This window comes from Aquarana catesbeiana, linkage group LG12, assembly GCF_042186555.1.
Source record: "Aquarana catesbeiana isolate 2022-GZ linkage group LG12, ASM4218655v1, whole genome shotgun sequence".
NCBI classification, from domain to species: domain Eukaryota; kingdom Metazoa; phylum Chordata; class Amphibia; order Anura; family Ranidae; genus Aquarana; species Aquarana catesbeiana.
In genome coordinates this window covers 72,146,609-72,403,817 of record NC_133335.1, presented here as the reverse complement: position 1 = coordinate 72,403,817, position 257,209 = coordinate 72,146,609, and the positions used below count along the sequence as shown (strand labels likewise).

General features: G+C 43.7%; 2 protein-coding genes across 2 annotated transcripts; one reads left to right on the top strand and one right to left on the bottom strand.

Moving 5' to 3' along the window:
- Positions 1-28,784: 28,784 nt before the first annotated feature.
- STK4 (serine/threonine kinase 4) lies at positions 28,785-191,979 on the top strand. The gene is made up of 11 exons (XM_073608038.1): positions 28,785-28,983; positions 61,926-62,006; positions 64,998-65,126; positions 93,812-93,926; positions 103,217-103,381; positions 105,563-105,730; positions 129,712-129,849; positions 147,415-147,543; positions 153,559-153,754; positions 178,119-178,270; positions 191,142-191,979. The coding sequence occupies exons 1-11, from the start codon at positions 28,949-28,951 to the stop codon at positions 191,298-191,300; spliced, it is 1,467 nt and encodes a 488-aa protein (XP_073464139.1). The 5' UTR covers positions 28,785-28,948; the 3' UTR covers positions 191,301-191,979.
- Positions 191,980-214,245: 22,266 nt separating this feature from the next.
- LOC141113830 (delayed-rectifier potassium channel regulatory subunit KCNS1-like) lies at positions 214,246-256,761 on the bottom strand. Its single transcript, XM_073607146.1, has 2 exons — positions 255,776-256,761; positions 214,246-216,006 (listed from the first exon to the last, which is right to left on the bottom strand). Exons 1-2 carry the CDS (start codon positions 256,739-256,741, stop codon positions 215,617-215,619), a joined length of 1,356 nt encoding a protein of 451 aa, XP_073463247.1. The 5' UTR covers positions 256,742-256,761; the 3' UTR covers positions 214,246-215,616.
- Between the last annotated feature and the right edge of the window lie 448 nt (positions 256,762-257,209).

The window sequence follows — 257,209 nt, the reverse complement described above, 5'->3', positions numbered from 1 at the left end:
TTGCAGTTTAACAAGCCAGGCAACTGGGTGAGGAATGTGGAAGTTTAATGCTGGAGCTTAATGCAACACGTGCATGTCTAGTCAGGTATAGCTAGTTTGTCAAATAGCCACAAAATGCTGATGACTGCTGTTCGGTCTCAGGTGGAAAAACTTGTGTCCAGAGGGCATTTCTTTTGATTTCTTTTTAACATGAGAAAGAGGAGCATCTTTTAATGTGGAAAATTACAAGCAAACACTCAAGTAGTTTAATACTATTGCCAATGTCAGCAGAGATCCTAAAATTATATAGATAGATAGATAGATAGATAGATAGATAGATAGATAGATAGATAGATAGATAGATAGATAGATAGATAGATAGATGCACACATATATATATATATATATATATATATAATAAAATTATACAGGGCTTGACAAATTTGTTTTGAATTTAGGAGCCAGCTAAAAAAAGTTAAAAAAGTTTTCTTTAGCCAGAGCAGTTTTTTGCACACATTTAAAAAAACATTTTAGGCCTGAAGATTACATAAAACCCCCAAAACATTATATATTTTCTGAAAGCAGATACCCTAGAGAATTAAATAGTGGTAGTTCCATGTCACACAATATTACTGCAAAGGTCTAGGAAACACAACATTTTTTGTAAAAAACACATTAAAAGTTAATTTTAGGGGGCACAAAAATACAATAAATTACCCAATTTTTTTGTGAAGTATAAAAGCCGAGGTTGTACCGAGTAAATAGATCCCCAACATGTCAAACCTTAAATTTGCGTACGCCTGTGAAATGATGACAAACTTCAGTACCCTATATTTTCCATAGACGATGCTTTAAAAGCCCCCTATAAGTCAGTAGTTTAGCAATACAAAGGAGGCCAGGTTCTAGAATTCTTGCTCTAGTCTAGCGTGTTCGATGATATGTATCGTGTATCGTAGGCACCCCGCCGCATGCATTTATGTTTGTACGTGCATATATAGGGGTGGGGGGAGCTCAATTCTGGGGGAGGGATTTTATGTGCTTTGGTGTAACACTAATTTTTTACAATTAAAAATACTTTTTTTTCTTACTAAACTTTTTTTCCCCATCACATAGGAGACAAAAAGTCCCCTATGTGATGATTGTTTTGGTGACAGGTTTTCTATAATGAGACAAGCAGGGTCTAAAAGATCCTGCATGTCTCCCTGTGCTCCACTGAATGTAGTGCAATGCACATCGCACTGCATTACATTATTTTCTGGCCTTGATGGCCAGGGAAACTGTCAACGTCGACCCAGAAGTGACATTACACGCGTCTGTGTCCTCTCTCCTCCCTTCCCTCCACCCGGCGGCACCCGCTATGCCAGTCCCTGGCCCACAGATGAGCAAGCGGAGCCCAGGATACAGGGGGGGGGGGCATGCAGCATTCAAGCGGCAGGCTCCAAGATGAAATTTCTTGTCGCCATTGCGATAAGGCGCCTATATATACATTTGGCTCCCCCTTCTCTCTTACTTTGTGTTCTTGGCCTGCCACAGATAAGGGATATCAAAATCCAAGAATAACAATTTAATATTTTGTATTTTACCAGCCTTTAGAGCAGGGGACTCCAAACGTTCTTTAGGAGGGCTGGACTGTGGCCATTGGGAGTAGAAATTGTCCTGGCACAAGTGGGAGTAAGCAATAAATTTTTGGTATTAGGGGGAGGAATAGTGCCCTATCGCTGGTGTCAGTAGGAGGAAAAGTGCCCCATCATTTGTGTTAGTTTGAGGAAAAGTGCCCCATCATTGGCTTCAATGGGAGAAATAGTGCCCCATTGATGGTATTAGTAGCAGAAATTATGCCCCATTGGTGTCAGTGGAAGGAACATAACCATAAGTACCCCACTGAGGATCCCCTAACTTAGCAATTGCAGATCAAAGGTGCCTGGCCAAAAGGGCCAAATAACATGCATTTTGCAAATGGCCTATGGGAAACTCAAGATGATCGCTGTTCCCTTGTCACGGAGCAATGTCCTATTATGACACCGCTCCCCTTATCTGACTCTGGCTTCCTCTCAGTCACACACACAATGTGGCCTGTCTGACAAAACCAGATTTCTCTGCCACAATGTCTGAACTCTTTGGAAAATTCTTGGCACTTCTAGAACCCTTGGTTTTCAGAGACCAGGCATGCTACATGTGCTCTGTTCCCCTTGACTTTGTTCAGGAATCAGAGGTGGACCTTCCTTTGCTTTAGGATATTATGGAGAGAAAATGTTGAAGACCCTGATTTTGGGGTGGAGACTGCAGAAGATTTTACTTTCCCTGCATGAGATACAAGATATGGTTTAATGTAAATTCTCTGTATTGTGGACATGTTAATTGACACTGCATGCACTAGTCTTTGCCTAACAGAACCTGCTCTCTCCATACCTAAACCCCCAAAGCAGCCAACTGCTTCTGCTTTTGTGACACACCTATACCGAACCTGTGAGTCAGGAGTCAGCAGTTGACTTTCCTTAAAGTGGAACTTTACCCATAATAACTTGATAAAAAAGTATTGTTCTTTAGCAAGGAACACACATTTCACATTAATAATTATGTTACCAAATTAGTGTGTGCAGTAAATTGCCTCCAACATTGTTCCTGTTTCTTCTTGCTTGAGGCTGCCATTTTTCTGAAGCCCAGAGCCCCTGAGCAGCAGTAAATCTTTAGGCTGTTAGCAGATTAACATCTACATTTTTGGTACAGTGCCGAAAAACAGATAGCAACTGAGCATGTGCAGAGCAGGGTGAGACAGTGCATTACTGAATTTTTAACAGTATAGGCACTTATTTTTAATGTGTTTTTTTAACTGACAAAAGGGGCCAGCCTGAAGTGATCTAGCAGGACTAAAGTTCCACTTTAGGCAATTGCTTTGTTTCTTCCCATGTTGAAATCCTGGTTCTTTCTCATCAGGTAGTGTTATGTTTGCCTTTTTGCTTACGTGCTTCCTTCTCTTCCTCAGGCTCTACAGGCTCTTCCATTTCTGCCTCCTGATTCTCAACCTCCCTTTTAGAAGGGACTTTCTCTTCTGGGACATCTATCCATTACTTTTGTTCTTCCACCCACTGTTTATTCTAAGTTTGCTGTTTATTTCACTTCTTTTGGAACTACTGTGCTGATTTTTTACATTATTTGCATGTTTTTCCCTTGGTGCATTTTCTGGAAACACGACCTTCCTCTCTGCAATTAGCACACCACACTTCCCGGTATTCCTCTTTTTTGTATCTATACTTCTTATAGTTACTGCAGAAATGACCCATGCTATCAAAGAAGTTGTCTCCATTGATCATCATCAATTTGAATTTAGCTGCAGTGTGGGAGCCTTCCTTAAAGTTCACAAAAAAAAAACAATGCTTACCATTTGTCAAAATCTTTCGAAAATTTGCCCACATATCTCAAGCAAAAAAGGGCGAAGTCCTCTACTGTACTGGGGCAAATGCACCACAATTCCTTCCTTCTAATCCAGAATAATCTTCACTACTTTCAAACTCTTGTCCTCCATAGCCATGGAAAGAAAGTCTCTATGTTTATTTCACAACCAATACAACATTGAAGACCCTCCACTTCCGAGAATTCAGCAAAGTCAAAATTTCCTATTTCTGGATTTCAAAGACCCCTTGGAAATTTTTTTTCGCAAGGAACACCAAATTTTTTTCAGCGCCATAATCCTTGGCCAGCATAAATCACACCACGTACTCAGTGTGTGCATACTTGGGTACATCAAAGCACTCAGGAAAATTGGCTCCTCCACGGATGACTTTGCATTTGCCTAAACCTCCTCCAGGAAACCTAGAGAAGCAATCACTCCTCTGGAGATTTGATATCACCCACTCCAATAGCAGCATGCAATGCCTGGGGTACACCGCAAGGCATAGATGGACTGGTGCTTACTAACCTCTAACTCAGAAAAAATCTTGAGCTGGGTCAAAAGCCAAGAATCAATCTTTTTTGTACCAAATGAAGCTCATTCCATCACATGTCCCAAAAATAGGATTGAATGAGGCTTCTGCTGGGGATTGTTGAACACTTGCTCCACACTCTGAAATTTTAGATTGTGTTGGCGACATGGCATCTAAAGCACAGCATAGTTTTAATATGCAGGCTGCTGGAAAGGAAAGTATATAGCATTCTCGTTTACAAGATGCCTTTATATTGCTTCTGAAATTGACGTGTTACACTTATGGATATATTTTGTGTCATTTAGCCCTGATGAGGAAACAGGACCTAAATATATTGGCTTTGTGTACAGCCTCTCATTTGATTTTACATTGGAATAAATATATCTGGGATATAACATTACAGCACAGGGTGAACATGAAAGCCCCGTGGTATGCAGAAGCCACCAGCTCTGTGTCCAGACTCCAGACACTGTATGTTAACACCACACCCAGGGATTCAGCACATCTAACAACTACCTTAAGCATTTATTTTATTTTCGACCCTGTAGTGACAGAGTCCTGCTAGGGCCTCCTAGGCGTTGTAAATATAAATACCTTTTGTCATCAGCAATATATAGAAGTCTTATGACTTCTATCAGTGCCTGCCTAAAGCTTGTAGGAGGAGTTTTGATTCTCCTCTGACTGTCCTATGAGGGTGCATGACCCCCGACTTTCTGGGCAGTGTTGATTGGCCTTGTGCCGATCACATGCAGCCCCAGCCCCCCCCCCCCCCCAAAAAAAAAAACTCTGTATCAATACACACCAAACTGAGCATGTGCAGAGTGCTCTAAGGCTCTGTACTATAAGGAGATGGATTGGGGACTGTGGAAGAAGAGGAGGAACAGAGAGGCAGGATCAAACAGCCTTTTTACACAATGCCCAGAATTTCACAGTGAACATGTTTTACTGCAAACACAGACTGATTTTACTGTTGTGGGTTTAGTAACACTTTAAAACCATGGATAGTTTGAGAAATAAAGTCCAAACTAAACAGACCTTGTACAAATGGTGCGAACAAATCAGCATAGCTCCCAACTGTCCCTGATTTCGAGGGACTGTCCCTGATTTGGGGCAGTGTCCCTCTGTCCCTCATTCCCCCTCATTTTGGTCTGATCTATATAGTATACAAAATGCACTTTTTATCTTTCAAAAAGTGTTCCCCAGTGCTAAACCTTTCATCCAATTTCTAAATTGCTGCATTTGTACATTTTAAAAGCCAATATAAAGGAATAGTGGTAAAAAAAGTATTTGTGGATTTATTTAACTTTTTTTGGTTAATTCTTCTTTAAGGGGGTGTGGCAGGGGGCGTGTCCAATGCCTACATACGTTTGTTAGTAGGTGTCCCTCATTCCCATCTCGAAATGTTGGGAGGTATCAATAGGCACTGTTACAAACTTGGAAAAATATGTTCCAAATATTGAAATGGAAGTGCCATCCATGCATTGGTCCTACTGAGGAAGTCCAATCAAAGGACCTAACATGTAAAGGGGAGGGGGGGGGCCATATTGGAGATGTGTTGAGATCGGGACAATCTCATTGTAACATATTTATATCAGCACATCATGTGCATTTCTTTTTTTGTAAGTGTTTTTAATCCTTTTAAGATATAACACATCTTTATATAGAGAGCACTATGGGTCCTTTTTTCTATTTTGCATATGTCTAAACACCTATGTGAGTGGTATATAGGGAGTTAAAGAAAGCGGTTATTGGCTAAGGCCTGCATTTACCCCAAGGTAGTGTTTAGAGAAACTTAATCCCATCATCCGATTCCAGCAACTGCCCAGAGGGTAACGTAAAGCATTGTCTGTCCTCGTTACCTTTGGTGAGGTTAAACCTGGAGGTGAGCATTCAATTTGCACATTGGGTGGAGGCACGAATGGCATTTTAATTTCAAGATTTGGAAAATACTTTTCCACATTTGTCACAGTGGCGATTTGTTTGCACCATTTGCGCAAGGACTGTTTAATTTGGACTTTATTCATAATTTTCTTTGAAGTTGCTCTTCACTGCTATTATATTATATTGTTAACCTGGGGGGTATTGTGAAATCAATTTTACAGTGTTCTAGCTGGCAACTATTGATTTTGGTTTTGCCTTTTCATTTTATTTATTTTTTGGTTGTCACTTTTATACACTGTATTATCCAAAGTATTGGGACGCCTGCCTTTACACGCACATGAACTTTTATGGCATCCCAGTCTTAGTCCGTAGTTCAATATTGAGTTGGCCCACCCTTAGCAGCTAGAACAGCCTCAACTCTTCTTGGAAGGCTGTCCACAAGGTTTAGGAGTGTGTAAGGGACTGTTTGACCATTCCTCCAGAATTTGTGAGGTCAGGCAGTGATGATGGACAAGAAGGCCTGGCTTGCAGTCGCCACTCAAATTCATCCTAAAGTTCAGTGATGTCGTAATGGAGGAAGAGGACTACAGTGGCAACCTGTGAAGCTCTGATGAACTCCATCTGGTTGAGGTCAGGACTCTGTGCAAGCCAGTCAAGTTCCTCCACCCCAAACTCGCTCATCCATGTCTTTATGGACCTTGCTTTGTGCACTGGGCAAAATCATTTGGTGGAGGGGGGGTTATGGTGTGGGGCTGTTTTTTAGGGGTTGGGCTTGACCCCTTAGTTCCAGTGAAGGAAACTCCTAAGGCCTCAGCATACCAAGACATTTTGGCTGATTTCATGCTCTCAACTTTGTGGGAACAGTTTGGGGATGGCCCCTTCCTGTTCCAACATGACTGCGCACCAGTGCACCAAGCAAGGTCCATAAAGACATGGATGCACTATTTGGTTTTTATGTACTTGTCTGTTGTTTCAGTTTACCGAATCTGCTCTTCTTCGTTAGTAAAAGGGTGGAAGCATTTAAAAAACAACATGCTTGACATTCTGTAATGCCTCACTTTGCTCAATAAAAATTTACATGCTAAAAAAAGCAAAAAAAAAAAAAAATAGAAAAAAATGCTGATATATAGTACCAGATAAGTTACTGATTAAATGTGTAAGAGTCAAAATAGGAACTAACTTGACAGCAAGGATATTTATAAATCAGCAAAAGGGATTCTGCTACAAAGTGGAAAGAAAATATTCTGTAAATCTTTTTTTTTTTTCCCATACATTTTTTATATTTTGTAAAATATTTGGACATTCATAAAGATTAAATTGTGTTTTTTAATTCTCTTTGGGATATTTTCTCCTTGGTATCATAGACATCTAAAAGAAATGGAACTAAAAAATCTAGACAGAGGTATTAATTCAAAATAAATTAAAGTAGCCACTGTGGTGTAACACCCAAACCATGGACATCTATCCCGGTTGTGGAAGTTTAGCCAAAACACCATTTGGTCCAATTACTGCCAAAATCCCTTTTATCTTAGGGACAGTGCCTATTTTGGGGTTTGGAAGAAGTGTATTTAGGATGTACCCATTTTCATAAATATGCCTTAAGGCTTTGGCACTCTGTGATCCTTTGGGATGTCCCACTTGTGTCTGTGCTTGAGAAATAAGAAATGCCTTTGGACTTTCCTAAACGCACAGCACAATCTTATTTCAAATGCAAATTCCTTCCTATAGAATATACAGTTAGGTCCATATATATATATACATTTTTGACATTTTTGCCCATTCTTCTTTGCAAAATAGCTCAAGCTCTGTCAGATTGGATGGAGAGCGTCTGGGAACAGCAATTTTCAAGTCTTGCCACAGATTCTCAATTGGATTTAGGTCTGGACTTTGACTGGGCCATTCTAACACATGAATATGCTTTGATCTAGACCATTCCATTGTAGCTCTGGCTGTATGTTTAGGGTCGTTGTCCTGCTGGAAGGTGAACCTCAGCCCCAGTCTCAAGTCTTTTGCAGACTCTAACAGGTTTTCTTCTAAAATTCCCCTGTATTTGGCTCCACCCATGTTCCCATCAACTCTGACCAGCTTCCCTGTCCCTGCTGAAGAGAAGCATCCCCACAACATGATGCTGCCACAACCGTGTTTCACGGTGGGGATGGAATGTTCAGGGTAATGTGCAATGTTAGTTTTTGCCACACATAGCGTTTTGCTTTTAGGCCAAAAAGTTCAATTTTGGTCTCATCTGACCAGAACACCTTCTTCCACTTGTTTGCTGTGTCCTCCACATGGCTTCTCGCAAACTGCAAACAGGACTTCTTATGGCTTTCTTTCAACAATGGCTTTCTTCTTGCCACTCTTCCATAAAGGCCCGATTTGTGGAGTGCACAACTAATTGGCCTCTTGGCTGCTTCTCTGATTAATGCTCTCCTTGCCCGGCCTGTCAGTTTAGGTGGACGGCCATGTCTTGGTAGGTTTGCAATTGTGTCATACTCTTTCCATTTTCGGATGATGGATTGAATAATGCTCTGTGTGATATTCAAAGCTTGGGATATTGTTTTATAATCTAACCCTGCTTTAAACTTCTCCACAACTTTAACCTGACCTGTCTGCTGTGTTCTTTGTCCTTCATGATACTGTTTGTTCCTCTGAGGGCTTCACAGCACAGCTGTATTTATACTGGGATTAAATTACACACATGGACTCTATTTACTAATTAGGTGACTTCTGAAGGTAATTGGTTCCACTAGATTTTAGTTAGGGGTGTCAGAGAAAAGGGGGCTGAATACAAATGCACGCCACACTTTTCACATATTTATTTGTAAAAACTTTTGAAAACCATTTATGATTTTCCTTCCACTTCACAATGATGTGTCACTTTGTGTTGGTCTATCACATAAAATCCCAATAAAATACATTTACGTTTTTGGTTGTAACATGACAAAATGTGGAAAATTTCAAGGGGTATGAATACTTTTTCAAGGCACTGTATTTGGACACAGGCACAATTTTAGTATTTTTCAGGTGTTTACCAAAACATATTCAATCTGTAGTTTATATAATGGATATGGGCTGAAAGTACACACTTTCAGGTTTAATTTGAGGGTATGTACATCCCAATCGGAGGAAGGGTTTAGGAATTACAGCTCTTAAGAATAGCCCCCCCCCCTTTTCAAGAGGCCAAAAGCAATTGGACAATTGAATCAAAAGCTGTTTCATGGCCAGGTGTGGGGTACTCCTTTGTTATTTCTTCATCAATTAAGCAGGTAAAGTGTCTGGAGTTGATTCTAAAGCCCCATACACACTATCAGATTTTCTGCTGATTTTTGTCTTCGGGTTTACCAAAACCATGTAGGGCAAGGGCGTGCCTGATTGCATACAAATTGAAACTCCTAAGGTTTGACCTCATATTATATGGTTTTGGTAAATCTGAAGGAAAAAATCAGCAGAAAATCTGTGTATGGGGCTTAAGTGTGGTATTTGCATTTGGAATATATTGCTGTGAACCTACATAATGCGTTCAAAGGAGCTGTCCATGCAAGTGAAACAAGCAATTGTAAGGCTTCATAAATGAATCAAATCCATCAGAGAGATCAATCAAATTCAACAACTCACGCTGAAGTGTTAAATCAAAATAAATATGCATGAAAATAAGAATGATTGATTAAAAGGGACCAGGTTGGATTTGTGCCCCATAGGCAGGCTGGGGATGCTATTAGACAAATCATACAACTGCAACACCTTGCCCATAGCTGTTCGTTGGAAACAATGCTTTTATCTCTGGATGTGAACAAAGCATTTGACACCCTGTCATGACCTTACCTTATGTCCGTACTCCGGCACTATGGGTTTGGTACTTCCTTTTTGAGTTGGTTGACGGCATTATACAACGCCCCCTAGGCCAAAACGAGATATTATGGATTTGAATCACCTCTGTTCCCAATCTGGAGTGGTACTAGTCAGGGTTGTCCACTTTCGCCACTCCTTTTTGTCTTGGCCCTGGAGCCTCTGGCTGAGGCGATACATTCACACCCGGATGTAAAGGGCATTGAGATTGCAGGGTCAGCCCACAAAATCTCATTATTCAGGGATGACATTATGCTAACCCTAACGACGCCTAGAGTTTCCCTGCCTAATTTATTATCTCTTTTAAGTACTTTTACATCCATCTCAGGTCTACATGTTGACCCAAATAAATCTAATGCCCCGTACACACGGTCGGACATTGATCGGACATTCCGACAACAAAATCCTAGGATTTTTTCCAACGGATGTTGGCTCAAACTTGTCTTGCATACACACGGTCACACAAAGTTGTCGGAAAATCCAAACGTTCTGAATGCGGTGACGTAAAACACGTACGTTGGGACTATAAATGGGGCAGTAGCCAATAGCTTTCATCTCTTTATTTATTCTGAGCATGCGTGGCACTTTGTGGGTCGGATTTGTGTACACACGATCGGAAATTCCGACAACGGATTTTGTTGTCGGAAAATTTTATAGCCTGCTCTCAAACTTTGTGTGTCGGAAAATCCGATGGAAAATGTGTGATGGAGCCTACACACGGTCGGAATTTCCGACAACAAGGTCCTATCACACATTTTCCGTCGGAAAATCTGACCGTGTGTACGGGGCATAAGGCTATGTCGGTGAATCTCTCTCCCCCCGAATTATCCGCCTTGAAAGAGTCTTTCCCTTTTCAGTGGCTTGCCTCTTTGCCTTACTTGGGGGTTCGACTTACCCCTAAATACGATGGGCTATATCAGGCTAATCCCCCCCTCTTTTTTAGGAAACTGACAGATATGCTCTCCTCCTGGTCTCACCTCCCATTATCCTGGTTGGGCAGGATTGCTGCGGTACGTATGTCTTATCTTCCGAAATTACTATATTTTTTTCAGGGTATTGCCGATCTCGATGCCCTCACATATATTGCGTATTCATCAAACTAAACTTTGGAAATTTATATGGGGCTCAGTTTGCCCCCAAATCAACAAACGGGTCTTATACGCCCGCAGGATTAATGGGGGACTTTTGGTTCCCAATTTACAGGCATATTATATTGCAGCAACCATAGCCCCATTAGCCCATCTCCATGATACATATCAACTACCTTTATGGGCCACTATAGACCTGGTGGACTCCAATCCTATCCCTGTGTCATCATTACCCTGTCTCCCTCCTATACATCGCCCAACTAGACTCGGACCATGCTTGACCCACTCTTTCCACCTGTGGGACTCTATAAAATTTTTGGCATTTTTCCCGCTGTTTCCTCACGGTTGCGACAATCCTAAGCAATTCTCCTGGTGGACTGAGAATGGTTTCACGGATTTTCATTCTCTGTTCACCCCATGAGAATATTGACTTTTGAATCTCTTAGATCTTCCCATGATATTCCTCTATGAGAACATTACAGTTATCTACAAATTAGGCACTTTCTCCACCAACTAATAAAATCTCAAACTACCCCATATACTTTTACCCCTTTCGAGAGCTTATGTAGGTCACAACCTCATTCCCCAGGAATAATCTCTCTGCTTTATTCTTCAATCATTTCCTATAGGAGACCCCCAGTACGATCCTATCATTTATAATGGGAGAAGGATTTGGGAAGGCAAATGGACCCAGAGGATTGGCAGATTATGATGATAAACCTCTCCAGAAGTTCCAGGAATGTCCTTATATTGGAAAATGCCTATAAGGTATTCTATAGATGGTATTACACACCTGCTAGGTTGGCCCGTTTCATTCCATCCTATTCTCCTTTATGCTTTCGGGGCTGTTCACAAGACGGAAAAATGGCCCATATTTGGTGGACATGTCCCAGGGTCTGCAGATTATGGGTCAGGGTCTACACTCTCCTTCGTAACATACTTCACACCAACCTTAAAAGAGACCCCTATGAAGCCCTTCTTTGTAAACTGATCCCAGAACTGCTTCGTCCTGAGTGCCTACTGGCCCTACACCTTTTAGTGAAAAGGTGTAGGGCCAGTAGGCGCTCAGGACGAAGCAGTTCTGGGATCGGTTTACAAAGCTGACTATTGCGAGAGCCTGAAAGTCCCTGGTGCTTTGTTTTGAAGCAGTCAAGCATCGCATAAACGATATCATGATCAACGAAAAATTAACAGCTCTTGCTTCAGACACCCACAGCAAATTTCTCAGGGTATGGCAGCCATGGATAAAGTATTCCCAACCTTCCAGGTTCGACAATAGACTTTTTTCAATTTAAAGGCTCCCCGCTGCACCCCCTCGCTGGACTCTTCTCTCCTCTCTCCTTTTCTTCTCTACTCTTCTTGCTTCTTCTCTTTCTATCTCCTCCTCTTTTCTATGTTATTTTCTCTCTTATGCTTCAGTTTCTGTTATATTGAAATTATTTCTTTTGTACAAAATGGTTACAACGGTTGTACGCCTCCATTAATGTATATTATATTTGCATATATAGGCAGCCTCTCTTCACTTTGATTTTACTGTCTTGTACTCTAATAGTTTGATGGATCTGCCTTGGTCTTATTACACCATGTACCGTAATCTAGAGCACTGAGTGCTCCACTAAGTGAACTCTAATTAACCTTACATTGTTCTGGTGATGTTTCTAATATTCCAATTGCATCTTCCTGTTTGGGATCTTTTCCTGTATGCTACATTTAAAGTAACCATCTAATTTTCAACGTAACCTGTTGAATTTAATTGTTTTACAAATAAAATACTTTGTAAAAGAAAATAAGAATGAGACTGCAGTTTACACACACAGATCCATGTCCTGGCTCTGTTACCGGCAATCCAGGGTGCCTGGCGGACATCGCGGCCGCCAGGCACGCGCATCGGCTCCCAAGTGACGTGGCGGCCGGGAAGTCCAGGATGGGAGCTCCCTCCTGCGGACGTCATTTGACAATAACTGGGATGTGAAGTGGTTACACCCTATTTCACTATGAGTTCTTTCATTGTTTTCCCATCTATGGAGTGTGGTATATCCTTTGGGTCATAAAATATCTTTTTGGGAGAGTTTGCTGAGGAACCATCCTCCATATCCCTAGATCATTAGATCACTGCTTTTTTGATCTCAGACTGCGAAGCTGAGGATCTAATATTTCTGGTGAGTGGGGTCACCTAACTTGTTTAAAGTTTTGGAGCACCATTGCGCTTTCTACAGAAACACCAAGCACTTTTTGGATTTTGTGCATATATTTTTTTGTTGTTTTTTTTATGTTACAAATACATTGATGTATAAGGCACAATTCACTAGGATGCATATTGTTTGATATTGGCTGCTGGCACTGGCTGGTTTCATATTTTACATCAAAAGAGATAGCAGCAATATTAGGAGTGGCCAAAGCAACAGTTTGGTACATTCTGAGGAAAGAAGAACGCACTGGTGAGCTCAGCAACACAAAAAGTCCTGACCATCCACGGAAGACAACAGTGGTGTATGATCGCAGGATCCTCTCTATAGTAAAGAAAAACCCATTCACAATATCCAGACGAGTGAAGGACACTCTCCGGGAGGTGGGTGTATCATTGTCAAAGTCTACAAACAAGAGAAGATTTCACGAGAGCAAATACACAGGGTTCACCACAAGGTGCAAACCATTTATAAGCATGAAGAGAGAAAAGCCAGATTAGACTTTGCCAAAAAACTTCTAAAAAAGCCAGACCAGTTCTGGAAAAGCATTCTTTGGACGGATGAGACTAAGATTAATCTGTACCAGAATGACGGGAAGAAAAAAGTGTGGAGAAGGCTTGGAACAGCTCATGATCCAAAGCACACAACGTCATCTCTAAAACATGATGGAGGCAGTGTGATGGTATGGACATGCATGGCTTCCAGTGGCACTGGGTCATTGGTGTTTATTGATGATGTGACAGAAGACAGAAGCAGCCAGATGAATTCTGTAGTGTTTAGAGATATATTGTCAGCCCAGATTCAGCCAATTGCAGCAAAGTTGATTGGACGGCGCTTCACAGTACAGATGGACAATGATCCAAAACACACTGCAAAAGCAACACAGGAGCTTTTGAAGGAAAATAAGTAGACTATTCTGCAATGACCAAGTCAATCACCTTATCTCAACCCAAATGAGCATGCATTTCATATGCTGAAGGCAAAACTAAAGGCAGAAAGACCCACAAACATAGAACAATTAACCACTTGCCGACCGCCTCACGTATATATACGTGAGCAGAGTGGCACGGGCAGGCAAAATCACGTACCTGGTACGTGATTGCCTTCCCGCGGGCGGGGGGTCCGATCGGACCCCCCCCGGTGCCATCGGCGGTCGGCATTTGGTTGGGAGCGATGAGAGACGAGGGGGAGACCATCCGATCGTGGCCCCCCCCTCGCGATCGCTCCCAGCCAATGAGAAACATCCCCTGCCTCTGTATAGTACACACAGGCAGAGGATGTGATGTCATCTCTCCTCGGCTGGGCAGTTTCCGTTCCAGCGCCGAGGAGAGACGACATGTAAGTGCACCAACACTCACACACAACACAGTAGAACATGCCAGGCACACTAAACACCCCCGATCCCCCCCCGATCGCCCCCCCCAGTCACAAACTGACACCAAGCAGGTTTTTTTTTTTTTTTTTTCCTGATTACTGCATAGTGTCAGTTTGTGACAGTTACTGTGGTAGGACAGTGAGTGTTAGCCCCCTGTAGGTCTAGGGTACCCCCCTAACCCCCCCTAATAAAGTTTTAACCCCTTGATCACCCCCTGTCGCCAGTGTCGCTAAGCGATCATTTTTCTGATCGCTGTATTAGTGTCACTGGTGACGCTAGTTAGGAACGTAAATATTTAGGTTCGCTGTCAGCGTTTTATAGCGACAAGGACCCCCATATACTATCTAATAAATGTTTTAACCCCTTGATTGCCCCCTAGTTAACCCTTTCACCACTGATCACCGTATAACTGTTACGGGTGACGCTGGTTAGTTCGTTTATTTTTTATAGTGTCAGGGCACCCGCCGTTTATTACCGAATAAAGGTTTAGCCCCCTGATCGCCCGGCGGTGATATGCGTCGCCCCAGGCAGGGTCAGATTAGCGCCAGTACCGCAAACACCCACGCACGCACCGTACACGCACCGTACACCTCCCTTAGTGGTATAGTATCTGAACGCATCAATATCTGATCTGATCAGATCTATACTAGCGTCCCCAGCAGTTTAGGGTTCCCAAAAACGCAGTGTTAGCGGGATCAGTACAGATACCTGCTAGCACCTGCGTTTTTCCCCTCCGCCCGGCCCAGCCCAGCCCACCCAAGTGCAGTATCGATCGATCACTGTCACTTACAAAACACTAAACGCATAACTGCAGCGTTCGCAGAGTCAGGCCTGATCCCTGCGATCGCTAACAGTTTTCTTGGTAGCATTTTGGTGAACTGGCAAGCACCAGCCCCAGGCAGCGTCAGATTAGCGCCAGTACCGCTAACACCCATCACGCAGCATACGCCTCCCTTAGTGGTATAGTATCTGATCGGATCAATATCTGATCCGATCAGATCTATACTAGCGTCCCCAGCAGTTTAGGGTTCCCAAAAACGCAGTGTTAGCAGGATCAGCCCAGATACCTGCTAGCACCTGCGTTTTGCCCCTCCGCCCGGCCCAGCCCAGCCCACCCAAGTGCAGTATCGATCGATCACTGTCACTTTTTTTTGTAGCGTTTTGGTGAACTGGCAAGCACCAGCGGCCTAGTACACCCCGGTCGTAGTCAAACCAGCACTGCAGTAACACTTGGTGACGTGGCGAATCCCATAAGTGCAGTTCAAGCTGGTGAGGTGGCAAGCACAAGCAGTGTCCCGCTGCCACCAAAAAGACAAACATAGGCCTGTCGTGCCCATAATGCCCTTCCTGCTGCATTCGCCAATCCTAATTGGGAACCCACCGCTTCTGCAGCGCCCGTACTTCCCCCATTCACATCCCCAACCAAATGCAGTCGGCTGCATGAGAGGCATTTATATGTCCTCCCGAGTACCCCTACCCAACGAACCCCCCCAAAAAAGATGTTGTGTCTGCAGCAAGCGCGTATATAGGCATGACACCCGCTATTATTGTCCCTCCTGTCCTGACAATCCTGGTCTTTGCATTGGTGAATGTTTTGAACGCTACCATTCACTAGTTGAGTATTAGCGTAGGGTACAGCATTGCACAGACTAGGCACACTTTCACAGGGTCTCCCAAGATGCCATCGCATTTTGAGAGACCCGAACCTGGAACCGGTTACAGTTATAAAAGTTACAGTTACAAAAAAAAGTGTAAAAAAAAAAAAAAAAAACACAAACAAAAATAAAAAAAAATAGTTGTCGTTTCATTGTTCTCTCTCTCTCTATTCTCTCTATTGTTCTGCTCTTTTTTACTGTATTCTATTCTGCAATGTTTTATTGTTATTATGTTTTATCATGTTTGCTTTTCAGGTATGCAATTTTTTATACTTTACCATTTACTGTGCTTTATTGTTAACTATTTTTTTGTCTTCAGGTACGCCATTCACGACTTTGAGTGGTTATACCAGAATGATGCCTGCAGGTTTAGGTATCATCTTGGTATCATTCTTTTTAGCCAGCGGTCGGCTTTCATGTAAAAGCAATCCTAGCGGCTAATTAGTCTCTAGACTGCTTTTACAAGCAGTGGGAGGGAATTCCCCCCCCCCCCCAACGTCTTCCGTGTTTTTCTCTGGCTCTCCTGTCTCAACAGGGAACCTGAGAATGCAGCCGGTGATTCAACCAGCTGACCATAGAGCTGATCAGAGACCAGAGTGGCTCCAAACATCTCTATGGCCTAAGAAACCGGAAGCTACGAGCATTTTATGACAGATTTCGCCGGATGTAAACAGCGCCATTGGGAAATTGGGGAAGCATTTTATCACACCGATCTTGGTGTGGTCAGATGCTTTGAGGGCAGAGGAGAGATCTAGGGTCTAATAGACCCCAATTTTTTCAAAAAAGAGTACCTGTCACTACCTATTGCTATCATAGGGGATATTTACATTCCCTGAGATAACAATAAAAATGATTTAAAAAAAAAAAATGAAAGGAAAAGTTTAAAAATAAGATAAAAAAGCAAAAAAAAATAAAGAAAAAAAAAAAAAAGCACCCCTGTCCCCCCTGCTCTCACGCTAAGGCGAACGCAAGCGTCGGTCTGGCGTCAAATGTAAACAGCAATTGCACCATGCATGTGAGGTATCACCGCGAAGGTCAGATCGAGGGCAGTAATTTTAGCAGTAGACCTCCTCTGTAAATCTAAAGTGGTAACCTGTAAAGGCTTTTAAAGGCTTTTAAAAATGTATTAATTTTGTTGCCACTGCACGTTTGTGCGCAATTTTAAAGCATGTCATGTTTGGTATCCATGTACTCGGCCTAAGATCATCTTTTTTATTTCATCAAACATTTGGGCAATATAGTGTGTTTTAGTGCATTAAAATTGAAAAAAGTGTGTTTTTTCCACAAAAAATGCGTTTGAAAAATCGCTGCGCAATTACTGTGTGAAAAAAAAAAATGAAACACCCACCATTTTAATCTGTAGGGCATTTGCTTTAAAATAATATATAATGTTTGGTGGTTCAAAGTAATTTTCTTGCAAAAAAAAATAATTTTTTCATGTAATCAAAAAGTGTCAGAAAGGGCTTTGTCTTCAAGTGGTTAGAAGAGTGGGTGATGTGTGACATAAACTTCTAAATGTTGTGCATAAAATGCCAGGACAGTTCAAACCCCCCCAAATGACCCCATTTTGGAAAGTAGACACCCCAGGCTATTTGCTGAGAGTCATGTCGAGTCCATGGAATATTTTATATTGTGACACAAGTTGCGGCAAAGAGACAATTTTTTTTTGCACAAAGTTGTCACTAAATGTTATATTGCTCAAACATGCCATGGGGATTTGTGAAATTACACCCCAAAATAAATTCTGTTGCTTCTCCTGAGTACGGGGATACCACATGTGTGGGACTTTTTGGGAGCCTAGCCGCGCACGGGACCCCGAAAACCAAGCACCGCCTTCAGGCTTTCTAAGGCCGTAAATTTTTGATTTCACTCTTTACTGCCTATCACAGTTTCGGAGGCCATGGAATGCCCAGGTGGCACAAAACCCCCCAAATGACCCAATTTTGGAAAGTAGACACCCCAAGCTATTTGCTGAGAGGTATAGTGAGTATTTTGCAGACCTCACTTTTTGTCACAAAGTTTTGAAAATTGAAAAAAGAAAAAAAAAATTTTTTTTCTGGTCTTTCTTCATTTTCAAAAACAAATGCACTTTTTTTTGTAGCGTTTTGGTGAACTGGCAAGCACCAGCGGCCTAGTACACCCCGGTCGTAGTCAAACCAGCACTGCAGTAACACTTGGTGACGTGGCGAGTCCCATAAGTGCAGTTCAAGCTGGTGAGGTGGCAAGCACAAGTAGTGTCCCGCTGCCACCAAAAAGACAAACACAGGCCCGTCGTGCGCATAATGCCCTTCCTGCTGCATTCGCCAATCCTAATTGGGAACCCACCGCTTCTGCAGCGCCCGTACTTCCCCCATTCACATCCCCAACCAAATGCAGTCGGCTGCATGAGAGGCATTTATATGTCCTCCCGAGTACCCCTACCCAACGAACCCCCCCAAAAAAGATGTTGTGTCTGCAGCAAGCGCGGATATAGGCGTGACACCCGCTATTATTGTCCCTCCTGTCCTGACAATCCTGGTCTTTGCATTGGTGAATGTTTTGAACGCTACCATTCACTAGTTGAGTATTAGCGTAGGGTACAGCATTGCACAGACTAGGCACACTATCACAGGGTCTCCCAAGATGCCATCGCATTTTGAGAGACCCGAACCTGGAACCGGTTACAGTTATAAAAGTTACAGTTACAAAAAAAAGTGTAAAAAAAAAAAAAAAAAACACAAACAAAAATAAAAAAAAATAGTTGTCGTTTCATTGTTCTCTCTCTCTCTATTCTCTCTATTGTTCTGCTCTTTTTTACTGTATTCTATTCTGCAATGTTTTATTGTTATTATGTTTTATCATGTTTGCTTTTCAGGTATGCAGCTGAATGTATTTTGGGGTGCAATTCCACATATGCCCATGGCCTGTGTGAGCAATATATCATTTAGTGACAACTTTTTGTAAATTTTTTTTTTTTTTTTGTCATTATTCAATCACTTGGGACAAAAAAAAATAAATATTCAATGGGCTCAACATGCCTCTCAGCAATTTCCTTGGGGTGTCTACTTTCCAAAATGGGGTCATTTGGGGGGGTTTTGTACTGCCCTGCCATTTTAGCACCTCAAGAAATGACATAGGCAGTCATAAACTAAAAGCTGTGTAAATTCCAGAAAATGTACCCTAGTTTGTAGACGCTATAACTTTTGCGCAAACCAATAAATATACGCTTATTGACATTTTTTTTACCAAAGACATGTGGCCGAATACATTTTGGCCTAAATGTATGACTAAAATTTAGTTTATTGGATTTTTTTTATAACAAAAAGTAGAAAATATCATTTTTTTTCAAAATTTTCAGTCTTTTTCCGTTTATAGCGCAAAAAATAAAAACGGCAGAGGTGATCAAATACCATCAAAAGAAAGCTCTATTTGTGGGAAGAAAAGGATGCAAATTTCGTTTGGGTACAGCATTGCATGACCGCGCAATTAGCAGTTAAAGCGACGCAGTGCCAAATTGGAAAAAGTGCTCTGGTCAGGAAGGGGGTAAAACCTTCCGGGGCTGAAGTGGTTAAAGATAGCTGCAGTTAGAGCCTGGCAAAGCATTAGAAAGGAGAAAACCCAGTCTTTGATAATGTCCATGGGTTCCAGATTTCAGGCAGTCATTGTCAGTAAAGGATTCTAAACAAAATATTAAAAATGAACATTTTATTTATGATTATATTCATCTGTCCAATTACATTTGAACCCCTGAAAATGGGGGAACTGTGTAAAAAAATGGTTGCAGTTCTTAAAATTTTTACTTGATATTTCCATTCAACCCCTTGAATTAAAGCTGAAAATCTGCACTTCAAATTCATTTGGAGTGTTTCATTTTAATTTTATTCTAGTGGCGTACAGAGCCAAAAGTATGAAAACTGTGCCTGTGTCCAAATATATATGGACCTAACTGTATAAAAGAAATTTAAAAAATCCAATATAATGTAAACCAAAAGCATAGCTCTAGCCAAAAACATATGTAGTTGTGCAGCGTTTACTGCACGACCACTTTGATGTAAGCATATAATATATATGACAATGATGTAACATGCTACTGTGTTAAAATGTATGTATTGCATTAATGAAATATTACCCCAAGGTCCTGAAGAAGCTACATTATATGAGAAACACAGTGACCTTTGGATTTGGACAAGCAAACACACTGTGTATATATATATATATATGTATATATATATATATATATATGTATATATATATGTATATATATATATATATATATATGTATATATATATATATATATATATATATATATATATATATATATATATATATATATATATATATATATATATATATATATATATATATATATATATATATGTGTGTGTATGTGTATATATATATATATATATATATATATATATATATGTGTGTATGTATATATATATATATATATATATATATATACATATATATATATATATGTATATATATATATATATATATATATATATATATATATATATATATATATATATATATATATATATATATATCCAAAACTGGTTTAGAGGCACTCACAGGTCTAAAACAGCAGTGTTTTTATTGTCAACGCTTCGATGAAGCTCAGTCTTTGATGGACTGAGCTTCATCGAAGCATTGACAATAAAAACACTGCTGTTTTTGATCTTCCTCCTCTGCAAGACCTGTGAGTGCCTCTAAACCAGTTTTGGGTTCCTACAGATTTCTTTGTGGGTGAGCACATGGGCACTTACTTCAAGCAAAGAATTCCGTGGCTACCCGTCTACCCTATATATATATATATATATATATATATATATATATACACAGTATCTCACAAAAGTGAGTACACCCCTCACATTTTTGTAAATATTTTATTATATCTTTTCATGTGACAACACTGAAGAAATGACACTTTGATACAATGTAAAGTAGTGAGTGTACAGCTTGTATAACAGTGTAAATTTGCTGTCCTCTCAAAATAACTCAACACACAGCCATTAATGTCTAAACCACTGGCAACAAAAGTGAGTGCATCCCTAAGTGAAAATTATTATTATTTTTATACAGGTGTGAATGGGGAGCAGGTGTGTTAAATTTGGTATTATCGTTCTCACTCTCTCATACTGGTCACTGGAAGTTCAACATGGCACCTCATGGCAAAGAACTCTCTGAGGATCTGAATAAAAAGAATTGTTGCTCTACATAAAGATGGCCTAGGCCATAACAAGATTGCCAAGACCCTGAAACTGAGTTGCAGCACGGTGGCCAAGACCATACAGCGGTTTAACAGGACAGGTTCCACTCAGAACAGGCCTCGCCATGGTCCACCAAATAAGTTGAGTGCACGTGCTCAGCGTCATATCCAGAGGTTATAGATGTATGAGTGCTGCCAGCATTGCTGCAGAGGTTGAAGGCTGTCAGCCTGTCAGTGCCCAGACAGCTTTCAGAAAAAAAAAAAATCTATACATACTGTATATACTTTATAATACTTTTATTTAGAATAAGGATAGAAATAATCTATAAATTATATATTTGTTTCCTATATGATATAGAAAGGTGGAGGTGAGATAGGGGATGAGTAGTAGTGGGGTGATGAGGACATGTAGTGGTGATGAGATGGGGTGAGTAGTAGTGGGGTGATGAGGACATGTAGTAGTGGTGATGAGATGGGGGAGTAGTAGAAGGTGATGAGGACACATAGTAGCGATGATGATGAAATGGGTTGAATAGTAGTGGGGTGATGAGGACATGTAGTAGTGGTGATGGTGATGAGATAGGGGGGAGTAGTATTGGGGTGATGAGGACATGTAGTAGTGGTGATGAGATGGGAGGAGTAGTAGTGTGTGATGAGGACATGTAGTAGTGGTGATGGTGATGAGATGGGGGTAGTAGTGGGGTGATGAGGACATGTAGTAGTGGTGATGAGACGGGGGTAGTAGTGGGGTGATGAGGACATGTAGTGGTGATGGGGGGAGTAGTAGTATCTGATGAGGACATGTAGTGCTGATGGTGATGGGGGAGTAGTAGTGTGTGATGAGGACATGTAGTGGTGATCAGATGGGGGAGTAGTGGTGAGGGTGATGATGCGATGAGGGGGAGTAGTAGTGTGTGATGAGGACATGTAATAGTGATGGGGGGAGTAGTAGTATGTGATGAGGACATGTAGTGGTGATGGGGGGAGTAGTAGTATGTGATGAGGACATGTAATAGTGATGGGGGAAGTAGAAGTGTGTGATAAAGACATGTAGTGGTGATGGGGGGAGTAGTAGTGTGTGAGAAGGACATGTAGTGGTGATGGGGGGAGTAGTAGTGTGTGAGAAGGACATGTAGTGGTGATGGGGGGAGTAGTAGTGTGTGAGAAGGACATGTAGTGGTGATGGGGGGAGTAGTAGTGTGTGAGAAGGACATGGAGTGGTGATGGGGGGAGTAGTAGTGTGTGAGAAGGACATGTAGTGGTGATGGGGGAAGTAGTAGTATGTGACGAGGACATGTAGTGGTGATGAGATGGAGGGAGCAGTAGTGAGATAATGGAGACATGTAGTGGTGATGATGAGATGAGGGGGGGTAGTAGTGGTAATGATGAGATGGGGGGAGTAGTAGTGGGATGATGATGAAATAGGAAGAGTAGTAGTATGCGATGAGGACATGTAGTGGTGATGGGGGGAGTAGTAGTATGTGATGAGGACATGTAATAGTGATGGGGGAAGTAGAAGTGTGTGATAAAGACATGTAGTGGTGATGGGGGGAGTAGTAGTGTGTGAGAAGGACATGTAGTGGTGATGGGGGGAGTAGTAGTGTGTGAGAAGGACATGTAGTGGTGATGGGGGGAGTAGTAGTGTGTGAGAAGGACATGTAGTGGTGATGGGGGGAGTAGTAGTGTGTGAGAAGGACATGGAGTGGTGATGGGGGGAGTAGTAGTGTGTGAGAAGGACATGTAGTGGTGATGGGGGAAGTAGTAGTATGTGACGAGGACATGTAGTGGTGATGAGATGGAGGGAGCAGTAGTGAGATAATGGAGACATGTAGTGGTGATGATGAGATGAGGGGGGGTAGTAGTGGTAATGATGAGATGGGGGGAGTAGTAGTGGGATGATGATGAAATAGGAAGAGTAGTAGTATGCGATGAGGACATGTAGTGGTGATGGGGGGAGTAGTAGTGTGTGACAAGGACACGTAATGGTGATGGGGAAGTAGTAGTGTGTGATGAGATGGGGGGAGCAGAAGTGAGATGATGGAGACATATAGTGGTGATGATGAGATGGGGGGAGTAGTAGTGGGATGATGGCGACATGTAGTGGTGATGGGGGGAGTAGTAGTGGGATCATGGAGACATGTAGTGGTGATGAGATGGGGGGGTAGTAGTAGGATGATGGAGACACGTAGTGGTGATGAGATGGGGGGAGTAGTAGTGGGCTGATGGAAACATGTAGTGGTGATGAGATAGGGGTGGGGGGGTAGTAGGGGGATGATGGAGACATGTAGTGGTGATGAGATGGGGGGAGTAGTAGTGGGGTGATGAGGACATGTAGTGGTGATGAGATGGGGGGAGTAGTAGTAGGGTGATGAGGACATGTAGTAGTGGTGATGAGATGGGGGAGTAGTAGAGGGGTGATGAGGACACATAGTAGCGATGATGATGAAATGGGTTGAATAGTAGTGGGGTGATGAGGACATGTAGTGGTGATGAGATAGGGGTGGGGGGGGGTAGTAGGGGGATGATGGAGACATGTGGTGGTGATGAGGTAGAGGTGGGGGGGTAGTAGGGGGATGATGGAGACATGTAGTGGTGATGAGATAGGGGTGGGTGGGGGTGTAGTAGGGGGATGATGGAGACATGTAGTGGTGATGAGATAGGGGTGGGGGGGGTGTAGTAGGGGGATGATGGAGACATGTAGTGGTGATGAGATAGGGGTGGGGGTGTAGAAGTGGGATGATGGAGACATGTAGTGGTGATGAGATGGGGGGGGGGGTAGTAGTGGGATGATGGAGACATGTAGTGGTGATGAGATGGGGGGAGTAGTAGTGGGATGATGGAGACATGTAGTGGTGATGAGATGGGGAGAGTACTAGTGGTGATGAGATTGGGGGGGTAGTAGTGGTAGTGATGAGGACATGTAGTACTAGTGGTGATGGGGGTAGTAGTAGTAGTGATGAGGACATGTAGTACTAGTGGTGATGAGATGGGAGTAGTAGTAGTGGTGATGGGGGTAGTAGTAGTAGTAGTGGTGGTGGTGATGAGATGGGGAGAGTAGTAGTGGTGATGAGGACATGTAGTACTAGTGATGATGAGATGGGGTAGTAGTAGTGGTAGTGATGGTGACATGTAGTACTAGTGGTGATGGGAGTAGTAGTGTTAGTGATGGTGACATGTAGTACTAGTGGTGATGGGGGGAGTAGTAGTAGTGATGAGGACACGTAGTACTAGTGGTGATGAGATGGGGGTAGAAGTAGTGGTGATGGGGGTAGTAGTATTAGTGGTGGTGGTGATGAGATGGGGAGAGTAGTAGTGGTGATGAGGACATGTAGTACTAGTGATGATGAGATGGGGTAGTAGTAGTGGTAGTGATGGTGACATGTAGTACAGTACTAGTGGTGATGGTGACATGTAGTACTAGTGGTGATGGGAGTAGTAGTGTTAGTGATGGTGACATGTAGTAGTAGTGGTGATGGGGGTAGTAGTAGTGATGGGGACATGTAGTACTAGCGGTGATGGTGATGGGGGTAGTAGTAGTGATAGTGACATGTAGTACTAGTGGTGATGAGATGGGGGTAGTAGTAGTAGTGATGAGGACATGTAGTACTAGTGGTGATGGTGATGAGGGTAGTAGTAGTGATGGTGACATGTAGTACTAGGGGTGATGGTGATGGGGGTAGTAGTGTTAGTGATTGTGACATGTAGTAGCGGTGATGATGGGATGGAGGTAGTAGTAGTACTAGTGACATGTAGTAGTAGTGGTGATAGTGATGGGGTAGTAGTGGTAGTGATGGTGACATGTAGTACTAGTGATGATGAGATGGGGGCAGTAGTGGTGATGGTGACATGTAGTAGTGGTGATGTTGATGGGAGTAGTAGTACTAGCCGTGATGGGGGTAGTAGTAGTGATAGTGACATGTAGTAGTAGTGGTAGTGATGGGGGTAGTAGTAGTGATGGTGACATGTAGTAGTAGTGGTAGTGATGGGGGTAGTAGTAGTGATAGTGACTTGTAGTAGTAGTGATGATGGGGGTAGTAGTAGTGATGGTGGAGGTAGTAGTAGTGATAGTGACATGTAGTAGTAGTGATGATGGGGGTAGTAGTAGTGATAGTGACATGTAGTAGTAGCGGTGATGGTGATGGGGGTAGTAGTAGTGATAGTGACATGTAGTAGTAGAGGTGATGGTGATGATGGGGGTAGTAGTAGTGATAGTGACATGTAGTAGTAGCGTTGATGATGGGAGTAGTAGTGATAGTGACATGTAGTAGCGGTGATGGTGATGATGGTGGTAGTAGTAGTGATGATGATGGGAGTAGTAGTAGTGATGATGGAGGTAGTGATGATGGGAGTAGTGATGATGGGAGTAGTAGTAGTGATGATGGGAGTAGTGATGATGGGGGTAGTAGTAGTGATGGTGACATGTAGTAGTAGCGGTGATGGTGATGATGGGAGTAGTAGTAGTGATGATGGGAGTAGTAGTAGTGATGATGGGGGTAGTATTAGTGATGATGGGGGTAGTAGTAGTGATGGTGACATGCAGTAGTTGCAGTGATAGTGATGATGGGGGTAGTAGTAGTAGTGATGATGATCGGGGTAGTAGTAGTGGTGATGAGGGTAGTAGTAGTGATGATGGTAGTAGTAGTGATGATGATGGGAGTAGTGATGAGGGTAGTAGTAGTGATAGTGATATGTAGTAGCAGTGATAGTGATGATGGGAGTAGTAGTAGTGATGATGATGGGGGTAGTAGTGATAGTGACATGTAGTAGTAGCGGTGATGATGGGGGTAGTAGTGATAGTGACATGTAGTAGTGGTGATAGTGATGATGGGGGTAGTAGTAGTGATGATGATGGGGGTAGTAGTGATGATGGGGGTAGTAGTAGTGATGATGATGGGGGTAGTAGTGATGATGGGGGTAGTAGTAGTGATGATGATGGGGTAGTAGTGATGATGGGGGTAGTAGTAGTGATGATGATGGGGGTAGTAGTAGTAGTAGTGATGATGGTGGTAGTAGTAGTGATGATGATGGGGGTAGTAGTGATGATGGGGGTAGTAGTAGTGATGATGATGGGGGTAGTAGTAGTGATGATGATGGGGGTAGTAGTGATAGTGACATGTAGTAGCGGTGATAGTGATGATGGGGGTAGTAGTAGTGATGATGATGGGGGTAGTAGTGATGATGGGGGTAATAGTAGTGATGATGATGGGGTAGTAGTGATGATGGGGGTAGTAGTAGTGATGATAGGGGTAGTAGTAATGATGATGATGGTGGTAGTAGTAGTGATGATGGTGGTAGTAGTAGTGATGATGGGGGTAGTAGTAGTGATGATGATGGGGTAGTAGTGATGATGGGGGTAGTAGTGATGATGGGGGTAGTAGTAGTGATGATGATGGGGTAGTAGTAGTGATGATGGGGGTAGTAGTAGTGATGATGATGGGGATAGTAGTGATAGTGACATGTAGTAGCGGTGATAGTGATGATGGGGGTAGTAGTAGTGATGATGATGGGGTAGTAGTGATGATGGGGGTAGTAGTAGTGATGATGATGGGGGTAGTAGTGATGATGGGGGTAGTAGTAGTGATGATGATGGGGGTAGTAGTAGTAGTGATGATGGTGGTAGTAGTAGTGATGATGGGGGTAGTAGTAGTGATGATGATGGGGGTAGTAGTGATGGGGGTAGTAGTAGTGATGATGGGGGTAGTAGTAGTGATGATGATGGGGGTAGTAGTGATGATGGGGGTAGTAGTAGTGATGATGATGGGGGTAGTAGTAGTGATGATGGGGGTAGTAGTAGTGATGATGATGGGGTAGTAGTGATGATGGGGGTAGTAGTAGTGATGATGATGGGGGTAGTAGTAGTGATGATGGGGGTAGTAGTAGTGATGATGATGGGGGTAGTAGTGATGATGGGGGTAGTAGTAGTGATGATGATGGGGGTAGTAGTGATGATGGGGGTAGTAGTAGTGATGATGATGGGGTAGTAGTGATAGTGACATGTAGTAGTAGTGATGATGATGGGGGTAGTAGTGATGATGGGGGTAGTAGTAGTGGTGATGGGGGTAGTAGTAGTGATGATGATGGGGGTAGTAGTGATAGTGACATGTAGTAATAGTGATGATGATGGGGGTAGTAGTGATAGTGACATGTAGTAGTAGTGATGATGATGGGGGTAGTAGTGATGATGGGGGTAGTAGTAGTGTTGATGGGGGTAGTAGTAGTGATGATGATGGGGGTAGTAGTGATAGTGACATGTAGTAGTAGTGATGATGATGGGGGTAGTAGTGATGATGGGGGTAGTAGTAGTGGTGATGGGGTAGTAGTAGTGATGATGATGGGGGTAGTAGTGATAGTGACATGTAGTAGTAGTGATGATGATGGGGGTAGTAGTGATGATGGGGGTAGTAGTAGTGGTGATGGGGGTAGTAGTAGTGATGATGATGGGGTAGTAGTGATAGTGACATGTAGTAGTAGTGATGATGATGGGGGTAGTAGTGATGATGGGGGTAGTAGTAGTGGTGATGGGGATAGTAGTAGTGATGATGATGGGGGTAGTAGTGATAGTGACATGTAGTAGTAGTGATGATGATGGGGGTAGTAGTGATGATGGGGGTAGTAGTAGTGGTGATGGGGATAGTAGTAGTGATGATGATGGGGGTAGTAGTGATAGTGACATGTAGTAGTAGTGATGATGATGGGGGTAGTAGTGAGGATGGGGGTAGTAGTAGTGGTGATGGGGATAGTAGTAGTGATGATGATGGGGGTAGTAGTGATAGTGACATGTAGTAGTAGTGATGATGATGGGGGTAGTAGTGATGATGGGGATAGTAGTAGTGGTGATGGGGGTAGTAGTAGTGATGATGATGGGGGTAGTAGTGATAGTGACATGTAGTAGTAGTGATGATGATGGGGTAGTAGTAGTGATAGTGACATGTAGTAGTAGTGATGATGGGGGTAGTAGTAGTGATGATGATGGGGGTAGTAGTAGTGATAGTGACATGTAGTAGTAGTGATGATGATGGGGGTAGTAGTGAGGATGGGGGTAGTAGTAGTGGTGATGGGGATAGTAGTAGTGATGATGATGGGGGTAGTAGTGATAGTGACATGTAGTAGTAGTGATGATGATGGGGGTAGTAGTGATGATGGGGATAGTAGTAGTGGTGATGGGGGTAGTAGTAGTGATGATGATGGGGGTAGTAGTGATAGTGACATGTAGTAGTAGTGATGATGATGGGGTAGTAGTAGTGATAGTGACATGTAGTAGTAGTGATGATGGGGGTAGTAGTAGTGATGATGATGGGGGTAGTAGTAGTGATAGTGACATGTAGTAGTAGTGATGATGATGGGGGTAGTAGTAGTGATAGTGACATGTAGTAGTAGTGATGATGGGGGTAGTAGTAGTGATGATGATGGGGGTAGTAGTAGTGATAGTGACATGTAGTAGTGATGATGATGGGGGTAGTAGTAGTGATAGTGACATGTAGTAGTAGTGATGATGGGGGTAGTAGTAGTGATGATGATGGGGGTAGTAGTAGTGATGATGATGGGGGTAGTAGTAGTGATGATGATGGGGGTAGTAGTAGTGATGATGATGGGGGTAGTAGTGATAGTGACATGTAGTAGTAGCAGTGATAGTGATGATGACACATTACACATGTCGGTGTACACAGCCGCTTCCTGTTCCTACTTCCGTTGCCCTGTAGCTGTGTTGCTGTCAGTGTGTATTGGGGGGAGAAGCACAGACGGAGCACATCGGCGGTACGATCAGGTGTATGTAGATCGGGACCAGTACCGGGGAGGTCCGATCCTCCATCACAGGACCCCGAGGGATGGACACCGTCCAGATGCGGCACAACCCGAGGAGGTAAGATCTGTGCGATCTCCGGAGGTCTCCATACACTCCCTTGTCACATCAACAGCATAGAGAAGTTTGTGTGTGGGGGAGGGGAGTGCCAGCTCTGTATTGTAGGGTCCCTTCTCCATAGTAGTGGATGGACAGCTGTGTGCTCTATATACAGATATATACAGGACCCGGGTACTAGGGGTGAGAGCACACAGCTGGGACTGTCATAGACAAAACTTTAAAGGTGATTTTCACCTTTTGCAAAATAATAATAATAATAATAATAATAATAATAATAATAATAAATATAATAATAATAATAATAATAAATATAATAATAATAATAATAAATACACCCATATTGTGAAAAATTTGATTTTTTTTGCATTGCAGCCTGCAAAGCTTTCCACCTTTAATGAGGGAGTTGTGGGTGCAATGCTCTGCATCTTGCAGACTATCCCCCCGGACACAGATCTGTACTGAGGTCATGGGGGATGAAGGAATTATCAATGGACTATGAGAGGGACATCAGATTGTCTGCATTGGCCGATCGGACACAAATTCGATTACACACAAGCAGGCGCTGCCATCAGCCTCCTATTGATTAGAATGGGACTGTGCTGAACCCCCTGCAGGAAATCATAATCAGCCTCACATATATGTGAATGAGGCCCATCCCCCCCAACGTTATATATTTTCTGAAAGCAGACACCCTGGAGAATAAAATGATGGTAGCTACCAATTTTTATATCACGTAATATTAGCACAAGGGTGTGTCAAGTGCAAAATGTCAGGAAAAAATGAAATGCACTAAGGATACTTTTGGGGCCCACAGATACAATATAGTCTCTATTTTGGGTAAAACATATAGGGTGAGGGTGCACCGAGTATATAGATAGCTAATAAGGATGAGCTCAGGCCTGTTCACTACCACACATGCAGAGCCCACCAGAAAGTTGGCACTGTGCTAATCACAGGCAGTGACACATTTCCCGATCTCTGCAGACGCGGATCAGGAAATGTCCCACTGCTTGTGATTAGCGCTCCACAGTGCCAACTTCCTGGCGGGCTCTGCATGTGTGGTAGTGAACACGTCTGAGCTCATCCTTAATAGCTAACATGTCAAGGCTTAACAACTTACCAACCACGCTATAGTGGAAAGACGGCTACAGCGTGGTCGTCCAGTTCTGGGAGGGCATCTATTGACTTCCTCCCAGAACCCCACCCCCATACGCGCCCTTGGGCGCCCCCTCCTTCCTCCCCTTGACAACCAATGTTGGTGGAGTTCTTCCTCCCACTGACAACCAATGTTGGTGGAGTTCTTCCTCCCCCTGACAACCAATGTTGGTGGAGTTCTTCCTCCCCCTGACAACCAATGTTGGTGGAGTTCTTCCTCCCACTGACAACCAATGTTGGTGGAGTTCTTCCTCCCCCTGACAACCAATGTTGGTGGAGTTCTTCCTCCCCCTGACAACCAATGTTGGTGGAGTTCTTCCTCCCCCTGACAACCAATGTTGGTGGAGTTCTTCCTCCCCCTGACAACCAATGTTGGTGGAGTTCTTCCTCCCCCTGACCACCAATGTTGGTGGAGTTCTTCCTCCCCCTGACAACCAATGTTGGTGGAGTTCTTCCACCCCCTGACAACCAATGTTGGTGGAGTTCTTCCACCCCCTGACAACCAATGTTGGTGGAGTTCTTCCTCCCCCTGACAACCAATGTTGGTGGAGTTCTTCCTCCCCCTGACAACCAATGTTGGTGGAGTTCTTCCTCTCACTGCCAACCAATGTAACAGGGAAACTTTCTGCTCCTCATCACCAATGTAGAGGATTCTGCCTTCTGCTAATCACCATTTTAGAGCCATTCTTCCTCCCACTGACCACCTTGTAAAGGGTATTTTTCTCACCACCAATTTAAAGAGGAACTGCAGTCTGCTCTAATAATTTGTAATAAAAACATCTTTGCCATTCTGAAGCTTCCCTGCAACCACTTTGCATATTATTTTATATATACTGTGATTCTGTACTTGCCAAATATGCTGCAGAAATCTCCCTCCACTGAGTCTGCAATGGATGGCTGCATCCATGTTAACTGTGGGCAGCTGAAGCCGCTGCCTGTTCACTTCCTGGATTTACACAGACACACAGAGGCACACCTCCAGCTCTGCAGCCCTCATTGGCCCTCTTATGACTCATCCCCTTCCCTTCCTGGCAAACTCTCACAATAGTGAGGGAGAGGGCTGTGCATGATGACATAAGCCTAGGCTTTTTACCAGACAAGACACAGGAAGTGGCTGTATAAGGGATTTACGGGCAGAAAAAAAATGTTTTACTATCCAAAGTTAAAACAAAAAGGGCAGCAGATTTAATAAATGGAAAGTTGAAAAAAATGACTGAAGTTCCGCTTTAAGGAGCTTTCTTTCAATATAGCTTTGTTCTCACTAATCAACATCGATAATTTTAGCTTCCTCTCTGCATTTTTTTTACTAACCACTTAGGTAAAATGCTATTTTATTTACTTTGGTGATCACAGGCCTGCTTTCTGTTAGGCCAGATTCACACCTATGCATTTTAATGCACATTTCTGCTAAAATAAAATAAAAATAAAGAGCGCATGAAAACACATTATCCCATGCTCTATAATTGCACATCAAAAACAAACAATATTGTTTTGCATTTGTGTACGTTTGCGCATATTGACGTGCATTGTTATGTATGTTGACCTGTATTGCCTAAAGGCAATGCAACGTACATCAGTGCTTTACAACACACTGGATTTAAGGGGAAACCAATGTGCCTAACAAACAAATTTGAAACATTGGCACTCAGCACTTGAATACAGTGGCGGTCATTGCAGAGACAGCCAGTACTTGGGTACGGTGGCAATAAGTGTAGTGACACTTAGCACTCGGGTACAGTGGCAGTCAGTATTTGGCTGCATTGACAGACAGCACTTTGGTACAGTGACAGTCAGTACCTTGGTACAGTGACAGTGCAGTGGAAATCAGCATTTGGTACAGTGACAGTCAGCATTTGGGTACAGTCAGTAAAAGTATCAGTTGGTACAGTGACAATGGCAGGCAGTACAGTGACAGTCAGCACTCAAGTACAGTGACAGCACCTGGGTACAGTCACAGTCAGTACAAGTGACAATCAGCACTCGTTTGCAGTGACAGTCAGTGCAGTGCCAGGCAGCACTCGGGTACAGTGACAGTCAGTACAGTGGCAGTCAGCAGTCGGGTACAGTGACAGTCAGTACAGTGGCAGTCAGCACTCGGGTACGGTGGCAGTCAGTACAGTGCCAGGCAGCACTCGGGTACAGTGCCAGGCAGCATTTGGGTACAGTGGCAGTCAGTACGGTGCCAGGCAGCACTCGCGTACAGTGCCAGGCAGCATTTGGGTACAGTGGCAGTCAGTACGGTGCCAGGCAGCACTCGGGTACAGTGGCAGGCAGCACTCGGGTACAGTGGCAGTCCGTACAGTGCCAGGCAGCACTCGGGTACAGTGCCAGGCAGCATTTGGGTACAGTGGCAGTCAGTACGGTGCCAGGCAGCACTCGGGTACAGTGGCAGTCAGTACAGTGGCAGTCAGCACTCGGGTACAGTGCCAGGCAGCACTCGGGTACAGTGGCAGTCAGTACAGTGGCAGTCAGCACTCGGGTACAGTGGCAGGCAGTACAGTGGCAGGCAGCACCCGGGTACAGTGGTAGTCAGTACAGTGCCAGGCAGCACTCGGGTACAGTGGCAGTCAGTACAGTGCTGCTACTCTGATTATAGCTCAGAGAAGGGCGGCGTTGCTAGTTCTCTTTTTTACTTCCTGGGCTTTTGTTTTTAAAGAACTATTGAATCGCAGTAGAAACTATAAGCCTCCGTGGCCTGCAGAGACGGCAGAGGAGATATCAGTTTTGTTTTCACTCATAACTGAAATATGAGCTTTGGTAGGACTGACCTTTTACATTTTTCTTTTTGTTTATCATGTGCCATGATATATATTTTTGACCCGTTGGTATTAGTGTATATGACAAAATCAATTACACATTACAAATTATGCAGGAAATTAGGCTGAGCATTTTTTTGATGTGATGTTCAATTATCCAATCACATGCAATAAAACAGGGTCGCAGGGAGTGATGAAAAATCTCCTTAACATTGTATTAAGATAGCAATAAAAACCCAACCGAGGTTCTAATCCTTCAATTTATCCAAGCTAAAAAAAAGCATTCTGGCCAAATTTCCACCTAAACAATTGAGGATGATGGACACTTATTGCTTATGCCACATAGAAAAACTCTTGCTTGCTTAAGCTTAGATAACAACTAGTCATTACACAATATATTTCCATCAACAACTGGAGACTTCCCCTACTAGCTACTAGATGGTATGTTATTTTTTTTGCCTCTATCAATTTTTGGGGACGCAGGAATTTTCGATGCATGTGAAATGTACACATAGGGAAAGCCAAAAAAATGTTACACAATCATTTTACAATCCAAAAGTTGAGTACAAAAATACCCTTAAAGTGGAACCGAAGTCACATGTTTAAAAAACGGTAGCGGGTAGTTTTATGGCAGAAGAGACTTTGTATGTCTGTACTGTCATCAAACTTTCCCTGCCTGCCATCATTGTTTATTCTCATCATATGTAAGTCTGGAGGTAGGCTACCATGCAGGTAAAGCCCAGGGTGCTGTGCGTGACTAGAGACTGAATTGGTGTGGTGTGTCAGTCTGACACACTGCTACACCGATCTCGGTAAAGAGCCTATGACGGGCTCTTTACCACGTGATCAGCCATGCCCAATCACGGCTGATCACGATGTAAACAGGAAGAGCCGTTTATCGGCTTTTCCTCACTCGCGTCTGACAGACGCGAGCAGAGGAGAGCCGATCGGCGTCCATCAGTGCCCACCTATCAGTGCCCGTCCATGCCTCCTATCAGTGCCACCCATAAGTACCCATCAGTGCAGCCTTTTAGTGCCCATCAGTGCCGCCTATGAGTGCCCATCAGTGCTGCATACCAGTGCCACTTATCAGTGCCCATCAGTGTCACCTCATCAGTGCCACCTCATTGGTGCCACCTCATCAGTGCCCATCAGTGCTACCTTATCAGTGCCCATCATTGAAGAAGAAAACTTACTTATTTACAAAATTTTATAACAGAAACAAAGAAATTTTTTTTTTTTTCTACATTTTCGGTCGCGCAAAAAATAAAAACCCCAGCAGTGAAATACCACCAAAAGAAAGCTCTATTTGTGGGAACAAAATAATAAAAAAATTTGTTTGGGTACAGTGTAGCATGACCGCGCAATTGTCATTCAAAGTGCGACAGCGCTGAAAGCTGAAAATTGGCTTGGGCAGGAAGGGGGTGTTGGTGCCTGGTATTGAAGTAGTAAATCACCCACAGTGATTATCCCAACTATACATTCTACTACAAGTTCATTATACTCCTTTAAATTAATTAAATAATTAAAACTTTTTAAAAAGGGTATGCTTTAGGAACCCACACCTAGCAGATGTCAGAGAGAGCACAGGGGACCTCATACGTCTACTATGGAGCTGCCCCAAATTACATATCTACTGGACGGGAGTAGTCAGACCCTATAGACCTCCAGGAATTTAGAGGTCATATTGAGAGTCCTGTGCCAGGCCTGCAGGCTTATCTTACTCCACTGGAAGTCTGATACATCGCCCACCCTAAGTGAGTGGGCTAAACAGATGGGGGACACCCTAAGGATGGAGCATACTATTTATCAGCACAGAGGATGCCCAGCAAAATTTGAAAAAAATCTGGTCAGCTTGGCTGGGTTGTGCCCATTAGATTTGGCAGCTGGATGGCTAGGCATTCTGGGAATGTCCCCTACCTATATTTCCTTACGCTGGCGACGTGATATCACAGACCTACCCACTATGCACCAGATGGACATGCCTTACTGAACATGGATGTTTACAAGGTTGTTGCTTTTTTTCTGCATGCCCTGGCTTCTACTGTTGCTTATTAATTTATAGTTTACATTTGGTATTAAATGCCACAATATGATTGTTTGTGGATGGTACCCACATGGTTATTTCTATTTTTGTTTGCTTGCAAATATTTAAGCTTTTAATAACATTTCTGTTAATTAAAAATAAAAAAGATGGGGTGGGGGCTAGTATGGTTAATGGGACAAACTAACACCTGTGCTCAGATCTTATGTCACCCATGGTCGACCAATAGAGAAGGCTGAAAAGTCCAGACTTAGATGGAGTCTGGAAGAAGATCCAAGTGGCAGATCAGGGAGGGGGAGCAAAGTGTGCCATAATGTGCACAAATGTTTTGCAACTTGCACCTTATAGCAAAAATGAAATTATATATAAAAAATAAATATAAAAATATAAAATAAAATAATAAAATATAATAATAATACAAAAAAAAATAATATATATAAAAAAAATATATATATATATATATATATATATATATATATATATATATATATATATATATATATATATATATATATATATATAAAAAATGAAATGATAACAAACCTGAATCGGCACAGTTCAGTGTTTACTTCAACCCCGATCCTTAAACTATGTAAATCGCTAAAATAAATCCTAACCTCTAAAACCTAACCTTCATAATTAACCCACCTTAAATGCCACAATGAAATGTTCCATTCATTTGCGTCCTGCGATGAAAACATTGATTACTCTCCCCTCCTGCTGTCTGTGCTTCCGATCTCTGCAGTAGTAAAAATAAATGGGCAGCAATGGGGCTAAAGCAAACCTATTGCGTTGCTCTTAAAGGACAAAGTACAGGTTGCCTCTGGACCAAGAAATGCCGAAGCATCCATTCTTAAACTGGAGTGCACCGTTAATCAGTGTTATATATTTATTATTATTATATTTAAAATGATATTAATATAAATGTATTTTTATAAAATGTAATACTTTAATTATCTTTTAGTTTTTTAGCTCCTTTTTGACCAGTCTGCTCTGTGAGTAACATATGTATATGGTAAATCAAACCATGTTAGCAAGAATGCATTTTGCTCTGTATTGCGGTGTTCTCACACAACCAGTAAATGGCTGCTTTGTAGGAGTAATGATACAGGATGTGTTGTCATAATCGGAGATCAGAAAGTCAGCCCCTTTTATTTCATTGACACTATTGCATTGTAGAAGAGAGATGAGACTTGTCCTGTGTAGCTGCTATGACATTTGTGTTCTGGTAACTCTAGCCGTCATTGTGCAAGACACAATTGGGCAACTTTCCATCAGTTCTGCTTTTGTTTGCCATATGCTAAGACAAATCTAAAGTGAGATATGGGCTAATTATGTTTCCATCTATTACAGAAACCCCGGTAGAGAGCTGCCGAGAAGAACAAATGGTTACTTTAGTGACAGACGAGTGGTTACACTGATATTACTGTTAGCGGGTTAACCAAATGCTGCTTTACTACACTGTGACCACCATATGCTCTCCTAGCAAACACCACTACATTTCAGTGCCTTAGACCAGGGATCTGCAAACTTTCTAAACAAAGGGCAAAGTTTACTGACTTCAGACATTGGGGGGCCGGAGTGTGGCCAGTGGGAGTAGAAAATGTTCTGACATCAGTGGATGTAAACAATGCCCCATCATTGGTGTCAGTTGCAGGAATAGTGCCCCATCATTGATGTCAGTTGCAGGAATAGTGCCCCATCATTGGTGTCAGTTGCAGGAATAGTGCCTCATCATTGGTGTCAGTTGCAGGAATAGTGCCTCGTCATTGGTGTCAGTTGCAGGAATAGTGCCCCATCATTGGTGTCAGTTGCAGGAATAGTGCCTCATCTTTGGTGTCAGTTGCAGGAATAGTGCCCCATCATTGGTGTCAGTTGCAGGAATAGTGCCTCGTCATTGGTGTCAGTTGCAGGAATAGTGCCCCATCATTGGTGTCAGTTGCAGGAATAGTGCCCCATCATTGGTGTCAGTTGCAGGAATAGTGCCCCATCATTGGTGTCAGTTGCAGGAATAGTGCCTCGTCTTTGGTGTCAGTTGCAGGAATAGTGCCTCATCTTTGGTGTCAGTTGCAGGAATAGTGCCTCATCTTTGGTGTCAGTTGCAGGAATAGTGCCCCATCATTGGTGTCAGTTGCAGGAATAGTGCCCCATCATTGGTGTCAGTTGCAGGAATAGTGCCTCATCTTTGGTGTCAGTTGCAGGAATAGTGCCTCATCTTTGGTGTCAGTTGCAGGAATAGTGCCCCATCATTGGTGTCAGTTGCAGGAATAGTGCCTCATCTTTGGTGTCAGTTGCAGGAATAGTGCCCCATCATTGGTGTCAGTTGCAGGAATAGTGCCCCATCATTGGTGTCAGTTGCAGGAATAGTGCCTCATCTTTGGTGTCAGTTGCAGGAATAGTGCCCCATCATTGGTGTCAGTTGCAGGAATAGTGCCCCATCATTGGTGTCAGTTGCAGGAATAGTGCCTCATCTTTGGTGTCAGTTGCAGGAATAGTGCCCCATCATTGGTGTCAGTTGCAGGAATAGTGCCTCATCATTGGTGTCAGTTGCAGGAATAGTGCCTCATCTTTGGTGTCAGTTGCAGGAATAGTGCCCCATCATTGGTGTCAGTTGCAGGAATAGTGCCTCATCTTTGGTGTCAGTTGCAGGAATAGTGCCCCATCATTGGTGTCAGTTGCAGGAATAGTGCCTCATCTTTGGTGTCAGTTGCAGGAATAGTGCCCCATCATTGGTGTCAGTTGCAGGAATAGTGCCCCATCATTGGTGTCAGTTGCATGAATAGTGCCTCATCTTTGGTGTCAGTTGCAGGAATAGTGCCTCGTCTTTGGTGTCAGTTGCAGGAATAGTGCCTCATCATTGGTGTCAGTTGCATGAATAGTGCCTCATCTTTGGTGTCAGTTGCAGGAATAGTGCCTCGTCTTTGGTGTCAGTTTCAGGAATAGTGCCCCATCTTTGGTGTCAGTTGCAGGAATAGTGCCTCGTCTTTGGTGTCAGTTGCAGGAATAGTGCCTCATCTTTGGTGTCAGTTTCAGGAATAGTGCCCCATCTTTGGTGTCAGTTGCAGGAATCGTGCCCCATCTTTGGTGTCAGTTGCAGAAATCGTGCCCCATCTTTGGTGTCAGTTGCAGGAATCGTGCCCCATCTTTGGTGTCAGTTGCAGGAATCGTGCCCCATCTTTGGTGTCAGTTGCAGGAATAGTGCCTCATCTTTGGTGTCAATTGCAGGAATAGTGCCCCATTGTTGGTGTCATTTGCAGGAATCGTGCCCCATCTTTGGTGTCAGTGGGAGGAATAGTGCCCATCATTGGTGTCAGTGGGAGGAATAGTGCCCCACCCATCATTGGAGCACAGGTGTGTCAGGAGGAGGCTGTCTCTCTGGAGCTGCTGCAGATCCGTGTGAGAGGGGACTGGTGAGGAAATCTATCCCAGCTCTCCTGGCCCCTTTCTGGGGAAGCCATGGAGGCCAGCAGGGCCTCTCCTGCTGGAAGCTCTCAGCCATCTCCTGGGCCATCAGGTAACATACCTGCCCCTATACAACCCATGGTTGGTGATCTCTCTGCCCCTGGTGAAGATGAAGGTTCCGGGGCCATCCGGGAGCGAGTGGTGGCCGGGATTAAGGTCGTGAATAGGGAAAGAGACAAGCTCTACAAGCTCAGAGCGGAGCTGAAGCGCCTGAGAAGGCAACGTGAGGGCTTGCATAGCCAGAAACGTGGATCCATGGATCCGGAGATCCAACTGGCCAAGGTTCGGGTGGAACACCAGGAGACCATTGTGGCCATGATGGAAGGCAGAGATGGGCCATTTAAAGAAAAGTTTTGTAACGATAAAAGATTTGTGAGGATGACAAAGATGGAGGTGGAGGAGGAGACCCCCAGTTCTGACCCCCTGCCCCCTCAGGGAGAGGTAAGCAGCCCCATGCCTTCCCAGGACTCAGGAGGCATGCTCAGGGCCATCCAGGTAATGGAGTTTCCTATGCGGGGGGATCAGCTGGCATTTAATGATGAGGACATTACAGACAATGTGCCTGACAAGGTAAAGCCTGTCAAGTCCCATATTGTGGATAAAACAATTTTTGTGGCATTCAACACTGTGACTGATACAGACAATGTGCCCAGTGAGAGTCAGGCTGCTAGTCCTATCTGTAGCAATGCTGTGCCTGCTGATGCTGCAGTACAGCAAAGTTTGCTTTTAAAAAATGACATTCCTGCAGATGAACTACAAGATTCAGCAGAGCCTATTAACCCCCCTTTAGCTGAAGCTGTTTGCCCCACAGCTGCTGAGGACTCTACAGCACAGCTTCAGGAGACAGCTGGTATTGCAGCAGAAACTGTGATTATTCCTGATGGGAATGTGAAGTTTTGTGTGACTGATAAAAATCATCCCAGTACCAGTGTGATGAACAATGGTCCCAGTTCAAGTGTGATGGACAGTCCTACCAACTCCGTTCAAGCAGTGAATAATAATAGTAATGTACAGACTGCTATGACTTCAGTGTGGGGCCTTGGCCCTGAAAAACTTACCTTTGCTCAGGTGGTACGCTCTGCTCCTGGTAGCTCTGCCCCCAAGCGGGGTTTTCCCCTACAGGCTACCACTTTGAGCACCCCAGGATCTGGTCTTGGGTCTCTGGCTTCTGCTGGGGGTCCCAGACGTAATGTTGTTATTCTGAAATGGGAAGGTGGTGCGATCCCTCCAGCACGGCGTGCAGTGGTGGACATGATTTTAGAGATGGGTTTTGGGGCAAATGATCTGTATGCCTTTATACACGTAGCTGGGAGCCGGGATTATACAGTTAGCTTCACCAGGCCAGAGGGTCTTGACCTGTTCTGGGAGAGATATGAGGCTTGTTGCAGGTCAAGACCTGAATGGGAAGGTCTGGCCCCAGTTGCAGTTTCTCAGAGGTCTACAGTAAAAAAAATCACAATTATCCTCACTAATGAGAGTGTCCCTGCCCGGGATCTAGAGGTTTGGTTAAGGAACTATGGGGAGGTTTTGACCAAGCCCAATAAAATCCTTGATGAGCGTAACATCTGGACTGGGGGTTGGTCAGTTACAGTCAGGTTGGCCAGGGATGGGAATGTTGTCCGTCACCTGCCCTCCTCAGCTTTTATAGGGAGGGATAGGATGACTGTTTTTTACCCTGGTCAGCCGAAGCTGTGTCACCGCTGTGGAGAAAAGGGGCATTTGAGTTCCTCCTGTTCAGCCTTGATATGTTCAGTGTGTCGAGGTCAGGGTCATATGGCTAAGGACTGCACCGAAATGATCAGGTGCAACCTGTGCCTGCGCCTTGGCCACCCCTACAGCAGATGTCCTGAAGCCTGGCACAATATGGAGAAGGAGGTAATTGATGACATGTCAAGGCTGGACAGGATGGAGGGTGAGGCCCCTGGTGTACCATCCTCCTCTGCGGTGACTGACTCCCCTGGTCCTGCTCAGGATCCCTCTCCAGTTCCTGTGGCCACCCCTCATGTGTCTGTAAGTATTCCTTCTGTATCTGTATCTGTCTCCCCCCAGCCTACTGTACCCTCTCCTCTTGTGTCAGAACCTTCCAAGTCTGTGCCCCCTGAGTCAGTTACCCCCCAGGAGTCTACCCCTCCTAAGTCTGATTCAAAGGGAGCACCCCCCCCACCAGCAGTGGTAGTGGGTACTAAAAAGGTTGCTTCTTCCTCTGTAAAGAAGTCTTCTGTAAAGACTTCACAGAAAAAAGTAAGAGATGAGGGCATCTCTGAAGCTGACCTGCAGTACCTGGAGGAGAGAAGGAAGGTTGGGAAGCGGAAGAAGCAGATGGTGAGGACGGAACAGGCTCCAGTGCCTGTCTCCAACCGGTATAGGTCCTCTAATTGGGATATCTCTTCATCTGGAGCTTCTTCGGAGCGAAGTTCTGATTCCGAAATGGAGTTTGAGGCGGCCTCAAGAAAGAGAGAGGCTTCTGGTGATGAGCAGCAGAGGGGAGCTAAGAAGCAAACCACCCAATAACCCAAATGGCGGTTCCCCCTCCATTAAAAGTGGTGACAATAAATGTCGCCAGCATTAAGTCAGTAAGAGCTCGTTCTATGGCCTTCTTTTTGTTCAGCCAATTAGATGCTGAAATTTTATTTTTGCAAGAGACTAGGCTCACCTCCTTGGCAGATATTCATATGGCCAAGAGAGAGTGGAGGTATGGTCCATCTTACTGGTCTCTTGCGGCCGAGCCTTACGGCGGTGTGGCGGTGTTGTTTAAAACCGGCATGGTAACTGTCCGGCGGGTTATTGAGGTGGAGATTGGGAGATGTATGGTCTTAGACGTCCTTGTGGGAGGGCAGGACCTGCGCCTAATTAATGCTTATGGACCGCACACAAAGTGGGACAGGAAATGCCTTTTTACAAGGATCAAGCCATTTCTTTTTACATCCCGGCAAGTGGTCTTTGGAGGTGACTTTAATACAGTAACTAGGCCCAAGGACAGGAAGGACTTCAAGGACAGGCTGGGATATGATAGCGTTTTTTTAAATAGTATGGTTAGGGATGCTGGTCTTGTGGATGTGCACATTAAGCACCTCCCGGATGACACTGGGTTCACCTTTCATCGAGGTAATAGTCAGAGTAGAATAGATAGGTTTTTTTTGAAGGAGACCTCTGCTTTCTCACCCCCAGTGGTGCAGGCAGTAGAGTTCTCTGATCACTGTATGCTATCTGTGGTCCTGAATGCTTCAGACGCCCCTCAGAGGGGCAAGGGCATCTGGAGATTGAATTCGACTCTACTCAAGGAAGAACATGTTAGACAATCCTTTGAGGAATTCTTTCAGGCACAGGTGACCATCCTGGACTTTTGTAGCAGCAAGGCTGAGTGGTGGGAGCTGACCAAAAAGAGGATTGCAGGATTCTTCAGGGGCCTAGCCAATAGAAAGCAGTTTAATAAATACATGACCTACCAACGTTTACGGAGGAAGCTGGATATTCTTGTCTCGAGAGGAGGAGATCCTGGGGCAATCTCCGAAGTGAAACTCCTTCTCAGGAAGTGTCAATATGACCGGCATGCCTCTTTGGTTCTGGAGAGGGACTATGGGAAGTACCACTCGCCTGACCCTTACCAGAACTGCAAACAAGGTGTAGCTGTTAAAACGGTCGTTGGCCTTAAGGACAGTACAGGTTCCTTGACAAAGTCCAGGTCAGGGATTCTGGAGGTCGTGAGGTCCTTTTATGCTGACCTTCTTGGGAGGAAAGAGCTTGACCGTGACAAGATGGAAAGCTTTTTGGACTCTACTCCAGGTCTAAATGATGAAGATGTCCCATTGATGAATTTGACAGAGGAGATCACAGTTGAAGAGGTGATAAGGGCAATTGAACAGCTTGCCATCAAAAAGTCACCTGGACCGGATGGCTTGACGGCTGAGTTTTACAAAGCTTTTAAGTCTATTCTGGCCCCACATTTGGTAGAGGTTTTTAACAGTTGCCTTGCTGAGGGGGTACTTCCCTCTTCCATGAGGCACTCAGCTGTGATTCTTCTTTCAAAGGGTAAAGATCCTTCGATGATTGAGAATTGGCGCCCCATCAGCCTTCTTAATGTCGATAGAAAGATACTGGCAAAGATCATTTTCTGGCGCCTATCGTCAGTAGCAGAGTCTTTGCTTTCTCGCCATCAGCACTGTTCGGTCCAGGGTAGGTGCACCTTCACAGCAGTTTTAGCTGTCCGGGAGGCCTTGGAGCGGTGCAGGGCTGCAGGCTGGGGAAAGTATTTGCTGACATTGGATCAGGCAAAGGCTTTTGATCGTGTTAACCATGAGTACCTGTGGTTGCTCCTTAGTAAGTACGGTCTGCCGGGTGGTTTTGTCGATTGGTTAAAAGTCTTGTATGAGGGGGCAGAGAGCTTTCCTCTTGTTAATGGTTGGGTTGGGCAGTCCTTTGAGGTTGGCTCCGGGGTGCGCCAGGGTTGTCCCCTGAGTCCCCTGCTCTATGTGTTTGCAATCGACCCCTTCATCAGGAGGCTAGAGAGCGGCATGTTGTGTGGGGTGCCAGTGGGGCTTCCGGGTGAGCCGCCTTTGAGGGTTGTTGCCTATGCGGACGATGTGTCGGTGATTGTCACTGGGGCGGATGAAGCAGAGGAGGTGGTCTCTCTGACATCACAGTATTCTGAAGCATCAGGCTCCAAGATCAATCAGGAAAAGAGTGAAGTTTTCTGGATGGGAAAGGAAGGTGAGGGGTTTGATCTCCCGGACACCTTTCCAGTGCCCCAGGAAAGAATTAAGATTTTAGGCATTGAATTTGGACCTGGCGATTATGGCCTAAAAAACTGGGAAGGCAGACTGGAAATTGCCAATACTAAGGTGGTCAGCTGGAAGAGATGGAAGTTATCTATGAGGGAAAGGGTTGATCTGATTAAGACTTACCTGATTCCGATCTTCTTGTATGTCAGCTTTGTCTGCATCTTGCCAGTGTCTCTCTATGCTAGGGTCAGTAGTGTGTTCTTCCAGATGTTGTGGGGGAACAGACTGAACCCCATCAAGAGGAATGTCACCTATCTATCCAGGAGGGAGGGTGGCTTAGGTATGGTCAACCCAGTTCTTTTCTTTTCACTGCTTTTTCTCAAGTTTAATATTGGTAATATGCTTGCAGTGGAACCTCCTGGATGGGCAGGCATATTTAGATCTTGGTTTAGGCCTTTTCTACGACTTTGGGAAGAAGGTGGCCAAGTGAAGAATCTCAGGGGTCATCGTGGTCAGCTACCAGCCTATGTCGCTCCGTGCCTGAAGTTACTACGGCAGTGGCGATTGTCGGCTGAAGATCTCAGATCGGTTCCGAGGAAAGTCCTTATGAGCCGAGTCTTGAGCGAAGTCTTTCATGACCCACTGGCCTTAAGGGATTGCCCAGGCCCAGTTTTGAGGGCAGGGTTAAGACTTATTAATTTGGACAGAGTACCCCCTAAATTCAGGGATCTGGCCTGGTTGTGCTTCCATGGGAGACTCTATGTTAGGGGCAATTTGAAATTCCGCAGTGGGGTGGATCGTAGCTGTCCTCGGGAGGAGTGTGCAGGTGAGGAGGAGACTATGGACCATTTTCTGCTTCATTGCCCTTTTAACATAGAGGTGTACAAACAGGTGGGATGGGCCCTCGGTGTCCCTTTCCTCTCCAGGCTGGGTTATGCTGAGTGGGTGTATGGAGCATTCAATACTGGTGGGGTTTTTTGTTTAGATACACTTTTTCTAGTTAGCCTAGTAGTCCGTTATTTCACTTGGAACGCACGGTGTCAGGTCTGCATTCGGCGTAAAATCCTTCCTGTTCAGGTGGTGGTGTATGACATTCTGCATGAGGTGGAGAAGATTCGGGTGCTCGAGAGAGACAAGCGGAGTCAGGGGGCTTGGTTGAAGGCGTGGAGGGGTTTCAGGCCTCCCTGACTGCCAGGAGTCTCTTTCCCGGGTGTGGCTGTCTGTCTCTTATCACCCTAGATTATTTTTTTTTTTTGGATTAATTTTTGATAAATGGCTGCGTACATAGGTGATGGGTTGTGCCTCTTAGGCCCTCTCTGCTGCTTTATGTAAATCATTTTGGTAGTGGATTATGTATATATTGTATATATTCTGAACATGGATGTGTATTCCTTGGATTTCTGTTGAAGTTTTGTACTATGGTTTTGTTTTTTACTTTTGTATAAAATTGGTTGCTTGATTCTTTTAATAAAAGATCAATAGTGCCCATCATTGGTGTCAGTGGGAGGAATAGTGCCCCACCCATCATTGGAGCACAGGTGTGTCAGGAGGAGGCTGTCTCTCTGGAGCTGCTGCAGATCCGTGTGAGAGGGGACTGGTGAGGAAATCTATCCCAGCTCTCCTGGCCCCTTTCTGGGGAAGCCATGGAGGCCAGCAGGGCCTCTCCTGCTGGAAGCTCACAGCCATCTCCTGGGCCGTCGGGTGACATGCCTGCCCCTGTACAAGCTGATCTCTCTACCCCTGGTGGGGATGAAGGTTCCGAAGCCATTCGGGAGCGAGTGGTGGCCGGGATTAAGGTCCTAAATAGGGAGAGGGATAAGCTTTACAAGCTACGAGCGGAGCTGAAGCGTCTGCGAAGGCAGCGTGAGGGCTTACACAGCCAGAAGCATGGATCCGGAGATCCAGTTGGCCAAAGTCCGTGTGGACCATCAGGAGACCATTGTGGCCATGATGGAAGGCAGAGATGGGCCATTTAAGGAGAAGTTTGGAAATGACAGGAGGTTTGGAAGGATGACAAAGATGGAGGTGGAGGAGGAGACCCCCAGTTCTGACCCCCTGCCCCCTCAGGGAGAGGTAAGCAGCCCCATGCCTTCCCAGGACTCAGGAGGCATGCTCAGGGCCATCCAGGTAATGGAGTCTCCTATGCGGAGGAATCAGTTAATGTTTAATGAGGAGGACATTACGGATGATGTACCTGATAAGGTAAAGACTGCCAAGTCCCATGTTGTGGATAAGACTGTTTTTGTGCCTTTCAACACCGACAATGTGCCTAATGACAATCAGGCTGCTGATCCTGTGTGCAGCAATGTTGTGCCTGCTGATGCTGCAATGCAGCAAGAGTTACTTTTAAAAAATGTCATTTCTGTAGAAGAACCACAGGTGTCAGCAGAGCCCATTAACCCCCCTTTAGCTGAGTCCAAAGCTGTTTGCCCCACAGCTGCTGAGGACTCTACAGCACAGCTTCAGGAGACAGCTGGTATTGCAGCAGAAACTGTGATTATTCCTGATGGGAATGTGAATGTTTGTGTGACTGATAACAATCACCCCAGTATCAGTGTGATGGACAATCGTCCTGCTATGGATTCGTTCAGTTCAGAGAGTTGATAATGATGTACAGACTAATGTGACTTCAGTGTGGGGCCTTGGCCCTGATAAACCTACCTTTGCTCAGGTGGTACGCTCTGCTCCTGGTAGCTCTGCTCCCAAGCGGGGTTTTCCCCTACAGGCTACCACTTTGAGCACCCCAGGATCTGGTCTTGGGTCTCTGGCTTCTGCTGGGGGTCCCAGACGTAATGTTGTTATTCTGAAATGGGAAGGTGGTGCGATCCCTCCAGCACGGCGTGCAGTGGTGGATTTGATTTTGGAGATGGGTTTTGGGGCAAATGATCTGTATGCCTTTATACATGTAGCTGGGAGCCGGGATTATACAGTTAGCTTCACCAGGCCAGAGGGTCTTGACCTGTTCTGGGAGAGATATGAGGCTCGGTGCAGGTCAAGACCTGAATGGGAAGGTCTGGCCCCAGTTGCAGTTTCTCAGAGGTCTACAGTAAAAAAAATCACAATTATCCTCACTAATGAGAGTGTCCCTGCCCGGGATCTAGAGGTTTGGTTAAGGAACTATGGGGAGGTTTTGACCAAGCCCAATAAAATCCTTGATGAGCGTAACATCTGGACTGGGGGTTGGTCAGTTACAGTCAGGTTGGCCAGGGATGGGAATGTTGTCCGTCACCTGCCCTCCTCAGCTTTTATAGGGAGGGATAGGATGACTGTTTTTTACCCTGGTCAGCCGAAGCTGTGTCACCGCTGTGGAGAAAAGGGGCATTTGAGTTCCTCCTGTTCAGCCTTGATATGTTCAGTGTGTCGGGGTCAGGGTCATATGGCTAAGGACTGCACCGAAATGATCAGGTGCAACCTGTGCCTGCGCCTTGGCCACCCCTACAGCAGATGTCCTGAAGCCTGGCACAATATGGAGAAGGAGGTAATTGATGACATGTCAAGGTTGGACAGGATGGAGGGTGAGGCCCCTGGTGTACCATCTTCCTCTGCGGTGACCGACTCCCCTGGTCCTGCTCAGGATCCCTCTCCAGTTCCTGTGGCCACCCCTCATGTGTCTGTAAGTATTCCTTCTGTATCTGTATCTGTCTCCCCCCAGCCTACTGTACCCTCTCCTCATGTGTCAGAACCTTCCAAGTCTGTGCCCCCCGAGTCAGTTCCCCCCCAGGAGTCTACCCCTCCTAAGTCTGATTCAAAGGGAGCACCCCCCCCACCAGCAGTGGTAGTGGGTACTAAAAAGGTTGCTTCTTCCTCTGTAAAGAAGTCTTCTGTAAAGACTTCACAGAAAAAAGTAAGAGATGAGGGCATCTCTGAAGCTGACCTGCAGTACCTGGAGGAGAGAAGGAAGGTTGGGAAGCGGAAGAAGCAGGTGGTGAGGACAGAACAGGCTCCAGTGCCTGTCTCCAACCGGTATAGGTCCTCTAATTGGGATATCTCTTCATCTGGAGCTTCTTCGGAGCGAAGTTCTGATTCCGAAATGGAGTTTGAGGCGGCCTCAAGAAAGAGAGAGGCTTCTGGTGATGAGCAGCAGAGGGGAGCTAAGAAGCAATCCACCCAATAACCCAAATGGCGGTTCCCCCTCCGTTAAAAGTGGTGACAATAAATGTCGCTAGCATTAAGTCAGTAAGAGCTCGTTCTATGGCCTTCTTTTTGTTCAGCCAATTAGATGCTGAAATTTTATTTTTGCAAGAGACTAGGCTCACCTCCTTGGCAGATATTCATATGGCCAAGAGAGAGTGGAGGTATGGTCCATCTTACTGGTCTCTTGCGGCCGAGCCTTACGGCGGTGTGGCGGTGTTGTTTAAAACCGGCATGGTAACTGTCCGGCGGGTTATTGAGGTGGAGATTGGGAGATGTATGGTCTTAGACGTCCTTGTGGGAGGGCAGGACCTGCGCCTAATTAATGTTTATGGACCGCACACAAAGTGGGACAGGAAATGCCTTTTTACAAGGATCAAGCCATTTCTTTTTACATCCCGGCAAGTGGTCTTTGGAGGTGACTTTAATACAGTAACTAGGCCCAAGGACAGGAAGGACTTCAAGGACAGGCTGGGATATGATAGCGTTTTTTTAAATAGTATGGTTAGGGATGCTGGTCTTGTGGATGTGCACATTAAGCACCTCCCGGATGACACTGGGTTCACCTTTCATCGAGGTAATAGTCAGAGTAGAATAGATAGGTTTTTTTTGAAGGAGACCTCTGCTTTCTCACCCCCAGTGGTGCAGGCAGTAGAGTTCTCTGATCACTGTATGCTATCTGTGGTCCTGAATGCTTCAGACGCCCCTCAGAGGGGCAAGGGCATCTGGAGATTGAATTCGACTCTACTCAAGGAAGAACATGTTAGACAATCCTTTGAGGAATTCTTTCAGGCACAGGTGACCATCCTGGACTTTTGTAGCAGCAAGGCTGAGTGGTGGGAGCTGACCAAAAAGAGGATTGCAGGATTCTTCAGGGGCCTAGCCAATAGAAAGCAGTTTAATAAATACATGACCTACCAACGTTTACGGAGGAAGCTGGATATTCTTGTCTCGAGAGGAGGAGATCCTGGGGCAATCTCCGAAGTGAAACTCCTTCTCAGGAAGTGTCAATATGACCGGCATGCCTCTTTGGTTCTGGAGAGGGACTATGGGAAGTACCACTCGCCTGACCCTTACCAGAACTGCAAACAAGGTGTAGCTGTTAAAACGGTCGTTGGCCTTAAGGACAGTACAGGTTCCTTGACAAAGTCCAGGTCAGGGATTCTGGAGGTCGTGAGGTCCTTTTATGCTGACCTTCTTGGGAGGAAAGAGCTTGACCGTGACAAGATGGAAAGCTTTTTGGACTCTACTCCAGGTCTAAATGATGAAGATGTCCCATTGATGAATTTGACAGAGGAGATCACAGTTGAAGAGGTGATAAGGGCAATTGAACAGCTTGCCATCAAAAAGTCACCTGGACCGGATGGCTTGACGGCTGAGTTTTACAAAGCTTTTAAGTCTATTCTGGCCCCACATTTGGTAGAGGTTTTTAACAGTTGCCTTGCTGAGGGGGTACTTCCCTCTTCCATGAGGCACTCAGCTGTGATTCTTCTTTCAAAGGGTAAAGATCCTTCGATGATTGAGAATTGGCGCCCCATCAGCCTTCTTAATGTCGATAGAAAGATACTGGCAAAGATCATTTTCTGGCGCCTATCGTCAGTAGCAGAGTCTTTGCTTTCTCGCCATCAGCACTGTTCGGTCCAGGGTAGGTGCACCTTCACAGCAGTTTTAGCTGTCCGGGAGGCCTTGGAGCGGTGCAGGGCTGCAGGCTGGGGAAAGTATTTGCTGACATTGGATCAGGCAAAGGCTTTTGATCGTGTTAACCATGAGTACCTGTGGTTGCTCCTTAGTAAGTACGGTCTGCCGGGTGGTTTTGTCGATTGGTTAAAAGTCTTGTATGAGGGGGCAGAGAGCTTTCCTCTTGTTAATGGTTGGGTTGGGCAGTCCTTTGAGGTTGGCTCCGGGGTGCGCCAGGGTTGTCCCCTGAGTCCCCTGCTCTATGTGTTTGCAATCGACCCCTTCATCAGGAGGCTAGAGAGCGGCATGTTGTGTGGGGTGCCAGTGGGGCTTCCGGGTGAGCCGCCTTTGAGGGTTGTTGCCTATGCGGACGATGTGTCGGTGATTGTCACTGGGGCGGATGAAGCAGAGGAGGTGGTCTCTCTGACATCACGGTATTCTGAAGCATCAGGCTCCAAGATCAATCAGGAAAAGAGTGAAGTTTTCTGGATGGGAAAGGAAGGTGAGGGGTTTGATCTCCCGGACACCTTTCCAGTGCCCCAGGAAAGAATTAAGATTTTAGGCATTGAATTTGGACCTGGCGATTATGGCCTCAAAAACTGGGAAGGCAGACTGGAAATTGCCAATACTAAGGTGGTCAGCTGGAAGAGATGGAAGTTATCTATGAGGGAAAGGGTTGATCTGATTAAGACTTACCTGATTCCGATCTTCTTGTATGTCAGCTTTGTCTGCATCTTGCCAGTGTCTCTCTATGCTAGGGTCAGTAGTGTGTTCTTCCAGATGTTGTGGGGGAACAGACTGAACCCCATCAAGAGGAATGTCACCTATCTATCCAGGAGGGAGGGTGGCTTAGGTATGGTCAACCCAGTTCTTTTCTTTTCACTGCTTTTTCTCAAGTTTAATATTGGTAATATGCTTGCAGTGGAACCTCCTGGATGGGCAGGCATATTTAGATCTTGGTTTAGGCCTTTTCTACGACTTTGGGAAGAAGGTGGCCAAGTGAAGAATCTCAAGGGTCATCGTGGTCAGCTACCAGCCTATGTCGCTCCGTGCCTGAAGTTACTACGGCAGTGGCGATTGTCGGCTGAAGATCTCAGATCGGTTCCGAGGAAAGTCCTTATGAGTCGAGTCTTGAGCGAAGTCTTTCATGACCCACTGGCCTTAAGGGATTGCCCAGGCCCAGTTTTGAGGGCAGGGTTGAGACTTATTAATTTGGACAGAGTACCCCCTAAATTCAGGGATCTGGCCTGGTTGTGCTTCCATGGGAGACTCTATGTTAGGGGCAATTTGAAATTCCGCAGTGGGGTGGATCGTAGCTGTCCTCGGGAGGAGTGTGCAGGTGAGGAGGAGACTATGGACCATTTTCTGCTTCATTGCTCTTTTAACATAGAGGTGTACAAACAGGTGGGGCGGGCCCTCGGTGTCCCTTTCCTCTCCAGGCTGGGTTATGCTGAGTGGGTGTACGGAGCATTCAATACTGGTGGGGTTTTTTGTTTAGATACACTTTTTCTAGTTAGCCTAGTAGTCCGTTATTTCACTTGGAACGCACGGTGTCAGGTCTGCATTCGGCGTAAAATCCTTCCTGTTCAGGTGGTGGCGTATGACATTCTGCATGAGGTGGAGAAGATTCGGGTACTTGAGAGAGACAAGCGGAGTCAGGGGGCTTGGTTGAAGGCGTGGAGGGGTTTCAAGCCTCCCTGACTGCCAGGAGTCTCTTTCCCGGGTGTGGCTGTCTGTCTCTTATCACCCTAGATTATTATTTTTTTGGATTAATTTTTGATAAATGGCTGCGTACATAGGTGATGGGTTGTGCCTCTTAGGCCCTCTCTGCTGCTTTATGTAAATAATTTTGGTAGTGGATTATGTATATATTGTATATATTCTGAACATGAATGTGTATTCCTTGGATTTCTGTTGAAGTTTTGTACTATGGTTTTGTTTTTTACTTTTGTATAAAATTGGTTGCTTGATTCTTTTAATAAAAGATCAATAGTGCCCAAGGGCTGGATAAAGGCAAGCAAAGGGCTGCATCCGGCCCACGGGCCACAGTTTGGAGACCACTGCCTTAGACCAATGTTTCTCAACTCCGGTTCTTGTGTACCCCCAACAGGTCATGGTTTCAGGCTTTCCATTATTTTGCACAGGTGATTGTGTTTTACTGCCTTAGTAATTACCACAGCCGTTTCATTGGAGGGAAATCCTGAAAACACGACCTGTTGGGGGTACTTGAGGACTGGCGTTGAGAAACATTGCCTTAGACCACTAGGGCCCCCTCAACAACTGCAATGAGCAAAAGGGATTTCCTCTGAAATTTTTAAAGGAACCTCCATTATCACATTGAGACTGCCTCACTATCTATGATGCCAGCTGGGAAGATGTTTATTGCTACCCGACTCATAATCCATATGGTGATTTTTTCTTAAGACTAGAAGTACCTGATGACCTTATGCTGAGTACTCATGGGCAGTCCGCTATATTGCTACGCACCTATTACTCCTGAGCTCAGGCCCCCTAGGGCCATGCACACACCAACTGCCACTTTAAATTACTTTGGTCTTTTACCATACTTGATAAAATCAAACAACAATTATCACGTGTCAGCCTGTGTGTGTGTATGGTCATTCACTTTAATGGGGCGGCTGGTGATTCGGCAGTGACACAACAATGTGAGGGACTTGGTGGCAGCAGGTGAGTGGATGCCCACTAACAGGCGTTGCCATGGTGGATCTGAAATGGCAGGTGCTCTTTAAATGTAAGGATATTCTTGCTGGTAGTTAGAATCTTTAATATTTGCAAACAAAATGAAGGTTTCCTATTTAGAATAATAAGCTGTCAGGTTAGTAAAACAGCGATATCAGAACCGATTCAATCATACAGTTTGTAGTGTACATAGATTTGCAAAATAATGGCATACAGGCATATTTCTGAACTTTGTTTTATCTCATGGTTACTGTGACATTGTGTGAATGCATCAATGCAGTGCATGTTATCTCAGCTTGCAGAGCTTGGATTCATTGAGTTTACCAAAAATTTAAATATTGCAGAATATACAGCCTCATGCTACATAACAAAGCTCCATTTCATGCCTAATAAACACAGTTATTGATGTATCTTAAATAGAAAACTATCTTTAGATAGATTCTTTACTCCAAAAGTATTTTATTAACCGCTTTAGGACCGGCCGCCGTCAAAACGACACCATGGCTCTCCTGCGCGAATCGTCGTAGGTGTACGGCAGCTTGCGCAGGCTCAGTTGCAGGCAGGTGCGCACTGCCGGGAGCCTCCCCGCGGGTCGGGAAGACTCAATGTCCTCCGGTGTCCTGCGATTGTCTTGTACACAGGCAGAACGGGGAGATGTAAACAAGGCATTACCTCGTTTTGACAGGTGACGTGACAGGGATCCACTGTTCCCAGTGGTTGGGAATAGTCATCTCTGTCATGTCTCAGTAAACCCATCCCCCTCACAGTTAGAAACACTCATAGGAAACACAGTTAAAGTGCAGGTCCACCCTGAAAAAAAAAAATTGCGCAAAAAAATACCTAAAAAAATGGAGGAAAAAAAAAATGTTTTTACTTACGTGAAATGGCTGTTGCTAGGCAGTCTTCCTAATCTGCCTCTTCCTACGCCGCGGTGATCTTCAGTCTTCTGCTCCCCGCGTTGTCTTCTGGGGAATGAGGCGCGGTGTGTTATGGGAACGGTGTGTGTCCCACAACACATAGCGTCCCATTCACAAAACGCCGTGCTGCTCGCGCGTGCGCAGTAGGAAACTGCCAGTGAAGCTGCAAGGCTCCACTGCCTGTTTCCCTTAGTTAGGATGGTGGTGCCGGGACCCGAGAGCCGAGGGACAGGTCGGCCTTGGGTGGCCGACATCGCGGGCACCCAGGACAGGTAAGTCTACTTATTTAAAGTCAGCAGCTACAGTGTTTGTAGCTGCTGACTTTAAAAAAAAAAAAAAATGTAGCTGGCCGGAATCCCGCTTTAACCCCTTGATCGCCCAATAGTGTTAACCCCTTTTCTGGCAGTGACATTTATACAGTATATGCAACAAATATGGAGTAAGGACCCTTTCACACGATCGGACCGTTCAGGTCCGCCTGTCAGTTTTGACGGCGGACCTGAACGGGCGCTCCATGTTAGTCTATGGAGCGTCGGATGTCAGCGGAGACATGTCCGCTGACATCCGACCCCGTCCGATCTGCTAAAAGCAGACGGATGGCTCTACGTCCAGGTCCGTTGCTATCGGATCGGGTGAGATCTGACGAAAACGGTCATGCTGTCCGTTTTCGTCCAATCCCTCCATAGGCAGCAGCGTATATATATATGTATGTATGTAGAGCTCAATGAATAATTATCGGGAGGGTGTAATCAGTATTATACTATACCAACAAACAAAAAATAAAGGGGAACCCAAAAAGAAGAGGATCGGTGCTCCTAAAGAAAATATACCTTTTAGAATCACTTTAAGGTTATTCGAAAACAAAAAAGTATGTTTTTCTCCATAACAGACACAAATATTGAAGCCCCTCGCCAAGTGTAGTTAAAAAACCTAGGTGACATACAGGGGTTGGACAAAATTATGGAGACAGGTATGGTAAGAGAACAAAATCGTTACCTAATATGGTTTTGGACAAGCTTTTGGAATCCAAGATGTCCTGAATTCTCCTGGGAATTGACAAATATAAGTCTTGGAAGGTGGACAATGGAATCTGATACCATGGACTCTTGGTGAAAAAAACCTGGGTCACAATTCTGCACAATATCCTTTTGTCTCTTTCGGTTAGTTGACCATGTGGACCACGGTTATGCTGATCAGACGATGTTTTCCTGTAAACTGTATATGCCGTCATAACCTTTGATACTATACCTCACGACACTGCAAATAAATTTGGCAACTTCAGTCACAGAGACACCAGCTAAGCGGGCACCAACAATTTGCCCTCTTTGATACTCGGTAAGCTCTGACATGACTCCATAATACGAGCAGTGCATGCAGTGAATGGAAAAAGTGAGGATTCCCACCTGTTGGCTAGATGTCTCATCACACAGCAGAAGCAAAAGAATGTTACATCACTTCCACTTTCAACGTGATTCATGTTGTCACAATCACACCTACAAATCATGTAGTGTTTCCATATTTTTGTCTAGTCCCTGTATATACACCACATCCCTGCCAGCCAGTGTATCACAAATAAATATATACACACACATGTCCATTCTAAAAAGAAAAAAAAAGAGACATCTGCAGGACTTAAATTTGAAGTTTAGGTTTGGCGATTTTTTGCCATACCTGTTGGATCTCAGTGAAAGCTGTAAAACATCCAGTAGTAGTAGCCACTGTTACTACAGTGATCTCCACTAGCTACTTGACTTGCAAGCTAGTGCCAATTTTCTCTCTCTTGATGACCTGTAGCTGCATTCCCAAAATCTGGGCACCCACAGTAATCCATTATCGAATGCCAAAAGTTCTCTTCCGACGGCTGCCCCCAGCCCATTTCAGTACAATAATAGACCTTAGGTACCCAGCTTTGAAGAACCCTTTGATGCCCTAGGGTGGTACTGCTCAGTAGAACCACTTCATAATTCAGAAATCTGCACACTGTGCCCCCCCCCCCCCCCCCCGCAGGGTTCACTTGGTGGGTGGGTTGTGGCATTAGTTTCTCAAGTATTTGATGCGGATTTGCATTTGGTGATGCCTAGTCTTTGTTTTTAACGTTAGTTCCACCGTTAATATGAAGTGACATTTTTTATAAGTTGTACTACTATATTAATATTGCCGTAAGGATAGGCATAACAAAAACAGAATAATTTAGATGTACAGTATGTGCTCAGGTGAGCATGTTGCTGCACTATGCTTTTTTCTTACCGTTATAATAAACTTCAAAGGGTAGGTTCACCTGTTCGATCATGAATAATATTACACCCATATTGAGGGTGTAAATGAAGCATGGTTGCATATAGCATCCCTAAAACCCAAATTACCAACTCATATCTAAATTGTGGGGTTTATCTTGTGTCCCATCTGCCATCGTGGCAAAGGGATTATGCAGAGCGCATTGTTCTGTTGTTCAGCCCCAACTTCCTTCAGTCCAATAGCAGTGAGTCTGTATGTCCCAATTGACCTCAGGCTAGGGGGGAGACATTGATAGAGCTTGTGCATTGCACTTGCGATGCCCTCGTCGTGGATGAAATGCTCTGCTGACTTAAATTCATAGGTAGCAAATGCACATTGATCATTGGATCAATATTACTGAATGTATTACTTTTTTGCAAACAATGGACTAGGGCAGAGATCTCCAAAATGCGGCCCGAGGGCTGGATGTGGCCCTTTGCTTGTCTTTATTTGGCCCTTATGGCACCATTCCTCCCACTGACACCAATGATGAGGTGCCATTTATCCCATTGACACCATTGAGGGAGCACCATTCCTTCCACAGACACCAATGATGAGGCACCATTCCTCCCTCAGCCACCAATGAAGGGGCACCATTCTTCCCACAGCCACCAATGAAGGGGCACCATTCCTCCTACAGCCACCAATGAAGGGGCACCATTCCACCCACAGCCACCAATGAAGAGGCACCATTCCACCCACAGCCACCAATGAAGGGGCACCATTCCTCCCACAGCCACCAATGAAGGGGCACCATTCCTCCCACAGCCACCAATGAAGGGGCACCATTCCTCCCACAGCCACCAATGAAGGGGCACCATTCCTCCCACAGCCACCAATGAAGGGGCACCATTCCTCCCACAGACACCAATGAAGGGGTGCCATTTCTCCCACTGACACCCATGATGGAGCGCCATTTCTCCCACTGACACCCATGATGGAGCACCATTCCTCCCACTGACACCAATGAAGGGGCGCCATTTCTCCCATTGACACCATTGAGGGAGCACCATTCCTTCCACGGACACTAGTGATTGGGTACCATTCCTTCCACAGACACCAATGATGAGGCACCATTCCTCCCACAGCCACCAGTGAAGGGGCACCATTCCTCCCACAGCCACCAGTGAAGGGGCACCATTCCTCCCACAGCCACCAGCGATGGGGCAACATTCCTCCCATAGCCACCAATGACAGGGCAACATTCCTGCTTTGAATACCAACAAGGGGGAACTCCCGCCCCACTAAAATCAATGATGGAGCACTCTCTACTCTCACTGACACCAGGACATTTTTAATCCCACTGGCCAGTCTGGCCCCTCTAAAGCCTCCAGGACAGTAAACTGGCCCTTTTTTCAGAAATTTTGGAGACCCTTGGACTAGGGCTTTAGGAGTGTGCTTTATCATCATCATCATCATCATACATGGTATTGTAGAACATAAGAAAACCATAAAAATCCCCTTTCCCCGAAAATGGCCAAAGCTTTGAGAATAATATCGGAGTAGCAAATGACACCAATGATGGGGAACCATTTCTCCCACAGACCCCAATGATTGGGCGCCATTCCTCCCACTGACATCGATGATTGGGTGCCATTCCTCCCACTGACACCAATGAGGGAGCACCATTCCTCCCACAGACACCAATGATGGGGCACCGTTCCTCCCACAGACACCAATGATGGGGCACCGTTCCTCCCACAGACACCAATGATGGGGCACCGTTCCTCCCACAGACACCAATGATGGGGCACCGTTCCTCCCACAGACACCAATGATGGGGCACCGTTCCTCCCACAGACACCAATGATGGAATTGTGCCCCTTCATTGGTGGCTGTGGGAGGAATGGTGCTCCTTCATTGGTGGCTGTGGGAGGAATGGTGCCCCATCATTGGTGCCCCATCATTGGTGTCTGTGGGAGGATTGGTGCCCCATCATTGGTGCCCCATCATTGGTGTCTGTGGGAGGAATGGCGCCCCTTCATTGGTGGCTGTGGGAGGAATGGTGCCCCTTCATTGGTGGCTGTGGGAAAAATTGTGCCCCATCTTTGATGTCAGTTGCAGGAATGGTGCTCCAACATTCCTCCCACAGCCACCAATGATGGGCCACCATTCCTACTTTGAAAACCAACAATGGGGAACTATTCCCCCCCGCCACCCACTAAAACCAATGATGGGGCACTCTTTACTCTCACTGACACCAGGACATTTTTTAATCCCACTGGCCAGTCTGGCCCCTCTAAAGCCTCCAGGACAGTAAACTAGCCCTTTGTTCAGACATTTTGGAGACTCTTGGACTAGGGCTTTAGGAGTGTGCTTTATCATCATCATCATCATCATCATCATCGTCATCATCATCATACATGGTTTTGTAGAACATAAGAAAACCATAAAAATCCCCTTTCCCCGAAAATGACCAAAGCTTTGAGAATAATATTGGAGTAGCAAATGAAGAAAGCACCAAAAAGTACTGAATGCACAAAAACAAATTACAAACAGAGATCTAATTGAGATGTATTGTATAATAAGCTTCTGGCGCACAAATTACTATTTCAGACTTTTTTTTTTTTTTTTGCTTCCCTAAAAGAGTTTTCATTTGTCATGGCTACAAAAACTCCTTGGTGATTTCCTTTAAAATATTTTAAGCGATTCACTAAAGTGTATCTAAATCCCAAAACAGTAATTTTGTATATTGCAGATTACCAGTCTTAAAATGGGGGTGTTGCTTTAGTTTTCTCTTTTCAGGCTAAGAACATTTTCAACAATTACAGAAAAAAACTGTTGATCTTGCCAGAAATGCAGTGCCCTTGCCACTTCATGTGAGCTGAAAAGAGAGCAAAAACAATGTTATATTTGTTTTTTGAATGACTAATCCCAGTTCACAAATACTAACTTCATCGAATATCATGTAATGGAGATGAAGAAAGGAAGATATGTATGAAGTCTAGCCTGGGTGACAACCTTGGCTGCCCCCATAGATAACATGTAGAGTAAATGTAGCCACAAAGGAAGTGTGTTCTTTGCAGGGTTACTAGGTGAAAGTAAAGGAGAAAAGCCACATCGTGCAAGGACTGCTAAACTTTAATATATTATTTTTTTCTTTTTGGCCTTTAGATACTTTTAGACCTCCATGTTAATAGAAGAAAAATATATATATTTTTTTTAATGGTGGTGCTCCAAAGGCTTGACAACAGTCCGCTCTTTCCTCACGTCTAGAGGTGTGTACACCTTTCAGCAACTTCAGGAGACTTATGAGGCCCCTGACCGAGAGAGAGACGGCTATATCCAAATTCATGTAAATATAGGACGCCTTCGCGCTACTAAGATGTGTTCCAAGTGATCTCTTATAAAACTATAAAGCTTAATATAAAAGTTAATAAATTAACAATTAAATAACCAAAGTGCGTGCCGCGCAATAAAGTGCAATCAGATAAAATGAAGAAAGCTGTGTGCAGCAGAATCTTCCAGTGTATCACAATCCACTCACAATAAATAACAATCGTATAATGATCCCGCGCTACAGCAGAAATGTGCAAAAACTTATCAATAAGTAAAATATGTAAACACTGTGTAAATATAGTTCAATAATCAAGAATAATAAAAGTGCAAAAGTGATAAGTCCATAAATTGGTAAATCAATCCCGGGGCATAAGATTCAGTATGATAATAATCTCTTAATTACATATTCTTATAATAAATGTCCAAAAAAAAAAGGGAATCGTGTAAAAATAAGTTCAAGTAAATAACTCAGTAGACAGGGGAGAAGTTTAGATCCCAAAAATGAGCTCACAGAACCCTCACCTTCATATCTTGATATACCAGCATATAATAATGAATGGGGGTCGATTCCGTTACTCCAACTTCTATCACCGGGGGGGAGAGATGGGTAAGGATGGGAGAGAAAAAGCTCTAATGGTGTAGTATATTAAAGGTATATAGATTTTATTCACAGGATAAAGCTGGACTCTTACAATAAAAATTCAAAAAACAAGCATAAAACAGCCGATAAGGCGTCTGGACGCCGTTCTCACATCACTTCCGGTATACTTCAACCTCCGGCCACTCCCTACACGTTACAGCATCACGTGACTTCATCAGGGGATCCGGATTGGCTGTGGCATCTGTGTTTATATCTAGTAAAACCGGAAATAGAGTAGCGGCCATTTTGTTGTGGTCCGCTCTATTTAACAACCGCAGCCATTTTTTTATAGTCAATCTCGTATTTTCACAGCGGCCATTCTATAGAAAGGAACACCTCTGCTGACACTTCCAAAGCAGGGTTCTTATAGATTAGCGGAAGCTGAGGATCAACGCCGAGTCTAATTGCTTTATAACCCTTTATCTTCTGAATAAAATCTATATATCTTTAATATACTACACCATTGGAGCTTTTTCTCTCACATCCTTACCCATCTCTCCCCCCCCCCCCCCCCGGCGGAGGATACGAGATTACATGAGGACGTGGATGTGGAGTACCTATTCAGGTTACATACTCGGTGGAACGTAGGACCCCCTGGTGGTGGATATTAATACAGCGGAAGAGATTCCTGTATATGGTTTTATGCTGACACTTCAAGTTATCTAGGTCTTACATGTAATGAAACGGAGGACCCCCTGGTGGTAGAAGTTGGAGTAACGGAATCGACCCCCATTCATTATTATATGCTGGTATATCAAGATATGAAGGTGAGGGTTCTGTGAGCTAATTTTTGGGATCTAAACTTCTCCCCTGTCTACTGAGCTATTTGCTCGAACTTATTTTTACACAATTCCCTTTTTTTTTGGACATTTTTTATAAGAATATGTAATTAAGAGATTATTATCATACTGAATCTTATGCCCCGGGATTGATTTACCAATTTATGGACATCACTTTTGCACTTTTATTATTCTTGATTATTGAACTATATTTACACAGTGTTTACATATTTTACTTATTGATAAGTTTTTGCACATTTCTGCTGTAGCGCGGGATCATTATACGATTGTTATTTATATCCAAATTCACCATTTCCTGGACTCCCTGGTTAGAAATTATGATAACTCCCGAACGTCAACTGCATTCGAAACCAGGTGCCATACTCATCCGACTACTCAGGGTCTAGTCACGTTACTTTACTCTTCGCTTCTGGGTGCCTCTAATGCCACGTACACACGAGCGGACTTTACGGCAGACTTTGTCCTGCGGACTTTTCGACGGACTTTACAACAGACTTTCCAAATGAACGGACTTGCCTACACACGATCAACCAAAGTCCGACGGATTTGTACGTGATGACGTACGACCGGACTAAAACAAGGAAGTTCATAGCCAGTAGCCAATAGCTGCCCTAGCGTCGGTTTTTGTCTGTCGGACTTTTCGACCGGACTCGAGTCCGTCGAAAAGATTCGAAACATGTTTCATTTCTAGGTCCGTCGAACTTTTGGGGGAAAAAAGTCCGCTGGAGCCCACACACGATCGAATTGACCGATGGACTCCGGTCCGCTGAACCAAGTATGCCGTAAAGTCCGGTTATGTGTACACGGCATAACACTTCGGCCCCCCCTTACTGCGCACGATGGGAGTCTATTTTGGAGTTAACGAAATGAGAACTAGTCCTGGCAACACACATCTTTATGGCTACTAAACAAACCATTGCGAAGGTGTGGAAAACGCCCCTCCTCTCATTTGAGTAGGTGAAGCGACGGGTGCATGGTAAGTTGACAAACGAGAAGCTTACGGCGATACTTGTGGATGCAAAGGACAAATTTTGTAAGATCTGGCAACCCTGGTTGGACCAGTTCCTAGCGACGAGCCCGCCCTCCCGTTTTTTGCTATATAGGAAACTCTGACAAGCCCACCAATGCTGGCCTTGGATTCCCTAGGATGGGGTTTACTTTCTTCCTCGTGATCCCTTTTTTTTGGTTTCCTACCCTTATTCTCCCTCTTGTTCTTTTCTTTCTTCAGCCTTTCTTCCTTATTTTTTTACTTTTGGTTATTTACCGCCAGACGCCAGTGTGAGGAGTCTGTCAGTCGCTGTCTGGTTACATTTTGGGAGGTCCTCGAGAGGACACCTGGACTTTATATATATAGGTCAATCTTAGGTATTGCATAATATTTGTTATATGATGGTTCTTGCAATACTGCTTGATTAGCATACTTCTAGGCAAATTACATGGCTGTTATTTTCCTATAGACCTTAAAGGTAACTGGGTATCCTCATCTGTTTGCCTTTTGCCTATGTTTGTAGTTATTAGCTATACCATATAAAAGGCCTATTTATCTGTGATATCTGTTATCATTCTCAATCCACTTTCTGCCACTGACCTTGGCGTCTGTTCACTGTTTTGTGAGTTTAACTGTATTCAATAAAAATATTGTGAAAGAAAAGTATAATAAATTTAGCATAAACCACTTTACTACTACTCAACCAGAACCAGGTTCAGTTTGTTTGCATTATGGGAATTTTTAGAAAAAGACAATATCCTTGTCTTTTGTTCCCTTTTTGTTAGGGTATACCCTTTACTGAGCTCTCCAAAGTGATATGGCTTATTCCATATAGTAGGCAGATTGTTGGTGGGGCTTTAATTACCCAACTAAAGGCAAAACTTTTTTTCATGTTTTGGATAGAGTGGAGTGGGATTACAATACCTATTTAGTTTTTATTGCTCTTTGTGCCCCCGTTGGGGAGACTCATCCTCCTCTATTTGTCCCGTTTCCCGTTATCATTGAAAGTGTAAGTAAAAGAAAATCCCAAATTTTGGGTTGTCCCCAGAAAAGTAATAGAGGGGAAATCTTCCTATGGGGAAACTAGTTCTGGTTTCTCGGGGATCTCCAAGGAATGCCCTTAATTTGCAGGGATATTCTCTCATTTTGGCTATGGGACAGGAAGTGAAGGGAAATCTCCCCAATGAGACATAGATGGCAAAAAATAAACTGACAAGGGTTATAACCCTCTATCACTCTATCCAAAATTTAAAAAAAATAAGTTTTTCCTATAGTTTACTTTAAGGGTGGCTCTTAGAAATGTGTTTTTTTAATGGTGGCGATATGAAAATGTCATGTCATTTTGTGCATCTTGAATTGTTGAAGCAAACTGTAGAATTTCTTTTTACTTTTTTCACATAGGCAATTAAAAAAGTTGAGTGAAGACAACTTGAATAAGCAGCCTGAAGAAGTTTTTGATGTGCTGGAGAAACTTGGAGAAGGGTGAGCATCACATTTTATTCCTTTTTCAGTTGTATAAAAATCTACAACTTGAGAAGAAACTTGTAACAGTTTTCAAAAATGTCCTTCAAAAGGGGCCAATGGCTGAAAGATGTTTTTTATGAATTGGAGCCTTCAGCAATCAGATCTCCCTGCCTGCCACAATTTTTAGTTCTGTGGCCATTTATCAAAGAGTTTTGGGTGTTCCTGTCCACCTTTTGGGTCTTCCCACTCCCACTTCCCACATTCCTTTTGTAAAAAGAAATAACGATCAGAGTGAACCAAACCATTTTGTTCTAGGTGATGATGCAATTCAAGCACTGGAGAGCTCACCACCAGTGTCCCTTGGAGATGTAAGAAACCTGCTGGCCTGGCAAGCCATCCTAAATATTTGTAGATACAAGCTTGTACTTTAGCATTAGTCAGCTGTGTAAAAAAAAAAAAAAAAGCTTAATTTATCGGGAAGTACTATATGACAGAAGAACTTAAGTGCAAACCACATACAGCTGACTTTGCTGGTGGTTTGGCTAAATTTGAGGTACCAGCTCAAAAATGTTGGGGTGGAGCTGATTAACTGATTGTGGTCGGCATTTTTGTGTATTAGGAATTGAGATCTCCCTGCCGTAATTTTTGGTTCTGTGTCCATATCCAAACTGCAATATCCAATCAGCACAACTGTCATGGGGAACCTGTTATGGTATATTATAATTCATACTGTGATGCTGGGACTTATGGTTGTTTAACATTTCAGAACGAATGGAAGACTTGTTACCTTGATTACTGTGCCATTAGTCTTGGATGTGTTCTTAGCAGTATATTACTACCTGCTCAGTGATGGTAATCCCCTGTGCCTTTTGGGGGACTCCTTCATACACAGTATTTTAATTTATTTAAGGTCTGCTGTCAACACAAAATAGCTTAGGAGACGGTTCCAACTAAAAAAGTTTGAGACATTGGATATTATATTCGCTCCTTTTACATTGCTAGACAAGCACAGTACTTTAAAGCCACAATTGGTTGTATCAATAATTTCAGTAGCTCTTTTGTTTTAAAACAATGACAACAATGACCTGCTTTTCAGTTATTCTTTATTGATGAATAAATAGATCTAACTATCTACAGTATCTCACAAAAGTGAGTACACCCACTCACATTTTTGTAAATATTTTATTATATCTTTTCATGTGACAACATTGAAGAAAGCTACAATGTAAAGTAGTGAGTGTACAGCTTGTATAACAGTGTAAATTTGCTATCCCCTCAAAATAACTCAACACACAGCCATTAATGTCTAAACCGCTGGCAACAAAAGTGAGTTTACCCCTAAGTGAAAATGTCTAAATTGGGCCCAGTTAGCCATTTTCCCTCTCCGGTGTCATGTGACTCGTTAGTGTTACAAGGTCTCAGGTGTGAATGGGGAGCAGGTGTGTTAAATTTGGTGTTATCGCTCTCATTCTCTCATACTGGTCACTGGAAGTTCAACATGGCACCTCATGGCAAAGAACTCTCTGAGGATCTGAAAAAAAGAATTGTTGCTCTACATAAAGATGGCCTAGGCCAGTGTTTCTCAACTCCAGTCCTCAAGGCGCCCCAACGGGTCATGTTTTCAGGATTTCCCTAAGATGAAATGGCTGTGGTTATAACTAAGGCAGTGAAACTGATCAAATCACCTGTGCAAAATAATGGAAAGCCTGAAAACATGACCTGTTGGGGTGCCTTGAGGACTGGAGTTGAGAAACACTGTCCTAGGCTATAAGAAGATTACCAAGACCCTGAAAGTGAGCTGCAGCACGGTGGCCAAGACCATACAACAGTTTAACAGGACAGGTTCCACTCAGAACAGGCCTCGCTATGGTCGACCAAAGAAGTTGAGTGCACGTGCTCAGCATCATATCCAGAGGTTGTCTTTGGGAAATAGACGTGTGAGAGCTGCCAGCATTGCTGCAGAGGTTGAAGGGATGAGGGGTCAGCCTGTCAGTGCTCAGACCATACGCCGCACACTGCATCAAATTGGTCTGCATGGCTGTCGTCCCAGAAGGAAGCCACTTCTAAAGATGATGCACAAGAAAGCCCACAAACAATTTTCTGAATACAAGCAGACTGAGGACATGGATTGCTGGAACCATGTCCTGTGGTCTGATGAGACCAAGATAAACTTATTTGGTTCAGATGGTATCAAGCGTGTGTGGCGGCAACCAGGTGAGGAGTGCTGCCGGAACTGGGGAGCTATAGTTCATTGAAGGTACCTTGAATGCCAACATGTACTGTGACATACTGAAGCAGAGCATGAACTGCTCCCTTTGGAGACTGGGCTGCAGGGCAGTATTCCAACATGATAACATCCCTAAACACAGCTCCAAGATGACCACTGCCTTGCTAAAGAAGCTGAGGGTAAGGTGATGGACTGGCCAAGCATGTCTCCAGACCTAAACCCTATTGAGCATCTGTGGGGCATCCTCAAATGGAAGGTGGAGGAGCGCAAGGTCTCTAACATCCACCAGCCCGTGATATCGTCATGGAGGAGTAGAAGAGGACTCCAGTGACCACCTGTGAAGCTCTGGTGAACTCCATGCCCAAGAGGGTTAAGGCAGTGCTAGAAAATAACGGTGGCCACACAAAATATTGACACTTTGGGCCCAATTTGGACATTTTCACTTAGGGGTGTACGTTTGTTGCCAGTGGTTTAGACCTTAATGGCTGTGTGTTGAGTTATTTTGAGGGGACAGCAAATTTACACTGTTATACAAGCTGTACACTCACTACTATACATTGTAGCAAAGTGTCATTTCTTCAGTGTTGTCACATGAAGAGATATAATAAAATATTTACAAAAATGTGAGGGGTGTACTTACTTTTGTGAATCTATCTATCTATCTATCTATCTATCTATCTATCTATCTATCTATCTATCTATCTATCTATCTATCTATCTATCCCTAAACCCTTCCATGATAAAACCTTAAAAACCTTAAAATAAAATAATTTCTTCTTCAGGTCCTATGGCAGTGTTTTTAAAGCCAGCCATAAAGAAACAAGCCAGATTGTGGCCATTAAGCAGATTCCAGTAGAGTCAGACCTTCAAGAAATCATTAAGGAAATCTCCATTATGCAGCAATGTGACAGGTAAGGTAGTTTTATGTGTGCATTTAATGTATCTTTAAATATGGAAAGAATTCTTGAGAAATTGTCATTCAGTTTTAGAATGGTATTGAAATACATCAGAACAGCGGATTATTTTTTTAATTGTGCTGTGATTAACAGAGACCTTTACTTTACCACTGGAGTCTCCACACTTTTCAAAGAAAGGGCAAGTTTACTGTCCTTCAGACTTTAGGAGGCTGGAATGTGCCCAGTGGGGGTAGAAAATGTCCCGTGCCGAGCATCAGTGAGAATAAACATGGCAGCGGGGTTGGTGGTCAGCAGGAGGAGGAGTAGCGCCCCAACATTGGTATTAGTGGGAGGAATAATGCCCCATTATTGGTATTAGTGGGAGGGATAGTGCCCCTTTATTGGTATTAGTGGGAGGAATAGTGCCCCTTTATTGGTATTAGTGGGAGGAATAATGCCCCATCATTGGTATTAGTGGGAGGAATAGAGTCTCATCATTGGTACCAGTGGGACGAATAGTGCCCCATTATTGGTAATAGTGGGAGGAATAGTGCCCCATTATTGGTAATAGTGGGAGGAATAGTGCCCCATTATTGGTATTAGTGGGAGGAACAGTGAACCCATCATTGGTATTAGTGGGAGGAATAGTGAACCCATCATTGGTATTAGTGGGAGGAATAGTGAACCCATCATTGGTATTAGTGGGAGGAATATTGCCCAAAGGGCCGCAGTTTGGAGACCCCTTGCTTTACCACATGGACCTAACTCCACAAGTCTGTATGTATACATTCTTGACATTACAAAATGTATAGTAAAAGTATAATTTAAAAAATGCACCATTTTATCGTGAAGAAGATGTTCTTAAGCTCAAGGGAAGAGACGGTGTCTAGTAAAGTGTTCTAAAGCTTTAAGGTTACTCAATGCAAGTCCATCTAGTCTGGTATAAGAACTGCAGATAATTCGCCAAAATAGAGTTGGTAAAGGTAGTAATGAACAAATATTGCACCCATAAAGACTGCACAGCAGCCCCTTTTATGGAACCAAATATATAGTATCTCACAAAAGTGAGTAAACCCCTCACATTTTTGTAAATATATTATATCTTTTCATGTGACAACTTTGCTACAATGTAAAGTAGTGAGTGTACAGCTTGTATAACAGTGTAAATTTGCTGCCCCCTCAAAATAACTCAACACACAGCCATTAATGTCTAAACTGCTGGCAACAAATGTGAGTACACCCCTAAGTGAAAATGTCCAAATTGGGCCCAATTAGCCATTTTCCCTCCCTGGTGTCATGTGACTCATTGGTGTTAGGTCTCAGGTGTGAATGGGGAGCAGGTGTGTTTAAATTTGGTTATTGCTCTCACTCTCTCATACTAGTCACTGGAAGTTCAACATGGCACCTCATGGCAAAGAACTCTCTGAGGATCTGAGAAAAATGAATTGTTGCTCTACATAAAGAGGGCCTAGGCCAGGGATATGCAATTAGCGGACCTCCAGCTATTGCAGAACTACAAGTCCCATAAGGCATAGCAAGACTCTGACAGCCACAAGCATGACACCCAGAGGCAGAGGCGTGATGGAACTTGTAGTTTTGCAACAGCTGGAGGTCCGCTAATTGCATATCCCTGGCCTAGGCTATAACAAGATTGCCCAGACCCAGAAACTTCTGTATGGCCAAGACCATACAGCAGTTTAACAGGACAGGTTCCACTCAGAACAGGCCTCACCATGGTCGACCAAAGAAATTGAGTGCACGTGCTCAGCATCATATCCAGAGGTTGTCTTCAGGAAATAGACGTATGAGTGCTGCCAGCATTATCTGTCATCCCAGAAGGAGGCCTCTTCTAAAGATAATGCACAAGAAAGCCCGCAAACAGTTTGCTGAAGACAAGCAGACTAAGGACATGGATTACTGAAACCATGTCCTGTCGTCTGATGAGACCAAGATAAACTTATTTGGTTCAGGTGGTGTCAAGCGTGTGTGGCGGCAACCAGATGAGGAGTACAAAGACAAGTGTGTCTTGCCTACAATCAAGCATGGTGGTAGGAGTGTGATGGTCTGGGGCTGCATGAGTGCTGCCGGCACTGGGGAGCTACAGTTCATTGAGGGAACCATGAATGCCAACATGTACTGTGACATACTGAAGCAGAGCATGATCCCTTCCCTTCGGAGACTGGGCCGCAGGGCAGTATTCCAACATTGTAACAAGCCCAAACACACCTCCAAGATGACCACTGCATTACTAAAGAAGCTGAGGGTAAAGGTGATGGACTGCATAGGGCATGTCTCCAGACCTAAACCTAATTGAGCATCTGTGGGGCATCCTCAAATGGAAGGTGGAGGAGTGCAAGGTCTCTAACATCCACCAGCTCTGTGATGTCGTCATGGAGGAGGGGAAGAGGACTCCAGTGGCAACCTGTAAAGCTCTGGTGAACTCCATGTCCAAGAGGGTTAAGGCAGTGCTGGAAAATAATGGTGGGCACACAAAATATTGACACTTTGGGCCCAATTTGGACATTTTCACTTAGGGGTGTACTCACTTTTGTTACCAGCGGTTTAGACATTAATGGCTGTGTGTTGAGCTATTTTGAGGGGACAGCAAATTTACACTGTTATACAAGCTGTACACTCACTACTTTACATTGTAGCAAAGTGTCATTTCTTCAGTGTTGTCACATGAAAAGATAGAATAAAATGTTTACAAAAATGTGAGGGGTGTACTCACGTTTGTGAGATAATGTATAGGCTCTTGCAATGGTTGGCACAATTTACATGGTATTCAGTGTAAAAGGAGATAAGTCTTTGGTCAAGTTTTGTAGAAAGGGACTCATTCATGTGGTCTCAGTACAGAAGAGAATAATAATAGAATAATAATAAGAGAATAATAAAAAAAAGAGAATGCCAAGATGTAGAGGTTCAGCATGATAGATGACTGTAAGCATAACCTCATATAAATGGTGTTTGCATAGTATAGGCACAAAGACTGTCACGTGTTAGATTTTATACATTTTTGACCATCCTCAAAAGTTATCACTCTTTCAGTTAAAAAGTTCAGACTTAAGCAATATACTACAGTAATCAAGTTATGTATCCAGAGCATAATTGTTTTTATTTTTTATTTTTTTTCATTTTTTTTATTTTTCTTAGACCAAGAAAGCTCTGTTGGATTGATTTTGTTTTTTCCTTACTATATTGTTGGGTCATCTAGGCTTATGAGTGTAAAGCCTGCCAGAGTCCAGGCGGGAACAGTCATGCCAGCACAGGTGTGTTTCGCTCAATCAGACGTTATATCTGAAGGGTATACCCACGTGTTTTCTGAGAACTGAGCTCTGTTATTTCAAAACCATTGTTTCTAATTTTTTGAGAATCTTTAACCACTTAAGCCCTGGAAGGGTTTCCCCCCTTAATGACCAGGCCATTTTTTGCGATGTGGCACTGCGTCGTTTTAACTGACAATTGGGACATTGTACCCAAACAAAATTAATGTCCTTTTTTTCCCACAAATAGAGCTTTCTTTTGGTGGTATTTGATCACCTCTGCGGTTTTTTTTTGTTTTTGTTTTTTTTGTTGCGCTATAAACAAAAAAAGAGTGTAAATTTAAAAAAAAAAACGCAATATTTTTTACTTTTTGCTATAAGAAATATCCCCCCAAAAAATATTAAAACAAATTTCTTCCTCAGTTTAGGCTGATATGTATTCTTCTACATATTTTTTTGTAAAAAAAATCTCAACAAGCGTATATTGATTGGTTTGCGCAAAAGTTATAGCGTCTACAAAATAGGGGCTATATTTATGGCATTTTTATTCTTATTCTTTTTTTTTATTAGTAATGGTGGCGATCTGCGCTTTTTATTGGGACTGCAACATTGCGGCCTCAGACACATCAGACACTTTTGACACTTATACAGCGAAAAATAGCCACTGATTACTGTATAAATGTCATTGGCAGGGAAGGGGTTAACACTAGGGGGCAATCAAGGGGTTAAATGTGTGTCCTAGAGATTGATTCTAACTGTGGGGGGATGGGACTGCCTGGAGGAGGAGACAATCGCGGTTCGTGCACGTGCCCCCTAGTGGTCTTAAAGCGGGCGACTTACAGCTACAGCGATTTGCCCAGGAGAGCGAACCTGCTGCAGTATAACTGCGGTGGCTGGTCATCTAGTGGTTAATCGGCTTGGTATCAATGAAATGGCACAGAGCCATTGAAAAAGGCATCAAAGTAACTTACATAAGACCAATAAAAAAAAGGATTTTTAATACAGAAATGTTGGCTTACTGAAAAAGTATGTCCATGTACAGTATACTGTAGTATGCACTCAATACTTGGTCAGAGCTCCTTTTGCATGAATTACTGCATCAATGCGGCATGGCATGTAGGTGATCAGCCTGTGGCACTGCTGAGGTGTTATGGAAGCCCAGATTACTTTCATAGTGGCCTTTAGCTCATCTGCATTGTTGGGTCTGGCGTCTCTCATCTTCCTCCTGACAATACCCCACAAATTCTCTTGGGGTTTAGGTCAGGCGAGTTTGCCGGCCAATTGAGCACAGTGATACCATGATCATTAAACCAGGTATTGGTACTTTTGACAGTGTGGGCAGGTGCCAAGTCCTGCTGGAAAATGAAATCAGAATCCCCATATAGCTGGTCAGCAGAGGGAAGTATGAAGTGCTCTAGAAATTCCTGGTTAAGGGCTGCGTTGACTTTGGACTTGATAAAACACAGTGTACCAACACCAGCAGATGTCATGGCTCCCGAAATCTTCACTGACTGTGGAAACTTCACACTGGACCTCAACTTGGAATCTGTGTATCTCCACTCTTCCTCCAGATTCTGGAACCTTGATTTCCAAATGAAATGCAAAATTTACTTTCATCCAAACAGAGGACTTTGGACCACTGAGCAACAGTCCAGTGCTTTTTATCCTTAGCCCAGGAAATACACTTCTGATGCTGTCTCTGGTTCGCTTGACACAAGGAATGCAACAGTTGTAGCCCATGTCCTAGAAATGTCTGTGTGTGGTGGGTCTTGAAGCACTGACACCACCCGTAGTCCACTCCTTGTGAATCTCCCCCTAATTCCCTTTTGCTTGTGCACCTTTTTCTACCACACTTTTTCCTTCCACTCAACTTTCCATTAATGTGCTTGGATACAGCACTCTGTGAACAGCCAGCTTCTTTAGCAATTACTTTTTGTGACTTACCCTCCTTGTGAAGGGTGTCAATGACTGTCTTCTGGACAACTGTCAAGTCGGCAGTCTTCCCCATGATTGTGTAACCTACTGAACCAGACTGAGAGACCATTAAAGCAGGGGTGTCCAAACTTTTTTCAAAAAGGGCCAGATTTGATGAGGTGAACATGCGTGAGGACCGACCATTTTGCCTGACATTCTTTGAACCATTAAAATTAAATCCAAATTATCTAATACACTGCCCAGCAAGAATCCTCTTGCCTTTATGGCTGTGTGTGGTGAAGAGTCTAAGGTTGAGCCCGGGCATGTTATTTGGATTTACCGTATTTATCGGCGTATAACACGCACCTTCACTTCAAGAGGGAAGTTTCAGGTAAAAAAACGTAAATTTTAAATAAAGAACTGTGAAGCAAAATAATGGTCAGTGCCTATCAATGCAGCCTAATCAGTGCCCATCTGCAGCCTCACCATTGACATCAGTGCAGCCTGATCGATGCCCATCTTTAGCCTCAGAGGGGACAGGGAGAGGGGCGGGACGAGCGCCAACAGATTACATACAGGAGAATCTCCTGTTTACTCGGCGGCTTCTTTAATACAAAGTCCTGCCTCCTACGATAGACGGAACAGTCATCCAATGCCAGCCTAGGAGACGGGACTTCCTATTACAGACGCCACAGAGTAAACAGGAGATTCTCCTGTATGTAATCTGATGGCGCTCATCCCAGCCCCTCTCTGTCCCCAAAGAGGCTGCCATGATAAATATGGTATATATCTTTTGTGCCCCCCCAATGAATCGGTATTCGTTGGGGGACCACAAAAGATATGTACAAATTACCGGTGGGGCTGTATTAAACCGGAACACAGGCCACAATTGGCCCACGGGCCGAACTTTGGACATGCCTGATTTAAAGGCTCAGGTAACCTTTACAGGTGTTTAGAGTAAATTAGCTAATTAGAGTGTGACATCAGCATGGACTGAATGAAGTTGTAAAAAAATTCACTTTCTTTTTATGAGGAAGTAAGCAAAAACTTTGACAAAGGAATGGTTATATAGTATACTTGGACTTTGAAAAAGTGTTTGACACAGGATTCCACACAGACTAATGCATAACTTGAAGCTTAAAGAATTAGAAATGTTTAGTCTTTAAATGGAAAGAAAACTCTGTATTCAGAGAGTAGTGGGTCATTAGTAGTGTACCCCAATGTTTAGTGTGGGGACCAGTGGCGGCTGGTGCTCAATATTTGGGGGGGGGGGCGCAAACCAACGCCAACCCCCCACCACGGGAGATGAACGGGAATGTGGCGATCATCACCCCCCCCCCCGCTGGAGGTGGATGAGAAGGCAGCAATCAGAGGCTTCTTTACCTTAGGAGGCAGATGACGAGTCCTGGCCGGGATAACACTCTGATCTCCTCTCCTCCTCCCTGCACTGTCCGAGCCGGGGAGTGCTGGATGTGGCTGTGGGTGAACCGTCCCGGGAAGTTGGTCGTGCTTCTTCTCCCTGGAGGGATCTGTTGCTGATCTGCTGGATTATGGCTCCCGGCTGGAGAGGACCGTGCCGCTGGCTGACCTCACCCTGACTCACCCTGATGGCTTCAGTATTCCAAGGTGAGGAGACCTTGCTCCGGGGCCATTGCTTCTCCTCCCAGCCAAACAGGAAGTGGGTCCTGAGACCTGATTGGCCGGGAGGTCCTGAGACGCAGCCAACCGGGTCTCAGGACCCACTTCCTGATTGGCCGGGAGGAGAATCAGTAAGACAATAGCGAATATTAATTCTGTGCTGAATGCACTGTTTGGGCAATTATGTAACAAATTAGGTTTAATGTTGTTAGATGTTAAAGCTATTCACTTGGGGGCTAAAACATGCATGCATCATCGATTCTAGGGGGAGTACAACTGGTGGTGTCAATAACTGATAAGGATCTGGGTGTTCTGGAAGATCATAGACTTAAAGAAGAATTATCACAATTATATGTTTAGTGCTTTGTCCCATCATGCTAGGTGCCCTGTAATACTAGCTGCGGTGTCATTATGCACCCCCATGGCATATGGCTGCCCGACACCTCAGCTAGCAAGGAGATGGCTGCTTTGATATCGAGAATCTGTCTAAGAATCCCAGCACTTGCTCGAGTCAAGCATTGAGAAGAGGAATGCAGAAAAAGTCAGCCTCACCTCCCTCTGCATTCCTCTTGCACTTTGCAATTCTCATGCTGTCTCTTATTACCCTGCTACCCTAGGTCATTTGTGGTCAGTGTGCTAGATGAACGGGGTTTTAACTGTGCCCCCCAACATTACCAGTGGGCTCATAATATTCTGAAAAATTCCATGTATTTTCCATATGTAATGCTGTAGAACATGCTCATATATTAGAAACAGAAAACAGTGCACTCGATAATGCAGATATAGACCCCTTTTTAATGATAAAAAATAATTAAAATGCACTGGCACAAAGAAAGGGCCACAGTTGTAACCTGGGTAGTTAAGGTGTCTCCACTGCAACTACATGTTTAGGGGCCATGCCTCTTCATCGGAGAGGAAGAGTAAGTTACTGTGAGTCTTTAAATATTTTAGGGAGGACTGTAAAATGAAGCTCACATTGATCCTTAGCATCAGGAGACCAGAGTAAGTCAAGCTACTACTGACTACTAAAGCAGAGAGATGCACAATTATTACCAAGGTGCAGCATGTGGCCCTTAGTCCATAAGTTGGCATCAGGGCCCTAGGTAATGGCCCACAAAAGCTCTTATGGTCAATATGGCCATGGATCTTGGTACTGGAAGGGATGTAGTTATAATTACCAAGGGCACACCTGTTTAATGTGGTGTGGCATCTTGCTTTTCACATAAGGGAAAGGAGGAGTTGTTGACTATGTGACACACAGAACCTCAGGCTCAGGTGTCATCTTGGCAAAAGGATATGCTTATGGCCATGGAGCCCCATTGGGATAGATTTGATTGAGCTTCTTGCAGCCTTTGGCACTTGGCTTTGTCAACATTAACAATATTGTCACTGATGGTAACATAAAGTAGCTTTTACAGCAGCTAAATGCCGCTTATCGCACAGTGAACGGAAGGGATCTCAATCCTGAGGACTCCTTTGCGTCTAACTTCAGCCCATCTTGATTGGTGGCTTCGCAGGGGGGCGGTGTCAACTGCAGCCTCTCCAACCATATATGATACATGGGGTTCCCAACCTCGGTCCTCAAGTACCCCCAACAGGCCATGTTTTGGGAATCTCTCTTAGATAAAATAGCTATGCAAAATACCAAGCCATTGACTCTGATTTAAAGCACCTGTGCAAGATAAAGGCAAACCTGAAAACATGGCCTTTTGGAGGTACTTGAAGACTAAGGTTGAGAACCACTGTGTGATACACAATTGGATTTGTGTTACATAGTTAGGTTGAAAAAAGACACAAGTCCATCCAGTTCAACCCCAGCAAAGCATGCTCCAATTTGCTACTGCAGGGGAAAAAATTCCTTCCTGACCCCCCCCGAGAGGCAATCAGATTTTCCCCGGATCAACTTTACCTATAAATGTCAGTACCCAGTTTTATTATGTGCATTTAGGAAATAATCCAGGCCTTTTTTAAATCATACTACTGAGCTTGCCAGAACCACCTCTGAAGGGAGTCTATTCCACATTTTCACAGCTCTTTATGTGAAGGAACCTTTCCGTATTTGGAGATGAAATCTTTTTTCCTCTAGACGTAAAGAGTGCCCCCTTGCCGTATGATGACCTTAAAGTGAATAACTCAACACCAAGTTCACTTTATGGACCACTTATATATTTGTACATGTTGATCATACCCCCTTAATTTCCTCTTCTCAAGAGTGAATAAATTCAGTTCCTCTAATCTTTCCTCATAGCTGAGCTCCTCCATGCCTCTTATCAGTTTGGTTGCCCTTCTCTGCACTTTCTCCAGTTCCCTGATATCCTTTTTGAGAACTGGTGCCCAAAACTGAACTGCATATTCCAGATGAGGTCTTAGTAATGATTTGTACGGGGGCAAAATTATATCTCTCTCTTTGGAGAGACTTTGCTCGCTTTGGAAACCGCAGCTTGGCATTGCATGCTATTATTAAGCTTATAATCTACCAAAACCCCCAGATCCTACTCCACTATGGAGTTAAACCTCAACTGCCACTTAGTTGCCCAATTAGACAGGGCATTGAGGTCGGCTTGTAAATTGGAGAATTGGACATTATTCCACTGCATAGTTTAGTGTCATCTGCAAAGACTGAAATGTTACTTTTAATCCCAGCCCCAATATACTTTATAAAGATATTAAAAAGTAAGGGTCCCAGCACTGAACCTTTTCGTACACCACTGATAACCTTAGACCATTCAGAGTAAGAATCATTAACCATTACTCTCTGAATTCTTTCTTTTTAGACAGTTTTCTATCCATTTACAAAATGATCTTCCCAAGCCTGTAGACTTCCTATAAAAAGAAATCAGATTTGTCTGACAACTTCTGTCTTCCATAAATCCATACTGTTTGTTGCTTAAAATATTTTTAAAAGCAAGAACTCGTCTATGCGGTCTTTTATTAAACTCCCCAGTATCTTCCTGACCATAGAAGTTAAACTAACAGGTCTTTAGTTACTTGGTAAAGACTTTGTTCCCTTTTAAAATATAGGCACCACATTGGCCCTACACCAATCCAATGGTACTATTCCGTTCATTACTGAGTCCCTAAAAATTAGATACAATGGCTTTGAAATTACAGAGCTCAATTCTTTTAGGATCCATGAGTGGATGCCATCTGGTCCAGGTGCTTTATCCACCTTTATTCTGTCTAAATATTTCTGGACCATATCACTTTTGAGCCATTGTGGATCATTTGGGGCTCTGTCACTACCACCCCCATTATGGACATGAGCTCCCCCATGCTCCTTTGTGTACACAGAGCTGAAGAATGTATTTAAAGTGGAAGTCCACCCTAACACTTAAATTCTCCACTGCAATCTTTAATGTGAGCTAAGTTTAGCCTTATGTCTCAAAATGAAAAAATCCCAGTTTTTCTACCTTTATTTTTGCAGTATCCAGTGCCGTCACATGACTTCAATTCTATTTCCATCTGAGACTAAAAGCAGCAAGTGGGTGTGGTTACTGAAAGCTTGTGACATCACTTCCTGGGAGGGACACTGTTCCTGAGTAGCCAGTGGGCGTGTACAGGATGGGAGGAGCTGATCATAGGTTCCCGCTCAGTGTTCTCTCATTGTACATCCTAATTCATTACAAAATTAAGAAATAAAAAGCCCCATCCACACCGGACACATGGGGGTGGGGGGAGGTGCAGTGCACATATACAGTTTAGCTGTGCACAGGAGAAGGGAGCTGGACACGTCAGTGTAGCTGGAAGTGCTATGGGGTCTACAATGATCACAGTACTGGCAACCACACTAAGGCTCTGTTTTCACTAGTGCGACTTGTCATGCGACTTTGGACACATAAAGTCACATGAGAAGTCACAGCTCATTGATTTCAATGGCACTAGTTCCCATCAATGCGACTTTGGAAATCAGCGACTTTAAAAAGGTAATGCAATGCTTTGATGTGACTTTTATCCAGAGAGTGTAAAGTTGCATCAAAGTCGCACTCCAAAGTCGCACTCTAGCCTTAGGCTACATTTCCACTAGTACGACTCCAAAGCTGAGCGATTTAGAGTGCGACTTTAAGTGCAACTTTGAGCCAACTTTACACTCTGGATCAAAGTTGCATCAAAAGTCAAAGTAGTGCAGGCACCTTTTCAAAGTCGCATAGATGGGAACATTTGCCATTGACATCAATGGGCTGTGACTTGTCATGTGACTTTGTGTCCAAAGTCGCATGAAAAGTTGCACTAGTGGAAACTGAGCCTTAAACTTATTACTCACATGCAGCTCCCTCAGCTGGGCGTGTGCCACACAATGCACAGTGCCCATCACAGTGCCACACCATGCACACAGCGCCCATCACAGTGCCACACCATGCACACAGCGCCCATCACAGTGTCACACCATGCACACAGTGCCCATCACAGTGCCACACCATGCACACAGCGCCCATCACAGTGGCACACCGTGCACACAGTGCCATCACACCATGCACACAGTGCCCATCCCAGTGCTGCACCATGCACACAATGCCATCATAGTGCCATGCAGAAACAACCATGTGGTTGTACACTGTAGAAAATCTGCAGCATGTTGCATTGTAATCTATCTTGTAGTTTCTAACAAACAGAACATACTTCCAAAGCCTCCCCTCCCCCCCCCCCCTCTCAGGAGAAACTGCTATCCAAAATGAGGCTATGAAGAAGGGAGGAGATCTGAGAAGAAGAGATGGGGGAGGGATGGGGGCGGGGCATATAGAGGAGAAGGACAACCATTTCAGGAAGTGAGAGGCCCCCATGCAGAATTCAGAAATAAGGAAGTAAGGTTGTCCATGAAGAACAGGAAGAAGCTGATTGTCTGGCTTTGATTAGACTTCCTAAGCTTGGCAATCAGCTATACAGAAAATGAATAATGTCAAAGATAAAGATATTTTACATATAATTAATAGAAAAAATTTCATTTTTGACTGGACGTCCACTTTAATAAATTTGCCTTTTCTTTGTCTCCAGTCACCCACTCCAGATTATTTTGTAAAGGGCCTACATGCTCAGACCTGACTTTTTTACTATTAATATATTTGAAGAATTTTCTGGGGTTTGTCCTACTATCTTTTGCAATCTGTTGTTCATTTTGAATTTTTGCATCCTTGATTTCCTTTTTACATATTCTGTTATATTCTTTGTAACATTTAAACGATTATAACGTTCCTTCATTTTTATATTTTTTAAAAGCTCTTTTTTTATTATTTATAGCCATTTTAACTTTGCCCGTGAGCCACATAGGTTTTATTTGTGCCTTTTAAACGTATTGCCCATGGGAATATACTTTGCAGTAATTTTATCAAATTGATATTGGAGTTAGGAGATTCTAATAAATGCACCACCTCCTTTAAATATGACCAAACATTATATACCCAAAGAGCACAGAATTGGAGTTTTAAGGTGCAGAAAGATCAATCAAGAGCAAAATTTACAAAAAATAGAAAATTTTATCACATAGATATTGTAAAACAATTTATAAAATTTAGGCCATAATGACCCAGTGGTCAAGGTACAAATGTGTGATTGCCTCTACAAATGTGGCTTCTGGAGCTTTTGTAGAATACAATACAAAAAATATAAAATCAGTTTGAAATCTTTAATAAATAATAATACATTCATATAGGAACCCAGTAATGGTACCTAAAATTACATTTGTATTATACAATAACAAACACATTGAGATTATCTGATAGATACACTCTCACCCTTTCAGAGTGGTCTTGGTTCCAAATGATCCCCTAGACCAGGGTTTACAATTTCAAGTCCTGAGCTACTAGCCAGGACTCAAGGGTTACTTCCCACCAGTTGCCCCACCCAGCCCGCCCTGCCCCTAATTCCGCCCCTAAACACGCCCTCATAAATGATCTCATGAAACGACACTCAAATGTATTATGCAGAATTAAGTTATAAAAAGAAATATTAACAACAACTGTATCCGTGCCCACCAGTGTAGGCTGCGTGTGTCCACCATAAAGGCTTGTGCCCAGTGCCTACCATGCAGCCTTGTGTCCACTATGCAGCCTTGTGTCCACCAATGCAGCCTTGTGCCTAGTGTCCACCAATGCAGCCTTGTGCCCAGTGCCCACCAATGCAGCCTTGTGCCCACCAATGCAGCCTTGTGCCCACCAATGCAGCCTTGTTTCCACCATACAGCCTTGTGCCCACCAATGCAGCCTTGTACCCACCATGCAACCTTGTGCCCACCAATACAGCCTTGTGCCCACCAATACAGCCTTGTGCCCAGTGCCTACCAATGCGGCCGTGTGTCCACCAATGCAGCTGTGTGCCCACCATTCAGCCTGTTTCCACTATGCAGCCTTGTGCCCACCAATGCATCCTTTTGTCCATCATGCAGCCTTGTGCCCACCAATGCAGCCTTGTGCCCACCAATGCAGCCTTGTGCCCACCAATACAGCCTTGTGCCCAATGCCTACCAAGGCAGCCATGTGTCCACCAATGCAACCTTGTGTCCACCAATGCAGCCGTGTGCCCACCATTCAGCCTATGTCCACTATGCAGCCTTGTGCCCACCAATGCATCCTTTTGCCCACCATGCAGCCTTGTGCCCACCAATGCAGCCTTGTGCCCAACAATACAGCCTTGTGCCCAATGCCTACCAAGGCAGCCATGTGTCCACCAATGCAGCCTTATGTCCACCAATGCAGCTGTGTGCCCACCATTCAGCCTGTGTCCACTATGCAGCCTTGTGCCCACCAATACAGCCTTGTGCCCACCAATGCAGTCTTGTGCCCACCAATGCAACCTTGTGCCCACCAATGCAACCTTGTGCCCACCAATGCAGTCTTGTGTCCACCAATGCAGTCTTGTGTCCACCAATGCAGCCGTGTGCCCACCATTCAGCCTGTGTCCACTATGCAGCCTTGTGCCCACCAATGCATCCTTTTGCCCACCATGCAGCCTTGTGTCCACCATGCAGTCTTGTGTCCACCAATGCAGTTTTGTGTCCACCATGCAGCCTTGTGCCCAGTTCCCACCATGCAGCCTTGTGCCCACCAATGCAGTTTTGTGTCCACCATGCAGCCTTGTGCCCAGTGTCCACCAATGCAGCCTTGTGCCCACCATTGCAACCTTGTGCCCACCATTGCAGTCTTGTGTCCACTATGCAGCCTACCTGTGCAGGGTGAGGAGAGGAACAGGAGAGCCGCCCAGGTGGTTAGAGCGCACAGCGATAACAGCTTTATTTCAATTGGTGTGTTCCCGCCGCGCAACGTCATATACAGCCCCGCCCCCTGGCCGGGAAACTTTGATTGGTGATCTGTCTATCAAAGTCCCGGGACCAGGAGGAGGGGCTGTATCTGACGGTGAGCGGCGGAGAACACAGCTATTGAAATGACAGCTGTTATCGCTGTGTTCCCCTGCGCTCTGAACACCTGGGCGGCTCTTTCCCTCCATGATCGCTGGGAGAATGGCTCAAACGCCCCCCCCCCCCCCCCCCCGTTCCCAGGCAGCCCTTCCTCGCTAGCCCTCAAAATCCACTTGCAAAATGCGAGTAGGCGAGTGGATTTTTTGAGGGCTGCCCTAGACCCATGAAAAGGTTTTATGGGGAATGTCTGTGCCAAAAAAGAGGAAAAGGCATTGCCCTATAACAGCACCTGTGGAATTACACAAATAAATTGATCATTAGCTATATTACCTAACTTCCATAATCATATCTGAACTGATTTAATTTGAGCCTAACCTAGTGTTTCAAGGAATTTTAGTGAATCGATCGATCAATATTTCAATCCTTCTCCGCATAAAAACCTCCTCTATTGCCAACAAGTTTATAGGGTATTTATACCATCTGAAATTTAAAGTAAGAAAATCAGATTTTACTAATTTAAACAAGTACATATGTTGCTTTAATTATAATCAGCTATCCTATAGTTCTTACCTGAGCACTTCCCTCTTTTAGTTTATCACTGATCCTTGGCTCAATGTCCACATGACACCAGTGACGATTGAAAAAAATATATTTTTATTTCAATCTGTCACAAGGGCTAAACCCCTAAAAAAAAAAAGCCAAAAGAATATTGACAGGGTTACATACCCGCAGAAGGCAAAAAACCTCCATGCTGAAATGGGAAAGAAAAGCAAGCAACTTACTTTTAAACCAGTTAAGAGCCTCACTAGCACCAGTGTGAATGGCCAGTGAGTTTGAAATGCTCTTTTATACTCTCATAGCCCCAGCAATGTTTGGTGTTTGGTGTTCTTGCTGATTGAGGCAATCAGAGATTTAATTTGGCACTGATGTGATCCGGTTGTTTGGGGCGCTGTATCGCAAGCTTGGTGATGTTGGTTCCTCCTGGGATAGGGTTTGTGCCGATTTAGCTGGAAACAGTGGTCCTTTTCCCAGTACTATCAAGTATAGGCAAAAGGACTTTCTAAGATGGCCGCGGTGGTCTCGCGCATGTGCGATAAAACTGCATATCTTCCATCCCTGTCTGATCTCTGGTGTTTTGAATAGGGCGTCAACCCCCCACCACCACTGGTCACTGGGGTTTGTCCAACCAAACCCCTGTCTCTGCAGGACACAGTATTTATGTAGGGGTCAGCAGGAGGAACGATAGCTGACAGGGTCACTTAGATGGTGATCCAATTTACAAGAGGCATATTGGCATCTATATCTGCTACTCATTTCAGTGAAAGAGTGTTTAAGGCCACTTCACTTCAGTGGAAGAATAAACTCTATTAGATTGCTTAGTTGGACAACCTCCAATCAGCTAACTGGAACCATTCCATTAAATGATTATATTTTCTCAAGTCTTGCTTTGTGTTCAAGTTTACATAAGCCTTTGACCGAAATGTCTCTTCATATTTCTGAAGAGCAGTAATGATTCTGTAGAGAAATTTCAGCCAGGACGCAAGAGAAAAAGTAGTCATGCAATATTTAAGTTTATAATAAATTATTAAAACTTGACCTTTTTATGCATCTAGTTAATTCCTCTCCGGTTCTCCTAAAATGGTTCCTGATGAAGATAAGCCATGCGTTTAGATACAATAAAATCATATGTGGCCTATTTATCAAAAATGTCTGCTTTGATAGATGAGAGCCAAACCTGCACTGGAAAATGTTAGCTAAGGAATATTACGTTGTGATTATTTACTCTGGAGTGATACAGACAATTATTATAAAATAGTTATAGTTAGTCAGGTTGAAAAAAAAACACAAGTCCATCCAGTTCAACCCAAAAAACACTTTGATAAAGTTTGGCCAAATTTTTTTAAGTTGTTTAAAAATGAAAGCCTTCTGTCAAGGATCTGATGTCTGACAGCCAACTGGTATTACCTTCAGCCTCTGAAGTATGTTTAAAGCCAAAACATGTTTTCTAGTTTTAGGTAGAGTTTAGGTAATAGGTTTAAGGAATGGAAGTTTAGGGTTGGTGACGTTTCTGGGCTGAGGAGATTTACCATCGCTTACCAATGTTACCAAGATGAAAAATAATGAAAAATCCAAAATTTTGAGTCGTTACCTAAACAGGAACCAAAGTTTTTCTTATGGGGATGCTTGTTGTGGTGACAACTGTCTAAGAAAGGATTTTGTTCAATCTGGAGAGATTTCTTCTTGCAGGAATTAAAAGGGAAAACTGTCTCACTAGAGATGTTCATGTTCTAGAGATGCAACAGGGAACAGAGGGGAAATCTTTCTAAAGGGAACGTAATTCCCACATTAGGGAGTTGACATAGGAACATATTTCCCAATTTGAAAGATTTTCTCTCACTTGTTCTGGTGACAACCCTTCAAGTTTGGCTTTCTTATCACTTTCTGTCTCAGTGACAGTGGTCACCAGGACTTATAGAGAGTGAATCTCCCCAGTGGGAATACAGATAGCAATGTAACCCTCACAGGGAGGCTGATCCTTCCCCACTTCATCCAAAACAAAACAAAACGCCTTTGCATACACTTTAAATATTATTTGTGAGATCTGCCTAGCTTAAAAATTACTCTGGGCTTTCAGAAATAAACTATCATAATCAAAGCATCTAATAAGAGTTGTCTGTGTTAACCCATAAGACCCAATTGGATTTAAACTTCCATCATTGGGCAACACCATTCTTTTTTAACACACTTCGGTGCAATGAAGCTCATTGTTTTGATTGCTGTAAAGCAGCAAAAATTATAATGTGAAAACTGTATTGTTGCCCTTTGCACAGTCATAATAAATCTGCCCATTAAAAAGTATCTCAAGCAAAATCTTGGTGAATTTTCATGCTATCCAGCAGAGCCTCATGTTATACATTGCACCCAGATTCTGCAGGCTCCTTAGGGTGCCTTCTGTCACCAGGTCCTCTACTCCATTCAGAGCAGAATGGAACTTTAGTGACATCCGTGCCCATTCAGTATTTTCTCATTGGGATGAATGGACTCACCTTAGATCTATAGTTAGGCGCATGTAAACAGAGGTGCATCAGTCTACATCCTTTTACTTCCAATCCATCACGTTTAGGTCTGAAAAAATGGAAAAGGATGCAAACCTTTTCAATTTTTTCAGATCTAGACTCGAAGGTAGTTAAATATAAACCGATGCACATCCGCCTACTCATAGACTAATATCAAGCATCCGTTCAGACCCACCTAAACAACTTATAGTTGGATGTGATCCGAACACTCGTCTGAAAGGACCCATCCTACATCACAGGGCTGGACTAGTAATCAAACGAGGCTATGCCATAGGTCCATTAGTGATCAGGGACAGCCTAGTAATCAAAACGAGGCTATGCCATAGGTCCATTAGTGATCAGGGACAGCCTAGTAAAGGGATAGGGGAGATAAAGTGAAAGCAAGTGCTCTGTAGCTGATTTGGGACCCTTATGAATATTCCAAGAACCAGGCAACACTCCTCTGCCCCTGATTCTGTCTGGCTGACATGTTACTGGAGCATATTCGTGGGCAACCAAGAGACATAGTAGTGGCTTTGCCACCTAGCACAGCCACTGTAATGACTATCACCAGGCTCCCTGCCAGTCCTGAACTGCAATTGCAGAGAGAACCTGAGTAAGTGAGTAAAGATGTTCCTTGTAAATCTATCACTGTGGGGAATGGGGGTACATAAATATAAGGAGGAATTAGAGTATCTCACAAAAGTGAGTACACCCCTCACATTTTTGTAAATATTTTATTATATCTTTTCATGTGACAACACTGAAGAAATGACACTTTACTACAATGTAAAATAGTGAGTGTACAGCTTGTATAACAGTGTAAATTTGCTGTCCCCTCAAAATAACTCAACACATAGCCATTAATGTCTAAACCGCTGGCAACAAAAGTGAGTACACCCCTAAGAGAAAATTGGGCCAAATTAGCCATTTTTCCTCCCCGGTGTCATGTGACTCGTTAGCGTTACAAGGTCTCAGGTGTGAATGGGGAGTAGGTGTGTTAAATTGGGTGTTATCACTCTCACTCTCTCATACTGGTCATTAGAAGTTTAACATACATAGTTACATAGTAGGTGAGGTTGAAAAAAGATACAAGTCCATCAAGTCCAACCTATGAACATGGCAAAGAACTCTCTGAGGATCTGAAAAAAAGAATTGTTCCTCTACATAAAGATGGCCTAGGCTATAAGAAGATTGCTGAGACCCTGAAACTGAGCTGCAGCGTGGTGGCCAAGACCATACAGCGGTTTAACAGGACAGGTTTCACTCAGACCAGGCCTCACCATGGTCGACCAAAGAAGTTGAGTGCACATGCTCAGCATCATATCCAGAGGTTGTCTTTGGGAAAAAGACATATGAGTGCTGCCAGCATTGCTGCAAAGGTTGAAGGGGTGGGGGTTCAGACTGTCAGTGCTCAGACCATAAGCCGCACACTGCAACAAATTGGTCTGCATGGCTGTCATCCCAGAAGGAAGCCTCTTCTAAAGATGATGCACAAGGAAAACAGTTTGCTGAATACAAGAAGACTAAGAACATGGATTACTGGGACCATATCCTGTGGTATGGTGAGACCAAGATAAACTTATTTAGTTCAGATGGTGTCAAGCGTGTGTGGCGGCAACCAGTTGAGGAGTACAAAGACAAGTGTGTCTTGCCTACAGTCAAGCATGGTGGTGGAAGTGTCATGGTCTGGGGCTTCATGAGTGCTGCCGACACTGGGGAGCTACAGTTCATTGAGAGAACTATGAATGCCAACATGTACTGTGACATACTGAAGCACAGCATGATCCCCTCTCGTCAGAGACTTGGCCGCAGGGCAGTATTCCAACATGTGAACAACCCCAAACATGCCAAGCATGTCTCCAGACCTAAACCCTATTGAGCATCTGTGGGGCATCCTCAAACGGAAGGTGGAGGAGTGAAAGGTCTCTAACATCCATCAGCTCCATGATGTCATAATGGAGGTGTGGAAGAGGACTCCAGTGGCAACCTTTGAAGCTCTGGTGAACTCCATGCCCAAGAGGGTTAAAGGAGTGCTGGAAAATAATGGTGACCACACAAAATATTGGCACTTTGGGCCCAATTTGGATGTTTTCACTTAGGGGTGTACTCACTTTTGTTGCTATCGGTTTAGACATTAATGGCTGTGTGTTGAGTTGTTTCGAGGAGACAGCAAATTGTCACTGTTATACATGCTGTACACTCACTACTTTACATTGTAGCAAAGTGTAATTTCTTCAGTGTTGTCACATGAAAAGATATAATAAAATATTTACAAAAATGTGAAGGGTGTACTAACTTTTGTAGGATACTGTATATTATGCTGCATGATTATTATTATTATTATACAGGATTTATATAGCGCCAACAGTTTGCGCAGCGCTTTACAACATTGGGGAAGACAGTACAATTACAATACAATACAATACATGAGGGATCAGAGGGCCCTGCTCGTTAGAGCTTACAATCTAGAAGGGAGGGTCAAGTGGAACAAAGGGGATTAGCTGTGGGGGATGATGATTTGGAGAGGAAGCTCTATGGTGTCATGGGGGTGTGGACATGTGGTTGCAGAATGGAAATGCTTGCTTTTCACTGCACAAGAGGAAAGAGATGGCTATATGACAACTCTGGGAAAAGGATAGAGCTACACTATATTGTCAAGAGTATTGGGACACCTGCCTTTAAATGCACATGAACTTTAAAGCGGAGTTCCACCCAAAAATGGAACTTCCTCTGATCAAATTCCCCCCCCCTCCGGTGTCATATTTGGCACCTTTTAGGGGGGAGCATATACATGTATAATCCAGGTATTTGCTTCCACTTCCGGGCATAGATCACCGCAGGCTCCGCAGACAGGTCCCAGAAGACAGCAGGGACCAGTGAGGACGCGCAGCGCGACTTGCTCATGAGCAGTTGGGAACCAGGCTGTGAAGCAGCAAGGCTTCACTTCCTGATTCCCTTACTGAAGATGGCGGCGCCTCCACCCAAGAGCCGAGGGACAGATCTGCTTCAGGTGAAGACATCGCGGGCGCCCTGGACAGGTATGTGTCTATATTTTAAAAGTCAGCAGCTGCAGTATTTGTAGCTGCTGGCTTAAAAAAAAAAAAAAAAATTTTGGCGGCACCCTGCTTTAAAGACGTCTTAGTCCGTAGGGTTCAATATTGAATTGGCCCACGCTTGCAGCTATAACAGCTTCAACTCTTCTGGGAAGGCTGTCCACAAGGTTTAAGTGTGTGTCTATGAGAATGTTTGACCATTCTTCCAAAAGCGCATTTTGTGAGGTCAGGGATTGATGTGGACGAGAAGGCCTGGCTTGCAGTCTCTGCTCTAATTCATCCCAAAGGTGTTCTATCTGGTTGAGGCCGGGACTCTGTACAGGCCAGTCAAGTTCCTCCACCCCAAACTTGCTCATCCATGTCTTTATGGGTCTTGCTTTGTGCACTGGTCAAAATCATTTGGTGGAGGGGGGATTATGGTGTTGGGTTGTTTTTCAAGGGTTGGGCTTGGCCCCTTAGTTCCAGTGAAAGGAACTCTTAAGGCGTCAGCATACCAAGACATTTTGGACATTTCATGCTCCCAACTTTGTGGGAACAAATTGAAGATAGCCCTTTCCTGTAACATGACTGCACACCAGTCAAAGACAAATCAAGGTCCATAAAGACATTGGTGAGCAAGTTTGGGGTGGAGGAACTTGACTGGCCTGCACAGAGTCCTGACCTTAACCTGATAGAACACCTTTGGGATGAATTAGAGCGGAGGCTGTGAGCCCGGCCTTCTTGTCCAATCAACATCAGTGCCTGACCTCACAAATGCACTTCTGGAAGAATGGTCAAACTTTCCCATAGACGCACTCCTAAACCTTGTAGACAGCCTTCCCAGAACAATTGAAGCTGTTATAGCTGCAAAGGGTGGGCAACTCAACATTGAACCCTACCGACTAATGCCCTGTACACACGATAGGATTTTCCAATGGAAAATGTGTGATAGGACCTTGTTGTCGGAAATTCCGACCGTGTGTGGGCTCCATCACACATTTTCCATAGGAATTTCCAGCACACAAAGTTTGAGAGCAGGCTATAAAATTTTCCAACAACAAAATCCGTTGTCGGAAATTCCAATGGTGTGTACACAAATCCGACGCACAAAGTGCCATGCATGCTCAGAATAAATTAGGAGACGAAAGCCTTTGGCTACTGCCCCGTTTATAGTCCCGATGTATGTGTTTAACGTCACCGCGTTCAGAATGATCAGATTTTCCGCCAACTTTGTGCGATCGTGTGTATGCAAGACAAGTTTGAGCCAACATGCGTCGGAAAAAATCCATGGGTTTTGTTGTCGGAATGTCCGATCATTGGCCGTGTGTACAGGGCATAAGACTGGGATGCCATTATGCCCAATACTTTTGGCAATATAGTGACAAGGTGACAAAGGGGGAACACGGTGGATATATGGCCCCACAGGGAATAGAAGGTGAATATATGGCCCTTCCTGCATGAACACACTTTACAGCTAACCAAAGAAAATTAATGCATACTAAAGCAAGTAATAATAGATAAATTAGGGCAACAAAGTGCATAGAAAAATGTGTGTCTGGAACTGGAAATTCAGAATATGTGTGTGGGGGGGGGGGCAGTGCATTATGGTATCTGCACTTTGGATACTGTAAGGCCTAATCCTAGCACTGGTGTTTTAGTTAGGCATTGACATCTGCCTCAGTTCCCTTTTGAATTACTGCATGAGTATGCGTTTTATGGTTGCTGTATTGGCTGTTGTGTAAACACAGCTGTATGTAAAAAATCTGACATAACATGAAAAAGTGAAATTCTTTACACTGAAGAAAGAACTACACCTCTAAAGTACATAATCTCTTTAGTCTATGGCTTCCGTTTTGCTCTGTGCTACTTTAGATATGACCTGTGATAGAGATCTGATATGATCAAGTTTAGTGACTAAACAGTGTCTTAGGTTTTTAAAAGGACTGCAAAGAATTTGTGTTTGTATGGGTACCTTGGTGCAAAATAGATTTCCATTGTGCTGTAACAAACTTGCTATGTTTACAAAAGGGTGAACCGCTCCAGGTGGTATACTGAAGAAAACACCCTCCTCAAAGTGGAAGCTGGGTGCAGGCTCAGCACGAGCAATATTGAAGAAATGGATTCTGGACAGCCGCACTCCGATAAAAGCCTTTTGTGTAATGAATAGTCAACGTTCATGTGACAACAGAAGCAGGACAAACCACTGACGCGTTTCACAACATCATTGTTGCTTAGTCATGAGCTATGACTAAGCAACAGTGATGTTGTGAAAAGCGTCACACGTTTGTCCTGCTTCTTTTGTCACATGAACGTTGACTATTCATTTCAATAAAGGCTTTTATCGGAGTGCGGCTGTCCAGAATCTATTTCTTCAAAACTTGCTATGTTTATCAGCCCAATTTATATCAAACAGTTAGAGTATGATGGCCCTTTTCAATTATACTGATACTGAGCCCTTGTAGAAAGGGCTGGTACTGAGCCCTTGTAGAAAGCCAACTTGAGGTACGCCTGGGTGCAAAATCTAAGCCCCAGCCTGTTCCTTCACCAGGGACCCTGATGGCGGGGGTGGACTTGCAGCAAACTGGAACCAGGTCGTGGCCCCCAGGTACTCCCGGCTGACAATGCGGAGATTGCATGTGCACAGTACATGCGTATGTGAGTACAAAGGGCAGGAGACAGAAGAGAATCCGGGAAACAAGAGCTGAAGTCAGGGCTGGTAGAAGGAAAGCAAAAACGGCATACGAAGAGTGGGTCAGTACACAGGTAGTCGGGCACAAAATACAAGGCAAGTACAGAAAAACTAGAAAAGTGGCTCAGACAACCTGGGCTGCTCTGAGCATATCTATATATGGTGAAGCAGACTAGGAGGTGGGCCAGGAAGTGATAGAAGGGAAAGTGATATAAATCCACAGTAGAGCAGGTGGCGCCCATAGGTGAACACAGAAGTCAGCAGCACATGTGAATGGAATCGCAGATCTGGCAGAACCACTGCAGCAAGGAGATAAGATTTTCACAAGCTAAAAACTGCAGGCTAGACCGTGACATTACCCCTCTCTTACAAGGCCCCCCCACCTGTTTAGTGCCAAGCTTGAAAGGAAACTTCAAATGAAAAGATTTCACCAAACGGGGAGCAGAAATATCTGTAGATGGAATCCAACATCTTTCCCCAGGACCACATACCTTCCAGTCAGTTAGATACAAAAGCCTTCCCCTGGAGTATTTGGTATTCAAGAATTGCTTGCTTTCATACTGATCCGTAGTAATGACCGTAGGAGAAGGACGACGAAGAGAACGAGAAAACCTGGTAAAGATGTATGGTCTTAGGAGTGAATCATGGAAGGCATTAGGAATCCTTAAATGTGAAGGGAGATGGAGTTTGAAAACAACAGAATTAACATGGCAGAGGTTTGTATAGGGACCATTGAAATGAGGAGCAAATTTTATTGAGGGTACTTTGAGATGAATTTTCTTGGTATAGGTAAACCTTGTCGCCAGGAAGAAATTTGGGACTCACACGGTAATGACGATCTGCAGCTACATTGTACCTGGAAGCTGCCACATATAAGTTCTTGGAAACATCTGCAAAGATGGAATTGAAGAACTATTGATTCTCTGCAGCAGCTGCATTGCAGGAGGGATGGGAATGGAAAATGGTACACAGGATGATGATCAAAATACCAGAAAAACCCTCTAATGGGACTTTAAGGGGGCATAGACTCCAAAGGAAATCGTAGTATAAAAGTACAAAGTTTATTATGCCAATATTAAAAAGATTGATGCAAGATTAAAACATGAATATATTGATGCGGTTACAGTGAGTACATGACATGTGCAAAATTTGAATAACCACAAATATCCGTCAATGGTACAACCAGAACCAGAATAGTACCCAACGCATTTCGAAAGGATTTCGTAATTCTTCAGGGGTAAGTGGTTATATATACACAGTAGTATCTGCAGTACAGAGAATAAGGGAAGAAGGGGGAACACAATTGGAGGTTTACACAAACATCTTTATCATAGCACAATTTTATTATAGGTATATACTGGCCATATGGATATAGGTTCATATCTTTAACAGACGCATCATTTAAAACTAAGGAAAATTTGCCACCATGAGACACACTAGACCAAAAGAGTGGGGAGCCATAGGCGCCAGCTCTTGCTACCCACAAGGGGCACACCCAGGTTCACCCCAAAGGAATACACCACACCGTGGGTCACGGACCAAGGAGATCTAACCATACAAAACATGATCAATAATCTGGCTTGTAATGAAATCATTATTCAATGCAGCCTTTTATTCCATTCACAGGATGATGATCATACACGGTGAAATAGGGAGACTCCCCAGTGCTGGCATTAGCATGGTTATTGACTTTTATTAAAACAAAGAAACTGCGCTAAATGAGATCAAGACAAAATAATGTAATTAACCGGTGAATACTACTGTGACTCAAATGGCTCTCAGCGGCTCACCGAGAGGCTGAGCTGGGTGCCGGTCCAGGCATGTACGTAGATCCCCACTGCATTGTCGCGATCTTGCCTGGACTGGCTCTGTGATGTCAGCTAACAGCGGGCTTCAGCCAGCTGTCCGCTGAAAACGGGTCACAGGAATGCAGAACGAACTGCACTCCTGTGATCCACAGGAGAAGTACAGCCAAACAAGCTCTGGCTGTACTTTTCTTTAAACATGGCCAAAAAGAGAGCCCATGGTGCTTGTCTGGGATTCAAGCATCGGGCGGATTGCAAGCACTGGAGTTTCTTGTGATAGGTATACATCAGGATACGGTGTGGAGATTACTCCAGTAGATGCCGCCATTCTTGCAGCGCCAGCTTAATAACCAGACATTACCGATCACCTATGGTGTCATTTCTTTTGGCATCTGAAAACTTCTTAGAGATGAAGGCACAGGGGCAGAGCTTGCCATTATGCACTTGGAGAAGAACAGCTCCCACACCCAAGGATCAAGCATCTACTGTACCTCCAAGAAGAAGGGCTGGAGAATGTTAGGACGCATGAGAATAGATGCTGAGAGCGAGGCCATTTTCAGTATGTGGGAAGCCTTGACTGCTTCAGGAGGCCAGGTATGGGCATTAACACCCTTTCAGGTGAGAGAAGTGACTGGGGGCCACCAAGGTAACCAGGAATGAACTGGCGATAGAAAATGGTGAATCCCAAGAAACTCTGCATTGCTCTCAGACCAGGGGGCTAAGGCCAGTTAGAGATGGCCTGAAGTTTTGCTGGGTCCATAAACAGTCCTTTGTCTGTGACTATTTAAAAAAGGAAAGGGACCTGGGTTTGAAGAGGCATTTCTCCAGCTTTGTGTTTAGGCAGTGGTCCCGAAGACGCTGAAGAGCCAGACACATATGCTGATGATGTGTGCTCAGGAAGTGATAAAAGGGAAATGGAGAAGAGAATCCACAGTAGAGCAGGCGACGCCCATAGGTGAACACAGCAGCACATGTGAATGTAATCACACATCTAGCAGAACCACTGCAGTAAAGCGATAAGAACTTCACAAACAGAAAACTGCAGTGACAGCTGACTCATACTTTGATAAAGATGCTTTAAGCAATTGTGGGTGATTGCTTATCCGAGGTTTGCAAACGTTTGTGTACTTTTTTTTTTTTACTGAATTCCTAGCTTTGTGTTATTGCATTATAAGAACTAACATGACACCTCAATTGTGGAGATAAACACCCACTGCCCATACCGCTTAAGGATTGACTAGCCACTTGAAGACCACGCCTTCTTCTGACACTTTTTGTTTACAAGTAAAATCTGTATTTTTTGCTAGAAAATTTATTAGAACCTCAAAACATTATATATATGTTTTAGCAGAGGCCCTACAGAATAAAATGCTTGGTTTTGCAATTTTTTATGTTACAAGGTATTTGCACGGAGTTTTTGCAATTTTTCCTTTTTTTAAATACACTGTAATGAATTTTAATGCACACAAACACAGTATAATACCCAATTTATTGGTAAAATATAAAAGATGGTGTTACTCTAAGTAAATAGATACCTAACTTGTAATGCTTAAAAATTGTGCACAGTCGTGAAATAGCAACAAACTACAGTATTTAAAAATCTCCATATCCAGTGATTTAAAAGCCTTTGCAAGTTACAAGTTTAGAGTTACAGAGGAGCTCTGGTGCTATAACTATTGCTCACAGTCTGACGTTCACAGCAATACCTCATATGTGTGGTGCGATAGCCATTTACATATACGTGCTGGACCAATGCGTGTGTTGGCCTTTGCTTGCGAGCACGGGGGGACAGGAGTGCTTTTTTTTTTTTTTACACTTTCGTATTTATTATTTTTTATCACTTTTTTATTGCTGTTGTAAACATCCCTTGTGACAGCAATAGGCAAGTACTCTTTATGGAGAGATGTCTCCTCTGCCCTTAAAAGCATCTGATCACACCAAGATCAGCGTGATCAGATGCTTTCATGAATTAAAAATGGCGCTGTTTACATCTGGGGAAACAGGACGTGATGAAAATGCTCATTGCTTCCGGTCTCCTATACCATAGAGCTCATCGGGGTCCTCTACTAGCTCTGTGGTAAGCTGGCAGAACTGCCTTCTTCATTCGGGGCTTGCTGGTGAGACGGTAGAGCCCATAGAGGTGCAGGAGAGGGGTCCATCCCTCCCACCGCCTAAAATGTGGTCGCCTCCTGAAAAAAACAATTCCAGGATGATGCCTGTAGCTACAGACATCATCCGGTATAACCACTTGAGGTCAAATGACATAGATGTACATGATTTGACGGCAAGTGGCTAGCATCCTGGATCCTACTCTCCATTGTCTTCTTTTCTCCAGACTGTGTACATATGGAGTCTCTCCTGATATGTTTTATCCCTCAGACCCTTCACCATTTTTGTTGCCCGTCTCTGGACTTGTTCTATCTTATCAATATCTTTTTTTAAGTGAGGTCTCCAGAACTGGACGCTGTATTCTAAATGTGGTCTCACTAAAGATCTATATAGGGGAATCGGGACTTCCTTTCTCCTGCAGGACCTTTTTCCTTCTGGTGATCCATCAGGACTTCCTCCTGCTGGTGCTCCATTCAGTGATGACTAAAGATCTATATTGGAGAATCAGGACCTCCTTCCTCCTGCTTCCGATGCCTCTAGTGATGACTAAAGATCTATGCAGACCAATCGAACCTCCTTCCCCCTGCTGGTGATCCATCTAGTGATAACTAAAGATCTATATTGGAGAATCAGGACCTCCTTCCTCCTGCTGGTGACCTAGTGATAAACAAAGATCTATATAGCGGTATCGGGACCTCCTTCCTCCTGCTGGTGACCTTCCATTGATAAACAAAGATCTATATAGAGGAATCAGGACCTCCTTCCTCCTGCTTCTAAATCCTCTAGCGATAACTAAAGATGTATATAGAGGTATTAAGACCTCCTTCCTCCTGCTACTGATCCCTCTAGTGAATCACTCCTGATTCTTATTCATTTTTCCCACTTTTGGGCCACACTGTTTGCTCATGTTTCAATCACCTGAAGGATATATATATATATTTTTTTTTTTTCTGGTAGATCTTGCCAAAAATGTGCCCAAATATTGTAGTCTATCAAGGGAATATTTTCTGTAGGTGCATTATTTTACTTTTAGAAACATTGATCTACATTTTCCACTTTTTGAAAAATCTTCCAGCACTGCCAAATTATGTTCCATGTTACAAACAACTCCAGAAATATCAACCCTATTGCACACTTTTTTGTAGCATCAGCAAAAAGACATATCTTACCCACCAAATCTTTAGTTATATAACCACAAGTAGGCTGAGGAGAGGACAATATTACTGCCTGAGTCAAAACACATTTAGACATGCCCTTAGATCACACAGTACAGTGAGGATAGGGTAAGCAGTCCTTGTTGTGGTTTCAGCACACAGAAAAAATATACACACTTAACTTGTGAGGCAAGAGATGATATAGAGAACAAGAAAAAGATCCCTGTGCTAAGCAGAAACATTAAATAGCGCACCTGCTACAAAAAACCATATGACCAAGACCAAAATAATTATTTTAAAGCTTAACTTAAGGCAAAACATTTTTCTTTAACTTTGAATTGTTTGGGGAAGAGTTAGAACCTCTGTTAGGTTTTATAAAACAGCTTTGTCTTACCTTGTCTAGAGAAAATGGTTTTCCCATTATCTCAAAGGCTAGGCAATTTGATCACATGATCGATGTTGAACAGGAGAATCAAAGCATCCTTGTATCTTTGGTAGGTAAAGAAGTTTTCTATATTTTTTTGGTTTGACAGATGATGCCTCAAACGTATAAAAAGATTTTTGTTGTCGGCTTCCATCATTATTGCAAGGTTTTTAAACAATATTAGCACCATTTGACTTTATGCATCTCTTATGTAAGTCTTACCGTTTATTTACATGAAATAACTTCTTTCCTTTCTTCCTTGTTGCAGCCTTCATGTTGTGAAGTATTATGGCAGCTACTTTAAAAATACTGACCTGTGGATTGTGATGGAGTATTGTGGAGGAGGATCAGTCTCTGATATAATTCGACTAAGAAAACAAACAGTAAGTTTTCTGCTGTTGCATTAAGTAGCCAAAAAAGTGGCTACTTCAAATGTATAAAAATTAAATAGCTGGAAATAAAAAATGTATCAGGGCGATTATTTAACAAAATGTATTAAAAAATGTTTGATTCCATGAAATAGCCACAGACTTCTACCATTATTTCTACATTGGAAATCAAATATTGTTTGCTAAGTTCTTTCTAACACTGTCGCAGAGGTTCCCAGAAAGGTTTTTTACTTGTAGGGTTGCTGTCACCCTTCTGTACAGTAGATCCTAAACTATCACAATAGGGTTTAAGTCTGAGAATTCTGCAGACCATTCTGTGATTTGAAGGTTGCCATCTTGTTCTTCTCTTCTAAGGTGGTTTTGATCTACCCCAGAAGTGTGTTTTGGTCATTATCTTGCTGTAGGATGTTCCTTTTAGCTTAGGGTGCAAGTTATTTTATGTAAGGTGGCAACCCTAGACCTGGTTAAAGAGCCCCAGGCCATTATGTCTCCTCCATGTTTAATAGTTGGTGTCACCCACTGAGGAACCAGCCTTTTTCCTACTCAATGACATACAGATGCCCTGCGTGATGAACCAAAGATTTCATATTGTGATTATTTTGGTTTATAAGATCTTCTTTTAATTTGATTCCCTATTCAGAAACATTCAGATGTGCTTATCATTTGCACCATAAATTTACTTTTTTTTTCTAAGTGTTGCGTGTAATGAGCAAGGATTTGTAATTTTTTCTTCTGTCTGTGTCCTCCATCTGGGATACATGGCCTCACCCAAAGACTGTTTATTGTGTTCTTTTGGTCAGCAGTGGCTTTCGTCTTGGAAGTCTCCCAAGGATGTCCTTTTTGCCCAGTCTCTTTCTTCTTGTTGAATCGTGAACACTGATCTTACCTGAGGCAACTGAGGCCTACAGTTCTTTAGATGTTGTTCTGGGTTCTTTTGCTACCTCCTGGGTGAGTCGTTGTTGTGCTCTTGGAGTAATTTTGGTAGGCCGGCCACTCCTGGGAAGGTTCACTACTGTTCCAAATTATCTCCATTTGTGGCTAATGACTCTCACCGTGGTTCGATGGAGTCCCAAAGCCTTAGAAATGCCTTTTTTTAACTTTTTACAGACTGATACATGTCAATTACTTTGCTTTTTATCTGTTCTTCAATTTCTTTAGATCACGGCATGATGTGTTGCTTTTTGAGATCTTTGAGTCCAGGTTCACACTGATGCGGGTTAGAAATCGCACGATTTCAAACTGGCAATGCAGTCCGACAGATGTCTATTCAAATTGCCCCCGAAGTTGCCAAACATAGTACAGGAATTACTTTTGGGGAATCGGTGCGGCGCCGCACCGATTTGGCCGGTGCTATTGCCAGCAATAGCTGCCGATTTGGCATGAGATTTGACATGGCAAATCGCATGCCAAATCGGCCCAATGTGAACATGGGCTTAGCATGCTTCACTTTGTCAGATGGCTTCTATTTAAGTGATTTCTTAATTCAACAGGTCTGGCAGTAATGAGACTTGGGTGTGGCAAATGAAAGTTTTGACTCCGCTTTCCAAAAAATGTGGTTAATAACAGTTCATTCATGATTTAGCAATTTGACATGTTTGGGGGGGGGGGGCAATTACTTTTTGCCAGGCAGGTTTGGACAGATTTTTTTCCCCTAACCCTTACACTGCCTGACAGCGGGGGGGGGTTATACACACAATCCAGTAACTGTAGCCACCCGGATTGTGTGTAAAACTGACAGGCAGCCTCCTGCCTGTCAGGCGAAAGCATTCGGACGGGGCAGCGCTGCTGCCCGATTGCTCTCACACACCCCCCGGTAACTCTGCGCCCCACCATGCTTTCTGGGCTCCACTTCCTCATCTGCGGGCCCAGGAGCGAGATGGCGGGTGCCGGCATCTGGAGGGGAAGAAGAGCGGAAACACTTCCACTCTCCACTTCTTGTTGTGACACGGAAAGCGACGTCTCTGATGTCATTTCCGGGTCACGCCCTTGGTGTCCCGCGCTAGCTTAGCCAGGAAAAGATGTTTTGCAAAGTGATCTGCATTGCAAAACATTCTGTGGAGCACAGAGAGACTTGCAGGGTCTTTTAGACCCCGCATGTCTCATTAAAGAGAACCTGTCACCTAAAAATCATCACATAGGGGACTTTTTGTCCCCTATGTGATGAAAAAAAAAGTTATTATTATTATTATACAGTATTTATATAGCGCCAACAGTTTACGTAGCGCTTTACAACTTGAGGGTAGACAGTACAAATACAATACAATTTGATACAGTAGGAATCAGAGGGCCCTGTTCCTTAGAGCTTACAATCTAAGAGGGAAGGTCAAGAGATACAAGAGGTAATAACTGTGGGTGATGTGCTGATTGAGAAGATAAATGTACAGTTGTTAGGTGGGGGCCAGATAGGCTTCTCTGAAGAGATGAGTTTTCAGGGATCGTCTGAAAGTGGATAAAGTAGGAGAAAATCGGACGGATTGGGGTAGAGCGTTCCAGAGGATGAGGGAGGCTCTGGAGAAGTCCTGAAGGCGAGCATGGGATGATGTGACAAGGGAGTTTGAGAGCAGGAGGTCTTGGGAGGAGCGAAGAGAACGATTAGGTTGGTATTTTGTGACTAGGTTAGAGATGTAGCTAGGGGCCAGGTTGTGGATGGCTTTGTAAGTTATAGTTAGTATCTTGAATTTAATTCGGTGACTGAGTGGCAGCCAATGGAGGGATTGGCAGAGGGGTGTAGCAGACGCTGAGTGGTTTGTGAGGTGGATGAGCCTGGCAGCAGCCTTCATGATGGACTGAAGTGGGGATAGCCTATTTAGAGGTAAACCAATGAGGAGGGAGTTGCAGTAATCAAGGCGGGAGATGACCAGGGAGTGGATTAGAAGCTTTGTGGTGTCATTGGTTAGGAAGGGGCGTATCTTGGAGATGTTGCGAAGACAGAGGCGGCAAGCTTTGGATAGTGATAGAATGTGGGGTCGAAAGGTTAGTTCAGAGTCCAGGATTACACCTAGGACCTTGGCGTGGGGAGATGGGTTGATAATTGAGCCGTTGATCTTGACAGGGAGATCAGGGGAAGTGGCACCTGAGGGAGGAAATATCATGAGCTCGGTTTTGGATAGGTTGAGTTTGAGAAAGTGATGTGACATCCAGGCTGATATGTCTGCTAATAAGTTGGTAATGCGTGAGGAGACAGATGGAGAGAGCTGGGGGGTGGAGAGATAGATTTGGGTGTCATCAGCGTAGAGATGATATTTAAAGCCGTGGGAGGTAATCAACTGACCCAAGGAGGTGGTGTAGATTGAGAAAAGGAAAGGTCCGAGAACAGAACCTTGGGGGACCCCAACGGAAAAAGGAAGAGGAGAGGAGGAAGTAGAGTTGTAAGTGACACTGAAGGAGCGGTGAGATAGGTAGGATGAGAACCAGCGAAGAGTACAGTCACGGAGACCAAAGGAGTGGAGTTTTTTGAGGAGGAGGGGGTGGTCCACTGTGTCAAAGGCAGCAGAGAGATCCAGGAGAAGTAGTACAGAATAGTGTCCATTGGCTTTAGCCATTAGTAGGTCATTTGAGAGTTTAAGGAGAGCAGTTTCCGTGGAGTGTTGAGGGCGAAAACCGGACTGAAGGGGATCAAGAAGTTTATTCACGGTCAGATGGTCGCTTAATCGGTTGTAGACCAGTCTTTCAAGAAGTTTGGAGGAGAAGGAGAGTAAGGAGATGGGACGTAAGTTGTTGAGATTGGTGGGATCCAGTGAGGGCTTTTTTAGTATGGGGGTGACTAGCGCATGTTTTAGAGAGTTTGGGAAGATGCCACAAGAGAGGGAGAGGTTGAAAATGTGAGTTAGAGAGCGTAGAATCGAGTCAGAGGGTGAGCGTAGCATTTGCGAGGGAACAGGATCCAGGGGGCAAGTGGTTAGATGAGTGCTAGATAAAAGTTTAGCAACCTCAGTAATAGCAGCAGGGTTGAATGAGGGAAGTAATGATTGTATCTGTGGACATGGGGTGTTGCATGGGGGAGGTTTTTGCGCATTGGCGATCTCCTCATGAATTGTATCAATCTTAGTTTTGAAGTGATTGGCAATCTCCTGGGCAGTGAGTGAGTTGGTGGGTGGAGGCAGTGGAGGACAGAGTAGAGTGTTGAAGGTAGAGAAGAGTTGACGTGGACTGGATGAGAAGGTGTTGATGAGTGTGATAAAGTAGGTCTGTTTGGCAGTGTGAAGGCAGGAGTAGTATTTTAGGAGGGCAGATTTATATTGTGTGAAGTCTTCCTGGGTCTTAGTCTTATGCCACAGGCGCTCAAGAGCGCGGCTACGTTTTCTGAGACTTCTGGTGTCATCTGTTTGCCAGGGTTGTAGCAGTCGGGGCCTAATTCTGCGTGTAGTGAGGGGGGCCAGCTTGTCTAGGGAGGAAGACAGTGAGTAAACAAATTGGGGGCGCCCACTTGTGAAAACGTTGAATGCAATACACTTTATCGCTGCGCACGCCAGAGGGAGCGCAATAATTCTAACACAAGACCTCCTCCGTAACACGAAACTGATACTTATGGGGGGCTTTTGAAGCTCACCTATAGAAAATATAGGGTACTGAAGTTTGTTGCCATTTTATGGGCGCACACAAATTTAAGATTGCATATGTTGGGTATCTATTTAATCTTCGTCTTTTATATTTTATCAAAAATTTGGGTAGTTTGTTTGCCCTAAAATTCACTTTATTGTGTTTTCTACTGAAATTTTGCGTTCCCTAAATCTTTGCGGTAATAATGTGTGACATAAAAAATGTAAACTACCACTATTTTAATTTTTTGTGTACACTTCAGGCCAAATTTTTTTTTCTTTTAAATGTTTCCAAAAATGCAAAAAGGTTAATAAATGAAATCATCATTTAAAAACTGGATTTTGTGTTTACTTGGGTTATCTTTGTGTTAAAATTTGTTTGATGATTTGAATCATTTAAGTGTGACAAATATGAAAAAAAAAAAATCGGGGAGGGGGCACATACTTTTTCTGAACCTTTTTATTTACTTATACATAAAAGGCGAAAACGTATCTTCATTCTCATTTAGACAGCTCTAATAATAGTCACAATCTAAGAGGAAGTACTTAGAATGTAGACTTTAAATGTAATTTATGAGTTTCACTTCTTGTTTTACACAGGCAGGCAGGTGCAAGGTCTATTGCTTTTAGACCCTTAGATATTCCAATGTTAATGAGTAAAACAAGCGTTCATGTTTAAGATGTTTTGTTAAACACAAGCAAATTTACTGACCATTGCAAAGCATGAGCCATTCATATTATGGTGAGGTGGAACCAGAAAGGCCTGTGCTTGATCTTCTGTATTACAGCAGTTCCTACTTTTTGATGCTTTTTTTAAATTTTTATAATTGGGATCTTGTGACTTCCTGTTCTGTAGCCATATACATCCCTAGCATTAAAACCACTTCAATACCTGTCATTTTTACCCCCTTCCCGTCCAGGCAAGTTTTCAGCTTTCCACGCTGTTGCACTTTGAATGACAATTACGTGGTCATGCAACACTGTACCCAAACAAAATTTTTATAATTTTGTTCACACAAATAGAGCTTTATTTTGGGGGTATTTTGTTACTACTGGGTTTTTTATTTTTTGCTAAATAAACAAAAAAACAAAGACTGAAAATTTGGAAAAAAATTTGTTTTTCTTCGTTTCGTCATATGACGGCATCCGACTCTTGGCGTGCTTGCGCGTCGATCAGTGGGGCGCTCTGTCCCTGGGACACGACAGTGTGTGAAGAGAGAAGAGCTGATCAGTGACATTTTCTCACAGGGACAATCTGCACAGATAATCGGGGTACTGATTATCAGTGCAGCCCCAGCAGTGCTGCCAATCATTGCCCAGCAGTGCTGCCAATCAGTGCCCAGCAGTGATGCTAGTCAATGCTGCTTTTCAGTGCCGCCAATTAGTGCCCATCAGTGCCACCTATCAGTACCACCTCAGTGCCCATCAGTGCTCTTCAGTGCCACCAACCAATGCCCATCAGTGCTGCATATTTGTGCCGTGTCATCAGTGCCCATCAGTGCAGCCTCATCAGCACACATGAAGGAGAAAAATTACTTATTTACAAAATTTTACATCAGAAACCTAAAAGGCAGGTTTTGTCTTAAAGTTGTTATACAATTGTTAACATGTGATATACAGTTGTGCTCTACCCTGGCAGAATGTATTATTTCTTGACCATTTTTCAGAGAATATGAATGATAACACAAAAGCTTTTCTTTCACTCATGGTTAGTGTTTGGCTGAAGCCATTTATTATCAGTCAACTGTGTTTGCTCTTTTTAAGTCATAAAGGCAACAGAAACTACCCAAATGACCCTGATCAAAAGTTTACATACCCTAGTGATTTTGGCCTGATAACATGCACACAAGTTGACACTAAAACCCCTTTCACACTGAGCCGCCTTGGACGTCATTTTTAGCTCCGCTTTACAGTCGTTTTAGCGGCGCTATTGGGCCGCTAGTGGGGCGGTTTTAATCCCCCGCTAGCGGCCGAAAAGGGGTTAAATCCGCCCGCAAAACACAGCTGCAGTGGTGCTTTGCCAGCGGTATGGTGGCGCTGCCCCATTGTTTTCAATGGGCAGGAGTGGTGGAGGAGCAGTGTATTCACCGCTCCTACACCGCTGCAAAGAAGCTGCTGGCAGGACTTTTTGTGACGCCCTGAGAGCGCAGCACCACAGTTTGAAAGCACTCAAGCTTTCACACTGGGTTTGCAGCTGAGGATTTTTTCGGGTGCTATGCAGGCGCTATTTTTAGCGCTGTAGCGCCTGAAAAAGGCCTCCAGTGTGAAAGGGTTCTAAGGGGTTTGAATGGCTATTAAAGGTAACCATCCTCACCTGTGATCTGTTTGCTTGTAATTGGTGTGTGTGTATAAAAAGGTCAATGAGTTTCTGGACTCCTGACAGATCCTTGCATCTTTCATCCAGTGTTGCACTGACGTTTCTGGATTCTGAGTCATGGGGAAAGCAAAAGAATTGTCAAAGGTTCTGCGGGAAAAGGTAGCTGAACTGTATAAAACAGGAAAGGGATATAGAAAGGTATCCAAGGAATTAAGAATGGAAAATGAGGAGTTCTGTCATTGATGTTAAAGGGGGCAATACACTGTATTAAGAACTGGGGTTTGTAACCTTTTGATCAGGGTCATTTGGGTAGTTTCTGTTGCCATTATGATTTAAAAAGAGTAAACACAGTTGGTTGTTAATAAATGGCTTCAGCCAAACACTAACCATGAGTGAAAGAAAAGTTTTTTGTTATCATTCATATTCTCTGAAAAAAAGGCCAAGAAATCATAAACATTTTCGGACTTTTTTCTTTTAGCAAAAAGAAAAAAACGCAGTGCTGATTAAATACCACCAAAAGAAACCTCTGTCTGTCTCAAAAAAAATGATAAAAATTTAGTTTGGGTACAGTGTTGCATGACCGCACAATTGTCATTCAAAGTGAGACAGCGCTGAAAGCTGAAAATTGGCCTGAGCAGAAAGAGGGTAAAAGTGTCCAGTAGGCAGTTAGTTAATGAATTAAAAAAACATAAACAAAACAAAGCACAATAGTTGCTCTAATTTTTTTGTATAATGTGAAAGATGATGTTATGCTGAGTAAATAGATACCTAACATGTCATGCTTCAAAATTGTGCACGCTCATGGAATAGCGACAAACTACGGTACTTAAAAAAATCTCCATCTGTGACACTTTAACATTTTTTTACAGATTATCTGTTTAGAGTTACAGAGGAGATCTTGTGCTGGAATTATTGCTCTTAGTCTAATGATCGTGGTGATACCACACGTGTGGATTGAACACCGTTTACATATGCTTGCGCGACTTATGTATGCGTTCGCTGTTGCGCGTGAGCACAGAGGAATGGAGTGCTTGAAATTTTTTTTTATATATAAATATAAAATAATATTTTTACGCTGCCCATTTTTGGTTTTATTTTTTTAAATTACTTTTATTCCTTTTACAAGGAATGTAAACATCCCTTGTAATAGAAATAAGGATGACAGATCCTCTTTATTGAGAGATCTGGGGTCAAAAAGACCTCAGATCTCTCATTTACCTTTTAAAATCAAAATCAAAAACTTTTTAACTTTTACTTAAAAACAAAACAAACATTTTTTTTAAGCCCGGGAACCAGAAGTGATGTCAGACGTCACTCCGGTCCTCCAAGGGCATAGAGACAAGTGTTGGCCCCACTCGTCTTCCCTGCCCAGCTAACAGCCACATTGGATTGTTCCCGGGCTTTACCGATGGGTCAGGTAAGCCTGGGAACGACCGGGGCACCCCTCCCACCACTTTTATGTGATCCCACTGCAAATTACCCACGGGACCACTTTTATCGGAAAGAGAATCGGCCATAGTAAAAAAAAAATACTGGGGTATGGCAGATAGTTGTTGCCATAACACCAGTATTTAACCTCAAACGTCAAAGTAATGATGTATTTTTACTATGGACCGGTCGTCAAATGGCTAGACTGCTCTTGGCTCTGCTCTCAGGCCAGCATTTTCTTGTACCTGGATTTTCAAACTCATGTCTTTATAGGTTGGAATCCAGCATCAGGAACCTATTACAGAGGGTTTGTCAACTTGAAGGATCAGCTGGTACAGGCATATTAAAGTTAACCTGTGACACCTCCTTAGACACAGGGCATATGGCAGCCTTCAGTTGTTTTTTCAGCTCAGGTTCTTTGGTGGGTACTTTGACTCAGGCAATTTAAGAGGATTCCTTTACCAGCTACCTTTCAAAAAGAAAAGTTTATATAAGGCTTTCTGGATGCCATCGTAAAGAGTGCTACTGGTTGCAAGAGCACCTACTTTCCACCTTCTGCAGACCTGCACCCCAAGGTCTTCATGCAAAGGCCACGCATGCTTTCTGCCTTATATTTGCAGCTAATGAATAGGAGAGACATTTCTTGAAATATTGAGCCTTTTGATTCCTCTCAGTGTCATCAGTACTCCCTTTTCCTAACAGTTTTCTTTTAAAAAACCTTTAGCAACAGATGTCCAGAGATGACCAGAAGTGGAAACAAAATATAGTAAAATAAGGCTTGAGGCTGCTTCCCTCACCTTGCTTCCCTTGGCATGAGAGCCATTACGATAAATACAGCCAGCTAGAATGCAGTCATTGATTCATCCCATAACAAATCTATTCATTTTAGATGGAGAAACATTTAAAGAACTTAAGATGACCCAGAATTAATCCCCAAGATTTAAGTTACCATTTACAACCTATCCCATCCATTCTGTGACATTGCTGATTTTCTCTTGCAGTTGAAAGAAGATGAAATTGCGACGATATTGCAGTCAACTCTGAAAGGATTGGAGTACCTTCATTTTATGCGAAAAATACACAGAGACATCAAGGCCGGGAACATACTACTAAATTCTGAGGGGATTGCTAAACTGGCAGATTTTGGAGTGGCTGGTCAGTTGACCGTAAGTGCTTTTCATAATTAAATTTCATAAATTGAAAATTTAATAATTTGAGCCATTTTTAGTTTAGTTTTTCAATTTTTAAACTGTTTTATATCTGCTTTTAATCTATGTAATAGGGGCTAATAGGAACTACTATGTAGTCGGTGAAGAAATGTGTGGGTTCAGTGGTGACCAGTGGGGAAATGTGTGGGTTTATTGGTGGCCAGTGGAGAAATGTGTGGGTTCAGTGGTGATCAGTGGAGAACTGTGTGGGTTCAGTGGTAGTCAGTGGAGAAATGTGTGGGTTCAGTGGTGATCAGTGGAGAACTGTGTGGGTTCAGTGGTAGTCAGTGGAGAAATGTGTGGTTTGATTTGTGGTCAGCGAAGAGGTGTGTTTGGGTGCTGTTACAATGCTTTAGGTTGGAGGGACCGGGTATGTGTCTCTCACTAGAAGAAAACTGGTATTTCAGTTTTCTCCAAAATGAGTGAATCCTAGTATGGGTCCTGGAGCTTGGAAGCTTTGTAGAGTATTTTAATTAAACTTCCAACCCTAGTTGCACATTTTGATGGTGGCCAGCACCTTTATTTATTTTGCAGGGTGGGGCTCCAGCAGTGCTCTTATGCTTTGCTTATATTTTTCCGGTGACCCTCAGGGATACCCCACATAACAGAGAGCTGCCTCTCTTGGCTGGAGATCAAACTTTTTTTTCCCCCATTTGGATCCAGTGCACCCAACACTCCCTTTGTTGTAATACACTTCTTGTCCTCAGGTGACAACGCTCTCCCTATACTACTACCCTTTTCTTTGTAGAAGAATCTTTGTCACTCTAGTACAGGACTACAGAATGAATCACAGAACAAAAAATTGATAGGAGTTTTGCCGATCACATAGCCATAATGAAAAAACGGCTGTTTTATTTTTGTACATTGCTGTTATCATGCTGTCATCCCAAAAAATTGTCAGGATTTAAAAAAAAAAAGAAAGCAGCTGGAGTCTGCTGTTGTTAATTAGCACAGATCACTCAATACTTTGGAAGTCACTGAAGAGATCAAAGACTGTTAGATATATTCAGATATGTCTTATAACAAAATAAAACATCAATGGAAATGTACATTTTTTTTATTTCAGGGGGTAAAAAAAAAAAAAAATCTGTAAGTTTGTTTATTGAAAAAAAAAAGTCTGAAGGTGTCCGTGCCACTAGAGCTGACTGTGGCTCCTTGGGTCCAAAACATACAACCATTTGGCAAAATCTGTTTGATCTAGATCAGGGGTCTCCAAACTTCATAAACAAAGGGCCAGATTACTGTCTATCAGACTTTAGGAAGGGCCAAGCTGTGGCCAATGAGAGTAGAAAATGCCCCACTGTCATTTGGAGTAGGCAATATCTCAGACTTGGTGGTCAGTAGGAGGAGGAGGAGGAATATTAGTCCATCATTGGTATTAGTTGGAGGAATGGTGCCTTATTGTTGGTGTCACTGGAAGTAATAGTGCCCCATTGTTGGTGTCACTGGAAGGTATAGTGCCTCATATCAGTGGGAGTAACAAAGCCTCATATCAGTTCTAGAAACAGTGCCCCGAAGGCAGGTTAAAGGCATGCATCTAGATCTCATATCAGTGGGAGTAACAAAGCCTCATATCAGTTCTAGAAACAGTGCCCCGAAGGCAGGTTAAAGGCATGCATTTAGATCTAGATGCATCTAGATCGGTGGTTCTCCTCTCCCTCAAATCGTTGCCCACTTCAGGACTGCGGCCTCTAGCCAGCTGCAGATCCCTTAGTCTCCTACAGTACCCTCCAACTTCCCATAGTGCCTCCTAGCCTACTGCAAACCCTCCATTGTGCCCCCAACCTCCAACATTGTCCTACAATGGCCCCTCGCTTCTTCCAGAAACCTCATTCCCTACAGGGCCACCAGGTCTGCTGCAGAGTCTCTTAACCCAATCCACAGCCCCTGTCCCCCAACAGTGACATCCAGCCCCATCCAGAGCTTTCCAGAAGTTTACTTCTTTCATTGAAATGTTTTGCAATCCCAAACTTTTTTTGTGCAAGTATAAACTTTATTTTTTACTGATGGGGCATGGAAGGGTTTGGAAGAATTGTTAAAGCCTTGGTCTCAAAAAGATTGAGCACCCCAGATCTAGATGACATTTATTTTCTGGTAAAAGCTGCATTAAGTGTAAATCTCCATTTTCATTTCTTTCAGGACACTATGGCGAAAAGAAACACCGTAATCGGCACTCCATTTTGGATGGCTCCAGAGGTGATACAGGAGATCGGATATAATTGTGTTGCAGATATTTGGTCACTTGGTATAACTGCCATTGAAATGGCTGAAGGGAAGCCTCCATATGCTGATATTCATCCCATGAGGGTAAGTAGTACAACCAAATTATATAATCAGCCACAGTGGGTTGGGTGTGTCTGTCGTTTTAGAATTTAATGATGCTTTTTTTTTTTTTTACACCTGGGATTCTAGAGATAGCAGTCCAACCTGATGTGTCAGTATCATAGGTTGCTTTCTACTGGTTCTAGCTCTAGATTTGTAAAGTTAAACTCAATCACCTTTAAAGCCTGACTCCAAAAAAAAAAAAGAAACATTTTCTTTGAAGTGGGGTTGCATTTACAAGAATTAATTGCTCAATTAGTCTAGGGGACAGGAAAGGCACTTTTATTTACTTGGTCCTCTGCTCCTACGGATGACAGTGTTTCCCCATGCTCCGATGGCAAACTGTCCCTCAGCATCATCACATCCAGTGCAGAGCTACATACACTATATTACCAAAAGTATTGGGATGCCTGCCTTTACACGCAAATGAACTTTAATGGCATCCCAGTCTTAGTCCATAGGGCTCAATATTGAGTTGGCCCACCCTTTGCAGCTATAACAGCTTCAACTCTTCAAGGTTTAGGAGTGTGTCTATGGGAATGTTTGACCATTCTTCCAGAAGTGCATTTGTGAGGTCAGGCACTGGTGTGAAGAATAAGTCCTGGCTCACAGTCTGCTCTCTTATTCATCCCAAAGGTGTTTTATCGGGTGGAGGTCAGGACTCTCCCCTTAGTTCCAGTGATGGGAACTCTTAACGCGTCAGCATACCAAGACATTTTGGACAATTTAATGCTCCCAACTTTGTGGGAACAGTTTGGGGATGGCCCCTTCCTGTTCCAACATGATTGCACACCAGTGAACAGAGCAAGGTCCAAAAAGACAGGGATGAGCAAGTTTGGGGTGGAGGAATTTGACTGGCCTGCACAGAGTCCTGGCCTCAACCTGATAGAACACCTTTGGGATGAATTAGAGTGGAAACTGTGAGCCAGGCCTTCTCGCCCACATCAGTGCCTGACCTCACAAATGTGCTTCTGGAAGAATGGTCAAAAATTCCCATGGACACACTCCTAAACCTTGTGGACAGCCTTCCCGGAAGAGGTAAAGGGGATATAGCTGCAAAGGGTGGGCCAATTCAACATTGAACTCTACAGACTAAGACTGGGATGCCATTAAAGTTCATGTGCGTGTAAAGGCGGGTGTCCCAATACTTTTGGTAATATAATGTATCTTGCATTGGTCTTAATGACATCAGGACCATAGAACGCTGGAGCATGAGGGAGAAGACACCTTAGGGGTGGGTCTAGCGGCGCAGAGGACCAGGCAAGTATGTCTACTTTTCCATGCCCCATAGCAGTGTGGGTCAGGGATGTGCAGTCAGGTGAGGCACAAAAAAAACCAAAAAAACAAAACGAGCTTCAAGGGTCATAGCTCGGCGACCTGAGTCCCAAGCCTAGGTCCTACCCCACCACTGGTAAAAATTTAGGGCTCCTAGGACCATTAGCCCCACCTGTCCAATAAAAATGCTGCAGTGGAGGCACGCCTCTCAATGCAGTGTCATAGAAGGGGCATGTGTCTAAAAGACAAATGCTCCCTTCTAGCCCAGCCCTTTTAAAGTGATTGTAAAGGCTCGTTTTTTTGTTTTTTTTAAAATAACAAACATATACTTACCTCCACTGTGCAGCTCGTGTTGCACAGAGTGGCCCCAAACAGCCGATAGATCGTTCTTACGGGTGGCGAGAGAGGAAGTCGTCGTCCCCCCCCCCCGACGCCCTTCGGTGCTTCTACCGACTCACCTCTGCGATCGGTGAGAACAGATCCGTCGGCCCCGGATGTCCACCATAGTGATTTCCGGCGGACCAGATGGTCGCCGGAGTCTCTATGATCGTCGGAGGCCGGGCACAAAGTTATGACGTCATGCCCGGCCTCTGCATTAAAAAAAAAAACGCGCCGCCTCGGCTGGGAAGCCGTGATCATTTTATTTATTTATTTTTTATTTTATTTTAGGCTTCCCATCCTAGAGGTGAGATGTGGGGTCCTGTCATGCCATATTCCTATTACAAGGGATGTTTACATTCCTTGTAATAGGAATAAAAGTGATCAAAACACATTTTTTTTTTTTTTTAAAGTGTCAAATTAGAAAATTTTAAGTAAAATTAACAATAAAAAAAAAAAAAATTTAAAGTGCCCCTTTTCCCGTGTGCTCGCACGCAGAAGCGAACGCATATGTAAGTCCCGCCCACATATGAAAACAGTGTTAAAACCACACATGTGAGGTATCGCCATGAACGTTAGAGCGAGAGCAATAATTCTAGCCCTAGCTAGACCTCCTATGTAACTCAAAACATGTAACCAGTAAAAATTTTTAAAGCGTCGCCTATGGGGATTTTTAAGTACGGAAGTTTGGCTCCATTCCACGAGCGTGTGCAATTTTGAAGCGTGACATGTTAGGTATCTATTTGCTCGGCGCAACTTCATCTTTCACATTATGCAAAAAAATTGAGCTAACCTTACTGTTTTTTTTTTTTTTTTTAAGCATTAAACAGTTTTTTTTTCCAAAAAAAACGTGTTTGAAAAATTGCTGCGCAAATACTGTGCAAGATAAAAAGTTGCAATGACTGCCATTGTATTCTCTAGAGTCTCTGCTAAAAAAAACATATATAATGTTTGGGGGTTCTATGTAATTTTCTAGAAAAAAAATGATGATTTTTACATGTAGGAGAGAAATGTCAGAATTGGCCTGGTGGGCAAGTGGTTAAAAATCTCCATAGGTGACGCTTTAATTTTTTTTTACAGATTACATATTTAGAGTTACAGAGGAGGTCTAGTACTAGAATTATTGTTCTCGCTATAACGTTAACGGCGTATGTAACCTGTGTGTATCTGGCTCTGATACTAGCCAGCGTCTCACCAGCCACTGATATCACCGCAGGTCCCTGGTGTGGGTGCAGCCTCCCTACAAGGGACAATTGTCAAGTTTCTTCAAATTAAGCTTTATAAATTTAATGCTACTTGAAATTTATGCACATGATAAATTTATATTGATATGTACAGGAAGAACTCAGAATTATAGCATGGTGCGTTATATTGGCTAACAGGCAGATATGCAGTTCAACTTTGGATTTATAGATTTCTATGTAGTTAGGGATTCAGCGGCGGTGCGTCCATTAACCACTTCAGCCCCGGTAGATTTTACCCTCTTCCTGACCAGAGCATTTTTTACAATTTGGCACTGCATAGCCTTAACTGACAATTGCGCGGTCGTTCGAAGCTGTACCCAAACAAAATTTGCATCCTTTTTTTTCCCCACAAATAGAGCTTTCTTTTGGTGGTATTTGATCACCTCTGCAGTTTTTATTTTTTGTGCTATAAACAAAAAAAGAGTGACGATTTTGAAAAAAAAAAAAAAAAAAACAATATTCACTTTTTGCTATAATAAATATCCCCAAAATTTAAAAAAAAAAACGAATTTCTTCATCAGGTTAGGCCAATATATATTCTTCTACATATTTTTTGAAAAAAAAAAATCTCAATAAGCGTCTATTGATTGGTTTGCGCAAAAGTTATAGCGTCTACAAACTATGGGAAAGATTTATGGCTTTTTTTTTTTTTTTTTTTTTACTAGTAATGGCGGTGAGCTGCGATTTTTAGCGGTACTGCGACGGACAGTTCGGACACCTTTGACACTTTTTTGGGACCATTGACATTTATACAGCGATCAGTGCTATAAATATGCATTACTTATTACATTACTGTGTAAACGTCACGGGCAGGGAAGGGGTTAACACGAGGGGGATGGGAGTGACTAGAAGTGGAGACATTTTGTTTTTCCTACTTAGTAGGAACAAAGTATATGTTTCCTCTTCCCTGACAGCACAGGGATTTGTGTGTTTACACATAATCCCCGTGCTGGCGCTCATGCATGCGATCGCGCCAGCCGGCCACGCGCATTGGGTCCCCCACAATGCAAGGTGCTCGCTCCTTTTGGTGGCCCGAAAAGCGTAAGGACGTACACGTAAGGGGTTTCACCTAGGGGAGCCATTCTGCCGCAGTATATCTGCGTGAGCTGGTCGGGAACCGTTTGAAGGCGCACGGGTGCCGCCCCCCCCTCTCTCTCGAGCCACCCCCTCTATGTAAATTGGATAGATTCATGCATTGGATGAATCTATCCAAGGCTGCCGCCACCCCCTATTGAGATGCCTAAATTCCAGCAGAGGGGGGTGTTTTTTTGAAGCGCCTGATTAGAGCCATAGGCTCTAATAGGCTTCATAAAAGGTGTGTTAGAAAAGCGAATGAATATTCGCTATTCTAACACTGAACCGCCTCTCCACCAATCAAGAGGCGTGGATCCAATTCTGGTCACCTGATTGGCTGAAGGCAGAGGCGATCCTATTGGCTGCCTAGCAGAACAGGAAATAGAGATGCAGGGAGGACACAGGAGCCATCGCCTGACCCACGCTACCCATCCCACAGCTCGCCATCGTCACCTGCTGCCTGACCTGCCACCACGATGGGGTAAGTGCTGGGCAGACAGCAGGTGGGAGAGTGGGCTGTGGCTGCATATTATGGACCCAGAGGCTTAATATTACAGGCACAGAGGCTGCATTTGCTGGGCACAGTTGGCTGCATTTGCTGGGCACAGTTGGCTGCATTTGCTGGGCACAGTTGGCTGCATTTGCTGGGCACAGTTGGCTGCATTTGCTGGGCAGAGTGGCTGCATTTGCTGGGCAGAGTGGCTGCATTTGCTGGGCACGGTGGCTGCATATGATGTGCAGTTGGCTGCATAGGATGGGCACAGTTAGCTGCATAGGATGGGCACAGTTAGCTGCATATTCAGGGCACAGTGGCTGCATAATTAGGGCCCAGTGGCTGCATTTGATGGCACAGTGGCTGCAATTGATGTTTTTAAATACTTTTCAGAATTTTTCAGTTCGTTTTGGTTTCCACCAAAATTTTTGAGCACCAGCCCGCCACTGTAGGCATTGCTGGGCACAGTTGGCTGCATTTGCTGGGCACAGAGGCTGCATATGATGGGCACAGTTGGCTGCATATGATGGTCTCAGTTGGCTGCATTTGCTGGGCACAGTTGGCTGCATTTGCTGGGCACAGTTGGCTGCATTTGCTGGGCACAGTTGGCTGCATTTGCTGGGCACAGTGGCTGCATTTGCTGGGCATAGTTGGCTGCATTTGCTGGGCACAGTGGCTGCATATGATGGGCAGTTGGCTGCATAGGATGGGCACAGTGGCTGCATATTCAGGGCACAGTGGCTGCATATTCAGGGCACAGTGGCTGCATATTCAGGGCACAGTGGCTGCATATGACGGGCGCAGTGGCTGCATATTCAGGGCACAGTGGCTGCATATGATGGGCACAGTGGCTGCATTTGATGGCACAGTGGCTGCAATTGATGTTCTTGTTTCAGAATTTTTCAGTTCGTTTGGGTTTCCACCAAAATTTTTGAGCACCAGCCTGCCACTGTAGGCATTGCAGATTTGAAATTGGCAATAAGCAGAGTACACATTACTGTCCCTTTTATATGCTGCTTAATTTATTACAAAGAACTCCTTATTACTTTCTGTATGGACATATTGTGACCACTAGGTGGCAGCATCTGCATGTGTAGCCAGAGGTACATCTGGTTATTTCAAGGAGTTCTTCTACAAAACACATTGTATTAGGTATTTTTTTTTTTGTTATTTACAAGAGTGAGTACAGCAAATGTCTGATGTTATGTAAGGGTTCAAATTCGCTTGAACAATTCCCTGATAGGGAACATATCATTTGTGCCCTATTTTGAGATAAATCTGTTCAATGGATTATTGCGCACACAATTTTTACAATTGTTGAAGGACCAATCAACATACATACAGTACACAAAAAACGAGAAAACCCTGGAAATCTTTAGCTGGACAGTTAATAAGATTGAGGACTATTTGAAAACGCATTTATTTTTCTAGAGACTAATGGTGCATTTTTTAGGTTGCGTGCTAAACCACATAGGTATGTTTTTACATGGAGGCATAAAATATAAATATAATAAAAACCCCCTTTTTTTTTTTTTTTTTTATTTAAAAAAGCAAATTTTTTCCTCAGTTTAGGCCGATATGTATTCTTCTACATATTTTTGGTAAAACAAATCGCAATAAGTGTATATTTAATAGGTTTGCGCAAAAGTTATAGCTTCTACAAAATAGGGGATAGATTTATGACATTTGTATTATTATTTTTTTTACTAGTAATGGCGGTGATCTGCGATTTTTATCGAGACTGCCACATTATGGCGGACACATTGGACACTTTTGACACTTTTTTGGGATGATTGACAATTATACAGCGATCGGTGCTATAAACATGCACTGATTACTATATCACTTGATATGGTCCACAGGATCACCGCCCCTTCCTATGTGCCAAATGCTGCGCTCACAGACCTAAACCCCACTGACAGCTGCCGCTTAAAAATTCAAACAGTGCAAAAATAATAAATGATTCACTATAACTTGCCCTTACCTCAAGTGAAATCAAATAGCAGCGCTAAAATTAAATAATAACAAAAAGAATATATATATGTGTATATATTAATAAAACTAAAATGTGACAAACTATTAAGTATCACTCACTTAAGAGCAGAATATATTCTAGTGTTATCAAAAGCCATACAGCCATACTGATTACTGTATAAATGTCGCTGGCAGGGAAAGGGGTTAACACTAGGGGGTGATCAAGGGGTTAACTGTGTTCCCTAGGTGTGTGTTCTAACTGTGGAGGATGGGAGTGACTATAGGAGCTGAGAGATCATGGTTCCCAGCTTGTAGGAACTCACGATCTGTCTCTCCTCTCCTCACAGAACAGGGATTTTTGTGTTTACACACACGTCCCTGTTTTGCCTCTCGTGCCGCGTGCCTGCTATCCCGCTTAAAGGGACTGACGAATAGCTACAGCTGGTTGGCAAGCGGTTAAAAAAATATATATATATTGTCTGATCCCCTGCAGATTGTGTAAGTTGGCCCACTTACAAAGAAATGAAGAGTCTATAATTTCTATTATAGGTGTATTTTTAATGTTGGAGACAGAATATCAACCAAGAGTCCAGAAAAAACACACAATACAAATTTTATAAATGGAGTTGCAGTTCAGTGAGTAAAATAAGTACAGTAATACCTCGGATTACAAGTAACACGGTTAACGAGCGTTTCGCAATTTTTTAAATGCTGACTTGGTTTGCGAGTGTTGTCTCACAAAACGAGCAGGATTCAAGCCTCTGCGGTGTGCATTACCGCATTTGGTCAGAGGTGCGGGGGCGCTGGTGACACTCGGAGCCGTTCAAAGCCATTCGGATGCACTCGGAAATACTCAGAAATACTCTGTTCCCGAGTGTTTCCGAGCGCATCCGAGCTGTCTCTGAGTATTTCCGAGTCTCTTCGGCGCCCCCCCACCTCTGGCCACATGCGGTACTGCATACAATAGAAGTCAATGTGGAGCGAATTATCTTTGCTTCCATTGACTTCTATTGGGAAATTTGCTTTGATATGCGAGTGCTTTGGATTACAAGCATTCTGCTGGAACAGTGCCGATACGATACCGATATTTCAGCCATGATAGCCAATATTGGCTGATATTCTGTACATTTAAAAAAAAAATTTACACTTTTTTTTTCACCGTTATTGCTGTCACAAGGAATGTAAACATCCCTTGTGACAGTAATAGGCAGTGACAGGTACTCTTTATTTAGGGATCTAGGGGTATATAAGACCGCAAACCCCTCCACTGCCCTTGAAAGTATCCAAACGTCAAGATCAGAGGTTTTGAATACTTTTTATTTTTTAAAACTGGCGCTTTAAGATGCCAGTATTCCGGGAAGCTATATCATGACATCGCTTCCTGCTTACTAGATCCAAATGAAGCATCGGCTATGTTTGGGTCTTCGGCCAGTCGGCAGACATGCCAGATGGTTGCTCAGGCTTCCCGGTGAGACGGGAGAGCCCGGGCGAGCGGCGGGAGGGGGGGGTGTTCCCTCCTGCTGCTTGTAATAACAGCCGAGCGGCTGTGCATCGGTTGTTATTACAATAAAGCCGACCATCCACTCTAAAGAACGGTACCAGGGTGATGCATGCAGGTGCATGCTTCACCCCGGTAAAACCTCTTGAAGCAATATTGGTAATATCAGGTACGTTTGTGCCCAATACTCCAAAAAAAAGTGAATTTTGGCCGCCGATAATTGGCAACACCGATAATTGGTCGATCCCTACTCCTAACGACAACTCGTTATCTGTATAAAAGACACATGTCCATAGAATCTCTCACCTTCATGGGCAAGACCAAAGAGCTGTCAAAGGACATCAGGGACAAGATTGTAGACCTGCACAAGGCTGGAATGGTCTACAAAACCATCAGCAAGAAGCTTGGTGAGAAGGAGACAACTGTTGGAGCGAATATATTCACAAATGGAAGAAATACAAAATAACCATCAATCACCAAGCATCAAGTCATGTTTTGCTTGGGGATCAAATACTTATTTTACTCTCTGAACTGAAACTTCATTTATAACATTTGTATCATGTGTTTTTTCTGGATTTTTGGTTGATATTCTGTCTCTATCATTTAAATTACACCTATGATAAAAATGATAGACCCTTTGTTTCTTTGTAAGTGGGCAAACATACACAATCTGCAGGGGATCAAATAATTATTTTTCCCCATTGTGTGTGTGTGTATGTGTATATGTGTATATTGCTAAAAAAACACCTGAAGGACTCCAAGATGGTGAGAAATAAGATTCTTTGGTCTGATGAGACCAAGATAAAACTTTTTGGCCTTAATTCTAAGCGGTATGTGTGGAAAAAAACAGGCACTGCTCATCACTTGTCCAATACAGTCCCAACAGTGAAGCATGGTGGTGGCAGCATCATGCTGTGAGGGTGTTTTTCAGCTGCAGGGACAGGACGACTGGTTGCAATTGAGGGAAAGATGAATGCAGCCAAGTACAGGGATATCCTGGACGAAAACCTTCCCCAGAGTGCTCAGGACCTCAGACTGGGCCGAAGGTTTACCTTCCAACAAGACAATGACCCTAAGCACACAGCTAAAATAACAAAGGAGTGGCTTCACAACAACTCCGTGTCTGTTCTTGAATGGCCCAGCCAGAGCCCTGACTTAAACCCAATTGAGCATCTCTGGAGAGACCTAAAAATGGCTGTCCACCAACGTTTACCATCCAACCTGACAGACCTGGAGAGGATCTGCAAGGAGGAATGGCAGAGGATCCCCAAATCCAGGTGTGAAAAACTTGTTGCATCTTTCCCAAAAAGACTCATGTCTGTATTAGATCAAAAGGGTGCTTCTACTAAATACCGAGCAAAGGGTCTGAATACTTAGGACCATGTGATATTTCAGTTTTTCTTTTTTAATAAATCTGCAAAAATGTCAACAATTCTGTGTTTTTCTGTCAATATGGGGTGCTGTGTGTATATTAATGAGGGAAAAAATGAACTTAAATGATTTTAGCAAATGGCTGCAATATAACAAAGAGTGAAAAATTTAAGGGGGTCTGAATACTTTCCGTCCCCACTGTGTATGTGTGTGTGTATATCTCTCTCTCTCTCTCTCTCTCTCTCTATATATAGATATATATAGATATATATATATCTATATATATCTATATATATATATATATAATGTGTGTGTGTGTGTGTGTATGTATATATATATATATATATATATATATATATATATATATATATATATATATATATATATATATATATATATAAAATCTCAAAAGTTTTATAACATCCCCATTTATCCAGTTTTTTTTTTTTTTATATTAAATAGTTCAAGTCCCGTGAATGACTAATTAAGCCTAGAAAGTCTATGCTAACAATTCCTACAGGTGCTCTGTCTGCATAAAAGCAGTGTTGAAACAGACTGTGCTACTATACCCTCTTAAGCAATATTTGGACAGTATTGTACTGCAGGAAGTAGTATATTGCTCTCAAAATGGTGAGAAAAAGACAATTAACAAAGGAAGACTAATATAACCCTTAAAAGTGTAGGCCTTTTCTTTAGCGAAATTGCAAAGAAAGCCAGGGTGTCCGTGAGTACAGTTGCACATTTTTTTTTACATAGATTTTTTTATAAGTTTACAAGGTAATTAAAAAACAAACAATTAAGTTCCCCTAAAACGATTAGGGGATGTCAGACACAGGTACTTAAAATGCAACAGGTCATGGAGTCACAAAATAAGTGGTATGTGGTCAATGAGAATATCTGCTTTACGGTTTTAAGTGGTGCTTATATGTTTAAAAATCTATTTTTTTTAAATAGCTATGGTTTGCATTGTTCTTTGCTTTGCAACTAATGAATGAGATGAGTAATACCTGAGCAGCACAATTAGTGATGGGTATAAGAATAATTCTATTCCTGTTTTTATGACATGCAATGTAGTTATTGTCAGAAACATGAGCAGCAACATTTATATATCACTAGGATTTGACATATTTTGTAATTGCTGGTGCAGAGATATATGAAAGTGTTTAGCATGTAAATCTGATCTTCAGGTTGATCTAAAAGGTGCAAATGAATGCAGTTCCGTTATAATTAAATGTATTTTTTTTTAAATGCAATCAGTGGAAGTACCTGAATTTGACTTGGTATCAACCTCTTGTTTTCCCCTATACAGCAGAGCTTAAGAGCATTCTGATAGGAGGAGAGAGTAGAGTGACAAAGAGAGGAGCTAATCAGTCTTCTGCTTCTCCTTATAATGTCCAGGCACAGACTGGGCTAGGAACAAAACTTAGTAGGCCTTGTTCACACTGGCAGCGCATTGACGTCTACTGTGTAAAGCGATTCATTGCAGTTGATTCAGAAGCAGTTGAGCAGCAGTTTGCAGGTATTCAAGAGGTGATACTGCCACCTCCTAAATGCCTGTTGTTTTTTTTTCTTTCAATCCCAAGAGGGATTTTGCATTGCAATACTATGCCATATCAAGTGGTTGGCGTGCAGATATGACGTGGTCCTATTTACTTTAAAGAGCACATTTGGCAAGCAGCGTGACCAAACGTGATAATATGCCCGAGTTAGATTTTACATACCATGAAGCGAAACATTGTGGCTCAGGCAAGATTTACAGACCTGAGCGACCACCCATGTTATTCTGCAGGTTGGCAGTTGACATATGTCCATTAAAAATATAAACGTTGCGTCCCCAGGACTCTAAACCCACAGTGGACTCGGAGAGAAAAAACTTTTTATAAACGTTCTAATTTACTCCAACTGGGAAACAAATTCCTAATATTCCCCAAAGGCAATCCGATCGACCTTCTTCAATGTTATTTCTTATTACCAGTAGAGATTTATACATTAAGATTTATTTCATATTTATTTTATGGAAAGTTCTTCAGCCCTATTTTCTTAAACAGTCTACATCAGGGTTGCACAATCTCTTGAGGAGCGAGGACCAGTTTAGCGACTTCATAACTAGGTACAGGCCACAATGAGCGGAGCGGGCAGATGACCGGTCCGTGTCCACTCTGTATATGCAGAGCAGACACACACAGCCCGCTCTACTCTATGGGCCCTCTGATCTGTTCCGCCCAGAAAAAAAAGGTCACGAATCCTCTTCTGGTTTTCTAATTGGATTGGAGATAGGCGGGTGTAAACGGACACGAGTCCGTTTACACTGCCGCTCTATAGCAGTGAATGGAGGATCCGACTGGGTCCGCCTGAAAAACGGAAAGGTGGACCTGATCGGACTGATCGTGTGAAAGGGGCCTAAGGCTGCTTTCACATTGATGCACTGCAGTTTTCCTGCACCTCAAATGACCTCAATCTTCACTTCTTCCTCAGGATTCCCACATGTATCGTCGGCTGCTGCTGTGCCCCAGGCGGCTATGGCTGGTGGCTGCTGTTTTTCCCTCAGTTGGGTATGGCTGGTGGCTGCTGCTGGCTGTCCTCCAGGGCTGGTACTGCTGGTGGGTACTGCTGGCGGGTAATGCCTGCTGGTACTGCTGGCTGGTACTGCTGGTGGGTATTGATGGCTGGTTCCTGACCCACCATCCCCGAGCATCAGTGTGATAGGTGCCGGCGCTAGAGGAAGCATGCGGCTGCAGTAGAGAGCAGAGCCGGTGCTTCCTGTATCGCTCCTGTCACAGGTGAAGTATATTTGGTATCACTCCACCTGTGACAGGAGTTGGCGCTATACAGGAAGCATCGGTTCTGCATCCTCTAGCGCCGGCTCCATTCTTCACACTGATACTCGGGGATGGCGGGTCGGGAACCCGCGATCTAGGCTTGCCGACCCGCCATCCCAGAGCAGGAGGTGGTGGGCCACATGTGGCCCACGGGCCAGCGGTTGGGCACCCCTGGTCCACAGCTCTTATTGGAAGGAAAACTTTTCTGTAAGTTTAACCACTTCCATACCACGCGAATTCCAGCACTCCTCTCCTACATTTAAAAATCATAATTTTTTTTGCTAGAAAATTGCTCAGAGCCCCCAAACATTATAAATATATATTTTTTAGCAGAGACCCTAGGGTAAAAAACAGCGGCCATTGCAACTTTTTATATTTACATGGTATTGGCACAGCAATTTTTTAAACGCAATTTTTTGACAAAAAAAAACATTTTCATGAATTAAAAAAAACAAAAAACAGTTAAGTTAGCCCAATTTTTTACAGGTTACATGTTCAGAGTTACAGAGGAGGTCTTGGGCTAGAATTATTGCTCTCGCTCTAACGTTCACGGTGATACCTGACATGTGTGGTTTGAACGTCATTTACATATGCTGGAGCAACTTACATATTTGTTTGCAAGCAGGCGGGGATTATGGCGCTTTAATTAATTTTCTATTGTTTATTTTATTAAAAAAATATATTTTTACACTTTCCCTTTAAAAAAAAAATGTGATCACTATTACTCCTATTGCAAGGAATGTAAACATCTCTTGTAATAGAAATAATGCATAATCTATAAGACCCCACATCTCTCCTCCAGGCAGGAAAGGCTGAGATTAAAGAAAAAAAAAAAAGAATGATCTCAGGCTTTCCTACCGAGTCCCCGACATTGTGAAAAGTGTGTCACCGGTGCAAAAGAAGAGTCCCCAACATTGTTTACCTCCATCGGCGAAGACATTACGTCATAGCGTTGCGACGGGCCTCCGATAGTCATAGAGATTGCCGGGACCATCTGTACCTCGGACTTCTATATGACTTTCTTCTGACACCAGGGGATTCCTTCTCCGGTTTGCCGATTGCACGGGTAAGCCGGGAGAAGCCCCGGAGGGCGGCAGGAGGGGGGGCGTCCCCTCCCGCCACCTGTAAGAATGATCAAGCGGCTGAATAGCCACTATGATTGTTATTATGGTGTAGGGAATCTCCGACTGAAAAAAATGCAGGTATCATTCAGATATCACCACTGAAAGCCGAGGACGTCATATGTCGTTTGGCGGTATGGAAGTGGTTAAGAAAAAGTCTAGTCAAATACTAACGAAGTTTAAACATGATCCCACCCCCATTCTAAGCCCTATACTAACTACCCTACACTTACCTATTCTGAGAGCGCTCCCATCCAGTCACATGATCTCCCCAGCAGTGGCTTCAGTGTAGAAGGACAGGTGACAATGGATGAGTCCTAAGAGGGCCAATTAGAGCTGCAGAGCTGGAGGTGTGCCTCTGTGTGTCTGTGTAAATCCAGGAAGTGAACAGGCAGCAGCTTCAGCTGCCCACAGTTAAAATGGATGCAGCCAGACTCAGTGGAGGGAGATTTCTGCAGCTTATTTGGCAAGTACAGAATCACAGCATACATAAACAAATATGCAAAGTGATTGGAGGGAAGCTTCAGAATGGCAAAGATGTTTTTATTACAAAATTATGTGAGCAGACTGCAGTTCCTCTTTAAGTCATCAGGTGACAGGGTTTTTCATGTTCAGTTTTGGAATGAATTGACTTTCCCATAAGAGAGCCACATTCTCTGTTAGAAATTCATTCATTTGAGAAAAAAATCCATTCTGCTTCTTTGTATTTACTCCTCCTTGCAGTCCAAAACATACAGTATCTCACAAAAGTGAGTACACCCCTCACATTTTTGCAAATATTTTATTATATCTTTTCATGTGACAAGAAATGTATTACACTTTGCTGCAATGTAAAGTAGTGAGTGTACAGCTTGTAAAACAGTGTAAATTTGCTGTCACCTCAAAATAACTCAACACACAGCCATTAATGTCTAAACCACTGGCAACAAATGTGAGTATACCCCTAAGTGAAAATGTCCAAATTGGGCCCAAAGTGTCAATATTTTGTGTGGCCACCATTATTTTCCAGCACTGCCTTAACCCTCTTGGGCATGGAGTTCACCAGAGCTTCACAGGTTGCCACTGGAGTCCTCTTCCACTCCTCCATGACGACATCACAGAGCTGGTGGATGTTAGAGACCTTGCACTCCTCCACCTTCCATTTGAGGATGCCCCACAGATGATCAATAGGGTTTAGGTCTGGAGACATGCTTGGCCAGTCCATCACCTTTACCCTCAGCTTCTTTAGCAAAGCAGTGGTCGTCTTGGAGGTGTGTTTGGGGTCGTTCTCATGTTGGAATACTGCCCTGCAGCCCAGTCTCCGAAGGGAGAGGATCATGCTCTGCTTCAGTATGTCACAGTACACGTTGGCATTCTATGTTCCCTCAATGAACTGTAGCTCCCCAGTGCCGGCAGCACTCATACAGCCCCAGACCATGACACTCCCACCACCATACTTGACTGTAGGCAAGACACACTTGTCTTTGTACTCCTCACCTGGTTGCTGCCACACACGCTTGACACCATCTGAACCACATAAGTTTATCTTGGTCTCATCAGACCACAGGACATGGTTCCAGTAAAACACATACGTCGGGACTATAAACAGGGCAGTGGCCAATAGCTTTCATCTCTTTATTTATTCTGAGCATGCGTGGCACTTTGTGCGTTGGCTTTGTGTACACACGATCGGAATTACCGACAACGGATTTTGTTGTCGGAAAGTTTTATATCCTGCTCTCAAACTTTGTGTGTCGGAAAATCCGATGGAAAATGTGTGATGGAGCCTACACACGGTCGGAATTTCCGACAACAAGGTCCTATCACACATTTTCCGTCGGAAAATCCTATTGTGTGTACAGGGCATAAGAGAGTGAGAGCGATAACACCAAATTTAACATTTACACCTGAGACCGTAACACTAATCAGTCACACAACACCGGGGAGGGAAAATGGGTAATTGGGCCCAATTTGGACATTTTCACTTAGGGGTGTACTCACCAACTCACGCAATTTTAGACATTAATGGCTGTGTGTTGAGTTATTTTGAGGGGACAGCTATTTTTCACTGTTATATAAGCTGTACATTAACTACTTTACATTGTAGCAAAGTGTCATTTTTTTCAGAAAATGTGAGGGGTGTACTCACTTTTGTAAGTTTGACCTCACTAACCTATTAAGAATCAAAGTTCTACTAGTGTATGGCCAGTTTTAGTTCCTAGCACTCATTACAGATAAAGATGTGGAGAAATAATTAGCATGCTGTAAGCCACATTGAATCTGCAGAATGTGTTTTCGGGTGGGGCGATGACACCTTTGACTGCACCCCAGCTTTTCTGCACAATGACTGCCCTTCCAGGGAAAATTACCAGCCCATTGGAGTTTGGAGTGACTAAGTTTCAGGTAATACATTTTCTGGCACATATTTCAGCTTTAAAACATTTCCTTGTACTTTTAAGTGCCTTTAAGTGCTCCTCATCAATTTTTTCATCCATGTTGAGGAGCTGGGCCACAAATATTAAAATTAGGTCAAGACCACTTGATGTTCATGGTCACTGTTGAGGTTATATAAAAGAGCTAAAATTGACTTCACTGGTATGTATGCAGAAGTTCTGGTGCTTTTAGCTATGGATATTTAACACCGTATATTCATTTACTATGCAGCTGAAACACTTTTATCCCATTATAAACTAATGCAAGCCCCAGATGGCTAGAAGATACTACTTTCAGTGGGAATACGGACAGGAAGTTGGCTATATACAACAGATCTCTTGCATTTGGATTAGAGTTTAGTTCTGATAAGCTTTTTTTATATATTTTTTGGGATGTTGCTATATCTATAATTGATATTTTTACAGTGGGGAAAATTACTTTTTGATCCCCTGCAGATTTTGTGAGTTTGTCAACTTACAAAGAAATGAAGGGTGCATAAATTTTTATCATAGTTATAATTTAAATGATAGAGACAGAATATCAACCACATATCCAGAAAAAAACACATAAAACAAATGCTATAAATTAAGTTGCAGTTCAGTGAGTAAAATAAGTATTTGATCCCCAAGCAAAATATGACTTAGTACTTGGTGGAGAAACCCTTGTTGGCAAGTGCAGAGGTAAGACTTATAGTTGGTGACCAGGTTGCACACATCTCAGGAGGGAATTTAGTCCAATCTTTTTTAAAGATCTTCTAAATCCTTAAGGTTTTTTGAGCGGAAACTCGAAGTTTCAGCTCCCTCCATAAATTTTCTATAGGATTAAGGTCTGGAGACTGTTTAGGCCACTCCATGACCTTAATGTGCCATAAGGAGTGACACGTGCAGGTACAACCAAAAGGGATAATACAGTGGTGCACATGATACACCTAAAGCCAATGTATATAGATAAACCCTCTCTGTGTGTGCACTGAGGGGCACAGAATTCCTATAAAAAACTGATTTTGGGGGGGATAAAAGCAGACAAATCTGTTATTAAAAGCAGCACACATTACACTTGTTAGGCACAGGGATCCCATTACTTCCTGATTATATTTTATCAGCAATGCAAAAATAAAATAACCTTTTTTTTTTAGTAGAGTAGGGCTGGTTGCAGCCCTATGTAAATTGTTTTAAAATGTTTGTAAACCGCATAAGTTGTACAAAAAAAGAAGAAAAAAGACCTGCATCACATACTAGCACATTATAAAAAACTCACCTTGGAACAAACCCCTCCAGCGCTGTATTGTCACCGCTGAGATGGCTAACCTGTTCCCTGGCCTTTCTTCCAGGTTTGCGCGGTCCGGCTATGCGATTTGCCGGAACCGCAATGATGTCACTCCCGCGCACATGCTGTTCCATGCATGCCCTCCGTTTCAGCAGGAAGCTCTGAAGTTCCAGTGAGGTATGCCGGACCTTCAGAGCGCATGTGCCAGTGACATTGGCTGCATGCAGGGTGAATATCTCCTAAACAGTACCTACCTGCTCTGTATAGTGATTTTTAAACCGCCTCTTCTGGGGTCATCTGCCAGTGCTCTTGGCTCCTTCTCTTCTCTGTGTGCCCCCATAGCAAGCTGCATGCTATGGGGGCACACCTGCAGGCTCATTTCCGAGCTGGGCTGTGTACGTCTATTGACACATGCAGCGAGGCTCAGGCCCGCCCCCCCAACCCCCCTCCCCAGCTCACAAGATTTGATTGACAGCAGCCAGTGGCTCCTGGTGTTGCCTTTGAGTAGAGAGAGAGGAGACAGCCACTGCAGATGGGCACAGCGCTAGATCGAGTGAGCACTCAGGTAAGTATTTAGGGGGAAGAGAGGGCAATACAGACACTGGGACATTTTTTACCTTTAATGCAGGGGTTCTCATTAAGGTACAACATGTCCAGGCTTTAGGACCACTTTAATGTTGTGTTTTTGTATCTCTTTTTGTAAAAAAGAACAAGCTCAGTTACTCTTTCTTCAGCTGTTTGATCCAAAGGCTTTTATGTCTTTTTAATTATTATTAATTATTCTATCACAATTTAATTTTTAATTATTGGAGCACGTTGGACTCGATAGAGACTGTACTTTATTATATATATAATACTAGCATAATTGGTCAGCACTGTATATTTACTCACTATATATGTGGATGGGATGTTTTCTATCACAATTTAATTTTTCATTATTTTTCACTTTTTGATGGTATCATTCACTGTATGGTTTAATGAGATTTGTGCACGCCATTATTCGTGGTAATAGCTTTTACATAGGTTAATGTATGTAGGGGGTGGATGTAGATCATTCACCTTACTAGTTCACTAACATTCTCCATCAAACCCCCCCCCTCCTTAAGGGAGCGCCATTAACCCCCATTTTACTTTTTTACTACATCTTTTTAATGTTTAAAGCTGATCTCCAGGAATTAGCCAAAATGTACCCTTGCGGATGTGCTCAGTAAGTAGGGTGGGTTGAAGAGGACGTATTACCTTATGCCCACTTCAGTTGGTGTCTTCCTTTTCCTCCTTGAAGCTCTGGTCTGTGGGCGGTCTCTTGGCTTCATCACGTGCAGTGCGGCGCTATTAACCTTGCACTGAACCTGAAGAAGGCAGAAGTGTAGCCGTGTCCGGAGCACCTTAGAGAGAAGACGGCACAGGTCAAGAGAACCTTCCGGAGCTGAGAATAAGGTAAGTATGACTCCATATTCATTCACCCCCAGACCTAACAAGCCGTTAACCCTTGCATTTCCACAGCAAGCATAGATTTTGGCGAAAAACTGGAGTTATACTTTAAGCACTCTGGGTGCCTGCTTTTAGTACCTTTTTGCAATTTAGTAAAAACACAAATACCATTAAAAACAGGAGCATGCAGGTAGACCTCCTCAGTACCCTTAAGCAAAGTGTATGTAAAATCATCAGAATCCATTGAATTTCAAAAAGGATTATTTTTCATTGCTTTTTTAAAATAGATTTTTCCACTTACAGTGTGGTCTTAGCTTCTCCTAGCACAGCAGAATCTAAATGAATCTGAGGCCTAATGGAACATGCATTGATCTTGGTTAGTAGATCTAAATATAGGCCATATTGTAAATTCATCCAGTATCTCCCATCTCTGGGAGCTAAGCCTGTAAATCTAGGGTGACCAAAATCAGTTTGGATATCACTGATTAAATAAAAAAAAATTGAAAGGGCAAACTTCAGATTTGTTTTTGATGTTGGCCATGTTCAAGGAGGATATCCATTTCTGTTGCAATCTGAACATCTAATAGGAATTATTGGACACACATGTGCATCGATGAACATTCACGACCTATATGAAGTTAATGCTAGTTACATAGTTACATATATAGTTAGAGTGGGTGAGCGTGGAAAAAAGACATAAGTTCATCAAGTCCAACCTATGTGTGTGATTATATGTCAGTATTAAGTTGTATATCCTTGTATGTTGTGGACATTCATGTGCTTATCTAATAGTTTTTTGAAACTATCGATAGCACCCCCCCCCCTCTGAGACCACCGCCCGTGGAAGGGAATTGCACATCCTGGCCGCTCTTACAGTAAAGAACCCTCTACACAGTTCACGATTAAACCTCTTTTCTTCTAATTTTAATGAGTAGCCATGTGTCTTGGTAAACTCCCTTCCGCGAAAAAGTTTTATCCCTATTGTGGGGTCACCAGTACAGTATTTGTAAATTGAAATCATATCCCCTCTCAAGCGTCTCTTCTCTAGAGAGAATAAGTTCAGTGCTCGCAACCTTTCTTCATAACTAATATCCTCCAGGCCCTTTATTAGCTTTGTTGCCCTTCTTTGTACTCGCTCCATTTCCAGTACATCCTTCCTGAGGACTGGTGCCCAGAACTGGACAGCATACTCCAGGTGAGGCCGGACCAGAGTCTTGTAGAGTGGAAGAATTATCGCTTTATCCCTGGAGTTAATCCCTTTTTTAATGCATGTCAATATTCTGTTTGCTTTGTTAGCAGCAGCTTGGCATTGCATGCCATTGCTGAGCCTATCATCTACTTGGACCCCCAGGTCCTTTTCTACTAGGTCCCCCATTAATTTGTTCAGATGTTCTTGCAAGGTTTCCACATCCTGCAGAGAAGTCAATGCCCTGCTTAATTTAGTATTGTCCGCAAACACAGGGATTGAACTGTTTACCCCATTCTCCAGGTCGTTTGTGAATAAACTAAATAGGATTGGTCCCAGTACAGAACCCTGTGGGACCCTACTACCCACCTCTGACCATTCCGGGTAGTCCCCATTTATCATCACCCTCTGAACTCGCCCTTGTAGCCAGTTTTCTGTACTCACCCTATGGTCCATGCCGACGCACCTTATTTTGTACAGTAAACGTTTATGGGAAACGGTGTCAAATGCTTTTGCAAAATCCAGATACACCACATCTACGGGCCTTCCTTTATCTAGATGGCAGCTCACCTCCTCATAGAAGGTTAATAGATTGGTTTGGCAAGAATGATGCTTCATGAATCCATGCTGATTACTGCTAACGATACTGTTTTCATTACTAAAATCTTGTATATAGTCCCTTATCCCCTCAAAGAGCTTGCATACTATTGATGTTAGGCTAACTGGGATGTATTTTGGGCCCTTTTTAAATATTGGTGCTACATTGGCTCTTCTCCAATCCGGTGGTACCATTCCAGTCAGTAGACTGTCTCTAAAACTTAGGAACAATGGTCTGGCAATTACTTGACTGAGTTCCCTAAGTACCCTCGGGTGCAAGCCATCTGGTCCCAGTGATTTATTAATGTTAAGTTTCCGAAGTCTTATTCTAATTCTGTCCTCTGTTAGCCATGAGGGTGCTTCCTGTGACCTGTCATGAGGATAAGCACTGCAGTTTTGGTTACTGAAGCCCCCCAATTTCATTGTGAACACGAGAAGAATAAATTCAATGCCTTCGCCATCTTCCCATCCTTTGTAAGAAGATGTCCTTCCTCATTCTTTATGGGACCAATATGGTCTGTCCTCCCTTTTTTACTGTTTACATATTTAAAGAATTTCTTGGGATTTTTTTTGCTCTCCTCAGCTATGTATCTTTCTTGTTCTATCTTAGCCGCCCTAATTGCACCCTTACATACTTTTATATGCATTTTTGCATTGGAGTTAAGCCATCCAGGACTTTTTTTCGCTCTTTAAATTTATTACCCAATGGGATGCACTGGCTAATGCCCTTATTTAATATGCTCTTAAAGCAAACCCATCTCTCCTCCGTGTTCTTTGTTCCTAAGATTTTATCCCAATTTATTCCTTCTAGCAAGGTTCGTAGTTTAGGGAAGTTGGCTCTTTTGAAATTCAGTGTCTTTGTATTCCCCTTATGTTTCCCATTTGTGTGATTTATACTGAAGCCAACTGACCTGTGATTGATGTTTCCTAAATTACCCCATATTTCCACATCCGTGATCAGGTCTGTTTTGTTGGTAATCAGTAGATCTAGTAATGCTTTATTTCTAGTTGGTGCATCTACCATCTGACCCATGAAATTTGTCCTGCAAGACATTTAGGAACTGGAGAGCCTGAGGAATGCGTGGTTCTCTCCGCCCAGTCTATGTCTGACTAATTAAAATCCCCCATTATGATGACACTTCCCATCCTTGCTGCTAATCCAGATTGTGATCATAGGTCCGTCTCCTCTCCCCCGTTTAGGTTAGGGGGCCTATAGCATACTCCCAGTATTATTTTCCCCTTAGCTTCATCCCTTTTGGAGCTAAACTCTATATAGAAAAAGGTGCAAATTAATGCAGCTCTGCATATAGTAATACATCACTGAATATATATACAGTGCTGTGAAAAAGTATTTGCCCCCTCCTGATTTTTGTGCATATTTGTCACAATTAAATGATTCAGATCATCAAACTAATTTTAATATTACCCAAAATGCAGTTTTTAAAGGAGGATTTCATTTAGTAAGGGAAAAACGTTATCCAAACTTCCTGGCCCTGTGTGAAAAAGTAATTGACCCCCCCCCCACTTGCAAAATCATGATGTGATTAACCAAATTTTTTGGAAAGCTGCGTTAGCTTTCACTTGCCACACCCAGGGCTGATTACTGCCAGACCTGTTGGATTAAGAAATCACATAAATAGAAGCTGACTAACAAAGTGAAGCACGCTAAGGGTCGGTTCACACTGAGGCAGCACGACTTGCAGCACGACTGCCTCAGGCGACCCAGGACATGACTCAGCGGCGACTTGCAAAAAGACTTCTGTATAGAAGTCAATGCAAGTCGCCCCCAAAGTAGTACAGGAACCTTTTTCTAAGTCGGAGTGACTTGCGCCGCTCCGATTAGAACAGTTCCATTGTACAGAAAGGGGTAGCTACTTGTCAGGGGACTAGGTCACCTGACGAGTCGTCCCAGTGTGAACCGAGGCTCGAAGATCTCAAAAAGCAACACATCATGCTGCGATCTAAAGAAATTCAAGAACAGATGAGAAATTAAGTAATTGACATGTATCAGTCTGGAAAGGGTTACAAAGCCATTTCTAAGGCTTTGGGACTCCAGCAAATCACGGTGAGAGCCATTATCCACAAATGGAAAAATCTTGCAAAAGTGATATGATTATAAAAGATATATCATATTATCATATATAATCATATTGTTTTTTCTTTGTGGGAACACTTTTTTATGTTTGGTGGCTTCTTTGATCTCTTTATTTATAATTGCTTCAGCTCACTTTGGTTTTGCGCATTAGTTCCCTCCTTCTGTTGCAACAGTGATAGACCTTCTTAGGAGTGGCCGGCCTACCAAAATTACTCCAAGAGCACAACGACATCTCATCCAGTAGGTCATAAAAGAACCCAGAACAACATCTAAAGAACCTCAGTTAAGGTCAGTGTTCATGATTCAACAATAAGAAAGAGACTGGGCAAAAATGGCATCCATGGGAGAGTTCCAAGGCGAAAGCCACTGCTGACCCAAAAAGAACACAAAGGCTTGTCTCACATTTGCCCAAAAAATCTTGATTATCCCCAAGAAATTTGGGCAAATATTCTGTGGACTGTTGAGACAAAAGTTAAACTTTTTGGAAGGTGTGTGTCCTGTTACATCTAGCGTAAAAAACACAGCATTTCATAAAAAGAACATCATATCAACAGTCAAACGTGTAGTGGTAGTGTGATGGTGTGATGGTCTGGGGATGCTTTGCAGCTATGGACCTGAATGACTTGCCATAATTGATGAAACCATGAATTCTGCGCTCTACCAGAAAATCCTGAAGGAGAATGTCTGACCATCAGTTCGTGACCTCAAGCTCAAGCGCACTTGGGTTATACAGCAGGACAATGATCCAAAACACACCAGCAAGTTCACCTCTGAATGGCTCAAAAAATACAAAATTAATGTTTTGGAGTGGCCTAGTCAAAGTTCAGACTTAAAGTAGATTGAGCAGCTGTGGCATGACCTTAAAAAGGCCAGTCATGCTCGAAAACCCTCCAATGTGATTGAATTAAACCAATTCTGCAAAGAATAGTGGGGTGAAAATCTTCTACAGCGATGTGAAAGACTCATTGCCAGTTATCACAAATGCTTGATTGCAGTTGTTGCTGCCAAGGGTGGCACAATCAGCTATTAGGTTTAGGCTTAGGGGGCAATTACTTTTTCACATAGGGCCAGCTTTTTTTCCTTAATAAATGAAATCGTCATTTAAAAACTGCATTTTGTATCTACTCGGGTTATCTGTGTGTAATATTAAAATTTGTTTGATCATCTAAATCATTTAAGTGTGACAAATGTGCAAAATTCAAACATCAGGAAGGGGTAAATCATTTTCACAGCACTTTATTTTAAAAGTAATCATTGCAAGTACCTGAATCTGAGCTGGTATCAGCTTATTGCAGTTCTGTCCACGGCAAAGCTGAGAATGTGAGAGTAAGAAGCAGTACAAGAAGCCACTCAGTTAATGTGCTGACAAGGAGCATGCTGATAGGGGCAGAGAGCAGAGTGACAGAGAGATGAGCCTATCACTGTTTCTGAGCTGTTTCTGCTGCTCTAACCAGCCACAGACTAGTGGTAGGCCCATGATGACCTGGGCTCAAAACAAGGGGGTCGAATGATGCCGGTGATCGTTCAACCCAATTAGACGAGGATGTCCTATGCCAGATAAGTACATATAGTGGTAGGTCCAGATTTAAATCAATCAATATTACAGTAAAAGCTGCTTTTTTTTCATGTTCTCTTTTAATAGGCTATTAATTTGCTTTGTTTTTAACTAAAGTTTAGCTTTAATAGTGTGCTATTGTTGATCTAAAACTATTCTTCTTATCTCTCCTTAAAGGCAATTTTCATGATCCCATCAAACCCTCCACCGACGCTACGGAAACCAGAGCTTTGGTCAAAGAATTTCATAGATTTTATTAACCAGTGTTTAGTTAAGAACCCTGAGCAAAGAGCCAGTGCGACCGAACTTCTACAGGTAAGAATGTTTGTAGTCTCATTATAAGAGAATAAGTTAGTTTGCTAGATGAGACCCTGCTTTGTAGTTAAGTCTTACTAATCACCTGTAGGAGTGATAACTCATGTAAGTGTAGTGAAAATGTTCAAAGAAGCTCTTTTAGAAGTTCCAGTTCTGAGGCTCATTGCATTTCTTCACAAAATCTGTCTTTATGTGCTTACTCACATAATAACCTTAGGTGTAAAACTAAATAGGATTGGTCCCAGTACAGAACCCTGTGAGACCCCACTACCCACCCCTGACCATTCCGGGTAGTCCCCATTTATCACCACCCTCTGAACTCGCCCTTGTAGCCAGTTTTCTGTACTCACCCTATGGTCCATGCCAACGCACCTTATTTTGTACAGTAAACGTTTATGGGAAACGGTGTCAAATGCTTTTGCAAAATCCAGATACACCACATCTACGGGCCTTCCTTTATCTAGATGGCAGCTCACCTCCTCATAGAAGGTTAATAGATTGGTTTGGCAAGAATGATGCTTCATGAATCCATGCTGATTACTGCTAACGATACTGTTTTCATTACTAAAATCTTGTATATAGTCCCTTATCCCCTCAAAGAGCTTGCATACTATTGATGTTAGGCTAACTGGGATGTATTTTGGGCCCTTTTTAAATATTGGTGCTACATTGGCTCTTCTCCAATCCGGTGGTACCATTCCAGTCAGCAGACTGTCTCTAAAAATTAGGAACAATGATCTGGCAATTACTTGACTGAGTTCCCTAAGTACCCTCGGGTGCAAGCCATCTGGTCCCAGTGATTTATTAATGTTAAGTTTCCTTCCGAAGTCTTATTCTAATTCTGTCCTCTGTTAACCATGGAGGTGCTTCCTGTGATGTGTCATGAGGATAAACACTGCAGTTTTGGTTACTGAAGCCCCCCCGATTCACTAGACCAGGGTTTTCCAAAATTTCCAAACAAAGGGCCAGTTTACTGTCCTTCACACTTTAGGCAGCCAAACTGTGGCCAGAGGCCACAGTGTCTGTGGATTCAATAATGTCTCAGGCTTGGTGGTCAGTGGGAGTAAAAAAAATGACATGCCACCTGTGGTCAATAGGAGGAGGAATAAGGTCCTATCATTGGTCTCAGTAGATGTCCCGTTGTTGGCATCAGTGGGAGTATTAGTGCCCCATCATTGATAGCAGAAAAGAAACACTCCTGTGCACAAGTGGATTACCAGACAGACTATATAATTTCACAGGCCTTGCTGCCCTCAAGGATAGGGGTATCCTAATAGTCAAAGGTATAAAAAGAAAAGAAGGGGCTCACCAGCCTTGTGTATTATCCTTTGGATATGTATTTATTAAAAGTAATAAAAAAGAAAACTACTCACAAACAACTGTAGAATTCTTATAAAATAGTCACCAAATAGCTGCATTCAGTCTGAGACGAACAATACTGTCCAAAGGTCACAGAGGAAATCACAGGGACCACTGCCAGCTGACACGTTTCAAAGGAAAACCCCTTCTTCCTTAGAGCTCAGCCGTGTGAGCACTGAGGAAGAAGGGGTTTTCCCTTCGAAACGCGTCAGCTGGCAGTGGTCCCTGTGATTTCCTCTGTGACCTTTGGACAGTATTGTTCGTCTCAGACTGAATGCTGCTATTTGGTGACTATTTTATAAGAATTCTACAGTTGTTTGTGAGTAGTTTTCTTTTTTATTACTTTTAATTACTTTTAATAAATACACATCCAAAGGATAATGCACAAGGCTGGTGCGCCCCTTCTTTTCTTTTTATATCTTTGCCCCATCATTGGTGTCTGTGGAAAAAATAGTGCGCCATGATTGATGTCAGTGGGAGAAATAGTGCCCCATGAATGATGTCAGTGGGAGGAATAGTGCCACATCATCATTGGTACCAGTGGGAGGAATAGTGCCCCATCATTGGTGTCAATTGGAGGAAAAATGCACCATTGTTGGTGTCAGTGGAAGGAGTGGTGCCTCATTGTTGATGTCAACATTAGGAATAGCACACTGTGGACCAGATAAAGAGAAACTAAGGCCCACATCTGGCGACCACTGGACTATACAATCTGATTGTACCTGTCCAATTTGCCCAAACTGTGTAATATGAGGACAAATGTAATGCCAGTGTTTTGTATGATGTAATGCATGCCTTTGTACTACATAGTTGTTGGTACATCCAAAGGAAATTGTATAGTGTATGATCAGCGCTGAACTCTCTACTCCTTTTAAGGGACTTATTCACCAAATGTGTGGTCATGAATTTTGTTGCAGTTTCGAACAAAGGCAAAATGTCTGCACCAACAAAGACTTTTCACACCAACTTGTTGCATGTGGATGTTGAATAAGCCCGGGTTCACACTACAATGGGCTGCGGATCGCACAGGAGCGCTGTGCGTCCCTGTTCCCCGTTTCAGGGAGGAATCAGGGCCGATTCTATGCCTGAATTCGGCCCTGAAACGGAGCCAAAAACGCACAGCATTTTTGTGCAGTGCGCTCCGCAGCCGCCCCGGAGATATGTGAACCGGCTCCATAGGGAGCCGGTCACATTCTCCTGCTATGCGAATTAGATGTGCGGAAATGCACATCTAATTTGCATAGGTGTGAACCCAGGCTCAAGGTCCTTCACGTTGTGTTCTATATTCATTGACTTCAATTTAGCCATTCGGGTTAGTTCATGTGGAGTCTTTAAAAAAAAAAAAGGCAGTACAACAGGTACTAACCTATCCCAATAACTTTACAAGTTCACATATTACTGATGTATGACAATATACAACAGTATAGTTCAGTGTTTCTTAACCTGGGTTGAGATGTGGCCAATAACAGCTGTAGAAAATAAAAAATGTGGTCCCTGTGATGCTGCGGGTTTGCCAAATCCCTGCAGTTTCACAGACAAACTATTCAATTCTAATAAATAATAATAATGATACATTTTATTTATAGGCGCCTTTCATAACACCCAAGGTCACCTTACAAAGATAGCAACAGAGCAACAAAAAAATGATAAGCAAAATAAATATACATTACATAACCATTAAATTACAAAAACAAAATCCGTGTCCTCTTGTATTCATTATCTCTGTTGTAATTTTTTGAGTTCACTGGGCTAAGTATAAGATGCTATTCAACTGCAAGTGAAATACGAGGGGCATTCAAATCAAACTGGGACTTTGGAGTTTATATAATACAAAGAACACATTTCAAAAAGTGGAAACTGCATTTATAGTGCCTTGAAAAAGTATTCATACCTCCTTGAAATTTTCCACATTTTGTCAGGTTACAACCAAGAACGTAAATGTATTTTATTGGGATTTTATGTGATAAACCAACACAAAGTGGCACATAATTGTGAAGTGGAAGAAGGTGCTCTGGTTAAATGAGACCAGAATTGAACTTTTTGACCTGAAAACAAAACGCTATGAGTGGCGGAAAACTAACCCTGCACATTACCCTGAACAGCCCATCCCCACCGTGAAACATGGTGGTGGCAGCATCATGTTGTAGGGATGCTTTTCTTCAGCGGGGACAGGGAAGCTGGTCAGAGTTAATGAGAAGAGGGATGGAGCCAAATGCAGGGCAATATTGGAAGAAAACCTGTTAGAGTCTGCAAAAGACTTGTGTCATGATCACTTAGTGCCCCTGTTCCTTATTCCAGCAACCGGGTGTTGGCTATTGCTTTTCCTCCCTGTCTGTGTTCACCTGTTAGATGATTAATCTGGTCAGTCACCTGATATAAGCAAACCAAACACTCTATCCCTTGCTTGTGATGGAGACCTGCATTGTTCTGATCAAGCCTCCCGTTTGCCTGCCCTGCTTTGCTGTTAGACTTCCCTGTGTATGACCCAGATCGAATATTGGACTACCCCTGAACTCAGCCTGCCTTATTACCTGGACCGTCTTAGAACCATACTGTCTATCTGCTAACTGCAAGTAATCTGTTGTTTGCTCAGTTCGCGTCTGCTCGGGTGTGCTGGCCAGACACTATAGCATTGTGTTTAAGTCCTGGGGGCAACCAAGTACTTGTAGGCCTGCTTGTCTTAGGGGAAAGGGGGCTGCTATAGGTGAAGTACACAGTAGCCAGCTATAGTGTCTGACCACCTGCATTTAGGTAGACGTGACGTTTGTGACAACTTGAGACTGGGGCGGAGGTTCACCTTCCAGCAGGACAACAACCCTAAACATACAGCGAGAGCTACAATGGAATCGTTTAGATCAAAGCATATTCATGTGTTAGAATGGCCCAGTCAAAGTCCAGACCTAAATTATTATTATTTTATTATTATTCAGGATTTATATAGCGCCAACAGTTTACGCAGCGCTTTACAATATAAAAGGGAGACAATACAGTTATAATATAATACAATACAATACAATAGGATTAAGAGGGCCCTGCTCAGAAGAGCTTACAATCTAATAGGGAAATCCAATTGAGAAACTGTGGCAAGACTTAAAAATTGCTGTTCACAGACGCTCTCCATCCAATTTGACAGAGCTTGAGCTATTTTTTCCAAAGAAGAATTTTCCAAAAAGGTGGTTCTACAAAGTATTGACTCAGGGAGGCTGAATACAAATGCACGCCACACTTTTCACATATTTATTTGTAAAAAAAAAAAATGAAAACCATTTCTCATTTTCCTTCCACTTCACAATTATGTGCCACTTTGTGTTGGTCTATCACATAAAATCCCAATAAAAATACATTTACGTTTTTGGTTGTTACATAACAAATTGTGGAAAATTTCAAGGGGTATGAATACTACTTCAAGGCACTGTATTTTTCGACCTGTTCCCCTGTCTACATTTCTCCCAGCGTTTAACCGCTTCAGCCCCGGAAGATTTTACCCCCTTCCTGACCAGAGCGTTTTTGTGATTCGGCACTGCGTCGTTTTAACTGACAATTGCGCGGTCATGCGACGTGGCTCCCAAACAAAATTGACGTCCTTTTTTTCCCACAAATAGAGCTTTCTTTTGGTGGTATTTGATCGCCTCTGTGATTTTTATTTTTTGCGCTATAAACAAAATAAGAGCGACAATTTTGAAAAAAACCCATTATTTTTTTTTTACATTTTGCTATAATAAATCACCCAAAAATATATAAAAAAACATTTTTTTTCCTCAGTTTAGGCCGATACATATTCTTCTACATATTTTTGGTAAAAAAAAATCGCAATAAGCGTTTATTGATTGGTTTGCGCAAAAGTTATAGCGTTTACTAAATAGAGGATAGTTTTATGGCATTTTTATTAATCATTTTTTTTTTACTAGTAATGGCGGCGATCAGTGACTTTTATTGTGACTGCGACGTTATGGCGGACATGTCGGACATTTTTGACACATTTTTGGGACCATTTTTATTTATACAGCGATCAGTGCGATTAAAAATGCACTGATTACTGTGTAAATGACACTGGCAGTGAAGGGGTTAACCACTAGGGGGCGGGGAGGGGTTAAGTATGTCCTAGGGGGAGTGATTACTAACTGTAGGGGGGATGGGCTAGCAGTGTCATTACTCTGATCACAGCTCCCGATGACAGGGAGCTGTGATCAGTGACACTTGTCACTAGGCAGAACGGGGAGATGCTGTTTACATCAGCATCTCCCCATTCGTCCTCTCCGTGAGGCGATCGCGGGTATGCCCGCGGCGATCGAGTCTGCGGGACCCGCGACCCGACTCACGGAGCTCCCGGCCGGCGCGCACGCAATGGCACGGCGGGGAATTCAAATGGACGTACCTGTAAGTCCATTTGCCCAGCCGTGCCATTCTGCCGACGTACATCGGCGTGCACCTGTTGGGAACCGGTTAACTAATCCCTGGAAAGTTTTGGCATTGAAAGATTTGTCAGTATACTTGAACCGTCCTAGGACAGCTTGCTTCACTTTGTCATCAGTGCTGAAATGCTGACTTCCAAGCAACTCTTCTAGGGCTCCAAACAAGTGTAAAATACTCGGAGCGAGGTCCGGGCTGTAAGGAGGCTGTGACAATACCTCCCAGCCCAGTTGCTATGATGTGCACATAGTGCGGTGAGCAGTGGGAGCTTGTGCATTCTCCTGGGCAAAACAGGACACCCTTAGTGATTAAACCAAGCTGGTTTTTCCACAGACATGTATGCACATCACTCAGAACACAACATTAATATTGACGGTTGATAGTAGCACCACAGGGAAAAAAAATCCACATAAATAACACCACGTTTGTCCCAGAAAACATTTGCCATCACTTTACCTGCTGACGCAATTGTTCAAAGATGTTTTGGTTGTGGTGAGTCCACATGCTTCCACTGCTTTGATGCTCGTTTTGACTCCAGAGTGAAATGATGTGCCCAGGTTTCGTCACATCCTGGCTTTCCCCGTCAAAACTGTACTGTGCTTGAAGTCTTCTGTAGATATCCGCAGGTTTTATGCCTTCATTCTTAAGAAACATCATACCACACGCTGTTCCATGCACACCCTAACACTGTTGTCTGCATGTTGATTAATGTTCTCTGGACTGACCCGCGACATGTGCAATGCCTATCAGTGATGGGATACACTTGCCACTTACTACTGTATGTAGTACCACCACGCTAGCTGCCCTCTTTATACCTGTAAAATTAAAAGTCCCGGTTTGACTTGAACGCCCCTCATACTAAAAACTACAAAAAAAAAACTACTAAAAGGGGTTAACCTAAAGAGTTTAATTCAACATTTTTTATTCCAAAATTTGCTGCAAGCCAAATTGCTGAAATAAATATGTATTTATACTTGCCATTAGGGATGTTTGGATCCTAGTCCGAACTTACCTGGGTGAGCCTGCTAGGAACCTGTCACCTGTACTGGGCCAATTATTTGCGGCCAGAGCATTCCCCCACCTCACAGCCACAAGCATACAAGGGGTATGTAAATGTGCGGCTGGGTGGAAGAGGAATGCCTTTCCCACAGGTGACTGGGCCAGTACAGGCTTCTTGGTGGGCTTGATCAGGTGGGTTTAGACTAGGATCCGAACATGCACAAGCTCATCCCCACTTGACATAATCCCCATCACACAGGAAAGTAGTTTGAGATGTATATGCCAGAATCGTGAGACAGTCACGTTCTGTTGTATTGTACAATTCCCAGAGTAAGTAACTGCTGTGATATACACCAGTACAATCGTAATCACCAATATAGGGTATGGACATATGCAAAAAATTAAAAAAGTTCTATGTTTTCTGGACTGGCAGTATTTTTAAAGGGAATAAAACATGGGGAATATGCATGTATTGCAGAAATGTACCATTTAATTGTTTTGCCTTACATGCGTTTTACGTATACCCAACCCTGCCTTGCACATTAGCAAGTCTTTTATTTCCCACATGTATTGCATCTTCAACTGTTTGGATAATGAGAGGCATTGGGGAAGCTATGTTGTCAATTAATTTCATGTATAGTTCAGGATGAGACGTTTCAGTCTTCGGGATCTCCTCCGGATGAGGATTTCCCTCCATAACCAGGCGGAATCCTCAGCTTTTCTGTTCTGACACGATAAACCGGTCATGGTTCTTTACAGTCTGGAAGAACGTGACTTCGGGAAATCTAGGCCATGACATGTTGGGAATAGTGTGTTCTGTTAATATTTTACTAAATTATTCATAGACACTTGACATGCCTTCTGCCAAATTCAACACATAATAAATGCAAAATAAATAGAAGTGTAATGTGTGGCCAGGCTAACATTATCCATTATTAATTGGAAGGGTTGTTAACCCATTGAATATATTGGAAAAAGGTATGTTTTTTCAGCATTTACGTTGTAGGGAGAGTATTTAGGTCAATATGGGCAGTTCAGTCATTTACCTGTTGAAAAAGCTAAATGTAATTGAGAAAATAAAATGACGAGAGGATCGAGTGGTGTATGATTTTAGAGTTTTCCGACTCAAAGTTGACCACTATTGGAGAGTGCTTTATACATCAACCTACTAGTCACTCCAAAGAGTTACGTCTCTTTTTTAGCACTACTGCAGGTGAAAGTGTAAGGAAAAAATATTTATATTAGACGAAATATTAAAAACCAAAGAGAAAATATGTGGATAGAGACAATGGCTTGCAGTCTCTGCTCTAATTCATCCCAAAGGTGTTCTATCGGGTCAAGGGCAGGTGCGGGCCAGTAAAGTTCCTCCACCCCAAACTCGCTCATCCACACTATATTGCCAAAAGTATTGGGCCAACCCTCCAAATAATTTGGTGGAGGGGTGATTATGGTGTGGCGTTGTTTTCAGAGGTTGGGCTTGGCCCCTTATTTCCAATGAAGGGAACTCTTAAGCGTTGGCATACCAAGCCATTTTGGACAATTTCATGCTCCCAACCTTGTGGGAACATTTTGGGGATGGCCCCTTCCTGTTCCAACATGACTACGCACAAGTGCACAAAGCAAGGTCTATAAAGACATGGATGAGTGAGTTTGGGGTGGAGGAACTTGACTTGCCTGCACAGAGTCTTGACTTCAACCTGATAGAACACCTTTGGGATGAATTAGAGCGGAGACTGTGAGCCAGGCCTTCTCGTCCAATATCAGTATCTGACCTCACAAATGCGCTTCTGGAAGAATGGTCCAACATTCCCATAGACACACTCTTAAGTCTTGTGGACAGCCTTCCCAGAAGAGTTGAAGCTGTTATAGCTGCAAAAGGCGGGCCAACTCAATACAGAACCCTACGGACTAAGACTGGGATGCCATCAAAGTTCATATGCGTGTAAAGGCAGGCGTCCCAATACTTTTGACAATAAAGTGTATACTGCATATACAGTGGGGACGGAAAGTATTCAGACCCCCTTAAATTTTTCACTCTTTGTTATATTGCAGTCATTTGCTAAAATCATTTAAGTTCATTTTTTTCCTCATTAATGTACACACAGCACCCCATATTTACAGAAAAACACAGAATTGTTGAAATTTTTGCAGATTTATTAAAAAAGAAAAACTGAGATATCACATGGTCCTAAGAATTCAGACCCTTTGCTCAGTATTTAGTAGAAGCACCCTTTTGATCTAATACAGCCATGAGTCTTTTTGGGAAAGATGCAACACGTTTTTCACACCTGGATTTGGGGATCCTCTGGCATTCCTCCTTGCAGATCCTCTCCAGTTCTGTTAGGTTGGATGGTAAATGTTGGTGGAGAGCCATTTTTAGGTCTCTCCAGAGATGCTCAATTGGGTTTAAGTCAGGGCTCTGGCTGGGCCATTCAAACAAACTCCATGCGGGCTTTCATGTGTCTTGCACTGAGGAGAGGCTTCCGTCGGGCCACTCTGCCATAAAGCCCCGACTGGTGGAGGGCTTTAGTGATGGTTGACTTTCTACAACTTTCTCCCATCTGGGTTGTTTTTTACCTCTCTCACGAAGGCTCTTCTCCCCCGATAGCTCAGTTTGGCCGGACGGCCAGCTCTAGGAAGGGTTCTGGTCGTCCCAAACGTCTTCCATTTAAGGATTATGGAGGTCACTGTGCTCATTTTTTTTTTTTTTTTCTTTTTTTTTATTGCCACTCAGCTTACTTTAAGTAGTGAGACAACCATCAACTTTTCCATTCATGTACGTCTCTCTTTTCCTTCACATCACTGTGGCTAATTTTCATATCACACTATAAAATTTGGAATAAACAAGGAAGGGGTAGGAACGATACAGATCTCCCATAATGTAGCATTCTTCCTGTCTCAATATAGGCCCCTCCCTTCTTTCTCTTTACCCACCCTTGTATATAAAAACCAAGAGAAAAGAAAGAAAAAGATAAATTAGAAAAAAGAAAAGCTAAACAAAAAAAAACCAACCTTTGTTATATTATCTCGATAACTCTTTTCCCTTGATAGTTTACACTATTTCATCTCCCCCCCCCATCCCCCCCCCTCCCTTATTCCCCTGGTGTATATACTCTTCCCATATATAACTCTACTGATACCTAATTTTCTCAGCGTAACTCCATGTTTTTTTAAACTCTCTCCAACTCTTCCATTTATCTTTCCTTCCCTCCCCCCCTTCTTCCTTGCTACCATAAAACCTCTCCATGGTGTAGGTTTCTTCCACGGCATTTATCCACTCCCAAATCTGTGGGGATTCTTTTTCTCTCCAATTTTTGGGTATTAGTTTTTTTGCTGCATTAATTAAATGAGGCACCAACGAGGCTTTATATTGTTTCTCACTTTCCTTAATGCCGTGGAAGAGCACCGACCATGGCTCTTTTTTCACCTCCTTTCCCGTAATTTTTTGGACCATACTCAAAACTTTTTCCCAATATTTTTGAATCTTCGGGCATTTCTACCATATGTGTGCCATAGTGCCTATTTCCCCACATCCTCTCCAGCATTCTGCCAATGATTCTTTTTGGAATTTACTGGCCCTCTCTGGTGTTATATACCACCTCACTAAACACTTATAATTAATTTCGGTTGTTTTAACATCTATCGCCGAGCTGTGGGTAAGGTTCATAATCTTTTTTATCGTGCTAAAATCAACCAGTGTCCCCAAATCCTTTTCCCATTGTTTGATATAACTGGGCTTCTCTATTTCATCTTCATCTAGTAATAATTTATATAATTTTGATATGGTGTTTTTTGTGTTTTCTAACGTGCATAATTTTTCCAATCCCGTCAGTTCTTCTCCTGATCTTATAGGTTGTGGTAGTTTTCTAATAAACCTTTCTAACTGTGCATACCGCCATCCATTAATCACCCATGTTTCTGTATCCTGTTGCAGCTCGTGCATTGTTTTAATTTTCCCCTTTTTCATTATCTCTCTTAATTCCACCTTATCTTTCTTTATCCATTTCCCCCCTATACTTACTTTCCCCGGTGCAAAAAACTCATTATCATTTACTCTTATAAGTGGTGAGTTGTAAGTCTTATTTAACTGTTTATAAGTTCTATCCCACATCTTAATTACCACCCGTGTTAACCCATGTGTATTTTCATCTATCGTTCTGTGTTGGGGGGGGTTCCAAATAATTGCTCCTAGCTGTGCCTTACTATAAAATTTTTCCAGATTTACCCATCTTTTTTCTTGATTATCCCTTACCCATTCTATCGCTCGTGACAAGATTATTGCGTTATAGTATGTTACAATATCCGGAGCCGCCAAACCCCCATTCTTTTTTCCTTTTCTTAGCATCCTTAAAGATACCCTCGGTTTTTTATTTTTCCAGATTACATTTGTTAGTATTGTTTTTAGTTTTCTGAGGTAATATATTGGTAGGTCTATAGGTAACATTTGGAATTTATAAGTAATTTTTGGAAGCAGGGTCATTTTTATGGCGTTTATCCGGCCTATCCAAGAAATTGGTCTAATTTGTATTTTTTTACCCTCTTTCCTGATTTCATCCAGTAGGGGGATGTAGTTCCCTTTGTAGATTTTATCCAGGGAGTTAGCTAGTTTTACGCCCAAATATTTTATTTCTTTTTTCCATATAAATTGAAATTTCTTCCTCAAATTTTCCTCATCTGCTTTTCTTAGGTTTATGTTTAGGATTTCAGATTTTCCCATATTTATCTTAAAATTTGAAAGCTCTCCATATTGTTCTATCGTTCTAATTAATTTTGGCAGGGTACATTCTGGTTTAATTATATAGAAGAGCACATCATCTGCAAATGCCGATACCTTGTGCGCTTCATTGCCCACTTTTGGTCCTTTAATATCGGGGTCATTTCTTAATGTTGCAAGGAGGGGCTCTAATGAAAGGATGAAAAGAAGTGGAGACAGGGGGCACCCTTGTCTTGTCCCTCTCCTCATTTCAAAAGTTTCTGAGAGTACCCCGTTGATCCTGATTGCTGCTCTCGGTTGTCTATACAACGTTTTTATTCTTTCCATCATCCTTGGGCCTACTCCCATTTTTTCTAGTGTTTGGAACATGAACCCCCAGTCTACTCTGTCAAACGCCTTTTCAGCGTCGCAAGACAAGAGCAGACCGGGGGCCCCGTCCTCTTTTATTTTTTGTAGAAGGAGCAGTGTTCGCACCCCATGGTCCTTCCCCTCTCTTCCAGCCACAAACCCTGTTTGGTCAGGATGGACCAATGAATTCATTAGCCCCTTCATCCTTTTTGCCAATATTTTTGCGTAGATCTTTGTATCTGTATTTAGTAGCGATATGGGTCTGTAGCTGGAGCAGAGGGTCGTATCTTTTCCTTCCTTTGGGATCACCGTAATCAGGGCCGTTTGTGCCTCTCTGCTCAGTTTACAGTCTTTTCCTAACACATTCATATACTGACACATCTTCGGTATTAAGATATCCTTAAATTTTTTGTAGTAAATTGCAGTAAATCCGTCTGGCCCTGGACTTTTTCCTTGTGCTGCCTCTAATATTGCTTCCTTTACTTCTTCCTCCGAAATTGCTTCCTCCAGGGCTTCCCTATCTCTCTCCTGAATCTCGGGTATCCCCGCACTCTTTAAAAATTCCCTTATCTTTTTTTTTTTCTTTGACCTCTCTTGCTCCCCCTTATGCTCTCCTGCATACAACTCTTTGTAATAGTTTCTGAATGCCTCTCCTATTTCTTTTGTTTCATAAACCATTGAGCCCTGCTTAGTCTGTATCCTGCCTATGAAATTACGAGTTTTTTTTTCCTTTAGCATTCTGGCCAGATGTTTCCCTGTTTTATCCCCCCACTGATATCTCTCTTTCTCAATTAGAAAGTATTTTTCTTTTGTTTTCTGATCTACCAGTCTTTTCAATTCATCTCTTTTATCTATCAACTTTTGATATATTTCTTTATGGAGTCCTCTAATTTTTTTGTGTTCTTGTTCAATGTTAAATATTTCAGTCGTAAGATTACCCATTCTGTTGTTCCTTTCTTTTTTTTTCCTGGATCCCTCTTTTATTAGTATTCCCCTTATGTACACTTTATGGGCCTCCCAGACCACTGCCCCCGAGACATCTCCAGTTTCATTTATCCTAAAATACTGTTTGAGTTCCTCTTCCACCCTTTGAACCACCCCCTCATCGGACAGCAGATCCTCATTTATTCTCCATAGGGGGGTTTTTCTCTGCGTTTGGGAGATTCGCAATTCCATTACTACAGGGGCATGGTCTGACAGTGTGACGACTCCTGTTTTTGCTTCAGTGGCCCTCTCTAACCACCTGTGTTCCAGTAGTATGTAATCCAGTCTGGAATACGTCCGGTGTACAGGGGAGTAAAACGTATAGTCTCTTGTTCTACCATTCAAAATTCGCCATATATCCACCAGTTGGTTCTCGTGTAGTTTCTGTCTAAACCTTCTAAGTTGCACGTTATTCGTCCTCTGCACACCGGACGCACTATCCCGCGCTGGCTCTAGACACACATTAAGATCCCCCATCACTATCAGACCCCCTTTCCTGAAATTTGTTAGTTTCTCCAGTGTACTTATCAGGAATTTTACTGTGTTTTTATTAGGGGCATAAATACTTGCAATAGTGCATTCCAACTCTCCTAGAGATCCCTTTAGAAAAAGGAATCTTCCTTCCGTATCCTGCATTCTTCCATCTAATTTAAATTGTACTTCTTTTGCCATTCCTATTGCCACTCCTCTTGCTCTATTAGATATTGTATCTCCATAGTACCATGTCGGGAAATTTTTAGACCATAATCTGCTGTTCGATTCATATGTCAGATGGGTTTCTTGTAATGACACTATTCCTGCTCCCTGCTCTTTCAGTTCTCTTAATAAGTTGTATCTTTTAGAGGGTGAATTCAGGCCTTTAACGTTATATGTCAAAAATTTAAGAGTTGTCATGTTTGTCCCCTACCTGATAGCTACGCTTCTCTGGCTTAATTTGAGTTATATATGTTTTCTCCCTTTGCACCTTGTGTTCCCCCCCCTCCTTCCCACCCCTCACCTCTCCCCCCTCCCCAACCCCCAATTGGCCCCTCATGGCCCCTAAGGTCATCCAGGATCTCCATCTGAGCCCTTTCTGTACCCCTTGATCGAAAGGTGGAGCTCCAGGTATTCAGCTTCCTCCCACTCCTTAGATTAGCTATTGGAGTGGGGTGGCCTGCCTATTCCATTCTTATCTTGACTTGATTTTCTTATCTATTATTATCCCATCCCCCCCCCTCTCCCCCCGGCTGGGGACTTAGTAAGTCCCCTAATCTTCTGGTGTCCAGCCTGGTAATTCCGGAACCTGTATGTCCAGCCTTTTACAAAATTCTTCTAATTCCTCCGGGAATCGTAATTTAGCAGACCTCCCTTCCTTATATCCTTTCAGACAGGCCGGGAATCCCCATGTATATTTGATGTTTTGTGCTTTCATTAATTCCAATAGGGGTTTCAGCAATCTTCTTCTTATTAGGGTTTCTTGCGCGAGGTCTGCGTAGAACTGGATTTCCACTCCCTCGGCCCTAATTGGTGGTTTTCCTTTCAGATTCTTCCAAATTTCCCATTTGTCTTCATAGAACCTGAATCTAACGATGATGTCCCTTGGTCTTTCTGTCCTTACTTCCCTGGCATAACCCACTCGGTGTATCCTTTCTATCTTTAGACAGTCCTCCCCTTCTCTATTAATCAAGGGCCGGAAAATTGTGGTGATCCATTTCTTCAGATCTTCATCCTCTTTTTCTGGGACTGAGCGAATCCTGATGTTCTTCCGTCTGTTTCTGTTCTCCTGGTCTTCCAGCTTGTATAGTAGCATCTTTTGATTTTTCTGTGTTTCTTTCACTTGCTGTCTTAAGCTTTCAATTTCTTGCTTTTGTTTTTCAGTAGTTTTTTCCGTATACTCCACTCTTTCTAATAAGTGTCCCAGGTCTCCTCTCAGATTTTGGATATCCATTTTTATCGATTTTTCCATTTTCCGGAGCAGGTCACTCATCTCTCCCTTGGTTAGTGTGGAGGTCCCTATTGCTTCCCCATCAATTCCACTTACGTCCTGGTCCCCCTCTGTTGATAGATCATCTCTAGAGTGTTCTGGGGTGTCTCCTGTTTTTTTATCAGATCCTTTTTTTTTTCTATTTTGTTTTGGCTTTGTCTACCCAACTCCATACTCCTAGGGCTTGCTCCTTGTGTCATATATTGTTTTAAGGTACTGACTGTTGGTTTATCTTTATCTTTTGGGGATTTGGGGGCATTCCCCCTTGTTACTTTCGTTGTATTTTTATTCATTTTATCTCCCTTTCTTGGCCCCCTAATTCGCTTCCCCAGCCTGGTTTTCTTAATTTCCCTCCACTTCCGTGAAGGGAAGCCCTAGGACTTAAAAAGTCTAATTAGAGGGGTTTTTGCAGGTAGTGGGGTAGGAAACGGAAAAAACAGGGGGGAGGGGCAAGGGGCGGGGGAGTGGCATGGGGGTTCCACGACTTAATTGGTTAACTCTCTCCCTTCTGGCTTTCTCCCTACCAGCATCCCCCCTTCCCCTTCCCCTTTGGGGGACTTGTATGGTATATGAAGTAGTGTCCTTGTTACTGTTATTACTAATTGTTCCTCTATTTGTGCCCCTTGGTTTAAATTCTAGTGTTGGGGGGTCCTACCAGATTGCCGTCCTTTTCCCGCTCCGGCTTGTCCGCTTGAGTTAATCCACCCCCGTTTAAGTGTGGGCTATTTTTTTCTCACACACACTTGGTATATATAGGGGGCAACCCCACAATCAGAAAGAGACCTTTAATAGTCCGTATAGTTGGTTGCACGTCTCCCTTATTATTGCACAGACCTCCTTTTCCAGTAACAGTCAAATGTTCAAAAAAATGATTAAAAAGCATTACCAACCGTTCAGAGCACCATTAAGGACACCAACCAATAGACAGTTGTATACTTAACTCCGTAATTGTTACCTTATTTCTGCTCTTCCTTGGAATATTTCTTCCCCTCTCATGGGGTAGCAATACTTACAGCCTTTTAAGGTTATTTCATTCAGCCGGGTGGGGGGGCATGTTGTATTCCCGGAAGGCCGGGGGGTGGGGGGTTCAGTATCTCGCCGTGCCAAAAGTCAGTCCTGCGTGCGCTGTCCCCGCTGTATCAGATGACCTCCAGCATGTCTCCCGTTCCGTCTAATCGCGCAACGGCGGCTGCTATCTTTCCTCCTGCGGGGGGACGCTGCCTCTCATCACGCCGCCTGTATACCGGCTGTCCGCGGCTTCAGCGTCTCTGCGTCCTTCTCTGGTCTCGGCGGCCAGCTGACATTCCGGAGCTCCTCCCTCCGTGACGGACGTTACGTCCTCACGTCTTCTCCTCCCATCGAGTGCCTCCAGTATGGTCACTGTGCTCTTAGGAACCTTAAGTGCAGCAGAAATTTTTTCGTAACCTTGGCCAGATCTGTGCCTTGCCACAATTCTGTCTCTGAGCTCTTCAGGCAGTTCCTTTGACCTCATGATTCTCATTTGCTCTGACATGCACTGTGAGCTGTAAGGTCTTATATAGACAGGTGTGTGGCTTTCCTAATCAAGTCCAATCAGTATAATCAAACACAGCTGGACTCAAAAGAAGGTGTAGAACCATCTCAAGGATGATCAGAAGAAATGGACAGCACCTGAGTTAAATATGAGTGTCACAGCAAAGGGTCTGAATACTTAGGACCGTGTGGTATATCAGTTTTTCTTTTTTAATAAATCTGCAAAAATGTCAATAATTCTGTTTTTCTGTACATATGGGGTACTGTGTGTACATTAATGAGGAAAAAAATGAACTTAAGGGGGTCTGAATACTTTCCGTCCCCACTGTAAGTACCGGTATGTGCTTTCATAGATATACATTTTTATACCATTTATCATACAAAAAAAAAAAACCATTACAAAAGGATATTAATATATTGACATTACATTATTAATTATCTGATATTACTATATCTGATATTGTATTGTCTTGTTTTTAGTATAATGGCATGTAGCTAAGTATTTGCAGATCCTGCCTTCTAATGCTGAAATCCTGGATTAATTTATATTTCTATGGTTTCCCTTAGATTGTGTGGATTTTGTGTTGATAATCTGGCTTCCAAAATACTTCTGTAGTCCAGTGCGAATGTTACAGCCATAGACTATGAGTTCCTGGGGCAACAGTAGAATGACAGATGGAACCATCAAATTGCAGGGTCCATTTGTAGAAATGTTACTGGCATACCATAAGGAGAAGCTATAGGCAAGCCATTCATTTACCACCATGAAACAGAGCTACAGTACATTTTGTGGCCACTGAGGAACTCAACCTCAGGCTGGAAGTGGTGCTATTTCCATATATGGTAATATGGATTCCTCACAAAATATTGTGTCAGGTTTCTGATGAAACTCAACCCAGTATGTATGTGTGTTTGTATAACTCTAGGAAGGACATTAGATGATACGTTTCTCTGGAAAAAATGGAAATAAACTAATTAAAAACTTTGTGCACAATTATATCTACATTTATTGGCTTGGTCCACAAACAAAAGTAGCAAGCAAGGGGAATCCAACATGAAGTAGTCTGAAGCATGGAGTTATGGGTCAAGGAATGGAGATTTTCAAATAACTTACCATTTGCAAAATGTATATAGCACATTACCTATGGGAACTTATTTCAATCTTTGTACCTTCTCATTGATCAAATTTTCTCTTCAGTTTCTAATATTGTACATTGTATGCTATACGCTATAGAGTTCAAAATATCTAATGCATATTGATACCTCTTTGACTTAGCACCCGTTTGTGAAAACCACCAAAGGAGCAGCCATCTTACGACATTTAATAAATGAAGCCATGGAGGCACAGATCAAACGGAGCGAACTACAGCAGCGCGAAGTGGAACCTGAAGAGGAAGAAAATGCGGTTGGTATTTCCCTTTTTGAAGATATGTTTTTATTGATTTTCTAGTCCATAAAGCAGGGTACAGAGTACAATAGATAACAACAAAACCTGGGGAATGCCCAGGAAAAAATTCCAAGCCTACTTACCACCAGCTCGCAGACAACCAATTGACCTGTCTAATAGTACGCGTTAAAAACAGGGGTTCAGTCCGCACGCATTTGCAAACGCATGCGTAAGCCACAGAGCCACGTCACGGCACCCTGTAATCTGTGGTCCTAACACTAAAATTTGGGTGTCCCCACAGTGGAGGCACATGCATTCTAATGGATAAGTGAGGGCAGGTGGACTGAAGGGAGCCCACCCCTTCTTAAAGGTACAGGACAAACCAAACACCCAGCAGGTAGCACAATGGCTGCAAAGGTGCTGGTGCGTTGCTGGACCAATACACACACCCACGTGGTTGCAAAAATCTTGCCACCACCCTCACTTATAGCTGGCTATCGCAGTAAGAGGCATTGGAAGGCCACAGAGTACAATAGCATACCCAACACTCTTAACCACTTCAGCCCCGGAAGATTTGGCTGCTGAATGACCAGGCCATTTTTTGCGATTTGGCACTGCGTCGCTTTAACTGACAAGTGCGCAGTCGTGCAACGCTGCATCCAAACAAAATTAATGTCCTTTTTATTCCCCACAAATAGAGCTTTCTTTTGGTGGTATTTGATACTCTTTGCGGTTTTTATATTTTGCGCTATAAACAAAAAAAAGCAACAATTTTGAAAAAAACACTATATTTAGTACTTTTTGCTATACTAAATATCCCCATTTGTTTTAAAAAAGCAAATTTTTTTCATTTTAGGCCGATATATATGCTTTTACATATTTTTGGTAATAAAAATCGCAATAAGCCTACATTGATTGGTTTGCGCAAAAGTTATAGCGTATACAAAATAGGGGATAGATTTATAACATTTTTATTATTTTTTCTTCTACTAGTAATGGCGGAGATCTGCGATTTTAATTGGGACTGCGACATGGCGGACACATCGGACACTTTTGACACATTTTTGGGACCATTGGCATTTATACAGCGATCAGTGCTATAAAAATGCACTGATTACTGTCACTGGCAGGGAAAGGGGTTAAACACTAGGGGGCGATCGAGGGGTTAACTGTGTTCCCTCTCTGTGTTCTAACTGATGGGGGGATGGGACTGTCTAGGGGATATGACAGATCGCTGTTCATACTTTGTATGAACAGACGATCTGTCTCTTCTCCCCTCAGAGAACCGGAAACTGTGTGTTTACCGGTTCTCGGTGTGTCTCGAGCGATCGCAGGAGCCCGGCAGTCATCGCGCCCGCCTGGCACTCGCATCAACTCGGGGGGCAAGCAGCGGGCGCGCACCCCTAGTGGCCACAGGGTGAAGCGATGTAACATAACGTCGCTTCGCCCAGCCGCGCCATTCTGCGGTGACTGGTCGGCAAGTGGTTAAAGCGGCTGTAAGTGAGGAGAGCTCTGAAAGCTGATTGGAGGGAAAGGACACACCCTCCTTTACACAGCACACAGGAACAGAGCTGAGGCTGTCAATCAGTTGGAAATCCCTCCCTTGTCACCTTTTTTCTCTTGGTGTCAGGACAAGAAAACTTGTCAGAAGTGATTTAGCACTTCTATAGCATAGGAAGGAAGCAGAAGACAGAAATGACACTTAGTGCTGTTAATTGAGACAAGTACACACTATACACACTATAGAGGCATATGCTTTGTTCATATTTGTTCATATTTCATGTCTAAGGTTTACAACTTTTTTAACAGTCTCTCATAACTCATTATTGAGAGTGACTATAACTATGTCAGGACAAGTACAAAAACGTCACAATAGCAATTCTTAAAAGCCAATAACATGTGTAGGGTTAATTCATAGCCCTTGATCCAGAGTAGCAAGTATATGAGTAGATGTGAGTTCTGTATCCCATATTTTTTCTGTGGGCTTGTTTCTGAGTTTGTAAGGTTATACAGTTGTAGAATAGAATTTATAAATTTTTTTTCCAGGTGTTAACCACTTGCTGACCATATAACTGACATATACAGCGACAAAGTGGCGCCGCTGCACCGGATCACGTATCTAGTACGTGATCCGAGACTTCTGGGTCTGTGGCGCGCATGCACGTTGCTGGCGGCCCACTTCTGCTGTGATTATACACAAAGGTACAGAGGGAGAACGGCAGTCTGCTATGTAAACAGGGCAGATCGCTGTTCTGTCAGTACAGAAGGCATGGATCCTGTGTTCCTGCAAAGCAGAGACACGGATCTATGCCTTCCCCTAGTACAATCACCTCCTACACAGTAAGAAAACACTGTTAACCCTTTGATAGCAGCTGATGTTAACCCCTTCCCAGCCAATGTCATTAGTACAGTGACTGCATGATTTTTAGCACTGTGTCAGTTTGTTTCCGATATGTCTGCCGCAATATCACAGTCCCGTTATAAATCATCGATCGCGCTATTACTAGTAAAAATGAATTAAAAAAATTAATTAAAATATCCCATAGTTTGTAGACGGTATAACTTTTTCAAAAACCAATCAATATACGCTTATTCAGATTTTTTATTACCAAAAATATGTAGCAGAATACATATTGGTATAAATTGATGACAAAATGTAATTATTTTCAATTTTCTTATTGGATGTGTTTTATAGAAAAAAGCAAAAGATATATATATATATTTTTTTTTTTTTTCAAAATTGTCACTCTTTTTTTGTTTATAGCGCAAAAAAATAGGTAATCAAATACCACCAAAAGAAAGCTCTATTTCTGGAATAAAAGGCATACATTTTATTTGGGTACAGTTAAGGTAACGCAGTGCGGTATCACAAAAAATAGCCTGGTATTAGAGGGGGGTAAATCTTCCAGAGGGCAAGTGGTTAATAGAAGAAGGGGAGGATCCTTTCCAAGTTAGGATTGTTTTCCTAGCATAAAAGTATATGCAATTACACGGTAATACTCAGTAGACCATTTTTAGGATGCGAAATGTTGAGAAGTCCCGGGGCTGTGGATATAAACTTATTGACTTGGAATTTATGACCCTTCCAGAAATAGTGAAAGAATCAACAATTTCTCTGCACCCCCAAAAGCATACTCTAGAGGAGTGCAGACTCATTTTATAAAGACTTGCAGATGTACAGCAGACGTGATGAAACAATTTAGTTGTATCACTCTGCTCCTGGAGAACATCCCTGAAACCTTGTATGTATCTTCAAACTCCAAACAGTCTTGGTCAGTAATCTGAAAGACAGGCAAAGACCACTTAAGTTGAGCCTGTTGATTTTTGACTCTAGTGTTATTAAGGTTGAGTATTAAGTAGAGACTAACTTTGTGGTATCTTCTAAGAAGTTGTTTGAAGTGGTTGAGAAGTATACAGTAGGGTCATTATGAGTTCTAAACTGTATTTAGATTGCATGGTGAAATTGATAATAGTGGAACAACAATTTGGAGGGTAGTTTAAAATCGTCCTGTAATTGGAGGAATGACTTAAATTCTCGTGAGGAGTATAAATGACAGATCATTTTTATGATAATTTGGCTGGGATAGACGGAAGTTCTGACAAAGAAGTCTGGGAAGGCTAAGCCTGCCGTGTGCATGGTAATTTAAGTATTTCTAAAGCAATCCTGGGGTTACATTTTTGCCAGTGAAAGGTAAAGCAAACGGTATTGATTTTTTCTAAAAGTGTGAACAGGTGTTTTTCAAGAGGTATTAGCTAGGATATACACTAAGCCATAAAATTATGACCACCCACCTAATACTAAGTAGGTCCCCCTTTTGTCACTGAAATAGCCCCTTTTGCTGCCAAAATAGCCCTGATCCCTCAAGGCATGGACAACGCCACTAAACCTCTTTAGGCATGTATCTGGCACCAAGCCGTAAGTAGCAGAACCTTGCGAGGTGGGGCCTTCACAGATCAGACCTGTGTTTTCAACACATCCTACAAATGCTCGATTGATTTGAGATCTGGAGAATTTGGATCTGGAGAATTTGGCCAAGTCAAAACCTCAGACTCGATGACTCGATGTTGTGTTTCTCAAACCACTCTTGAACTATTTCAGGGCATATTATCATGCTGACAGAGGCCACTGCCATTATGGAATACCTTTTCCATTAAGGTGTGTACTTGGTCAGAAACAATGTTTAAGTAGGTGATTTTTGTGAAGTAACATCCACATGGCTGGGCCAAGGTTTCCTAGCAGGACATTTCCCAAAGCATCACATTGTCTCTGCTGGCTTGCCTTCTTCTCATAGTGCATCCTGGTGCCATCTCTTCCCCAGGTAAGCAACATACACGCACCCAGCCATCTACATGATGTAAAAGAAAACGTGATTCATAAGACCAGGCCACCTTCCATTGCTCCATGGTCCAGCTCTGATGATCATGTGCCCATTTTAGGCGTATTTGGCTGAGGACAAGGGTAAGCATGGGCACCCTGACCAGTCTGTAGCTATGCAGCCCCATACACAATTAACTGCAATGCTCCTTTTTTCTGCTTTTAACGCATCAACTATATCTCACCAACTTTCAGATGCCATTCTACCAAAATAATCAGTGTTATTCACTTAACCTTTCAGTGGTCAAAAAATTACAGCTGATTGGTGTATAACAATTTAGATAAGAAGATCGTTTTATTAATTAACCCTGCCAATGAGATTTACATAGAAATCCTTGTACTGTTTAGTGTTCTAGTGTAATATTGAAATCAAAGGCTGGACATTGCTAGAAATATAGGATCACATGGGTAGTTGCATAACTAGTCCCAGGCATTTAAAGGAGTTTAGAGTTTGGGTGAACTTATTTGGGTAGCAGGTTCATCTTTTGGAAAAAGACTGGACTTTTCCCAATTAACATCTACAATTTCTACTATTATAGACAGTCAAAGAAGCGGTAAGGGTCAGCCAGATATCCCAAACTATCCTCTGTGTACAGTGATATATGTTCCTTCAGGGTACCAAGAGTCAATGCCAGCCATGGAACATATACGGATTGCTAGAGGTTTGATAGCTTGAACAATAAAGGGAATAGTGGACATCCCTGTCTTTTTCCACGGTAGATGGAGAAAGGGGTCAAGAAAGAGTTGTTCACAAGGATCCTTGCCACTGGGTCTGTATAAAGGTGCTCGATCCAGTTTTTTTTTGTGGACCAAAGCTGTAGAGGTGTAGAATACCAAGTAAATATGGCCATTCTACACTGTCAAAGGCCTTACAAGTGTCTAAAGACACTATTATATATATGTATTGGAATAGCCATGAGGATATTGTAGATTGTGACAGAGCCTTCAGATATTCATGCTAGTGGGTTGGCTGGGGATAAATCTGTCCTGATCTCCCCCTACCAGATGATCTCTCCAAATTACTGAATTAAACAAGAAGATTATAACATTGCGGATACAAGCTGACCCTGACTATTTTATAGTTTGTTTCAATCCTGTTTCTCTGACTTTTAGGGCTCGTCCACACTAGCAGAGGAGGGGTGATTAAACCCGACGATTGAGCGGTGTTTTGACCACCCCCCACCCGTTCCCCCTTTAGCTGCAGCGGGTATAGTATACACATGCTGTGGCCGTGATGCCTTACTTCATGGCTGCAGCAGCACTTAAATCCCCTGTCGCTTTTGGTTGGCATAGCACTGCCGAGCATGACTCATTCAAGTGAATGGGGCTGCTCTGCAAGCGCCCCACAAAGGGGGCATTTAAAAGGTTAAAGCAGGTGGTGAGGAGGTGATACAGCGCCTCCTCACCACCTGTCAAAGACTCTGTGAAGAACGATCCGAATGTGGATTGCTCCTCAGGGGTCAAAGCACGTATAAACAAGCCCTTAATTGGTCTGCATGTACATACGGATAAGATATAATTAAAGGCACAAGCAATACAAAGAAGTGACTATACTGAACACTATCCTTACAAGTGTAAACCATGCACAGTTGGCAGAATACAATACTGCTTGCGGTAGTAGTCTTTTACCGCTGCATCTAACTGCATTTCTGTTTCAGGATGATGATGATGAACCAGATTCTGGGACAATGGTCAATGCACGAGGCAGAGACATGGGCACGATGCAGGAGTTTAGTACCATGAATGAAGAAGCTGCTAGCACAATGGTGGAAAATGAACATCTGACGACCCAGCTTGGCACCATGTTAATAAACAAGGATGATGAGGAGGAGGAGGAATCTGGAACTATGAAACGTAAGCTCACTATTATAAAGTGTGTGTATATATACGAGGGGTCTTCAATGCAAAAGGTTTACTCAATATAAATTATCCAAACAAATCATGAACTGTACAGTTTTGAGCATCCCTGCTCTTCATCAAGTTGACTTTGTGAAGAGCAGTGATGCTCAAAACTGTACAGTTCATGATTTGCATGAATAATTGATATTCAGAAAACTTTTGCATTAGAGATTGTGTCCCTTTTCTTCTTTTTATTGGACTTGGTGGATAATTGGGAGCCCATCGTGACACCTCTCCTCGATTTACACAGTTGCAAGAGGAGTGACTCACCCGACAATTGAATATATATAAATATATATATGTATAATATATTGTATATACAACCTCAATTCCAAAACGGCTGGGACGCTGTGTAAAATCTACATAAAAACAGAATGCAATGATCTGCAAATCTCATAAACCCATATTTTATTCGCAATAGAAACTAGAAAACATATTAAATGTTTAGGTTGAGAAAATATACAATTTTAAGAAAAAAATAAGGTAATTTTGAAATTGATGGCAGCAACACGTCTAGAAAAAAAAAAAGTTGGGACAGGGCAACAAAAAGCTGGTAAAGTAAGTAGTACTAAAAAGGAAGAGCTGAAAGAACATTTTGCAACTAATTTGTTTAACCACTTGACCACTGGGCACTTAAACCCCCTTCCTAACCAGACCAATTTTCAGCTTTCGGTGCTCTCACACTTTGAATGACAATTACTCAGTCATACAACACTTTACCCCTATGAAATTTTTGTCCTTTTTTTCACACAAATAGAGCCTTCTTTTGGTGGTATGTAATCACCGTTGGGTTTTTTATTTTTTGCGCTATAAAAGAAAAAAGACTGAAAATTTGGTAAAAAAATGAATTTTTCTTTGTTTCTGTTATAAAATTTAGCAAATTAGTAATTTTTCTTCGTAAATTTTGGCCAAAATTTATACTGCTACATATCTTTGGTAAAAATAAGTACAACTTGGTGTATATTATTTGGTCTTTGTGAATGTTAGAGAGTCCAAAAGCTATGGTGCCAATATCTGAAAATTGATCACACCTGAAGTACTGATGGCCTATCTAATTTCTTGAGACCCTAACATGCCAGAAAAGTACAAATACCTCCCAAATGACCCCTACTTGGAAAGAAGACATTCCAAGGTATTTAGAAAGATGCATGATGAGTTTTTTTGAAATTGTCATCTTTTCCCACAATTCTTTGCAAAATCAAGATTTTTTTTTTTCTTTTTTTTTTTTCACAAAATTGTCATATTAGAAGGTTATTTCTCACACACCGCATATGCATACCACAAATTACACCCCAAAAAACATTCTGCTATTACTCCCGAGTACGGCGATACCACATGTGTGAGACTTTTACACAGCGTGGCCACATACAGAGGCCCAACATGCACGGAGCACCTCCAGGCGTTCTGGAGCACCCAGGCCAATTCTTATATTTCTCTCCTACATGTAAAAATAATTTATTTGCTAGAAAATTACATAGAACCCCAAAACATTATATATATATTTTTTTAAGCAAAGACCCTAGAGAATACAATGGTGGTTGTTGCAACTTTTTATCTCGCACGGTATTTGCGCAGCAATTTTTAGAACGCGTTTTTCTGGGAAAAAAAAACAGTTTTGTGCTTTAAAAAAAAACAAAACAGTAAAGTTAGACCAATGTTTTTGCATAATGTGAAAGATGAAGTTACGCCGAGTAAATAGATACCTAACATGTCACCCTTCAAAATTGCACACTCTCGTGGAATGGTGCCAAACGTCACTACTTAAAAGTCTCCATAGGTGACGCTTTAAAATTTTTTACCGGTTACATGTTTTGAGTTACAGAGGAGGTCTAGGGCCAAAATTATTGCTCTTGCTCCAACGTTCGCAGTGATACCTCACATGTGTGGTTTGAACACCATTTTCATATGTGGGCGGGACTTACGTATGTGTTCGCTTCTGCATGCGAGCACACGGACATGGGCGCTTTAAAATTTTTTTTTTTTTTTTTTTTATTGTTTATTTTACTTTATTTATTTTAGTTTGACACTTTTTCCCCCCCCAAAAAATTTTTGATCACTTTTATTTCTATTACAAGGAATGTAAACATCCCATGTAATAGGAATATGGCATGACAGGTCCTCTTTACAGTGAGATATGGGGTCAATAAGACCTCACATCTCACCTCTAGGCTGTGCCTGAAATAAAAAAAAAAAAAAAACGATCTTGGCTTCGATCATAGCGGTGAGTCGGTAGAAGCACCAGAGGGTGGCGGGAAGGGGGGGGCGTCCCCTCTCGCCTCCCATAAGAACGATCAAGCAGTGGAACAGCCGCTATTATCATTCTTATGGTGTAGGAAATCGCTGGCTAAAAAAGCTGATATCTGAATGATGCCTGTAGCTGCACCCATCATTCAGATATCCCCGCTCAAAGTCAAGGACGTCATATGACTGTGGGCGGGAACTGGTTAAAAATTGCGGAGTATTGCGGGGTATTGCAGAGTATTGCGGAGTAGTGCAGGGTATATTGCGGGGTATATTGCAGAGTATTGCTGGGTATATTGCAGAGTAGTGCCGGGTATATTGCGGAGTAGTGCAGGGTATATTGCAGAGTATTGCGGAGTAGTGCAGGGTATATTGCAGGGTATATTGCTGGGTATATTGCAGAGTAGTGCCGGGTATATTGCAGAGTATTGCTGTGTATATTGCAGAGTAGTGCAGGGTATATTGCTGGGTATATTGCAGAGTAGTACCGGGTATATTGCAGAGTAGTGCCGGGTATATTGCAGAGTATTGCCGGGTATATTGCAGAGTATTGCCGGGTATATTGCAGAGTATTGCCGGGTATATTGCAGAGTATTGCGGGGTATTATGCAGAGTATTGCGGGGTATTATGCAGAGTATTGCGAGGTATTATGCAGAGTATTGCGGGGTATTATGCAGAGTATTGCGGGGTATTATGCAGAGTATTGCGGGGTATTATGCAGAGCATTGCGGGGTATTATGCAGAGCATTGCGGGGTATTATGCAGAGCATTGCGGGGTATTATGCAGAGTATTGCGAGGTATTATGCAGAGTATTGCGGGGTATTATGCAGAGTATTGCGGGGTATTATGCAGAGCATTGCGGGGTATTATGCAGAGCATTGCGGGGTATTATGCAGAGCATTGCGGGGTATTATGCAGAGTATTGCGGGGTATTATGCAGAGTATTGCGGGGTATTATGCAGAGTATTGTAGGGTATTATGCAGAGTATTGCGGGGTATTATGCAGAGTATTGCAGGGTATTATGCAGAGTATTGTAGGGTATTATGCAGAGTATTGCAGGGTATTATGCAAACTATTGCAGGGTATTATGCAGAGTATTGTAGGGTATTATGCAGGGATGGCTGAGCATGGAGGGATGGATGGATGTGACTGCAATTGTCACTGAGCACCGCTGTGGGCACTACACATGCAGCCCACAGCGGTGCTGCCATCCGATCCCTCCCCCTCTCCCCCCCGCACTGTACCGATCGGTACACAGAGGGGAGGGAGGAACCGGCGTCATGACATGACGCCGGTCTGTTGACATGTGATCGCTCCGTCATTTGACGGAGCGATCACATGGTAAATGGCCGCGATCACAGCGGCCGTTTACCGTGATCCGTGATGCGCCGGGTCCTCTGGACCCGGCGGTCACGGAAGTTCTCGGGTGCGCGCCCCAGGGGGCGCGCGAGAGCAGTATTCTGGGAGGACGTCCATGGACGTCCACCCAGAACTAGCCGACCGCGCTGTTGCCGTCTTTCGGCTATGGCCCGGTCGGCAAGTGGTTAATTGGCAACAGGTCAGTAACATAATTGGGTATAAAAAGAGCATCTTAGAGAGTCAGAGTGTCTCAGCAGTAAAGATGGGCAGAGGTTCACCAATCTGTGAAAAGTTGCATCTAAAATGTGTTGAACAATTACAGAATAATGTTCCCTAAATGTAAAATTGCAAAGACTTTAATTATTCAGTGCCTTGAAAAAGTATTCACACCCCTTGAAATTTTCCACATTTTGTCATGTTATAACCAAAAACATAAATGTATTTTATTGGGATTTTATGTGATAGACCAACACAAAGTGGCACATAATTGTGAAGTGGAAGGAAAATGATAAATGGTTTTCAATTTTTTTTTACAAATAAATATGTGAAAAGTGTGCTGTGCATTTGTATTCAGCCCCCCTGAGTCAATACTTTGTAGAACCACCTTTCGCTGCAATTACGGCTGAAAGTCTTGGGTATGTCTCTACCAGCTTTGCACATCTAGAGAGTGACATTTTTGCCCATTCTTCTTTGAAAAATAGCCCAAGCTCTGTCAGATTGGATGGAGAGTGTCTGTGAACAGAAATTTTCAAATCTTGTCACAGATTCTCAATTGGATTCAGGTCTGGACTTTGACTGGGACATTCTAACAGATGAATATGCTTTAAACTAAACCATTCTATAGTAGCTCTGGCTGTATGTTTAGGGTCGTTCTGCTGGAAGCAGTGTTGCCAACATACCAGACTAAAATTTACTGACACAACACCCAAAATTTACTGGCACAGCCCAGCCTCTACTGGCATTTCCAAACGTTATAAAGTTACAGGTTTAGGTGCAAATTTACTGAATATCTCCCTACGGGCATAGAATGTAGCATAACTTAGGAATAATTTGGTGTGCTTGCTCCGTACACTAGGGTTAAAGACATTTAGCAACATCGATTTAGGGTAGGATCCCAAATCCAGGGAGGTAATCTGGTCAAGGCTGTCGGCTATCCCTGACCAATAGTCCCCAAGGCGAGGGCAGGACCAGACCTTGTGGAAGAAGGAGGTGGCCCTTAGGTCACATCCGGGACAGGCCACCGGGGTATTAGGATTCATAATTGTCAATCGTTTCGGAGTGTAATAGGCTCTGTGGAGGAACTTGACCTGCATAAAGCGGTCTCTAGCCAAGATCATATTGGTGACAAAGGAGGATATGCATGTTTCCCATTCATCCTCTGACAGGTCAGGAATGTCCATCCTCCATTTGTCCAAGGTTTTTTCAAGTTTCTTCGTGGGAGCTATGGACAAACGGAAATATAGGGAGGATAGCGGTTTGTCTATGATCTTGGCAATAAGTAGTCCCTCCACAAAGTCTGATTCCAGTGTGAGAGATGCCGGGAACTGTTTCCTGTAAGCATGGCGGAGCTGTTAGTAGTGGAACAGCATCCATCCCGGTAGTGAGTACGGGTTTCCCGTTCCAGACAAAGGAGGATATTATACTTTTTAATTTTGCAAAGAATAAGGCGGGGGGAATCAGTGGGGAGTTTCGGAAGAAATAAAGAAATTTAGGCAGGCTTAAGTTCACCCTACCCATCAGGGAAAGAGGAAGAGACCTCCAAGCCATGCTTTTCTGTGAGAAATTTTTGAGTAGTGGTTGGAGATGCAGCTCATAGTATGAGGACAGCGGAGTTCCAACCCTTACTCCTAGGTATTTAAATTCAGGCGTCCAATTCAGGGGGGTGCCTGTTGGTGGGTGATGGCCCGACGCGTGTAGCGAGAAGAGGAGTGACTTCCCCCAATTGACCCTGATGCCTGAGAACGAGCCGAACACATCTACTATATAAAGTGCTGGGGGGAGGGAGGAAACGTCCTTGAGGAAAAGGAGGGTGTCATCGGCATATAGGGATATTTTATCTGTAATTACTCCTACCCAAACTAATGCGGGCTGCCATGGGTTCCATGGCTAAAGCAAACAGGCCGGGGGAGAGTGGGCAGACCTGTCTGGTACCCCTGGACAGGGGAAAAGGCGATGACAGCGAATTGTTTGCGCGTATACGGGCTGTGGGACTGTGATAAAGTATCTGAACCCATCTGATAAATCGAGGGCCGAACCCAAATTTACATAAGACGGCCCAGAGGTAGCGCCACTCAACCGAGTCAAAAGCCTTCTTGGTGTCTAAGGAGGCTACTACGTCCGGAACGTCCCCACTTGCCCGGGAGAGATGAGTGAGGAGGCATCGGATGTTGATATCCGTTCCCCTGCCTGGCATAAATCCAGACTGGTCTGCATGCACCAATGCCGTGGTCACAGTGTTCAGTTGTCCGGCCAGTACCTTGGCCAACAGTTTGGCATCCACATTGAGGAGAGATATTGGTTGGTACGAGGAACACTGCTCGGGGGCCTTTACCAGGTTTAGGAATGATGACAATAACCGCCTCAGCCATTGTTGGGGGAGAGAGAGTTCTCCGCCATGGCCTTTTGGAGCATTAATTTAAATGATGGGAGCAGTTCTTCCGCATATGTCTTAACCACTTAAGGACCAGCCCCGTTTTGAGATTTTGGTGTTTACTGGTTTAAAACTGTTTTTTTGCTAGAAAATTACTTAGAACCCCCAAAAATGATATATAGTTTTTTTCTAAGACCCTAGAGAATAAAATGGCGGTCATTGCAATACTTTTTTTCACACCATATTTGCGCAGCGGTCTTTCAAGCGCACTTTTTTTGGAGAAAATTCACTTTTTTGAATAAAAAAATAAGACAACAGGAAAGTTAGCCCAATTTTTTTTTATATTGTGAAAGATAATGTTACGCTAAGTAAATTGATACCCAACATGTCACGCTTCAAAATTGCGCCCGCTCATGGAATGGCGTCAAACTTTTACCCTCAAAAATCTCCATAGGCAACGTTTAACAAATTCTACAGGTTGCATGTTTTGAGTTACAGAGGAGGTCTAGAGTTATTGCTCTCGCTCTAATGATTGCGGCGATACCTCACATATGGTTAGACCACAGTTTTCATATGCGGGCGCTACTCACATATGCGTTCGCTTCTGCACGCGAGCTCGTCGGGACGGGGCGTTTTAACATTTTTTTTTTTTCTTATTTATTTTACTTGATTTTATTTATTTTTTACACTGTTTTTTTAAAAAAAAAATTTGGGTCACTTTTATTCCTTTTACAAGGAATGTAAACATCCCTTGTAATAGAAAAAAAGCATGATAGATCCTCTTAACCACTTGCTTACTGGGCACTTAAACCCCCCTCCTGCCCAGACCAATTTTGAGCTTTCAGCACTGTCGCACTTTGAATGACAATTGCGCGGTCATACAACACTGTACCCAAATGAAATTTTTATCATTTTTTTTCCCACAAATAGAGCTTTCTTTTGGTGGTATTTAATCACAGCTGGGGTTTTTATTTTTTGCTAAACAAACAAAAAAAGATGGAAAATTTTGAAAAAAAAAAAAAATCATGTTTAATAGTTTGTTATAAAATTTTGCAAACAGGTAATTTTTCTCCTTCATTGATATGCGCTGATGAGGCGGCACTGGTGGGCACGGATAGGCACAGATAAGGCGGCACTGATAGGCACAGTTAAGGCGGCACTGATAGGCACAGTTAAGGCGGCACTGATGGGGACAGATAAGGCGGTACTGATGGGCACAGATAAGGTGGCACTGATGGCCACGGATGGGCGGCACGGATGGGCGGCACGGATGGGTGGCACGGATGGGTGGCATGGATAGGTGGCACGGATGGGGGGCACTGATGGGCGGCACTGATGGGGGGGCACTGATGGGTGGCACTAATGGGCACTTATGGGCACTGGTAGGTGACACTGATGGGCACTGATAGGTTGCACTGATGTGGGTGCTGATGGGTGGCACTGATGTGGGTGCTGATGGGTGGCACTGATGGGTGGCACTGTGGGCACTGATGGATGGCACTGGGGGCACTGATGGGTGGCGCTGATTGATGGCACTGTGGGCACTGATGGGTGACTCTGGTGGGCACTGGTAGGCAGCACTGCTGCCTATTGCTTTGTGTTATAAGATCGCCGTGATCGGGACTAATGTCCCGATCACGCCCGCCGGTGATCGGGGTTTTTTTTTCCTCCTCACGCTGTCAGCGCAAGGAGGAAAAATAGCCGATTACCGGCTCTGTTTACATCACATGATCAGCTGTCATTGGCTGACAGCTGATCATGTGGTAAGGAGTCGGGACCAACCCCTTACTCTGATCTGTGATCAGGCGAGTCTCATAGACTCGCTGATCACCGAGCGCGCCGCGCGCGCCCTGCAGGGGGCGCGCAGGCCGCTCGTGCACGGGACGACGTCAATAGACGTAGTCCCGGCAATGTAGATCCGTGCTGTTGCCGTCATTTGGCAATGGCCCGGATCTGAAGCGGTTAAATATGAGATCTGGGGTCAAAAAGTCCTCAGATCTCATATTTGGACTAAAAAAAAAAAAACAAACTGTCATTTGAAAAAATGACATTGAAAAAATGTGCCTTTAAGACGTATGGGCGAAAGTGACGTTTTGAAGTCGCTTCCGCCCTGCAGTGTCATGGAGACGGGTGGGGGCCATCTTACCCTCACTCGTCTCCATGCACAGCAAGTGAAAGGACGCGATCGCCTCTGCCACTGCACACGGCTGCGGTAAGCGGCAGAGGGCACCGGATCGCGGCAGGAGCGGGGGGCCCCCTCTCCCGCCACCGATTTAAAAGTGATCTTGCGGCGAACACAGGGATACCGGGGTTATGGCAGCTAGCTGCTGCCATAACAATGATATCCGTCCCCAAAGTAGGGACGTACATCGGCGTGTGGCAATCGGCAAGTGGTTAAAGAATTCGGCAGGGATCTGGACCTGGCGTTTTGCCATTTTGCAGGGAGGCTACCGTCCGCTGAAGTTCCTCTAGCGTGATAGGGCCATCTAATGCTTCCCTGTATGTGGATGTCAGGCAAGGGAATTCTATCTCCTCAAGGTATGCTGTTAGCTCCTCATCCGTACACACCATCTGGGAGCTATAAAGTTCTTGATAGAATGATGCAAATCTGTCATTGATAGTGGTGGGGTCGGTCAAGGCCGTCCCATCAGAGTCACAAATAGCAGAGATAGTCACCGTAGAGGAGCTTTTCCTTGCCAGCCATGCTACTACCCGTCTTCTCCCGTGCTCAAATATTCTTTGAGACTGGTGTAGGAATTTAGTTTTTAGTGGCCAATGTTCAGAGCAGGAGGACATCCCTCAGTGCTGCCTGAAAGTCTGAGTATACCCTGGGGGTCCTGGTTATGGAGTACTCCACTTTTTTCTCAGCTCTCAGGGTGTCTTCCCTCAGATCCCTTCGGATCCTACGGATGTGTGATTGCAGATTGCCCCTAGTGAAGGCCTTGAATGTGCCCCAGGATGTGGTCAAGGTTACAGAGTGGTCCAGGTCCCGCCAATAATGTATCGCCTCGGATCTATATGGCTCAGAGATCCTCGACAACCAAAACCTGGACAGTCTCCACAAACTCTCCCACTGTGCATTGGAAACGCACAGCTTCAAGGCAAGCAGAGCATGGTCAGATATGCCTCAGGGGAGAATAGAGATGTCCCAAACTCTGGAAAGGACAGACCCCCCAGCATAGGCAAGGTCTATACGTGAGAAGGTTTTGTGTGAGGCTGAGTGACATGTGTAGGCCCATCGAGAAGGGTAACGCCACCTCCACACATCAGTCAGGTTGGAGGCCTCCGCCCAAAAGAGCAGCTCAGAAGACGAGCCCGCTCCGGGTGAAAGTCTGTCCACCCCAGAGTCCGGAACCAGGTTGAAGTCACCCAGTATCACCACATTGTCTGTGGCAAAGGTGGCAAAATTAGAGATCAGCTGATTATGTATTCTCATGGAGGCCGGGGGGGGGGGGGGGTGGGCAGATACAGTCCCATCTCCAGTCTGTCCACTGTAGCATGAAACATAACGTAGCAGCCGTCCGGATCTAACTCCAGTGCCAACAGTCTAAACGGTAGGGATTTGTGTATAAGGATGCTGACCCCTCTGGAGTAATTAGTATATGTGCAATGGTATTGATGTCCCACCCAGGGCCTCCTAAGACTCAAAAGTTTACTACCCGTCAGGTGAGTCTCCTGCAGTATGCAAATTTGGGGACGGTCTGATTTAAGAAATTGGAACACCAGCGGCCTCTTCACAGAGGAGTTCAAACCCCTGGTGTTTCATGATATTATATTACATTCGGCCATATGCGTCTAGTATCACATCTTTTAACCAGAATCTATCTTCCAGAGCTAGTGATGCAGAGTCCGGACCACTAATGACATATATGGCTACATCGCTTGTGAAAAAACAGTAAAAAAACAAGTTATAACAAAACAGTCCCAGCCCCAACTTTGGGGAGGCTTAAGATCCCAACTCAGAACTGAGGCGAATGCTCCTGTAATGGGGAAACAGTTCAGCAGTTAGATGATACACATTAAGTCTCTTGCTTGAGACCGGATCAAATATGTGGGTGCAGTCCCCCCTGCAGCTGCCGGGGGTATAAACTTGAACAGTAACGTTGCATGAGCTGTCAAACTTGTTGGCCTTGGCCAAAGAAGAGGGGAGGGGAAGAGGATGTAACAATGGATCGGCAGTCATGTAATCGTCCATTTGGGGTATCCCACCAACCCATGGCTAGAATTAGGGATGAATGGCCCCTGGACCCCTGTAGTCCATGAGGTAAGGTATTTGGTGACACGTGGGAGCCTTCAGGGTTAAGGAGGTAAGCATAGGCCAGTGTATAAAGGAGGCACGTCTATAAGGCAACAAATGGCCTTGGCTCATGTAAACATGTTTTCAGCAGTAGTGATACTTATCTGCGAGGTAATGTGTCGATCCACATGGAGGCCTCCTTGGGAGATGTAAAGAATCGCACTGATTCACCGTCTTCCACCCGCAATCTGGCCGGGAACAGCATGCTGGTGCGGAGTCTGGCCCTCACTACGTCATAGGATTTCCGCTGCCAGCGAATAATCTGGGAAGATCAGGAGTTTGGCATTTTCAAATCGCAGTCCACCTTGGGATCTCGCTTCCTTCATTACCGTGTCACGATCACGGAAGTGGAGCAGCTTGAAGATGAAAGTGCGGGGTGGTGCTCCTTGTGGCCCCCTGGTTTAGGGTATATGCAATGGGCTCTTTCCACAGTAAAAAATGGGGAAAAACATGCTTATTTATCTATTTATTAAAATGCTTAACCTACGCAGTCTTCCCCGAAAGCCTCGATGCTGAGGAAAGTATTTGCTGTAATAAACGTTCAGCAAATGCGGTGAGATCTGTACTCTCTGCCCCACCTGGAAAACTCGCAAATTGTTTCTTCTATTGCGATTTTCGGCGCCTTCGCCACCAGCCTCCAGTACTTTAACTTTAGTTTTCAATAGATGCATATCAGCCCCCTGGTCACGTACCATGTCTTCGGTCTCAGTGACCCTCTGTTCCACCTCATTCATGCGGCCACGGAGGGTATCAAAGTCCTTCCTAATGAACTCCACATGGGTTTGTATGTGGTCCACTTTGTCTATTAGGGCAGTGATGGCCTGCATTACGGCTTTAAAATCGGCCGCTGTAGCTGGCAGCCGCTCCGGATCGTCGGCCTGGTTCTCCTTCTGGGCAGGAGGTTTAGGCAAGGCTGCGACCTTGCCCACGATTTTTGGTGTCGTGACTTTTTGCGTGTTTTTGGCAGGGATTTTCTCCTGTGCATGTCCCAGAGATGCCGCTGAGGCTGGGGGTACACAGGAGGGTCTTTTTAGACGTTTCTGCACCCTAGAAATGCTGGATTCGGCGCCGGTCTGTGGGAGCTCAGACACTACACGTCTGCTCCCAGCACCATTCTGGACACGCCCCCATATATCCAGGTTTTAGAACAGCATTTGCTCCCATCCAGACAATGTCTCTTTCAGGGAGAGCCATGCATACTGTATTTCAGCAGGACAATGCTAAATACAAAGTGGAGAGGCTGTGAAGGGGACTGTGATGCACGGAAAGGGGTTGTTAAGGGGACTGAGGTGCAAGTAAGGGGAGGGGGGCAGCTGTGAAAGGGAACGGGGTGCAAGTAAGAGGGGCTGTAAAGGAGACTGGGATACAAGTGGGGGGGGGGCAGTAAAGGGGACTGAAGTACAAAGAAAGTGGGCTGTGAAGGGGACTTGGGTGCAAGGAGGGGGGACTGATGCAAAGGGGGAAGGTCTGCAATGTAAAGGGGGGGCTGTATTGTAAAGGGGGCTGTGATGTAAATGGGTGGACTTTGATGCAAAGGGGGTCTGTGAAGTAAAGCAGACACTGTATTGTAAACAGGAGGCTGTATTGTAAAGTGGTGCTGTGATGTAAATGGGTGTAATGTAAAGGGGGGCTGTGATGTAAAGGGGAGAACTGATGACACTGATGTAATGGGGAAACTGTAATGTAAAGCAGTGGGGCTGCGATATGAAGGATCTACTAGTCATAGCACAAATTTGAGACACGGACTGGATGAAAATGTTAATGACCGAACCTTCATGAGTTTTAATTCAATACCCCTTTTGTTTATATATCTGAAAATCGATCGATTCTCATGTACTGTAATTTCTTGAGGCCTGAAAATGCCGGGACAGTACAAATATCCCCATATGACCCCTGATTGGAAAGTAGACAGTCCAAGGTATTTAGTAAGAGGCATGAGTTTTTCGCAATTGTAAATTTTTGTCTCAATTTTTTGAAAAGTAAAGATATTTTTTTTTAAAAGTGCAATACGTCATCATCATATGACTGGTGTGGCGGTGATCAGGGACACCACGTAAAAAAAAAGTTATGTTTTTTAAAATTTTATTAAACTATTTTCACACTGGGGCGGGGGGCGGCGTCGGCGGTAAAACGCAGCTATTTAAGCAGCGCTTTACCGTCGGTATTCGGCCGCTAGCGGGGCGTTTTTACCCCCCTGCTAGCAGCCGAGAAAGGGTTAAAAACCACCGCAAAGCGCCTCTGCAGAGGCGCTTTGCCGGCAGCATAGCCGCGCTGTCCCATTGATTTCAATGGGCAGGAGTGGTGAAGGAGCGATATATACTCCGCTCCTTCACCGCTCCGAAGATGCTGCTAGCAGGACTTTTTTTCCCGTCCTGCTAGCGCACCGCTCCAGTGTGAAAGCCTTCAGGGCTTTCACACTGGAGACACAGCAGCGGCTGTTTTGGGTCAGTTTGCAGGCGCTATTATTAGCGCAATAGCACCTGCAAACCACCCCAGTGTGAAAAGGCCCTAAGCAACCTTTTTTTTTCTGAATGAAATCCATTTATTCAGTGTGTACTATTGTGATTAGCTGTGATTTGCCATAGCTAATCATGTGATACAGATGGGATGTGATTGGCCCTGTCTTTACTATGTGATTACTGTGACCAATCACAGAGCTCAACACAGTACACAATGAATGACATGAATGGAAGCCATCCATTGTGTACAACTGTCATGTGGTCTGCTGTGATTGGTCCGGTTGACCCAGCTGGTCAGTTATTTTACTGAATTCTATTGTAAAATCTACAAAATAAGAATATACAATATTCAAGAGCAACATTTTTAGAGTAGATTCCGCTTTGTAAAGTCAAACTGTTCTCCAACATTCAGCCTACTATGCACATATATACAACTCTCTGGTACTCAAATAAGGAGAAGGAGTCAGAACAATTAGGGTTAATCCATCATGTTCTTCCATTCATTACATTACACCTGAGCTAGCAAGGCTCAATCCTCTACTGGTTCATACCACTCATGTAATCTATACAATTTCACCGCTCTCAATCATGGACCTAATGGAGAATTAAAATAGCTTTCTTTAGATCATGTTCCTAAGCAAAAATATATAAACTACACATCACTGACTACCTCTGCAACTTGCTTTTTTATGAAAATAACGTCACACCTAAACCTGGGTACGGTTTTCTCATTTTTCAAAAAATACTTTGAAAAAAATAATTTGTATGAAAATGGACACAAAGGATTCTGTTTATCATTTTTCATAAGCAGGCCTTCTAATTTTGATGTATTTTAACTTCCCTTCCATATTTTTATGATTTAAAAAGTTAAACTTAAATTTTGTTGTGAAAAATATCCCCTATGGATGATCAATGTACATTTCAAGGATTTTTAACAAATTTTGTAGCAGATTCCTACAGTTTGTTACTCTTAGGAAATAGCTGCTTGTTTCATCGTGTCCTTTGCAGACTGATTCTGAATGGGAGGGTCTGGATTATAACCACCAGCTGCAGTCTGTGTTCTAATGAGGAACGCTGCAGGGTCTGCACTCCTTTTAGAAATAACCCTCAGTATCTCATCAAAAATAAAATTTCTGTTGTAGAGGATGCCTAAAATCTGATTTGCATCTTAGTGAAAACATCTGTAAAATCAGTCAATCACACAAGCAGGAAATGGCATTACTGGAGGTTTACAGAATGCCACCAGGTTACCATATTGGATTAAGTTTTACAGAGAATTACAGTGATAGAAAGGTAATTTTTAACCACTTGCCATCCAGTGTAGGTATATTACCAAAAGTATTGACATGCCTTCCTTTACTTGGGGGGCAGCCCATAATACAGGGCGCAGGGGCCATCCCCCCAATCCATGCATCCGACCCCCTTATCTACATGCAGGGTGCCGGATGCATGGATTCCAATGGGTGTGTTTTTTTTTTTTTTTCGAAGCACGTGATTAGAGCCAGAGGCTCTAATAGGCTTCAAAAAAAAAGGGTGGGCTGAGGGCGCAGAGCGCCCCCAGCCCACCCAGTTGTGTGATAATAGCAAATTAATATTCACTATTGTCTTCCTGATTCTCCTCCCGGCCAATCAGGATGCGATTGGCCGAGCGGAGAAGCGATCCCATTGGCCGCCAGGGAGGGAGAAGACGCAGGGAAAGTTGCCATGAAGCACCAGGAAAAGGAGACGCCGCCTGGAGGAAGCTCTGCCTGCGACCTAGATGGGGTAAGTGTGTGGCTGGTGAGCGAGTTTGGGGTGGAGGAACTTGACTGGCCTGTACAAAGTCCTGACCTCAACCCGATAGCACACCTTTGGGATGAATTAGAGCGGAAACTGCGAGCCAGGCCTTTTCATCCAACATCAGTGCCTGACCTCATAAATGCACTTCTGGAAGAATGGTCAAAAATTCCCATAGACACACTCCTAAACCTTGTGGACAGCCTTCTCAGATGAGCTGAAGCCTTTATAGCTTCAAAGGGTGGGTCAACTCAATAATGAACCCTATGGACTAAGACGCCATTAAAGTTCATGTGCGTGTAAAGGCAGGCGCCCCAATACTTTTGACAAGGATGGCAAGTGGTTATACCAGGAACATGGCTGTGCAGCCATGATCCTGGTATCAATTTCTAAAGACTGCTTTAATGTGAAAGTGTTTCCGGCAGCTTTACAGCCGCCCAATCACTTTTACAGTGATGCAGACACCCCCTCCCCTCACTGCCGCCGTCAGATGCCCACAAAAGAGATGGAGCAACATCCGTTCCCCCATCCCCTCTGTGATAAAGCCGAAAACGTCAAGGATTTCATCAATTCCTGTTTCAAATCTGTGATTTGATCAGCTGCCTTGGAGGTCAGAGGAGGCATCAGGGGTCCAATAGACCCCTGATGTCTTTATAATGAGTACCTGTCGTTAATATTAAATTACAATATGGCCCGTGTAACAGTTGTATATGCTATAATATTTTATATATTTGCACAAATTTTCCACAAAGTTTGAGTTAGCCTTATCCTCTGGAACTTGCTACTCCAATCTGTCCAGTTATCTCCTACTCTGTCCACTTTTAGGCGATTCCTGAAAACTCACCTCTTCAGGGAGGCCTATCCTGCCTTCAGCTAACAACCAAATCTTCTATTTCTTCCATCAGTTCATCCCTCTGTTACTACCTTTTGTTTCACCAGCCCCTCCCTATTAGATTGTAAGCTCACAGGAGCAGGGCTCTCCTAAACCTCATGTATTAAATTGTATTGATGCTGTATTGTCCTTTATATACTGTATAACAATAATAATAATTTTGCAAACACATTTTTGTAGGTTGTCCCTCTACTGTATCTGTATTGTGTCCTTGTCTGTGACATCCATTTTGCCCTTTTTTGCTGTTTTCCTGTTATTTTCCTCTTCCATCTCTCCTTGTAGACTGACATAAGGTAATGGTATCTCACAGCAATCTTTAATTTTGTTCTTAGCAAGTTCACCAATACATCCATGTGAAAGACTATCCTCCCAGAGGAAGAAAGGCTTTTTACTGCTGTCAGAACCTTCTCCGGCTCTGTCAAGGTCACAGGCTCCTAATTCTTTCTAGACCACAGTGCGCAAAAAGAATTTCCATCAGTCTTGTAGAACAATTCCACAGCTCAAATAAATAATACGGATGCTAAAATGTTCTAGTAAACAATGTAATCGAAGAGACCAAATCACAAAGAAGAAAGTTTGAAATGAAATACTTCTAACCGCAAAATGAAATATTGATCGGTCAGAAGAGCGTATTTGGTGTTCTGAATGTAAGCTGGGAGAGGTGTAGAAGTTTGGTTTAAATTGCTTCGTCCCTTTTTCTGCTGATAAGTATATTACGCTAAACTTGAATTTGCACTCCAGGCGTTGTACAGAGCTTGCATTGATGAGAAAATGTAGTTTACATTCAGGTTCATTCTGCTTGAATTTAACATCCGTTTGGAATGGTTCTGACAATATTCAGAACTCATTGACAGGAGCAGTTAGCCTGCAATTCACCTCCTTCTGATTTGCATTTTATGTTCAATCTGAGTTTATTGGAAAAAGAAATTCAAAATAAAAAATAGCAGTACAAAAGTGGTACATACAGTATGTACCAGCAAAGGCAAAAAAAACAAACAAAATGAAATAATTAAAACAATGAAATGGAGTGTAAATGTGCACAAAATATATAAGCACCCCATATAGAACAAAGCACGCATAAAATAGAGACCAGTGATAATACAAAAGAAAATAGGCCGAAACAGGAGCATAACTATAAAAGGAGATGATAGGCCAGATAGCAAAGAAATAAATATATTCAGCGCAGGCAACAACCCAAATAACATTAAATATGATTGCAGGCTGAACACTACAAGGTCAATACACAACACCTCGACAGAATAATAGAACTCAAAACAGTACAGCACAAAATCCAATCAATACAGAGTAATTATAAAGTCCATTAATAAAAACAGTTCATAATAAACAGGGTGTTTGCCACTGTGAGGATGTGTGTCCAAGCAAAGCATGTAAGTGTCAAATTGAGTCTAGCCCATCCGCCAAAGACATCAGCAGCCGCTCACCTCATTTAATATGACCAAAAAGTCTGAATAAGCCTTCCCACATTGTTGGGATAACAATCCTTTGATGGTCAATCAATGGCATATATATATTCCTCTCCGTGGAATATATATGTGGATAAAATAAAACAGAATCTAGTGCTCTCTGTTTTATCTCAAAATTTATTTAAAAACGGTTAAAAGAACTTACAAGTAAATCACTTGTACCAATTGCATGTATAGAGCACTCTGGTTACAGGTAAAAAACAATAAGATGACATCATACATAGCTCCTCTCCCGTACGCGTTACGTCCATAAGCGGGACTTGGTCAGCGGGAAAGGAGCCGCGTAGTCTACCCGCACTTATATAGACACAATCCCGGGCATCATGGAAACCAGACACTACCTGCATAATTTAAAAAGCAAACACAACAACCTGTCTTCATAATATAAAATAAATAAATATATATATATATATATATATATATATATATATATATATATATATATATATATATATATATAAAATCTGATACATCATCTTAATATATAGAGCACCATATGCTAGGCTCAAAAAAATGTGAGCACGCCATGACCTCACAGCACCGGTGGGAATTATGATCCAATATTAACTGGTCCCTTATATTGAACAAAGAATTCAAGAGGGGGGGGGGGGTTTGGGTGAGGGATGGGGGTTGAGGGGGAGGTCAGAAGGTAAAGAAACAGCAAGAAGCAGAGCAGGGGGAGAAAGGAGAGAAAGAGAGGCTAAGACAGCCAGGGATGGACAGCCAAAAGAGAGTTCACACAAGCTCAAACCAAGTAAAGGCCTGCGATTGTCCCGCAAAGAGGTTTCGCAGTTCAGATGACTCCCTGAACACCTTTCAAGATAGCCATGTTTGATGGCATTGTTCCTATGTATCCAGCTCGCGTGCCTGGAGGGACTCCATCCCCTCAATGTTATCCATCTGTGTAACCCACTCAATCAAAGAAGGAAGTTGGGTCGTCCGCCAATGGCGTGGAATAACCGATCTCGCTGCTGTCAAACAATGCCTAAGGAAACCTTTTTTGATACGTTTAAAAGAGCTGGGTAAGATAGAGAGCAAAGTGATTTACAGAGTGTTGGGAACAGTTGCCCCTGTAACGGTGGTATAAAATCATGGATGGGAGAATTCCCAACAGATATGCAAGAGGGAGCCCCTGGCGGAATGGTAGCACCAGTATAGTTCTGAAACGGACAGAAAAAATCAGATGGAGCAGCGTCGGGAACTGATACCACTGGGAGACAAGTTTGAATGTTCTCGTGGGCCCTAGTCACCAGGGACAAACGGTAAGGCCCCCTTGACACTTGTGCGACTTGTCCTGGGACTGCAAAGTCTGATGACAAGTGCCCATGATTTCCAATAAGTACCATTCATATCTGTCTGACTTCAAGTTGCTCAAGTCGCTCTGACTTCAAAGTGGTCCCTGTACTACTTTGGTCCGACTTTGATGCAAATTGAGGTCCATAGACCTCAAGTTTACACAGGCATTCCCTGAAATCGTGTCAAAATCGCGGCCGTGAAATTGCGGTAAAACCACTCCTCTGCTGTGATATCAAGGTTGAGATCAAATGCCCATTTAGTCATAAATTCTGGAAGGTCGGGAGGGAGTTTCGCAAGAAGCCCTCTTGCACCGAGATCTCAGAGCTGCAGCTGGGTCCCATCCTCACCCGTCTTGCTTACAGATTCGCAGACTCTGGTTGTGTGACTGACTGGAACTGCGATGACATCCCTCCCGCTCATGCGCACGGGAGCCGCCGATTACGGCACAGGACTCAGAAGGAATGGCACAGCTGGCCGTTCCTTCCCAGTCACTGGCTGCATATAATGTAATTATCTCCTAAACGGTGCATGTTTAGAAGATATTTACACTACCTATAGGTAAAAGTAATGTGTGGAACTTTACTTCCCAATTAAAGTGTCGCCTATAGAAAATATAGGGAACCAAAATCTTGTTACTGTTTCACGGGTGCCCACACAATTTTGAAGTTTGATATGTTGGCTATCTTTTTACTCAATGCAACCTCATCTTTTATACTTTACCATGTACAATACCTCTATACATTTTTAAGAAATGTTTTAATGTATGCTTAATGAACTTTGTATATTGTTTTGCTATATTACAATCTCTAGTGTTTTTTTTCCTTTATATTGGGGTTATGAGTAGCAGCCTTTAAAGTCCTTTTTCTATCTTTATAGAGGTATTGTACAAAATACCTACTGGAAGTGGTGCCACGTTAACCAATCGCAGTTCATGTTTCATTTTTTATACTTTACCAAAAAATTGGGTAATATGTTGCATTTATGTGCCCATAAAATAACTTAATTGCTCACATAATTTGTAATAAAAACTTCTTTGCCATTCTGAAGCTTCCCTCCAACTACTTTGCATATTATTTTATATATATACTGTGATCTGTACTTGCCAAATATACTGTAGAAATCTCCCTCCACTGAGTCTGGCTGCATCCATTTTAACTGTGGGCAGCTGAAGCTGCTGCCTGTTCACTTCCTGGATTTACACAGGGGCACGCCTCCAGCTCTGCAGCTCTCATTGGCCCTCTTATGACTCATCCCCTCTCCCTTCCTGGCAAACTCTCACAAGAGAGAACTGTGCATGATGACATAAGCCTAGGCTTTTTACCAGACAAGAAACAGGAAGTGGGCTGTATAAGGTATTTACTGGCAGAAAAAAAATGTTTTACTATCCAAAGTTAAAACAACAAGAGCAGAGGATTTAATAGATGTAAAGATGAAAAAATGACTGAAAGTCCGCTTTAAGTATATTTTTGACTGAAATTTTGTGTTTCATAAACCTTTGTGACAGAGAAAATTGAGTACTGTCTGTGATACTTTTTTTATTTGCACTGAGCTCTCGGGGTGTGTCCCCTTCTTCAAGATCCAAGCAGTACTGATTCACAAAAGTTTTAGCAGAAGGTAAAATGTTAAAACAAAAAAAAAAAAAAATCTCTGAGGGAAAGGAAAAAGAAAAACAAACCCATACAAATCAATAGTATAGCAATGGTAATAAAGCTATCAGCAAGTGAGATAAGACAGAGGGAAAGCTATAGACTGGGGGGGGGGGGATGATAGTCACAGAGGGGGTCATAAAACTTTAGTATAGTGGGTGAGCAAACCAATATCTAAATTTAGGCCATTGCTAAAACTTTTGTGAATCAGTACTGCTTGGACCTTGAAGAAGGGGACATACCCCGAAAGCTCGTCCATGAAAAATGATATGTTAGTGCAAATAAAGAAATTATCACGGACAGTACTCAATTTTCTCTGTCACAATTGCACTAATACGGCTTCAATAACCTCAAGTATAAACCTTTGTGCTAATATTGTGTGATATAAAAATTTGGAACTACCACTATTTTATTCTCTAGCATATCTGCTTTCAGAAACTATACAATGGTTTGGGGGTTTTACATGATCTTCAGGCCTAAAATGATTTTCTAAACGTGTGTGCGGAAAATGGCAAAAATTGCTCTGGCAGCGAAAAGGGTTTAAACTGCACCAAGCTGCTTTTGCAATCCCGTTAACTTGTATGAAGCCGTTTTGACATAAACACTTGTCAACACAGGCCCTAAAAGAGCAATTTAAATGTAACATCTTAATTACTTTACATGAAAACAGTAACTTTCATTAACTGCAGGTAAAAATGACCACACCTGTGAATGGGGGAGTCTGTGTGACGTTGTATTTCAATTTTCTGTACAGTTGAGCCCAGTCTGTTGTATATTAACCAGTTGTGGACCTTGGGCGTGTTATACACTCCCAAACAGTTTGTTGGAGAACAGAAAGGTGGAGTACACCCTGTTTTTCTGCCCAGATGCAGACACACACACACACACACACACACACACACACACGCACGTGCTGGCAATTCCCAGCTGTCAAAATGACGTGCTGTTAAAAAAAAATTAAAACGAGATAGAGACACAAACTGACATTTTTACTTTTGTGTGTTCAGTTTCATTCATCTGCAGATCAAAGGTATGGGCTTTGATCTGCATATGATGTTAGTTATAGCTGAAGTTTAGTAGTTATTATTTTTGTTTTTTTTTAATACAGCACCAGATACATCATTTATATCCAACATTTCCTGCAGGCTGCTGCTTCTTATAAAACATACCCATTCATGTCGCCTTCATAGCTGCCTGTATGGGTTAACAGCAGCTGCCCCCTTCTGCCCTCTCCACAATTAAGAGACCTTGTACTAATATTCTCCCACAATGCAACATGTTCTGTGATTGGGCAGTGGAGATCCTGTCATTACTCCTCCTCCATTCACAGACCATGATACTTTGTGAGAGAATACTAGTACGAGGCCTCTGAATGGCAGAGCATGCAGAAGGGGGTGGATAAGGGCCATAACGTCTCATACTAGCAGCGGCTCGGCCTCAGAGGATAGCAATATCCATTGGCTATGAAGAGAGGATTTTTACAAGAAGCAGCATCCTGCAGGAGATGGGATACACACTTGCACTATTGCAAGCAATAGTGCAAGAACTCCCCTCTACCTATCTACCTACCTCCCCCACGCAAAAATAGGGCCCCCAGCAACAATAGACCTCGCCAGCAAAAATAGGTCACCCAGCAACAATAGACCTCGCCAGCAAAAATAGACCCCCACGCAAAAATAGGGCCCCCAGCAACAATAGACCTCGCCAGCAAAAATAGATCCCCCCGCAACAATAGACCTCGCCAGCAAAAATAGACCCCCATGCAAAAATAGACCCCCCAGCAACAATAGACCTCACCAGAAAAAATAGACCCCAACTCAAAAATAGATCCCCCAGCAACAATAGACCTCGCCAGCAAAAATAGACCCCAACTCAAAAATAGATCCCCCAGCAACAATAGACCTCGCCAGCAAAAATAGCCCCCCCACGCAAAAATAGATTCCCCAGCAACAATAGACCTCGCCAGCAAAAATAGACCCCCACGCAAAAATAGATCCCCTCCGCCAACAATAGATCCCCCAGCAGCCAGCATCAATAAACTCTTCAGCACCCCTTGCCATTACATATATTTAGTGCTGGAGGTGCCGAAACTGCGTCCCCCCTGCATTCCTGCTGAAAAAACGCCCTGATTGCAAGTAATAATGTGCTTGGTACTGTATACCCAAAAATATTACTAAACTTCTGCTTTAAATAAACCTGACCAGTACATAAAATTTGTTCCCATTCAACCCCTCTTAAGCTGGCCCTAGATAGTTTTTTTTTTTTTTGGTTCAGCCAGCTGGCTGAATGAAAAAAAAAAAAAGAATGAACAAATTTCTCCATCCACACAAGCGAGGTAGATGAAGGATCCCCCCCCCCCCCCCCGTCTGGACATTGTATTCTGACAGTAGGACACAATGAGCACCAGAGGGGGTAACGGTCACACGTTAACCAAAATTTGCATGGTACTTTCAATCAGCCTCTAATTAACTCCTCCCCCCCTTCTTCACTAAACATTTATTTTCCTACTGATTTTTTGTTTATTTCTATTTTTCTAACTATTAAAATTTTTTCACTTTGTAAATTTTTTTTAGGTGTTGCATAAATAAGTGCAAAATTAAGAAAAACATTTTTTTTAATAACCTTGCAATGCTTTGTACTAGAATCATTATTTTATTTTAATTATTTTATTTTAATTCTTTTATTTTAAACAGGACACATTATATGTCTACGGTAACTGTAACCTTTTTTTAAGCCAACACTTCAAAGTAGAAAGTATGTGTGTTTTTTTTTTTTGTGTGTGGTTTTTTTTGTTTGTTTTTTTTGTTTTAGTTTTGTTATTTTTTTGTCTATGGATTGCATAAAAAATAAAATAATTTTCTTAGGACGATATTACCAAGAGAAATCATTGTTCTAAGCAACATATACAGTATATGTCTACAGTAAATGTAACTTTTTTTAAGCCAACGCTTATCAAAGTACAAAGTGTGTGTGTATGTTTATTTTTATTTTATTTTTTTTTTGTTTTGTTATTTTTTTGTCTTTGAATTGCTTAAAAAATAAAATCATTTTCTTAAGACGATATTGCCAAGAGAAATCATCGTTCTAAGCAAAATATATTAGGGCTGTTACTGATTAAAATTTTCGTGTTCGATTAATGTTTTTTTTTTTTTTTTAAATTGATTAATCGACTAATTTCGATTAATTATAACGCACATACAGATCAAACTACTTTTAGCTGATTTAGCACCCTTGTTATGGCAATGGCCGAAGCCGGTCATAGCGGGGCATGGCTAGGACATCACACGTCATAAACTCAGCCTCACCGTGCCCATAATCGCAGCCTCACCGTGCCCATAATCTTAGACTTACCGTGCCCACAATCTCAGCCTCACCGTGCCCATAATCACAGCCTCCTCGTGCCTATAATCGCAGCCTCCTCGTGCCCATAATGCTGTCTCACCGTGCCCATAATCACAGCCTCGCCGTGCCCATAATCACAGCCTCGCCGTGCCCATAATCGCAGCCTCGCCGTGCCTAAAATGGCAGCCTCACCGTGCCCATAATGCAGTCTCACTGTGCCCATAATTGCAGCCTCACTGTAGTCAGTGCCTGTGCCTGGATTACACAGTCTGCGGGCATCTCCCGGAGACTGTAGACAGACAGATAGACAGAACACTGCGTCTATCACGCAAGCTGATCTAGGAGGAGGGCAGGACTTTTCTCATAGCGCGGCCAAAGTTTTCACACTCAGCTTCGAGACACAGCGGGAGATGCCCGCAGACTGTGTATAACATATAGTGGAGGAGGGAGCGGAGCGCTGCGCTGCAGCCACAGCTTGGCCCAAGGCGGCCCCAGGGCAAGCAGCCTACCGATCAAAAAAATTTTGATCGATCAAAAAAATTACCGATTAATGGAGGAATTAATCTTTAATTTCCACAGCCTTAACATATATATATTGGTTTGTTATCACAAGTAATAACCGATAGCAGAAATGTGCATGTATTGTGGAGATGTACTGAAGATGTTTTATTTTTCTTTTGCCTTGATATACACTTTAAACAGCAGATAACTAATGGTAAAAGGGTTATGAATGAAAGAGAATGCTAGTTTATGCAGCTTCTGTACCCCAGTACCCTGTACATTCTAAAATACACACTTATTAGTGCCCAACATATAAGCTGTGTTTTAAATGCATTTTGTGGCTTTTAATCACATTACTGTATTGTGTAGGAATACCTAGAATAATAATGGATTTTTAATTAAACTACAAAACTTTGTCCTTTTACTAATACAGAAAGCAGTCAGCCTGAACAGCCTTCCAAACCATCATTCATGGAGTATTTCGAGAAGAATGAGAACCAGCTGGGTGCCACAGAAAAGAGCAGTGCAGTAGAGTCTCCCAGTTCCTTTGAATGGAAGATACCCCTGAATGGAGATTACAGCTTTGTGAGTATTGATTAATCCTGAAGTATAAAGGTCATGTGTACTATACAGTATATCAGCAGACGACAACTAGTGGTTCGTGGACCAATGATGGTCCACGAGAAAATGTTGGTGTTTCACAGAAGGTTCTGCCACAAATCAACATTATGGTGCATGTATACCACCCAATGTTGTTTCTAGTGGTGTTCTCAATGCGTGCTAAAAGTCAATACTGTCAGCGTGCATTGATACCCAATACCTCCTCTGCAGTTCTGGCTCCTGTGAACTCAGAGGGAGATGCCAGATGTAGTGCAGAGAGCAGGAGATGAAGAAGGAGGGGACTTCCAATGGCAGCGCTGATCACAGACTGTGGGAAGGGAGCACGGAGCCCGAGCACAAGGCCTTGATAAGGAGGTGAGATCCAATGAGTCTGTGTAAGGCAGCAGTGTGATGCAGAGGTGGGAAATTTATGTTCGTGGTCCACGGGATTCAACATTGTGAGTTTAGTGGTCTGTGAGGTCATAAAGTTTGGCGACCACTGATATATATTGATGTTATACAGGTAAACCAGTGATCATTGGTATACTCAACAAATGCATACAGTGATAATGTATGATCAGAGCTACAGGAAAATAACTACACATTTTCGGGAGGTAAGTATAAAGTGTTGGTTACGCTTACCATCAAACTGTCCTACGATCAAGCTGTGGCTGTCGGTAAAATGTGAAGAGAGTACAGCAGTACTGTTAGTAGGTTCCTCCACTCCGTGCAATCTGTACTTCAAGTCCCTACTATTTTATGAATAAAATAAGTCACTATAGAGGCAATTTACGGGGCACCATTTGCAGCTACAAATGCCCCCTTCTCTTTAAAAGGACCATGCATGTACATTCACTTATGTGCAGGTACACAGCAAAATCCATCTAATGTCTATAGGATGCTATGCACGAGCGGCTCTAGATGAACAGTTAGCCAGTGAGCTTAAAGAAATGATTTGCATAGCTCCATCCACTATCACGAAATGAGGGGTAACTCCTTCCTTCACACTGAGGCAGTTTTCAGGTGTTTTAGCGCTAGAAATAGCGCCCGTAAAGCGCCTGAAAACTGCGTCCCATTCATTACAATGGGTGCTTTCACACCTGGGCGGTGCGCTTGTGGGACGTTCGGAAAAGTCCTGCAAGCAGCATCTTTGGGGCGGTTTGGGAGTGCTGTATACAGTGCTCCCAAAACGCCCCTGCCCATTGCAATAAAAATGAAAAGTGCTTCGGAAGCGCTGCAACACGGGAGTTCTTAACCCCTTCTTTGAGATTAAAAGCGTCCCGCTAGCGGCTGAAAAGTGTCACTTAAACACTTAAGGACCAAGCCTATTTTTCAAAGTTATTGTTTACAAGTTAAAATCATTTTTTTTGGCTAGAAAATGACTTGGAACCCCCAAACATAATAATAATTTTATAAAGTAAGACAACAGTAAAGTTAGCCCAATTTAAATTTTTTTTTTTTTTTTTTATTGTGAAAGATGATGTTGTGCCGAGTAAATTGATACCCAACATGTCACGCTTCAAAATTGCGCCCGCTCGTGGAATGGCGACAAACTTTTATCCTTAAAAATCTCCATAGGGGACGTTTAAAAAAATCTACGGGTTGCATGTTTTGAGTTACAGAGGAGGTCTAGGGCTAGAATTATTGCTCTCGCTCTAATACCGCGTACACACGATCGGACATTCCGACAACAAAACTGTGGATTTATTTCCGACGGATGTCGGCTCAAACTTGTCTTGTATACACAAGTTCACACAAATGTTGTCGGAAATTCCGAACGTCAAGAACGCGGTGACGTACAACACATACGATGAGCCGAGAAAAATGAAGTTCAATAGCCAGTGCGGCTCTTCTGCTTGATTCCGAGCATGCGTGGAATTTTGTGCGTCGGAATTGTGTACACACGATCGGAATTTCCGACTACAGATTTTGTTGTCGGAAAATTTGAGATCCAGCTCTCAAATTTTTGTTGTCGGAAATTCCGACAGCAAATGTCCGATGGAGCCTACACACAGTCGGAATTTCCGACATCAAGCTCACTTCGAACATTTGTTGTTGGAAATTCCGACCGCGTGTACGCGGCATAACGGTCACCGTGATACCTCACATGTGTGGTTTGAACACCGTTTTCATATGCGGGCGCTACTCACGTATGCGATTGCTTCTGCACGTGAGCTCGGCGGGACAGGGCGCGTTAAAAAATATATATATATTTTTTTTTTTTCTTATTTATTTTACTTTTTATTTTTTATTTTTACACTGTTCTTTTTAAAAAAAACTGTAATTTTTATTCCTATTACAAGGAATGGAAACATCCCTTGTAATAGAAAAAAAAAGCATGACAGGACCTCCTTAAATATGAGATCTGGGGTACAATAAGAAAAAAATGTCCCTTTTAAGAGCTATGGGCGGAAGGGACGTTTTGACGTTGCTTCCGCCCTGCAATGTTTTGGAGCCGGGTGGGGGCCATCTTCCTCTCATTCAGCTCCATACCACAGAGGGGACAGGATCTAAAACGAGCGGCGCCCTAACGCAACTACGTCCCCAGTGTGAAAGGGGTCTTACTTGTTGAATTTGGAATGACATGAGGCATGTGAAAACCCTATTTTCTTAGAAGGATTTGGTTTAGTAGAGAACCTCTTTTGGTTTCCTTTTGGACCACCTCACCATAACCTGTCAGGTTATACATTCAGGTTTAAATAAAAAAACTAAATCCGCTCCAAGGGAAAAAAGAAGTGTATTCCCAGAGTGCAGACAGTAAAGCCTAATACACCTAATAGGTCCCCCACATACATTTTTGTCCCCATCAGAGACCCCCTGCACAATAATGTCCCCATCAGAGACCCCTGCACATTAATGTCCCCACCACATGCATTAATGTCCCCATCAGAGACCCCCCCACACACATTACTGTCCCCATCAGAGACCCCTGCACAATAATGTCTCCATCAGAGACCCCTGCACATTAATGTCCCCGCCACAGGCATTAATGTCCCCCATCAGAGATCCCCCCACACACATTAATGTTCCTATCAGAAACCCCTGCATATTAATGTCCCCACCACACACATTAATGTCCCCATGAGAGACCCCCCACACACATTAATGTCCCCATCAGAGACCCCTGAACATTATGTCCCCATCAGAGACCCCCCACACATATTTTTGTCCCCATCAGAGACCCCTGCACAATAATGTCCTCCTTAGAGTGCCCCCTTCCACATTTGTGTCTTTCATCAGAGCCACCTCTCCACATTTAGGTCCCCATCAGAGAGCCCCCACACAGCACTCACATTTCAGTCCCAGTAATATCGATGCCCGGCTTCAGTGCAGCTCTGCTGTATCTCCCGGCTTCTTCCCTGCTGTTACACAGGCACGTGGTATGCAAACTGACAGCGGAGAGGGAGCTAGGAGGTGCAGCAGGTCCTAGCCAGCGGTTCTAGCAAACAGCTGCTTAGTGGGGCGCCAGGTTGGCAGGCTTTGTTGGGTTACGGGACCAGCACTGCATACTGCCAGGGGTGAGTATGCAGCGCACGTCCTGCTCCCCAACATGGCTTGAGAAGAAACCGACCCTGCAATGAGTCTTAGGCTGGAAAAAACGTCCCAGCGAGCTGGATGTGGCCCGTGGGCCGTAGTTTGGAGACCCCTGCCCTAGAGAATAAAATGGCGGTCGTTGCAATACTTTATGTCACACCGTATTTTCGCAGAGGTCTTTTGGATTTTGAATTAAAAATAAGATAACAGTAAAGTTAGCCCAATTTTTTTTTATATTGTAAAAGATAATGTTACGCCAAGTAAATTGATACCTAAGCTGTCATGCTTCAAAATTGCGCCCGCTCGTGGAATGGCAACAAACTTTGACCCTTAAAAATCTTCATAGGCGACATTTAAAAATTTCTACAGGTTACCAGTTTTGTGTTACAGAGTGAGTCTTTTGCTCTCGCTTGAATGATCATGGCGATACCTCACATGTGTGGTTTGAACACCGTTTTTATATGCGGGCGTGACTTACGTATGCGTTCGCTTCTGCGCGCAAGCTCGGCAGGACGGGGTAATTTTTTTTTTCTTATTTATTTTACTTTTTATATTTACACTGTCCTTTTTTTTAAAAAAAAAATTTGGGTCACTTTCATTCCTATTACAAGGAATGTAAACATCCCTTGAGATAGAAAAAAGCATGACAGGACCTCTTAAATGTGAGATCTGGGGTCAAAAAGACCTCACATCTCACATTTACACTTAAATGCAATAAAAAAAAAAATAAATGTCTTTTAAAAAAAAAAGAAACATTTAGGACCATTGGGTGGAAGTGACGTTAGACATCGCTTCAGTCATCCAATGTTATGGAGCCGAGAGAGGGAAAGATGGCCCCCGCACAGCTCCATAACATTGGATGACGAAAGAGGGGAGAGGACCCGATCGTCTCCGCTGCTACCGACAGCTCCGGTAAGCGGTAGGTACGAGCGGAGCACGGCGAGGTGGGCCCTCTCCCGCCCCCGATAAAAGTGATCACGCGGCGAATCCGCTGTGGAGACCACTTTTATCAGAGGACTGTCCGCCATTTAAGAAATTACCGGCATCTTTTAAAGCCAAATCCGTAATTTGGTGAGGCTGCTGCTTTCAATAAATGCACCATGCAGGATGAAATAATCATTCTAAGGGCTCATGGGCTTAAAAAATGCCTCTATTACAGCTGTTTAACTTTTTTTTCTGCCCGTGAACACATGCACACATAGGTGTTTACAGGTATATTAGAAGGCTCTCTACAGGCAGAAAAAAAAGTTAAAAAAAGAGAAAAAGTGTTCAGGGGTGCTGGGCAAACACTCAGTGTGCACCAGGCATTAACATACTTTTTATTCTGGGATTATAAAATTAGGAAGTGAGGTACTCTAATGCAGGAATGATATAATAACCTGCACTTTGAGCTTCTTTGTGCAGTACAGTGTGTCTCAATATTAAGGAATGTGTGCTCGATAGAAACCCATTTAACAATAGATACTTCCATATTTAATTATGTTACATCCACCTCTGGTGTATTAGATTACCTTGAGCATTAGGTGTGCACTTATACAGTGAGCGAAAAAGAAGAAAAGAAAACAGAATAACAACAAAAAATATCTAGAAAAACGCATTTCAAAAAAGTTATAAAAAGTATTTGACCCCTTTGCAAAACATGACTTATTACTTGGTGGCAAAACCCTTGTTAGCAATCACAGAGGTCAAACGTTTTCTTGTAGTTGGCCACCACCCACTCTTCTTTGCAAATGGTTTTCGAGGCTGATGTTTGGTAATTAACACCTTCAGCTCCCTCCACAAATTTTCTATGGGATTAAGGTCTGGAGACTGGGTAGGCCACTCGAGGACCTTAATGTGTTTCTTCTTGAGCCACTCCTTTGTTGCCTTGGCAGTGTGTTTTGGGTCATTGTCATGCTGGAATACCCATCCACGACCCATTTTCAATGCCCTGGCTGAGGGAAGGAGGTTCTCATCCAAGAATGGATGGTACATGGGCCCGTCCATCGTCCCTTTGATGGGGGTGAAGTTGTCCTGTCCCCTTAGCAGAAAAACACCCCCAAAGCATAATGTTCCCACCTCCATGTTTGACAGTGGGGATGGTGTTCTTGGGGTCATAGGCAGCATTCCTCCTCCGCCAAACACGGCGCGTTGAGTTAATGCCAAAAAGCCAGATTTTGGTCTAATTTGTTCACAACACTTTCATCCTGTTCTCCTCTGAATCATTCAGATGTTCATTAGAAAACTTCAGACGGGCCTGTACATGTGCTTTCTTGAGCGGGGGGGACCTTGCGGGTGATGCAGGATTTCAGTTCTTCACGGCGTAGTGTGTTACCAATAGTTTTTTTGGTGACTATGGTCCCAGCTGCCTTGAGATTATTAACAAGATTCTGAAGACATGCTTGGCCAGTCCATCACCTTTACCCTCAGCTTCTTTAGCAAGGCAGTTGTCGACTTGGAGGTGTGTTTGGGGTCTTTATCATGTTGGAATACTGCCCTGCGGCCCAGTCTCCGAAAGGAGAGGATCATGCTCTGCTTCAGTATGTCACAGTACGTGTTGGCATTCATGGTTCCCTTAATGAACTGTAGCTCCCCAGTGCCGGCAGCACTCATGCAGCCCCAGACCATGCTTGAATGTAGGCAAGACACACTTGTCTTTGCACTTCTCACCTGGTTGCCACCACACACACTTGACACCATCTGAACCAAATATGTTTATCTTGGTCTCATCAGACCACAGGACATGGTTCCAGAAATCCATGTCCTTAGTCTGCTTGTCTTCAGCAAACTGTTTGCGAGCGCTTTCTTGTGCATCATCTTTAGAAGAGGCTTCCTTCTGGGACGACAGCAATGCAGACCAATTTGATGCAGTGTGCGGTGTATGGTCTGAGCACTGACAGGCTGACCCCCACCCCTTCAACCTCTGCAGCAATTCTGGCAGCACTCATATGTCTATTTCCCAAAGACAACCTCTGGATATGACGCTGAGCACGTGCACTCAACTTATTTGGTCAACCATGGCGAGGCCTGTACTGAGTGGAACCTGTCCTGTTAAACCGTTGTATGGTTTGGCCACCATGCTGAAGCTCAGTTTTAGGGTCTTGGCAATCTTTTTATAGCCTAAGCCATCTTTATGTAGAGCAAGAATTCTTTTTTTAGATCCTCAGAGAGTTCTTTGCCATGAGGTGCCATGTTGAACTTCCAGTGACCAGTGTGAGAGCGATAACACCAAATTTAACACACCTGCTCCCCATTCACACCTGAGACCTTGTAACACTAACGAGTCACATGACACTGGGGAGGGAAAATGGCTAATTGGGCCCAATTTGGACATTTTCACTTAGGGGTGTACTCACTTTTGTTTCCAGCGGTTTAGACATTAATGGCTGGGTGTTGAGTTATTTTGAGGGGACAGCAAATTTAACTGTTATACAAGCTGTACACTCACTACTTTACATTGTAGCAAAGTGTAATTTCTTCAGTGTTGTCACATGAAAAGATATAATAAAATATTTACTGAAAATGTGAGGGGTGTACTCACTTTTTGAGATACTGTATAAGTTTAGAACATATAGGATATTCAAACATGAACTAAATCCTACACCACACCTTTGTTAATATTACAGATATAGGGAGGGCAACAGCATGGTACAACAATATCACTGAATACACAGTAGGGGTGAGTGGTAGGTTAAAGGCAGAGTATGCTTCAGCTATAGATGTCTAAACATATAAAACAGCTTTGTTGGCCATGGTTCACACCCTAATGCCGCATACACACGATCTGACTTTCCGACAAGAAATGTTGGATGTGAGCTCGTTGGCGGTAAGTCCGACCGTGTGTATGCTCCATCGGACATTTGTTGTCGGACTTTCTGCCAACAAATGTTGGCTAGCAGGTTCTCAAATTTTCCGCCAACAAAACTTTGTTGTCGGTCTTTCCGATCGTGTGTACAGAAGTCCGTCACACAAAAGTCCACGCATGCTCGGAATCCAGTACGAGCCAGAAGCGCTCGGTCTTGTAAAACTAGCGATCGTAATGGAGATATCACATGACTATTGAACTTACTTTTTATCGGCTTGTCGTACGTCTTGTATGTCACCACGTTCCCACGTTCGTAATTGTTGGCCAACATTTGTTGTGACCGTGTGTATGCAAGACAAGTTTGAGCCAACAACCTTCAAACAAATCTCCACGGTTTTGTTGTCGGAAAGTCTGATCGTGTGTACGGGGCATTATGGTGCAGACCTAGGTCTGTTGTGTACTCCGCATGCTATCATTCCTAAGGGCCAGAGGCCCTGATAGAGATAGATAAAAGTGAAAAAAGAAGTCGAAAAGGAAGAAAATAGGAAGAAAGGAAGTGCAACCCATCCTATCCAGATTTATGCTGTCTTAAACCCCATACACATGGGCCGAATATTGGGCGCTATCGGCCGGTTCAATAGAAACCAGTCAACATTCAGCCCGGCCACGGCTTCTGTCTAAGGAGCATTACTGGAAAAGGTCTGCCGATCAGCATCCAATCAGAATGTGTGTTCTGGCGGGGGGGACGTTTCGCTGTCAGAACTCAATTGCTCATCGGGAGAGATTGCTGTACTAACATTGGATTATTAATACAGGATCTCCTCCCAAGCTCTATAGTTTTTTTTTTTGTTGTTCAGCCTGCTGGGTTGAATGAAAAAAACTTATAGTGTCTATTAGGCTTTAGATATCTCATGAGGCTCCAGAGAGGTATTTAATCCATGCATCCCAAATTTTCTCGAAGAAAGCAAGTTTATCGTGTAAAATAGTCAAAAGGCATTCATTACCTATGATCCATGACAGTTTAGTCTTCAATGGATTGTTTTTCCTTCTAATGTTCTTCACCGCTTGCCTATGTGTTGGCATATAGTCACTGGTGTCAGTCTATAATTTGTATAGTGTCCTATCTTCCTGTAGGTGGCTATACCCACATGTTGAAGAATACACTTCTGTGTCCTCCAATAAGCTACCAAAAAACACATTTTTACACAAATCCTCATACAGCTTTCCATTGCTAATGGAGCACCCGCTCATCAGTAAGGGGACTGTAAACATTTCCCACCAATTTGCAAATGCTTAGACATAGAGGAATTAAGGAATAAGGAATAAGGAATGATTAAAAATTGAATTTTGTGAGTAGACAGTGTTTATTATTAAAAAATGTCCAAAAGGTGGCGTAACATTTGAATTATGCTATATTTCTCAATATGCAGCTTTAAACCGGTGCCTATGCTATTTTCTGCCTAAAAGTCTGATTATCAAGATATATGAGAACATAAACAGAATTTTCCCTGGTTAATATTAAAGATGTTTCATGCTAAAAAGCATTGTTATCTTCAATGGAGGAGCAAGTGCTGTAATTAGATACAGCGGGTCTGAAGTCTGAGATCAATACGGTCTAAAGTCTTTACTTCAGCTCAGTATGGGTTTCTGTTGTGATGTGTTTTCTCTCATTTAAATCAATCCATGTTTATTTTAAACATAATGCATACGTGGATTTGCACCAAGGTCATTAGAAAGTTACACCAGTAATAACTGTATTCCCATCAGCTGTCAGATCTGTATTAGCAGTGCTCCAAGCAATACATTTCGTCCAATTTCTTTGCTGAAGAGGCCCTGTCACTTTGTCTATTCAGATCCACTCATACCTGCCATGATACGCTACCATTCCTTCTTCATAGCCAGAAGTCGATCCCTGTGTAAGCTCTATGTTGAGTGGTGTCCAAGCTTTCACTGGGTGGGTGATGTCACCCTCTCCCTCATGTGACCGTGTTCATGCCTGGTAATAGGACCTTAAATCCAAATACTTCATCCTAAGAGGAGGACTTGTTTTCTTCTGAGGTGAAAGCACTGGGTATTTCACAAAGTCTCCAAAAGAACATCATAGCAGCACAGTAAAAGGGAGTATAAGTGGTAGCGGTGGCTCTCTGGAGGCTTAATGGGCAAAATGACCCTTTAAGTCCCTTTAACTAGCCTTGCAACCTTAAGCATGCTATGTATGCCCAAATTAACTTGACTAGAGTACATAAGGTGTATTTAGCATGCCCCCCATCACCCACCAATACCCACAACCTGCCACCATTTCTCATTACTGGGAACAACCAAGACTTTCTCTAGTTGCCCTAACTTCCCTCATTACCCCTTCCTTTTGCCACTTAGCTATTGCTTTTTTTATTTCTATTTTTAATAATTATTTTTTTTTTCCCTTTTGTTCATTTTTTTTTGTTATATTGCAATAACAATTGTGCAAAATTAAAAATAAAATGCCAATATTTCATTAGAGAATATCTTTGCAATGCTTTATATCAGAAATATAATATCTTAATTGTACAGTACAGGACAGAGGCAGAATTTTCATAGACCCTGGGTTATAGGCTGGTACCTTCAGGGGATAAGACACTCTAAAGCTTTCCTTAACATGCCCCCCAGTCATACCCCTATACCCTACCCCAATTTTGCTAGTGTCTGGTCTCAAAAATAGTTTTTATTGTTGCCATCATTTCAACCAGAAGGATCTCTGCGCTGGCAGCCTTTTTTTGCAAGTCACCTTTCCATGTTCATAGGGATAAGGTTGTTTTAAAACCTAGGTCTGAGGTTGTGAATACTTTCTACCTTAGTAAGGACATTGTGCTTCCTTCTGTTGGTTCACCACCTCCTCATTCAAGAGAGATTGCCCTATATACTCTAAATAGGGTAGCTATTGGGGCCTATCTCTCCAAAGATGGACTCCCAGTTTGATATTCCAGATGATCATTGCAGATTATCCACTTGTGACCATCTCTCATTGGATTCACCTGACTATTCACAGGATTTTTTTGCGAGGGGACAGAACCATCTGTTCCCTGTCACTGCTGTTTTTATCAGATATGTGAATTTTTCCTGGGTCTTTTGCCACCAGGTATCAGTCTCTCAGGTATGCAACTACCTGGTCTTCTGACCACACATTAACAAAGTTCCATTTTGCAGATGCAGATGCATCAGCAGATGCCAGCTTTGGACATAAGGTCCTGCAGGCGACAATAGGTACTATTCTCCTTTAGTGTTGCCTTGGCCCTTGGTTTGTTTTAAATGCCTTATTCCATATACAGCGCTGTCCTAAAACATTATTAATCAACTTTCAACAAAAATAAGTATGTGAAGTTATACAAATCATGTATAAAAATATAAATATTAAGCCAACATAAAGTGCTGATGTTGTGAGTCCCAAAATAAATAGTTCGTCTTTAAAGTGCTTCAAACAAATAATTAGTATTAAAGTGCTTCAAAAATTCTTCATAAGGTGCTTCATACAAAAAGTGCTTAAGTGCAGCTCCTATGGTTTCTTAGTGCTTCATGCAACACGTACTCACATTGATACAATACAAGGAGAGTACTGGAAGTATGGTGTATTGAAGGAGAGATGTAGCTGCTTATTCCTGCCAAGGCCCGGAAGGGTAATATCCACAAGCTCATGGAGACTTTGTAGCTGAAAAACACATAGTTAAAGACATCTGGTAAGCGTAAAAGAGCGCAGAGTGTTGCATGAAGCACTAAGAAGCCATAGGAGCTGCACTGAAGCACATTTTGTATGAAGCAACTTATATAGAATTTTGTTCAGGTTTGTGGATGGAGTAAGGCATTTTTACAGCAGCAGTCCTGTTAGGCAGCTAGTAATATAAAGTGATAGTGCTGTGGGGTAAACAATACACTTGGTTTGTTTTGGCCCCCCTTTTTCTTGGGACTGCTTTTGGATGTCTCATCGGTTCCAGAATTAAAGTGTTACTAAAGTCTCGTTTTTTTTAGTTGAATATAACAAACATGTCATACTTACCTCCTCTGTACAGCCCAGATCCTCCTCTTCTCAGGTCCCTCTTCGGTGCTCCTGGCCCCTCCCTCCTGTTGAGTGCCCCCACAGCAAGTAGCTTGCTGTGGGGGCCCGCGAGCCGAGCCACAGCTCCCTGGGCCCATTCAGACACAGAGCTGTGGCCTGGCCCCACCCCTTTCTCTCCTCATTGGCTGACTGACTTTTATTGGCTCCCGCTGCTGTCTCAGCCAATGAGGAAGGGAGTCCCAGGCAGCCGAGACACTCCTGTAACATCGCTGGATCTAGATGGACCTCGGGTAAGTATGAGGGGGGCTGCTGCACACAGAAGGGATTTTATCCTAATGCATAGAATGCATTCGGATAAAAAAAAACCTTCTGCCTTTACAACCACTTTACCTGCCTTTGTTTTACAGTTAACACAATATTTAATGTAGGTGCTGTATTTTTTTTCTTTTTCTTCAGTATTTAATTCGGGAACACAGCTACCTTACCTCTTATGTTGATCTTTTTTGCATTGTTGACCTGTTCCCATTGTTAAGATGTTTCTCAGGAAGGTTATTCTCTATTGCTACTATTGCCCAATGTTGAGCTTCTCTTGTAAATGCAGGGGTATAGACACTAGATGGGGCTTTGCCTAGCGTCCAATCTTGTACAGCCGTCCCCATTAGCCCCCCAACACACGCACACCTCTCTTGTTGGGTTTTTGACTGCAAAATTGAAAGTGTAAAGGCCTGTACACACGGTAAGATTATCTGATCGTTAATATAGTGCTTTTCAAGGGTGCAAGCTAGAAAATGTTTTTTGTATGTGAACACATCTGATTTTCATTTAATGTGTACATTAATCATACAGAAATAATCAAATAGAAAAAAACATGATCAGAAGCAAAGAACAAACCTACACTTCCTCTTCTACTACACTTGTATGTAGCTACGTTTGCCTTTGTCGTTGGAGTATTTCCTTACACGTCAATACCATTCTGACTGCATCATGATACGCACTTTTGTGGAAAATTGGACGATCGGTTGTCTGATCTGCTCATAGTGTGAACTAGATTTAAGTCTCCCAAAATACATCAGAATCAGTTGAACGCTACTGGTTGAGTCACCAACCAGCTTCAAAAATGTTTTGAACACAGAGACCACTGTACTTGTGTTGTCCGTCATTAGAAGTTCCAAATTTGCTCAGAGCATGTTTGAAAATATCCTAGCTTTTAGATTGTAATTCTTATAAATTATTCATAAAGTTTAGTAACCATTCATTTTTGTATCATCTCTTCAAAGTGAATGGAGGTCCAACTGACTGGAGGAAATCTATTGCAATTGTTCTCACTTGAACTAAATGGTTACCCACATCCGTTTTACTCTGTCTATAATAAATAAGGAAGTAATATGTTTCAAGAAGCAGAGTGGGGAGCCTGGCATTGACTTACCATTTACAATAACCATTTAAATGTATTTCATTCCATACTGTGTGTCCATGCATAATTGTTGATTCTTATATCTTTATCTTTCTAGTTAAAAGACTGGAGCGTTGATGAACTCCAGAAGAAACTAAACGAACTGGATCCAATGATGAATCGGGAAATTGAAGAAATCCATCAAAGATACCAATCCAAGCGGCAGCCTATACTAGAAGCCATTGATTCCAAAAAACGAAGGCAGCAAAATTTTTAAAATTGCGCTTAACCTGTACACTTCAGTCATCGCTAAACTGAGCCATGGAAGAACACATGGGACAAACCCTACGTGTCCTGGGGCTCAGCTTTTCATCAAAATACAGGAACAAGTTGAGTTGCTCTAGAAAAAAAAATGAACCTCATTTCCCGGGGGGAGAAGTGGAGGCAGATATTTCTCATCCTGTCCTCTGTGCCTAAGCCTTCCGGAGAACGGAGTGCATTACCTTTTTACTCCCAACTGTCTCTACCATGTCTCTACAATCTTTTCTGCCCTACATATAGACCTTGGCCACTTATGCTGTAGACTTAGCCCCCTCTCGGTCAGTCACCAGGACTGAAGGCAGGCCCATTTCACAGTCAGATATCCTCAGAAAATCTCTCTTTACTCTATAGGTACGAGGAGTTGGATTTCTAACTGTAGCCCAGTTGCAGTGTTTTCTGCAGAATATTTGCAGTTCACTTACTTTAGAATATTGCTTGGAGTTGTTTTTTTTGTTTTTTTATACCATCTTAAATATGACTGGACTTTTATATTTTGTAATATATAACTTTTGTGTTTTTTTTATTGTTTTTATTGCTAAATATTTTATATTTTGGAGATGAATCTTATTGATTTGCATTCGGATGTATAGAAGTTATTAAGATTAAAACAATGTTTTGTGTATGAAATGGAAAAATGCTTGTGCTTTGTAATGTGCATATTTAGGGCCCATTTACAGTATAATGGAAAGTAGATATTGCTTTCCACTCTTTGTTGACATTAATTGACATAAATAGGGTGCGGTGTGGAGCCAACAGTGAACATTCATTATCATTAATGATTAAGGACACATTTGTGCTGTGCTTTAAAAAATGTCGGCTTTGTTTTTTCTTATTATGGTCCACACTTCCTACCTAGGGTTGCCACCTTTTCTTCAAGCAAAACCCAAACACTTTAGCGGCACAGGGCCAATTTCTTTTTTCTGTAATATACACTATAGGGTTATAAAAAACCTGGGACACCTTTGGGTGCCCCAAGAAGAGTAGTAACTATGCGTCGAACAGTGGATGTGACCAAACTGCTCCTGCTGACTTCATCATCCCGCCCCCAGTGATGCCGAACCTGCCCCCAGACAACAAATTTGTGTGTGACTATCTGGGGTTATTTGGGGAGCCCCAGCCCAGTCTGAATAATGTGTCCTGGTTTCAGGCAGACTGAAACCCAGACACATGATTAAAAACCCAGACTGTCCGGGTGAATCCTGGACAGGTGGCAACCCTATTCCCACCTCAGCTTAGCTTGTGGCTAACCAGAAAAAAGTTTTGATCAAAAGACTGATAAAGAGTGCTAATATGTTACCATATGGTATCTGGGAGTTGCAAGAAAATTCTGGTAGATTCAACACTCCTGTCTCCACCAAAACATATTTTCTGTGTTTTGCTACTGATATGATAAAGGCCTTAAAGTGGTAGTAAAGTTGTTTCTGGTACTTTTACCTACAAGTAAAATAAATATCTCCTAAACGTGCATGGTTTAGGAGATATTCCATGGTGTAGCAGCCAGTCGCGTCACCGGCGCATGTGCTGTGAAGGGATGGCACACCGAGCCGTTCCTTCAGAGGTCTACACCATAAACCGCAACTCCTGTGCACATACGCAGGATTGACATCATCGCGACTTGGCCAGTCAGACGGCCGACGCCTGCAAACCCGAAAAGAAGACTGGGTAAAGATGGAAGTTCTGTCAGCAGTGACGGCACGCCACTGGAGGGCTTCGTTTTAAAGTAAGTCTCTGGTAATGTGCTAGTATGCGATGCATACTAACATGTTATGACATTGCCTTGCAGAGTACATTTTCTTCTTTTTTTTTTAAACAAAACTTTACTGCCTCTTTAATAGACCACCAAACTCAGTATTACACTGTGTTTAAGTTGACATTATATCTTTTAACATTAAGTACATCTCCTTAGAAGTTAACTTCCTACTTTCTGTTAAAAATAGAGTATTGTTCGAACCAAAGTCTGTTGCATGAAGTATGGAAGCCTTCCATCTACAATTACTTTTCTAAAATAAATGGAAGATCCAGTTTCTAAAGCAAAGTCTTCCTAGAACTGTGTCACGTCTACTCCAACGCAGGTGGACAGACACTATAGCTGGCTACTGTGTTCTTCGCCTATAGCAGCCCTCTCTCCCAAAAGGCAAGCAGGCCTACCGATATTCGGTTGCCCCCAGGTCTTATACACAAAGCTATAGTGCCTGGCCACCACACCAGGGCAGGCGCAAATTGAGCAAAGCAAACAGGTACTTGTGGTTAGCAGCCAGCAGAGTGGTTCTATGACAGTCCAGGTAAAAGGCAGGCTGAGTTCAGGGAATAGTTCAATATGCAGTCCAAGGTCATACACAGGGAAATCCAAACTAGCAGAGCAAGGCAGACAGACAGGGGGCTTGATCAGGAATTACACACATATCACTTTCTATCACAAGCATGCGAGTGAGGGTTTGGCTGGCTTATAACAGGTTTGGTTTCCACCCAGAGACTGGCCATAGCAGGCACCTTGCAGGTGGACAGACAAGGAGTGTGTCATAGCCAAAACCAGGATGCTGGAATGAGGATCAGGAGCGTTAGATGCTCCTGACAAACTGCTGTAACAGGTATACATATACTATATTGCCAAAAGTATTGTTATGCCTGCCCTTACATATGAACTTTAATGGCATCCCAGTCTTAAGACTGAACCCTGCAAACTGATTTGGCCCACTCTTTGCAGCTATAACAGCTTCAACTCTTCTGGGAAGGCTGTCCACAAGGTTTAGGAGTATGTCTATGGCAGTGTTTCTCAACTTCAGTCCTCAAGGCGCCCCGACAGGTCATGTTTTCAGGATTTCACTCAGATGAAACGGCTGTGGTAATTACTAAGGCAATGAAACTGATCAAATCACCTGTGAAAAATAATGGAAATCCTGAATACATGACTTGTTGGGGTGCCTTGAGGACTGGAGTTGAGAAACACTGGTCTATGGGAATGTTTGACCATTCTTCCAGAAATGCATTTGTGAGGTCAGGCATTGATGTTTGATGAGAAGGCCTGGCTCGCAGTGTCCGCTCTAATTTCTATAAGTTTGAGGTCAGGACTCTGTGCAGTCAAGTTCCTCCACCCCAAACGCGCTCATCCACACTATATTGCCAAAAGTATTGGGCCACCCCTCCAAATCATTTGGTGGAGGGGGGAATTATGGTGTGGGGTTGTTTCATTAGGGGTTGGGCTTGGCCCCTTAGTTCCAGTGAAGAGAACACTTAAGGCGTCAGCATACCAGGACATTTTCGACAATTTCATGCTCCCAACTTTGTGGGAACAGTTTGGGGACGGCCCCTTCCTGTTCCAACATGACTGCCCACCAGTGCACAAACAAGGTCCATAAAGACATGGATGAGCAAGTTTTGGGGGGAGGAACTTGACTGGCCTGCACAGAGGCCTGACCTCAACCTGATAGAACACCTTTGGGATGAATTTGAGCGGAGACTGCGAACCAGGCTTCGTCCTCGCTTCTGGAAGAATGGTCAAACATTCCCACAGACACACTCCTAAACCTTGTGGCAGGGGCGTAACTACCACCATAGCGACCCATGCGGGCGCTATGGGGCCCGCAGCCGAGTGGGGCCCAGTGAGGATAAGAGCACCGCCGGAACAGTCTCCCAGCCAGGGGAAGAGAGAGGAAAGGAAGAGGCGACCTGTTCGTATCAGCAGAGAGCTGAATTGCCCGATGTCATAGCTTTCATTAGAACTTCCAGTGTTCCCGGGGCTCACGTCACATAGCTCCACCTTTTGGCCCGGTGCCTTTGATAGACAGAACGCCGATCCAATGCGGGACATGTGACGTCATCAAAGGCGTCGGGCCAAGAGGTGGGGCTGTGATGATGAGCCCCGGGAAGACGGGAAATTCAAATGAAAGCTATTACAGCGGCCAATCCTGCTCTCTGCTCATCCGGGTGGCTTGCCTCTTCCTCTGCATAGGTGGGGCTGTATGGGGCACAGGCAGACCAGGCTGTTTTGGGCATAGGTCATGCTGTATGGGGCACAGGTCACGCTGTATTGGGCACAGGTCACGCTGTATGTGGCACAGGTCACGCTGCATTAACACTAGGGCAGCTGTGGGGGGGGGGGCTGTTTGCAGGGGGGCCCCATACAAAATTTTGCTATGGGGCCCTGCTATTTCTAGTTACGCCCCTGCCTTGTGGACAGCCTTCCCAGAAGAGTTGAAGCTGTTATAGCTACAAAGGGTGGGCCAATGCAATATTGAACCCTACAGACTAAGACTGGGATGACAATAAAGTTCATGTACATATCAAAGCAGGCGTCCCAATACTTTTGGCAATATAATGTAGCTGGGAGCTCACCTTCAGAGTGTCCAAAGCATATAAGAAGCCAGTAGGTGAAGTATCAAACTAAGGCCCAACTCCAAAAAAAAAGTTTGCACTGCTGTGGTGCGCATTGTTGGTGTGCACTGTTGTGACATGTAGAAAGCTGTGGATTTCTTAGTTTGAATCTCTGATGTGGTAACAGTTTTATGTTTCAAAGGCTTAGAGTCTAGATCGTCATAGCAAGTTCTGATGTCTTCTGGCTCTGTGGCACAGGATGTAAGTTTCTGAAATTTGAATCAGAGGGTTGTAGGTTTGATTCCCATGAGCATGCAAAGATGGTTCTTCAAAGTAACACTGAGACTTTGGGGGTTGTGTGAAGGGCAGATGAAATTGTAGACTGTGATGAAGTGGTCAGGCCTTGCCTAAGGTGGTGGTGTGGACCAGTGTTGGTTGAGCTTGAGTGAACCTGTGACCCTAGAACTGGGGCTGGAATACTGTGAAGGAGACAGCAGGTAAGCTTCTTGTGACCAAACTAGACTAGTCTCTCACTTTGCCTACAAAAAGATCTTTGCATCTGGTAAAACTCTCCTTTCAAAAGTCCAATCACTTAAACCATAGGACATCATCTCAACAGATGCCATTATCTTTGAGATCTTTCAGTACACATGATCTCCATCAACAGTCTCCAACGCTGACCTGGTTTACTAAGGGATTTTCTCATCTGGTAGAAATGTAGTTGCAACCGTTCATTCTCTTGAACAACAGGTCACAGTCTCAACTGCTGCCTAAAACTTCAGTAGAGAAGTCTGAAAAGATGGTCATCTGAGGATTCAAACTCACAAGCCTTTGCATGTGATAACACCAGAATACACTCAATGCCACAGCCCCAAACAGCAAGTGAGTGATGTGTGACCAAACTTAACTGGTCTCTCACATAACCTACGAAAAAATCTTTGTATCTGGTAAAATGCTCTTTTCAAGGGTCAATTCCCTTGGACCATAGGACATTGTCCAAAAAGATGCCATTATCTTCAAGATCTCTGACTCGGTTTTGAACTCGTAACCCTTTGCATATATTAACAACAGAATACGCTCAATGCTGTGGCTTCAGATAGTGTGGGCTTGTGACCAAACTAGACTAGTCTCTCATTTGATCTACTAAAAGATCATTGCATCTGGTAAATCTCTCCTTTCAAAAATCAATTCCCTTGAACCATAGGACATCGTCCCAACTGATGCCATTACCTTCAAGATCTTTCTCTACACATAATCTCCATCTCTACTCCATCAACAGTCTCTGACACTGACCTGGTTTACTAAGGGATCTTCTCATCTGGTAAAAATGTAGTATTAACAATCCATTCAATTGAACCACAGGGCACAATCTCAACTGCTTCCTAAATCTTCAATAAAGATGTCTGAAACTCACAACCCCTCGCTTAAAATTAAATCAACATACTCTCAATGCCACGGCCTCAAATGGCAAAGGCACGTGCTGTGACCAAACTAAACTATTGTCTACTAAAAAATCTTTGCATCTGGTAAAACTCTCCTTTGAAAAGTCAATTCCCTTGAACCATAGGACATCATCTCAACTGATGCCTTTATCTTCAAGATCGTTCACTGCACATGATCTCCATCTCTACTCCATCAACACTCTCCGACACTGACCTGGCTAGAGACTAAAGAAATATGTGATCAGTACAGTTTTAGAGGTAGGGCCGGTTCACACGGGTGCAACAAGCCCTCCGACTTCAAGAGCACAAGTCGAATGACATGTCAAAATCAATGGTACTCTAGGAGATCTGTCATAACCAGTCCAACTTGTGTCGGTCCGACCTTTGACAAGGTTCCTGCACTACTTTTGGTCCAACTTGGGTGTGATTTCAGCCCATAGAATTGAATGGAAGTTGCATCCAAGTTGGATCAGCATCTTAACTGATCTGACTTGTGACGTGGGGTCCCCCCAAATCCATACCAGACCTGTAGGTCTCTTATGGATTTTAAGGTGAACCCTACACCAAATTTAAAAAAAAATGGCGTGGAGTCCCCCCAAAATCCATACTAGACCCTTATACGAACATGCAGCCCGGCAGGCCAGGAAACAATACAAGGCCACATGCCCTCAACATGGGGGGTACTTTGGGGCAGGGGGCTCTTTCCCACAACCCTGGGCTGTGGTTGTGGGGGCTTATCAGAATCTGGTATGGTCTTGGGGGGGGACCCCACACCATTTTTTTTTTAAATTTTGGCGTGGGGTTCTCCCTCAAGATCCATACTAGACTCAAAGGGCCTGGTATGGATTGGGGGGGACCCCACGCGTTTTTTTAAATTATAAATGTGGCATGAGGTTTCATTCATACCAGAAGCAAAGGAATTGTATTTATTGGTCAAAGGATAAAGGCAAAGCTGAATCGAAAGTCACACGACTTTTGTGACGGATCAGTGTAAACATGACATCAAACAGATGCAATGGGTGAAATAACAGATGTCATATCTTGCCAAATATATCACTTGTGGTTTGCTGATCTCAATGAATTCATAGACTGGAACAGAACATAGTAGATATTATTAGAATGTATTAAAGTCAAATGGAGTCTAACCTAACCAAACTTTTTTCTATTTAGAAACCGATTTTTGGTGTCAACTAACATTTAAGCTTTTTGACATGATGCTTTTTGCCATGTCCATGAGTTGGGACTGAACTGACCAATGCTGCCCAACACATGTGGTCTAAACGTGCCCTCTATTTGATTTTTTTCTAGTTCATGTATTTGATCATTATTTTTGCAGCAATCCTTTACAATTATTTTATGTTTACTGTTGTTTCTTTTTCCATTGATCTAAATGCATCTAGCCAAAAAAGGCAAAATGTTACTAACTTGCAGAAATTTTAGGTAACAGGCGTGTGCAGGGGGTGTGCCAGGTGTGCCTGGGCACACCCTAATCACTATGTGTGGTTGGCGATTCCCCCTACTGCCCAGGCTCCCCCCCCCCGCTTGTTGGCACCGACCCTGCTTCCCTCCTCTCCCCTCCCCCTGGCTGCTGCGGGGTATGTTTCAGGATGGGGAGCAGAGGAAGGGGCTAGTAAATATGTAATTTACTTTTCTAAATAAACACAGTGAACACACTCGCTCACTGTGTCCATTCATAACTAAAGCCTAGTAAACGGTGCTATGCTACAGTTTGTGAATGAACAGGAAGCAATTCAGCACAGAGCACTTTCTGCTCATTCACTGAGGCTCCAGAGAAAGGCATGTGTGTTTGAGCTTTTGGGTGCACCCTAATGCAATAGGCTGCGCACATCTATGCAGGTAACTAAAAACTTTAATGTAAATGTTTGGTTGTTTGAGCTCACACTACCTCAGTCTTACTGTGCAATATATTAAACACATCAACTAAGGCCATCCACCACAGACAAGGAAGTAATCCACAAGAGCAAAATTCAACTACTTTAAAGTACATTAAAAAAAAATCTAATATATTGCAGCTTACCAACCCTTAGATGTGAAGGCTGCATTAGTTCTCTTTTCCTAATGCTTTTTTTCCTTTATATTTACCTGGCGATCCTGCCCTTAAAAGAAAGGTTCAGGATAAAAAAGAAAACATTTATACTCACCTAGATGGATGCAGCAGCGATCTGACGCTGTATCTGTCCCGTGTTGCCTCTTCACAGAGAACTGAGCGATTAAACACTGCTGATCAGTCAGTTCTTGGTCTTTGGTACGTAGAGAGCCAGTCACTGTCAGTCACTGGCTCTCTGCTCACTGGAGCGCCAGGCTGTGCAGGGGATGGGAATGGCTGGCTCAGCTCTCAGCAGCTCACTCCCATTAAAGTTGGGATGCCTCCAGAGCCTGGACCGGCTGAGTGACGGCAACCAACAGTGGGATCTAGCCCACTGTTGACAGAATACGAGTCACAGGAGTGCAGAATGAAGTGCACTCCTGTGACCCACAGGAGAAGTAGTACTTCTCCTTTAACACACTTCATGTTCTAGGGCAGTGGTCTCCAAACGGAGGCCAGATGCAGCCCTTTGCTTGATTTTATCCAGCCCTTGGGGCACTATTACATCCTCTGATACCAACAGTAGGATATAATTCCTTCCCACTGACACCAATGAAGGGGGCACAATTCCTTCCAATGGCACCAACAATGGGGTACAATTCTTCCCAATGACACCAACGATGGGGCCCAATGACATCAATGATGGGGCACAATACCTCCCATTTAATGGGGCACAATTACTTTCAGTGAAACAATGGGGCATTATTTTTCCCACTGACGTCGGGACCTTTTCTACTCCCACTGGCCACAGTTCGGCCCCCATGAAGTCTGAAGAACAGTAAGCTGGCCCTTTGTTTAGAAAGTTTGGAGACCCCTGTTCTTTATTACAGTGGTAGAACCGAATCGGTCAAAACTTGAATGGAATCGGAACACAGCTAAAAATATCTATGGGTGGAACTTGCTCGATCAAAACTTGAATGGAACTGGAGCACAACTAAAAGTATCTATGGCTAGCATAGATTTTTGTTTTTGCTTTCGATCAGCCAGAGGGATTCCTCTATCCACACATTCGCTGTGGATGGAGGAATTCTCCTTGCTGTGCTATTGTATTTTGACAGTGGGGACTTTCCGCTGTCAGAATACACTGATCAGTCCTGCTGCTGATTAGCTGCAGTCGCTGATCGAATTAAAGTTTTCTAACATTCCCATTTAACAGAAGTCGATTGGGAATGACCATAGATGGATTGATATTCCCTGCTGAACCGGCTGAATTTCGGTCCATCTAGAGCCAGCTTAAGCATGATTGCGGCCACACTGAATGGAGACAAAATATCCCCCGAACATATCAAAATGTTTTGCAAACTTATCAAAATGTCTAACAACTATGAACGTTATTACTTTTAGCTTGCGGCATTTAATTAAATATTGGTTGTAAATTTTAAAAGTGGATAGAGAGAAGAATTTGAAATATTTGTTGAGGCAGACCCAACCAGGACAGGGGCTTTTGGAGGTAGGGTAGCCTCTTGCCTACTGACTATGGGCCCTGGTGTTTGTGGGAGCTACAAGCATTTAGAAAGATGTCCTGTTATATAATGCAAGAGGACATTACATTTAACAGTCAAGGAAGTCATGATGGTCTCTGCCAACTTTAAGCTCAGTGAGCAGATTTACGAGAAAAGAAAGCTGGTTAATGAGTTTTGGACAGCCCTGGGTCTTCTTGAATACTAGGTCCTGCCAGTGTGGGGTTAGATCTCTGTTCGTTATGTGTTTATTGTTGAGTATTTTCCTCATAGGTGTGAATTTCCATTGTTAAGTGAGTCACCTATTGTTTCTGTCTGTCTGCTCATCTCTTGGAGAGATGATTAATATTGTGTCCACTATACCTTGTTATCAAACTATTGTGGGACAGTGTTTATGTTGATTAGCTTACGGATAATTAGATCATTGTTTATGTTTATGTTGGCTGTTCATTACTGTTTACAGTTAGCATTGTCATGCTAATAACCCCAAGAGGGAGAATGTCCTCCTGGGGGGGTATAAAGTATGTGTCTGAATTTTAATAAAATTATTTCCAGTTTGCATCTAAGCTATTGCCGTCTAGTCTTGGGTGCTCAGCTATAATATCTGGTTCCTAGGTCCAGACTGGAAGAACCTTTATATCTTGGCAGAGGCACCAAAGCTGGGTGCTGCTGGATGGTTCCATCACATTTGTAAATGGTTTGTGGAGTGGAATATTTAATCTTGAAGGAAATCTGAAAAAAGCACAATGAAGTATTCTGTAAACTACACATATAAACTAATGTACAAGAGCATCTGTCTGGACATCAGAATGAACCAACCACGGACTTAAATCTCTGCATGTCATACCATTTAGTTCATATGAAGGCTAAATGCATCCTTAATGCTCACTAGTTTATGAAGAACACCAAGATCTCACATGTCCTCCTCCTCAGTGAGTATTTATTATACAATGAAACAGTCATGGTTAGGTTTTTTTACACCATTACAACTTAGCTGGTTTGTTATTGGGCTAGCATATAAAGTAATTATTCATTCTTGTATATGTTGTAGCCGCATTATATTGTACACTAAGTGTCCCACACGCTACCTAGGCAGGACTGTTAGAATGGGCCAGAGGAACACAAAACCCCGTCAGGGAATTGTGGCGCACTATACGGTGCCACAGATAATTAAAAACATCTGTGGGAAAGATGAAGCATAGGACTTAAAGGATGTCTTTCGTAAATTTAAGGTGAAAGGAGCAGCGGGTTTAGACCCGGATGTATGGAGTGAAATAGTGAAAAAAAAAGTGAAATAAAAAGGGACAGACAAGGAGAGGTGTTAGAGAAGCAATGGATGCGTCAGGTTCAATGCTTAATTAAGGTCTCAAATAGAGCAAAAGAAGAGGGATGGAAATATAATCCAGACTGTGATGATTGGGATATGAAAGATAGAAGAACAAAAAATGTTGAAATTTTAAATAATCTTAGCTCAGCCATCCCACCCCCATATACTGACATAGAACGTAAACCACACAAGATATATCCTGTACTTGAGGGGAGAGGATGGGTTTGTCAGCATTGTGGGGCACAAAAACCTCATCCAGAAACTGTAGCTCCCGTACGCACTGATACACGCATTATAGCAAAGCCAGCTGCTTTCTGTAGATTTGTGACACAGTTAATGAATACACATGAAGCAACCTGGCAGGATGGGGAGGATTTATGCAGACATAAAATGACTCTGACCCTGTTTAACCAGTTTATGACTGACCTGCAGACCAAGCTGAGGGGAATGGCAATCTGGAGACAGGACACGTCAGACACATAGACTCAAGGGCCCCTTTTATTGCTAGATTAGAAGCTTTCTGTCAGGCAAAACAACAGGAGAGGGGGTCAATATCACCCATGAAACAAATGCCAGGACAGACTGTATCAGAATTTTACTTATCTATGGAAAGTATGATGGCAGATGAGGGATTGGATTTGGCTCTGCCAGTCATGATCCGAGCCTTCAATAGACAGTTTATGGAAGGATTAATTCCACAGATAAGTGAAAGACTGAAAGCTTGCACACCACCCTTAATTTGTTGCGATTTTTGGCAGAAAAGGGTTGTAAGGTTAATAAGAAAAAGTTGCAGGTGTGCCAGGAAAAAGTTATCTTTTTGGGACATTGTATATCACAGGGTACGAGACATCTCACTGAGGAGAGGGTTCAAGTGATAAAGGGAATGTTACCCCCACGGAATTTCAAACAATTGCGTATGTTTTTAGGTATTGTGTCATATTGTAGACAATGGATACCACATGCTAGCGCTTTGATGCAGCCATTATAGGATTGTTTGAAAATTGTACCGTATGTGCTTACAGAAGTAGCATATGAGTCGTTTGTCACTTTGAAAAAGCTATTAATTTCTGCCCCGGCTATTGGTATTCCAGATTACACTAAGAAATTTAACCTGTACGTTGCTGAGATCACTGGACACGCCACAGGTGTTCTGACACAGGCACATGTAAAACAAAGACCAGTCGCTTACTTTTCAGCAGCATTAGATCCAGTATCTAGAGGTTCACCGTCCTGTGTACGGGCGGTAGCTGCAGTGTCAATTATCATAGATAAGCCATCAGAGATTGTTCTAGACAATCCGGTCGTAGTGCATACCACACATGACATACATGCAATCTTGTCTCAGGTACAGCCCAAACACATTTCAATGGCTAGGCAATTAAGGTCACAGTGTACTTTACTCTTACCTCCAAATGTCACTTTTCAGCGCTGTACAACCTTAAATTTGGCCACCTTTTTGCCTCTTCAGTCACCAGATTTGGCAAGGGGGAATGATAGTACTAATAGTACTAGTGAGAAAAGAAATGAGGACACTGACACTCTTTTGTTTAAAGAAGTAGATGAACACGATTGTTTTCAGCTCATGGAACAGGAGACAATGGGATTCCCACACGTTACAGATACACCAATTTTAAACGCTGAGTACACCTTGTATATAGATGGTAGCAGGTTTGCTGATGACAAAGGTAAATATCACACAGGGTATGCTGTAGTGACTGATACCCGGGTGATTGAAGCACAGCCCTTACCAGCCCACATGTCAGCACAGGAAGCAGAATTAAAAGCTTTAGAACAAGCCCTAGAATACTTAAAAGGACGAGAAGGGAATATTTACACTGACTCCGCTTACGCTTATGGTGTAGCGCACGATTATGGCCACATATGGAGGGCTAGAGGTTATCTGACAGCAGCAGGTACACCTGTAAAACATGGAGAAGGGATTAAGAGAGTCCTGAACAATCTTCAAAAGGTTAAACGAGTGGCCATCATGAAGATAGCGGCACACACAAGCGCAAAAACAATTGAGGCAAAAGGAAATGCATTTGCAGATTTGACTGCAAAACAGGCAGCTCTAGGGGAAGGAAGCCCTGAGACCTTAGCAGCGGTAGAGGTGAGTACCCCAGAACCAACATGGCAGCAGCTGAGTAAATTACAGGAGCAAGCAGGGGAGAGCGAGAAAGATAAGTGGGTCAGGATGGGAGCAGCACCAGACCTTGACAATGTAAGGAGGCAAAATATGCCTACCTGCCTCTCTGTACCCAGCAATGGCAGCGGCAGTTCACCTACCCACACACGTCAGTTCCAATTCCATGTAGAGGATTGTGAACCAAGGATGGTTCGCCCCTGGATTCAGTAGCACTGCAAGAAACTACTGTGCAGCCTGCCAAATCTGTCTCCTGAATAACCCAGGACAGAGAGTAAAAACCCCACGAAAACACCAGGTCCGGGCCCAATACCCCTTCCAGAGACTGCAAATTGATTACATACAAATGCCTAAGAGCGGCCCCTTTGAATTTGTCCTCGTGTGTATCGATTTATTCTCAGGTTGGCCCGAAAGTTATCCAGTAAAATCAGCTACAGCTAAAGCCACAGCTAAGAAACTGATCACTGAGTTAATACCTAGGTTTGGTCTTCCTGAAACCATAGAATCAGATAGGGGGACACACTTTACAGGAGAAATCATGCAGAATGTGATGACCATGTTAGGGGTTCAACAAAGTTTTCACACCCCTTACCACCCACAGAGTTCAGGATCAGTGGAGAGAGTAAATGGGACAATAAAGCTAAAAATATAAAAAGCCATGCAAGAGTTAAACAAGCCTTGGCCAGAATGCCTGCCTCTGGCTTTATTCTCTATAAGGTACACTCCAACAGGAAAAACAGGATTATCCCCATACGAAATACTTTTTGGGAATGCACCTAGATTAGGTTTATACTTTCCACAGAGTATGCAATTGCAATGTGATAGTTTTACTGCATATGTGATACAATTACAACAACGTCTAACTAAGATCCACAAAAGTGTGTATTCTTCTCTTCCAGACCCTAATTCAATAACAGGTACACATACGCTGCTACCAGGGAATTATGTATATGTAAAGAAACACACCAGAAAGACATTGGAACCCAGGTTTGAAGGTCCTTATCAAGTACTCCTGACCACAGCCACTTCAGTAAAGCTGGAAGGAAAGCCAACCTGGATACACGCATCGCACTGCAAGAAACAACCTAAGAAAACTCCATCATGAAAATGCTGTTTCTCTATAGTTTGTTTGCACTTATCACCTTACAAGTATGTGCCTGGACTCCTGGTATCAATGTACTTGAAGTAGAGGAAACAATGACTTTCGAATGGAGCATAGATGACCCTAAAGTGGCAAATGTATCAGGATATGAGATAAATAAGGATTACACTGTGGGTAATTATACTGTTGAAGGACATAGGCGACCGTTTCATGTAGATGTAGGTATAGCATGGATACAGGCAGACCCCCTCTCAGAAGTAACTGTAACTTTCCAGTGGAACGATAATATGGGTTTCCCCTTTAACAATAGTAAGAACCATAGGTGTCATAAAATATCCCTTTCACAGACATGGAAACAAGCCCGGGAACGGGTAGTGGGACAAATGTACCAAATATTAACAGTCATGGCAGAAGGAGGGAATATAACTGAAGGGATGTTCAATCTGACAGATATTACCGTTAATCAATCCAGTACTTTCCTCTGTGCCTCTTGGTGGAGGGAAGAGAGAGTTGATGGGTGGTACTGGTATGCACAGACCTATGGGTTTCACATACAAATGGAGGAAGAAGTAACGCCAACAATTGAATCTTCCATATTAACACCCGTACCAAACACTTGCATAAATGTATCAACATCACAACAGAAAACAAAAATAAAATTCAACATCACCTTTCCCCCGATACCGGAGTGTAGGTATAAACGAGAATGGTACGACACACTATTGGGACTGACAGGTACAGGGATGGGAATTTTAAACTCGGTAGAGATAGAAGAAATGAACAACAGATGGAAGCATGCAGGGGGACACATAGCTGACAGCTTGACTATCACAAGCAAATGGTTACCCACCACTTTTGAAACCCAACTGCAAGAAATACCCCTATTACAATTTTTGGGAGGGTTAATAAATCACACGATAGGAGCAGAGCTCCAGCTGTGGAATCAAAGTCAACAGTTTGTAAAATTCACACAGTGCTCTTTTAACCTCTTATCCTATCATATACAAATAAATAGGGCCAGGACTGAACTACAGTTGGGAAATTATCATACCTGGGTGAAATATTTTAAGGGTTTAACTGACGATGGTGTATGGTTCCAAGTAAAAGGGGATAAGATAGAATATGAGGAGAAATGGTGTGTAGGAAGGTTCGAAGCATACCAGGTAGCAGATGTAATGGAAATGTGTAAAATAGTGGTCATGCCACTAGTAATTAAAAACGAGTTTTGGTATCCAGAAATATGTGGGAAATATGTAGATAAAGGAAACAGAACCCATGATTTAACTCTATGTGAACGAACCAATAAGGGAATGGTATGTGGCAGAAGTTCCCCAGTATATGAACCTTGCTTGTTAAAATACCAAACTAGCATATGCAAAATGCAAAGAACACCGATAAATGTGAACAATAGATTCATAGAAATAGGACCCCAGCATATTTGTATCATTACTAATGATAACCGCACCATGTCAGCATTAAATAAATCGGCGCCGTTTGCGGGATGTATAAAAAAGATTAAAATATTACAATGGGGTAACGACACCTATCTTTTTGAACCAGACGCCGATAAGATATTCTCTTCAGTCTATGAGGTACATAATCTCACTGACACTACACCCTTTATAATTTCTTTAGACCCACTAAAACAGGTTTTGGAACAATCAGAGTTGTTAAGACAACACATAGAAACACTAGAACATACCCTACAGAATAACCTTGTATCTGCAATTATTGACAAAGGTAGACTAGTACATCTTTCCTCACAGATACAACAGGATACTGCACCACATTGGTGGCATATATTTAGTGGAATGTCTTCTACAGCGACTAGTACCTTTCACTGGTTGTTAGGTCCAATGGTAATTATTATTCTAATATTAATATCACTTACAATCACGAATGTATGTGTATACAGGAAAATAAATAGGAAAATTAGGAGAATAGACAGGGCATACCGATAAATGTGTATTGACATCACCCTACTCCTATAAAACTCCTCTTCTTGAATTTTAATATGTTGGTAATACCTAGGGGGATGGGTTCTACCCCTCTGACAACTCGCGGTCAGGGAAAGGACTCTGGGGAAAAACTGACTAGAACTTATTCATGAGGACCCAGGGGGAAGGAGAGGATGATGTCAAAGGGGGAAATTGATAGGGTTGAAATAATGACTTAGAGTTCCACTTTAATTGTTTCTGCTTTTTCTTACCTGTGTACGTATCAATTGTTCTATTTAAATTGTTTGTGCTCCTTTCTTACCTGTGTACGTATCAATTGTTCTATTTAAATTGTTTGTGCTTTTCTCTTCTGTGTACATATCAATCTGTATCTAGATGGAATTTGGAACTGCTGAATAATCATTACATGTTCGCTGATAAGAAACTCTTTGTACCTTAACCTCATTTGGTAATGCCGATAAGATTACTGCTTGTAGAGCTGCCTATAAAAGAAGTAAAGGGTGCAGTTCTGTCATGCTCAGAACTGTGATACAGACATACCTGACTCCGTGTCATCTTTCTTATAGAAGCAATAATTTGACAAAGCAATATAAACTTAAAGCAACTTATTTAAGAGTTGCCCCTAACAATACGTATTGTATCTGGCACTCATGCATTTTGCTTTGCCAAATTTTTTAGTGATAGTGGTTTCCCTTCTTATACTCATGTAACCAGTGCAATGCTTTGCACGTTCTTTATGCAGCAAGACAGAGAATCATATAAAGTTCAGTAAGCCAGATTTGTAACAGAATGCTTTTTATTGATCTGACTGCAGTCAAATAAAATCATAGATACTGCAATATGCCCATATTCATATGGACCTTGTTTAGTGACTCTGTAAGTGTTGATAATTGGAACCATGAAGGGAAAAATGATTTGTCTATTTATTGTATACAGGCATTAACAGCACAGAGTAAGATATATTTTTACAGTTCAAAATTCCAAGGTGAAATAAACAAGACAAGCATATTGTAAAGTATGCAAATGGGCATATACATATATGTGTGTATCTTGTATCTCTGTATATGTAAAAATATATTGCCAAACCCTCTTTTTCCTTTTTACTGGAAAACAAATCCTACTCTACAGTATATTTTAGGGGAATGGAACTCAGCTGGGTGTTGATTGCGCATTTCATTTTTCACATAGTTCCATACAAAATGAACCATGTTAAAAAAAAAAACACACATTTTGCCAAAAAGCGAGTTACCAAGCTGTGATGTGGTGAAGGGTTTCTTAGATGAGACTAAGAGCCATGTACACACGATCGGATTTTCCGATGGGAAATGTGTGATGACAGGCCGTTGGCGGAAAATCCGACCGTTTGTACGCTCCTTCCGGCATTTGTTGGATTTTCCGCGGACAAATGTTGGATGGCAGGTTTTAAAATTTTCCGCGGACAAATGTGTGTTGTCAGATTGTCCGATCATGTGTACACAGGTCTGTCGGACAAAAGTCCAAAGTACAAACACGCATGCTTGGAAGCAAGGACGAGCTGGAAGCGGTCGGTCTTGTAAACTAGCGTTCGTAATGGAGAATTAACATTCGTGAGGTGGCAAATTATGAAATCTCCAAATGCAGCGCACATTCTCTTCTTCTTTAAGGCTCGATTCATACTAATGCGTTTTTTGATGCATTTTGCAGAAATGCAGGGAAATGTTTTAACATGGGTTCCTATGGAACATGTTCACATCAATGCATTTTTGTGCCTCTGCATTTTTGGAAAGGGACGGGGACTGTTTCCCCGCAAAATGCAGCGTTTTGCATGTAATAGAATTCAATGGACCCACATCCAAAACGCAAGTACCGCATTTTTCCTGTGATTTTGCCACGATTTGCGTTTTTTTTTTTAATTTCTTTTTTTTACACTGTATATAGCTGGTTGCTAAGGAGGGGGCCGGGAATCCGGCTGCCGCGTTCTTAACAACCGATGAGTCATCAGCTGTCAGCTGGCTTCCCGCTCAATGTAAAAAAAAAATGCCAGCTAAAAAAAAAAGGGAAAAAAACAGCGTGGGGTCCCTCCCAGGTCCATACCAGGCCCTTGGGTCTAGTATGGATTCGGAGGGGGCCCCCACACACCAAAGTTTTTTTTTTTAAAATGGCGTGGGGGTCCCCCCAAAATACCAGACCCTTATCCGAACATGCAGCCCGGCAGGTCAGGAAAGGGAGGGGACGAGCGAGCCCCTCCTGAACCATACCAGGACACATGCCCTCAACATGGAGAGATGGGTGCTTTGGGGCGGGGGGGGGGGGCTCTGCCCCCCCCCCCACCCCAAAGCACCTTGCCCCCATGTTGATGGGGACAAGGGCCTCTTCCCCACAACCCTTGCCCGGTGGTTGTCGGGGTTTGCGGGCGGGGGGCTTATCGGAAGCTGGAAGCCCCCTTTTACAAGGGGGCCCCCAGATCCAGCCCCCCCATGTGAATGAGTATGGGGTACATTGTACTCCTACCCATTCACTAAAAACAAAGTATTGTAGTGTTAAAAAATACAGTAGACAGCTTTTGACAAGTCTTTTATTAAAAATCTTCTTCTCCGCTTCTTCCTCCGGTCTTCCTCCATCTTCTCCCGCATCTTCATCCTCTGGTCTTCTCCTTCTCCCCCTGCTTCTTCTTCCGCTCTTCTTCTGTCTTGTTTGTCCGGTATTCTTCTGCCGCCGCTCCCACCGACGATACTCCCGATGCTGCGTCCCGCTGATTTGTCGGCGCCGATGTCCTACATTTCTTAAATAATGATGGGGCGTGGCAATTGGATTACATCATCCTGAGGCCACGCCCCCTTGTGATGTCACCGCCTGGGGCATGATGGGTCTGTGAGGGGCTGCATGCTCGGATAAGGGTTTGGTATGGATTTTGGGGGGACCCCCACGCCAATTTTTAAAAAAATTTTGGCATGGGGGGACCCCACGCTGTTTTTTCTCTCAATTTTTTTTTTTTTTTTTTTAGCCGGCAATTCTTTTTTGTTTACATTCGTCGGGAAGCCCGCTGACAACTGATGACTCATTGGTTGTTAAGGAAGCGGCGGCTGGCTTCCCGGCCCCCTCCTTAGCAACCAGCTTTATACGGTGTAAAAAAAACGCGAAATGCAAGTCGCGGCAAAATCGAGGTAAAATCGCGGTAAAAACCTGTGTCCAAAAACGCTGCAAGCACTGCAAAAAGCACTGCAGAAACGCTCAAAAGCAACATGCATAGATGTGAATCGAGCCTAATGGGATAATAATGAAGCTGCTTTGCTGTAGATACTGATGGAGTTATTGCAAACAAATTTTCAAAGGCTTTTTTTTTCTAGTGATATCAAGAATAATATTATTGTGTTTTTTGTTTTTTTTTTAGCAAGTTACCACAACACCATTCTCCCATAGTTTTTAAGATCAAAGATACAACTATGTTGGTGTCCCTTGTCAATTTTAAGTTGTATTCTTTTAAATGTAACTGCCTACTCCCAAACTGTAATTTGAAGTAAAACACATAGCCAAGTATTATTCTACACAATTTTTTTATTGTGCATTAAAAAAAGAAAACAAATAAAACACGCTATCTGCCAATAGAACTGCAAACCAAAAAGTGCATTCTATGCATCCAAAAATATAGAAAATATAACAAATCAAATCATTATTATTCCACCAAAAAATAAAATAAAAGCCTCATGCATGTGCCCTGCTTTTTAATATAGGGGGTCAACAATGCCAAGAGTTGGTGAAAGCAGGGGTCCGTAATCCGGAGATAATTCAGAAAACCATCTGGATTATTCTCCTGGAGCTCCCGCAGCAAAGGCATATGACATAATTGGTCACGATTAATAAAGCAACCAATTTTTTTTGGTCCAAGAACTCCTCCCCCTCCTGTTCCTGGACTGGACTTGGGTCAAAGCAATAACTCCAAGGACAATAATAAATAACACGTTATCTCCTCCAATTCCGCAACATATCTGGTTAACGAACGGCCATTCAGAAACGAACTGAAAAGCACGAAATGAAAAGCACTAAATGAAATGCGCAAATCAACGCTCACCAAATTTCTACTAACACGAAATTAGCAGAAGGAGCCCAAAGGGTGGCGCTAAAGAGCTATAAAACCACGTATGTCACTACGTTCGTGTTTGTTGGCCGACAATTCCTTGCCGTTTGTATGCAAGATAAAATCCAGGCACACGCCTTCGGACAAAAGTCTGAGGTTTTGTCTGCGGAAAATCCAATCGTGTGTACGAGGCTTAAGACCGGGGTTTTTAGCCAAAGTTAATAGAAATAAATGTAACCTAAATCCAGCACTGACCATCACTTATGCCTACTGCAAAGTATAATGGCGGTAGCATAGGCTGTGGAGCTGCTCTTCTTCAGCATAGACTGGGCATCATGTTAGAATAAAGAGAACATTTGGTGATACAAAATTAATTCCCATACAAATCGATGGGAATGCAAAACCCATTTGAAGCCAGTCAAATGTAGGGCAAAGGGGGTGAATGCACCTGTCAATAAGTTCTGAATGATCTCAGAAGTATCTCAAATTCATGCTATCAACACAGGCCCTGTCAGGATCCTATTGGATGTTCACTGTAATAGAAGAGCTACTATACCTACTGCTTGAGCCACTTGTTCCAGTACTGTCTGCAACCTCAAATAGATTTGCCAGCATTCTACTCTTCAGGGAGTGTTAGATGTCTATGTCTTCTGCTGCATTCAGTGGCTCCATCCTAAGATCCCTACATCACTCTTGTGTCCTGTAGCGATGTTGGGGATAAAGGATAGAACCACAATGAACAGCAAGGGATATGGTTATCCAACAATGGTGATTGCTAAGAGTCTGATGGAGGCTGTGTAATGCAACTTTACTTTCAAGCCCAACTCCAATTGGCTTTGGTTCTAACTCTGGCTGCAATACTCACCTCCACTTCCTGCACTGTACTACACAGCCTCATCATTCTGTGCTACAGTATTTTATGGGTTGAATGACTCTCAGCAACATTCATCCCTCCTATGGTGAGCCCAGGGTGTCAAGGACACTGGACACACAAGAGAATCCTGCAGAGAGTGGTGCCATGTCATTATATCCTTGCATCATTCAAGATCCACCCATCACCAAAGTGAGAAGAAGACACATAATACATATATGTAGCTGGGTCCAACACATTTGGAAAAAATGTGTGTATGTGTATATACTGTACACTGTATTACCAAAAGTATTGGGACACCCGCCTTTACACTCACATGAACTTTAATGGCATCCGAGTATTAGTTTGTAGAGTTCAATATTAAGTTGGCCCAACCTTTGCAGCTATAACAGCTTCAACTCTCCTGGGAAGGCTGTCCACAAGATTTAGGAGTGTGTCTATGGGAATGTTTGACCATTCTTCCAGCAGAGCATTTGTGAGGTCAGGTGCTAATGTTGAACGAGAAGGCCTGACTCGCAGTCTCAGCTCTAATTCAACCCAAAAGGTGTTCTATTGGCTTGAGGTCAGGACTTTGTGCTGGCCAGTCAAGTTCCTCCACCTTAGTCATGTTGGAACAGGAAGGGGCTATCCCCAAATTTTTTCCACAAAGTTGGGAGCATGAAACTGTCCAAAATGTCTTGGTATGCTGACACCTTAAAAGTTCCCTTCTCTGGAACTAAGGGGCCAAGTCCAACCCCTGAAAAACAACTTCACACGATAATCCCCCCTCCACCAAATGATTTGGACCAGTGCACAAAGCAAGGTCCATAAAGACATGGATGAGCGAGTTTGGGGTGGAGAAACTTGACTGGCCTGCATAAAGTCCTGACCTCAAGCCGATAGAACACCTTTGGGATAAATTAGAGCGGAGACTGCAAGACAGGTCTTCTCATCCACATCAGTGTCTGACCTCAAAAATGCCCAGATGAAGGCTGGTTAGACGAAACATGTTGGGTGGACCCCCTATGATCACCGCGTTTGATACCATTTAAGCTGTTTACGATCTTATATCATGTGAGTGCTTCTTTTTTACTGTTTCAATAAATGCATGCTTTTTAAACGATATCATGCCATGTGAGTCTTCCTTCTCTCATGGTTTCAATTAAACATCCAGTTGGCCTGCTGATACGTCCGGACGGTTGAAGCTGTCGACAGATCTTCCCTCCCCCCTATTTGAAGCTGTGGATACCCGATGTTTTATCCTGCTAGCCTTGGCGGCTAAACAAGCCTTTTGTGACTTGTAAGACGTATGTCTTTTCAAGTCCCCTGCTTCCGGTAAGCCTCCTCAGATGCTATGGTGATGGTCTTGTCACATACTTAGACGTCACATTGTATTTGGTGTTTTACCGTTTCACCCACCAGTGATATCCCGTTGCTGTCTTCATCAGCTAATCCTCAGAGACTGTTGGTGGCGGTTTTTGATTTTTATCAAGAACATATTTTAATATATATGGACTTTATTCACGGTTGATTTCTTATACATTTATATTTTGGTCTTGTTTTCACTTTTCACTGGTGTATTGTTATTATGTTTTATATGTTATTTTGTAACATATAGCGCACTTTTTTCATTGAGTCACTTTTCAACCAACTTTTGAAGTAATTTTTGTTTACCTTCTGGCCATTGCAAGATGGCTCGAACCTAACTCTTTGTTTTTATTTATTTACACACATAGTGCTACACTATATATATATTTGTTGTTTTTTACTTCTTTGTCTTAGAGGTGTGTTAGCCGCTTACTGTGTAACTACTTTTTTAACATCATTGGAGCAGCGCTGTACTCATTCCTTATTTGTTTCCAGTGACCTCAAAAATGCGCTTCTTGAAGAATGGTCAAACATTCCGATAGACACACTGCTAAACCTTGTGGACAACCTTCCCAGAAGAGTAGATGCTGTTATAGCTGCAAAGGGTGGGCCAACCCAATATTGAACCCTACTGACTAAGACTTGGATACCAGTAAAGTTCATATGTGTGTAAAGACAGGCGTCCCAATACTTTTGGTAATATAGTGTATACAGTTGTATGTAAATATATATATATATATATATATATATATATATATATATATATATATATATATATATATATATATATGCTGTATATTTTTTTTATTTGCCCACAGAAAAATTACATCCTTGAATAACTGTGTCAACTCTACAAAATACAGAATTCAATAAATTCCCTCTGGAGATGATCCAATCAATGTTAGATGCAATCAACTTTAAAAAAAACATACAGGATGTGTTGGGAGATTGGGGGCAGGTCAAGGTATGGCCAATATGTCTTTAGAAATAAGTGTGAATAATGGAGTTAATCCCTGCATTCATTCTTCAATATTTAGTTCATACAGAAAAGTTGTGCTAGCAGCCCTTTCAAATTAAATATCCCTCTTAGATTGTAAGCTCTAAGGAGCAGGGCCCTCTCATTCCTACTGTATTAAAGTGTATTGTATTTGTACTGTCTACCCTCAAGTTGTAAAGTGCTACGTAATCTGTTGGCGCTATATAAATCCTGTATAATAATAATAATAATAATAATAATAATAATAATAATAAATAGGACCTGAACTGTGGAATTTATGCCCAAAAAGGCAAGCAGGGAGCAAAGGACTAGTCACCAGTCTTTCTGCAGCTGATAGTTCCATCCTTATTGACTTACCATGAGGCTGGGTTCACATATGAGCTGCATGTGGCTCACAGCAGGGGTCTGGTGCGTCCTCGTTCACTGTTTCAGGTCCGATTGCAGCCCGACTTTTGGGCTGCATTCGGACCTGAAACAGACCAAAAGATGCACAACGTTTTTGTGCTAAATGCACCCGACCCGCTCCGGAGATATGTGAACCGTCTCCAAAGAGAGCTGGTCAAAATCTCCTGCTATTGTGAATTGGATGCGTAGAACTTGTTAGCTGTGTACTGTATATGGTGGAGAGGGATCTCTATTTGTCCTGGTGACTGCTATCACCAAACATGAAAGATAATCCAAAATTTTGAGTGGTCACCAGAACAGACCTAGAGCTGAAATCTTTTAACAGAGACCATAGTTTTGGTGACTACCAGGGATTTCCCTAACTTTAGAGGGGTTTCCTCTTACTTCCTGTTGCGGCTTTTGGGAGAGGAAGTAAATGGAAATCTCCCCAATAGAATACAGATGGCATAAAAACAAACTACCTGCACTTATTACTAAGGGAGTTAACATTAGTGGCAGCTTCAACACTGCACAATGGAATTACCATATATACAGCATATTTATATATAATACAGGATCATTTACCTTACAGTAGTTTGGAAGAAATGAGAGGTTAACTTTAAGCTCTCTTACTGGTTTATGGTCATGACCCAAGAACTATTCATTGATTGCTCCAATTTTTTTAAACTAGTGTAGGGTGTGCAATGTCTCTGTTTATTCATTTACTCATTTGCTGCACAGCTTTTATAGGTATGTATTTATTTGCTGGTTATAGTTCTGTAAGACTCTCTGATATTTTATCGGTATCGTCTATGGGTTCCTTGCTCGGTTTCCTGTCACTGTTCCTCACTGCGTTCTCCAGGGCTTTCTGTCTCCGGTAGAAATGTGAAAACTTGTTGAATATTATAGTTATCGGCAGTGCCACCACTAATATCCCACCCAGGATACAGCCTGAAGCGGCTAATTTTCCAGCTACGGTGGCTGGGACAACATCACCATAGCCTACAGTTGTCATGCTTACAGTTCCCCACCACCAACAGGATGGGATGGTGTCAAACCCCGTGTCTTCATCTTTCTCTGCTGTGTACGCCATTCCAGAAAAGACACAGACTCCAACAGCCAAGTACAGTAGTAAGATGCCAACTTCTCTGTAGCTGTGCTAAAAAAAAAAAGAGCAAAACACAGTTAGGTTGTAACATGTTAAGCCAGAGATTTGTCCAAATTTGAAACATACACTACATTGTCAAAAGTATAGGGACGCCTGCCTTTACACGCACATGAACTTTAATGGCATCCCAGTCTTCGTCCATAGGGTTCAATATTGAGTTGGCCAAACCTTTGCAGCTATAACAGCTTCAAATCTTCGGGAAAGGCTGTCCACAAGGTTTAGGAGTATGTCTATGGGAATGTTTGACCATTCTTCCAAAAGCACATTCGTGAAGTTCGGCACTGGTGTGGACAAGAAGGCCTGGCTCGTGGCCTCTGCTCTAATTCATCCCAAAGGTGTTCTATCGGGTTGAGGTCAGGACTGGTGTGCAGACCAGTCAAGTTCCTCCACCCCAAACTCGCTCATCTATGTCTTTATGGACCTTGCTTTGTGCACAGGGAACAGTCTAGCATAGGGAATACTTTTTGATTTGTTATTATATACTGCCTCTGGATGGAGGGCAAATGAGTAGGATATTTTCTATATATTTTTCTCTGTCAGATTATCCATTTTAATGTGCAATAATATTGATAATTGATGTGTAAGCTGTTAGTTTCAAAGAAATGTTCGGTTGTAAGTCCAGGTTCACACCTATGCGTTTTTTAGTGCACTTTGCAGACCCCTACAACCACCAGCCAGGGTTGCGGGGAAGAGGCCCTTGTCTCCATCAACATGCTGAGGGCACGTGGCCTGGTATGGTTCAAGAGGGAGGGGGCACTCACGTGTCCCCCCCCCCCCTTCCTGGCCTGCCAGGCTTAAAGGAGTTGTAAAGGCAGAAGTTTTTTTTTTATCTTAATGCATTCTATGTATTAAGATAAAAAACCTTTTGTGTGTAGCAGCCCCTCCCAGCCCCCCTAATTACTTACCGGGGCCTCATTTCTCTCCAGCAATGTCCACGAATGTCTAAGCTGTCCAGGACACTTCTCCATGTTTTGCTATTGCAGTACAATTTGAGATTGTGGGCAGAATCACAGCGATTCTGCCTGAGATCCCAAAACACCAAATGTGAATGGAGCCTGAGCATTTGGAAAGAGAGATGAGTCTGGTAGCAACTAGGGATAGGCCGAGGTTTTTTAGATTTTTAAAGTGAAAGCATAAAAATGAAAAAATCCTTCCAATATAGTGCCTGTGGGGTCCCCTTAGTCTACCTGTAAAGTGGCAGATCTGTACCATGTCTAGAATCTGCTACAGTAATATTTGCATTTATAAAGCCCAAAAAATGACATTTTCCCTGCAAGCTGCCTTTATTTATCTCAGCAACAGCTGGGGAGTCAGTGTGTATGATGATGCCACAATGTAGTGCACTGGGAACAACATTAGAGATTTTTTGGATACATTCTGGTGTCACTTTGACTTTGGATAGAATTAACAGGTGCCTAAAGATTGGTCTTTTGGTGTCAGTGGTGCCTTCCCACCGTAACCCTATAGAGGTACTCTTGATGAAAGCAAGAATTGGCCTTGCAGTAAAAAATTGCAATGATATGCACCTGTCAAACAGATGCAGAAAAATTACTCTTTGGGTGTCGGTAACGCCTTCCCACCGTAACTATAGAGGTACTCTTGATGAAAGCAAGAACTGGCCTTGCTGTAAAAAACTGCAATGATATGCACCTGTCAAACAGGTGGGCATGTGGGTGGCAGGGACTGTATTTTTTTTTCCCGCTGCAGCAGATGGGGCAGAGAAATTTGCCGGCTACAGTCTACAGCTGGTGGTGTGCTGCTGGCAGATGTGCCAGCAGCACACCACCAGAAAAAAAAATACAGACCCTGCCACCCACATGCCCAGCGTCTAAATGAAAGCTTGTCAAAGCTGTTGGCTCTCCAACTTCTGCCTTTCAGCCTGCTGGATTCTGCCCCCTTCCGTGAATTCGTACAATGTACTGTACCACAATGGCAGGTTCCCAGTCGCTACTACTTTTCACGTAAGGTCGTTCCATCTCTCTACCATTACGTGGAAGGGAATGTTCTGGCATCGTTGGGCAAGGCAGTCAGCCGTAAAATCCACCTTACTGCTGACACGTGGTCCAGCAAGCATGGGCAGGGACGATATATTTAGTTAACAGCACACTGGGTAACGCTGCTTGCAACTCAAAAGGATGCAGGACAGGGCTCAGTGCTGCGGCTTGTTGTACCCCCCCCCGCGTCTCCATACAGCTGGTTCTGATAATGCCAGACCTGTGAGCTCTACCCTTGCCTCCTCCTCTGCCTCCTCCATGCCCTACTCTGCAGAATTGTCCTATGAACATCAGGTACCCCCTAAGTGTAAGGACTATTCCCAGAGTCAAGCTAAAAGGTGCCATGCAGTGCTTCAGCTGGTGTGTTTTGGGGACAGGAATCACACCAGAGCAGAGATTCTTGCAGCTCTGCAGGGACAGGCCCAGAGGTGGTTCACACCACACCAGCTTGATCCAGGAACGGTGGTGTGCGATAATGGCTCAAACCTCCTGTCCGCCCTTAGACAGGGAAAGTTGACACATGTGCCATGCCTGGCACATGTCCTCAATTTGGTGGTGCATAGTTTCCTAAATACGTACCTAGGGTTGCAAGATGTGCTAAAGTTGGCCAGAAGAGTCTGTAGCCATTTCAAGTGGTCATACACAGCTAGTGCTCGGTTGGATGAAATTCAGCGGGAAATCCGCCTGGCCGTAAACTGCCTGATTTGTGACATGCCCCCAAAGTGGAACTCGACTTTGTCAATGCTGCAGTGGCTATACATGCAGCAGAGGGCCGTCAACGAGTACCTGTGAGACTACGGCACAAAGGCAGGCCACCTCTGCGTTTTTTCCCCACGCCAATGTCTGATCATTAAGGATGCATGCACTGTATTGTCACCATTTGAGGAGGCCACAAGGATGGTGAGCCGTGATAGTGCATGCATCAGTGACACAATCCCTGTTGTGTTCCTGCTGGAGCAGACTCTGCGTGGCATTATGGACAGAGCACTGGAGGCAGAGCAGCAGGAGGAAGAGGAGGATTTCCTTTCCACTCAAGGCCCACTTTATCCAGACACCATCATTCCTATGTCACAAAACACACAGAAGGAGAGAGGGGAGGAGGATGAGGAGGAGGATTCTGGCACTTTCATAGGCTTCGAAGAAGAAGAAGACATGCGTCAATCTGTAAGCGATGGCTTTCCAAACCCAGGACCCTTGGGAGTAGTACGTGACTGGGAGAAGGAAGTTCCAGATGCTTTCATCCTGAGTGACCCCCAGGAGTCTGCTTCTCAAGCTTTGGCAAATTTGAGGTGCACGGGCAACCTCATGCTTTAAAGCCTGCGAAAGGACCCAAGAATACGTGGCATAAAGGAGAAGGGTGATTACTGGTTTTCAACCCTCCTTGACCACCGTTATAAGGGAAGGTCTCAGAACTCATCCCCTCCCCAGAGAGTGTGCAGAAGATAAAATCTCATGAGGACACAATTTTATTAAACGTTTTTCCTGACTCTAGTAGGTTACAGTGTCGTGGAAAACGTAGTTTTGAGTTTTCTGTTGGTCAAGAGAGGAGCGTTGGAGAAGGCGTCTGCCTAAGTGAGGCATTTCAGAATTTTTTTAGTCCTCGCCGCCCAGGGCTGTCAGCTTCCACATCCCATCGGCAGCGTCTGCATCACATGGTGTATGATTACCTCGGGGCCAAAACAGAGATGGAGAGCTTTCCAGCTGATGATCCACTGACTTACTGGGTCATGAGAATAGACCACTGGCCAGAACTTGCCCTGTTTGCTATTGAGTTCTTGGGCTGCCCTGCATCCAGCGTGCTTTCAGAATGGGCATTCAGTGCTGCAGGAGGTTTCGTTACTGATCATAGAACGTGTCCGTCCACAGACTCCGTGGACCGTTTACCTTTTATAAAAATTAATCAGTCCTGGATTACCAGCTATGAAGTCCCTGATGCTGATGTCACTGATTAAGTCTTTTTGGGATGTGGAATCTCTGCAGGACTTCAAGGCTGCCTAGCTTTGAGGGTGTTCAATCATTTCACCTGGAAGAATGTTTTTGGTATAGGTTTCATGGGCACAATTAACACCCAAAGACCAATTTTTCAGCACCTGTTTGACATGTGCATATCACTGCAATTTTTTACAGCAAGGCCAATTCTTGCTTTCATCAAGAGTACCTCTATAGGGTTACGGTGGGAAGGTGCCACCAACACCTAAAAAGTAATTTTTCTGCTCCAGTTTGACAGGTGCATATCATTGCAATTTTTTTACAGCAAGGCCAATTATTGCTTTCATGACAATTACCTCTATAGGGTTACGGTGGGAAGGCGCCACCAACACCCAAAGACCAATTTTTACGCACCCGTTACTTCAATTTGATTACCGTCAAAGTGAGAACAGAATGTATCCAAAAAATCTCTAATCTTGTTCCCAGTACACTACATTGTGGCCTCATCATACACACTGGCTCCCCAGCTGTTGCTGAGCAAAATAAAGGCAGCTTGCAGGGAAAATGTCATTTTTTTTGGCTTTATAAATGCAATTATTGCTGCAGCAGATTCTAGACATGGTACAGATCTGCCACTTTACAGGTAGTCTAAGGGGACCCCACAGGCACTATATTGGAAGGATTTTTTCATTTTTATGCTTTCACTTTAAAAATCTAAAAAACTGCTCTTTTAAAAATGCCTTTTTTAACAAACTTTTTTTTTATTGATGCATGTCCCCCGGGGCAGGACTCGGACCCCTATAACCCTTGTATGCTCAATTACTTGCATACTAGCCTTCAAAATGGGCACTTTTGATTTTTGACGTTCGGGTCCCATTGACTTTAATTAGGTCCATTATTCGGGTCCGACTACAGTGTACCCATCTTCTGATAGCTCCTTCCAGCAGGATAATGCACCATGTCACAAAGCTCAAATCATCTCACCACTGGTTTCTTGAACATGACAATGAGGTCACTGTACTCCAATGGCCTCCAGTCACCAGATCTCAATCCAATAGAGCACCTTTGGTATGTGGTGGAATGCTATCATGTCAATATGGATCAAAATCTCAGAGGAATGTTTAAAACACCTTGTTGAATCTATGCCATGAAGAATTAAGACAGTTCTGGAGGCAAAAGGGGGTCCAACCTGGTACTAGTAAGGTGTACCTAATAAAGTGGCCAGTGAGTCTATATGTGAAGGGTACATTAGCTGTAGCCTACCCCTTCTAGAATACAGTCCATAGGAATGTATGCAGAGCATTAAAGCCAGCACACTCAATCTGTATCATGAGAGCACTACCCTCTAAACAGAGTGCAGATCTCCCTGAAAAGCTGTCAGACATCTGCAAAAACACACCCAGTCTCCCCAAACAATTTTACCCAAGGTTCCTTGCAACAATAAAGCAAGTTTACCTACATCTCTGATGGCCTTTGTCTCCTACCCTTTCTCCATTCCAGAGCTGCAACCTCTGTAAGGCTCTTCAGCATTTGACACTTCCAGGAGTGTCGGATGCCAGTGCACTCTTCCTCCAACCCCTGGAGAGGTGAGTATAATGGCTGTTGTTTTGCTGTGAACTTCAGGTATGTTTTTTGTTTAGACAGACTGAGAGTTGCTCTGACTGGACTAGATTACTAGACTTATACATTTTCACTTGCTAATAATTGATATGTTACTCCAGGGGTAGGCAACCCCCGGCACGGGTGCCACAAGCGGCATGCAAAGCCTCTTTTGCCAGCATGCGACTCCCTCCACATCAGCAGAGCAGCGCAGGGAAGTGTCAGTGAGACATGGCTTCTGCTGCACTAATGCATTCCAATCTCAGAATTCTACAGCCCACACCGCACCTGCAGTGAGGGGAGAGGCACTGTGCCCCCACACATTGTAAGAGATGGGAAACATTGTTTGGTTCTCCAACTTTGCTGTAGCTGCGATCGTCAGCTCTTGTGATGGGGAAGAGATTGGGTGCAGTTCTGCTAGGGGGGAGCTCCTTGTTTCCAGGAGGAGGAGGAGGACTGTGATTGGCCAGTGCTAAAGGCAAATTACAGTACTGCTAGCCCCGTCCACCATCTGGAGGAAGATGACTCGCTTGGTTGCCACTACCAATCTCAGAAAAAAGGGATTTCACTGTGATTGAGAAAACCACAATCAGGTGACAGTTTGTAAAATTACTGTTGAGCTTCTGGGAACTTTGTTGAAATATATATATGTAGCCCACTGGTTCTAAACTGGGGCTATAATGTAAATTTATGTTTTGGCTGGCCTGTTGACAGCTCAGACTGATTGTACAGTTTATCTGGTCTTTCCCTAATATCAATTAGGTTGTGCATTTCTCACTGTTGCCAGTAGGTGTCACTGATACCACAGGCCAGTATGAGATGGTACAGCTAGGTTGGGTTATGAATATTTATTCTTTATCCAGCCAGCCCAGTAGGAGGTTCTTGGCCACTGGTGCATTCTGGGTAAGGATATATATTAGGGCGGGGCTGTGAGCTTGAGCTCTCTTGCCTCAGACCCTCCTGGTCTGAGGACACGCTGATGGAGTGAGCTTTGCAAGTAGGCCCAGAAGCCTGTCTGGGGCCTACCAATCCTGAGGTGGTCCTTAGGCTGTCTTGCCCGGCATGGAAGAAACCAAGCTGAGCTGAGAAGATCCAGGGGAGGACCCATGCTGGAGAGAGCCAGGATGAAGAGTGGTCTCTCAGAAGGACCTGATGACTTCTTTGGAGTAACGCATCTACATCTAAAGTGTGCTTACAGTGTTGCAGGGTCGGCTTAAAGGTTCTGACACTGTGAAGCTGAATCTTGTTCTACATTTAAAATGTGTTTGCAGTATCACCGGGTCAGCTTAAAGATTCTGGTACTGTTAAGCTGTACTTTTTCTAGATCCAAGAAGTCTATAAGTGATCTGTTACTGGTATCTGAGACCCCTAACCTTCTCTCCTACTACAGTAAAACCTTGGTTTAAGAGTAACTTGGTTCGAGAGCATTTTGCAAGACAAGCAAAATTCTAAAATAAATTTTGACTTGATATACGATGCGATGTCTTGATATACAAGTAGCGTCATGTCATAACTGAGTATAAAGGAGAACAGAGGTGTCTAAGTGTAGCAATATGGTTACATTTAATGAAGGTACAACATTTAGCAAGTCACATGGTTGATGATTAAAAGAGGCACATCTAAGTATGCAGGTGTCCGGGGTAAAGCTGTCCACATAGACCATCCTCCTCAACGCCATCTACGTCCTCCCTTCCATTTGTGGATGGACATTTTATGGTTACACAACTTGGTCACATTGCTAAACCTGGTCACATTGCTATAATTTTTTTATATGGACTATAAAGTGAAGGACTTATGAAAAAATGGTTATGGAACGAATCATCTGTGTTTCCATTATTTCTTATTGGGAAATTTGCTTTGATATACAAGTGCTTTGGATTACAAGCATGTTTCCGGAACTAATTATGCTTGCAATCCAAGGTTTTATTGTACCTCCTTTCAAGTTCTACATTAGAGCTTTGAAAATATAAAAGTGACTGGCACCCAATTTCTGTTCCAAACTCCCGATTATAGCCATGGGGTAAATGATAGCTCGCCCCTTACCTCTGGAGATTACCCTCTGCTCCTAGAAGACCCGGGGGGGGGGGGGGGGGCGCTACATATGTTGAACTTCCAGTGACCCGTATGAGAGAGTGAGAGCGATAACACCAAACTTAACACACCTGCTCCCCATTCACACCTGAGACACAAAAGTGAGTACACCCCTCACATTTTTGTAAATATTTTATTATATCTTTTCATGTGACAACACTGTAGAAATGACACTTTGCTACAATGTAAAGTAGTGAGTGTACAGCCTGTATAACAGTGTAAATTTGCTGTTCCCTCAAAATAACTCAACACACAGCCATTAATGTCTAGACCACTGGCAACAAAAGTGAGTACACCCCTAAGTGAAAATGTCCAAATTGGGTCCAATTAGCCATTTTCCCTCCCTGGTGTCATGTGACTCGTTTGTGTTACAAGGTCTCAGGTGTGAATGGGGAGCAGGTGTATTAAATTTGGTGTTATCGCTCTCACTCTCTCATACTGGTCGTTGGAAGTTCAACATGGCACCTCATGGAAACATATACACACACAGTATATATAATTATGCATGTGTATGTGTAACTTACTAATTACCCCTAAGCTCAGCATCATCTACTACTACCATCCTTTGCATCACCTACTCCCAACCTCTGAACGCTGTCACTTACACCTGACCCCTGAACTTTGCGTCACTTACTACTGAACCCCTTTACTCTGTGTCCCTTTAAGCCACAGCCAGTATGCAGTGCAATGAAAATCACACCCAACTTTTGCTGCGGTGCACTTTTTGTCAGGGGCCAAAATTATGATCTTGCACATAGGCCCACTGACCTGAGCTCATCATTGTGAATCCATTCCAGATGCTTATATGTGACATCATAAGAAGCAAAATAAAATAAAAATAAAAGGTCTGCAGTCACCAGTGATGCACCTCCATCCCTATATGCATATACAAAAAAAGAGAGAGTCGCCCTGGGACTTTAACCACTTAACAACCGGCCCATAGCCAAATGACGGCTACAGGGCGGTTGCTTAACTCTGGGAGGACGTCCAGGGACGTCCTCCCAGAATTCTGCTCTCACGCGCCCACTAGGGCGCGCACTCGAGAGCATCCGTGACCAGAGGACCCGGCGCATCACAGATCCCGGTAAATGGCCGCTGATCGCGGCCGTTTACCATGTGATCGCTCCGTCATTTGGGTCACATGTAAACAAACCGGCGTCATCTGATGACACCGGTTCCTCTCCTCCCCTCTGTGTACCGATCGGTACACTGTGAGCGGAGAGGGGGATGGATGGATGGCTGCAGCGTTGTGGGCTGGATGTGTAGTGCCCACAGCGCTGCACAGAGACATCCATCCATCCATCCATCCATGCTCAGCTATCCCCACCACTCTGCATGCCCTGCAATGCGCTCTGCAATGCCCCACAGTACTCTGGTATGCCCCACAATACCCCTGCAATACTCTGCCATACCCTGCAATACCCCTGCAATACTCTGCCATACCCTGCAATACCCCGCAATACTCTGCCATACCCTGCAATACCCCGCCATACTCCGCCATACCCCGCCATACTCCGCAATACTCTGCCATACCCTGGAATACCCCGCAATACTCTGCCATACCCTGGAATACCCCGCAATACTCTGCCATACCCTGGCATACCCCGCAATACTCTGCCATACCCTGGAATACCCCGCAATACTCTGCCATACCCTGGAATACCCCGCAATACTCTGCCATACCCCGCAATACCCCGCAATACTCTGCCATACCCCGCAATACCCTGAAATACCCCGCAATACTCTGCCATACCCTGCAATACCCTGAAATACCCCGCAATACTCTGCCATACCCTGCAATACCCTGAAATACCCTGCAATACTCTGCCATACCCTGCAATACCCTGAAATACCCCGCAATACTCTGCCATACCCTGCAATACCCTGAAATACCCCGCAATACTCTGCCATACCCTGCAATACCCCGCAATATCCTGCAATACTCTGCCATACCCCGCAATACCCAGCCATACTCAGTGATACCCAGCCATACTCTGCAATACTCAGTGACACCCAGCCATACTCTGCAATACTCAGTGATACCCAGCCATACTCTGCAATACTCAGTGATACCCAGCCATACTCTGCCATACTCTGCCATACCCAGCCATGCTCTGCAATACCCCGCAAAAATCTGCAATACTCTGCCATAACCCGCAATACTCTGCAATACCCCGCAATACCCAGCCATACTCTGCAATACTCGGTGATACTCAGCCATACTCTGCCATACCCAGCCATACTCTGCCATACCCAGTCATACTCTGCCATACCCAGTCATACTCGGCGATACTCTGCAATACCCAGCCATGCTCAGCCATACCCAGCCTCTGTATGTGGCCAGGCTGTGGAAGTCTCACACTTGTGGTATCGCCGTACTCAGGAGGAGTAGGAGAATCTATTTTGGGGTGTCATTTTTGCTATGTACATGCTATGTGTTAGAAATATTGTATAAATGGACAACTTTGTGTTATAAAAAAAAAAGCGTTTTAACCACTTCCGGCCTTCCGTCATACGACGTCCTTGACTTTGTGCGGGGATATCTGAATGATGGGTGCAGCTACAGGCATCATTCAGATATCATCTTTTTTAGCCGGCGATATCCTACACCATAAGAATGATCATAGCGGCTGTTACACTGCTTGATCGTTCTTACGGGAGGCGAGAGGGGACGTCCCCCCCTCCCGCCGCCCTCCGGTGCTTCTACCGACTCACCGCTACGATCGAAGCCAGGATCTTTTTTTTTTTTTTTTTTTTTTTTTTAAATTTCAGGCACAGCCTAGAGGTGAGATGTGGGGTCTTATTGACCCCATATCTCACTGTAAAGAGGACCTGTCATGCCATATTCCTATTACAAGGGATGTTTACATTCCTTGTAATAGGAATAAAAGTGATCAAAAATTTTTTTTTTTGGGAAAAAAGTGTCAAACTAAAATAAATAAAGTAAAATGAACAATAAAAAAAAATAAAATTTTTTTTAAAGCGCCTCTGTCCGTGTGCTCGCATGCAGAAGCGAACGCATACGTAAGTCCCGCCCACATATGAAAACGGTGTTCAAACCACACATGTGAGGTATCGCTGCGATCGGTAGAGCGAGAGCAATAATTATGACCCTAGACCTCCTCTGTAACTCAAAATTTGTAACCAGTAAAAAATTTTAAAGCGTCGCCTATGGGGATTTTTAAGTGGCGAAGTTTGGCGCCATTCCACAAGCGTGTGCAATTTTGAAAGGTGACATGTTAGGTATCTATTTACTCGGCGTAAATTCATCTTTCATATTATGCAAAAACATTGGGCTAACCTTACTGTTTTGTTTTTTTTTAAAGCAAAAAACATTTTTTTTTCAAAAAAAAACGCGTTCGAAAAATTGCTGCGCAAATATCATGCGAGATAAAAAGTTGCAATGACCGCTATTGTATTCTCTAGGGTCTTTGCTAAAAAAACATATATAATGTTTTGGGGTTCTATGTAATTTTCTAGCAAATAAATGATGATTTTTACATGTAGGAGAGAAATGTCAGAATTGGCATGGGTGCTCCAGAATGCCTGAAGGTGCTCCCCTGCATGTTGGGCCTCTGTATGTGGCCACGCTGTGTAAAAGTCTCACAAATGTGGTATCGCCATACTCAGGAGTAATAGCAGAATGTGTTTTGGGGTGTAATTTGTGGTATGCATATGCTGTGTGTGAGAAATAACCTGCTAATATGACAATTTTGTGAAAAAAAAAAACTTGATTTTGCAAAGAATTGTGGGAAAAAATAACTTCAAAAAACTCATCATGCATCTTTCTAAATACCTTGGAATGTCTTCTTTCCAAAAAGGGGTCATTTGGGGGGTATTTGTACTTTTCTGGCATGTTAGGGTCTCAAGAAATGAGATAGGCCGTCAGTACTTCAGGTGTGATCAATTTTCAGATATTGGCACCATAGCTTGTGGACGCTATAACTTTCACAAAGACCAAATAATATACACTAATTTGGGTTATTTTTACCAAAGATATGTAGCGGTATAAATTTTGGCCAAAATATATGAAGAAAAATTACTAATTTTCAAAATTTTATAACAGAATTGAAGAAAAATAAATTTTTTTACAGATTTTTCGGTCTTTTTTCTTTTATAGCGCAAAAAATAAAGAACCCAGCGGTGATTAAATACCACCAAAAGAAAGCTCTATTTGTGTGAAAAAAAGGACAAAAAATTCATATAGATACAGTGTTGCATGACTGAGTAATTGTCATTCAAAATGTGAGAGCACCAAAAGCTGAAAATTGGTCTGGTTATTAAGGGGGTTTAAGTGCCCAGTGGTCAAGTGGTTAAATGAGGTGGTCACAGTTAGCCACTGAGTGACAAGAGTAATAGCAGTATAAATGTTTATTAAAATTAATGCACATACATGGATAATATAGCATATTAGCTCAGCCAATGGATTTGCACATAATAAAGAGAATAATTAAAGTTGATACAAACGTTATATGTGACATCATATACAAACACATGGGCTGGATGCAAGAGGCGGATCTGCAGGGATGAGTGCGCTAGAACAGGTAGATGTGTCTTATCTCTGCTTCCTTGCAACACTCTGCATATCACGCATATCGTAGATGAGAAGAGGGTACAGCGATGGGACAGATGAGCAGGGGTGTACAGTGATGGAACAGATGAGAAGGGGGTTCAGTGGTGGGACAGAAGTGCAGGGGTGTACAGTGATGGGGCAGATGAGCAGGGGGCTACAGTGGTAGGATAGATGAGAGGGGGGTCAGTGTTGGGCCAGATAAGGAGGGGGTTAGAGTGGTGGGCCAGATGAGCGGGGGGGGGTTCAGTGTTGGGGCCAATGAGAAGGTGGTTCAGATAGAAGATAGAAGAGCATGAGGTTACAGCGGTGGAGCAGATGTGGAGGAAGGTACAGTGCTGGGGAACATGAGAAAGGGGGTACATTGATGGGGCAAATGAGCATGGGGGGTTACAATGGTGGGACAGAAGGGCAGGGGGTACAGTGGTGGAGCATGACGTGCAAGGTGGTACAGTGGTAGGGCAGATGTGCAGGAGGTTACAGTGGTGTGGCAGATGTGCAGGAAGTTACAGTGGTGGGGCAGATATGCAGGGGGTAGAGTGTACAGATGAGCAGGGGGTACAGTGGTGAAACAGATTTGCAGGGGGTACAGTGATCTGAGGCGTGAAGATGCAGGAATTGGGGCTGATCTGATCACTGGCGGTACAGGAATTGGGGCTGATCTCAGGAATGGAGGTGCAGGAATTGGGGCTGATCTGAGCACTGGAGTTGCAGGAATTGGGGCTGATCTGAAGTGTGGAGTTGCAGGAAATGGTGCTGATCTGAGCACAAAAGGGCCAGGAATTGAGGCTCATCTGAGGACTGGAGGTGCAGGAATTGGGGCTGATCTGAGGACTGGAGGTGCAGTAATTGGGGCCATAGCTCCCAACTGTCCCTGATTTCGAGGGACTGTCCCTGATTTGGAGCAATGTCCCTCCGTCCCTCTTTCCTCCTCATTTGTCCCTCATTTTGGTCTGATATATATAGTTGTATATAAAATGCATTTTTTAACTTTCAAATAGTGTTTCCCCGTGCTAAACCTTTCATCCAAATTATAAATTGCTACAATTGTAAATTTTAAAAGCCAATATAAAAGGAATAGTAGTGTTAAAAAAAGCACTTGTGGATTTAATTAACCTTTTTTTTGGTTAATTCTCCTTTAAGGGGGTGTGGCAGGGGGCATGTCCTATGTCTACATACATTTCCTAGTAGGTGTCTCTCATTCCCATCACAAAATGTTGGGAGGTATGATTGGGGCTGATCTGAGCACTGATGGTGTAGGAATTGGGGCTGATCTGAGCACTGGAGGTGCAGGAATTGGGGCTGATCTGAGCACTGGAGGTGCAGGAATTGGGGCTGATCTGAGGAATGGGGGTGCAGTAATTGGGGCAGATCAGAGCAGTGGAAGTGCAGTAGTTGGGACGATCTGAGCACTGGAGGTGCAGGAATTGGGGCTGTTCTGATCACTGGAGGTGTAGGAATTGGGGCTGATCTGATCACTGGAGGTGCAGAAATTGGGGCTGATCTGAGCAGTGGAAGTGCAGTAGGTGGGGCTGATCTGAGGATTGGAGGTGCAGGAATTGAGGCTGATCTGAGCACTGGAGGTGCAGAAATTGGGGCGGATCTGAACACTGGAGGTGCAGTAATTGGGGCGGATGTGAGCACTGGAGGTGCAGTAATTGAGGCGGATGTGAGCACTGGAAGTGCAGGAATTGGGGCGGATCTGAGCAGTGGAGGTGCAGCAATTGGGATGGATATGAGCACTGGAGGTGCAGGAATTGGGGCTGATATGATTACTGGAGCTGCAGGAATTGGGGCTGATCTGAGCACTGGAGGTGCAGGAATTGGGGCTCATCTGAGCACTGGAGGTGCAGTAATTGGGGCTGATCTGAGCACTAGGGGTGCAGTAATTGGGGCTGATCTGAGTACTGGAGGTGCAGGAATTGGGGCTGATCTGAGCACTGGAGGTGCAGGAATTTGGTTTGATCTGAGCACTGGAGGTACAGGAATTGGGGCGGATCTGATCACTGGAGGTGCAGGAATTGGGGCTGATCTGATCACTGGAGGTGCAGGAATTGGGGCTGATCTGATCACTGAAGGTGCAGGAATTTGGACAGATCTGAACACCGGAGGTGCAGTAATTGGGGCTGATCTGATCACTAGAGGTGCAGTAATTGGGGCGGATCTGAGCACTGGAGGTGCAGGAATTGGGGCTGATCTGATCACTAGAGGTGCAGTAATTGGGGCCTGTTGGAGCACTGGAGGTGCAGGAATTGGGGCTCATCTGAGCACTGGAGGTGCAGTAAATGGGGTGGATCTTAGCACTGGAGGTGCAGTAATTGGGGCTGATCTGATCACTAAAGGTGCAGTAATTGGGGCCTGTCTGAGCACTGGAGCTGCAGGAATTGGGGCTGATCTGAGCACTGGGGGTGCAGTAATTGGGGCGGATCTGAGTAGTGGAAATGCAATAATTAGGGGGGATCTGAGCACTAGAGGTGCAGTAATTGGGGCTGATCTGATCACTGGAGGTGCAGTAATTGGGGAGGATCTGAGCACTGGAGGTGCAGGAATTGGAGCTGATCTGATCACTAGAGGTGCAGTAATTGGGGCCTGTCAGAGCACTGGAGGTGCAGGAATTGGGGCTCATCTGAGCAGTGGAGGTGCAGTAATTGGGGTGGATCTGAGCACTGGAGGTGCAGAAATTGGGGCTGATCTGATCACTGGAGGTGCAGAAATTGGGGCTGATCTGATCACTGGAGGTGCAGGAATTGGGGCTGATCTGAGCACTGGAGGCGCAGGAATTGGAACGGATCTGAGTACCGGAGGTGCAGGAATTGGGGCTGATCTGATCACTGCAGGTGCAGGAATTGGGGCGGATCTGAACACTGGAGGTGCAGTAATTGGGGCGAATGTGAGCACTGGAAATGCAGTCATTGGGGCTGATCTGAGCACTGGAAGTACAGTAATTGGGGCTGATCTGAGCACTGGAGGAGCAGCAATTGGGGCTGATCTGAGCACTGGAGGTGCAGGAATTGGGGCTGATCTGAGCACTGGAGCTGCAGGAATTGGGGCCGATCTGAGCACTTGATGTGTAGGAATTTGGGCTGATCTGAGCACTGGAGGTACAGGAATTTGGGCTGATCTGATAACTGGAGGTGCAGAAATTGGGGCAGATCTGAGCACAGGAGGTGCAGGAATTGGGGCTGATCTGAGCACTGGAGGTGCAGAGGAATTGGGGCGGATCTGAGCACTGGAGGTGCAGTAATTGGGGCGGATGTGAGCACTGGAAGTGCAGGAATTGGGGCTGATCTGAGCACTGGAGGTGCAGAGGAATTGGGGCGGATCTGAGCACTGGAGGTGCAGGAATGGGGGCGGATCTGAGCATAGGAGGTGCAGAAATCGGGGCTGATCTGAGCACTGGAGGTGCAGGAATTGGGGCTGATCTGATCACTGAAGGTGCAGGAATTGGGACAGATCTGAGCACCAGAGGTGCAGTAATTGGGGCTGTTCTGATCACTAAAGGTGCAGTAATTGGGGCCTGTCTGAGCACTGGACCTGCAGGAATTGGGGCTGATCTGAGCACTGGGGGTGCAGTAATTGGGGCGGATCTGAGCAGTGGAAATACAATAATTAGGGTGGATCTGAGCACTAGAGGTGCAGTAATTGGGGCTGATCTGATCACTGGAGGTGCAGTAATTGGGGAGGATCTGAGCACTGGAGGTGCAGGAATTGGGGCTGATCTGATCACTAGAGGTGCAGTAATTGGGGCCTGGAGGAGCACTGGAGGTGCAGGAATTGGGGCTCATCTGAGCACTGGAGGTGCAGTAATTGGGGTGGATCTGAGCACTGGAGGTGCAGCAATTAGGGCTGATCTGAGGACTGGAGGTGCAGGAATTGGGGCTGATCTGAACACTGGAGGTGCAGAAATTGGGGCTGATCTGATCACTGGAGGTGCAGAAATTGGGGCTGATCTGATCACTGGAGGTGCAGGAATTTGGGCTGATCTGAGCACTGGAGGTGCAGGAATTGGGACGGATCTGAGCACCAGAGGTGCAGGAATCGGGGCTGATCTGATCACTGCAGGTGCAGGAATTGGGGCTGATCTGATCACTGGAGGTGCAGAAATTGGGGCGGATCTGAACACTGGAGGTGCAGTAATTGGGGCGAATGTGAGCACTGGAAGTACAGTAATTGGGGCTGATCTGAGCACTGGAGGCGCAGCAATTGGGGCTGATCTGAGCACTGGAGGTGCAGGAATTGGGGCTGATCTGAGCACTGGAGGTGCAGGAATGGGGGCAGATCTGAGCATAGGAGGTGCAGGAATTGGGGCTGATCTGAGCACTTGATGTGTAGGAATTTGGGCGGATGTGAGCACTGGAAGTGCAGGAATTGGGGCTGATCTGAGCACTGGAGTTGCAGAGGAATTGGGGCGGATCTGAGCACTGGAGGTGCAGGAATGGGGCGGATCTGAGCATAGGAGGTGCAGGAATTGGGGCTGATCTGAGCACTGGAGCTGCAGGAATTGGGGCTGATCTGAGCACTGGAGTTGCAGAGGAATTGGGGCGGATCTGAGCACTGGAGGTGCAGGAATGGGGCGGATCTGAGCATAGGAGGTGCAGGAATTGGGGCTGATCTGAGCACTGGAGCTGCAGGAATTGGGGCTGATCTGAGCACTTGATGTGTAGGAATTTGGTTTGATCTGAGCACTGGAGGTACAGGAATTGGGGCTGATCTGATAACTGGAGCTGCAGGAATTGAGGCTGATCTGAGCACTGGAGGTGCAGAGGAATTGGGGCGGATCTGAGCACTGGAGGTGCAGAGGAATTGGGGCGGATCTGAGCACTGGAGGTGCAGTAATTGGGGCGGATGTGAGCACTGGAAGTGCAGGAATTGGGGCTGATCTGAGCACTGGAGGTGCAGAGGAATTGGGGCGGATCTGAGCACTGGAGGTGCAGGAATGGGGGCGGATCTGAGCATAGCAGGTGCAGGAATTGGGGCGTATCTGAGCACTCGAGGTGCAAGAATTGGGGCGGATCTGAGCACTGGAGGTGCAGAAATTGGGGTGGATCTGAGCACTGGAGGTGCAGGAATTGGGATGGATATGAGCACTGGAGGTGCAGCCATTGAGGCGGATCAGAACACTGGAGGTGCAGTAATTGGGGCGAATGTGAGCACTGGAAGTACAGTCGTTGGGGCTGATCTGAGCACTGAAGGTGCAGGAATTGGGGCTGATCTGAAAACTGGAGGTGCAGGAATTGGGGCTGATCTGAACACTGAAGGTGCAGGAATTGGGGCTGATCTGAGGACTGGAGGTGCACGAATTGGGGCTGATCTGAACACTGGAGGTGCAGAAATTGGGACTGATCTGATCACTGGAGGTGCAGAAATTGGGGCTGATCTGATCACTGGAAGTGCAGGAATTGGGGCTGATCTGAGCACTGGAGGTGCAGGAATTGAGGCTGATCTGAGCACTGGAGCTGCAGGAATTGGGGCTGATCTGAGCACTTGATGTGTAGGAATTTGGGCGGTTGTGAGCACTGGAAGTGCAGGAATTGGGGCTGATCTGAGCACTGGAGGTGCAGAGGAATTGGGGCGGATCTGAGCACTGGAGGTGCAAGAATGGGGGCGGATCTGAGCATAGGAGGTGCAGGAATTGGGGCTGATCTGAGCACTGGAGGTGCAAAAATTGGGGCAGATCTGAGCACAGGAGGTGCAGGAATTGGGGCTGATCTGAGCACTGGAGGTGCAGAGGAATTGGGGCGGATCTGAGCACTGGAGGTGCAGTAATTGGGGCGGATGTGAGCACTGAAAGTGCAGGAATTGGGGCTGATCTGAGCACTGGAGGTGCAGAGGAATTGGGGCGGATCTGAGCACTGGAGGTGCAGGAATGGGGGCGGATCTGAGCATAGGAGGTGCAGGAATTAGGGCTGATCTGAGCACTGGAGGTGCAGGAATTGGGGCGGATCTGATCACTGAAGGTGCAGGAATTGGGACAGATCTGAGCACCAGAGGTGCAGTAATTGGAGCTGTTCTGATCACTAAAGGTGCAGTAATTGGGGCCTGTCTGAGCACTGGAGCTGCAGGAATTGGGGCTGATCTGAGCACTGGGGGTGCAGTAATTGGGGCGGATCTGAGCAGTGGAAATGTAATAATTAGGGTGGATCTGAGCACTAGAGGTGCAGTAATTGGGGTGGATCTGATCACTGGAAGTGCAAGAATTGGGGCTGATCTGAGCACTGGAGGTGCAGGAATTGGGGCTGATCTGAGCACTGGAGCTGCAGGAATTGGGGCTGATCTGAGCACTTGATGTGTAGGAATTTGGGCGGATGTGAGCACTGGAAGTGCAGGAATTGGGGCTGATCTGAGCACTGGAGGTGCAGAGGAATTGGGGCGGATCTGAGCACTGGAGGTGCAAGAATGGGGGCGGATCTGAGCATAGGAGGTGCAGGAATTGGGGCTGATCTGAGCACTGGAGGTGCAGAAATTGGGGCAGATTTGAGCACAGGAGGTGCAGGAATTGGGGCTGATCTGAGCACTGGAGGTGCAGAGGAATTGGGGCGGATCTGAGCACTGGAGGTGCAGTAATTGGGGCGGATGTGAGCACTGAAAGTGCAGGAATTGGGGCTGATCTGAGCACTGGAGGTGCAGAGGAATTGGGGCGGATCTGAGCACTGGAGGTGCAGGAATGGGGGCGGATCTGAGCATAGGAGGTGCAGGAATTAGGGCTGATCTGAGCACTGGAGGTGCAGGAATTGGGGCTGATCTGATCACTGAAGGTGCAGGAATTGGGACAGATCTGAGCACCAGAGGTGCAGTAATTGGAGCTGTTCTGATCACTAAAGGTGCAGTAATTGGGGCCTGTCTGAGCACTGGAGCTGCAGGAATTGGGGCTGATCTGAGAACGGGGGGTGCAGTAATTGGGGTGGATCTGAACAGTGGAAATGCAATAATTAGGGTGGATCTGAGCACTAGAGGTGCAGTAATTGGGGCTGATCTGATCACTGGAGGTGCAGTAATTGGGGCCTGTCGGAGCACTGGAAGTGCAAGAATTGGGGCTGATCTAAGCACTGGAGGTGCAGGAATTGGGGCTGATCTGAGCACTGGAGCTGCAGGAATTGGGGCTGATCTGAGCACTTGATGTGTAGGAATTTGGGCGGATGTGAGCACTGAAAGAGCAGGAATTGGGGCTGATCTGAGCACTGGAGGTGCAGAGGAATTGGGGCGGATCTGAGCACTGGAGGTGCAAGAATGGGGGCGGATCTGAGCATAGGAGGTGCAGGAATTGGGGCTGATCTGAGCACTGGAGGTGCAGAAATTGGGGCAGATCTGAGCACAGGAGGTGCAGGAATTGGGGCTGATCTGAGCACTGGAGGTGCAGAGGAATTGAGGCGGATCTGAGCACTGGAGGTGCAGTAATTGGGGCGGATCTGAGCACTGGAGGTGCAGTAATTGTGGCGGATGTGAGCACTGAAAGTGCAGGAATTGGGGCTGATCTGAGCACTGGAGGTGCAGAGGAATTGGGGCGGATCTGAGCACTGGAGGTGCAGGAATGGGGGCGGATCTGAGCATAGGAGGTGCAGGAATTAGGGCTGATCTGAGCACTGGAGGTGCAGGAATTGGGGCTGATCTGATCACTGAAGGTGGAGGAATTGGGACAGATCTGAGCACCAGAGGTGCAGTAATTGGAGCTGTTCTGATCACTAAAGGTGCAGTAATTGGGGCCTGTCTGAGCACTGGAGCTGCAGGAATTGGGGCTGATCTGAGAACGGGGGGTGCAGTAATTGGGGTGGATCTGAGCAGTGGAAATGCAATAATTAGGGTGGATCTGAGCACTAGAGGTGCAGTAATTGGGGCTGATCTGATCACTGGAGGTGCAGTAATTGGGGCCTGTCGGAGCACTGGAAGTGCAAGAATGGGGGCTGATCTAAGCACTGGAGGTGCAGGAATTGGGGCTGATCTGAGCACTGGAGCTGCAGGAATTGGGGCTGATCTGAGCACTTGATGTGTAGGAATTTGGGCGGATGTGAGCACTGAAAGTGCAGGAATTGGGGCTGATCTGAGCACTGGAGGTGCAGAGGAATTGGGGCGGATCTGAGCACTGGAGGTGCAAGAATGGGGGCGGATCTGAGCATAGGAGGTGCAGGAATTGGGGCAGATCTGAGCACAGGAGGTGCAGGAATTGGGGCTGATCTGATCACTGGAGGTGCAGAGGAATTGGGGCGGATCTGAGCACTGGAGGTGCAGTAATTGGGGCGGATGTGAGCACTGAAAGTGCAGGAATTGGGGCTGATCTGAGCACTGGAAGTGCAGAGGAATTGGGGCGGATCTGAGCACTGGAGGTGCAGGAATGGGGGCGGATCTGAGCATAGGAGGTGCAGGAATTAGGGCTGATCTGAGCACTGGAGGTGCAGGAATTGGGGCTGATCTGATCACTGAAGGTGCAGGAATTGGGACAGATCTGAGCACCAGAGGTGCAGTAATTGGAGCTGTTCTGATCACTAAAGGTGCAGTAATTGGGGCCTGTCTGAGCACCAGAGGTGCAGTAATTGGAGCTGTTCTGATCACTAAAGGTGCAGTAATTGGGGCCTGTCTGAGCACTGGAGCTGCAGGAATTGGGGCTGATCTGAGAACGGGGGGTGCAGTAATTGGGGTGGATCTGAGCAGTGGAAATGCAATAATTAGGGTGGATCTGAGCACTAGAGGTGCAGTAATTGGGGCTGATCTGATCACTGGAGGTGCAGTAATTGGGGCCTGTCGGAGCACTGGAAGTGCAAGAATTGGGGCTGATCTAAGCACTGGAGGTGCAGGAATTGGGGCTGGTCTGAGCACTGAAGCTGCAGGAATTGGGGCTGATCTGAGCACTTGATGTGTAGGAATTTGGGCGGATGTGAGCACTGGAAGTGCAGGAATTGGGGCTGATCTGAGCACTGGAGGTGCAGAGGAATTGGGGCGGATCTGAGCACTGGAGGTGCAAGAATGGGGGCGGATCTGAGCATAGGAGGTGCAGAAATTGGGGCAGATCTGAGCACAGGAGGTGCAGGAATTGGGGCTGATCTGAGCACTGGAGGTGCAGAAATTGGGGCAGATCTGAGCACAGGAGGTGCAGGAATTGGGGCTGATCTGAGCACTGGAGGTGCAGAGGAATTGGGGCGGATCTGAGCACTGGAGGTGCAGTAATTGGGGCGGATGTGAGCACTGAAAGTGCAGGAATTGGGGCTGATCTGAGCACTGGAGGTGCAGAGGAATTGGGGCGGATCTGAGCACTGGAGGTGCAGGAATGGGGGCGGATCTGAGCATAGGAGGTGCAGGAATTAGGGCTGATCTGAGCACTGGAGGTGCAGGAATTGGGGCTGATCTGATCACTGAAGGTGCAGGAATTGGGACAGATCTGAGCACCAGAGGTGCAGTAATTGGAGCTGTTCTGATCACTAAAGGTGCAGTAATTGGGGCCTGTCTGAGCACTGGAGCTGCAGGAATTGGGGCTGATCTGAGCACTGGGGGTGCAGTAATTGGGGCGGATCTGAGCAGTGGAAATGCAATAATTAGGGTGGATCTGAGCACTAGAGGTGCAGTAATTGTGGCTGATCTGATCACTGGAGGTGCAGTAATTGGGGCCTGTCGGAGCACTGGAGGGGCAGGAATTGGGGCACATCTGAGCACTGGAGGTGCAGTAATTGGGGTGGATCTGAGCACTGGAGGTGCAGCAATTAGGGCTGATCTGAGGACTGGAGGTGCAGGAATTGGGGCTGATCTGATCACTGGAGGTGCAGAAATTGGGGCGGATCTGATCACTGGAGGTGCAGGAATTGGGGCTGATCTGAGCACTGGAGGTGCAGGAATTGGGACGGATCTGAGCACCGGAGGTGCAGGAATCTGGGCTGATCTGATCACTGCAGGTGCAGGAATTGGGGCTGATCTGATCACTGGAGGTGCAGGAATTGGGGCGGATCTGAACACTGGAGATGCAGTAATTGGGGCGAATGTGAGCACTGGAAGTACAGTAATTGGGGCTGATCTGATCACTGGAGGTGCAGGAATTGGGGCGGATCTGAGCACTGGAGCTGCAGGAATTGGGGCTGATCTGAGCACTTGATGTGTAGGAATTTGGGCGGATGTGAGCACTGGAAGTGCAGGAATTGGGGCTGATCTGAGCACAGGAGGTGCAGAGGAATTGGGGCGGATCTGAGCACTGGAGGTGCAGGAATGGGGGCGGATCTGAGCACTGAAGGTGCAGGAATTGGGACAGATCTGAGCACCAGAGGTGCAGTAATTGGGGCTGATCTGAGCACTGGAGGTGCAGGAATTGGGGCTGATCTGAGCACTGGAGCTGCAGGAATTGGGGCTGATCTGAGCACTTGATGTGTAGGAATTTGGGCGGATGTGAGTACTGGAAGTGCAGGAATTGGGGCTGATCTGAGCACTGGAGGTGCAGAGGAATTGGGGCGGATCTGAGCACTGGAGGTGCAAGAATGGGGGCGGATCTGAGCATAGGAGGTGCAGGAATTGGGGCTGATCTGAGCACTGGAGGTGCAGAAATTGGGGTAGATCTGAGCACAGGAGGTGCAGGAATTGGGGCTGATCTGAGCACTGGAGGTGCAGAGGAATTGGGGCGGATCTGAGCACTGGAGGTGCAGTAATTGGGGTGGATGTGAGCACTGAAAGTGCAGGAATTGGGGCTGATCTGAGCACTGGAGGTGCAGAGGAATTGGGGCAGATCCGAGCACTGGAGGTGCAGGAATGGGGGGGATCTGATCACTGAAGGTGCAGGAATTGGGACAGATCTGAGCACCAGAGGTGCAGTAATTGGAGCTGTCCTGATCACTAAAGGTGCAGTAATTGGGGCCTGTCTGAGCACTGGAGCTGCAGGAATTGGGGCTGATCTGAGCACTGGGGGTGCAGTAATTGGGGCGGATCTGAGCAGTGGAAATGCAATAATTAGGGTGGATCTGAGCACTAGAGGTGCAGTAATTGGGGCTGATCTGATCACTGGAGGTGCAGTAATTGGGGCCTGTCGAAACACTGGAGGTGCAGGAATTGGGGCTCATCTGAGCACTGGAGGTGCAGTAATTGGGGTGGATCTGAGCACTGGAGGTGCAGCAATTAGGGCTGATCTGAGGACTGGAGGTGCAGGAATTGGGGCTGATCTGATCACTGGAGGTGCAGAAATTGGGGCGGATCTGATCACTGGAGGTGCAGGAATTGGGGCTGATCTGAGCACTGGAGGTGCAGGATCGGGGCTGATCTGATCACTGCAGGTGCAGGAATTGGGGCTGATCTGATCACTGGAGGTGCAGGAATTGGGGCGGATCTGAACACTGGAGGTGCAGTAATTGGGGCGAATGTGAGCACTGGAAGCACAGTAATTGGGGCTGATCTGAGCACTAGAGGTGCAGCAATTGGGGCGGATCTGAGCACTGGAGATGCAGGAATTGGGGCTGATCTGAGCACTGGAGCTGCAGGAATTGGGGCTGATCTGAGCACTTGATGTGTAGGAATTTGGGCGGATGTGAGCACTGGAAGTGCAGGAATTGGGGCTGATCTGAGCACAGGAGGTGCAGAGGAATTGGGGCGGATCTGAGCACTGGAGGTGCAGGAATTGGGACAGATCTGAGCACCAGAGGTGCAGTAATTGGGGCTGATCTGATCACTAAAGGTGCAGTAATTGGGGCCTGTCTGAGCACTGGAGCTGCAGGAATTGGGGCTGATCTGAACACTGGGGGTGCAGTAATTGGGGCGGATCTGAGCAGTAGAAATGTAATAATTAGGGTGGATCTGAGCACTAGAGATGCAGTAATTGGGGCTGATCTGATCACTGGAGGTGCAGTATTCGGGGCGGATCTGAGCACTGGAGGTGCAGGAATTGGGGCTGATCTGATCACTAGAGGTGCAGTAATTGGGGCCTGTCGGAGCACTGGAGGTGCTGGAATTGGGGCTCATCTGAGCACTGGAGGTGCAGTAATTGTTGTGGATCTGAGCACTGGAGGTGCAGCAATTAGGGCTGATCTGAGGACTGGAGGTGCAGAAATTGGGGCTGATCTGAACACTGGAGGTGCAGAAATTGGGGCTGATCTGATCACTGGAGGTACAGAAATTGGGGCTGATCTGATCACTGGAGGTGCAGAAATTGGGGCTGATCTGAGCACTGGAGGTGCAGGAATTGGGGCTGATCTGATCACTAGAGGTGCAGTAATTGGGGCCTGTCGGAGCACTGGAGGTGCAGGATTTGGGGCTGATCTGAGCACTGGAGCTGCAGGAATTGGGGCTGATCTGAGCACTTGATGTGTAGGAATTTGGGCGGATGTGACCACTGGAAGTGCAGGAATTGGGGCTGATCTGAGCACTGGAGGTGCAGAGGAATTGGGGCGGATCTGAGCACTGGAGGTGCAGGAATGGGGGCGGATCTGAGCATAGGAGGTGCAGGAATTGGGGCTGATCTGAGCACTGGAGGTGCAGAAATTGGGGCAGATCTGAGCACAGTAGGTGCAGGAATTGGGGCTGATCTGAGCACTGGAGGTGCAGAGGAATTGGGGCGGATGTGAGCACTGGAGGTGCAGTAATTGGGGCGGATGTGAGCACTGGAAGTGCAGGAATTGGGGCTGATCTGAGCACTGGAGGTGCAGGAATGGGGGCGGATCTGAGCATAGGAGGTGCAGGAATTGGGGCTGATCTGAGCACTGGAGGTGCAGGAATTGGGGCTGATCTGATCACTGAAGGTGCAGGAATTGGGACAGATCTGAGCACTGGAGGTGCAGTAATTGGGGCTGATCTGATCACTAAAGGTGCAGTAATTGGGGCCTGTCTGAGCACTGGAGCTGCAGGAATTGGGGCTGATCTGAGCACTGGGGGTGCAGTAATTGGGGCGGATCTGAGCAGTGGAAATGCAATAATTAGGGTGGATCTGAGCACTAGAGGTGCAGTAATTGGGGCTGATCTGATCACTGGAGGTGCAGTATTCGGGGCGGATCTGAGCACTGGAGGTGCAGGAATTGGGGCCTGTCGGAGCACTGGAGTTGCAGGAATTGGGGCTCATCTGAGCACTGGAGGTGCAGTAATTGGGATGGATCTGAGCACTGGAGGTGCAGCAATTAGGGCTGATCTGAGGACTGGAGGTGCAGGAATTGGGGCTGATCTGATCACTAGAGGTGCAGTAATTGGGGCCTGTCGGAGCACTGGAGTTGCAGGAATTGGGGCTCATCTGAGCACTGGAGGTGCAGTAATTGGGATGGATCTGAGCACTGGAGGTGCAGCAATTAGGGCTGATCTGAGGACTGGAGGTGCAGGAATTGGGGCTGATCTGAACACTGGAGGTGCAGAAATTGGGGCTGATCTGATCACTGGAGGTGCAGAAATTGGGGCTGATCTGATCACTGGAGGTGCAGAAATTGGGGCTGATCTGAAGACTGGAGGTGCAGGAATTGGGGCTGATCTGATCACTGGAGGTGCAGAAATTGGGGCTGATCTGAGCACTGGAGGTGCAGGAATTGGGACGGATCTGAACACCGGAGGTGCAGGAATCGGGGCTGATCTGATCACTGGAGGTGCAGGAATTGGGGCGGATCTGAACACTGGAGGTGCAGTAATTGGGGCTGATCTGAGCACTGGAGGTGCAGCAATTGGGGCTGATCTGAGCACTGGAGCTGCAGGAATTGGGGCTGATCTGAGCACTTGATGTGTAGGAATTTGGGCTGATCTGAGCACTGGAGGTACAGGAATTGGGGCTGATCTGATAACTGGAGCTGCAGGAATTGGGGCTGATCTGAGCACAGGAGGTGTAGAAATTGGGGCAGATCTGAGAACTGGAAGTGCAGGAATTGGGGCTGGTCTGAGCACTGGAGGTGCAGAGGAATTGGGCGGATCTGAGCACTGGAGGTGCAGGAATGGGGGCGGATCTGAGCATAGGAGGTGCAGGAATTGGGGCGTATCTGAGCATTCGAGGTGCAAGAATTGGGGCAGATCTGAGCACTGGAGGTGCAGAAATTGGGGTGGATCTGAGCACTGGAGGTGCAGGAATTGGGACGGATATGAGCACTGGAGGTGCAGCCATTGAGGCAGATCAGAACACTGGAGGTGCAGGAATTGGGGCTGATCTGAGCACTGGAGGTGCAGGAATTGGGTCTGATCTGAGGACTGGAGGTGCAGGAATTGGGTCTGATCTGAACACTGGAGGTGCAGAAATTGGGGCTGATCTGATCACTGGAGGTGCAGGAATTGGGGCTGATCTGATCACTAGAGGTGCAGTAATTGGAGCCTGTCTGAGCACTGGAGGTGCAGGAATTGGGGCTGATCTGAGTTCTGGAGGTGCAGGAATTGGGGCTGATCTGAACACTGGAGGTGCAGAAATTGGGGCTGATCTGATAACTGGAGGTGCAGGAATTGGGGCTGATCTGAGTTCTGGAGGTGCAGGAATTGGGGCGGATCTGAGCACTAGAGGTGCAGTAATTGGAGCCTGTCTGAGCACTGGAGGTGCAGAAATTGGGGCTGATCTGAGTTCTGGAGGTGCAGGAATTGGGGCTGATCTGAACACTGGAGGTGCAGAAATTGGGGCTGATCTGATCACTGGAGGTGCAGGAATTGGGGCGGATCTGAGACATGAGTAGTTTACAGCATTTACCTTATAAAAAATCCTTTTCGTGACTGAGAGTGTAAAGTTGTCATTTTTTTGTTTTAAAATCGTCATGCTCAATTTCTGTGAAAACATTTTTCAGCACGCTGTGCTCAGAAAGTTACCTACCCCTGTGTTAGTCTGTTGTGCCCAAATGTGTTACATAGTTACATAGTAGGTGAGGTTGTGAAAAGACACAAATCCATCAAGTCCAACCTATGTGTGTGATTATATGTCAGTATTACATTGTATATCCCTGTATGTTGTGGTCATTCAGGTGCTTATCTAATAGTTTCTTGAAGCTATCGATGCTCCCTGCTGAAACCACCACCTGTGGAAGGGAATTCCACATCCTTGCTGCTCTTACAGTAAAGAACCCTCTACGTAGTTTAAGGTTAAACCTCTTTTCTTCAAATTTTAATGAGTGGCCACGTGTCTTGTTGAACTCCCTTCCACGAAAAAGTTGTATCCCTATTGTGGGGACACCAGTACGGTATTTATAAATTGAAATCATATCCCCTCTCAAGCGTCTCTTCTCCAGAGAGAATAAGTTCAATGCTCGCAACCTTTCCTCATAACTAATATCCTCCAGACCCTTTATTAGCTTTGTTGCCCTTCTTTGTACTCACTCCATTTCCAGTACATCCTTCCTGAGGACTGGTGCCCAGAACTGGACAGCATACTACAGGTGCGGCCGGACCAGAGTCTTGTAGAGCGGGAGAATTATCGTTTTATCTCTGGAGTTGATCCCCTTTTTAATGCATGCCAATATTCTGTTTGCTTTGTTAGCAGCAGCTTGGCATTGCATGCCATTGCTGAGCCTATCATGTACTAGGACCCCCAGGTCCTTTTCCATCCTAGATTCCCCCAGAGATTCTCCCCCCAGTGTATAGATTGCATTCATATTTTTGCCACCCAAATGCATTATTTTACATTTTTCTATATTAATCCTCATTTGCCATGTAGTTGCCCACCCCATTAATTTGTTCAGATCTTTTTGCAAGGTTTTCACATCCTGCAGAGAAGTTATTGCCCTGCTTAGCTTAGTATCATCCGCAAATACAGAGATTGAGCTCTTTATCCCATCCTCCAAATCGTTTATGAACAAAATAAATAGGATTGGTCCCAGCACAGAACCCTGTGGGACCCCACTTATCACCCCTGACCATTCTGAGTTCTCCATATTTATCACCACCCTCTGAACTTACCCTTGTAGCCAGTTTTCAATCCATGTACTCACCCTATGGTCCATGCCAATGGACCATATTTTGTAAAGTAAACGTTTATGGGGAACTGTGTCAAATGCTTTTGCAAAATCCAGATACACCACGTCTACGTGCCTTCTTTTATCTAGATGGCAACTTATCTCCTCATAGAAGGTTAAAAGATTAGTTTGGCAAGAACGATTCTTCATGAATCCATGCTGATTACTGCTAATGATACCATTCTCGTTACTAAAATCTTTTATATAGTCTCTTATCATCCCCTCCAAGAGCTTGCATACTATTGATGTTAGGCTAACTGGTCTGTAATTCCCAGGGATGTATTTTGGGCCCTTTCTAAATATTGGTGCTACATTGGCGCTTTTCTCCAATCAGCTGGTACCATTCTAGCCAGTAGACTGTCAGTAAAAATTAGGAACAATGGTCTGGCAATTACTTGACTGAGTTCCCTAAGTACCCTCGGGTGCAAGCCATCTGGTCCCGGTGATTTATTAATGTTAAGTTTCCCAGATCTAATTTTAATTCTGTCCTCTGTTAACCATGGAGGTGCTTCCTGTGATGTATGAGGACAAACACTGCAGTTTTGGTTACTGAAGCCCCCCAATTACCTCGTGAAGACTGAGGAGAAGAATAAATTCAATATCTTTGCCATCTCCCTATCCTTTGTAACCAGATGTCCTTCCTCATTCTTTATGGGGCCAATATGGTCTGTCCTCCCTTTTTTACTGTTTATATACTTAAAGAATTCCTTGGGATTTTTTTTGCTCTCCTCCGCTATGTGTCTTTCATGTTCTATCTTAGCTGCCCTAATTGCACCCTTACATTTCTTGTTGCATTCTTTATAAAGTTTGAATGCTGAAGATGATCCCCCAACCTTGTATTTTTCGAAGGCCTTTTCCTTTGCTTTGTGTTTTAGTGGTTTAAAGTCAAACTGTGGGCAGACACAAATTAATGCAGCTCTAAAAGGTGTTTTATTTTATAAATACAGGCAGTGTAATTACCTGAATTTGGCTTCATATAAGACTCTGATAGTCCCTGTACAGCAGAGCTCAGACTGGAGAAGGGAGAAGCAGAACAATGAGCTATTCAATTGTGCTATAGTGCAAAGGGCATGCTGATAGGAGGAGAGGGCAGAGTGATAAAGATACAAGTCATGCTGTCTGCTGCTTCTCTTTTCACTGTCCAGTCACAGGATGGACAGGAGACCTGTATGAGTAACTTAACTCTTGCAGCAGAGAAAAATCAGCTCTCCATCCCTGCCAAACATAGTGGTGTGGCAGAGCTGTGTAAATCGGAGAACTGGATTGACATAAATACAATACCTTGGGTATGTAAAACAGCTTCTTTATAAGCATGTCATCGGTGCATGTAGCGGTTTGCCTGGAGCTCAGCTTTAATTACCAAAGTTATTCCTGGTAACCTACTGCGGAATGCATTAGGTGAAACACTGGGTTGTTTTAGTAGTGCTAAAATATCCTTTGCCTTTTACTTTAGAGGGAATGTTTCCAACAAGATAATCGCACTCTTTTCAAAGTAAGTAGTGGCTAGGGTGAAAGCACCATAAAAGCTTTGCTGATCTTTATTTTATAAGCTTAATTCAGAGCTGAATTGTTTAGTGTGCATCTCTAATAGGTAGTGGTTCCCTGCTCACATTTAAAGTGGAAGTGTCATCAAGTCACTTCATAGATATTGAAATTCCTCCTGGGCAGCGAACACCCATGTAAAAAACACTAAAAAACAGCAACAGTGGGTACCACTCAATTCAAAGCAATTATCCATTTAATTAGGAGATGAAATAATGGCCATCTACACCCACTTTATTAGGTACACCTTGCTAGTACTGGGTTGGACCCCCTTTTGCCTTCAGAATTGCCTTCATTCTTCCTGAGATTCTTCTTGAGATGATGCAAATGTCCTGTTCCACCACATCCCAAAGGTGCTCTATCGAATGAGATCTGATGACTGTGGAGGCCATTAGAGTACAGTGATCTCATTGTCATGTTCAAGAAACCCGTGGTGAGATGATTTGGGCTTTGTGACATGGTGCATTATTCTGCTGGAAGAAGCCATCAGAAGATAGGTACACTGTAGTCATAAAGGGATGAACATGGTCAGCAACAATACTCAGGTAGACTGTGGTGTTTAAACAATGCTCAATTGGTACTAAGGGGCCCAAAGTGTGCCAAGAAAATATCCCCCACACCATTACACCACCACCACCAGCCTGAACCATTGATACAAGGCAGGATGGATCCATACTTTCATGTTGTTTAGGCCAAATTCTGACCCTACCATCTGAATGTCGTAGCTGAAATGGAGACTCATCAGACCAGGTAAAGTTTTTTCCAATCTTCTATTGTCATATTTTGGTCAGCCTGTGCGAATTGCACCCTCAGTTTCCTATTCCTAGCTGACAGGAGTGGCACCTGATGTGGTCATCTGCTTCTGTAGCCCATTTGCTTCAAGGTGTGTTGAGCGTTCAGAGATGGTATTCTGCATACCTTGGTTGTAATGAGTGCTTATTTGAGTCACTGTTGCCTTTCTATCCTCTTGAACCAGTCTGCCCATTCTCCTTTGACCTCTGACATTAACAAGGCATTTTCCTCCACACAACTGCCGCTCATTGGATATTTTCTCTTTTTTAGACCATTCTCTGTAAACCCTAGAAATGGTCGTGCGTGAAAATTCCAGTAAATCAGCAGTTTTTTAAGGGAACTCTTAAGGCATCAGCATACCAAGACATTTTGGACAATTTCATGCTCCCAACTTTGTGGGAACAGTTTGGGGATGACCCCTTCCTGGGGCAAAGTCCATTAGTGGGTTTGGGGTGGAGGAACTTGACTGGCCTGCACAGAGCCCTGACCTCAACCCGACAGAACACCTTTTGGGATGAATTAGACCGGAGACTGTGAGCCAGGCCTTCTTGTCCACATCAGTGCCTGACCTCACAAATGCACTTCTGGAAGAATGGTCAAACATTCCCATTGACACACTCCTAAACCTTGTGGACAGCCTTCCCAGAAGAGTTGAAGCTGTTATAGCGGCAAAGGGTGGGCCAACTCAATATTAAACCCTACGGACTAAGACTGGAATGCCATTATAGTTCATGTGCATGTAAAGGCAGGCAGCACAATACTTTTGACAATATAATGTATATGAATGGTTATCATTGGAAAACATGGGAAACGACTTGTCATGCGACTTTGATGTCCAAAGTTGCATAACAAGTCATACAAGTGTGAATGGAGCCTTATCAACTTTTGGTGAATGTGTTCAACTTTTCTTATACATCCCCAGGACCTTTATCATCTAGGCATGCCATATATCTTAGTGGGGATAAATAACTTCATAGATTTCCCCTTTTTCTACATTGAGACAGTTTTGACGTATTTTGAGCTTCTAGAATACTAAAATTGGTCTCACTAACCATTGGGAAATAAATATAAACCTCTGTCATGCATCCTGGGACCTGCAGCACCAAGGGACTCCATATCCCATGAAAAGGATGTCAACTTTTATGCCTTTTTCCATCCCCACAGCCTGGTACATTTCTGCATTACCTCTAATTTCACTAACTTTATTGGAATGTGAAGAACAATATCATGTACCCTAGGAACACACTATACCCATAGTTGCCATACATCATGTCATTTTACCTTCTTCCCTTTCTCACACCATAGCATCTTTCTACTTAACCCCCAAAATTTCTAAACTAGCCCCATTACCTTCAACCATTTCAGACAAGCAATGGCAACTGTTCCCTTGTACCTCATGAATCTGTATCATCTGTGGATGCCATATATCATAGACAGTACTATCTGACCACCTTAAACACACCTTGAAGATCCTGAGGCCACATGGAAAAAGGTGTTATGGTCAGATGAGACTAAAATTGAATTATCTGGCCTCAACACCAAACAATATGTCTGGTGGATCCAATACAGCTCACCATCCAAATAACACCATTCCTATAGTAAAGCATTGAGGCGGTAATATCCTGTTATGGGGGTATTTCTCTGCAGCAGGGACTGGAGCACTTGTCAGGATAGAAGTAAAATACTGTCACATTCTTGAGGGAAATCTGCTGCTCTCTGCCAGAAAGTTGTCAATGGGAAGAAGGTTTACCTACCAACATGACAATGACCCAAAGCACACAGCAAAAATGACCACACAGTGGTCGAAGGAGAAAAAGTTGGATTTCCCTGCATGGCTTAGTCAGAGACCAGACTTAAAACCCATTAAAAATCTGTGGAATGATTTGAAGATTGCAGTCCACAAAAGATCACCATCAAATTTAACTGGACTTGAGCAATTCTGCAAAGAAGAGTGGGCAAATATTGCAAAATCTAGATGTGCAAATTATAGACATATCTCAACAAGACTAAAGGCTGTAATTAAAGCAAAAGGTGGTTCAGCAAAATACTGACACAAGGGGGTGATCCAACTCAGTGATTCTGTTTTTTATTTATTTTTATTTTTTTCTGACATGTTGGTGTTATATCTTTCACTTGGAAGTTATAAGTTGCACTAGTAAATACAGCTGGATAAAATAAAAACTGTGTCTGTCTTCATTTCAGGCTGCAAAGCAACAAAAAGTGATTATTTTAAGGGGGGGGGGGGGGGGGGTTCTTTTCTATACCCACTGTATAATCTTATCAGGGAACCTGTATATAACCAACCTTATACACCTCAGACCTATGTTGCTAGGGACGCTATATAACACTGGGCCTGCAATTAACTCACAATACTCACAAATTTACTAATGTTAAAATTACCCTAAACATCTCCAACCACAAAGAATAATTGTCATCTTCTATGATATATGGCACCCGTGTGGGATTTGTAAGCATGGCCTGGAATTTTTCACAATACATTACATTGTTCTTTGTACTAGCCCTGTGGGCAATTACATTATATTTCACTAAAAAAGCTGAAGGCACTTAGGTTAGTGAAGATATCTTGGAGTTTGTGAGTATCAAAGGGTGTTGCTATGATATATGACCTGAATAGTTCACCACAGTTCCTGTGAATTAGTGAATTAGGGTGTCTTGATTAGCTTAGACCAGCCATTCTCAAGCAGGGTTCCTCCAAAGGTTGCTAGGGGTTCCTTGAGCTGTTGCTGATTGACCTCCCATTTGATGGTGCCTGCAAAGTTTTGGGGTCAATGTTACTTGGCAGAGCCAGCTGAATGAACCCAGATGATTTGTTTGGTTTTCTTAAAGGTGGCATTTTTTCCAGTAGTCATTAATATCAGGGGCATTTTTTTACACTGACAACCAATAAATTAGGTTTAGCAAGCGTTTTCCAAGACCTGAAAATAATTTCAAGGGTTCCTCTGTGGTAGAAATGTTGAGAAAGGCTGGCTAAAGCAGGTTATAGGTGATTTTGACATTTTTTTTGATCAGCTGGCCAGCTGATCAAAAAACACGGAGCGAATTCCCTCATCCACAAATTCGAGGTGGGTAAAGAAACCCTCCCTGCTGCGCTATTGTATTCCTCCACTGCCAGAATACACTGTAGCTGATTGGCTGCATGTGCTGATTAAGCACGTATTTTCCAATACAGGAGTTGATCACTAGGTTCACTCTTCTCGAATGGGAACAACCATAGATGGACCACCCTTAGACAGTATAGGATGAAACTACATTTGATTCACTGGAGTTCTAGCTTAATTCAAGCTTACACTTTGCCAAGTGCATGGGCGACTAAGGTCAACGCTTGTCTGCTTTCTCGCCTGTTGCTTTCATTGTTTTATTTAGGTCTGCGAAATACTTGATACTGGGTATTAAAGAATGTGATTCTCTCCTCTTCCTTCTGTAATGTAGCTGTCTCAGCACCTCTACAGTTATTCACCTACTATGGGTAGGTACCTTGTGTTTTGAAAACTCTAAAGCCTCGAACACACGATCGTACACACGATCGTATTGTTGGCCAACAAAACAATGGAATTTTGTCCGAAGGGCGTTGGGCCAAACTTGTCTTGCATACACATGGCCACACAATTGTTGGTAAACAATTACGAACATAGTGACGTACTTGACGTACTACGTGTTTTTTCAGCTCTTTAGCGCCACCCTTTGGGCTCCTTCTGCTAATTTTGTTTTAGTAGAAGTTTGGTGAGTGTTGATTTGCGCTTTTCATTTCGCACTTTTCAGTTCGTTTCTGAACGGCCGTTCGTCAACCAGACATGTTGCGGAATTGGAGGAGATAACATGTTGTTTATTATTGGCTTTGGAGTTATTGCTTTGACATTATCTTTTTTGGTTGAATAATGATTTGGTTTGGTATATTTTCTATATTATTGGATGCATAGAATGCACTTTTTGGTTAAGTTCTATTGGCAGATAGCAAGTCTAAATTTATTTGTTTTCTTTTTTTAATGCACAATAAAAAAAATTGTGGAGAATAATACTTGTCTATGTGTTATACTTCAAATGACAGTTTGGGAGTAGGCAGTTACATTTTAAAATGGGGACACCAACATAGTTGTATCTTTGATCTTAAAAACTACGGGATAATGGTGCTGTGGTAACTTGCCCAAATAAAAAAAAAAAACATAATAATATTATTCTTGATATCACTAGAAAAAAAAGCCTTTGAAAATTAGTTTGCAATAACTCCATCAGTATCACCAGCAAAGCAGCTTCATTATTATCCCATTAAAGAAGAAGAGAATGTGCGCTGCATTTTGAGATTTCATAATTTGCCACGTCACGAATGTTCATTCTCCATTACGAACACTAGTTTACAAGACCGACCGGTTCTGGCTCGTCCTTGCTTCCGAGCATGCGTGTTTGTACTTTGGACTTTTGTCCGACGGACTTGTGTACACACGCTCGGAAAATCTGACAACACACATTTGTCCACGGAAAATCTGAAAACCTGCCATCCAACATTTGTTGGCGGAAAGTCCGACAACAATTGACCGATGGAGGCATACACAAGGTTGGATTTTCCGCCAACATCCTGTCATCACACATTTCCCATTGGAAAGTCCAATCGTGTGTACGAGGCTTAACCCAGAGTTTAAGCAGGGCTTTTTCTTGAGGCTGCAAAGGGGAGAGGTGGGGTAACAAGAAAACCAGTTATTTACCCTGAACAGGAAAATTACAGTTTGCTTTAGGGCCAGTTCACACCACATGCAGTCCAGTGCAGTTTTTTTTCTGCATCAAAAACGCATGAAAAGTAGGTTATATGGTTATCAATAGCATCGTTCACACCAGTGCTTGCATTTCCAGTGCGTTCCAGTTCCAGAAAAAAAAATAGAACACGCTGCATTTTTCCTGCACTGGACTGTACTGTAACGCTGTAAAACGCATTAAAAACACACTGGAATGCACCGTAATGCACCTAAATGCACCAAAAACACACTGGAACACACATGGAACACACACGTCCTTATTTAAGGTTAAGAAAAAAGAGGATGGGGGCGGATGCACTGGACTGCATCAAAAACGCACTGAAATGGATCAAAAAATGCGTCAAAAACACGCATTCAGAAAAACATCTGGAACGCATCCAGATTGCGGTTCTATGGTGTGAACTGGCCTGACCTTGTATAAGCAATTTAGAGTAATTGTGAGATTTAGGGACAGTGGACAACTCTAATTTGACATATGGCAATCAATAAGTTAATTTGGACTGGTGAATGAATGTTTAGCACGTTACGGAAATTACAGTACATATTAAATTACAGAAACTAGCGGTGATCACTGGTGCCTGCTACAGGGTTTTTCAGCTTCCAGGGGATCTTCCAGGTATGATATATACATATTTACATTCTTTGTGCTTTCTTTTTTGAATCATTTTAATTTTCTTTTTTCTTTACTTCATTACTATCATAAGTAGGCTGACAAGCCACCTATGTGATTGTATTGAGAGGTAGTGGGAGATTATCCTCTCTTTTCTATTAGAGTCCTGGCCCCATTGAAAGTTACTTCCCCGGACGAACCTTAGTTCACCAAAAAACAAAAATGTACTTTACTGTATTGTAGCTTACCAATCCTAAAAATGCGGTGGCTGCATTTGTTTTATTTGTTAGGCTTTTTTTTTTTTTTTAATTTATGCTCACCCATTGATTGATTGGGTTCACACATATGTGGCCGAGGTTTCAGTGCGGCGGTCCAGTGTGCTTCTGTTCACCAGTTCAGGTGCAATTCAGGTGAGAATTTTTACCTGATATAACAGACCCAAAAATGCACAGGACCCTTTTTAGAACCGCACCACGGCCACCTCGCACGTGTGTGAACTGGCTTCATCGAAAGCCGGAACGATATACATGTTATGCGAACTGAATGCGGTTAAGAACGCATCCAATTCGCATATATGTGAACTGAGCCTAAGTATGTTATCTTTCAAATTCCTTTGACAGATCAAGTGATCCAGCAAAAGTGGCAGCTAGAGGGTTGAGACAAACCCTTTAACACTGACGGGGGTGCCTACAATGGTCAGCTTTTATTTATTCATGTAAAACCTTTATCTCAAAAGAAAAAACTATCTGTAACTGCTTAAAAAGTGTTAGCTGGAGTTGGATTTAATTTGTTAGTCACTTCATTAAAGTCCATCTAAATCAACCAGTCCATTTAACACTACTGTCTTCCGACAATGCTGCTGTCAAGGGGAGCCACCCTAAGTATACACTAGTAGATTTTTCAAGGAACATTTATATGAAGATTTATAGAGACTTCTCAGTACATCAATGTCAACCAAAAGTACAGTACTTCAAAGTTTTGTTTGCTTTTAACATTTAATTTTGGAATGAACTGACTTCCCCGAACAAATACAAATAGTTACATAGTTACATAGTAGGTAAGGTTGATTAAAGACAATAGTCCATCCAGTACAACCTGTGTAGGTGCACGTGTGTCAGTGTCTACAATTATTTCCCATATCCCGGTATGTTGTGTTCTCTAAGATGCACATCCAAGAGTCTCTTAAAAATATCCATACTCCCGGCTGCCACCACCAATTGTGCAAGAGAGTTCCACATCCTTATTGCCCTGACAGTAAAAAAACCCCTGCGCAGTTTAACCACTTGCCACTGATCATCAGTGCCTTGATTACAATTAAGTGCCCACTAGTGCCAGCAATGCCACTGCCAGCAATCAGTGCCAACCAGTGCCCACAATTGGCACCAATCTGTGCCCACAAGTGCCAGCAATCAGTGCCCACAAGTGCCAGCAATCAGTGACCATCAGTGATGCCAGTCAGTGCTGGCTATCAGTGCTGCCCATCAATGCCCATCACTGTTGCCCATCAATGCTCATCACTGCTGCCCATCAATGCCACCCATCAATGCCCATCAGTGCCGCCTATCCGTGCCGCCTATCTGTGCCCACCAGTGCTGCCTATATGTGCCCACCAGTGCCGCCTATCTGTGCCCAGTGCCCACCAGTGCCACCCATCAGTGCCGCCTATCTGTGCTCATCAGTGCCACATATCAGTGCCACCTATCAGTGCCCATAAGTGCAGTATATTCGTTCCTCCTCATCAGTGCCACCTAATCAGTGCCCATAAGTGCTGCCTCATCAGTGCCCATAAGTGCCACCTCATCAGTGCCCATCAGTGCAGCTTATCAGTGCCCATCAGTGCTGCCTCATCAGCTCCCATCAGTGAAGGAGAAAAATTACTTATTTACAAAATTTACTGACAGAAGCTAGGAAAAACTTTTTTTTTTCAAAATTTTTGGTCTTTTTTTTTTAGGAAAGATGAAAAATGGCCTGGGCAGGAAGGGGGTTAAGTGCCCTGTATTGAGGTGGTTAATGGCCTTGTTGAGACAGTTGTATGGCCATAAAAAAAAACCTGTAAGGCAAAGGCATAATGAGCTAGTATGCACCGCATACTAGCTCATTATGAAATACTTACCTTAGACTGAAGCTCCCACAGGGCCGCCCAGTCACCGCTGAGGGAGCTGACATGTTCCCTCAGCGTTTCTTCCAGGTTCGTGGCTCCGGCGCTGTGAGTGGCCGGAGCGGCGATGACGTCAATGTCTCCTAAACCTGTACGGTTTAGGAGGTATTCACCTTGCATGCAGCTGCTGACATCAGCGGCGCATGTGCACTGAAGGTCTGGCGTATCGTGCTGGAACTTGCTGGAATAGAGGGCTCCCACGCGCATGCGCGAGAGCCCTCCATTCCGGCAAGTTCCAGCACGATACGCCAGACCTTCGCCGGACCTTAACTGCGCATCAAGCGTCATTTCTCCAGCAAGAATAAATTTAGCTCTTGCAAGCGTTCCTCATTAATTGAGGTCCTCCAGTCCCCTTATTAGTTTTGTTGCCCTTCTTTGGACTCTCTCCAGTTCCAGCACATCCCTACTGAGAATTGGTGACCAGAACTGGACAGAATACTCCAGACATGGCCTAACCAGGGTTTTATAAAGTGGTAGGATTATAGTTTTATCTCTGGCGTATTTCCCCTTTTTATGCATGCTAATATTCTGCCAGCTTTGGTAGCTGCAGCTTGACATTGCATGCTATTGCTCAGTCTACTAGGACTCCCAGATCTTTCTCCTTCCTTGATTCCCCCAAAGGTTCTCCCCCTAGTGAGTAGTTTGCATTTATGTTATTTGCCCCCAAGTGCATTACTTTACATTTCTCCACATTAAACCTCATATTTGCCCACTCCATTATTTTGTTCAGGTCTTTTCTATATCCTGATGGGAAGTTATTGCCCTGCATAATTTTGTGTCATCTGCAAAAAACTGAGATTGAACTATTTATCCCATCCTCTATATCATTTATAAATAAATTGAATAGAATTGGTCCCAAGACAGAGCCTTGGGTACCTCACTCACCACTCCAGACCAGTCTGATAATATGTCATTTATCACCACCCTTTGGACACGCCCCTGTAACCAGTTTTTTACCTGAGAACAAACCTTGTGGTCCATGCCTGCAGACCTCAGCTTGTAAATCAAGCGTTTATGGGGGACTGTATCGAATGCTTTTGCAAGGTCCAGGTACACTAAATCCACAGGCCTTCCCCTGTCTAGATGGCAGCTCACTTCCTCGTAGAATGTTAACAGATTGGTCTGGCAAGAACAACCTTTCGTATACCCATGCTGATAACTGCTAATGATATTTTTTTCTTCAGTAAGTTTTTGGATATAGTCCCATATCACCCCCTCCAATAATTTACCTACTATTGATGTTAGGTTGACTGCCCTGTAGTTTCCATTGATCTGTCTCTGTCCTTTTTTGAATATTGGTACCACATTGGCTTTTCTCCAATCAGCTGGTACAATTCCTGTCAGTATGCTGTCCACAAAGATTAGGAACAATGGTCTGGCTATAAACTGACACTTACACTGTTTGAAATCTGATTGTTCAAGAAAAATTTTCCATCCTACTCTGAAATTTCATGTTACTGCAGTCTAAAACGTACGTCGGTTTGACCCCACTAATGATTAGGAGGTCAAATGAATGTCCTTAAAACTAAACATTTTAAAGGGAAAGTCTACTAGTGCATGGCCAGCTTAAGATGGCAAGTGTGTTATTGGTCAGACCACCAAATGAAAATAAAGGAAAATTAGCCTAAAAACTAAAGCAGCCACCACATCTAAGGATTGGTAAGTTGCAATATATTACATATTTGTTTTTGGGTTTTGATACAATTTAGTGCAAAAATTGTTGATATTGTCAAGTTAGTTGGTATTCTATCAGAGTTGGTATTCTGTTTTCTAACTTTAATTCTACCATGTTGCCCAATACTTTCAGGTGATGTCTTTGTGAAAATCCAAGAAAATTATAAACTTAATTTACATAGTATTTTACCTTAAGCGTTGCTCCAAGTGACCGAAGGCCAGTTGAATGTCGTGCCAGTTTGAGGACTCGAAAAATCCTCATAAGTCGAAACACTTGTACAACCTTACCCAAATTTCCCAACTCATAATCACTGCCAATGGTCAAGTCTACCAACAGAGTGAAGTAGAAGGGTAGAACAGACACAATATCTATCAGGTTTAATGGATGCTTAAAGAACTTCTTCAGGTTGGGAGCAAGAAGTAGCCTAGAAGACACTTCAAATGTGAACCAGGAGATACAGAAATACTCCAGATTGTGGAGGACAGGGTCATCGATGGGAACATCATCCTTGTCTACTTGTTGATATTCTGGCATGCTGTTAATACACATTGTTGATATAGATAGAATAACTACACAGATAGAAATAAAGCTGAAAATTTTGCTTGGTATTGAATAGCCGGGATTCTCCATAGTCAGCCAGAGCCTTTTCCGCAAATTGCCACACTGCAGTGTGTTGAAGTGCAGGAGGTCATGATTAAAGTCAGAAATTTCATCCACAGATGTATCCACACTGCTTACTTCACTCTCTTCATCCCAGTTCCGTCTTCTACTTTCTAACTTACGCTCGTGGTATCGATAACTACAGCAAGAGTCTAAAAAAAATTCACTTATTCCCCAGTATTCAATTTCTTGTGAGAATGAAAAGGCGCATAAGTCATCCATCATGTGCAGCTTTCCCGTCTCATAAAAATAAAGAACATATGGGAACAAGCCAGGGTTTCGGTCAAAGTAGAATTCCTTAGACACCAAGTCGTAGTCATCACAGATCTGTAGGATGGATTCTTCAGAATCGCAGAAAAGCAGTCGTCCCAGCCTGGTGTCTGGAAACTGAGACAGCATGATGGAGCTAATCCGCTTCTTCAACCCTCCAACATTTATGTTAATGGCATGATCTTTAAAGTTGCCAATCCAAAATGCTTTGCTTTTATGGACCATGGTCACCGCCAGCTATTTTACCATGTGCTCCTGAAAAACAAAACATAAAAAGGAATGAAGAAAATTTTTATATGACTACTAAGCTCAAGTCCTATAGATCTGGGTTTTCATTTAGTGCTGTCCATGGTGTTTTCTGACCTCGAGGAAGGTTCATTTTTTTAACACACCCTTCCCTCATATATCACAATTCACTTCAGTTGGCATCATAGGCAGGAATAATAATCTTCAGCACTGGTGTGGGTGGCTGCAATAACCCCCTCTTCCTTGGTGGTGAGTGGCATGCTATAAAAAATAAACTCCTTTCAGCATTGCTGGTCAGTGGCTGGCTGGAATAACTATAACCCCTCTAGTATAAGTGTTATTTACTTACCTGAACAACCGCTCCCACACTAAGCTCTCTCTCCCAGTTGAGCCAGAGCTATAGTTTTACTGTCAAGCAGAGATTACTCCACCTGATGGTTCTGGTGT

Coding starts and splice junctions, on each gene's coding strand:
- LOC141113830 (XM_073607146.1), bottom strand. CDS start 256,741: ATGGTCCATAAAAGCAAAGCATTTTGGATTGGCAACTTTAAAGATCAT. Junction 216,007..255,775: donor CACTTGGAGCAACGCTTAAG/GTAAAATACTAT, acceptor TTTTTTTTTTAG/CACAGCTACAGAGAAGTTGG.
- STK4 (XM_073608038.1), top strand. CDS start 28,949: ATGGACACCGTCCAGATGCGGCACAACCCGAGGAG. Junction 105,731..129,711: donor CTGATATTCATCCCATGAGG/GTAAGTAGTACA, acceptor CTCTCCTTAAAG/GCAATTTTCATGATCCCATC. Junction 153,755..178,118: donor GGAATCTGGAACTATGAAAC/GTAAGCTCACTA, acceptor TTACTAATACAG/AAAGCAGTCAGCCTGAACAG.